The following is a 227928-nucleotide window of genomic DNA, read 5'->3' as shown; positions in this document are numbered from 1 at the left end:
TGTTGGCCCTGAAAGCCAAATAATAAATAGTGGCTTCACAATGGGAGAAGCTCTTTAGTTTCAGGATAAGTAGTTGGAAATTATAATACTAATTTTGTATTATTTTATTTTATAAAAAAATATATACACTTTCAATATTTTTCTTTCAAGAACGAGAACAACAACTCCACTGATAACCAAACATTAACAGGAAACATGAGACACATTGACCCGGAGACAGTTTCGAACCCCTAGCCATTCCATTGCCTTGTGTGTTCTGTAGTCGTGTACTTAAACTAATGAGCCAAGTAGTCTGACTGAAATTGGTGGTTTTAATTCTCAACATTACCTTCTAACAAAGTAAAATAAAAAATGTCACCAACCAAATAAATATATTTTATAATTCACAATTTCTTCGAGTGACTCTTCGAGAGCCACCGAAAACTACCCCCTGAAAGTATGCAGGACACAAAATGTGTTAAGATTTATTAGCCGGCCGAGTGTCGGTTCTTTTATCCATCTCGTGTAGAGGCAAATATTGCCACTCCGGCCACAAAATGTAAAATTTCTTAGACCCAACCAGGCGACGGGAAAGGTGAATGCCAGGTGTCAATGTGCCGGGTCGGATAATGCAATGAAAATAGGCCAGAATTTTCTGCTACTTTTCAACTTACAGGGCCATTTTTTTGGGAGGATGGAGGTTGAGAGTTATGCGAGCCAGCCACAAGGTAATTAAATTCCTTAACCTTAAGCAGCATTATGGGTAGCCATGTCCTTGGAGCCGAAAGGAAGGCACCCACTCACACACACACACTCTCTCGCGTACATAAAATGAATGTGTTTGTGGTGACATCAGTGTGTCTGTGAGCGTGGTTTCACTTGAGTATTTAATTGAATTTTTTTTTTGAGAGCAGATAAGGATGCGAAGGCTGCCCCACCACCATCTTGACTATGTCCACCCGCACCGCACCACTCACATCCGCTCCTCTGGACTCTTACATAGTTTTACCCGCGGCGCGAAATGTCATAAATTATCTAATAAAGTTTTTATTTAACGAGATGGAGGACGGAGGACGAAGGACGAAGGATACTGAGGCGAAGGCGAAGGCAGTGCAAACAAGAAGTTTCACTCTGCTCGGTTTTAATTACATTTTTGAATGAAGAATGCGAATGAGGGAAAAATGTTGTCGGACAAGAAAAACAGAAAGAAAACAGCCACTTCACTGTATTGTGATACTGTTCAATTATTATTTTAGGACTTGCCTCTACACCTGAAGTATCATTGGGGTTCACTGAAGAGTAAATTCTGCTGAAACGACAACCTTAAGGACATTTTCATATTTAAAATGCAACTCTATAAATAATGCACTGCCTTTTAATCAGAATAAGGAAAACTGATAATGTTAATTAAGAATAATAATGTACCCTTTGCAGAACCCCTAAAATTCAGATTTATAAAATATCCTTTCTGCCAACAAATACCATTCAACAAGCCACCTCCCAAAGTCCTCCCAACAGTTGTCATGCAGAGTTACTATAGAACCAATTTTGCAGTCTAACGAGAAGAAAATCCAGTGGAAAAACATTTTCCTTTTCTACCCAAAATGAAATAATGAAATTCTACAAAAGACCAGGCACAAAAAGAGAGCGAGCGGCGAGAAAGTCTACTTACAAGGAAAACATAAAGAAAAATGGAAAGCAGTGCCATGTAATCCAATTGCATGAAATGTACACAAGGACACAGGGCGGCATTTAATTTAGGGGCGTGCCACACACACTTGCACTCGTACTGGGTCGGTGAGAAATATGTTAAATAAATATGATGGGAAAAGAAATGCAAAAAAAGAAAGGAACGAAAAGAAAACACACCGAAATGGGAAAAGGAGAAAAGTTAAAGAAATTTACATGGATGGCTTTTGCCTTTACTTTTAAGTGGTTTCCCTTGTTGCTGTTACTGTGTATGAGTTCATGTGAGTGTGCCCGGGTGCGTGTATGAGTGTGCGGAGTGAGTTTGTGTGTGACTTGGCCACACTTTTTGGCTCAACTCGTTGGCTCTTTTGTTGCTGTTGGCGCTTTGAAGTAAGTGCATTTAACGCTGTTTCCCCTCCTCTCCATATTCAGCCCCTTTTCATAACTCTCCCCGAGTCACTCTGTGAATTGTGCTAAGTGCGCTTGAGATTTAACCTCCTCGTCCCGACCCCTGTCCCGACGCCCCTCTGCATTTTCGAGCCTTGTTTATGCTGTTGACTTTTGTTTGTAAGTGTTTTCTTTAATGTTCCCTGGCCGCATTGTTGAATTGTACCTCCATAATTCACTTACACACATCCACGCGCAAATCTATTATGCAAAACGGTATGCCACAGAAACATTAACCCACTAATGCCCACCCTGACACTGCTTATCAAATGCGATTTTCGGTTTTTAATTGAACAGTTGAACTTGGCCGAACCGAACCGAGCCCAGCGAGCAGAGCAGCCTGTCCAATCCATTTACATTTATTTTGGAAATACAATTTTCATGTTTACCAAACTCATGGAAGGAAAATCACAGGCCGGAAATGTGGCGCTCTGCACCCGGCCGAGTCCTTCTTCTGCTTAACAATACCGGACACGTTATGGGCCAAAGGTCCCTGACATGCCCTGCACCGAAGGTCGCTTGAATTTCAAATTTTATCATTGTTCCAGATGTTGATTTTTGCTGACGCTCTGCCACTGCCACTGCCACTGTTGCTCTTGCATTAAATTCAATGCATGTAAAATAAAATTATGCAAATTTGTGAAACATTTTCACAATGCTCTCCGACAGCATCCAGATTCATTTGGTGTCCAGAGACGAAATCCAATTTGGCAGACTGGAAAATGGTTGAGTTTTCTATTTTCAGATTGGATTTTGGTTAATTAGTATTGGCTACGATAAGTCCTATATTTAGATGTTTCATTTTAATGTTCAAGGACGAGTTTTCAAGTCAACATACGTTTCTGCTAATTTCTGAATATAATTTAAATTTTATTTGTAAGTTTAAGTTTATAATTACATTGTAGAATAATTATTTCATTATATGTACCTGCAGTTATGCCAACAATTTCTGCCCTCGTACTGAGTCCCCTTTCATGGCGTATGAGTTATAGCTCATGGGCCGCCCATTCAAATCCTTGGCTAATTACAACAATTGTTGCCAGCCAGCTCATATGGCATCCATAATTGTTGCATATTTGCTGCTCATTCCATAACCAATTTTCAACGGTGTTCCGGCCGGATCCACAGTCCACCGTCCATCGTCCTTCATGCACCTCCTGCTCTTGTTTCAGCCTGGCTGGCAACTGCTAATTCATCAGCTGCATTAAAATTTGAGCCAAACTGCAAAGTTGATGCATTTGCTGCTGGATATCGCAGTATCGTTGTTGTGTTTTGGTGTTGCGGCAGCTAGTGCTGATGTTTCTGCCATTTCTGTTAAATGTTGGCAAATTAGTGACGGCGGTTTAGGCCAACAGCAGGGTGGTAATGGATAGGGAGGCTTATGGCCATTGCCATGTGGTTGTCACTTGTCGTCACTCGGTTTCCATGGTCGCTGGGCTTTAGTGTTTGTCTGTCTCTCTGTCTGTCCGGGTGTCCTTTTGTCCTGTCCGTTTTTGATTAGTAGGATGCGAGCAGGCACATAAGCAGCAATTGCTAATTGAAGCTGAAAATGTGCTTCAGTCTTTCATATAATTTTTTTCTTTGTTGTGAGGAGTTTTTTTCAACACAAAAAAAAGGGATTTATTTTTTATGATTTTTTTCAAATCATTTCTCAAAGGCTTTTTTAAGTTATAAATTTTTAAGTTTAACAAATGTGTAACTATTTGTTACTTTGAAGAAAGAAATTCTCTTTTAAATAATTTTTTTCTGTGTATGTCTTTTCTCATTTCGAAAAGTGTTCCCCATGAGCCCGAAGGAAGCAAAGTTTTCTTTTCTCTGATTTCGCTTTTGTGCGTAAGTCAGCTCATCTTCAGCTCTCCTTTTTTGTGTCCTGAACGCTGCAATTGTAATCCTTTAAGCATCTTGTCGAGCGAACTGGATAAATGCAATGCGCTTCATTTAAAATTTTCTTTTCAGTTTTCAGTTCTCAGTCTTCAGTCTTCAGTTGTGTTCTTTCTTCCATTTTCTCCAGTGCTTTTTTAAGAGCCTGTTGGTTACTTTTTTATGGTCCACTTGCCGGGTAGCTGAAGCTGATTGTTGTTATCACAATTGACTGAGATTACGTTCGCAGTTACGAAGGACATAAAGAGGTCACTTAAGAGGCATGCCATTCCATTTTTCGAGTTTTAGTTAAAACTTGTCTTGAGATGTCTTGCGTTTTTCTTATAATGTTGCCAATAAAGGCCTTCTTTAGTTTTTATGGGTCCTCGAAAGGCTTTGGTTGAATGCACTTTAAGTAGGGTTTAAGCTCAGACAAACATTTTTTGGATGGCACTTTAAACCGTTTACTGTTGATTAAATATTCTCAAATATGTGCATAAAAAATGAATTTTTTTTACTCCTCTCGGAGCTCAACAGGTTTGGCAGTCCTGGTGGAAACTTTTTGCTTTTTGCATATTTAAACAATTTCCACGAGAGTGTGTCCAGGTCGTTTGGCTTAATTCACTTGATGGAAATGTAAATCCCATGCAATTATCAATTATGAAAACGAGGAAACTATGTATGGAAAATAAATGCAGAAATCAGAGCAGAAAATTGATTTAAATATAGAAAATGGGGACCACTATGGAGAAATAAAAGAACTCGCACCTGCAAGCCCTGTCATTTGACATCTTTTGATGTCGAGTCTCTGCAGATTACACAATGGACTTTAGTGGCTTTCTTCGCCTTTCATCCTCGAACTCCTCGATAAATCAGCAATTTAAGAACTCTGCACAGCCACATATCCTTGCAGTCCTTGCTCTCCTTTTAAGCCAAATAAGCAGCCACACACTATGATGATGCTTTGACACATAACCATTTGATTTATGGCGTCAATGCAATTTTTTTCAATTTCATTTTCACAAGTAGTCCGAAAACCGAAAGGGGTGGTAGGTGGTAGCAGCCACTTCATAGATTTGCGATATTTTATCGTTTCAGGCCAACACTGACCAGACCATGTGGCCCCCCTTCTAAAAGGACCCTCTCTGTGGGTTAGGGTGGTTTGGTTTGGATTGGTTTGGTCTTGTTTGTGGGTGGTTTTGGCCGTTGCCCGGTGCCGGTTACCCGTTGGCGTGACCACGGCCAATTGGCCATTGCCAAGCAGCTGCCTTCCACACTGCCAGACTGTGATCCTGAAAGCCAGCCAGCCAGCCAGCTAGCCAGCCTTCCTGCAGCTTACCTTGAATGTCTTTTGGCTTACAGCAATTGCAGGCTGCAATATTTGAGAGGGTGCACGTGGCTGGTCTGTTCCCGGAAACGAATGGTAATTCAATTTTATGATTATTTTACGAATTTGAAATCATATAAGTGAGACATTAGATTATATTATTTTAAAGTGTGTATTTTCTGTGCAAATTAGGGAGAAAACTTTACCTATTTATTTATTTTTATAAAGAGTGTTAAATGTCTGCTAGCAATACAGAAACTTATTTATTTAATATTTGAATTTTAGAGGATTTCGTTTTTTGGAATGTTATTTGGACTTCTATGTAAGCCACTTGGCATTTTCGATTATGGTTTTGGCTCTCTTATTGCAACTGGTTTGCTTCATTATGCCACATTTGCTTCACCAACTAAAAACTGAACCCAGGACTCCGAGAAAAAATGTAGGAATTGTACGAAACTAAACCAAAACTGGCTGCTTGGATGATTTTGGCCGGTTAGCCTCGGTTTCGGTTACCGCTCAGAGCTCCGGTCTCTGTTCGATCTCTGGCCAAAGGCCAAAAGTCATAATGCCGCGATGTCGACTTTGTCATCAACGGTTTCTAGTGTTCTGTTTTGGAGGAATAGCATACCCCCCTGGCCTTATGCCCGGTTCGGTTTGGCTTGGCTCGGACTACTCCGGTTGATTTGGTTTTGTTTGCGGGTCCGATAGGCGGGCTTAATTGCCATTGAGTGAATTTTTATACCCACCACTGGGTGTGTGTGAGAGTGTGTTTTTGGCATATTTCAAACGAGCCATCGGGGAGACGGATCGGGGCTTCAATCGATGACGAAAACTGCAATTGAATGAATGCACATAAATTTTCCGCTTTTATTTTGTAGTTGTTGTGGCTCCTTCTGCAGTGGCTGATGTCCTTTTTCCATTCTCTCGCTCTATTTGGCAGCAACATCGTTGACGAAGGATAAGGGCGGGGGTGACAGGGTCCTTCATAGCTAATTAACTGCATTTTTCGCATGTCATAGAAAGGGTCCGGACTGACTGACTGAATGACCCACCAACTGACCCACTGATGTCCTTTTTCACTGAATGTCGCATGCATTTGGGGTGTAATTAAGGTCAACAGAAGTCAACTAGTCAAGTTGCTACTGCTGTCGCGGTTCTTGGCCCTCTTCTGTGTGGCTTTTGGCAATCGGGCCAACGCAGAAATCCTCCTACATCTCTGGCCATGTTATCTTACTGGCAAGGCAAACTTTGGTCAAGAGATAAGGATGCGACAGGGGCTTCTCCTGATTATTTTTGACTTAACTGCAAAAGATGTTTGAGGATAATTTATCAAAGACTATTTTTGAGCAATTAGAAGAGCTCTGAGACCTCAAGAAAATATGCTTTAAGCCGCAACCTTCATACATCCAATTTTCTTCAGTGTTCCATTAAAATGTTATCACCATTGCCATGAAATTCTGAACTCTTATTTTTTCTGGAATATATACCCCTTTTTTTGGGAGCGAAGATGGGGGCCAACGAAAATGATTAGTTTTAATCATAAAGCTGAATTTACTTTCGTTTTATGTCTTGGTCGGGGTTTTTATGGGGAAATTTTCACAACTTGATTGCCGAAACCTTTCAGAGAGTCCCTGGTCCGGTTAAAGCCAAAGTCCTGAGTTGAAAATCCGTGACGCTGCCGGCCGTTTGGTCTGTACAGCTATAAATTCGCTTAATAAAGTTTTCATATTTGCAATTAATTTCATTTCATTTTTCATGAATAAGTTGTATGGCTGCCGACGACTTCGGCCTGTTCGCAATTTGCGCTCCATTCAATATAATCAGAGTGAGAGTCAGTGGCAGAGCCAGCCGGAGCCGAAGGACGAAGGACTGAGAGATTGAGGCTGGATAAATGGCATGGGTAGGCAGAACGGCGCAAGGATATGAAAAGCTGGTGAGACAGAGGCGTAATGAAGGGACGAGAGTCTGAAGCCCAGTTCATTACAACTTTCATTACAAGTTGACTTTCTTTAAAAGCCTGTTGTACTGTTATCCTTTGCCTATGAACGGAAATTTACAATTTTTCTACCCCATTATCGGCCAATTTAAATGGTTTAATTAAACACACAAGCTTAAGCCGGCACATCCCACATTATCGGCTTATATAATTCATGCGACCTGTCTTCCATTTCTATTTGCCTTGCCATCTAACCAGAAAGGCATCTCCAATTATGCCGTGTTTCAAGTCCTGTGTGGTTGTTGTAAATATGGGGCCATAAATTGGTTGGGCGGATGCCTGGTCTGCTCTCTGGGAAAATTGCTATTTAAACATTTTGAGTGCTTTTGGTGTTAATAACACATCACCGCATGTTTCATTTGCCTGAGTCAACAGTTTAATTAGAGTTTGTGCATAAATCATTTGCATCCATCCATCCATCCATCCATCCAGCTATCCAGCCATCTGAATCTGCAGCCCCCACCGTAGTCTCGTTTTCCAACTGCAATCTGTCCCGGTTTTGGTGCTCATGATGGCTTCTATTTCCATTTCTATTTCAATATCCGGTCGCTGCAGCTGCTCCTTCGGCTGGCATACTTCTATTTCATGTCGTTTGGCTCTGGAGTTGGATCTCTGGTGCTAGCGGAACAATTTTGATTTAATTTTGTTTGCTTAAACGTGTCAAACGAAGGAAAATGACTCTATTTATGCTTAGCTTGGACATTAAATTGGGAATAAATTAAGAAGGATATTCCTAATTGAAGGGGCATTGCAAAATTTGTACTTTAATGAAAATTATATTTCATTCAAGAAGTCTAAAAAATGCTTATTGTAGCTGCTATATAATCTCTCTCTGTAGAATGCATTTTTAATTGCAAACTTATGAAATCGGCTTATAAACTCTCCCACTCGGATGGGGACTATAATCTCACACCCGTCCACTCCCTTGACCTTCTTAAGCTGGCCGGGCTTCCCTGTTCCGGGCATTTGTAATAGTTCATCTCGAATTGCTTTTGAGGTCCATTAATACAAGAGCAGCCGTGGCAAGTGACAGTGCTGAAATTAATAGAGCACCAAGTCTTTTCTAGCGCAGGCCAACTCCAATCGTGGCCAATCGAAGCCGGTCCACGCGGCGTATGCGTGATTTATGCCAGGGCGAGCGCATTTAATTGAAATTCTACTAATGGCGTGCCGCCTTCATTTATGGAACATATATGGAATATATATTCATGATTCGAGCGTCCAAATCTCGACTTTCGGTCAGTGCCAGATTTCGGTCAATGAATAGACAAATATTGTGGCTGGCTTATTAATGGGCTGCTTAAATTACGATAATTGCTGCCCAGCAAGCGGTCGGTTGGCCACTCTTGGCGGTGATAGCGTTGATGCAAGGATAATGATTATGATGATGATGATAAAGTCGATGATGTCTTGACTAATTAAAGGCAGGACACTTGACGTCACAAAATGAAGAGAGGCAGGGAAGCGAAAGAGAGCCTGCAGAACATAGAGCTGGGAAGAGCATCTCTGGCTGGCGGCAACAGCTGTTCGAAATGCAGCGCCACCCACACACGGTAATAGCTCATGTCCCCACCCTACCCCTCTGCCAAAAACGGCATAAAAAATATCCTTCTATCCTGCCCGATGTGTGTGTATACCAAACTCAGTTGTTGAGCCTTCGGCGTAGTAGCTCCCCCGGCTTTTCCAAAAGCGCAAACTCCACCGAAAACTTCCCCATCTCTCAGGGAGTCCTTTCGGCTCTCTCTCTTTGAGACTTGGTGCATGCGTCCTGCTGTCAGGATCCACTTGGCAAGCTGCTAAATCTGCAAAGGCTGCAGGGAGAGAAGTTCTTTTGCCGGCTTTTGGCCTCTCAAAACAGCATTAATATTTAATAACACACACTGAGTAAAGATTTATTCTTTCTTTCTTTCTTTTTATGTTGGGCTCCTCTTGGCCCCAAAAAGTTTCTGGCCATCCTGGACCGTGTCCTGTTGCTCAGTGTCGCCAGCTGCCATCTGCCGCCCGCTGCGATCCCCAGTTTCTGGAAAACCGGGCGACCCTACCATCAAAAGTTAATTAAAACGCATACTTAATGCGTTCCCATCGCCAGACTGGCCCTTCGCCCCGACACTTACCCTCGGAGTCAACCTCGGAGAGCATAGGTTTAGTTTTCGTCCTGCCGGGCCTGTATCCCCATATGATATGCATGTTTGCATGCGAATTGCAGGCACTGTGCGATGTTATGGGTTTTGATTAATTGGAAGTGTTGTTTGACTTTGCACGATTTGTGGGAGAACACCCACACCCACACACTGAAATTTTGGTGCCATGGGGACATTGGGGGCTTCCATGTCAAAGAGGTCCTTTTTGGTGTTCGATTTTCATGTTTGATTTTAGGAGAATGATTTTTGGAAAAGCTGAGCCATGTTTCAGTCTACTTTAAAGATGAAAATTGTGTTTAAAAATAAAAGAATGTAAATCATTCACACAATACACAATTCTTTTGAATATTATTCCTTTCCACAACCTGAATTTTAGCATAAAAGCTACAACATAACAATGTAAGCATTATTTAAGCTAAAAACCTCTCAACATTCTCTACAAAAATTAGCATAAAATATCAATAGCACGGCGGGCATAAATAGAAACTTGAAGCCCTTGGAGACTTTTCGCTTACCTTTCGTTAAATTCCCGGCTAATCATAGATTACACTCCATAGAACCACTCTCGCTCGCCAAGGGCCGCAATCCCCCAAAGAAACTGCCCATAACGAAATGGCGCGAGGTGAGATGAAATGAAGCGAAAATGTAAAACGATTTTGCATACAAACGAAGCATAAAACCAGAGACCAGGGGTCAGGGGTCACCTAGCAGCCGCCCCAACCTAGCCCCCAACCTAACCCCTCCCAAAAGCCATCCCAAAAGCCACCCATCCCCTGAGGTCCTCAGTTCGCAGTTGCCAGTTATCGCTACGTTTCTTTGCTCATAACGCGGCGCATACATTTTTAAGGCCGCTCAAGGGACTATTAAAACTATTATCTCGGCAAGAGTCCTGGCCCCCACTCGGCTCACCCCCTGGCCAAGCCATACGTTTGGCTCTCCCTTCTCTAGATGCAGCCCCCCCTTTTCGGTTTTTGTTCCCCTTTTCGGGGCCAGAAGAAATTAGCCAAGTGCGCAAAATTTAAATTAATTTCATGCTTCTGCAAGCCGAGTCAAAACTAAACCGGCCAACACAAACATCGCAGACACCGCGACACATTCACACACACACACACAGGCACAGTCGCAGGCACACTCATACTCACTCACTCATACACCCCCGCCAAGCTGACACATACAGGGGAGCAACATTTTTACCGCAAACATTAGCATTTCTAATTTTTCGTGCAATGGCTAGGACCTTTCGTCCCTTCGTCCTAGCCCCCTTTTGTTTCTTCCGTCCTGTTCTTTTTATCCCAACGGTTTTTGGCTGGGTCAGTCATAAAAAGGTTAAAGGAAGCTTACCAACCCAACGCACACATGTGCAATATTCATTGTTTAAAATGCAACCACAATACACACACTCACACTCGTTACTATCCTGTGTGCCCACATCCGGTTTCAAGGGAAACATTTAGCTGTCTGTTGCTCCAAAACTCTTTTATTAGGATCTTGGGCGGGGGTGGTGGGTGGTTTGCCTTCCATAACTTTGTCATTTCAAATTGAAACGGGGAGTCTGGACAGGCTAATATACCCGGGATATATTATGGGAGGGAGTGAGATTCTAGGGGAAACGGTAATTGTCTAAATGTTCAAATGGCCAATGAAGGATGTAAAATAGTAACCATTTCGTTATCTGCTAACAGGAAGAGTTTTAGGGCTTCACATTAAATATATATTTGATTTTTTTTCACTTAACTTGTTTGCCATTGAAAATAATGAATATTAATCATACGCCATGTTAGCCATTGCTTACAATCCATAATTTGTAAGTCCTCTTACCAATTTAAGATAATAGTTATTTTAAATATGTAATAATATATATTTTACCCACACAAAACAAACTGGCCATTACGAAACATTACTCATACGCCTCGTGTGCCCACTCAAAGTAATTTGGCCTGCTTTTGCTTCGCCAGCCATCTTTGTTAGAAACTTTTTGGCCATCAATGTGGGTTTGGCTTCGGACTTGGCCTTAGTTCTGGAATCGCACTGCGTCAGCTGTGAGAGGCGACGCGACGCGACGCGACGACTGCTTAATTGCCATTGACTTTTGTTAAGGCGGCAGGGCCAACGAAAGATGGCACCAGAAAGTGCGCAGTCAAAGGCAAACAATGCCAACGACATCCTTTTGAGATCTTTCACTGCCCTTCGGACATGACGAAGCCATGATGGAGGATGCCAGGATGTTGGCAGGACGCTGCCAGGAGGGAGGGAGGAGGCTGGCAAATGGTCTCGCCATTTTTAGTGAGACAAATAGTTGAGACTGGGTTGCATTTCCATTTGAGGGCGCAATTTATTTGACTGCGCCACCACCAAGAAGTTTCAAGCAGTAGTGGCAGTAGCAGCAGAAGCAGCAGCAGCAGCAGCCCTGGCCCGAACCGGAAACTCTGCAGCGGAAGTGCAGCCAGTTTTTTCCTTCTTTTTTTTTTGGGGCTTCCCCCTTCAACCCACTGAATATCCCTTTCTATTTGATTTCTTTTGGCTTGACTTTACTCTGGCCCCATTTTCGGTGGCTGGCTTTATTTGTTGTCTCATTGCCGGGGCTGTTCCTTCGTTTTTTATATTTTTTGGGTGCTCTTTGCGCAAGAAATGTGACTTTTACTGCGACAATTTGTGTATCCGCAAATTGTGATTAATTACAGGGTACAGAGATAACTCCAACTGGTCAAAACGATGCTTGGTGCTTACTAGTTTTTTTTTGCGGCTAATGTGCTGTCATTGTTAGCCTTGGCGCTTTACCCTTTTAACATAAATTATGTCTGGAATTTGCCGGGCAAAACATTTTCATAACTTTCATTTACGATTTATTAATATTAATACTTTTTGCCACATAATTGCGTAAATGTTGAAATTTTTGTCATTTACAGTAAAGTGAATTATTGAAGTGCATTCCAAAGTTTTGCCAGAGAAAAAAAAAATATTTCATTAGCACATTACAAAGTTTATTCAATCTACAAAAGTCTCTGGCAAAGATTTTGTGGGCATAACTCAGTAGAACATAATGCAATTGTTCCCCAAAAAATACATATATTTTAGTTGATTTTCTTGGCGAGAGGAGGACATGTCTCAGGTGCGACAGCCGCAGCAAAGAATGCAAGGCATTAAAAGCTTAAAGACTTAAAACATTAACACACAAACGCACACATGTCAGACGAAAACTATTTCTGCAAAGGCGGTCCCACACACACACACACTCTCACACATACACACACACTCTAACAAACTCAAAGATGGCGCCCGAGTAATGGCCTGGATGCTGGATGGGAGCTGGAAACGGGGCAGGATGGCGGCCAGACAGAGAGTCAGTCAACGGCAGTTGAGCTCATGATAAAATTTAAATCCGTCAGGTGTTTTTGTGCATATAACTGAGTTGGTTTTCCCTTCCCCCTCATCCCCTTCACCACTCCCTTCTGGCCAAAACCGCACACATGCACAGGAACATGAACATGGTTATAATTTATTATGCGCCAAATCATGGCAAATGCATTAAAATTTTCGTCTGCCCCGTCGTACTGTGGCCAAAAATGTCTGAGCTAGAACGATATGGTCGTGTGGCTAGAAAACGGGGAGGAGAGTAGAGGGTAGAGGGGAGTCTTCCTCTAAAGGGGCGCGGCAGGACATCGGTTTTGCGGTGTTTCTGTTTGTCAAATTTCTTTGCGTGAACGTGCAGAATTGTGCAGAAAGGACTTGGTAGTTGTTAGAATTGTTGGAGAAGGTCCTTAGATAGTGTCTGGGGAGATAGACAAGAAAAAAAATATTCATATTTTAGGAGATTTTAAGATAAACTATTTAAGCTAAGAGTTTTAAAAATGAACAAGCTTGATAGGTCCATCTATAAAGTGATAATATGTACATATGAATAATGAATGTTTTATTTTTCATAGCCATTTTAAGAAATACTTTAAAATTAATAACCGGTCCTTGAATATTATTTTATAAATTAATAAACCATTAATAATTACTATTTTATGATAATGTTAAGTAAGCTTTATAAAGGCGTTTATATTTTTGTTAGACCATAAATAAAACAATGACTTTTAAATGACCAGCACCCCTAAATGATCTAAATTTACTCCTTTATCCTTTTCGTCCCTAATAGAGCCAGTAATAGTGTGTGTGTGTGTGTGTGAGTGAAACTTGCCTTTAGTTGCATATTGTGGGTGTCAGAGAGCGACAGGACGAAGCCAGGCGGCCAGGCCAAAATAACCAAATGGCAGCAGGGGGCTGACAGCTCGGTGGCTCTCTCTGTGTGGGCACAAATGTCAACAACAAGATTATGACCAGAACGCAGTTGTTGTTGTGGTTTCAGCATTTTGGTTGTTGTTTTTGTCACTGGTTAGCCAAGCAGTTGAAAACAAGGCAAGCACACAAAAAAAATCAGCACCCAATGGCCAAAACATAAAGGAATTGTCTGACATGCCAAACAACAAAATTAGATTGCTGGGCTTTGTATGCTTACGGTTGTGTGCATAATCCATCAATTAATACAGCTGACAAGCGTCTAATTAAATATGTCATGACAGTTTTTCTCCTCCCCCTCCCGAACCATGCAACCTTGCCACCACCCCTCTGCCACTTGCCACTTGCCACTCTGTGGTGAAAGCAACTTAATGAAGCTTCCACGAAAGTCCAAAACGACAAAAACTTTTGCCTGTGGGAGTGTCTAGTTGTTATTCCTCCACGAGGCGCCTTTTCATTAAAGTTTTAGGCAAAATCCATAAATAATCGACTCTCAGGGCCAATAGACTGGGAAATAATTTCTGTGGAAAGCATTTTATGTGAAGGTCAATTGATTTTGCCTCAAGGATGAAAACATAAATTCATATGTAATCATATTTCATAATTGTTTATTTTCCATTCAGAATGAAACAATGGGCATGGAAATATACACATATATTCTGTGTCTTTTATAATGAATGTATACTTGTATCCTTGAAAACACGATAATAAAAGTGTATGTCCTGAAAGATTTAATATTTGTATTTTGATTTGTATCATCGATATTTTTTCCAGTCCATTTACCATATTTCATCGACTCATCTTCCCTCCCAGACTAATGCCATTTGATAGATCATCTTTCTTGCAGCGAAGCCGTCCGTGTATATGATTTTTGACTGTGGATCCTGCTGGCAGTGCTGGTTGGTCCTGGAGCTCCTTTTGCAGCTTTTACCTTCTGTCGAGCGACGCATTTCGTTGCTCTTAATCCTTTTTGCACACTACCCTCCCTGGTCGCCGATGCAGTCAAACAAAAAACCTTGATAATGGCAGCTTGACACACAGACACAGACACACACACACATATACATACACAGTCGGAGGAACCGTCAGGGATGGGCAGGATATATCCGTTTGCGCATATATGCCAGGGATTAGTGAACATGAATGTTGATAGGCGGCGTTTCAGTGTTTGACAGATGAGTTTTATGGGTTTTTGCGCTTGTCATGTGGAGATGTCTCTCTCACAGTGTGTCAGTGTGTGTCAGGTTGTATATGTATGCGTGTAAGTGTATTTGTATCTGTGTACCAGTTTCGGTATCCGTGTGAGTCGTTGTCTCCGTTGGGCGCCATAATAGCGCCAAAATTGAAAGCATAAAACTCAATTAAAGCAACTTTATGTGCAGTCATTTCTCCGGTTTATGTTTGCAGTAAGCCTCGCGACATGTCTGTGCACCTGCCACACCCCACCACCCCACTATCGTGCCCCACCCATCTCAATCCCCGTCCGCTCCTTCCATCTACTTGGTGACATTTCCTAATTGCGCGTCAACATCCAGCGACAACGGATATTGAAAGAGCTCCTCGTGTTGCTCCTCGTCCTCTCGAGCCGGCAAAATTGAAACTGCAAACAACTTCATTTCGGGCCACACAGTTTGCCAACTATTCAAAAGCCCGCTAAATATTTGGCCATCCCCTCCGCCTCGACCCATCCCCTTCTTCTCCACAATCCTGACTAAATCTCAGGCACACCCCACTCGAACTGCAATTATAGGTGGAAGGATGGCAGAGTATCTGTCTCCTGCCATTCTGCCATCTTAGGGTGAAATCTTTAAGTGCATACCTTGGTGGCCCAGGTCTTTTACCCCTCTGCCCATATCTCCTCTCAGCTCGGGTCTTGCGTAATTTGTTGTAACTGCATCATTTAACATTTGAAAGACTACTGAGAGAAGCTAAGCACGAGGGGAAGGGGCACTAAAGAGGGGAAGCAATTTCTACCCCAGCTTGCCCTTTCGTGTGACTACTTGAGTGCTTTGACTTGCTGCACTGAGAAATATTTGGTTGCTATTCAATGTCATCTCTGACCATCTCTGGAAGAGCTCTGACCAAATATCTTGTTAGATGAGAAATAACAAAGCTTTCCTATCTTTTAAGCTTTGTTTGGGAGATCTTTTCGCCGCCTTCTGGTTACAAATATTTGTTTTAAAATATTGCAAAAAATATCTCCGAAAAAATCCGATTTTAAGAAATATTTAATTAGTATGTATTTGAAGAAAACTTAGCCAAAGAAATTACATGGAGTTTATAAATATTACAAGAAGATAGTCAAAATTGTGCAAGATATCTAATAGATTTAAATTAAATTTTCTACTTCAAGTTACTTGAGTTTCATAAATCTTAAATACATTCATATTTTATCTATATTCTTATATATTTTTCTGTGTATTCTCTGGCCTCCCTTTCCCCAATTTATACCGCCTTGAAAACGGCTGCCACTTTAGTTGCCATTTGCTCAGGGAACAAGGACCGAGAGCGAAAAAGTGTGTGAGTCTATCGGTTGCTAGTTAGGGATAATGGCAACAGACAGCAGTTAATGTTCCGAAAAAATGCACTACAAAGTGTTAAAAAAAAGAGAAAGGAAAGAAATAGTTGCGAATAGCGAACTATTCTCAGCCAGACGGGGACTGGAGATGTGCTGTTGTTTTACAAGCTTTCAGAGATTGGCTGCTGAGATTCATTCTTTCTTTTTTCTTTTTCCTCACGCCCTTAAGTGCTGCCTTTTGTCCTTTGGACGGGTTTTTAAGGAGGGGCCGAAAGACAACACTGAGTGAGAGTTGGAAATTAATTAGCTCTGGTCATAGAGAAGAGTAACGCAACGTGAATTAACGCTATTCATGCTTAATGCTTTCTGTTGGAACTCATTGATGAGACGGTACTTTTTGGTTTCAATTTGAAACATACTTCGTTTGAGGGATAAAGGGTTTAAGGATTAGAGATTCCATTTACTGAGACCCTTGAGTTTCGGTTGGCAACTTGCAACTTGCCTCCATTTGATCAAGTCAATTAAAACTAGATTTATAGTTGGCAAAGACAAACAGATATGCAAACTAAATACACTTATACGCCTCTTTCTACGACAAAACTTATTAGTCACCCGGAGAGCAAGCAATCAGGCAGGCAACCAAAAAGTTGGTCATACAAATCATTTGACTCCACAGAGACCACAGGAAAGTCGACAACAAATAAGTTTAAGTACATTTAGCTTGGGAGGCGCACTACGTAGTGAATGGGGAGTGAGTTCTGACAACTTGCCTCAAGTATTCATTAAAAATCAAACAAAAGTTTGGGCCCAACCGCATTCACAGAGCCGGGGCGAGTTTGATCAAAAACTTTGACTTTGGCAATTGCATTAAAGATCTATTTCGCCTCATTATGACATTCCGGCAACTTTTCGCATGCATATTAATTAAGCAGCAAGTTGTCAAGTCGGTAAATTAGCATATATATATCAGTCACTCATTCAGTCACTCATTCAACCACTCACTCACTCAGTCAGTCATTCAGTTAGACACTTTGTGAGACCTGAAATTAGTGGGGCCCAGGTATAACATCAACTTGCTCTTTACACAACTACAGAGCCCCGTTGAAAAACAGGAAAAATATAAATGAAACTTATTAATTTTGTTTGTCAAACTTTGAACACGACAGCCAACGAAATAAACAGGCGACAGTCACCGCAATGCATCACTCCATCAACTGTGTGCTGTGGAGGGATGGGAAAATTAAGGGCGGTGGTTGGGGGTGTGGCTCCGTTAATTAGGGTGTGAAAATAATTTGCCACGTTCTTATTGTCTGCCCAAGCAGAAAATGGCGGTGGGGGACTGGGAGGCGTACGTGAGCTGGTGAGATAATTAAGGGAATCGGAGGGTATGACTTAATATCAGATGGGGAATATGGGAAATGACTTATAGGACGGAGAAGAGTGTCTAGAACTAACTATTAAAGAATTCTTATCCCTAGGCAGTTATTCAACAATTTAAACTTTCTTTTCTTAATTACCATATTGTGTGATTTTTTTCTCTTGAAAATTCCAATCACAGAAGTTTCACTTGATCAAGTACAGCTTCCTATCGATTTACGCCCCTTATAATGCTTCCCACCTCGATAAACTTATAATGAAGCAAGGCAGCAAGGCATCATGATTTCGAATCTCTCTCATCTTACCTTACTTCCTGCAACAGCCACTGCTGCAATCAAGGCAAATATTTCCATAGTTCTTCTTTGCTTATTTTCCTTTCGTTTTTGGAAAACAATCTTCGCCATACTTTACTGCCACTACAAACACGGCAACGGCAACGGCAACTACCGCTCATTAAGCCAGTAAAGGGTAAGGGTGCAAAAAATAAAAGGGGTAGATCGGGGCGAACGACTCTTTGCCGAAAAGGAACCATAAAAATATCAATTTTATGTTTGAACAATGCACCACAAAGTGAAAGCAGGCGCCCAGTGAGATGGTTGATATAAAGATAAGATATGCCATATACGATATTGATGATTTTTCTCCCAAAAATGCCAGCCAACCCAGAACGGGCCCCGTAGCCCTCGAGGACGTTCTATCATGACGCTGTTGATGGTTTTCAATAATCGTAATAAAGTTGATGGCGACGCCGCATGGATAGCCTCGGAGATATATAGTGTAATGGCCTAGGAACGTCATTATCGTTCTCTTCATCATCAGAAATTGCTCAATCAGTGCCCGGGCAGGGCAGTACAAGGGGAATGTATGCAAAAGAGCCCGCAACAAGCCGTTTGGCCCTACCGCCCCCGTATTGTAACTATCGGTATAAGATATGAAAATGACGGCCCACCTACAACATCAGCGGCAACATCAACGGCAAACAAAACAACAATAAGATGGCCGGTATGGGCCAGCCATAAACTACATGGCAACGCCTTGCAGCAAAAGTTTCAAGTAGCTGCATAGTCTTTAAATTTACGATGCAGGGCGGCCCATCTACCATCTACCATCCGCCATCTAGCCCATCTTACCATCTTACCATGTACAATCTTCCGAAAATGAGCGAAACAGAAGCCGCACGAGAAGCAAAGGCCAGCCCAAGCGTAACCGAGAGCCCTGGCAGGATATATGGGAATGGGGTCTAAGGAGATGGACACGTGACTAGACCGGATCAAATCACGTGCCGAAAGGGTTAAAAAGAAATCTTTTTAAATGTATAACTAGATGGTATAATAATAATATTTTACCATTTTTTGTTGATGGATTTAAATGGCAGAGGCTTAGAACTATCTTGCAAATTTAAGTATTTTTAGTTTAAAATATATCTCTTGTTAGATAGTAATTCTTAGATTTTAATTTACTCTCAGTTACTAAGCTAAAATATGCCCCTGAGAAATTCATTTCCCGTTGCCATCTCTAATTGCGAAAGTTGGCTGAGACTCGGAACGTTTGCTAACTGCCAGCGGCGGCCGGAAACATAGCTCTGCATGCGGCACAAGAAGAAGAACAAGAAGAAGAAGAAGAAGAATAAATACTAGTGGCAGAAGCAAAAGAAGAAGACATAGTATCCGAAAGAAAGAGAGAGGGTCAGAATTCTATGATAAAGAAACCAAACCAGAAGCAGCTCTGCTACTGCTGCCGGTGCAGTTGCCTTTAATTTAGCGCCCATTGCTGTGCTTGCGCTTGACACGCCCCCTTTTGCCACCCCAGCCCACACACACACACACACACACACATATATACAACACACTCACACTGACACCCACATCCAGAGGAACATAGCCCTTGCCCACTTGCCCGTCGGCGTAATTTTAATAGACTGCAACAGTCTCAAGTTGCAAAGTTGATTTGCAAGTGGTCGTCCTCCCCACAGGGCCCCACCCCATTTTCCCGGTACAAAACTTTATGATCCCCACGCCCTTCTTGGTTCTTGGGGCCTGGTATTCGTTTTCTATTTATACCTAGCATTTATTAGCCTTGAAAGTGTATAAGTTTGGCTAACAAGCCGCCTGCCCAAAAATGTATGCTATGATTTTTTACAAAAAACTATTCGCTAAAAGATATTAATTTTAACTTCAAAATTGAAAGAAACAAGTCAATTAAATTAGTAATAATATCAAAAGAATTAAATCTCATCAATTTCCAGGGTATTTAATATTCCATCACTAACCCTCACTCATTTAAATTATTTTATAGTTTGCCGCTTTTGGCTTGAGGGCGAAAATGGCTTTTTCTTACTGCCACTGAGCGACTGAGACTGGGCAGTTTTCCCGGCCTGGAATTCCCAATGCCTCTCGCCATCGCCTAAGTACTCCCCAGTCCACCATGGCCCCCCCCCGAATTATTCCCGCGGGGCTCCAGTAACACTAAACTGCATGCTAGGCTGGTCCGGAGGACTCAGAGTCCCCAGCAAATGGCAAACAGAAAACTAGAAGGCAACTCGCAAGGAGGCGGAAAGTGGGTGTGAGTGTGTGGGGCAACTTTGCACTTTGGTTTTGTTTCGTTCATTGGAATTTATGTTCAAATTTCATGAAAAGAACTTGTTTTCCTGCAGCCCAGCTCTCAGACTCCTCCGGCCAAAGAATACTTGTATGTGTGCTCTGGCTTATTAAACATCAACAGTAAACGCCTCTAGGGATTTGAATACTTGCGGTTTCGCCCATTCATTTTTTTCTATTCTGTTCTTTTTTTGGGGGTGGGGTTTTAGGATTTTTAGAAAATTATAAAATTACCATAATTAGTGTGTTGATATACGATGAAAGTTTTCTAAGCTGATTTATACGATACGCTGTTAAAAAATTCCTTTTCCATTTTTGGTAAGAGGATTTCTTCGGTTTAAATGCTGCCACCCCTGAACATTTTGGGAGCGTTTCGAGTGTTGGCCATTTGATAGCCGGGGTCCCTCAGATAATTGCACTTTGAGGGGCATGCTAATGAACTCTCCGTCAGCTGGCAGTCAGCTGGCCAATTAAAAGGTGTAAAATGCAAAATGATAAGTTGCCAGAAAAGTTTTCGTTTTTGCCGACAACTTTTCAAGGGACGCGTCGAGTTCTGGCTCTCCATAAAGTTTTTCTCTGATTTAAGTCAAAAATTTAAACCGGAAACCGGACCATTCCTTTTAGCGTTTTTCATTCCGTTTTTACTCTTCATTTCACACTTCATTCTAATCTGTTAACTTTTGGTATTTTGGCAAGGGATAGCTTCTACTTTTTTGCTTTATGTTTGGCTGGTTCAGGCCGAGAAGAGCTTGCCAAAAAAAAAAAAGAAAAACGTCTGCAAATTTGGATTACCTATTGACTTTTGGCCAGGTTGTGCTTACACATACACACTGACCATTTACTTACACACTCACGCATGAGCGAATCCTCTCACACCCACGCAAATTCTGAATCTCATGCATGGGAGTACTCCCACTCATACACACACGCGGTCTCTTATAGCCTTCTCAATGACCTTTTATTGACCTTCTGGGGCGGAGGACAGTAAAATGCTGTAGCTCTGATGCTGAAGTCCCATAAATGCAGGAGGAAAGAAAAAATAACAGGTGATTCGTGTATATTTCAATAAAACTTTTATTTAATAGGAACAGTTCGAATAAATCTTTCCATTTTAATGACTTCCTAAAATAAAGAATAAATATAAAAACTACTTACTTAACACATTTTTTTTTTCTCTCTGCATTAAGCAACTGAAAAACACACACAAAGAAAAAAATAGAAACATGAATGGTGCTCGAACATAAACGCCAGCCCATAACAGTAAACATATTTCATACACTTTTTATTCGATTGGCCGATGGCATAGCCCAGGATACCAGGATAGTCCCAGCACAATTCAGGACTCTCGACGCTTGCACTCGTTATGGCACTGGGCTTGGACTATACAGAAAACCGATTTCGATGTCCATATTCCGTTTCAGACTTCGGTGGTGCCCTCGAATGGTTCGCATTTCACGAATTTCAGTTACATTTTTGCATATGCATTTCTGATCTCCGTTTTGCGGTTACAATGCTCTTTCGTGATGCCTGCGGTTGTTGTTGCCACTGCACTTGTAAATGACAGTGGCAGTACCAGCACACAGCACCAGCAGCACAACCAGCAGCAACAGCAACAGCTACGGCAACTGAAATTGCAGCAAAAGCAGCTGGAATTGTGTTAAAGGGCAGCGGTGTCGACTGAGGCAGCCAATTGGCAGTCCTGGCAATATCCTTTTGAATAAACGCAAACGCGAGAGGCAGTTGGCCCTTTTGGCCTCAAGTTGCCCCAATGAGCCGTTTGTAATTGTAATAATACACTTTCTGGACAAAGTTGAAAAGAGGTTACAAGACGAAAATTTAAATAGAAATTAAAATAAAATATTAATAAATTAAATGAAATATATTTAGGATTGAAAACAAGTCCAGCTTATGTAGAAAATAATATAATTGAAGTACTATGCGTATGAGTAATTTTTCCCAATGGCTTAAGATTCTTTTGTTAGATAGTTTTAATTTAAAATAAAAGAGCATTACGATTTCAAGTTAAATGAAAATCTATAATTTCCCCTTTTTCCTGTTGCAGTTGCAACAAGGACTAGATCGCTACTCCTTTTACAGTTACAAAAACTCCAGTGTAATGTTATGTGTGTCCCACAGACACAGACACAGACGCAAACACAAACAGAAACACACACAGAGACACCCTCCCTCACACGCACATATCGCAGACCGCCCATATCCTGTTTGTTTTTGTACGCCCCTCCTCCTCCACCTACCCCGGTCTGCAGTTTCCCGCTTTCCCCATTTCCCTCGCTTCCTTGATTTTCTCCATTTCCCCTCGGGTTTTCCGCCTTCCTCGATTGCAGCGCTGCTTGTTAGCTTCGGCGTCTAACACGTCGAGCATTTGTAGTTGTTATCAAGTGCAGTATTTAACTGCAGCAATTTTTACAGTTGAATTTGTAGTCCCAAGCAGGACATGTGTGTGTGTGTGTGGGTAAGAGTGTGTGTGGAAAAAAGGGTGGCAAAGTGGGCGCAAAAGGGTTCTCCGGGGTGGCAGGGAATGCAATGCAATTTAGATTTCAATCGAAGCGTATGCGCTGCGACTCGATGCGATGGAAATGTTTGTTAACATTGAAATTTATGTTAATTTTAATTTTATTGACACTTTGCCAACTCGCAGCTGCAAACTTCCCCCAAAAACCACCTGACAAACATGACTATTTCTTAACCAACCAGAAGAGCTATTACTTGGCCCCTTTTTCTGTCTTCTCTAGTCTAGTTATCTATCTTTAAGGGAAAGAAATCGAAAAAAAGCAATGGCTATCGAGATTGCCTTTTTTTGTTGATTTTTGGCCAATGTCTGGGCGTCGCAAGCTCGTCAATCATGTTAATTATAACAAATCTGTCACGTACTCAACATTTTGAAACAATAAGGAAAAAAAACAGGATAGAACCTAGGAGTTTTGCACAAAAAGACAGATGTAAACGAAACGCAGGAAAAGGCACGAAGTGAACGTCAGGATCCGTGCACCTCAGCAAGATGATGACGATCCTGGAGATGATGATGATGATGATGGCGCCTGATTTTATGGCAGTGGCGTGCCCGTAAGCGATTTTTAAATTGCTGCTCTGCATAGGACCCAGGACACAGGACAACACTAGGAAGAGGTGCCTTCTTCCTGCCAGATAAAACATTGTTAGCGAAGGGCTCAAAAATTCCACAACACTGAAGGGATGAATGGGTTTAAAATGCTTAAATATAAAAATATTTTTATTTTAAATAAAATTTAATGTTCTTAAAACAATTAGATAGCTGAAAAATATTTTATATTATATTATTTTGAGCTCCATATATTTTTCTGTAATTTTTTTGCTAGTGCATCTTTTAGGTGGAACGTGTTGCATTGGTCAGAAGCTCGAAAGACAAAAGCCGATAAACCTTTATCCCTGAACCATTATCCTTGACGCCGGCCAGAAAATGGCTCGCAAATTGAGTTTGTTAATGGGAAAAGAAAGAAATCAAATAGAAAATGCAGCATTATAACTAATGCGAGTAGAGAACGAACGAGTACAAGTACGAGTAGAAGGGCCAGCGCCGAATTTGTTGCCAAAAGCGAAACATGTTTCGCCATTGAAATTTATGTAATGGTATGGATGTGTATATGTGTTGGCCATGTGCGTGTCTGTACAAAAAGCAATAGCCAAGTTGGTCTATAGAAATAAAACAGAAATGCATTCAGACGGAAATGCAAATAAATCTTAGTCACTGCAAAAGGCAATTGGCTTTGGGTCAGCCTCAGACGCCGCTCGTATTCTCCATTTTTCGAAATGGATGTGGGCGTAGCACTTCGTGCGTATTTATATAATGTCAGATACCATATAGACAGACATATATACACATATTTAGAAGTGGGTGTATGTGGCTGGGGGTGGCACATGGACAACTGGTCATATCAAATATATAAAGTTCATTCAATTCACTGCTTGATTATGTGACCCTTTGGGACAGATTCCGATGGGGATTTATATTTGCATTGCATTTCGTTTTGTTTGGCCTGGGCTTTGTTGAGGTGAAATGCAAAGGGAATAACAATGATTGTATTGGCCACTTATACCCATAAGATGTATGGATTTCCCGATAATTGCAGGGCCAACAGCTCGATTCAAGCAAATTAGAGCCATAACCTTTCATCAATTTCGACCATATTTCGGTTGACCGACAAACGAGTACTAGAATCGATTGAAAACTATCCGAAATCACATTGGACATTTATTGAATCGAACTGCAATTCTATTTGGACTTTGCTTGTAATTCAAGAGTTTCCTAAGCCATTTACACAAATCCCCCGACCAACTTTATACCGCCTCTTGGCCACATTTAATTCAATTTCAACAGAATATGAAAATTCCAATTGGACTCAATCACACTTCCCCAGCATATGCATAAAAATCAGTAAAAGACTTTGCCCATCAAATGAATTTCAATGTTGTTGAGGCAGTAAAACAATTTGGAAGATTTGTTACGGATTTGCACCCAACTCAATGCAAATGCAGACTTCCGACCATGCCAGCCAGAGAAATACATATATAAACGACGAGCTACGAATAAAATCAAATAAACGGAATGGAATAAAATCAACTGGAATACCAAAAATAACAAAAAACAAAAAAATAAATAAAAAACAACAAAGTGTACCCTAATGCTAATAATGTGCAAATTTTTGTTGTTAGCCCGGCCAGAACAGGAACCTCGGGGCGCTAGTTAGTATTTATGTCTGTTCTGGGCTTAGAGAGACAATCGCTGGGCATTAGCAGGACATTCATCCCCCAGGACATGGCTACCTCCCTTTAACCTCTCCCTCTCTGGCTCACTCGGCTAGCTGTTTGTCTTAACCTTTTGCTTGTCGTTTCGAAAACCTTTTGCCTGATCTGCATATTTAAAATTCCTCTTTCTACGCATGGCAACCATATGCTACCTACCTACCTGTCATCCCACCTCAAAATCTCCAAAAATATAAAACAAGAAACACCCATTTTTGCAGGCAACTGCATATGCCTGAGTTCTCTGTATCTGTATCTGTGTTTGTGTTTCTGTAGTTTGTGCTTCAATCCTCGGGGCTTTGTTTTAACAAATACCAAATGGATAGACAAAATTGCCCTTTTATGTCCATTTTGTGCTTGTTTTGCCTTTTTTTGTTGCTGTTGGAACATCTTGTGCATAGTTTGGCCTATAAATATTTTAACATTTTTCAACAATAAATATTTTTAAATATTTAAATGATCAACCGCAAGAGCACACAGCACACAAGTTTGCCAGGCGTCTATCCTTTTTCCTGCCAGAGTCTATACACATGCCTTTGTTTTTATTATCTCTATCGCCATTTTGCTGTGATTTTCAACAATGCAGTTTAATTTTATCAACAACTAATTCACACACAACCATGTCGGCATACTGGGCTTGACCAGGATATTGTTTAAAGTTCCTCTTTTTTTGTCGGTTAGTTATCCTGAAAATACACTATCATAGGGGATAGGAGCAACTTTGTTATGGGCTTTAAGTGAAAAATATAATGGTAAAAATTTAAATCCCTATCCAAAAAGAAGAATTAAAAATTCGAGTGTAGATTTCTCGACCCCTACTGTGACAGAACATTGACGTTTAGGTTATGGCCAAAAGTTTTTATTCTAATCCTTACTTTTTAAGCCACCCCCCTTCTGGCCATCATTTTAGAACCACTTTTGTTGCAGTTTCAGTTTGGCTTTCGGCTTGTCACTTTGGCATTTGCCGTAATTGCCTTTACAATGTTTGTGCACAGCTTGCAATATGCATTCTTCTGGCCTTGGTTGTTTTTGTTAGTTAGTTAGTTGGCCAGCTAGCTAGCTAGCTGGCTGGCTGGTTGGCATTGCAACTGGTTTCGACCATCATTTGAGCTGCTTTCAATTAGGCAAATTTCGACTCCTGCGGCGCCGGCATTGTTGCATCAACTATTATGCCAACTAATTTGTGAATTTTCACTCAATTGTATTACAATTTGCCGGCAACAGTGAATACTTTCACATATCCTGCGACAATTTGCGGTCCATTCATATGCTTCTTTTCGCTCCTGTGGCTCAAAATTGTTCGTTTTCCATATTTTTCCTAAAGTTGTTGTTGGTATCCACCCACTTCTCTTGCCAATTTTTGTGTGTGCGTTTTTTTTTCTTGCTTGTATTTTGCGTAATTTTTACATTTACGAGCCATTAAAAATATTTTATTGCATTTATATTTCGCTGGCTGCTTTATGGTTTGCCCTGCTGGAGATTTTCTCGCTTCCTTGTCTGTGTTTTTGTGTGTTTGTTTGTGGGTGTGTGTCTGTGTGTATCCTGCATTTTTTGCGAGTGTGTGTGTACGTCGTCCGTTACTTTGTTGTTGGGTCGCCGCGTGTGGGACCTCCTGATGATGATGATTATGACGATGATGAGGGCGACGTTGATTTATTTGACTCCTGTTTATGGTATGCACTCACCTCTATCTCCGCGGCATTCCGTCCCCCAAAAGCCCACAGGTCCTTTCACGGCCCTTTAACAAAGTTGCCAACCGCATTTACAGCAAAATTTTCAAAGCTTATTCCTGACTTAATGTTTTTGACTCTTTTTGATACCCATTCGAGGTAGCTTTCGGCTTTGTTAACTATTTTAAACATGCTAGTTTGCATGGCATTGAAAGTTAGTTATAGTTTTGCAAAATTATTCAGTTTATTTAAAGTTTAGTTATTATACATTTCATTATCAAACATTCTCCTAGAAAACACTAGTTTTTAAATAAAATAAAAATCAAAAATATCACTCTTATTTAACCTTATTTAACCTATTTTAAGACACCCCTACATATGATACACCTACCTTTACCTACGTAAAGGATTCGTTGGACGTGTGCGTGTGTGGCTTACTTCTTTATGGGTATTTGGGTTAGAAGCCCAAGTGTTTTGTTATTGAGTAAACATGTAATAAATACCAGTTTACAAAATACGTGTTCGTGTTCCATGTGGAGCTCGGCGGTCGCCCAAGTCTGACTCGTCAATGTTTGCATAGAAGGAAAAGCGTAGAAAATCGTAGAAAAGCGGTCTAACGGATGTGTATGCTTATCCTGTACGTGTGAGTGTGTGTTTGTGGAAGAAATCCTTTTACTAAATACAAACTACGAACATGCGTCTCATATTTCAGCATCATAAAAAGTGGTTAGAATGTAATGTCTGGGTTGGTCAGGTAGTGAGAAGCTTTTTAGATGTGTTTGAAAAAGGGAAAGGACTCTAAATATCACTTGATAAAGCTTCTCATATTTCCCAGAAACTAAAAATAAAAGTAAGCTTTAATTTAAATTAAAGTTGAGCATTAAAATGGCCAATTAACCTTTTTTTTGTTAACTATTATTTAAAACGTGCTAAATGCAAAGTCAGTCTTTTTAAATAATCCTTTTTTTCATGCTAGGCATTCTACAAATAGTTTTATTCTCCCCCAGGTGCACAATTTTGAATAATTCAGTTTAATTACTGTTGGTAAATTACTGGATATATATTAGGTAAATAAACACAAAACAATAAACACACACCGATACAACACAGGCACGCCAACCTAATATGACGGCGATGTCCTTTTGTTTGCCCAGAAGCGTCACATAAATTAATTATGCACAATATTTATTAATTGTCAGGAACAATTGAATGCACTTGGAGGTAATACAATACACCATCAGGGTACGGGGTCTATGTAGGTCTGCTATACTATGTCCTGCAAATCAAATAAAATCAATTATGGGCAAAGTCAGCTCGGACTGAATTGACAAATTGAATTTAATTGCTGGGCGACGTGTTTGACATGTTTTTTTTGTGTCCACTTTTGGACAAGTTTTTTTTTTTACCAGTTTGGTTCGCTCTATTTCTATTTTTTTCTTTGCCTTAAATTGGTGTTTGCCCGACACTTGACACACTTGACAATGACTCCGCATTCGCTTGGCTTCTCTTGGCACAAACTTTTCCTCCAGCCGACCCGCCACTGAAAATGTTTGCCGTTTAGGCCAGGCTTTTACGGAGATGCTGGTCGGCGGGTCAGGCTAGGGCGTGGATAGGGGATATGGGATAGGGGCTAGGAGGCTAGGAGGCTTCTGGCCGCCTGCATATCTTGCTGTCATCTGTGGACTCGTTCGGAACGTCCATTCCATACCATGCTGGTCTCTGGCAAACTCATCAGCATTCAACGTTATTGTCACTGAAAAATACACACAATTATCGTTACAAATTTCTGTTAACTCTCACTCACACAGTGCCACATATGCGTACAGTTGGGGTAAGAAAAAGAAGTCTCTTCCTATGGTTAAGAAAAAAGTGCATAAGATTACTATTATTTTGGCCTTAAGTGTGCCTTCAGTCTGCGGGTAAAGGAAGAAAATGTTAACATTCTGCGCTCCGCTTTGGTCTGCCGTTCCCTCACCTCTGGCCCACATCCACACGTATCCTTTCTTTCTTTTTTTTTTGGTGTCAATGGAAAGTGCTATTGAAAGCGTATATGTGGGCGACCCATTCACACATACGCGGGCACGGTCACCAACACACAGCCACGACGGCAAGAAATAAGTGTGTCGGAAGTTGCCCTCAAGGCATGCGGATTGCACATTGTTGATGACGATGGTGATGCTGATGCTGCTTCTGCTGCTACTGCATGCTGGCTTTGACAATTGAAAAATGCTGAACCGAGATAGCCACAGATATGGACATCCATCAGGCTCTGTTGCAGCTCCAGCTCCAGATCCAGGGTTCAAAATTTCAAACGAAGACAAACTCGAAACGAAACTCAATTATTCAAAGTGATTCAGCACACACACCTCTAATGAGTTCATTTCGAGTTTATGGCGCTGGCGCGGCGTTAAGTACATTCTTGCGCTCTCGGCTCCAACTACTAATTTGCATTTCATTTGCCATTGCTCAGGTTGAGCCGTAAAAGGCCAAAACAAGAAAAAAACAGGTACATAGTGGAAAAATTGAGGGATTTCTTATAGAGTCTTAAGAAGGGTTTGACCAGTTAGGCCACTTAGTTTAGGACAATCATTAAGTAAAAAAGTACTGCCAACAGATCTTAAAATCATTCAAAATTGCAATCATTATTATCCATAAAATCTAATTATTTTTCTCAGTGCAAAGAAAAAACGCATTTTGAAACGAGCACTGAAATCATTAACGAAGAAAAGAAACTCTAATGGCACACTGATGAAGCCTCTGTTCTGCTTTTCTGGTATAGTATGTATGCCACGATGGAGAATATTCAAAGAAGGAACATTCAAATCAACGCAACAGTTCATAAACTGAAAGCAACTACAAAGTGAAATTTAAATTGTTATGGCGCAGAATTTATAGCATACTTCTACGGGCAATCCAATAGAGCTAACAAGCTTATGATTTCCCTTTCTATTTCATTTCGTCCTTTTTCAATTGATATCGATTGATTTAAACTAGCAGGAGTTATAATTGTATGGTGCTATAACTTTTAAATCTTTGCATATAGGAGTTTTATTAAATATTTTTGTTTATTTTTTGTGGCGAAATTCATTTGCTTTTGTGTCGCATTGCAGTCGGTCTGTGTGCCTCTGCACCTGTGGCATAATACGATTTTTCCTTCCGAATATTTTTATTTTTATTTTTTGTATCTGCCACATCCGTTACGTTTCTGATTTTTCTATCATTTTCGCACGGGTTTCCCTGGTTGTCGTCCATATCGTATGCAAACATCACACGAAATCTGCAATCGTGTCAGGGCCGTCAGTGGGGCGTAAAAAATTAAAACTAAATAAATACAAAAATATTAAACATAAATATGAAAAAATATGTAAAGCAAATAATATTATTTACTAAGAGTTAAAGGCTACCAGGACACAAAACGGATAAAAAACCTGGCTGGCTGGTTCCTGGCTGGACTGCTGCGGGCCATCAACCTGACAGCCACATATCACAGGCACACAAAAATTTAATAAGCCTGGCAACCCTTATTATAAATTTATTTATGTTTATGTTTGCCCAGGTAGCGGGTCCTCAGTTCTCAGTTTTTCAGCTTTCAGTCCTTCGTCCTGGGTCTCACCAACTGTTTGCTGTGACAGCCGCCAGCTGCGACAAAGACACATGAACATTTGAGTACTTTTGGGCTGTCCTGGTTCCGTGTCCTCTCACCCACACATTGGCACACTCATACACATGGCAAATTTATGCCAGGTCTGTAAATTTGGCTTTAAATACTATGCATTTTAGAGAAATTATATTGCTATATATATAATTTTTATAAAACTAAGCCTTAAGATTTATTTTAAAATTGTTAAAAATGTTGGACAGAAGCCAAGCTCTAAACAAGTTACACTTTTGTTATTTTTACCCCAAAATTCTGTAGCCTTTTCCTGTTTAAAAAAAAAAAAAAAAGTATACCCAACTCTGATGTTAACTCCGGCTCGTGTTGGGCTTTGTCAAAATATATGATGCTCATATGTTAGCCGGCACTCAACGTGTGCCGCATTATTCACTCATCAGCAGCCCTCAGTATGCCCATCATCATTATCATTGTTCCTGCCTGTTGTTCCTTTTGCACTGGCTGTGCCTTGTTTTTTGTAGTTTGTGTGGTGTCCTTACCGCCCCACCATCCCCACATCGACCCCTTTCCTTTTTGGTCTTGATAGTGGCACTGGGGGCTCCTCCCCTCCAAAAAAAAAATGCCATCCTGCTGCTTTTGTCTCTTTGTGAGTTTCATGCACTGAAAAGTGTTTTAAAGTAGACTTTACTTTGTTGCGGTTGGCTTCCTTTATATTTATTTCGTTTACATTTTTTTTTGGCTCCTCTTTCGAGAGGCTTGACAAAGAGGCTGTGGCACAGGACAGGAGAAAAAGGACATAGCCAGAAATTCAAACAAACCGAATTAAAGGCGCGAGATAAAATTTTCCAGCTTTAAATTGTTAACTTTTTTAGCCTTATTCTAACCTGTTTTTGTTTTTTATACATCATGTTGTGTTATATTTGCAGGCTGCAACAATTTAATTAGTTTTTTTGTTTAATTTCCCCAAGCTTTTAATTCGAAAACAACTTTTTGCTCTAGATTAGAATCGAGAAGACCTGTGCCATTTCTCCTTCTGCTAATGTCAGCTAATTATAGCCCAGCCTTGAGTGTCATCTTTTAATTATAGAGCTTAGGCTTCCATCCACCCACACCCCAACCCACAACCAACCGCAAGTATTTTTTATATGCCGCTATTTGATTTCATAATTCGCCTGCAGTTTTTCCCCGGATCTCGTTTTGTATTTATTTGATATTTTCTTTTTTATTCGTGGAGAAAGCAAAACTAATTTCTGTTGCTGACAACCATTTAAATTCAATTTCTTTGGAGCGCCACCGAGGCGGGGATAAGAAACGACTACCCCCTGATTATCTTGGCCTGGCTTTTTAGAGCCTTAGAGAGGAGCGGTGGGCCGAAGAAGTGGGCCAAGAGCGTACATACATATATGATTATCCTGGCTTTATTTATGCTGGCTGGCTCTAGTTTCTTTCTTTTTTTTTAGTCCTTTAACCGCTTCTGCTATTTTCCATCATCATCCTTTCGATGGCAACATATGTTTTGGGTTTTCCATTTTTTTTCTCTCATGGTCTCTCTTCCTTTTGTGAAATATAATTTGTTGATCCTGCCCACATCTATGGCTTGAGTGTGTGTGTCCTTTGGGCTCGCCGCTTGGCTTATCCCTTTTGTCCTTAGCCTTTTCCGCGTGTGTGGCGCATTATTAAAAACTACTTAAAAAACGCCTTGCTGCGAGAAAAAGATTTGGCAGCTAAAAAAAAAAGGAGAAAAAAAATATAAATACAGAGGAAAATGTTAAAGGGACTAGAAAATGAAAAACAAACACATTTGCCTCGTCTGACGCTTTTTGAAAGGCCAGCAGCTGGCGTCAATGTTTGAATGACTGCATGACTGCATGAATGATTGAACGAGCGATGTTACCAGCGGTTGCTTGCCAAATTGCAGAGTGTCCAGGCCAGGGGACTGGGCCAGAGACGAGGATGGCAAAGTATGGAATGGCTATGAGATCTCCTATCCAGTCCTGTCCGTTAGCTGTCCGTTATTTATGCTGGCCGGTTCTTAAAATGAGCCAAAAGCTGCGGGTCAGCGACGCCATATTTACTTTGATTCTCTTGAAATCGAAACTTTAATATCCTTACAACGAAAAATCTTGAAACTTTAAGGAAACTTTAATATAAAAATACTGTAGGAATTATTTTGCCATAATTAAAATCAATTTTTATATATTTTAAAAATTATTTCTTAGCCCTTTGAAAGAGTATAAAAAACATAGAAACTAATTCCAACAAAGTCCTACTCATTTTGAAAATGTCCACTTTCTAAAAGCCGCAATGTGTAAATCGACAAACCAAAATACACACTCATATATTCTTGTTAAATTGCAGTTGCCATGCGGAATTTTTCGCCGCTTTGTCGAGTCGAAACCTCCTACTTTCACCACTAAGGTATACATGAAAAATATTTACAAAATGTCCACTTTTTTCTTTTTAGCGGCTTCCTAACTCTTTTGACTTTTTTGTTGTTTTGTTTGGCAAACAATTCGGCGCCAATGAAACGAGGAGGGGCTGGAAGTCGAGGAGATGTGCTGTGTCGCATTTTAAGGAATAACACGTTTTGGTAATTTTATCAAGGACATGTAGACAATACACTTGGCCCCTAAAGCAAACACTTTTCGGGGGGGCCAAATAATATTAAAGTTAAAGAGCTTGTTAGTTTGGGTTTCAGACGTTTAGAGAAAATCCCATCTTAAAGGTAGGGTCTGTACAAGTTTTCACTCAATAAGTGTAGAGTTATTGCAATAAAAACCACTTTTCTGATCTAAAACAACTTCCGTTTTATGGTACTTTTATTTTCTTGCCACAAAACTGGCAACAAGGAGTTTATCTACTGCCGGCCAACTCCTTTAAGCCCTTACCATTTGCGGCAAATCGCATTAGGCTCGGACTGACAACTCCGCATTCATAGTATAGTCTGACTACCATTCCCCCACTAAACCCATCGAGATGGTTGACGAGGGCGCTAAGCATCCTCAGAGGCTCAGTGCTCAGTGCTCAGATGCGAAATACAATTTCCTCGACCAATAACGGAAACGTTCATCAATGACCATTTTGGCACTTTCGGTTTCAGGCCATCTCTTTCGTCCACTAGCCATGGGCTGACGGCTAAGAGCCATCGGCCACCGGCCATCGGGCCATGGACCATGTACCGACCATTCGAGTTCATTGGGGCCAAATCAAGTGAGGAATTGCCGGTCGGCCATCAGACAAAAGTCAACCGAATCAACTGAGTCGATTCGCAACCGCAAGCAATCACAAAAAAAGGACAAGTTGGACTCAAAAAAAAAAAGCAGAGAAGTCTGAAACCCAACTACTCTGTAAGAGCAGGAAGTAAAACTGGAAAATTTAATTATCACATAGACACACGCACCGGTCGAAAAAGGGGGAAAACGAAACAGAGAGGGGTATGGGACTCGGGGTAGAGACAGACTGATGCCATGTTCTTGTGAATTGTCAATGTCAGAGTTGCTTGTTCTCGGCCTGTTGTTGTCGTTGCTGTGGCTGTTGTTGGTTTTGTTAGCGTTGCTAGCCAAGCAGAAACCGAAACTGAGGGCTTGAATGTGTCGCCTCTACAAGGCCACTGAGAAAAATAAGGAAATCGTACCTTCATTTGAATAAAATAGGAATAATTACGCTTATTCTTTCAATAAAAATACTTTCTTAAATGAAATACCTTTAGTAGAAAGTAATACATTTTTCTTACAGTGCAACCTCATACTCAACGACCTCTGGATTTCGGTTAGCCTTCAGTCGCGTGCGGTTTGTGTATCAGCCATCTCTGGATCCCCATTTCTGGCCGCTACACTCCCCAGACCATCACCACCCCCATCCAAGAGCCTAGTACCACACGAACACCCACACAGACATTCAGCATCCACCCCATCTCTATCACGGCCGTTTCTTGTCTTTGCGGTTCTCGTTGTTCACAGAGTATGATGTCAACTTGTGACAGCTGCTGCCCCAAGCACCCCCTTGGACAGATTCCGGATATGCCCCAAGGCATATTATAAAAAGGAACGATGAGCAATTAAAGGCATGCGTGTCCAGTTCCTCTCCGAAACTGGCCAAGGATGTTGAAATACAGTTTTTAATTAAAATATAAATTTTGATAGCCCGGCTAAGGAGTACGGAGTTTCTGTTTTTTTTTGGCTGACTAACTATTGTGACCACATGGCGTATGAATAATATTTTTAAGCTGTTCGAAATGGTGAAGCAATTTAAACTTTAGTCATTCGAAAGGCATTGACCCAGTTCAGTTTAAATTATATGAGAAGTTAGAGAATTCTTAAAGTTGTATTTATTTTAAAATTACTATTTAAAATTTCTAACTTATAGGCAAGAAAGAAGCATTACGAAATCCTCTGTCAAATTCTACTTCTATTATTTTAATTTCAGACTGCCATTCATAATTATTTTTAGCTGTGCTGGCTTCTGCCTAACACATTTAACAGGCCAACGCAAAACTTTGGCCATAATTAAAACTAAAAGGCGAAAATTTTCTTTTTATTCAAATGCCAAGGGGCAGGAGCCGAGGAGGATTAGGAGGAGAATGGAGGCTACCAGAGTCTGGGGGCATGGATTCTGAGGCAACAGTCGGTCTCTAAGTGCAGCTGACAACAATTGCATTGGCGGGGCATGGCAAGGAGGCATAAAACACACAAAAGGCGACCAAAAATTATTCAACAAGCGGCGGTGACGACGCCTGCTGTCGACTGAAAGAGACAGCGATAAGCGGTATGAAAGAGAGAGAGGGAGGCTGGGGCTATGCAGCGACGACATGGCCAGGACATGCCGCCATTTCTAACTGGTATCCTTTTGTTGTGCGCTTTTGTGTTTTAATAAGTTTTGAATTTCAGTACAAGCGCGTAACTTCAAAATCTCAGTGCCTTCCCAAACCATTTTTCCCTTTTATTTTCTTTGCCTTTTTGCCAGCCTTTTCTTTTGGCTTTTAACAGGATATTTAGTTCCCTTTTTTTTGGTTATATATGGGGTTTCTTTAAGGGACTATTCCATACAATACATTATAAGATTTTATACTAGCAGCTATATTGTTTTTCTTTCGGTGTATGTCCTTTTTAATTGTCTGTTTTTGCCACAAAACGAAACGAAGCTGAAACCAATAATTAATACCCGAACTCGTTTTTCCGTTATTATCCTTCGTTGTTGGCATTTTCTTTAGCCGTTTCCCATTCCAATGGAATTTTGGCCATTCGAAGCGCTAAAGCTTCGTTAGTTGAATACCCACTCACACACTCACAGACTCACACACTCACATTTGCACACTCAAACCCACACACACTCACTCGCAAGCATTTGAATTGCAGTCGTTTTAGCCTTGTGCCATGTATCTTCAGTTTTATTTTCGGCATTTTTTGTTTCGCATTTTTCAGTTGGCTGTTTTACTTGTTGTTTCTTGGTTCTGGTTTTTGGTTATTTTTCTCGATTTTGGCCCCGATTTTTTGTTTTATTTTTTTGGTAGTAGTTTTTGCCGTTGCTGCTGTTGATAACTTTGTTTTATAGACATTTGTTCTCGCCGCTGTTACCTAGCGACCCAAATACCCCGTTCAATAGCTTTGTCCTGGCCATCACTGCTCTTTTTTTATGGCTTCTTGCTCGCTTTTGGTTTCTTGCATTTTCCTTTTTTTAGCTTTCGGTTTACGTTTCTATTTTTCACGTTTGGTTTTCAGCCCCGGCGAAAATCTTCTGTTGGTTTTCAGCCAAAACTGGAGCGCCTGGATTGGGCAAACAAAAGGCCAAAGATTGTATAACATGAGATGGGCTTGTCAGACGGATATTTCAATTTTAATTTCCGAAACATTCTCTTAGGGGATATATTCATTTTCAAATCCTAACAATAGTAATTTATTAAATCGCTGCCAAATGAAACTAATTGAACAAAGTCCTGGAGCTCACAACCCCCCCCCGTAAGTAACCACAAAAAAAACCACCCAATCAACCTGACTGTTGCCTTTGGCAACTTAAGATCCCCAAAAAGAATTTCTCCACAATGATGAAATTATAAGAGTGAGGGAAGGAAAGGCAGATTGAGACTAAATTGCATAAGAATCCTGCCAGTGGAAGGGCGGGGGGATAGAGTGAAAGGCTAAGCCCATGATGGAGTTTACTCTTCCAGTGATTTACAATTGTGCAATGGACTTTTTCCCCCATTTTCTATATTTTTTTGTTATTTTTTTTGCTGGCTATTTTTCCACCAAGCTCTTTCATATGTCAGGGAGCTGGACAACAAAGCTGCTTCTGGTCGGACTCCTTGTCGTTGCCATTGCTCCGACTGTTGGCCTTTAATTCTTATCAAATTGCCGTAGAGCTAAAGGCGCTTATCAGCTTCAGCAAGTTCAAGCGGATGCAGGGGGAAAAATTGGGGTTCCCAATTAAATTTAATATATGTAGCTAGCACAGCATAAGAGATTACTCACTTTCTTTATATAGAAGAATAGCTAGAAATGTTAACTCAAAGATATCCTTTTTATAAATATGATATTTTTCTTTAACTGCACACATACTTGAAGTGGTCAAGGGTTGTACGGTTGAGTTTTAGGAGGTATGGGGTCGGCCAATGGCATTGGTGGGCACTTCAATGCCAATGATTTGCCAGGACAGTGGAACGCAAGCACTTGTGGCATCAATCGTGGCCCAATAAATCAGGCAACTCTCATCGCTTCGGGCCTTGTTCACCGTTCACTATTCACCATTCACCTACCTATACCAGCATTTCTGTTTGTTTGCATTACACTTCCGTTTCCGGCTCAAGTCAAATGCCATGGCACGCAAATTGAGACGGAGACGAGCGAGTGAATGGGATTGGAATTCGTATTGGTTTGCCAAGGATAAGTCTGACGCTTGACGTTTCTGTTTTCCCCATCCACCGTTGATTGTGCAAAATACAATTTTACTTAACCCCCTCGGAACCCCCATGCAACCGCCCCAAAAAAAACACCCCGGAATGAATCATCCTGAAGGCATAGTTTCGCCTTATTGCGGTGCCAACAGCAACTACAACAGAAACTTTGCTTTGATAGCAATTGTGATTGAAACTGAGACACGATATTGCACTTAAGATATGAAAAACGGCCCACAGGGGATGTAAGGAATATCCCCATTCTTCTGAGTATTTCGATTATTTTTTTAGGCTTTGGCCCACTTTCGAATCGTACAATAAGAGGGTGAACTTAAAGCTTTTTAAACCAAACCAAAGCATTTTAATAATGTCTTTCGCAATTAAGAAATCAATATTGAAGCCTATTTGCTTAAAGTTTCTGTGTTTACCAAATACTTAGACCTGAAACTCGAAACTTCAGAAGTTTTCCCTAACCGACTCATAATTATATTATACATTTCATTTCAGAGAGTAACCAAGACACCTTTCAAGGTATTTTCCTTCTGTTTGCAAAGCACTCTATAGACAACTCCTTTACAAAAATAAAAAGAACAAAAAAATTAATAAAAGAGTTGGGGAATGGGAATGGGAATACAAAACTTAAACTTGGCAGACCAAAATGCTCAAATATTTGGCCCGGCAAGTCTGTTTCTAATTTGGAAATTCTCGGCACCTTCCCCGCAGGCGTTGCCAACTGCTTCTGCTATTTGTGCTGCCTAAATATTTAACTTTTGAATTTCAAAGCAACGTCGAATGTTTGGCCAACATCCATTCCACGTCCTCGTCCTCGTCCTCTTATTCCATCCACCACCCAGCCAAATCAGAGCTGAAGGCTCTACTCTACTACTCCCATATCGGGTTACATACGTATTAATTTAATATTTCACGGAGCACGTACAATTTTTTTCCCTTTTTTTTTAGCCAACAGAATTTGTCATCGTTTCCGTAAAATAAAAAAAAAAAAAAATGGTGAACGGAGGGACGCTGTGACTCTCATGTGTTGGTAACCGCAATTTGTTTACTTTGTCGGTTTTTGTGCACGCAGCCGAGTGTTCAAAATTGAATTTTAACTTGGTTAACAGGGCTCTGGCCAGAGCCCATTCATTGGGGATCATCCAGAGTAGAGCCGCCACCGCGCTGCGCTATTCCCGGTTCGTTTTTCCGCTTTTTGTTCATCTCCGTGGCCTGTGCCTTTTACACAGAGAAAAATGACTAAATTATAAATCACGGATTTTAAGAAATTGAACACGTTTTCAAAAGGATACAGGCTTCAAAGTAGTGTATCTCTTGAATTTAGTTAATGAAAATAACATTTTTAGGTACATATAATTTTAACAGATATATATTAAAATTAAATAATTATTCTATTTTTTATAAGGCATATTTTTGGTGATACTTTCTCAAAGCGTAGCAATTTTGTCTCTTTCCTCTTAATATCGCGACCGCCCTCTAAGCTCTCGCTTCGAGTTGGCGGCGTTGATAACGTTATCCATTAGGGCGTATGACAACAAGCCTGGGCCGTGTGGGCGTGGTCGGGGCCACTTTAGGCTGGAAGCCGGAAAAAAAAAGAAAAGTTAGTTAGTTTTGGGCGGGCGCGGGGCCGGCAAAGTTCTTTGCTTTTGGTTGCATCTCGTCTCGTGTTTGGTTTTGGTTTCGTTTTTAGTTTTTTAAATGCAATCTTTTAAGTGCTTTTTGGTTGAGGAAGCAGTAGCAGCACCAGAACCAGCATCCAGCAGCAGCATCCGAATCAGGAAGCAACAGCAGAAGCAGGAGCAGCACCAGCGACTTTTAATGGCACTCGGCTGTGGCCTCAATTAAAAATGGCGAGTTGCAGACCCCAGACCCTCACCATTACTTTTGATATTTTTTCTTTTGATTTTGCTCCCCAAATTAAACGCCAATTTTGCTTCACAAGTTTCAATTACCAATTACAATTGATTGTAAAGTCTGCTTCTGGTTCTGGTTCTATAACTATGCCATTGTTTTATTTACTGCATTCAATTGAAAAAAAGATTGTTCAGTAAGGACATGCCAATACAGCATCATCTTAAACCAGAAACCAGTAGCCGGTTTTTTTTTTTTTGTGCTTTTGAATTTTTCATGTGGCAAAGTTCAAGAAATGTAATAAATACAATTTTATTGCCGAATTTTTTTGTCGGCTTTGCCATATTGTTGTTTGTGGCTCAGCTGCATTTAAAAGAACAACGGGCCGGGAGACAGGGAGGTAGAGAGGCATTGAGGCAGGAAGAAGGATATTTGCTGCATTGGCGCAGCATCGAATGAATTTCCGAGGCATAATAAATTTTCCCGGCTACTCGCAGCTTTCAGCAATTTTCCCTTCGAAGCGAAATTTATTTACGCCGTTTGGCCAGTAAAGATGTTTGTTAAATATAATAAATTTCCGGCTTGCTCTGGCTCTTTTTATTATTTTTTATTTGTTGTAATTTTTGGTAATTTCATGAAATTTATTAAGGAAACTTTTAGTTGATTGTCGCGGCCAACAGTGCGTATGGGTAATAATGGAGGAAACACTAAGGGAGAATCTCCAGAAATTACTTAAATATAACATAGTTTAGGAATTAATTAGAAGCTCTTTAAATCTATGACTTGCCATTTAATTTTATCTTTGTTCTTTCTTAAACCCAATTATTATTATGAGTATACTTTACGACTGCTCTTAGTAGAACTCTAACTCGCTTTTATGACTCTTGGCCACCCGGCGAAATCTTCTTTTCTGGCTAATTAGACAACGCTCCCGGGGCTCTCGAATCAATAGTTGGGGAAACTTTATTACCGCCAAATTAGACTTGTAAGTAAAGTACTTCAACTTGGCTACGTCCAACCCCTTCGACAGAGCCGTCGACAATTTTATGAGGCCCTTGAAGACTTCAGACTTGATTTCATCACAAATTGAGCCCATTAATAGAATTTGCCGGCCTTTGTTTATGGGCGAAGTTTTCGTCATTTTTTGTATCCTTTCGTTAAACCTCCTTTATTATAATTAGGTGTTTAATTACAAAGTTGAAAGCCAGAACTTTCGGTCTGAGTCTTACTTCGAGAGCGAACCTTTATCAATTTTAATATATATGTACATATTTTTCATAAATTTGCTCTAGTTTCTCTCGAAACTTTGCCTGCCAATAATAATGAGCAAAGATTTCTGACGCCAAAGGGAAGAAATATCGAGAATTATTTCGATTTGGTTTGAGGATGAAGGACTTCTCGAGATATGTCAGAGATGGAATATTGTTTTTGGGTGGGAATTCTCTGGGTATTCTGTGGGTGTGTGTGTGTGCGTGGGCTTCCTTATTTTCTGTTTGTATATCGGGGTTCATTGTTACAATTTCATTTCAAACATATTGGGTTTCAGTCAACGCCGATGACGACAGTCTGCTAAAGGAATTTAGTCCAAAGGTCACGTACGAAAAAAGCAAAAGCAAAAAAAAGGTCGCCGAAGGGATGCTGAATATGAGGGAAAGTTAAAGCAACAAAAAAGAAATGTGTATAAGCCACACCAGAATGGGTAAATTGTAACTCTCTTTTATGTTTGATTTCATCATCTCGTAAGATTTGCATCCCCAAGATATCGTTTAAAGCCTGCACTTCGGTCGGTTGTTCGGTAAGTCGCTTAGAAAAATGCGGTCAGCTTTGTTTTATGGTCCTGCCAAGGATTCCATTCCAATCCATTCATCTAACCATCCATCCGGCTTCGTCCTTCGACAATCGCCATCATCATCGGTTGTAGTCTCGTTGCCAATATGCCACGTTTAGTCGCCACTAATCCATCGCGTAAACAATATAAATGTTCCGACCAGAGCCGCAGCCGCCAGGATATGCTGATTTCAGTATGTAGTCCTTGGCGGACTCCCCATTTCAAGCTACACTACTCCAACAACCCATTTATACACTGTGGAAAGTAATTTTAATTGCGAAATATAAATTGAAAGATTTTTCTGTCTAGGACTCTTGAAATCAGGACACTTAATCTTAGCATAGGTTCAACTGACTTTTAAAAAATTTAATTTTCCTTATACAATAATATTTTCTTCAGTGCATATATGGGCATTGTGTGGCGCGGTCTTCTTTTGTTTAACTAAAGGATTTAAAGTTTTTGTTTTGCTTTTCATTCATTTCAGAGACGTTCGTCATTCATTGTGGCTGCGACATTGTGTGTGTGTATGTGTGTGTGTTTGAGTGTGTGTGTGTGTGTGGGAAATCAATGTTGGAGGCGGTTTCCGTTCCGTTGTGTCCCCCTAGACCCTCTCCTCTCCTCTCCCGCCAATCCGCTTTCCCTAGGCTTTAGCATTGTTCGCATATTTTTATTAATAGTCGCGCGTTGTCTGCAATTTTCCCTTGGCCCCGGCGGACCTCCTCCTATATCCCTCCAGCCACCCCTTCCCCTTCCCCTATTCATTGCAGTCCTGGCAAAACTTCGTCATGGATTGGGAATCTCTTTTTGCTCTTCACATCCCCTAACCGCTTTTCCAGTCCCCCCAGTTTTATGAATTGCAAATGGTTTTTCTGCTTTTTGCCTTTTGCGCTTAGCAATCATTTAATATGCCGACGTGCCGAGAAAATGAGTTGTTTATAAAGCGTGAGGATTGCACTGGCTCTGACTCTGAAAAGCCGATGAGGTGAATAGGTGGGGTTAGGAGGCCAGACGATGGCTTTCAGGGGACAGGTCACTAGTTTCTAGTGCATTTCAACTTAAAGCATTCAATGCTAAAAATGTGGCTCTGGACGTTGAGAACTTTATGATATTCATTTTCTTTCAGTTTTTGTCAATTTTTCTAAAACCTAAGTGGCTAGATTCTTCTGAAATGTGAACCAAAATCACGATGAATATTATTGCTTCGATTTTTTTTTAAATTTTGTGGGGGATCCCCTTCGAAAACGATGAAAATGCCAGGAAGGATATTTTGAGCCACTGCGAAAGCTATATCTTGGCCAATAATCATCCGATTCTTAAGCAGGATACCTCTATCGATTTGTAGATCGATTCTCCATAAATCTGCATTAAAACCTGGAGGAAAATTTTTTTTCAAATTTCGTTCTTAAATTTTCCAGGGAATCCCCTTCGAAAAATATGAAAATGCAGAAAGGGCCATTTTGAGCCACAGCGAAGGCTATATCTTCGCAAATCCGTATCCGATTCTTAAACGGGATACCTTAAATCATTTGTCGATCGATTCTGCGTAAATCTGCATCAAAACCTGGATGAAAAAAATTTTTTAGATTTTTTGTTAAATTTTGTGGGGGATCCCCTTCGAAAACGATGAAAGTGCCTGGAAGGCCATTTTGAGCCACTGTGAAGGCTATATCTTCGCCAATCCTTATCCGATTCTTAAATGGGATACCTTAAACGATTTGTCGATCGATTCTGAGTAAATCTGCATCAAAATCTGGATGCGAATTATTTTTTAGATTTTTTGTTAAATTTTGTGAGGGATCCCCTTCGAAAACGATGAAATTGCCTGGAAGGGCAATTTGAGCCACTGTGAAGGCTATATCTTCGCCAATCCTTATCCGATTCTTAAACGGGATACCTTAAATGATTTGTCGATCGATTCTGAGTAAATCTGCATCAAAATCTGGATGCGAATTATTTTTTAGATTTTTTGTTAAATTTTGTGGGGGATCCCCTTCGAAAACGATGAAAATGCCTGGAAGGCCATTTTGAGCCACTGCGAAGGCTATATCTTCGCCAATACTCATCCGATTCATAAAAGGGATACCTTAAATGATTTGTAGACCAAAAACTGCATCAAAATTAGAAATCTTAGTTTAGTAATTTATTTTAAATAAACTTTTTGATTAAAATCCATTATTTATTGTCATGCCATTAATTTATTTCATTCAATGAAATTTTTATTAAGACCCCTGAAGCGCAAACATTTTTGAACTAATTACGCCTACACTCCAGCAGTCTAGACTCTGGACTCTGGACAATTCGGATGAGTATTTCCGCTTAAGATTCCCGTTGCGAAATGCTCTGTCCCTAATTAACTTTGCCCCGAAACTTTCACCCGACTTGGCTTTAATTAAAGCCATCTCAATAAGTACTCCACGAGCACATAAACATCTCGCCGGAAACTTTCTGGTCAAACTTATGCAGAAGCTTCAATGGCTCAGCCGCCTAGAGCTGAGTTCTTCGCCAACGCTTTTCTCTCAACTCCCGCCGCCCTTTACCATTGGGGCCATCTTCAAATTTCACACGTTACTTTGCAATTGCCCCCGGAAGGCAAAAATGTTAATAGCGAAAAACCCAACGCACTTGCCATATTGGTGGGTTGAATTGCATTTAAAAAAAAATTATAGTTGAATAAAAAAAAAATTCCAGAAAAAATATTTAAATTGGGCCTTATAATGTATATTTCTGGCTTTAATTTTAGAATAAAATCATTAAGTTTTATATTGATATTTCTTTTTATCTTTCAGTGTAGAATTTCGTACGTTGGCAGTCTCAACACTCGCTGTTTCTTGCTCCCCCTTATCTTTACGCCATCTCTCCGTCACAGTCTCTCGAGTGACGCACGAAAGTATGCAATGAAAATTTTACAATTTACGCGTGCAAAAGTTTATGAGCGTATCTCGAGGCGGCATTAGGCTGGATGGACTTTTGGGGAATGGACTGAATAAGAGGCGGGGTGCGATGGGGTCGTCGTGTCAAAGGGGCACAGAGGGCACTGAGATGTTGACAATGACAAGCAATTAATGTTGCGGAAAATTGTGGCGCGAAAATGGCCAAAACAACAATGGCGGCGAGCGACTAAAAACTGCGCCAGAATATCCACTGAACAGTTTTAAAGTTTTTTGCATAGCTCCCGGCGCATAAGCAGATTTTCGCATCCACCATGTCCTTGGATAGCTGTTTGTACAGGTGTTTTTGCTTTCTTATACTCCAAGCCCCCAGCCCCATTGCTTTTTTCTTTCGTTTTTGGTTATTTTGCAAGCCAAGCAAGCATGCTTTTCCCTGCTCAACCACATGTTTGCTCCACAATTTATTATGCCATGTCAAAATCTTTGGTAAAAGGCAGGAAGATCAGGACCAAAGGGAGAGAGTGTGAAAAACTTGCGAAAATGTTTTGTCGGGATTTGGCTATAACACACACACACATACACAAAAAAAAAACCGAGAAAATAAAATAAGAACGAAGAAGTGAGCAAAAATGCTTGCAGCTACTTTTAGCTGGAAAATCAGGCAAAAATGTCATCCTGGGGACGGGGTGACGGCAAAATGTCCTCCCCGTCTTATCGTCTGGGTCTGCTATAGCCTGTGATGAGAAATAGTTGCAGCTGCTGTGACATACGCGTTTGCTGCATTAAAGGATTACCCGCAAAATTCAGATATTTGTTGCTTTTCGTGACGAAACTTCTTTTGCAACTCAAGTTTTTAATCATTTTTCAGTCACTGTGTGTGGCTGTACATAATATATACGAGGAGGTCACATAGATAACCAAAGAAAGTGTTTATTTTTTTTTTGTATTTTACATTCTTCCAATATCCATCCATCTCTTACCAAACTCAGACTAGCCGTCTCTTTCGCTGTTTTCCCGGACTTGGGGACATTTTTTTGAAGATTAATCATGCGCAGCGCATCAAATAAGTTGAATACGCTTAGAAAATGGCTTAGAATCGTAGGAAAGTGGGCGTTGCAAGTGCCATGGCTATGGCTGTTGTCTGCTGCTGCCATGAATGTGTAAAGTTTTGGCTGCACAAAGCGGAAAAATGCTAAAGAAAGGCCAACAAAAAAAAGATAAATGATACAATTACTTAAGCAGATCCAATGAGGTTTTGGGGACACTACTGGGCGGGTCCTTTAACAACATGATACTAAATATTTCTCCATTAAACTATTACTTTTTACATCAAAGATTTAAAACCATAGCCCGGCTTAATAATTGCATTTAACATTAATTGTATCAAGTTGAAAGTCTGGCTGCTGAATATCAAGAATGTGTTCACCTAACGCAATTATGACAAATAAACCACATGAATCATAATTAAAACTGAACTAAAATCAAGCAAAATCAAGTTGTGTTTTGTAAAATGTTTTTGCAACACGGTTCGAGTGGGTGTATGGCTTGTGGGTGTCTGCGTTGGTGGTTGTGGCACTTATCAACACATTAACAACACAAAATGCCGCACATACCAGCAAAATACTCGGCAATTAGCAATGCAAGGGAAAACATTAATGATGAAATATTAAACAGAGGCATAGGGGGAACTACGAATAAATAATGAAACCCGCCCGGTTGGGGGAAAAAGCGAAATGGAGCGACTTACAAAATGCTCTTTCAATGTTCGTTGTAATTCAGCCAAAAACTGCAACACATTGTTGTTTTTGGCCGTTACTGTTGCTGCTTTAACTGCTACTGCTGTTGTTCGATAACAATTTGCAGCAGCAACATCAGCAACAACAATAGTTACTTGTAATGCCCTTATTTAGGAGGTAAAAATAGAGCAAGGGAATGGATGCTATGGCCGGGACTCACTAACACAAGAAACAAAATGTTGACGTCAATTTCATTTCATTTTCATTCCCGTTATTGCCACCGTTGCCGCTGCTGCCGATGATGTTGCTGTTGTGCATTTTCCACCATTTGGTTGCTGCCGATAACAATTGTACAGCGGCAACAGCAATACTAGCATCGCAGCAGCATCAACTGCCAAACAGTATTTAGGCGGTTAAATATATATGAACTACAATTGCAGCAGCTACATCACAATTTGCAACAACAACTGTAACTTTGCAACACACTTAAAGAAATATTTGAAACATTTTCTAAACCAAATTTTAATTTTCTTTTTCTTAACTATTTTGCATTAACTATTTCAAGTCTAACAAAAATGTAAAATATATCTCCAAGTTCCAGTATTATCCTTGCCTCAAATAAATAGCCATGTTGCACATTCGTTACGGGACCCAAGAAGTCACCTAAAACACAAAAAAGGCACAAATTATATATATATTAAATGAAATGCAATAATTTTGTGCAACATTGCTGGCTGCTGTTGCTACTGCTGCTGCTGGGTGCTGCTGTGAAGAAATAAGCAATACTTACGGGGGCGACAGTAGTAGGCAGTGGTAGTAAGTAAAGGGCGTGGGAGTATGAGCTAGCGTGGGCGTGGCTGTGGGCGAATCGTGCGACATTTGAAACAGAAACCGGAAATTGGAATTGCAATTTATGCTCGTCGCGTGTTGCACATTTTCTGTTCCGCTCAACTCAGTTCGGTTCAGTTGAGTTCGTTTCATTTTGTTCCGTTGCCATTTCCATTGCCAGTCAATACTCCCCCACTTTGGTTTAGGGGGGGACACAGATCTCGTATCATCTGGCATAATCTATTAGGGGGTCATAAGCATAAGGTCAACACATGCCATTTATTTCCGCCTATCCTCGCTCCTTCCGCCCCCGAAAAATGCTCGTAATTAGATGGTTAGGGTCGGTTCTGGGCTGGATCTTTAAATGGGTCAGCGGCAGTTTTTGGTTTTGGTATTTTTGGAATTTTATTTATTGTCCGAATGCGGAGAATTTATGTGGGCGGGTGAGCTGGGGGATATTAATTTTCGCAACATTTTGTCGGGCTATGAGAGGGGGAATTGAAATTCGCAATTTTTGTAAAACGATTGCGAGCGAAACTTTCGTAAAAGTTTTGTCGGCCAGGAATTCCTTGAATTGAACTAATTTTCCAATATTACACCCAAGCTAGAATAATGGGGCCTGCCACTGATTTAAATTAATTGGCTTGCAGGCCCAGCCTTAATTAACGTTGCATTCTTTGCCTTTGTAAGCCCCAACTCTCTCATCAGGGCTGAGGTTTCCTCCGACTTGTAGTCTTTAATTTTGTTAACTACAGGACAAACATGCCTTGTCATTGGAGTAGCAGATACTAACAAGCCTTGGCTAACAAAGCTGACAACTAAAATGGTCAGGAAGACATCTCCGCCAGGACCTCAACTCCCACTCAGGCCAGACCATTGCCTCTGGTTGCTTTAAATTACACGAATGTCCTGTCAAAAATACTTAGCACCAAACAACAGGGACTAGAGGAGCTTTGAGGTCAGAGTGGAATTGCCAGAGACAGCTGTAAATAAGGAGACACCTAAGCCCAGACCCTCGAAGCCGCTTTAAACTGCCATTATTTATTGAGTACATTGAGGCCTGGAACTTGGTTTTTTCCATCTCCCTTGTTGGATTCCTACCAGGATTTTTTATTTTGTTTTTGGCTTTCATTATTCGAAGCGTTTTCGGGGCACGGAACATTTGCTGCCCAGCCAAGTGAAACACTCGGAATGTTTTCGAGAAGGGGGCCCACTCGAGGAGTTAGTTCCTTGCCTCCTTTCAGGTGACTTTGGGCAATGTCCTGTGGCGCATGATAAACGCAGCCTGGCCCTTTTTAAATATCCCTACCTCTATAAGGGTATGAATTTCCCCTCGAAGTGCTCGACTTCAAGTGGCCAATGATATATACTCTGGTATAGGCATTTTTTGATAAATTTAATAAATCAAGCGATTGTTTTTGGGTGGAAATGCAATCGTTTGTGTATAATAAATGGCATTTTATTTATGTCCCTGCCCGAGAACTAATGAATGCTTATTAATAACCCGATTAGGCCGGAGCCCAGCGGAGGTAAGAGGATTGGATTTGGCTTTCGGAAAATATCCAACTTCTACTCTACCGAATTCCCAATCAAATTAGCTCTAATCGAATCAGTAGCAGGCACTGCTTAAATTGAGCATCGGGAAAAATAAAAAGACCAAGGCTGAGTTTGTCCTTTTTCTGGTAAAATCAAAAGGGTTTCTTAAGACAACAATAAAAGCCAGTTCAAGTGCTGGCTGGCTTCGAGTCCGAATCTGTTTTCTGTTCGCACAGATGTTTACGCGGTTTAAAGCTCGTTAGCGACCAACCCATTCCCCTGCTCCAGCTAGGGTTTGGGGTTTTCTAGAGGGTTACTGCGGTCCGTCGGTTGAAACATTTTGTGGGGTCTACAGCCTGGCAATTTGAAGTCATTGCGGCCTCGGACTTGAGAGATAATAGAACTACGACCACAAATATTGCCTACAAACGGGGGTGCGGGCGTAAGGGCCAAGGCGAAAGGATAAAGAGGGGGCGGTTCAGGATTTTTGGGCCCAGCATTGTGGCAAAAAGGATTAATACCAAAGAAGATTAGATTGTCAAAATGCGACAGCTTGGCGCTGCTGCTCTTCTGCTGTTACTGCTGCGTGGGAATTTTCTACGCATTTTTGTCCTTTTTTTGGTGGTTTGTTAGAAGGGATTTGGCCAAAACCAAAAACTGTAACAGAGTTATCAACATTTTGACAGCTCCGATTGTGGAACAACAGAATTATTCTAAAAACAATAAGCGGATTTCGCAGAGTTCTGGAATTAAGTACTTAAAAATATCTAGATCCAGCCAATAGAAGTCAAATTTTTAATTCGCTGAAGCTTACACCAATTGTGAGTTTAGTTTGAGTTTTTAAAACAGTTTTCTGTATAGTTTAATTTAATTAGTTTTAAAACTATTCTGACATAGATATCATGGCAACTGATGGGTGATTTTAGTAAATACCTAGTTAGGAATAATATAGTCTTCTCCTTTAACCATTTACATTTTTTTCTATAAAACTTATTTATAATAAATTAGCTGCCGTTTAATAAAGTTCCAAACAAACTCATGGTCCTCTGGAGCGCTTAAAGACTTTTTCAGATCAATCACTCACTCAAATGGCTTTGATTTTATCCAACTTTGGACAGGAATCTGGCAGCTTCCACTAGTAAAGTTGGTCTTCATGGCACCGAGTAAAAAAATGTATAGTTTAAAGCTGTTTCTTCAATCAATCAAGCCGGACAGAATAAAAAAGTGAAGCAACAGCTTCTCAGCTTCCCCTCAGACCTATAAAATTTATTTATAGTATATCCGCACATTCCTAATCATAATCAACATTTCCAGCTTTAATAACAAAATTATTATCATTTTCATCTGCCGTCTAATGGATTTCTTTGAGGGCAGCGAGGTAGAGGCAGCGAGGCAATTCCCCTGATATCCCGATAGCCCTGTATCCTGTATCCTGGCATCCCGGTATCCTGGTTTTCTGGCATCCTGATGTAGAGTTAAGGAAAGCCGCAGATGCCGCCGACGCATATGTGTGTGTGTGTTGCCACTTTGAGTTAATTCCCCTTGCTTGGTCGTAAACTTTACGCATTCACTGTAATCAAATTTTATGAAATGCTCAGCGACTGAGCCCCAGTTTTCTTCATCTTTTGTTCGAAGGGTTGTGTGTGAGAGAGTGTGTTGGGTGTGTAGAGTGTGTGTGCACTTTAATGTCTTTACTGTGGTTTTTGCCGGCTGGTTTTTGGGGGCTGTATTGCGGCCTGTGAATGAATGAAAATTTTGCGGCATAGATAATTAAATAATAAATTGTTGTAATGTCTACATTTGTGGCCGTCTCTCGATTCCCTCCTTCTGGATCCTGTTGCATTTGGCTGAAAGACCATAAATGATTTATATGCACATTGAATGCGTCGACAATAGATTTAATTTAACGATGTCTTGGCGACGATGACGATGACGATGGCGATGATGATGGCGTCGCCGCCATTTTGGCTTTCCCGATTTTCCGAGGTAATTACGCGTAAATGTGAAACAGAGACAGACTCAAAGAAAGAGAGAGAGAGAGAGGTGAAAGCAACATCAATATTCTTCCTTCATTCGCATATTAAATCTATGTCATTTTATATAAATTAATTTTGCCAATGACATTCAATGTCTGCTCGGGTGAAAATGGATTATGAACAGGATATATATACGTGGATGGACGGATATGGGGGAGTGTGTGTGTCCTGTGTCCTGTGTCCTTTGATGTGTGCCAGAGTCAGGGCGGGCGTGCTATTTGTGAAAATATTAATGCGATATCGAGAATCAAACCAAAGACATTAATGGAAAATTGGCATCGGCAAGGGAGTTTCTGTTTTAAGACCCTTATATTGTTATCAGGCTATAATTAAATAATATTTAAATATTTATTGGTCTTCCCTCTTAAAGTATTTGACTTCCTTTTCCATTCAGCCTTGAAAGAAGTGCCTTTATTTATTCATGGAACTGCAATTACCGACTGCAATTTGATTGAATTTAAATTCCTGTGCTTGCCTTGAATGGTCCTTATCTCAGAGTCAGTCTACTGTCAACTGCGCTCCACCGTTGTGGAGGCCCCGAGGACCTCCTTTTAACTCCTCATTTTCCATGGCCTCCGCCTGTTTTCGCTCCCGAGGCGAGTCATAAATTATCCTTAGATCACGCGCCAACAAAAGCGTTCCATGCACATTTTTTTTTTCTTCTCAATAGGTTCTATAGTTTTCCTTCCTAGCTTTTTGTTTTTGTTGAACCTTAGGCAGTGACCTATACAGTGCATTCCGCCGGGGAACTAGTCGTTGAGATTCCTCCTACAGTGCATCATCCCATTTTATATCCTTTTTTTTTTAACTAGCTCGAATTCCTGGCAGTCACATGCCAACGAAAAAGAGGCGCAGCGCCAGGATGATGGAAACAGCTGACATTTCACTTTCTTGATGCGATTACGAAGTGAGGAACATCCCACTGCCCTGTCCTTGTCATCCTTGCCCCCCCTACACCACAATCCACCACCCACCACCAACCGCCCACTCGCACTTTTCGCGCCCAACCGCCCACTTGGCAAATTGCTTACGGTCACGTAGCAGCGGTCTTGCCTCTCGCTTCCACCCCCAGCCACAGCCTCCCTTTAGCTGCTGTGCTGCGCGACAAGAATTTTTTGCGCTTCCAAAGGCTGCCAAGAAAGTGCAGACTGAGAGAAATCATATTTAATTATATACATGGCTTAAAAACACACAAAAATCATAAAATCAGAAAATAAATAGATATAACAGAGCTGCAATAGTGTTACCATATTTTCCAATTAATCAATATGGCGTTTGGTATTTTTCTATATCAAGTATACGACTAGTGTTCATTGCTTAGATAAGATCTTAAAATAAATATTATATTAAGTACTTGCTGTTCTCAGTGTAAGCCAGTAAAATATGAAAAAGAAGAACAGCCAGAGGGAAAGATCCTGTGGGCTGGGTTAGTGGGTAACAAAAGGAAAATGGTGCCAAACTTAATGAAAATACCAACGCGTCGTCATTTTGGCCGCAGAGAGGCTGTATCCGTTTCCCCAGCCACCTCTCCCTTCCCCATCCTGTTTTTCGCTGCCAGGACCAACCCCCACTTACCCCCGATGCCATCCATCTTTCGTTCCATCTCCCATTCCGCCAATATGTTATTTTTCATGCGTTTAGGCGAAAGTGTTTTAGGCCACTGTGCGTGAGAGCCCATGTCTTTTGGCCCATGTCTTCCCTTTTAACCATGTATTGGCATTTTTTTCTGGCCATCCTGCTTCAATTTTCTTCGGACAGTAGGGATTCACTACAAATTTGTTCTTTATTTTCATTATACATATGTCCCTTTTTAGATCTTTGAAAATTAGTTAGCATAGTTTTTGGGGACTTAACAAACCCTCTTTATAAGAAAGTCTTTGAAACCCTGGCTCGTAAATCCTGTTTTTCAACTTCCCCTTTATCCTTGTTTCCACTGTATTGACATTTTTTGATTTCTTGCCCCAAATTTGGTCGTATTTTTTGTTTCTTTGCCGCCACTGCTCAGCACATTTGCATATCTCGATAGTGTCATTAAATTTGCATATTTAAGATAAATTTAAATTCCTTGCATGTTTTGTTGAATTTCCTTTCGTTTTTTTGTTTTTTTTTTTTTGTATATGTTTGCTGTTTGCCTTCTATCTGCGTTCCAATTTCATTTCGTGTATTGTCCTTTCTGTCTGCCGTCTCATTCTTCAAATTTTGCTCTTGGTATTGCAAATTTATTGTTTTGTAGGCTTTAAGGGGGCGGGGTATTGGCGGCAGGACATTGTTTACAGACTGTCTTCATACATGTGCACGAGTAGTGGGGCCATGGCAGATGGGCGTGGCAGCGCTTTACAATGCGTGGGAGTTACTCTCATCTCCCGTACACATATATATATTTTTTTTTTTCCTCATTCGTTGTCGTCATCATGCATCATTTGTTTAGTCCTTTAGTCCTTTGTTATGTGCCAAAAGCCGGGGGAGCGAGAACGGCTAAATGGATGGAAGTACGTGGATGTGTGTGAGTGGGTGGTGGGGTGGCTTTCGGGGTGGGTGTCACACTTTTATGCGACGCACTTGTTGAGAATATTAATTTTATTTAAATATTTCAAAATAACACAAAGTTGCTGACTCGAGTCCCTTTTATTTTGCGACATTTGCGTAATGAACTAAGCTAATGGGATTAGGCCTTGAAGCCCACAGAGATGTATCATGTGTAAGGACTTCTGTAGAATTTCAAAAAGGACATATCAAAAAAGGATGTATTGAAACTGAACTCAAGCAAGTTTTATTTAAATTTGAATAATACTTTAATAAAATAGCCATAAAATGAATTTACATAAAAATGTCAGATTACAATAAATATTTTTAAATTAAAAAAAAATATAAACTAATTAAAAAAATAAATTTAAAAAAATTTATTTTCAGAAATTCTCTTAAATTCTCTTAACTTATTCCCCCTTAAAATTCTCACAAAATAACTATACACATAGCTAGTTTTATCAATTAGGGAGATGCTGGTGCTGATTTGCTTTTTCCATTTAGTTAATTATTTAAATTTCTATTTAAAACGATTTGCAACAACAACCATAAGAGACTCTCAAAGAGAGGGTTTTCAAAAGAGAAAAATTGAGCTGAACAGAGTTAACAGAGCGCTCTTAACGTAACAGTGGCGTGAAATGGCTGCCACTGAGCAAGATAACAGAGCGCACTTAACAGAGGCTCTCATTGAGAGAACAATCGCCGTGTTTTGCGCTTTCTTCGTTTTTCGGCTGCGCAAACTTATTTTTTGTCGTTGTAATATTTACCATAAATAATAATTAAGGCGCGTGACGGTGGCATAAACAATAAAAATACGATATCCCAACGATACGGCATCAAAATCAGACAAAATCCATATAACTTTTGAACTCAAAGTGCTAGTCTTCCTGTTTTGTGTGTTGCGTGAGTGTTTTCGTGAGTGAGTGAGTGGGTGTTTGTATGCGTGTGCCTGTGTGTGTGTGTGAGTGTGCTTGTTGAAAAACAGAACGTGCAACAAGAAGCAAGAAGAAGAAGCGTATCAGCAGCTGACAAGCCAACAAAAAAATTTTCAATAAGTAAGAATAAAGGCAAAAAAAAAAAAACAAATACAACCTTTGGAAGCCCCGCAAAAATGTCGTAACCATTGCAAAATCCCCAACAACAACTACAACTAACTAAAATAGGAACAACAATTTGCAGCTCTCAGCTAATTGAAAACGAATTTTTTTTACCATGTCATTGCACTCGATAAAAAAAATAAAATAAAATAAAACCAAGTGGCTTGTAGGTGCTAAAAATGAAATTGCATAAAAATACATGAATAAGAACAAGAGCAGGCAGTGAGAAGAGCGAGCAGCAGCGGCGGCGGCACAAATAAAAACAATAAAAATGATAGCAGGAGATATGTAGCTCTCTGGCATGGCATTCAAATGAAGTGAGAGCGCTGATGGTCTCACCTGTGGCGAGCTGTTACGCTACCTTTTTTTTTTTACCTTCCCTAGTTATCCGCTGTAGTGATTAGTGTAATTATTTAAATCTTATCATAGTTCCAATATTTATTCCAATTTGCTTTTTTGTTTGGTTTTCTTTGCTCACTTGTTGTCTTCCCTTTTAGTTTGCCGGGCGGTTCTCTGTTAGTGACCCTCTCTCTCTCTCTCACTCTCTCTCTCTGTTAACGCTCTTGCATCTGGTAACACTCTGCAATTGATAAATAAAAAACAAAAACAAAAATATAGAACATTTTGTTATTGAATATTTTTCGCCCGGCATATCAATAAATTATTGTATGCATTTTCTCTGTTTGTTTTTGCACTGTCTGGCCCCGTAAAAATACCAAACAAAAAAAAAGAAAGAAATTTGCTGTGCTATTTTTAAGCCAATGCAAAATGTTGCAACTGCCCGCGGGACTCTTCTGTGGGTCAGAAAGAGATGGGTAGAGGTGCTAAAATAACTTTGTGAACGCTCTGTTGCAGATGAAAAAAACATTAAATTATTTTATAGAGCCACAAAAAATACACAAATCCACAAAGTTGCAAGTGAACATGTAATAATTATTAATTAGAAACCACATAGCATAGAAAGTGCGAGAAAGAGATAGACAGTAGGCTTCAAAGTTAAAAGGCAGTGTGACCTGCTTCTTATAATTTTCAAAACTTAAAGCGGCAGTTCACGTAGGTGACGAAAAGTACACCGCAGTAAGGAATAATATATATTATTAGAATAAAATACAACAAATTATATTACCTAAAAAAATTTTGACAACAATAACACTTGCACTGTCTCACTTTTCAAATATTTGTCCCCTAATCCCCATTTTCTTATCATTTTAACAGCAAGGGAACTTATAGTGATATTTACTCAAAACTAGCCAGAGTAAGATAAAAATGCATCCACGCTACAGCCCAGCACCGCCCCCTCAACAGCACCAGGGGCCACAGATGGGCGGCCCCCATCCCCACCAGGGAGGTGTTTCCGGCGGAGGAGGTGGTGGCATCGGAAACATGCGAGGATCGGGAAATATGCAGCAACTGCCACCGCAGATTCCACGATCGCAGAACTATTCAAACGTGAGTCTAAAATTAATCAGATCTATATTTAAAATACTTTATTTTATTTACTATATTTATGTACTTTAAGATAAATAATATAAAAATCCTCCAGTCCAATGCACTTCCTGACAAAAAGCCCTTCACCAAATATCTAAGCAATCAACCATCAACAAAGGCATCAATCAATCAATCAATCGCTCCCTGCATCCATCAAGCAATAGAACAACTCACTCACTCTCACGCACTCTCCACCAGCACTCACTCAATCGTTCATTCAAATGGGGCCCAGGCTGATGATTTCTGATTCCGATTCCGATTCTGATGATTTCTGATGCTCCCCATGTATCCCTACAGAGGCGTACTTAGGAGGCGCCACTTTTGGCCTGCGGTGATAGGGGGCGCCACTACTGCAATCGACATGTGTCATACGCAGTCTTTCGGATCGTTATCGAGGTGGTTTAGTTAGTAGGGGGAGTGATGGGTGGAAAAATGGGTGGAAAAGCGAACAAGAGGGTGGGCAGAGAAGGCATTTGAGTGGAAAATTGCTCCCGCTGATGCGGCTGGCAGTGCCTGGCAATGATATGGATTTCTTCTAACCATTTTCGCCATCAATTTGCTGACAGTTGCAGTGGGCGCCTCTAATCCCAATGAGAGTCCCAAAGTCGTTTCCCTGCCCTCCATTCTATATAGTATAGGTATATCTGATAAATCATTTTCACTCCGAAGCCCCAACAGAAGAAAGGAACATTTTACCAGGATTTCCTTTTTTTTTTTGCTAATTTCAATGGCAATCCAAATTTTTGGAGGCTGTGTGGTATGGAATTTTGATGCATTGTGAATTTTCCATCATAATTTATGCATTTGCTTTCTAAACACCATACAAAATGGCAGAAAAAAAGTGAAAAATTCCAAATGGAAATCACACAAAGGCAACATTTGTAAGTAGTCTCCCCCCCTGATGGAATCTGGTTTACCTGCGTGTATGCGGGTGCACAGGAAATAATATTTAATAATAGTAATATTCCTTATACTATTTACTCCTACAGACTGCTTAGATTTAAGACTTAGACTTAAGACTAGTTCATAGAATTATGCTTAATTATTTGTATATAATTGTATTATTTTTTTAACTGTGTATCTATATATATATATTCCATATAATAAACTATTCAAAGCTGTTTGCGGCACAATACTGAGTGGGGGTGCAAACGAGTCTGGGGCCTGATGTTGCTCGTTTGCTGCGTTTTTAGGAGGCCCCTGACCACCTCCCACCTTCCCACCTTTTGCAGAGTCCCTCCAGGTGTGCCGGCTTTGTAGGCAGGATCTATTTGGCATCCTCTAATGGCCAACAGGCGTTGCTTTGGCGTTCTTTCATTTAAACAGCTTTCAACTTGCTCCATCCACCAGCACCAGCACCACCACCACCACCACCAACAACAACAACAATATTCGGCCAGACCACATCAAAATAAAAATTCCTTAAAAATAAAAAAAGTAGAAATGGGGGGAAAAAATGTAAGGAAAAAACGGCAAAAATTGTAAACAGTCGCGCTTAGTCAGCACCACCGCAGTCGACGTCAGTTATTGTGCCTGGAATGAAAATTATATTTCGTATTTTGTGCCCTACTCTGAAAAAAAAGGACCAGAGACGAAGAAAGGAAAGTAAATAAATAAAAGCGGAAGCTGGCAAGTTGCTGAAGTTTATGGAGTTACGAGAAGATATATTTAAAATTACTTTGGACCACACTTTTTGATGGTTTTATTTTGCAGACAAATGGCCGGAATTTTGGTTTAAAAAAATGTAATGTTTAAGAGGAGTTTTAAATTAATTTTTCAACAAAACTTTTTCATGTAAAGTCACTTTTTTTAGTGACGAAAAAGGCATAAAAATCTTTAGTCATAAGTATAGCACTATAAATTTGGTTAGTTTTTGAGTTATCAGCGTAAGAAATATTTATCAGCGTCTTCTCAAAATATGTTTATATATCTCTAAAAAAGAGTCCCTCGAAAATAGAAAATATTTGAGACCTTTTAGCTGGTCACGTCGTAATTTTGTGATTAAATGCAATGTTGACAATTGCTAGAGGACAGAAAGTTGTTAAGGTAATTGCGGTCACATAGGCTGAGATGCATTTCAATTCAATCTGAAGCTGAAGCTGATGGTGATGCTGGGAAGCAGACGGTCGGGGCTTGGCAAAAAAAGGATGTGTAGGATGCAGTGCTGAATGCCGCCCCGATACGCCTTGGAGTCCTGCGCGTGCGTCGGCTTGTGGATCCTGTTGCTGGACAAAATTGTGTTTTGCCGGCTCCCGCTGCAATCGCATCGGTCTCGGGAATGGCCACGAAGTGCCAAAACGATTCCCTACCGAACCGAATCCGAATCCGAACGCCTGGCTGCCTGGCTGGCTGGCCAAACGTGAAAACCTTACTCAATGAGAAATTCAGAATCCATTCGACGATTGTCAAGTTCAGTTACAAACGCCTTTTCCTCATTTTGCGCACCACAAAAGCGGAAAGCGACCACAGAGCCAGCCCCACAGCAGCACCACAAGCCAGCGAGAGAGAGAGCCGAGCCGGAGACAAGCCAAGTCTGAAGCCAAATCCAAATAAATCCAAATCTTAACCGATAATCTAAACGAAAGCAAGCACCACGGTCCTTAAAGTCCTAAAAAACAGCCAAGCGAGGAGGCCCCGACAAGCGAGGAGTCCTGCCACATCCTTAACCACAGTGCTAGCTGGCCAGTTTGTGTTTTGAAAAGAAAGTTTTTTAAAAATTATCAACACCGACAACATCCCGATTAAAACCAAAAAAAATATATATATTTCCATTTTTCCGTGCGTATACGTAATCTGAGTCGAAGTCAGTTCATTCTGTCCATGATTTACAACAAATAATATATATTATACATATATATATATAGCCACTGGGAGAGAATTGCGGAGTGCATGTGCAGGTGAAGTTCATTCAGTATTATTTACAACGTGTGAAGGTCAAGAAAAATTTACAAAAGAAATCTCTGCTCAAGAACCCACTACTCAAAGTAGCCTCTCAGCGCAACAATTGTCAGCGAAGAATTCCTACGGATCTAAGAGACACTACAGAAGAGTTGAAAACTCGAAAAGCAAAAAGTTTACATTTAAATCAAATTAATGGAAATACTCTAAAAACGTGACTAAACACCAAAGCAAAAACATCTACAGTATTATTTTAATAAAAAGTATATGAGAAGAGCGATACTCTAAGCGATAAATAGGGACAATAAAGTTAAAATAAATTGAAAACCAAATTAAATTTGTGACTTTAGCTTAAAAACTAGCTTAATTGTGAGTGACACCTTAACAAAAAATTTAGCAAATTGTCGTAAGAAAATAAAGTTAGTTGAAGAAGCTTAGCTTGAAAAACAAAACCCAAAAACCCATAAACCCTTCAAAAAAATATTGTGTCTATTGATGTGTGTGCTTAAATAACTGCAATAAAATAAAATATATTAAAGTAATTATTTAAATTTCAACTCTAATAAGTGTTCAGTGTGTTAGCAAAAAGTAAAACAGCATAACTAACTAGTCAATGTTCTAAACAAAAAAAGCAAAAATCAATAAGAAAATTAGCAACCCAGACAAGGCTCAGACAGGCAACAAAAGCAAACAAAAAGGCCAAGGAAACGCCCACGCAAGGAGGAAAAACCGTCAACCCCTGGAAATCAATTTACAATCAACCTGCTCATCAATAGCCATTAAAATTGCGTCAATCAAGAGAAAAACCTCGCCATTGCCCGCAGCAACATCGACGCTAGCTAATTTCAGTCAGGCCGAGGACACTCAGCGATATTGCGACAACGAGCAGGAGCAGCAGTCAGGCGCATTTGAGGCAACAGCTGTAAGCCAATTGGTGGCAACAGACTCGCAAACATCGGCAACAGCAGCACCAGCGGCGGCAACAGCTACAACATACCCAGGAGCAACACCAGTCGCTACCAACTCTCAGGCTAAACTCCCGGCCTCGGTCAGCAGCTCCTTGAGTCAGGCAACCCCACAGCTCCAACTACCACCACCACCACCGCCGCCGCCGTTGACGCCACCACTACCACCACCACAGGAAACCACAGCAAGTGTTGCCGAGACAGCCAGCAAGGGCAAGGCCAGCCAAACCGCAAACAGCAACATAAACACCAGCAACATCAGTTGTAACAACAGCAGCGGCAGCAGAAGTAGCAGCAGCACCACCATCAGCAATACTAATATCAACACCACCACCAACAGCAACAGCACCAGCACCACCACGACGCTGTACACGTGCTCCAGCGCCTCCTCGTCGCTGATTGCCCAGCCGCCGCCAACGAAGATATTTAAGACGGATCACCATCTGTGCGCCGCCTACGGACTGCCGACCGCCACCGCCGCCGCTGCTGTTGGTGGGCATCCCTGCGTCTACTGCGTGATACCTGTGCCCGTGGTAAGTACTTGGTCCTTGGGCGCAGCTCCTTGGGGAGTACTTAGTGCTGCCACTCGAAAAATTACTTTGTATCCCAGGGATACAAGATTTGGTTGAAAATCTAAAAATACCTATTTATCTTTCAAGTCTTAGGAGTTAATCTAAAATTAAAATAGACTTACGGGTCTTAAAAATAATTTAAAATTTTTTTCTCAAAATTTTTAGAATATAAGCTTTATTATTTTAAACAAATAATAGAAATAGGAATGCTATACTTATTTATATCCCAACTTATAATATTAATATCCTAATAATCTCTTCACAAAATATATTTTCAAACCAAAATAGCTGTTCAAAATTTTCCAATTTTCCTTTAAAAAACTTCATTCTTCTAGGAATTCGTTGAGTGTTTCATTTGCATGGACTTCTTTTGATTTTTTACTGTCATTAAATATTGAAATAATTGCACAGGATGGTGGTGGAGGGAAGGACCAGATACCAGCTCGGCCTACAGCTGGTATCCTCCTCTGGTCGCCTTGCCGTCAATTTGCTTATCCTGGCTGGATGATTATCCTGTTCCTGGCTGCGTGTCGCGGCCCAAACGGCCCGGGCGGCTTCTCATTATCATTTATTATCCGCTGTTGACGCTTTGGATTCCTTTTTACTTGGAAATATTTATATTTCTTATATTTTGTAAGCCTCCCGAAGCTGGAGGAAAATTTTTCACGTGGCTTTGTTTGGGTAATCTGAGCCACCAAAAAAAAAAAGGACGAACAAAAAATGAAATGAATTGTTCAGGTTGAAGAAGTTTGAAAGGCGAATTTGTCTCCGGTTTTAAATTGTGAAGTCGAGTGAAATGAGTATCCATGGGATTTTGGGTGTAGTCTTTTTGAGAATTTTCAACTTTCACGTTGAATATTAATATGAGCCCTTTTGATTTTTCATTTGAAAGTAAGATAAAATCAAGACTGAGTATGAGTTTGAATCTTGAGCTGAATAACAGAAATATTGGAAAAAGCAAGACCACTTATATCCCCCAACAACTTGCTCAGACCCTCCTATCCCCCACAAATGTCGTTACCATTAGCTGCGTCAGCTGTTTGTCCACTTAAAGAATGCCCAGATAATCGAGGCAACAAATGTGCCTAATGTCAATGACAATAAAGACAAATTATACAAATATTTGACTAACTGACTGACTGACGAACTGGAATGATAATGACACTCATTGTTCGTGTGTTCGTTCAAGGAAACAAGGGAAATTTCATTAAAAAGCCCCACAAGCAAATGGGAAAATCACTTTCTGAAGTGGGTGGAAAAGTGGAAAACTGCCTCGTCGAGCACTTTTTCAATAATTACAACGAATATCAACCCGAATGACCGCAAATAAATCACAAATAATAGTGATTATTAGCCCTTATGGGGCTATGGGTTTATGGGGATGGGTTGTGGGGCACAGTCCTGTGCTAAGCGAGGGTTGCCTTGCAAATTTCCGAGCCACAAAAAATATTTTCAATTACAAGGACTTGAAGGGAGAAATCCCAAGGAAAGCAAAGATAACTTCGGCAAACGGGAAAAAATGCAACTGAAAAATCTTTTCATATTATTCATTCATTTTCATTGTTATTTAGTGGGTGGAGGGGATGGAGGGCCACTGGGTTTTCCTCCTCATTGTCCATTGCCAACAGAGAAAAATGTTTTTCCCTTATTATTTGTATTTTTTGTATTTATTTTTGTACTTTCCTCCTTCGCTTGCTCCTTGTGTTGTCCTTTTTTGTTCCTGTTGTACTGTACTTTTAGGGCTCTGGCGAACGAGATTTATGTAAGGCACTGTCTGAGCTTGCCGCTTTTTCGTTTTCTGCTCATTTTGTTGATTTCTAATTAATTTTACTCGAAGTGAAAATGAATTGGCAAAATGCCCTGCAGACACAACACAAAAAAAGGAAAAAAGGAAGAAAAAAGCAACCAATTCGAGGAGGATCCTTCGGTTAAAATATGTGATTTCTTCACATATTTTGTAGCTGCAATTTTCGGTTTCCGTTTCCGTGCTACTTTCAAAGTAATTGCCTGAGCGGTCTCTGGGAAATTACAACATTGCAACATTAATGGTTCCTGGAAATGAAAAGAGGAGATTGAAAACTTTAATTTAAACGACTTTATTCAAAGGTTAAAAAATATCTTAATTCAGTTTTGTTTTATGCAAATACCACCATTCTTATCGCCGTCTAAAGTCTGCTTTTAGGGATAATTTTAGGATCTGATTTTGGCACAGGACCTGCTAATGTTTGCGTTTTTCTGTTGTCGTGCTAAGTAGGCGTCTGGCCACGCCCACTCCCTGCAAAGGCACTTATGGTCCTGCGTGCAGCAGTTGTTGCATTTCTGGTACTGCTGCTGGACTGGTTTCAAGGACTTTTGAGTGCCGTTCCACATGGCGTATGCGTGACATGGGCGCATTGAAGGCAGCGGGCACCTATGTATGAATATGCATTATTATTTTTTATATACATATATGCGGTCGGGTCCAGTGAAGTGCTGCTAATTAGCAACTGACATACATTCGCAATGTAACCCAAATTGTTGCCACCGACGAGGTTAAGTGTGGACGGCCCTTTCTGCTCTTGAAACATGGAACTTTAAAATTCGTCCTTTCCCCTCCGGCACAAATTGTGTGGAAAATCTTTTCCTCCAAATAAAAAAAAATACTCTTGCATACGAAATGAGATGAGATTTTTTTTTGTTTTTGGTCCTGCTCCTTTTGGTAATTGTTATTGATGTGGAAATATGTGCGATTAGCCAGGTCCCCCCCTCCGAAATCACAAGCAAAAAGTTTTCGGGCTCCGGCTCGGTCCTCGGTCCTCCCAATCCTCACAAACTAAAAAGTGAAAATTTTATGGCAGAGCGGCAGTGAAAAAAGGGCAGAAAGCTACGGACGCCATATTGGATAACATAAAATGGCGTTTATGATGGGCAAAGTTTCATCATTTGCAATTTGCTTTTGACCCTCCACATCCTATGGATCCTGCTCCCAGCCCCCTCCATGAGTTTTCCAGCAAATTTAACATAAACCATTTTTGGTTTGAATTCTTTTTTTTTTTTTCGCCCTTGTTACAAACTGTTTTCATAAATGATTTTTTATCCCTTGTTCTTTTATTTATCATTCCATTATATATACTTTTGTTGGGCCTGAAATGTTGAACTGATTCAATGCCAGTTTGTTCACAGTTTGCCTGGTTTAATGCCACTGACTGAACATTTAATTAATGTTTTTACAAAACTGCAAAAAAAAAAACAACAAATAGAGGGAAAATTGTCCCGTGTCCTCGGCCACACACGAGCTCACAAAATAAATATATAGAACGAGTGAACTGGACAAGTAAAAAAGGAAAACTTTACTGTACTGGGAAGGAAAAAAGTTTCCGGGTAATTCCATGAAATGGCATTTCATTCAATTCAATTTCATGCTCTGTAATTATTTTGTACAAAATGTTGGGGACTACGCTCTCCTACAACGACAACTGTCGCAACAACTAATCAAGTTGAGTCAATGAAGCAAAGCTCTGTTGCACAAAAAGTGGGAGTTGCTGGGCAGGAGGATGAATCCTGGTTAGCAGGTTCCTGGGCAGGTTAAATGTCAAAGTTGAATATATTCGAGAGACTATAGAGCAGCCACTCTACCTCTACCTCCCACTCATGTGCGTTCTGTGAATTAATGGAAAATAAATTTTAGATTTTGACAAGCAGAGAGAAAATTCCTCTTTTGATGCCAAAATATCCAATTTAGTTCAATTATTCACATCCCTTAGCCTTCGAGTGTACCCATCTCCCTTCCCAATCGCTCAGTGGCTTTTATTAATCATATATATTTCAATTTACTTTGCATTTGTAATTCCAGGTAAGCCACATTTAATTTTCTAATCACTCAGTCGAGCATCAATGGCAAGGTCTATAATCGCATTCAATCAATTTGCTAACTTGCAATTCAATTGCCTTAATTGTAATCTAATTGAGGAAAATTTTATGATTGAGGCTTAAGTTTTTGGCAAATTCAATTGGCACTTTTACTTTGTTAACATCAAGTCATTAGAATGCCAAGGAAAATGTGAAGAAACCAGACTTAAACCACATTCAAAAGTTGTTTTACATTTTATTAAAACATAAGAAAGTAATTTAAAGTCTAGGAGGGAAGCATTGCAGGTGTACTTTCTTCGCTCAGAAATGAGGAAAACTAAAGTCTTAAATAGATTTCCCAGGGTGTGTGCACTAACAATTCTTTGACTCTTGCCACGTTTTCATTTCTTGCTTTATTTTTGGCATCAAGCGGCAGAAACAGCAGTGGCAGAAGCAGCATCAGTGGCAGTAGCACAGTGGCACCAGCCTTTTGAGATTCGTTACGCTACAACGCCTCACAGATGGTGCTCCTTCGTCCTTTTTCCCATACATACATATGTATATGTATATGTGTTTTTGTGTTTGTGCGCGTCCTGACACATGCTCAGCCTGACTTGGCCTGGCTTTCGCTGTGCCGTTGCCAGAGCCACTTGGCCAAAGTATTTTAACCTAAAATTTGTAAAAATAGCACATCAAGAGGCATTCTCGGGGCGCCTTCTTCGCTTCTTCATCTTCTACGAAGCTGGGGCTTTAAGTGGATGCTCTAGAGAGAAATACATACACCAGCAGATGAGGAAGGGGGGAGTGTGTGGCAGCTAGCAAGAAGCAAGCTGAAAGCGGCAGTGGTGGCGTGTTAAATTTATCTACTGTACAACAGTGCGTATGCTTGATGCTTTATTTATTTATTTAATTTGCTGGGAATGAAATGCGAACGGGCAGTAACTGCATTGTCCAGAGTGTCCATTATGGTTACCCCAAAGGGAAGTGAGTAAGCTTGCCGAGATGTGGCAGAAGCAGAAGCAGAGGCAGAGACTGGGGCATGTGGCATGAAATATGTTAAGCAATTTGTCAACAGACACCACCATCACCTCTCGCTCGTCTCTCTCGCCCGTTGTGTCCTGTAATGAAATGTCATTAACATTAAAACAACTTTCAACACCCGGCCTTGCTTGCCACACTCCCCTGCCCACTCCCCCGTCCCCTCCCTGATTCCTGTGTGTGTGTGTGTGCTGGGAAATCATCAAACGTCTGCCAACAAAAACACACAGAACTGAGGAAAAAAAAAAACAAAAAGGCGAAAAAGATTTCTATGTATGGTGCCATCATCATCAACTTTTGTCGCCTGACTTTTTCTCGATTTCGTTTTGTTAATGAAAAAAGTTTGACTCGCCTTGCCGTCTCTTTCCGGTGGCCTCTGCCCTTCTCTTTCGCCTTTGAATTGTTTGATGAGCGAGAAAATATTTTCCGTCCTTTTTTCCGCCCTTCCCGGCAACGGCTTTGACGTCCTGGCTTCATCAACTTTTCATTAATTTATTACACGCTTTGGCCAAAGCCACGCCCTCGATAGCCTCATCCCCATCCGCCCCCCTTTCATAATCATAGCGAGTATTTCTTTTTTTTTTTCGAGTTCTCGTCAAAAAGATTCCTCATTTTATTTTCAAACCGGTATGATGTTCTTTTTTTCCAGAATTTTACCTTGTTTCAATCAATGTTTTTATTAAAAGTTTCCGTTTTTTTGTACCTTAGGCTTTGTGGGCCATGGACTTTGACATTTTCCGACTAATGTCTGTGCTTGGGTATTCTGTAACAAGTTATCCCCCATCTGCCTCATCCCAGGCGATTTGTAGGTGAATTGTAATGCCCAATATGGATAGGGGATCTATTGGTAATCCCATTATAATGACTTGAGAAAATCTAAGGAGTGTGGTTAAGTGATGGCTGGGTACTCTTTAAATATTATTAGTTGAGGTTTTCATTTAAAACTCTGTTTTAAAAAAAAGGAAACAGGTTATCCTCCTTTGAAGAAATCCTCTTAAAAATCACACAATCCTACATCAAGAGTATCTGGAATTCTTAAACTAAAATCTGGCTTTCTCAGGTTGGCCTTTCCCAAAAACATATCCCGAAACTCACCATCTCTCCGTGCTTCTATACAAATTGCAAGCTCGCATCATTAGCTTTGTCCGAAAATTGTCACGTTCGGCACACGTGTGTGCGCAAAGCTGCATAATCCGGCTCCTCGCATCGCTTCCCTTGGCGAAAATCGCCGAAGTCGTAGTCGACGACATCGACATCGACATCGTCCAACCGTAACCACTGTTAGTGGTTGCCATGCCATGCCGTGCCGTGCCACCACGCCTTGCGACCCACCTCCCTACTACCTCCTCCTTCTGGATAGTCCTGGCTATCTCTTGGTCCTGTTAACCAATCCAACCGCCAACGTAAACCGCTAAGTGCTTCCCTTTGTTGCGTTCCATTCGGTCTCTCGTTCTCGTTCTCGTTCTCGTTCTCGTTCCTGTTTTTGTGTGTTTCGGTTCGGCCGCCCTTAGGGATAAACGGAAGTTTGCTATTATTGCTTTTGGCGCTTAACAACACTGCCAACTAGCTGCCATTTTGGTTTTCCAAATAATGCCGAAACTTTAAGCCGTATCTTTAGTTTTTCAATGGCAGAGCTTTAATTTAATACAAAATTGAAGAAAAATTTCTACAAACTCGTATTGCAATCATTGAGCCATTTGAGGACATTCTTGCAACAGTATTTCCAAACCAATATTCCATTTAAAAAGTGCAAGAACTTCCCAGTTTTAGCCTCACTTTCCCCCCATTATTTTCTCGAGTGTAACGTGCTGACGACTTTCACATGAAACGTGCTCGGCATAAATCGTTTTTCAACTTGAAGGCAGGGGCTCCGATTAGGGGATGTGTGTGGGAAAGCTCCCCCTTTATATATGATATGATATATACTTATATGTTTTGACCCTCGCTCGGAGAATTGCAGAATTCTCATTATTTGCTCTGTCTTTCTCTGGCCACAGGATGGCAGTTACTTAGCTTATTGCCGAGTTGCATTACAAAGATTTCTTTATCCTAGATATGATATAGTGATATAGTGCGGTTGCCCTCATACCATATCATATCGTATTATACTTGATTTGCTAAGAAAGGGGTGGAAATTGGAAAGTTTATTGAAATTGGAAGATAACAGAGTATAAGTTAACTAAAATAAGAATAAGACTACCCCCTAACTCTTTCTGATTTAAAGCCAATGTCTAACTTCAGAACCAAATATGTATCGTGTCTGTGTCATAATCAGGATGCAGTCAGTCACATCGCATTCCTTCCTCCCTCCCTCCCAGGTCTCCTGCTTATTTGACATGCACTTAGTGATTGGCTAGTGGAGTGGAGTGGAGCCAGTGGCAGTGGATTTTAGATACGGTGGGGATCTCCTTGCGAGGAATGCCAAATGTATTATTAACTCTCGGCAACGTTTTTGACACATCCATTGATATGCACATTTGTGACTTGTCGCACTGCATTGACAGTCAATGTGAATGCAACGCACACAAGGATACAAGCGGACACATATACAGATATATATATAGAAAATGGAGCTGGAAGCTGGAGCAGGATGTTGCAGTTGCTGAGTGGCACATTTGATAGTGTTGTAAAATGCATAAAAAAGTGCTTAGCATATTAAAAACATAGCCGAAATGTGCAGCTGCGACGCGTTGTCTTTGGGGAGTACGTGCTTCGTAAAAAGGAACGGACATGTGGTGGGGACAAGTGGGTTGGGTTGGGGGTGGTGTTGCCAATAGAATAAAAAACCAATCTCACAAATACAAGCACTCCTTACGGGGCAATAGAAGAAATTGTAAACTGAAATGCATTTGAAATAGAATACTGGAAAAATGAAACCATTAGAACCAATGAAATATTAAAAAATACATTTCTGAAACTAGTATAAAATTACAAGACTTAAGTAAAGGGTATAAAAAGCCGGCACCTTGCAACATTTTGATTTATTGGCCTGGGGCATCCACTGACAAGAACCCACACACATGCAGCCAGTGCAGCCTAATGCATATGCAGCATTTTGCATACGTTTCTAATAATTCATCTTCGTGTTTTGCTGCTGCCTCTTCTTTTCCGCAGCTGCCCCAACCTCTTGCCACACGATCCGCCCCCTTGTACTATCTTGCCCCCGTTTATCTTCCTTTTCTCCAGCGGCTGCCGCGGCAGCTCCTCCTGCTTCTCCTTCTGTTCGGCGTGTGGAAAGTTCTTTTTTGGCGCAACTTTTGCTGCCTCAGCTCGCTGCCATTACCAATTTTTGCATATCTCTGTTTGTGCAGCTTTGAACCTTCACCTTAGTCCCTCCACCCCTCATACTTGAGTCTTTTTTTTTTTTTTCGTCTACATTTTGGAAAATTGGAAAATAGTTTTTCCGTTTGCGTCTTTTTAGCTATTTTTGTGTTTTCGTTTCTTTGCTCTTGCTTTTTATCGACTTATTGTGTTTGACGGAAATGTGCTTTGTCTGTCTGTAGATGTATCTGTCCCGCCCACTCCCCCACACACACACACTTACACACACGCGCAACGCCCACATTTATCGAAGATGGAAGGGTGAAAAAAAAGAGCCAAGAAAGGGGGGAGTTACAATGACAATGGCATACGAGTCCTTTGGCATTCGCAGATATCTTGTAAGTAACGAAATGTATATTGGAAGGATTTTTCAACGAAGGGATGAAGTTTTCTTCAGAAAGACTAAGGGAGTTGGAAGTTTGTCGCATTCTAGTTTGAAAATAAGTTCAAATAATTTAATCGGGACATTGGGAAAATATTTATTTAAGGTCGATTGTCTCTCAGACTCTCTAAAAGTTTCAATTAATTTTAAAAGATAAGTGTAGATCGTATACCTTTAACTATTTCCAAACTCTTGTCTCGTAACTCACATATTTCAAAGGTACCTTTTTTTTCCACTTGAGGCACTCACCCACAATTGCATTATTTCATTCTGTACATGTCATATTTCTCGAGTCACAGGCTGCTGTCTGCCATTCCACTGGCAGCTGCTGCCTTTCGAAATAGTTTGAATGGCTAACTCCTTCCTGTGGCGGCATCATCTGGCCACATTTCATATTCGACATTCCCCGAGTGTGTCCTTTGAAAATCCTAGAGCTCATAGCTCCTGGCTCCTGGCTCCTAGCTACCAGCTCCTATCTCCTAGCTCCTGGCTGCTGCCAGAGGCTCGTTTCCTGTCTCGTCTTAAGTAGTTTTTTCCTCGGTCGCATTTCCTCCTCCATTGGCATTTCCCACTCGAACTTTCCGTCTGAGGATAGTTGGATCCTTCAGCTACTTTGGCAGCTGGCTTACACTTACACACCTCCTACACTTCTGCCCGCCGATTTTTCCCCACTTGAAATGTATTTACGTTAAATTGAACTTTTGTGTTTGAATTTTCGTGCGACCATCTTCACATTGCGGCTTGTCCTGTCTGAGCTGACTGCACATTATCCAACCCATCCGAAGTGTCGACATTTTGCTCGACGTTAAGCTATTTTTATTAGAATTCCCCAGAAATGGCGAACCAGAAATAAAGCCAAAAAAAAAAATATATAGAGGACCAAGAGAGTGTTGTCTGTCGTGGCAATTTTCGGTTGCTTTTTGCTTGGCCAGAAATTTCATTGGAATAATTAAAAATTATAAATGTGCATGCAAGTGAGTAGCCGAGATCTCGGGGTCTGACCGCATTCCAAGCCAAATTAAAAGCCAAAAATTGCAGCACGAAACCATCAAGGATGCTGGGAATAGTTTTCGTGCCGCTGTGCCTTCCTTTAGTTGTGGCTTTCATGATGGTGTCTCTCTTCCTTTGGCAGTTGCTTTTAATTTTGGCAAAAATGCTTAGAAAATGGCACAGAAATTAAATCAACATAAGTGTTGGTGTGTCTGGTTTTTTGGTTGATATTTTTTAAATATTTGGAAGGCACCTAAGGGCATTGATTTGGAAACTATACACTTTAAGGTTCTTTAAAACTTTTAAGTACATTACGAACTAAACATTAAAAATCGTATGAAAATTCTTAGACTCGTCCATATCAGACAGGGCGTATACTTGAAGCGAAGCAACAAGGAGGGGGTAAGCAACTGCAAGCAGATAAAATATAAAGCATAAGTAGATAGATGAGTGGCTGCTGCTCTGCTCGGCTGCTTTTCTTGTGCTTTGCTGAGGCTTTTCGCCTGCTTTTCTGCTGCTGCTGCTGCTGCCGCTGCAGATGCAGCTTCTGAGGCTGGGAACTCTGGAGAGTGAAAAATCCAAAGCCGGAAATGAAAAGTGGCATGTGTGAGTGCTTCACTGCAGTGGTGTTTCGGGGCATAAAAAGGGGGTGGGGTCAGTCGTCCAATGGCTAGGGAGGCATGGCTAGGGCGGATTAGGACGAATGGGCGGTGGCTGTGCTGTGGGTGTGGCCATTTGCAAAAGCGCAGCTGTAGCAACACTTTATCTCAGTGGCTGGGTGTATGGGTGCGTGTTTGTCTATGTAATGAGGGCAATTTAAGGGCACTTGAAGCAATTCAATTCTCACACACACTCGGGCCAACGACTGCGACTGTGTGCAGCATGTCCTTCTCTCTCTCTACGTGTGATGTCTGTGTGTGGAAGGGGGCGCCGAGGCGACAGACGTGGCAAGTTTTTAGTGTTATTAATATGCATGCAATGCATATGCTCAGCGTTCGCCATTCTCTGAATGTGCTTGTCTCTATATGTATGTGTATGGATGCAGCCTGCCGCCATTGCAGCAGCCTTACATACCTCGTCGCCAGTCCTTCGTCCTTTTTCGGGGCAACAGCTGCATCGAGTGCTCTGCTAGTAATATTAAGTGCCCTGGCCCGCCTTCAACTGCATAACGAACAACGGGGCAGGGGTTATTAACCCATAACTGGAATACATGTGCTTAATTTTTTTCCACGTTCCACAATACTACTCGGCTCGCAAAGGAAAAAAGAACTTAAAAAATCAACAAAAAACATGACAGTGAAGCCAGCTGCGCACGGAAATTTTTCAGGATTAGACGCATTAATGGATTATTCGAGAGATCTGTTTCTGTTTCTATTTTTTCTTCAATTTTTTTTTTCGTGAGTTTTTACTATATTGTTATATGTTTGAGTTGCTTTTTATTATTTTTTTAAAAACCTAAATTATTCCGTAGGGTTTAAAGAAAACGATTTTAATATTTAAATGATAATAATAAATTAAAATAGCTTCTGTTCATTCCTAGAATTGTCCCGCATTAAAGTAAACAAAAAGTATTTGTATTTTTGCTAAAAAGAAAACCCTACATAAGGATCTGGGTAAGGGAATCCTGCGGAAAATGGAGCACGAGGGTGAGACTTTGAGGTGTAGCATAAATTCATATCGTTTATAACACGTCAGGCAAATACAATTAAAAATTATGCTACCAGACGACGACGACTCCCAGACATTTATGCATGTATTGTGCCCATATGTGTAGCGCTTTCTTTGTGATATGGAGGGATGGAGAGATGGAGGGCTCCTAGGTGGGGGCGACTGCCTAAACTGAAATTGCGAGGGGCTTCTACTCAAAGTAATTTACACTAAATTACATGCGAACAAGCAAAATGAGAAAAGCCTACAAAGCTCTCGCTTATGGCTGTGTATTTTTCTTTTAGATGGCCGTCCATGTATGTGTGTGTAAATATGTGTATGTGTGCGTGTCACAGAAGAGCAACGGAAACGAAAATAATGAAGCGCGTTTTTGTGCGCACATAAGCAAAGCCAAGCAAAAAACCCAAGGAAACGGGCAGAATTGAGTGCCGTTTTTTGGAGGTGGAGGGGTTAAGGGATGGAGGCTGCCAAAAAAAAAAAGAATCTTCCGCGAAATTGTGCGTTGTGTCATGATGAAAAAAAATACATATATATATATATTTTGTTATTCGTGGTTCTTTGTTCTAACCCTTTTTACTCCCCCCCCTACATTTTTGCCATTTTGCGCACGTTTTGTAAATTTACTTTTCATTCAAATAAGCGTGAGGAGCAAATCCACTTCTCAGCAAAATCCACACCTTCTTTTTAAGAAAATTTTCGCTGTAGTTGTTAATGAAATGTATACAGAGTAAATTAATGCAAAAGCACAAAAAAGATTGAAAAAGTTTCACCTTAATTTTAAAGGAAAGGAAAAAATAGGTTCAATGCTGATTTAATTGATTGACCTTTTTGTTTTTATTTAGAGTTGATAATTGCTCTTCTTTTTATTTTGTGGAAAATCATTAAGCATTAACCGCTGACCTTTGGCAGCCAAAAAGCTAATAGCATTACAATCCCGTCCCGGCCTCTCGTCCTTTTTCCACCTGCCTCTGAAAGCTGCTTAACTTGAAGAGCCGCGGTTTGGTTTGCTGTTCACTTTTGTTTGTGGTCCGATTTGGTTTTTTATTTATTTTTTACTCTTTGGTTTTGACTTTTATTTTCCATCTCGTTGACAATTGTTTTCGGTGTCTTTGGTGCCTCGATGCCCGGCATCGTCAAGCCGATTTGTGTCGAGGACTTTATGCCTTTTTAACTAAACATTAATTTGTAATGTCTGACGTCCGATTTAATATTGAACATCCGGTCATGTTTATCAAGCGATATATATGTATATTTTATATATTATATAGAAAGCCATTTTTATTTGCATTTTATATTTTACGATTTCATTCTTTCATTCGGCTCCGGCCTCATCAATTGCAGCTGCTGTCTGTTTGTGATGAACAAATTTCTGAATTATTAAATTGGCATCAAATTTCGTTGACTTTATTGCTTTGTTGTTCACCCGATTTCCGACCGGTTTGCTTTTGGTTATGGTTTTGGTTGGGTTGTCCCTCCAATACCCCAACTCATCCCGTCGAGCTGTAAATAATTTCTGCCATTTTCGTTGGAATTTTTCACTCGAAACTCCTTCTCTGTATTTTGGCTGCAATCTGTCGATGATGGATCCTTATGCATTATACATGCGGCTCAGACTGATAGAAAATTCGCCGAAGATTTATGTTTTTGTCATGAGTTCCTCCCGGCATCATAGATGAGGAATTGGAGTTGACAGCTGAAATGGAGAAATCTTAAAGAAAGTGTTAATTGAAGCACCAGAGCTGGAGGTCTTTAAGAGTCTAGACTCTAGTGTTTTCTCAATCAATATTATTCTCTGTATAATAATAGTTATAGAGTACACCAATCCACCCATCAATAACTGACAAAAGTTGGCCTTTACTTTTGTTTGTCCGACAATTTGTGGGCGAAATCCAAGAATTTTGTGTACCTTTACTTTATGCAAACAGACAGCTGGACGAAAAAAGGACGAAAAGGAGCAGCTTGCGGCCATGTCAATAATAATTGCATTGCAGCTATGTCATGCCCCCCGTGGCCCACCGACGCCATTAGCCAGATTTCAGTCAGGTTCAGTCCTAACCTGGCCAACTCATGCATTATCCTTGGGTTCTGCTATTCAAATATTGTTAGCTTAACCGAGTTGTCAATTCCGAGCCAATGCATTTGCCTTTGCCTTTGCCTTGGTAGTGGTAGTGGTAGTGGTATTTCTTTTTCCCACCATCACTACCCCCTCCTAACACGAAAGACAAACACCAGCTAGCCAGCCCCCCTTGATAGTGTGTGTAATTTTAGATTTTTTTCCCTTTTGTACTTTGACAATGTTTGTTCAGGAGCGAAGCAGGAGGGAGTCCTATTCAGTTCAGTTCCTTTATTCCCCCTCTGTTCCTGTCTGTTTGTTGTAACCTGGTCACACAAAGTAAAACCAGAAAAAAGAACCAGAACAAACAGTCATTCGATTGAATAATTTCAACACTAGCTGGAAATGAGGACGAGACATCATCCTCTACATCCTCAACATCCCCATCATCTCCACCATCATCATCATCATCAAAGTGCAAGAAGTGCATAAAGTTTTGTCCAAAGTTTTTATGTCATTTGCGATAAGGTGTAGACAGGAGCTGTAAAAAAAACGAAGGAATAGAGAATGGCATATTATCCTGCACGAGCGAGACTATTCTTTGGCAATAATATTAAAACTTGATGAGTTTGGCGCCCAACCTGATTATAAATGGGTGCGATAATCATACAGACCACAGGACCTGGACCGCTATGCACTGTCACCTGGTCATTTTGGGTAGCATCCTGTTCATTGTGCGGAGGAAACATTTGCTGCCACATCCTGCTGCCTTTGTGACTCCTTTTATCAGGACTTCCGTCATTTGTTGGTGGCAGCAGCAGCAGCATTAGCTTCAGTTCCAGATCCAGCCACAGTTCCTCTCCTCTAAAATTCTGAATGGAGATGCTTTGTTGATTTTTCACCATGCGGCATGTGTGTGTGTGTATGGGTGTGTGGCAAAGGAGTTCACAGCTTCACTTGACTGGATTTCGATGTGTCAATAGCAGCAGGGGGCTAATGGAATTGGATTCCGAATGGAAATTGTCAAAAGGATTTTACAAATATTTATTTGAAATAGCTGTTGCTGGCTGGGGGGTCCTTGTGCTGGTCACTTTGAGTAATAAGGATAAACAGATTTAAAAAAAAAAAAACCCAGAACACTGTCTTAATTCTGGAATCCCTACGAATTCAAATTGCAAATCAAAAACTTTATATTGCCACTCAAAGGAGAGAATATTGATTGCAACTGCCCTTTTCTACAAAAAGGACATTGCTTTGACATTTAAATAATTCCTCGAAGATAGTTACAAAGTTACAGAATGCTTTGTAGTTGCTGCTCACGTCGAAACCCTTGCATACTTTCGGGCTTGGTTACATCAATTAAAACGGACTTTCCACCTCTAATTCGGGGAAAGTTTGCACTCGGGCGATTCCTTTAAAGAAAGTTACTAACAAGCTGCCAGTTCCAGTTCGAGGACCAGAAACAGGACCACACCCACTCCTACTCCCTCAACTCGTAAAAAGCTCAATGCCAAAGACACTGGGCGCCAGTCAAGTCATAAAACTGCCGACTTGTATCTGTAACTGAATCTGCTCACTGTATCTGAATCTGTATCTGTGGCTGTACTCGTATCTGTATCTGGTATCTGCGGCCATCTCAGTATCTGTATCTGCTTATGCTGTGTATCTTTTTGCGGCTGTGAAACATTTGGTTGTTGAGTTATATGCCAATTGGCAGTTGCTTTCCATTTGGTCGCATAAACTCGTCCTGCTTACCATACGCTCCATGAAGGACCTTGCCACCATTGCCACCTCCCTGAAATCCTTTTTCCTGCCTTCCAGCACGTTGTGTTACTGCTGCTGAGGAAAGAAAAAAAATAAGCAACCAGATGAGTTCCCTGGTTCTTTTCGGTGCTGGCCATGAAAGTTTAATGAGTCCCAAAGACTTTATGGTGTCTCTTTTTACTGAAAGCCTGTCAGTGGCATAAACTCCGACAGGATATTTGTTATTTTTTCCCTTCATCTTCCGGGGACTCTCCCTGGGCACTCTTTTAATGTCGTCGCTTATGTTGCAGAAATTGTTGCTGATTCGTTTGATTTTTATTCGCTTTTCATGCGTAAATATCTTTCAAGTTGCGGTTGCCACTTGAAGATACAATTTGATGTGGTCTTTTGAATATTTTTTATTTAAAAAAAAACATAGCTTTAAGAACTCGAAAGTTTTATAACCTAATTCTAATTTATATTTTCTCTGTTCTTATCTTTCTAGGTAAGTGAAATATAAGCACCTCAAGGAACCACAATAAAGTAACCATTTAACACGAAACCAGAAATAAATTAAACTCTTTAAGAGTGCTCCAATTATTTGTAATACTTCCGATACACCATCATAAATTTTCCACTTTTGCTCATAACCCGCAAGAATAACAATAATTTTCCAACCTGTCGGATGCACATTTAAGGCTTAAAATGTACTTTTACACTCTGGCTTCGGGCTTCTGGCTTTGGTCTTTCTGGCTGCGGCTGCTGTCTCGACCAGAAAATACGCATTTGTTTGGCATCCCATTGCATCGCCTCGCATCGCTGCCATTCCATGTCCAGGTACATTATCCATTAAACCAAACTGCCGGCCGCACATTTGTCAAGGCTAATTGCCAGGACGAAACTGAACCTGATGCTGAAGCCAACCAATGCCGAAGTCCCTTTGGAGCTGACACGCACCTTCTACGTAAACCAACCGATGGCCAGTACGAGAGGATGCCCCAAAGTGATGCCACACAGGACACGCATTCTGTCTGAATGGCATGTTTGGATTTTTAATGGCCAACACCAGGACAGAAACAGGAACCCAGCTTGGCGCTTGAATTTCTCGACAGAGATTTTTCGGACCCAGAACCACACACAGACTGGGGTCCGGAAAAATTTCTCCATAATTTTCCATCGCAGAAAATCGATGGAAACTTGTTGAGGTGGCTCTTATTCTTGTGGCTCTTACTCTGTTGGTCCTTCGTCCTTCTTCGATTGCCTGCATGTAATTTCATGTATTTTTAATGCAAGCCATGAAAATACATCAGGCCAGGTTACCGTCCATACACTCGGCCACATTAATCATGTTAGGGTTTTCCTTTGCATTGCCTCTGGGTCGTCCAACACGTACTACCTACTACGAACACATCCTTTGGGCCAGGACACCGCTCGCACCGAAATCCATTTATTAGGGGCAACTAGTTAGTGCTCGAGGCTTGGCCCGAAAGCCCCATCCCTCACCAGTATTGCCCCACATCCCGAGCCAAAAACACACAAGCTTTGAGCTCTTATCCACCAGACAGGACTAATAGTTTTTCCTTTCTGCAGGTTTTCCGGGGCTTTTATAATTTTCCAAGTGGGGTTGCAGAGTGCTGGGAAACCTGGTTGTTTGTTTTTAGTCCGAAATAAAAGTAAATCTCTTTGTGACGGAAAGTTGTAACCCAGAACTGGAGGTTCTGGTTATTAATTGGCCAGTTTTCGCTAAGAGAAGTTTTAATATTTTCTGATTTTTGTTCAAGGATTCAGAAGAGAATTCTCTATAAGATTGGAAGTTAGTTAAAAGTCAATTCTTTTAAGGGTATCTGTATTTCGACTCACAGTTTTGGGTTCTCTGCTCTAAGGATTTTGTCATTTTTGTGCTAAATCTATGGCTGCCAGTGAGAATTTTGCCTAAGTTTGTGGATATATTTCAATGGCCACTCTTGATGCCAAAAGAGGGGGGCCACAGGAAGCTCGTCCTCGTTGGTCCTTCTCCGCAAAATGATGCTGGTTGGATGTAGTGGCGCCCGGGCTCATGATTTAGCTGCGGTGCCTCGGCCTTAAACAACAATGTCACCATTTTGGGCTATTTGGTGTGCGGTCCTTTATCCTTCCACCGTCACCCCTGCCACTAGCCGTATCCTTTTCCCCCTCTCCCAGCCACCAAACATGAAAATTAGAGAAAGGTGAAATTGCACGAAATGAGTTTATACCTTGGCTGTGCGTAGCCAAACATATTTACATGTCCTCAGGTGTCCTGGGTGTGTGCTTGTGTGTGTGTCCTCTCCATCCGGATGTGTGTAAGTGTACGTGCTTAGAGGTGAGGGTATGCAAGGATTCTTTACATGCGTAATGATCGAAAACGGTGCTGGAGGTTCCAGAGTCGTGGTCTCACAAAGGGGTTCCCTAGATCTCAGGTACTTTTTAGTCGTTAATAAGTTTCGTCCTTAAACTCTAGTCCTTAAAAACATACCTTAATCCCTGCAGAGCTATCCATATAAAATATTTTTCATTTTTTTCCCCTTATTGTAAACTTTGTAAGCCAGCTATCTCAACAATTTTCAAGTTTGCCTTCCCCGAAAGTTTGTTCAACTTTTTTTTTTTGCGATACAATTTCTCACCTTTGAGATGGCCCCCCACTGACTAAGCCACTGGCTAACAGCTCTGCAGGATGGGGGGGCTGGAGGCGAAAAAAAGGCGAAACCTCCTCCGGACGCAATAACAAAGCCCCTTGTGCGTGTGTACTAGTGTGTTGGTGTTACAACCCACATATGTGCGTGTGTATCGGTGTTAGAGTGTCTATGTGGGCGTATAACCTTGATGATGGCACTATGCAATGGGGGCTGGGGGTATTGCCAGTATAGGTTGGCTTATAAAACGCGTCGTTTCGTTGGCTGTAGGCTACTACTTGTCAAGCCCTGGTAGGTAGGGTCCAAAAGGGGGACAGCAATTTCAGCAAATGCTTGGGGGTCGCTCTTTGCATCTCCTCCTCCGCCTCGATCCTCCTCCTTGATGTATCAGCCTTGTTGTGTATCTGAAATGAGGGCTCTTTGGTTGAATTCCACCTCAAACCCAGTAACTTGAAGCTTTACTGATTTACACGATATTGTATATATGATGGGGAATGGGATGTACATATATGAGGTTTTATATTCTCTGGTTTAAAGGCTTTAAAAAAGCTAAATGAAAAACTATTAAACAGATAGATCCGGATTCTCCAGAACTCAGGGGAACTCAGAGAAGGAGGCTCTGTAATGTTGGCTAGAACTGGGAGAGCTTTAAGGCTAAGTCTTCCGATGTTCCTCTAGCATCCCGCCCAGGCCCACCACTCCTCCTCCACCCAAGTGACTGCCGACTTGTCAAGCAACATTCCGTTTTAGTTTTGTTTCAGTTGTTCTCTTGTCTTTTTTTTTTTTTTTTTCCTTTTTGTCATGTTTTGCAGTCAGGTTTTAGCCATAAGATATAGACAAAAAAAAATAACAAAAACAAAAATAGTGAAAAAAAAAGAAGTATCTGAAAAAGCTAACCTATCTTTGGTCACTGGAGGATGCTTATAACTAGTTGCCTCTTGCTCACGCCTTGCTGTTACTATCTCTTTTGCACTTTTGGGGCTTTGACTGCTGGCTTTACGGTACTTTTGTCAGTCAGTCGAACGGCCTTCGCTGGCATTTGGAAAAGATACAACGGCTGTCGTTGTATCTAGCAGATACAACTGAAAAAGTTGCTTGCCTTTGGCCTCACTCCCACGCTACAGCTGCTGCCCTATCTCTCTTTAATGGTTAGTGCCTTCTCTTTCTAAGCCTGCTTGGGAGGCCTATGGGTGGAAAGATCTATTTAGTCTATTTTCCAATTAACTATCATGTAATCCCAATTATTTATAATTTTTTTAATAAATCTCCTCAAAAGGCTACATATTTTATTTTAATATGCTTGGCCATAATCATAATCCTGCCAAATTTGAACAAAATCGTGTAACAAGTTTGCTGGACAAGTATCTATTTTATCTTTTCCAAAAACTAGTCATTAAAAAGCTGTTCACTTAACTCAATTCGCAACTCGAATACCCTCAGAATTTCTACTTTTTTTACTTAGAAATAAATACATATATTTTTTTGTTTGGTTTTTATTTTATTTGATTCGTTAGTAACATTTTCGTTGGAGGCTTTTGTCCTTCGGCATTAGTCCTATTGTTGGTAAATTTTTTCAGCTTTTTCCTATACAGACCCTGTTTCTTCTTCTGTGTCCTCGTTTACACGCGCATTAATTTTTGCCTTTTTTTTTGTGTTCGAAAGACTTTGGAGAAGTTTCGGGCGCTTTAAGTTGAGAGTTCCAACCATCTGGGAGATATCCTTTTGCCGCCTGCTGCTGTTGACATGTGGAAATATTTAAGAAAGAGACGGGAAAATGGGAGTCTCCCCCTTTTTCGGTGCCATTTTCATGGTTAATTAATAATGCACCAAGCTTGCCACTCAACGGAACTTGGAACTGCAACTGCCAACAGAATTTTCACCAACCACCAGTCTCGCCGCCAGGACGAAACTTTTCCGAGTCTGCAATTAAACCGCAACTCTTCAAATGCCGACAAATTCCCTTTTCAGGCCACAAAAAAAAATAAGAAGGAAACTCGAAACTTTTCCCCCAACAACCGATATGGTCTCAGGATTTTATTGCCTCCCCTCCGAAAACAAACTGCTCGATTTCGTTAACATTTTTTGGCCTTTTGTATTTTTGTTTTTTTTTTTTTGGTAGCTGTATCTTAACAAGGGTGGTTGTTGGTTCTTAGCAAGTTGCTAATAATTGGCGATCTGGCCCAAAGTTTTCCTAAGTATCTGCTTTTTTTTTTCATTCCAGCCCCCAATCACCTACAATAAAATTTGATTATGCTCAGTTGTAAATGGAATTTGAGTTTCTTGGGGATTATAAATAGACATTTTATGGGATTTTGTCATAAAATTGTCACCTTTGTGCGAATTGGTTTTATGGTTTCTATTTTTTATGGGGTTATAATTCCATTTTTTATTTAAAAATGTCTAATATCTGAAAGATACACTTCTTGCCTTACCATATAGAGCGTATACCAGTCTAAAAGCTAACCACAAAATTATGCTTTTTGCATAAATTTATAAATCAACTGGAATATTAAATTTGAAAAATTGCCTAAGCATAAGATTTATTTTTTTTTTTTTTTTGTTTAGGCCACAAAAATGCATATATCTCTTTCGATTCCGAGTTTCTTGGCCACAAAAGATACAATAAAAGCAACAACAAAGTACTGAGCAAAACAGAAAATGACTAAGAGCAACTAAAACAACAACAAAAGGAAAGTATCTACGCTCCACAGAGTAACAGACGCATTCTCAGCTGCAGTTGGGGGCTGCTCTGCCGACGCCTGACGCTGACGCTGACGGTGACGCCAACATATGCAGAGGAGCGGCCGGCAAAATATTTGCAACGAACCGGCAATAGAAAGAGATAGCACTCCAAGAGACAGACCGAAAGAGATGGCAGACAGACAGATAGACAGACCCAGAGCACAGTGCAACTCAACCCGCCTGGCAACTCTACAACATCTGCTTTTGTCTAGCCAAGTTAAACCTGCTGGCTGGGCTGGCTGATCCCCTTCTGTGCCCCAAAGCCCCCCCACCAGCACCACCCATGTTCAGTAAGTCGTAGAGTTGCATGCGAGAGAGCGGCAAACGATAACAGTAAAAAAAGCAACGACAGGCTAGCAACCAACAGGTGATAGCGACTGGGGTATACCTGGTAAAAAGGATTTTCTAATAAATGTATTCATTTTGAGTAGAAAAAAGTGCAGTTTTCGTCACTGTAATATATATGAGAAGTTTAAGGTTTCTTCGTCACTGAAACTTTACATTTTTAGGAGAGTTTTTTAGGCGAAATTTTACATAATTTTTAATATTTCAAAAATAATTTATATCTGGATTAATACTACAGGTGATAGCGACTGGGCTATACCTGGTAACTCGAATTTTTTAATAAATCATTCATTTATGGTTGAAACATTTATAGTTTTCGTTACTAAAAATGGATTTAAAATATTTAGGGCACTTAAGGTTCCATCGTCACTGAAACTATACCCTTTTAAACGATTTTTGGTGATGATATTAGTGATATTCTTAATATTATTTAATATTTAAAACTTGAAATGATGGATAAACTAATAAATCTATTTAAAACATGTCTATGTCTCAACATCTTAAGGATAATAGAAGTGCATTCGTCACTGAAATTTAAACCCTTATATTGAGAGTTTTAAAACTATTTTTTATATTTGACAAAAATTATTATAGTTGGACTTCTTTTTTAATGTTTATTCCAAAAAATCCAACCCAAACATGTTTGTAAAAAAGTTATCTGCACTATTTATACTTGACAGATCTTTCAGATACATTTGCAACTTTGAGATACTTTATCTATAACTTCCATCTGAAGTATTTAATTCCCTACTAGACCCTAGGCAATTTAACAAACTTGATCGAATTGGCATTATACCCTCGTGGGAGAACTAGTACCGGGTAATAAAAGCTATCCCCAAGTCTCGACTCACATGCAACGCCCGCAGCAGCAGCGCTGCTGAGAGAGCGGCAACAACGCCGGCAGCGGCGCTGGCTGAGACTTGAACAAGTGCTCCAGAGCCCGGCATGTTCGGCAATTAGTTGAACTTCGTCGGCCCGACGAGACAAACCGAGAGATTCCCCAAAACGAGACTTGAATCGCAAAAAAAAAAAACAAAAAAACAACCAGCAAACACTCAAGCTACAAAGCAACAAAATACAAAACACAAATAACTCACCGGGCGCGCAAACAAAAATAAAAAAATCTCATAAAAAAAAGGAACAAGTTAGTCGGTGCGAGAGCGAGAGAGACTGATAAATCATAACAAATTGTTAACAATATATCTGCAAGTGAGTGGGGGAGGGGAAAGTGAATTGAACTTTGGCAACTTTGAACTTTGATTTTAATGCAACATTGAGGCAACCGGCACTCCGCTACTCCTGTCTGGCTTACTTACCTCCCCGACTTCCCATATCCCCTCCCATCACATCCCTTACCTTACTATCCAAAACAACCCCCTCTCACCTGCCTTCACTCCAACGACGACGCCCCTGTCGCTGTCGACGTCGACGTTGCCGTCGCTGTCGTTTCAGCGCCTCCGACAAATTTATCGATTTTTTCAGTCGCTAGCCGCCACATTTGTTTGTATTTATACTGCCACTGCCGCCTGCCACTGTGGCACGCTGCTCTGATATTTTTTCCTTTTTCCGGTTTCCCCTCTTTAACGCATAAATATTTCAAATATAGTTTAATTACAACAAACTCCCAAAGAAATCGAAATTGCCAAAACCGATTACAAAAAAAAAAGGGCATTTGAAAAGCTTCCGCTATTGTGTGCGTGTTCGTCCTGTGAGTGAGAATATTCATTTCTTGTGCTTCTGTGTGTGTGTGTGTGTGAGTGCCGCTGTCTGCCAGGCTTGCCACCCCATACGAAAAGGAGAACATTCTTTGGCGGCCACTCCCCAACAACAAATAAGCTCAAAATAAACACCAACATTTAAAGTCAACGCTCCTCTCCTCGAGCTAAAAAGCAAAAGTCTAAAAAGGTAAATATTTTGGTCAAGAAAGTAAAAGTTTATAAGTGGATAAGCCGGCATGTAAATTCCATTTTCCAACTAATTTACATAAATATTTTTAGAGTACTTATTATTTGTTTCAGTGTAAGTTTTAAGGGCCACCTATACTTTTCTAATCCAGTGCCTTGATTTTATAGCCGAGTTTTCCGGTGAACTACAACTCTGTGGATGTGCTTCGATTGCCTTCGAACCCCCCTTGGTGTTCCCCGCCCCTGGATATTTCCCCATCATCATTATCATGGCTGTCAGCGGCATCGCCATCGCCATCGCCTACTTTGTGCTTTGGCATGTCAGCGTCTTTCCGCGTGGGCGTCTATGAGTGGGCGTGGGTGTGCCCCGGCAAGACGGGGGACTCTGTTTTTGGGGCTTGCCAGGAAGTTGCGCTAATTTTGAGCGGAAGTTTATTGCCAGCTTCATAATTTGTCTGTCGCTGCTGCTGCGTCTTCCACATCCCCCATGCCATGTTTTTATCACTTTTTGTGCCACTGCTGCTGTGGGTGCTTCTATTTTGATGGCAATTACTGTACGTGGAGAAAGCGTTCTGGCCAAAATTAAATTCTGCTTGCCAGCCTGCCTTCTACCTAATCCCATTAAATATCTCGTGAATTGCGCTAATCAAGTTGTTAATTTAATGTTTGCTAAATTTTTAATTGAATTATGAATAAATGAAATTTCATTTCTAGTCCTCTCCAGCTCCAGCTCCAAAATTTCAGCTGTTTGTCTTTGTCAAGTTGGTTAATTAAAATAAATTACATGTTGAAAATTTTACTAAAGCCTCTTCGCTGGTTAAAATTGGCGCAAAAGGAGTTGTATCTAGTTGGTTTATTATTATTTTCTTTTTTTTTTTTTTTTTGCTTTGTTTTTTGCGGGAAGTGAAGGCAAATTGTTAACTAACTGAAGTTGGGAAAATTTTCGACTAACGAATGCTGGAAGTTAGTTTTTGGTTTCGAGGGGAAAATGAAGGCATAAATAAGACTTGCTGATGAATCGACAAAGTCAACAACCGCAGAAATATTTTGTAAATTCCCGAAACGGAAGTTGTTTGTCTTTAAACGTTCATTGGATAATATTCTTGAATATTATTCCTTTTTGCTTTTATTTTCAACACCATTAAAATGGCATTAACTTGGAAAACGAATCAAATGTAATTGCTTAGCCACTCCCAGACGTGATAGCCATTCACTCCTACTACCACCACTACTGTCCCTATCTACTCGCCCTGTACTACTGTCCCTATCTACTCAACACTCATACGCCCTGTGGTGCGACAACTTTAGACGGTTTCTGCAGTTTCGATGGCTTTGGCAGAAACTTTTTGTCGCCTATACGCTTGTATGGACTGTTTGTCTATACGAAGCAACAAAAAAAAATTATTAAAAAAAAAACCACAATAGCTACAACATCTGCAACAGTCTGCAGATTGCTAATGGCCATTGTTAGGGAATCTTGTTTTGAGAACATGCTCAAGCAAAAGTGAAGCAATACCGAGAGAGAGAGAGGAATAATGCCGCTGAGAAAGAGTAGGAACTATAGTGCATTCCGATATCTCAGTTCAAGTCTCAGCTTCAATGTTGTTGAACCGTTAGGAACGTCTTTGCTTCGCGTCATTGGAAGCTGTTGTTGTCCCTCGTTCTGCCCCTCGTTTTTTTTATTTTCTCGCCCAACTAGTTTTTCTTTCCCTGCTGAATTTTCACTTTTCTGCAAAAAGAGCTTTTTCTTTAGCTGTTTCTGTTGCTTCTGTTGTCGTTGTTCCGTTTGTTAGTGTCCAACATGGTCTAATGCATCCGCTTAGCCTCGCCTCGCATCGCACTCTCTGAATGGAATTGCTAAGCAAAATCCAAAGCCAGTTAACTGGGGATTGGCGGGGAAATGAGCTTACAGCTGAGACAGTCAATGCACCTGCTCGCGGACTTTTCTTTGTCTCTGAATCTCTCCGCTTTTCCCCATTCTCCACGTAGAGAGAGATTGTCATTGTCTGGCTTGTATCTTCCAAGGAGTATCTGGATGTGTATTCCACATTCCATATGGGTGACTAAAAGTGCTACTTTAGGATAGTTTTACTTAAAACTCTATAATATTTTAAATGCATAAACCCACATCTCTTCCGATAATTTCTTTAATGAACTGCCAACCCCCACACTCTATTTTCGCCAATTTGACGCATTTTCACAAAACCGCCCACACAGACACACACTCTACTCTACTACTACCCCTCGCCCCTGACCCCAGACCAGCCCACCCCGCCCCAATTATGACCATAATAACCCCCATCAATTTCCGTTATAATCGCCAGCCAGCCAACCAACCAGCCAACCGAACATCAAGCCACTTATTCCATTGTCACCTTATCCTATCCATGGAAAATGTTTATTATGCCGTGGCATTTATTTTTGTGTTGTTGTGGGGGAAGTGACCTATAGAGAGTGAGGGGCAAAGGGACTGGAGAAAGTTAACGAACCATAAATCACGGGCACGATCAATGTCCGTATCTATATATCCATATGCCATGTCTTCGATGCATTCCATGCTGATACAATGACATCAATTACATGCCATAACATTTTGCATGCGCAATTTTGCAGCCACTTTACCTCCAACAGACCTCCGTCACTGGTGGCAGTGGCAGGGGCAGGAACCTCCTCCCACTTAGCGCCCTCCCACTTGGGGGGCGTGGCATGGAACTGAAACGGAACTGAATAGAACGGAAAATACAGTTATTTAAGGCCTAAAACAATTGCATGCCTCGCTGGCTTTTCGGTCGATTCTGGTTTTTTGGACTTCCAGGCGGCGGCGGCTATCCATTCCAAAACCCATCTGTCTCCCTTGCACCTCATTTACTGTCTCTGTCTATGTGGAGAGATGCACCCAGTCCATGGCCCAGTCCCTGCCACCCGGCGACAATCCCCTGTTTAAATAGACGACCGTCTGTGTCTGGGTCTGAGTTTTCAGTCTGGGCAGCCGTGCTTTAATGCGTCGCTTTTCCTCCCAGCCAGCACCCTCTCTTTGGGAGTCCCAGAAATGCACTTGAAATGCTTTTTCCAAGCGCATTTTCATTTATTTTATTGCAGGTTGCTGTTTTTGTTGCTTTTTTTGTTGCTGTTGCTGTTGCTGTGGTCGGTCTGTTACTGAGAGGGGCCTCTGCAGCGATATGCAATTTGTTTTATACGCTCATTGCCTGCACCGCACTGCCAGAGTCGTCTCCCCATCCGTCTGCCAACTGCCTATTGAGCGTATACGGCTATCTATCTTTCTTTGTATGCCAAGCACGAGGCAATGGATCACGGATCAAGGGGGTATATTGGTTAGAAGAGACTCTTGGGAAGGTAGTATCATATAACTAAGGGGTTTTTTCTAGGAGGTAATATTGAAGTATTAGTATCTTGAAAGTTCCAGCACTCAATATCAATATATTTTATAGAAACTATGGATAGTATTTTCAGATATCTTAACATTCTAGAGTATCTTTCAAGTCTACGACTATCTCTCTTCCTTTTATGCCAAGCTTCATGAGGGTATATTGGTTAAAAGAAGCTCTTTGAGGGGTTATATCCTGGAACTTAAAGTAATAAGGTTTCAAAACTAAATATCAATATATTTTGCAGAAACTGTAAATTGTATTATCAGATATCTTAACATCCTAGAGTATCTTTCAAGTCCAAATCCTCACATCTTTGATGTCTGCGTGCTGCATGTGCCACTTGCGCCTCTCGGCGTTCTAAATTAAAGCCTGAAGAGGCCCAGAGGCCGACGGACTGCATTGCAACTGCAACTTTGAACGTCAGCAGCTCTCAACTCGACTCGACTCGACTTCGAGTCGACTGACTCGCCAAAGCAAAACTCGTCTGCGGAATGAGACTTAACAAGTGGAAAAGTCTAAAACCGCAATCAAGTGGCAAACAAACCAATATACTCATACTGATACCCACACTGATACATCTACCTACCAGGCAACACGAAATACTTTTTGTATTATAGAGAATTTTGTTTTATTTTTAGAAATTGCCAATCAAACATATAGCAATCGAACAAAGTGGGCGATTGAGGGAGAGGATGATGTACTGACTTCTTACCTTGATGGATTCGAATCGGTGGCACGTTGTTACAGCCGATTGGCCACGCCCACCACTTGGCCACTACTTGCCAACTACTTGCAACTATCAGCCATGGTCCAAGTTGGTCAAGTTTTTGGCTTGTCGCTTGACTTGTTGGCCCATTTGGCATTGTTTTGGCTTCACTATTCTGGGCCCAGCAATGACATTCTTAAAGTGTCTGCCACTCCCAACCCCCTCTCGATTAAAATTTGCATTCCAGCAAAGAATTTCACACTCACACTTTTTTTTGTTTGCGCCATCGGGAAATTGATTAAAAATATACACACAAATATGTATGCTTTTTGTTCGCTTTTCCCCGAAAGTGCTTTGCGGCTATAATTTTTGTGTAAATATTTTATCAATATGCAAAAAAAGGAAAAAATGGGAATCGTTTTGTTTATGAAATATTTATAATGTATGCTTTTACATTGTGGCATTTCATTTATTTTATTGGCCTTGTTTTCGGTGACTTTTTAAGTTCCCCCCCCCCAAAATGCATTAAATATTTGTGCGAACATCATTAAAATTTGCGAGGCATGTACATTTTTTATGCATATTGTACATTTATGCACATAAATTGCCATTTGCCATTTTGCGGTGAAAAATACGAAAAATGTATTTTGGTTTTCAGCCCTATCTGCCTTTTGTGCTTTTCCAAATTTGCATATTTTTCATTTGTTTTGATTTTATTTTTGCCTTTTTGTTTTTTTTTTTCAGGTTTGTTTAATGCCCGCCAGGAAATGGGCATAAAGAAATTATGTATTTGATTTTTTATGCATTCCATAAATCATTGAGATCTGTAAGATGTGACATTGATATGGATATATATATTTTTTTAATGCAATTCCTGTATGCCCGTTGGGGGGATTTGGGAGCAAAACCATTTATTTTTAATCACTTAACAAGTTTTGGGTTTTAGTTTTGCCTTTTTTCTAAGCGCCAAACTGGTATTTAATTAAATTTGGGAGAAAAAAACAAAAACCAAATGGCATTCCTGGACATTACTCATACGCCACATAGTACGCTTTGAATGCGAGTTTGAATGCAAATGGACGAAATGCAAATGAAAGGCGAGAGAAAAATGTTAATTAACTGTACTCGGCTCGGTATCGTTGTGTGCTTTTTATTAAATAATCTTAAATAGAATTACGTGACTTTGCTTCACTTTGCCAGACACTTAATTACACACACACATGCTGTACACACACATGTCTAAATACACACCTTCAGCTCCATGTCCAAGTGGTTTTCGAGGTTAGTCTTTCGGGAACTGCTAGCTGGAGGGGTGAAGGAAAAGCGCTTAGCTGTTTTCCTTTTTATTATGTGCTTTTCCTTCATTTCATTTGGGTTTACTCGGCTCCGGGTATCTCTGGTCTCTGGGCTCTAGGGCTGTCATATGTACATGCTATTCAGGCTTCATCCGCACCCCTAATCGCGCCTAGTTGGCACTTGTGTTGATTTTTATTTCATTCGCAGCCTTTCTTTCACTCTCTGGAGGTTAAGTATCTGTTTACATTTCCCCCTACACCTTGTTCATTAGGTGGCTGGCAGTACATTTATTTATTTTTATTTAATTGTTATATTTATTTGCTTATTTGGCATAAAAATCTAGACACTTTTGGCAAACTTCTCTGAACACTTGGCTTAAATCAAATGCTATCTTACGGTATAGTTCTTATTCCTTGAACAACAATTTGGTTTAATAGAAAATTTTGCTTTATATATTGGTAGTGTTTTCGGAATTGAATTCGATTTGGCTCATTCCGATCTGCCCCCTCCCTGCTGAGCTGGCACTAAATTGGTGTGGCCAAGAAAATTGTTTGGCTTTGGATTAGCTTTCGGTTGCTGATTTTGGCTCTTTTGCGTTTGCTGTTCCAGCTCCTTTTTAGCCCGACCTGCCCCTGGCCTGCCCCTAGCCTGGCCTCATAAAAAGTTCATTCGCCAAAATGGCCAAATGTTGACTATACTTCTAGCAATACCTTCCCCTCCATTTCCAGTTACGCCCCCACATTTTATTTGACTCGCATGTGGAGTACTTTTTGCGGTTTCTCCCGACCCGTGTTTTGGCCAATTGTTGTTTATATTTTTGGCTCATTTTTATTGGCCATTTTCCTGGCATTGTTTCGATACAGTTTTCCACTGCTTTTCTCGAGAGCTAGAGCTGAGAGCTGATTGCCTGACTGGCTCCTTGCCGGAAAATTGATTTGCATTTGTTGTGGTGGGAAGGAGGGTGGCATGAAAATTGCAGAGATCTCTCGATAATTGAAAATTGTATTTCGCACGATTGAGGTTCAAAGGTCAAAGGTGCTAGTGCACAGAGAAAAACTAAAAAGTTTTCAATCGTTCTGTGGCCATTACAAGCTTAATGACAAAACTACTGGCCAAGTACTTGATGAGGTCACCGTCGAGTATCCAGATTGACAGAAATAAAAAAATAAAGGGAGTCCTGCATCCTATGCTGGCCTGGCCAACTGCTACTACCACTTTTTATTCAGTTCTGTGCAAATAGGAGAAAGCAGCTGCAGTTTGCAGTTGCCGAGTGGAAAATTTAATTACATGCAAATACCGTTAACTGGGCTGAGACACTGGATTGTGGCAAGTGAATGGTATGGTATGGAATGGTATGGAAATGGACGACTTTGGAGGGCACGGACGGGATGGCTCACAGTAGCTAACATGCCAAAGGACTCTAGGGGGAGAGAGATGCCATGGCCAAAGGACAATCGTCAGACGGTTCCTTGTTATTGTTGCGAGTGAAGTGGTGTTTCCAGCTCAACAACAAACACAAAAAAAAAAAAGAGTGCTTTCTTTTGCAATTGCAGTTGTTGTGGTGGCCATATCCTTCCACACACACATACATATATGCAAATCCTTCTCATAAAGCTCGTTATTATTCCTGCTTTGTTTTTTTGTTGCGTTTGTTGTATTTTTGTTTTATCTGTGGAACTCTTTGGGATGTTTGTTTTATGCCCGCCTGCAGGTTAAAGCAAATATTTGCATATTAGCTGGATTTTCCACTGGCTCGCTCCCCCCAAAACTTGGCCAGGACTTTAATCCTGAAACTAACTGAAATTTATTACCCAAGAATGCAATCTATTTAAAATGTAATGTCTCTACAAAGTCATTAGTCTTTTTTATGCTTACTTAATATGCTCCAATTTATTATGACTTTTTGATTAACTTATCTTAGAAATTTATTATTATTATTATTTGTTTTTTTTTTAAAGTCAGGGCCACTCTCAGTGCCATTTCATGCTATATGGACTGAATGTTGAAGTTTTTGGCCTAAAACTTTTTGCTTTCCACTTTGATTCGGCTGGCAAATCGCAAAGTTTGTTGTTCTGTCCTGTTTCCATGTCTGTTGCTGTTGGTTCCTGTCAAAGTTGTTGCAGTTGCAGTTGCAGTTGCTGTGGGAATTATTTGCATATAGCCATTGTTTACACATAGTTACTGTCGTTGTCAGTTAATGTAAATTTGTTGTTTTGTTTTTTTTTTTTTTTCATTATTTGTGGTCCCATGGTTTTTGGCTGAACTAAATTGTGAAATTTGTCCTGTTTTTCAAAAAGGGAATGGCGGAAAATGCACAATAGAAACAATTAAATGTTGTTTTTTAGATTTATTGATTTCGTTTTTTACTGCACAGCTGGCAGTTTAACATTTTCTGGCTTTAGGATTTGATAAATTTGGTTTTTAAATGCATTAGGGGAATATATTTCATTTTATTTATATTACGTATACGCTGTGTTGTCTTGGCTTAAAGTAATAAACTAAATACAGTAAAAATATAAAAAATTATCTCCTTTTTACATTTTGTAGCTATTTTATACCTTTCTAATTCATGCCTCTGGCCTCCCTCCTCTTAAAACACAACTTACAGAAGCTAATAAAAATCAAGTATACGCAATGTTATCTTTTTGGCTGAAAATATCATCATTTTATGTTTTTGAAGCTTTTTTGTATATTTTTTGTACCTATTATACCTTTCCAATTCATGACCCTAGCCCTAATCCTTTTAAAAAACAACTTAAAGTAGCTTACCAATATAATATCAAGTATACGCAGTGTGGTATGCCTAAAAAATCATCTAGAAAGTGCACATTTTTGACTTTTTTATAATTAACTTGTCTATTTTCCTAGTCCTAGTTCGAGTCACGTCAAAAATTGCACAAATTACCTGTGACTGCTCCAATTACAGCTGCCCCCCAAAAAAAGCCTCCTGCCACCCACACCCGCCCCCTGATTGGCCGCCCCCCTCTGCCAGCCGGCTGACAATTAATCACTTTGTCATAGACGCGTGCTCCACACGTTTTCCCTTCGATTGCCTGGACACCGAAGCGAGAGCCCTCAATCATTAATTTATCATGTGCACTTAGCAGGAAAATTGCGACAAGCCCACCTCCAGTCCTTCCTCCTCTCGTCTGTGTGTATATGTGTGTGTGTGTTTGTGGCAGGTGCAGTGTCCTATGTCCAGGACATTGTTATTGTTTTGTTTTGTTTATTTTCTTTCTCCTTGCTACGTTTCACGTTTTTGTTTTGCATAGTTCGGTGGCGCCTAGGCTGTCGGTGACATATGACGGTTGCCTAGCGTGCTGGGGGGGGCGTTCCGGCCACAGTTTAATTACCACAGTCCGGGGGTGGGTAGGCGTTGCCACGCCCACTCCCCGGCTGTATAAAACTACAAATTAATTGCGCCAACAATTTGCTGCATATATTTAGATATATATAGATATTTACACGCAAAATTAAAAATTAATGCAATCAGCAAACAGCGAAAAAAGCTCAAACAGCCCATAAAGGATGTGTGCATTTTTTTTTTGTTGTCCAGCACTTTGATTGTTCAGTTGATGAAATTTTAATTGTATTTGAGTGAATGCAATTTATTATAATAAATATATGAAATGTGTCAGATATCCCGCAACAAAAAAACTACCTTTGATTTAATATTTTTTCCTCTCTTTTCTTTCGTTTCAGGTAAGCTGAAAACCGAATAAATTAATTACAAATTACGGACTAATTTAAAATGAAAGGGATAGAATTGTGAGAATTACTACTCAGTAGAATACTTGAAGGGTAAAAAACCATTTTATTTAACCTGTCGTCTCTATTATCTCTCAGCGACAAGCCAGACCACAATGTCAAGCTTCCAGAGTCCTTCTTCCAAAAGGAACCTTCCAGAGCCACTGCTGATGTTGAAAAATGCAATTTTTAAATTTCCATTAATTTCGCGCTGTCGACTTTTGTGAAATGTCGCTGGCTTGAGTTCAAAAAACGTTCAGAACTCGAACCAGAAAATACAAAAGAAATGTCTCCGGGTGCAGCAACAATGTTGTCAGCCATGCAAATACGAAGCCAGGCAGGTGAGAGCGCCAGTGCGATGGCTGGAACACAGGTAACCTGCCGCTGTCTAAGTGACTGATGTGTCAGTGTGTTTTTCCTTTAAAAATAAAAAAAAAAAGGATAAAAAATACACACACACTTGCAGGCCTCGGGCGAAGCACAAGCGTTTGCTTTCCGTTTCATTCTTTTTTTTTTTGGTTTTTTTTCCTTTTTTTTTTAATGACACACGTGGACCACGCCCACTTGCAACGCCACCCATTGCCTGTCGAGAGGTGGCCTTATCGTCAAGGAGCGTGCTGCTGTGACTATTTTAGCCACCTGAAGGTGGTCCAGGGATGCCTTCGTCCTTCGTCCTTTTCGCATTGTTGTCGCAGCGCGCTGAACAAGCGACTTTACACCGACAACGTGACATTTAATTCAAAATGTTTTACGCGCCACCTCACACACCTTCTGTTCACACTCGCATGCAGAAAATATATATATATATATTTTCCACCTCTTGTGGAGCTTGTTAGCAAAATGGAGGAAAGGATAACAGGTTACGACTAAAGTGGATATGGGAAAAGCTCTAAATGACAAAGTGATGCTACTGGGAGGACACTGAAAAGGAGTTCCCTTGCCAGAACTACACTTATTTTTAAGAAAAAAACATCCCTAAGTTACTCTTACTATTAAACTTTTAATTTTTAAGTGAAATATCCAGAACCGATCAAGAGATGAAATACTAAACTGTTCAATTCTACACGCCAAAGGACCTTTTTTTTGTGTACAAGTATGTCGTAAAAAAAACCAAAGTTCAGCTCTACTTTTAATCGTCGTCCTCGCCCTCGCCGCCTTCGACTTCGCCGCCACCGCCGCCCTCTTCCTCCTCGACCATCTCCTCCGAGGAACTGATCTCGATAATCGGCTCCACCTCCGAGGCCAAATCCTCCTCGTAGTCGCTGATCTCGCCCAGCTCCTCCAGACACTTGTCGTAGTTCTCGTCGAAGCGAATGTTCTCGTTGAGGGAACGCACTTCCACATCCTCGTCGGGAGGCAGAAGAGCCGGAGCTGTCCCTGGAGGACACTCCGTGATATTCCTGATCTTCAAGGTGTGAATGTGAAATATGGCTGATCGATTCGATTCAAGCAGGATCTGATGAAAGACACTCAGCAGACGGTCCATGTTCCCAAACATTCGAATCGAAGCGCTTTTCGGGTCCTCGCCCTCCTCCAGGATGCGGCCCACGATATTGTGGCGATACGGGTCCATCAAATAGATAAAGTCGTGTTTTTTCCACAACGAGTACATCTGATTGTTGATCTGGAAGATGACGTAGTCGTTCTGGTTGAGGGCCTTCTCCAGCATCAGATGGAAATCGTTGAACTTGTACATGGGCACGCACTTCCACCAGCCCTCGTAGACGTTCGGGGAGAGCAGGATCTCGGCCACAAACTGTCCCATACGGATCTGGCGGGGAAACTCATCCAGATCCATGGGCTTACTGAGATCCACACACGGCTCCCAGCAGTTCTTGCACATATTGACGCCATAGCACATGACCTTGTCGTACATTTTCATGTCCCAGGTGGCGGGATGATCGATTTTGGAGGCCAAGGCTGTGGCCACAGCCACGGGCAGGGCGCTGCGATTCCTCAGGGCGTCGTTGGGATTCAGGGTGAGATGAAGATTGGACTTGAGATAGGCATAGTCCGAGGCAATCACATCATACTCGCTCATCCGCATGCCATGCTCCCGCTCCCAGCTTTGGCCCGTGGCTCCGGGAGTGGCCAACCTCACCACTAAGATCTCTCTGATGGTGAACTCTTGGGTCTTCTCCAAGTCGCTCTCCTTCTTGATCAGCCAGATGACATTGTCCAGGGACTTGAGGGCCAACAGCACTGGATAGCCGCTTTCCGAATTCGGCTTCAAAGTGTCCACTTCCCGGCCATTCAAGTCGAGGACCATCCAGACGCCCTTCTCCTTCCAGATCAGCATGTACCAGTTGGGGGTGAAGAAGAGTCCACACTTGTACTTCTTGAAGAAGGCGCGCAGGATCCTCCTTACATTCCTTATGATATTCGGATAGCCGAACAGCTCGAAAGCCGCGTCCAACTCCAAGGCGAACTCGATTTCGTTGATCTTGAAGTGGCGCGTTACCTTCACCTCGTTCTCGTCGTAGACATCCGGGGCATCGGTCATATTGGGAAGCTCCATGTTCTCGGAGTCATTGTAGAGCACCTGCCCCTCGTTCACCACGAAGTCTACCATCTCTGGCTTCCATTCGTCCCGCCTGGTGTAGTAGGAATGAGCGAAGCCCTTCAGATTGGCGGCGTACTGCACAGCTTCCTTGTTGGGGATTCCCCCCTTGACTGGCACTGTTCCCGCCACTATTCCAATGGGGTAGCCCAGGGATCGATCAATGTCACTGCGACGCATACGCGAACACACCTTGGGATCGAAGGCCTGGACGTAGGGCTCGTCATGGGATCCGAAAATGAGGCAGTTCTTAAAAGAGCAGGGATCATAGGGCTCGGGCCAGAGTTTATCAAGACGAACCATTCTTTTGGGAGGATTACCTTCTTTCAGGGGATATTTTAAGACAACTAACAGTGGACTACTTACGGTGGCTGGCAGGGAATGCAGGGCGGAACCCCGGGACGAGGACATGGTGGGCCGCAGCAAGGACCGCAGGGTGGGCAGTTCGCTCCTCCTTTTTGACGACTGAGAGCCATTTCACACAGATTTCGAAAAATTGAAATTTAACTAAATTCTCGCACAAAAATTTGACGAACCTCCGACCTGAAGTCCGAAGCTAGTAATGAATAGATTTTGGGGATAAATTATATGAAATAATGTGAGTAGGTTGCTCAGTTTCAAAAAATAGAGTTCCTTAAACCCAAAAAGACAAACTTGCTGAAAGATTAAGCTTTTTATTACCTTTACATTTCATCAATTGACACACCTGCTGACGAATTTGATCTGACTTAAGGATTAAGGACTAAGGACTTGCTCCACCTTTAGATAGAGACTGAAGAACCCCTCTACTTTCATTACACAAATTGCGCCTGGCACATGGGATGGCGAACTTATGATAATTTTTATTGTGCACACGCCAAGTCAGCACTGGAAATCAGTTGAGGGCCGTTTTGTTTTTGGTTTTTACGATGCCGCCAGTTAATTTCTTATCCTGCTAAAGGCCAAAAGCTAAAAGAGAGAGAGAGGGGGAGGGGAGAGGACGAACTAACAGTTAACAGGCAACAGCTAAATGTAATTGGAAAGCTCATCAAGTGCCTCCGTGGCTGTCGTTTCGGGTTGTCGTTGTGGCTTGCCACTTGAGTGGGCCCGGAAAAGTATGCAAAGAATTTTGTGCTGCCATCAAGTTTGGTTTATTTGCCCGTTTTCGCCAGTATTTTTTTTTTTCTTCCATGCGGTTTATTGAAAACGATGTTCGGGGGGGAAAGGGAAGTAATGGGCCAGACAGCCAACGCAGCGTATACGTAACGTCACCATCATCAGGGAATCAGTCTGCTTAGCTAAGCTTCTTTTCTATCTCTCTCTCTCTCTCGTTGTATAGCTGCCATCTCTTTCGCTGATGGCGTTTACGAGCCAGCCCTTTATTGTCCTTTTGTTTTTGGGGCTCTTGTCGTTGAACTTTTGTTGTGGTATCCGTGTAATTGGCTTAGCAATGGGGCGGAGATACACACTCGTGCACTTGTTTGAGGGGGCACGGCTATTAACAATTTCGTTGTGTGCAACGTTTTTATTTCGTGTCATCCAATCAGCAAGGATTCCATTTCCCGGCCACATGTGAGATTGATTCCCCGAGCAGCCATCAAAGCGGATTCCAGTAGTCCTTCTTCGCTCCCATGCCTGTTGAGATTTCTTATTTTTTTCCCTCTTGCCGGACGGACTTCCTCTTTGAAGATATCGAGGGAGTGCAATAAATTTAGCTCGAATCGTAAATTTTAAACACTTCATTAAACAAACGAAAAGGAAACGAAATCGCTTAACGATTATCGCCCAGCTCTCACCCACTCCGGTCCATTACTGCCTATGTCGGCACTGAGAGAAATAGATTTATTTATTATAGATCTATTATTTTATAGATCTCATACTTGATTTTCATTTCTCTCACTGTAATCCCAAATAAAACATTTTCTTTTTCATTTTCCATTTTTGGTCCTGCACCGAAGACCCCGGGGGAACAAGGTCCTGCTGCAGTGCAGCCAAAGTGAAGAGGATAAACTTCAACTTCCCGGGTAGATCCACTCTCTAGTAACTGTGATGACCACTGTGGATTGGTCCATGGATCGTCCCCCTTGAAGTCCCAACCTCCTCCTAAATGCTACGGCTGTCGTCTGGTTCACTGCTCAATAATGATTTCCATTGCGAGTTATTTGCATTTCCCCAAACTCATTATGTTTGCATTGTGCAGAATTTCGACTTGCCACGGCCATGCCACCTGAATCCTGAGTCCCGAATCTCCTATGTATTCTCCGTCCCATCCGCAAAAATATTTCCTTTTGTTGGCCACCTTGGCGGATGGTGGATGTTTCTGGCTACCATTTGTTAGATTTCTGGGAATTCTCCGAATGGCTCTCGCTAATGGAATTTCACTCAAACCGATTGAGTTGTACACCACAATTACCTTCCAACTCTTAATAACTTTATAAGAAAGGTAATTTTAATAAAAGATGTCAGAGGGAGAAGAGAGATTTCTACGTTTTTTGTGGTCACAAATTTAATTAAAACCCTTAAAAAAGTAAAATCACACCGGAGGTGCGAAAAATTGTTTGAAAAATCATATTTCCGTTGGAAGAACGCCAGCATCCTTTAGGTTCTTTTTCCAAAAAGTCCTCCCATGCCAGGCCAAGGACCAAGGACCATTTCATTTCATTTCGTTTCGTTTATTACATGTCAAGCGTCAATGAATGTCATTTTGACAGTTCATAAGACAAATACGACAATGGCAGGAGTGGCAGGATACGTTGGTATAGTTTTGTGGGCTTTTTGCGAGGGGTAGACACGGGACAGGACAGGTGCGTCTGTGCGGTGTTCCGCTTCCCGGCTGCGGACATTAATGTGTCAGCGTGCAGCGTCTTGTGGCATATGAGGGACGTGCTCGTGGCATGCCCCCAGCCACCCACTAAGCGGGCCACGCCTGCATCTCACTGAATAATATGTGTAAATGTGGCTCTCTCTCTCTCTTTGGCAATTCACGGCGAACGTGTAAGTGGCCCCGGGCAGAAAGGATATTGCCGGAGGATGTGCGAGATGTTGCAGCTGTCGTCGCGACATGACAACTTATTGGCATTTGGCTGCCAGGTTCCTTGACAGTTGGCGCTTTCTCTTAAGGCCTTAAACAATTTCTAGCTGCAAATTGAAAATCAGAAATGGTTGGGAGTTTAATAGATGGATTGTCTCTACACTGAAAGAAATAATGAATAATGATATCCGGTACTTGGCACTCAGTACTCTCTATAGATATGGCTTCTTAGTAGAAAATAGTCCTTGAAGAACACCCTTTTTCTGGCAGTGCTTCTGACTTTTCTTGGCCAAAAAGAACGCTTCTCTCGCCTCTTGACTTCCTGCCCGGCTCCCTTATCGACATTTCCCCTCCACCCACTACCGCCACCATCACTCGTTGTCAGCCTAGAACTTTTCAATGCATTGTCATAAATCATTTTGCGGCAAAAACAAGTTCAACGCCACGCCCACACACATCTGACTGCCACATGCCGTGGACATTTCATTGTGCTCCCTCGAGAGAAATGAAGAATCCTGGGAAGGAGGCGGTTAAGACCACCGAGCAAGGCAGAAATGTCAAAGTTGAGCCAGCTCTGTGTGAAGTAGTGGGCATGGATGGCATTCTCTACCTCTTAGGACACCGCCTCCATCTCCACTTATTTTTCTTGGCATATGCCGAATACCTGCCCCCGAGTGTGCCTCACAGAATTCTGGAGAGCTCAGTATTATTTTTTTTTTTGTCCTGGCCTGGCCTGGGCCCTAGCTGGACTTCAGGCCCTTGCCGAGTGCCACTGAATATTGCGTATACGCCGCATTGTTCGCCCTCTCGCACTTAACATATCTGGTTTATATTTAGTGTGCTTTTTAAAGCAGAACATAAGTGTTTTTTTTATTATTTCCCTCATTTTTATTATGCTAGTTGCTCTTCAGGGTGTAAAATTTCCAACAGCTGTCGTCGTGGAGGAATAAAAATGAGTTTTGTTCGGCACTTTAGCTAAAATTGTGTGTTTTGGCAACACGAGATGTTGATGTTTAGTCGCCTGACACATCCAGCTGTTGTAATATATTGGTAATCCGATCACGAAGTATAGAAATCTAAAACCCTAATCAATTTTCTAATCCAGATTCTCGTAAATCCTTCTTCAAATATTACATTTTTGTCATTGTCGCTGTTGAGCTGATTATTTCAACCTGTTATCCGTGAGTTTTGGGTCTCATTAAGAAGCCATTTCTCAAATTCCCTCTTTCGCCCTCTCGTTGGGGCGACTGGACAACACAAAATGGCTGGCTGGCTGGCACTTCCTTTTAGCTGCTGCTCGATGTCCTGATTACTGGCAACTGCTTCCGTTTTTAATATTTATAATCCAGTGTAATTAAGACGAGAGCGCCAAAGAGTCGCGTACCAAAACGAAACGAGAAGAAAAATGTAACATTAATTACCAGGAAAGCTTTTTATGGCAAGGACTTGGGACTAAGGACTCAGGACCCACAACCAAAAAAAAAAAAAAAGGGGGCAGTGAAGAAAGGAAAACTGCATGAATATAAATGCGTATCACTTGAAAAATGTATAATTAGTGGCAGTTAATAACTTTTTCGCGAGTTCTCACGCACCAGAAGAGGTTGAACCGCACGCACTAATTAAATATAAAGTGGTTTTTGGGCGGATAAGGGTTTTTTTTTTTGTTTTTGTTTCGGAGGAGAAGGAGTGGGCTTATGGGGGGTGGTTCGCTTGTGGACAGCCAGCAAGCCATCCTTCCCATAAATTATAAAAGCCAAAAAGTATTTTTAGTTGACCTCAAACCGCAAAGGCAACTTGACAAAGAGCAGATACCGCGCCGCTGATGAAAAATGCGTCTCAGATTGAGATAAGTTCCGTTTTTCCCTCCATCGTTCCCCATACCTGGGACCTGGGGAATAAAGTTCCTTTGCCGTTATTTCTGGACTAATTTCTGCTTTTCCTTTTGGCCTTTTTTGGTCCAAATTAGCTTCATTATTGTAATTAACTTTGTTTGCTCGCCAGCCAGCCAGCCAACCAGCCAGCCAGCTATCTCTCCCCAGCTCCTCTACGCTTTTGTTAAATTTAGCAAATTAGTTATAGACTTTCCGGAGATGGGGCCCTAACAGAAATGCCTTTGTTTGTCTGGATAATTGAATGCCTAAACAAATAGCAATCGATTGCGATTTGCAATTGACTTTGATTTGATTTCGATTCGACTTGACAGCCCCGAACCCCTTCGACTTCAAGTCCAAATCATTAAAATTTATTTGGAAAATGGTCCTCCCTCCGGCATAATGCCTCCAATTAAATACATTTTTCACTCCAGAGTCTCTGTTTCGTTTTTCGGAACATATGTACCATTTATTCCTGGCCCACAATACCCAAAAAAAAAGGGACAAACCCAAATCAAAATTCAATTCGTCCTGAACAAGTGTGTGTCGCTCTGTGTGTGTGTGTGTGTGTCCTTCTCTGCTTCCGTTTCCGTTTTGTGGCTGCCACGTGGCTGACATGTTAAAAGCCTAAATAATTGCCAACATTTTATTTATTTATTTATTCTTATTTTTTATTATTCCCAGCTAACGGAAAAAGTAAGGTTTATTGGCTTGCAATTATTCTTTTTTATATTTTTTTGGGGAATATAAATTTTAAGACCTTGACAAAATATGTTTTTTAGAGACTTTTTAAAGACTTTAATAACTTCTGGAGTAAAGAATCACGCCATAATTCATGCGTTTCTCCGTTTTTGTTTAGAGTTCTGGGAAGCTCTGTTTTCCCCGACATGGAATTACCTAGAACTATTAGTTTTTTCCTCGATTTTATCCGATTTCCTTGGCCTTCGGCTGGAGTTTTCGGTTTCATAGGCTGTAAAAAAAAGGGAGACAGAGCAGTTTTTTTAGTGTTGCCGAGACCAAGCCTTTCAGTATTTGTTTTGAGTTCGAAGACTTAACTACGCGCGATATCTGAAGTTATCGGAAGACAAACATACATATATCTGATTTGATAAGCAGAGACATAGAGACAGGAGCAATGGCATTTTCATCTGGCTCTCGGTCTGATTTTAGCGACATTCATGAGCGGTTGCATCGTTTGTCATTGCTGCGATGCTGCGATTGCTGCGATTTCAATTTGCATGGAATGACGAATGATTTAAGGGGCGAGGCCAGTGGCGATTGGAGTGGCGGGAGTGGGAGTGGGAGTGGCACTGCCAGAAGCATCAGTACCAACGCTACTGAAATGCCAGGCAACAATCAGCATCAGATTCAGCACCAGGAACAGCACCACCAGCAACGGCATCGCAATCACAATCAATTTGGACAGGGCCAGCAATCCCAGCGGCAATATCCCAGCACCACCTACCACTCGAACCACCCACAGGCACTGGCAAAGTCACACTCGCAGTCACATCACCAACCATCCCCCCATTTACCCCCATGGCGTTACCATGGCCAGGACCTGTTCTCTCCGATTCGCGGACATTATGTGAGTTATTTGCTAATTGCCAGTGCCGAACGGAAAGCTGAAAACTGAAATCTGAAATGTGGGGGAGGTGGGCTGAGCTGGACTGGGCTGGGTTCTGGGAAAAATCGGAAAAACATTTGCGCTTGACTGAGGCGCGGCAGCAACATGTCAACCACCAGTGCAAATTGACAGCCAGCTCCGAAAATAATAAAAAAGCAAAAAGTTGGTAGGCAGTTAGACCTTGGTTTACATTTCCAAATGAGTGCTAAGCATGTTGCTGAACTGAAAGTGACAGCCAAGTATTTGACAAGCGATTTATTGGGATTATAAAGGGGGGCCTATTGGGGATTACCAAATAAGCTCCATAATTTAGTTTGAAGAAAGGAAAAATATAAAATAAAAACTCTATCATACCATAAAACTTTTCTAGGGACTAAGAGCCAACTCTTCTTCAAATATCTGTATTTTATTTACCTTTTAGACCTCATCTATAAGTATTATATTTCAGCATCCTCTTACCATCTTCAGGACTTCCAATTCCTTTGCTTCTGTAATTTTTTTGGGTAAAAAAAAAAAAGAATGTTCATTGTTATTGACAAACAAGCGACATTGTGCGGCTTTGATTGTCATCCTGGCTGGCAGGATACACACATGCAGGACCACACCTCGACTGTGTTCACTCCCCTCTAATCCCGATCCCCCTCGGATGTCTGTGGCTTTTTCCGTCTTCGTGCGCTTTGGACGTGTCGGGACACCACTTAATTTCCGGCAATGCGAGTCACGTACGCTCCATCCTGCCTTTATGTGCAATGACATTTTCATTTTGTTCCCAACACACTCTCACAGCCAGAGAGACATCGGTGCAGACATGTTACAAAATGGCAGAAACACTTTCTGGCCTTGTGCTAACTTTTTGTCAACTCATTTTGTTGCAATTTGCAACGAAACTCTAAACAAAAAGGCAGAGACGACGTTGTCGTAGCCTGCGAAACTCGATTATTTTTAATTAAAACAACATCGGGGCCAGAGCCAAAGTAAGACTCTACTCTAGACCCTAGAGCTGTGCTACAGAATCACTAAAAATTTCGAGTAGAAGAGTTGCGATTCAATTGCAAACTTCTGCGGTCAAGTAGCGAGCTTTGGGCTTTTCTTTGGATTTTCTTTAATTACACGCTAACGATGTGCCGCCACCCTGAAGAGTGGAAAGTCCCGACTTCAGGGATGAATGTGGAAGAGGAGATTTGTTCCCAGGAAGTAACCAGACCATGAGCATCTGGAAAAAGTGGACAGGACAACCCGGCACTCCAGCAGACCCCTTTGAAATGCGATGCTTGTTTGACATTTGGCGCGTATCATAATCGAAGAAGTCCGCAAATCGCTTGTCATATCCGATTTAATGACAGGGTTGGGGGGTCTAACATCCAGGAACTGTTTGCCGTCATCGATTTGTTTACATTAAGCGGAAACCATTTGTTTATTTTGGAGCTGTGCTGGCTGGCTTTTTTCTTTTATTCCATTTTTTTTTTGGCAAAATGAAATTACATCCGCCATACGTGTTTGGAATTCCTAAAAAAAGAAACCCCCAGGTATTGGGGATTTATAAAAATAGAAGACTTTAGTAACCAAAGAGTCATACATTCGGGGAATAGAATAGAAATTTGATAGAATTTTTCTTTTCGTTATTTTAGACACAATTTCTAAACCACTTATATTGGCTCCTCTTTGCTCTCCCGCCCTTTTACATTTGAAATTTATGAAATTTTGTGAAAAGGAATCCCACTGACAGACACTTGCAGCAATTACACATCCCAAATGAGATAATTTTCACAGAATTTTCCACTTTTCACACACTTGAGACAATAATTGTGCAGTTTTGTTTTTGGTCTGGAAAACCACTTGAATTGCAAAACCAGAAATTATAATTAAATTTTGCGTTTTGTATTAGCCACTCCGCTTCCCTCTTCTCTGTCGGCGGTTTCGGCGTTGAGCGTTTAGCGCTGAGCTCTGGTGTGACAGAGACAGAAGACCGCTAGACAAAAGACCAAACAGACAAAAATCCAAAATAAATGTGTGTGGAGAGTGGAAAGTGGAAAGAAAAGTTGCAGCTGGGCTGCCTCCACATGGATAACGAAGAGTTATTGGCCGGGCCCGAAAAGGAGGATTACCCGACAGCGACAGGATCCTTGTTACCATAAAGCCGCTTAAAGATTTTCATTTTCCGGCCAAGACAACAACAAACAAGCGAAAGGAAGTGAATGTAAGGGAAACAAAGACCCTCTCGAAGAGACAAATGAAATGAGAAATAATTAATTGTATATGGTCTGGGTGTTATTGTTGGTTTGGTTTTTAATTCCAAATTGTAAAAACTTTAATTGGTTTTGGTTTGCCGATAAATTTACTTAATAATTGTTTTTATTTCGTTCGGCTGGGCTGGTGAATAAAATTTAATTGCCTACTTTTTGGCTGCCGTTAGCCTTGTAATGTGCCGCCGGGCCACGGTGCGCATTAAAAATTCAATAAAAATACTCACTAAATATAAATGCAGCAGCAACTGAAACCCACCAGCCGTACAGAGCGTTAAAAATTTTCATTAAAACTAAAATTGCAATTTCGCGAACAGAGCCGAATAAAGTTTCGACGGCAAGAGGGAAGGGGATGAGGGAGGCTGATGGAATTTATGATGCTTACGTGACCGCTGAAAAGGGGGTCTTAAATGATGGCTTAAATGAGTCGTGCCTGGACCAGCATAAGTTGGCCTGAACCATTCCGCTCTCGCTTCCTGCCTCCCTCACTTTTTCGGCACAACTGCCAGTTGCATTTGAATTTATTAACAAAAGTTGGCCCAGGTCCAGTCACAGCCAGGCTGCATCCAACTACTACAAGTGAATTGTAATTTTACTGCTGGGCCTAAAATAAATAACAGTTGCAGGACGCTCGATGGCGGAGTGAGAGGTTGGTGAGGGGGATTCCTGGACGTGAATATTTGGGAAATTATTTTGTATTGTTTAAATTCCCATTTGGGCACTCGACGGTTAAATTACAAAATTCAATTTAAAAAGCAAAGAATTTGATTATTTTTTGATCAAGTTTAGTTGAGGAAATTTAATTTTTAGAAAGCTTATAGTTGTTGCTTTAAAGTTAAAGATTTAATAAAATATATATGTATTATAAATAATATTTGTATCACAATATCGGTGTATAGCCTGACCCTGAGCCTTATAGGATCTCTACTACGATAAAAAAAAAATAAAATATAAGCATAAATAACCCGGAAAACATCTGTTTCCCAACTTTTCTTTCCCCGCCAAAAAACAAAAAAACAATAATAAAAGCAAGGAATCACTTAGTGAAAAAGTTTCTTAATATTTTCCCTCGATTTTTCTTTGGTTTTGTTGCTTTTGACGGCTGGTGGCGGGCCTTGAAGGCGTTAAAGGCTTAGACGGATTTTTGCCACCAAACACCCCCTGCTTTTTGGCCCATTTCTCCCACTCTCTCTTCTTACCCCTTTTTTTCTGGCTGCTCAAAATGTAATTTTGTCGTAAATGTCATTTTTTATGTTGTTTTCGGTTCTTTTGTTGCAATTGTTTTTGTTTCTTGTATAGGTCCAACTCACCCCGCACCCCACAAAAAAAAAAAAAAAATAACAACAAAAATAAGCTGAAGAAAAATGTCTTCAAATCAGTGGCAGCTAAGCCTTTCCACACAATTCCGCACGTCCCCCACCCATACGACCCCCCATGCCCCATACGACCCACCCAACGACATTTCAACTCGTTCATTTTATTGGATTTCCCCGTTGCTTAGACGCTTTTCTTTATTTTTATTTTTTTCGTATTTTTGCTGCCCTGTTGGTAGTTACATTTAATAAAAATTTGCTGGCAAACGTGAAAGGCGTGGAAAATTTTAAATTGATTATTGCCGTGATCCAGGAGCTAGGGGCGAACGGAAATATCCTGTCGGTTTGCTGCCTCTCACTTTTCCTCACCGCATGAGATTTCGTCCTTTTCGTCCTATATAGTACAGGTTTTTTTTTTGTTTCTTTCCAAGGGATCGCTGCTTAATGTTGTCGAGCAATGTAATATATTATCGTTTATGATGTTAACATAAAACTTGCACGCTCCGCTGCCGGGCTCGAAGAATGGGTGCTTAGCTGGTGGTGGTGGGGCTGACATATCGTACCTGGTGGTCCCTCTTCCACTTTTATGCCTCACTTGCCACGTGCTCATAAAAAATAAACGCCCCAAGATGGATTGCAGGCCGTCCCATGGACGAAATGGTAATCTGGATCCTAAAGGATCGCCTTTTTTTATTTTAGGGCCACCCATTTTATCATTTTGCATAATGGCAATTGTAGACATTTTGATTCTCTTGTTTTATAGACGTCTCGGTGAAGGTGGAACTCGAAATGACCCATACCACCTCTCGTATAGAAGCCTACTTTATGGTCCAATTTGGGAAATGAATTGTTTCATTGATTTCCGGGGGTTACTTTTTATATGAAGCTATTTAAAGTCTAGAATTTAATAAGATTAAGAGGATTATTCTCAAATTCGAATAAGCGTAAAAATCACTTTTTTAAGTTCTTAGTTGTTTTCAAAAAATGTTTGCATAATAATGAATGAGAGTCTCGTGCAACAAGCAACATTTTTTCTATTTTTTTTATTTTAATTTGCGGGCCATGCATATTCATTCATTTTCATACCATCACCCCCACCATTCCCTCAAGGCAGCAAAAAACAAAAAACAAAAAATATATAAATAAAATAATTTGGGAAAAAAAATCTCTGCAGCTTTCCCTTTTTGCCTCTGGTTGTTGGCACTCGAGGGACAACTGAGGGGTGCTATGTGGATGAATCCATAGAAAAATATGCAAAATAGGCAGGAAAAGTTGCATATCATATGCACGGAACACCCACACTCATCCACATGAAAGCATTTCTGCCGAGCGCCTCATTTTCATTTTTAGCTGCAGCTTTTCCTTCTGCGCCTGACTATTTTTAGACGAGAAGAGAAGAGTATCCTTGTCTATATATGCCGCCGCTCCCCTGTCACGCCCCCTTGAGCGCTTTCACTCGTAAACAGGCGGGGGGGGCGGTAGGGGTTGGTTGAGTGGGTGGTGGGGTGGCTAAAGGACAATACGAAAATTTAATTTACCGCATAGAATTAAAATAGGCAAAAGTCCGGAAAAAATAAGCGAAAATTTTTCGCCCGTAAGGCAGCAACAACTGAAGGAAAATTCTTTTGTTTTCCACTCTTACGCTGGCCACCCACCACGCCCACGCTTACGCCCACTTATTCCTTCCTATACTAGTATTCCTTCCACCCCTTTTTTCCACAAAATCCCCCTCCCCTGAGAGACATTGTTGGTGTTGCCTCCACCGACTGCCACCGTCGGTTTTAATTATGGAAAAAGTTTTTGCTTTATTTAGTTTAAACAATAAGTGGTTGGAAAATATGAATTATACAAAGAGACAGCACTGGGGCTATATATATGTATCTATGTGTGTGTGTGGGCGGGAGTGTGTGTGTGGAAACAGTTCTTAAGAAAAATGCAAATATTTTCCACCTTCGTTGTTTTTTGGGTCTTTTGCGAGGGAAGTAGTTACGAGTCTCTTACTTATAGTTTCTGGTTATTTAAGATTTTCCTTCTATCTTTCAACTAGTTAGTATCTTAAGTAATTTTTTTTTATATATTTACTAGCTGACCCGGCAGACTTCGTTCTGCCAGCTGTTGTTTTTTTTTTGTTGCGTTCAGAATCTTCTTTTGTGACAAAATTTAAAATTTTTCAAACTTAAAAAAATTATCTGATACAGTAAGAACTGAAGATAGATAAAATTTAATTTCGCGGAGCTATCAATTCAATCATTATCAATCCCAAAAATTAAAGAGTACCCTCTTATTTTATTCAACTTCATTTATTGAATAAAACATGAAGTTTTATTATTATTTTCGATACATCATGTTGCTTACTTACAGAGTTTTTCTGAAATACTGGCTATTTATACGATTTAAATTTGGTATTCACAGACACACACTGTTAAAATACAGTCTGTTAATTAATTCAAAGCTTTCTCATAAACTATATTTTTTGTTTTGTTTTGTGGTGCGTAAATAAACAAAGAAGACGGTTTTCCGACGCGCGAACACGCGAGGTCTAATTGTCCATGCGCGAAACATGGAAACTCCAAGTTGATTCCACAAAATTCTAACGATTGTCCTTGCGATTTATTTATGGTCATCGCAAAAGGCAGACGTACTGGAAATTGTAAGCGTTTAAAATCGAATGGTATATCCGTCGGAATCATCGGTATCCGCGGGATCAAGACATCCTCTCCTTTGTATTTTCCTTTTATGATTGTCGCCTCAATGACGTTATTCAGCCAGTCTTCCAGTATTATGGCTATCAGATGGCATCCGATCCAATGCTATTTTGATCATGTTTACTAAATTGTTATTCTGATGAAGAAACATTTGTAATTGTTGGACAATGGTTCTCTTCACTGTTGGATTGTGAGCACAACGATTATTAATTTCCTCATCTGAATTGCCCATAAAATAAATTTGTAAAAATTGATGATCTGCATCAGGTAGTGCTAACAGAGTTCCCAGTAAGTAATAAAATTGTCCTTGTATCTGTGATTTTTCAAAATTTGGCCATTAATTATTTCCTATATATATATTTTAATACAAACTTGAATATGTTTAATATAATACCTTAAAAGTGGGCATGAAATTGTCTTGTATAATATGTGTAGCACCAAATGATGTCATCTGGAAACAGTTGTTATATTTCTGAATGTTGGTCAAGAAGTGCTTAGAATCATTTCCAATCCCAGAAACTAAAGAGCGTAAAGGATCTGGGGGTGGGACCAATTGTGGCAATTTTACTTTGCCTTCAGCGCAACATAATCCAGTAGATTCAACAGTGTTCTTTAACGCCTTACAATATTTACAAATTGTTTTCATTTCCCCAATTTTTACAGATTTGTCGGCAAAATAATCAATTGCCGGATCATAGTGGAATGCAGCTCGTTCAAGAATCACAGGAGCACTACGTCTGCGGATTCGCTCAATTTCATTATGTCTAGCTTGCTGTTGATGTGTTTGATGTGCCCGAACTCATTGCATTCTAAGCCTATCTCCTACATTGTCACTCACTAAAGAACGCAATTCTGACATAGCAATACGACTATTTTCTTGATCTGCCTGTCTCTGGTCATCAGTGCGTTTAGCACGTGAGGTAGCTCTTAGCACATTTAGTTGACTACGACGACCTAAGTCATGCCGTCTTCTCCTCGGCATCGTAAATTGTAATTAATCAAAGTGAGAAAATTTCCCGCTCATAAAGTGTCACTATCACAATACACTTGTTGCTGGCTTAAGACAAATGAATTTGAAAAATAATTTCCACAATACACGTGATTGATTTGATGGTTTTAAATTAAAATTTTTCCAATATTTTTCACAATTTTTCAGTGAACAAAATATCGGTTTGTCACATAAAATTAACTGAGCAGAGAACAATGAGAAGCTGTCAAACAATGAATCACGTACCGGCGCCTACTATTATTGTAGCCTCCATTTTATTTAGAAAACTTTTGTATGGGAAATAGAAAAATGCGGTTTGAGGATTTTCCCGGCAATTATTCGGGATGAAAAATAGATGTTGGCCGATTCTCATAGATACCGGATAAGCACAAAAAATTTCATCAAAATCGGTCAAGCCGTTTCGGAGGAGTATGGTAACGAAAACTGTGACACGAGAATTTTATATATTAGATAGACTAAGAATCTAAAGATAAAGCTTAAAACTTACAAGTAAATCAAGTCAGAGTTGCTTAATAACTAGCAGAACTCCTTTTAATTAGTTTCTATTTATGCAAATTTATTTAAACACTTCATCCAAATCATAATCCCTAAAATTTTCTGACTTTAAGTCCTGAGGTATTTAAGAAGTTCACTTCCCCCACCCTTCCAAAATAAACCACCCACATTATATGCCCGCTCACGTATTTCCGTTCGGTCCCCCCCGGAGCAAAATCGAATTTGCGCATAAATTTTCAAAAAATGACAATAAAAATGACAAAGGCTCCCCACGAGCGGCCCTGGCAGCAGCAACCGCTAATCACAAAGCGTTTATCGAAGGATACCTCCGCTACTCGGCTACCTCCACCCAAAAACCCATCACCTAGCGTGCCACCTACCTGTCAGTCGGTAATAAATTATTATCATTAATATTTTGCGCTTGATTTTGCCCGAAAGCCAGACGGCTGGATAGGCAGGATAGGCAGGAAGAAGGACGATAGCACAGGATAAGGCCCGCAAAGGACCAAAACCGAAAACGTTTTTTGCATAAAAATTAAGCGAACGAACGAAGCGATAGAATTTTTCGGGGTAATAGAATAGAACAAAAGCGTCAACAGAAATGTTTGAAACACGACGAAATTACCACCAGCCGGTATGGCTATGGCAGGATATGGTTGGCTATACAGAACTGGCTACAGGACCTTTTCGTCCTCATCCCCATGCTGACTTTTTGTTGGTGTGCGTGAGCCGCAAAAACTTTACAAACACCCTCGAAGTGCACGCGATAATGGCTCCCAATTTGGTAATTAATCACGTCCTCGTTCTCGCTTTTTTTTTCCTTTATTTTTCTTGTTGTATTTGCAGCCACAGCTGCCCATTAAAACTGGAGGATGTAGGGCAGAGACCAGGCTAGGACCAGGCTTCATATTTTCCATTAGCTTTCCCTCTACCTGGTTCCTGCTCTACAGAAATTTTTCCACTCGCCCAGACGCTGCAGTCAACGTTAAAATTAAGCGAATTTGAACGGAACGATAAAATAATTACCTTTATGATTATTTTCGATGGAGCAGAAAAGAGATGGGGGCGGCCTCTACTCCATATAATATATGTGTTTGTGTGAGTTTTGGCTCAATGTGCCAAACGTGTCTAATTTAGCGGCTTAAATTTATAGCATTTGTGCGCTTAAAATGTTTGGCTATTTCGTTTTATGACCCACCGAAGGCAATTGATGGGCGGTTCTTGGGGTGTTTTCGAAATAAATGGATGGGGTGGAGTAGGAATATGGGGATTCGAAATGGATTTTGGAGTCAGTTTTTAAGGAGAATCTATGTTATGTGCGAATGCGTTTGCCAATTTGTTCAGCAATTTTTCCAAAGCCTACATTTCAGAGCCGACAATCACCTTGCAAATAATTTAAATCTGATACCTTTAAGAGACTTTAAGTTTTTTTTATTTTAAAATGCTGTCACGCCTTTCAAACCGAAACTTTTCTCCGAAAAATGCGGGCCTTGCACGTTTATTCCAGCCATCCTTCCACTTTGCAAACACACGTCCTCCACTCGAAATTCGAATGGCAAACCATTATTACTCGCTCTCTGCCATTTAACTGCCAAATTACAGACCTCCCGCCACACAGCCCGCAAAAAGCAAACCGCATTCGAATTGCGTGCCCACGAAAATTAACGTGAAAACGTGAAGCCTCTCTGACAAAAAATAAAAAAAATAAAATAAGGGGGAAAAAAATGAACAAAATTGGGAGGGAAACAAACTGAAAATCAAATATTTGCCATATTTTGCAATTGGAAAATCAACGACAGCACGCAAGGCTTCAGCTTTGGCTCCGGCTACCAAGCTCGAGTTGAATCCTTTTAGGAAACCAGGACATACACACACGAGTTCCTTCCTACCTCAATCAGGCCGAAAATAAAATGGCGGCAGCGGCGGCACACTGTTATTTCCGCTTTTACTGAATTTTTTTGAACTATTTTTTTATTTTTATTTTTCTTTGGGTTTCGGTTTTGTTTATGCCATGAAAGAATCGTCGAATCGCAAAGGAGTGTATGCCCAAAAACATCAACTTTTTCACTTTGTATATTTCAGGCGAATAAATTTGCGAATCCGAGTGTCACACACACACGCCTCTCTCTGTGTGTACATATATGGAGCTTTATTTGTGTTTATGCCAAGTGACCCCAAAGAATTCGAATGGGGAAGTTGTGCGCACAAAAAAATGGCCCCCCAAGCCCAAATGCATTTGCATTGCAAAACTGGAACACACACACACTGGCACCCACAGGAAGCGACCAGGCAGCAGGACACCCAGCGACTGTTGCATCTGTCCTCCGACTGTGGGCAGGACATGGAGTGGGCGAATTATTTATGACAGCCATGATTCCATATACATACCCTTTGATTTCTTAATAGGATCTCTGTCCCTATCTCTGTGTCTTTCTTGTGGGCCTCTCTCTACGCTTCTCATAGTTTCCAGCTAGGCTCCCCCATCGAGGGTATCAGAGTGTCGTTTAATATTTATATTTTTTGTCGCTGGATTTTTGTTATCGTTTTTGTAATGAATGCACCAACCGGCACTCAATAAAACAAAATCTCCCCGTGCCATGATTCATGGGCACCTACCTAGTATATAGGGCCATGTGTGCATTAGAACGGATGTCATGGTGGTTTTTCTGAAGCGGTAAACAAAAGCTTTACAGCCGGGCCGCAGCTGCCGCTTTGCGGTTTTTATTTACGCCAGAAACCAGATTATTTATGCCACAGCTACAAACCGACTACGAGATTAAACTAGATACCTAAAACATTAAATTTTTGAGCAATTTAAATTTTAAAAAATTAAATCTAATAATTTCTATTAATTTTCTTATAGGGGAGTTCGTCTAGCGCCGCCGCCGCACCACCAACTCCGCGCAGCGCCTTCCCCGGCGCCCCGCTAACCGCCTCAGCCGTCGCACTCAAGGGCGCCTTACCCCAGCGGCCACCGGCCATGACCAGTCCCGCTGCCGCTGCCGCCGGCGCCGCCTTGGCCGCTGGTGCACCGTATCGTGGCGCCGCCAGCTGGACCCCGCAGGGTTATGCCCCGGCCGCTGCTGCCGCCGCCGCTGCTGTTGCCCAGCAGGCTGCTTACCGTTATACGGCGCCGTTACCGCAACCGGCGTATGCCGCCTACACGCCGCACACGGCCACCACTCCGGCCACAACCACGGTAAGTACCGGCCTCCGGGGGGTTATCCTGGCCAGGACAATATAGAGGAGCCTATTAAATATGCATTTTTCTGTCAGTGTTCCGGACTGGGGATTAAATGGCAGGACAGGGCAGGGATTAGAGAAAAAAGGAGGGAAAATGAAACTAATCCCCAAAAAAAACTGCATGTGATATTATTTTAAAATTGAATGAAAATCTAAGCAAAGGGAGAATGCAAAAAGAGCTCTTTCTAAACAATCAATAGTATATTATCCTTTCCCATAAATATTCAGTTTAAATTACAACCATTGCCTGGCAATAACCCACTAGCCCTGTCCCCTGTAATAATAATAATTCAGTAAACCCATTATCAAATCAAAACACTGATGCTGATGTTGCTGGGACAGCAAAATGTTGTTGGGTCCTTTTTGGAAATAAAAAAATATCCACTTTGATGAATTCCTCAATTCGTGTGTAATGGTGCGCATAATCGAAAATTTATGCGCGTCCATCAGAAGGCAAATGGAATTCAAGTGTCTTTACACTTCCAGGAACTACCTCGGCTGCTCCCTTTGAGCGTTATTTCCTTTCAAGCTATTGGTTGTCGAGAGGAGTTCCTCAGTTTGACAAGAGATAGTCGGGACGCTGAAAAGGATAAGGGGCTAAAGGATAAAGGATGAGTGGAGGAGTAGACAAGCGCCTTCTGTCATTTATTGAAAATTGCTGAAGCAGCAATTTATTTATGGCACTTACTGATGTCTTTGGGAGGGTATCTGCTATTCATATAATCTATAACTGAAGGACCTACTGGTCCTCCTTGCTGACATTAATTTGCCAGGGACAGTCAGGGACTGTGATGAGAGATAGGCAGCCAAATCCCAGTCAAGTCCATGGGCAATCAATTAGTCTGTTTGTGGTTTTTTCACACTCGGACATTCATCAAAGTCAGAGCAGTTGGCTCCTCCTCGCTCATTTTCAATTTGAAAGTCAGACAACAGCCGCCGCAGCAGTATCAGCAGAATCATTAATAACGAACAATTAAGAATTTCGTGGATAAGAGTTGACAAGTCGAAACTCCCGACTTAATCAGCATTATCTGGCTGCGACTTGGACTCATTTTCCGGCTTTTACCACCCCGACCCTCTGGGGCTCAAAAGTTCACTGCTGTTCAAATATAATCTCCCTCTCCCAGTCAGCCATTCCAGTCAGCCGACAAAACGATTGAATCTGGAATCCCCCAGAAACCAAAACCCACTCAGAGTGGCATCATCATGACGAATGATGTTCGCTGGTTTTGACAAATTTCACCAACCAACCATCCACCCTCCGGAAGATCTTGTTTTGTTCAGAGCTATCTCTTTTGGCAGAGTTTTCAATTTGATTTACAAATGATTTTCAATTCGAGAGCCAAGGAAGGAATTCCTTTTGGTTCTATTTTCTTTTATTTTTACGTGGCACACCCCTTTGAAGGCCTCCGGCTCCCTCGGGCGGAACAACTTCTAATAAATGCGCCGAAAAAGTGCTGAAAATAAACGAGCAAATAAATAACCAGCCCATCAACCAGCCACCCCCTCAGGTAGTTTTTCTTTCCAAAGAAGAAGCGGGGGGGAAGCTCCAAGTATTCTTGCATTTTTCTCGGTTTTCGTGGCCTGCGGGCCAGGCTCTTGAGCTTTTATTTCTATTTGTTCGGCTTCAGCTTGGTCTTAGTTCTTTTTTTTGGCTCCTCCATCCTGTCAGCCCGCCATTCATTCACTCTCTCACTCATTCATTCATTCATTCATTCAACGTCGTCAATGGCAGTTAAATAATCCAAAAAGGAAATGTATTTTTTTGTGGGCGTCATCATCGTCATCATGGCTGTCGTCCCTTCTGTTGTCCAGTTCCAGTTCGAGTTCCAGTTCGATGGCCATTAAAGCTGCATGCGAATGTTGCTCATAAATATAAAGTGCGGCTACTTATTTCGTATTTTTTTTTTTGTTTTTTTTTTCCACCTCACCCTCGGCCACATCACTCGCCACTCGGGTATACATTTTTATGAAAGGTTTTCCTGCCGGGGGGTCATAGATTATCGCATTTGATTTAAGTGTCGTTAGCCCGGCGGCCCGAAATTGTTCAAGGGGAGGACCAAACTGGAATTTGCTTTAATTATAATTAGTTTTCCTTGAGCCTGGCTGGTTTCAGATTGCCTTAAAAAAATGTTTTTGAAAGAAAAGTCCCCAGAAACCCATTCCAATTGTCTTTGGGCCAAGTACTGGCTCTTGAGTATACAAACGATTATAATAATCATGAACAGAGGCAGCTGGCCAGCACTGTGCACTCTGTCATAACGAGAGGACGACGTCGAGATTGGAAGGATTACGAAGGACATCTTCGTCACAATCGCTACAAGAAGTGCAACTTTTCCACATTGCCATTGAATGCTTAGTTACATTTCCGGACCGGCATCCCGGACACTCTCCTACCCAGCTGCTGTATAGTTTTGCCATAACTATAAACATTAGTTTAATTTTAAACTAGTTTCTGTATATTCAGTTGACTCTTTTGAGATCTGCACACTTGAGAGCATTTTGCCGCTTGCCTTCCGTTTCCGTTCGAGTCCAACTTGTTGAATTTCGAATTGTTGAGTTTCGTTCCGAGAACGGCGTCTGGGGAAGTGCTGCTGCTGCTGCTGTTGCGCTTAGAAGACGATGATGGAAACGCATAAATGTAAATGTTATTCTTGTGAATTTTATTCCATTTTAAATTTTAATTATTTTTAGCTGCCAGGAGCAGCATGGCCATAGCAACCATCCAACTGGAGATGGAGAGTCTCTCGGTGCTCTCGAGGGAAAATTGAATTTGTGGGGGTGGATGGTGGTTGGGTGCCAGGCTAGGATGGTGGTTATATCCTTGAAGAGTAAGACAGTTTGACGCTTCCCTGGGCACTTTAGCTTCAAAAGCAATTATTGTTGAAATATTATTTACATATTCCACAACCTTAGCAGACCTTAGCAGCAGCAGCATCACCTGTCCACGGGTCGTATGAGTGTTATGAAAATGCCACGCAACTGAATTGCCACATTATGTGGAAATTTGTATTGAAATGCAAAGCTGACAAACGGAGAGTTATGAAATTTTCAATAGAAAATCAGTTACAAAGGACTTCCCATACGAATGGCAATTTAAAACCTTAAAGTCCTGATATCCCACTAACATAATTGGCCATAAAAACGATTTATTTCTCTGGAAACTACCTACGAACCATAAATCCTTTTTAAATATTTTAATTCAACCATGTAAGCCTCTCAGTGTCTTTGCTCATTTAACTTGCAACACTTTTCAATTACTTTCTGCAATTGAACATTCAAATGCTTTAATCTGCCATGAAAAATCTGTTGCATACTTATGGGCCATATTATTTATGAAAATACCTACCTCACTGACCAATTTTTTTGCTCAACGCTCGCCCATATTTAATCAGAAATTAACATTTCTTTTTGGAGAATATTAAATGAATTGTTCTACAGTATACAGTATTTTTTTTTTTTATGTTTATTTTTTTTATTTTGTGCTGAATTTTCACAATGACCGCACATAAATTCCACAACTGGCGGCACATAAATCAACAAACACGCTCAATCAAAATTCCTGGGCCAGCTGGCCAAAAGCAGCGGGACGTAGGAGGTGGTGGTGGTGGTGGTTCCACCGGATGATATGTGTATATTTATATAGAGCGACCACTGAGTGGGCGGGACAGCAAACAGACCTGATGGCCTGATGGAATCAATAAAAACACATTAAACTTTATTTGGCAAAGAGGGATAGCGATTAAATACGAGAAGGATATCCCGTGAAACAAAAAGCAGCTGGAAAAGCAATGCAATGCAGGTAGAGGGCGGGGGTGGAGAGACAACTATCCCAGGATTAATTAAAAGTGCTGAGCTGACAAAAGTGCAGAAAGGCAAATACCAGCCAGGAAGGTGGAAAGACAAGGGGCAGGATGGCGGGATAACGGACATAAAGCGATTAACTCAATAAAGCGTAAGCGTTAAAACAAAAGTGACAAAGTGCACAAGTGCCACAAGCCAACAGCAACTACCACTACCATTACCACCACCACTACTACCGCGACAACTACAGGGAACAGTGCAAATAAACAGGCGAACATCGCACAAAGGACCCCGCACAGATCACGCATACGCCCCGCTGGCCAGCAGAAAATGTTCAGCAAGGACACGAAATAAAGGGGGAAACGAAAGAGGGGCAGCAGAGCAGCGTGAGAAGGCCACAACAACTGTTTTTCTTCGCCTGGACAGGCTTAAAAAAAGTGGCCAAAAACAAGGCGGCTCTGAATGGTGTGAAAAGCAAACTTTAAGGATAAGTTAAGGACAAAAAATATACTAGCATATTTCAGGCTTTAAAAGAGAGTTTTCAGCTACTATTTCTTACTTAAATTAAAACATTAAGTTAAAAAATTTTCTCTCTAGAGTCCTTAAAGGTTCTGCATCCAAAATGGCAGCATCTGCCACAACAGCTGCCTGCGGCTAATGCAACGGGGGCATTGGGGCCTCAAGTTGTTTTTCTCTTCGTCCTGGCAAATTATGGAACTTAACTGCAACTGACAAGCCACTGCTGTTGCTACTGCTGCTTCTGCTTCTGTTTCTGCTTTTTGCTGCAAAAGCTATAGCCGTTGTTGGTGCAACTGCTGCAGCCGCACGTGCCACGCATCCTGACATTTGGCGGCGGCCCGCAAAAACTGCCCCAGCCTTGCTGACACTTGACATTTTGCCGGCAGTCTCTTTCAGTTTTCCCCAATCTGTCTGCGTGGGTTGGGAAGTTCAAAGTGCAGCCGACTCGTCGGGTAATATTTCAATAAACCAGAAAAAAAAGGGTTGGCGAAAAAAGAACAGGAAAAGATTTAAATGGAAGCCGGAGATGCCGAGGCCACGCCTACTCGTGACCCCAAAAAAATACTTAGTCGTCCGCCCACAACACAACCTCCCCCTTTTTGGTGTTTAATATTATCCACTTTGGTCTTCCTGTTGCTGATGCTGCTGCTGCACCGCATCCGTCCGTGCCCCCATTTTCCCGCTCCGATTGTAGCCGCTGGAAAAAAAAAGTATCCAAACATACATATATCTTTCACACAGCCATGTTTTCTGTAGCTGTGAGGCAATAAATTTGATTGCGATGCATTCGAGTGGCAAGCGAATCTTTTGCGGTCGCGGAAAATGGGGAAAGTGGTGGGCGAAACAGCGACCAGCGAGATCCGCACATCGGATCGATAGCTTCTGCCCACACAACTGTGCGTATTTATTTATCGAAATTAATTATTTGAATTTCAAATTGTACGCGATGTATCAATTAAGAAGCAATTTAATTAATGTTCTTGACATGTAAGCATGACGGTTCTGGAATTAAATCAATTAAAGTGCTGGCAAAATATTTTCAATAGATCAATTAAATTTTGGTTTCAGGGCCTTTCCAAAATCGCTCATTAATTGTATTGTTAGGGATGGGTCATCTCCTTAAAGCTTTTATCGATATATCGAGCTTAATTTAATATGGCTACCCTGCTCATCGCTAGAAGTGGTTACGTTGTGACTTGGAGGAATACCCTTTTCTGTTAGTTTTCCTTCCAACATGTTGCTTTTACAGATCCAATATAAGGATCCGTCCTTTTTCTGCAACCACCACCCTTATCAAATCCCAGTCTTGCCAAAATTGCTCATTAATTGACTTGTTGTTGGTGATGGGTAGATCTCGATGGCAGTGTCCTTAACCTTTCATCGATATATCGAGCTTAATCTAATATGGCTACCCTGCACATCGCTAAAATTATTTAGGTTGTAACTTGAGGGAATCGTTTTCTTTTAGTTTTCCTTGCCACAAGCTATTGGCTTTGCCAAATCCAATATAAGGATCCATTTATGTTTCGTCCTTTTTTCTGCAGCCACCACTTTAATCGAAACCCAAACAGAGGTGAGGGAAGTCCCCCGCCTCGTTTATTTCTGGCTGGGTCGGACTGCAGATGCAGCTGCAGCTGCCCGTTATAAATTGTCTGAAAGTCGCTTTACAAGGTTTTCGTATCATATTTTATTATTACGCGGTTTTCGCGCCCTTCCTTTTTCCTTGCCGTCTGCATTTTCCGCTCGGACATCGATGCATTGCGTTAATTTTGTTTTTATACCCGGAGCCGGAGTCGGGGTGGGATCCTGTGTGCCTCGAGTAACAACAATATTTTATGGCTGCTCGCAGATTTTCAGACCAACGAGCAACAATTCCTTACCTCCACTCCCGTCCCCCCAAAAGAGTTATTGCAAAAGTTTTCCCTCACTCCTGCCGCCCTTTTTTTGGGGGGAAATTTTTTAAACTACATGCAGCAGTTAAGAATGAATTTCTCTGACCCTTTTAAATACTTGATGCCACTTGGCAAAAATCTGAAATGGGGCGCTTGGGGGGATAATCAAGGTCAGGTCTTGGCTAAGATGAGATTTTCGTGTATTTGAATTCCTCTTTATTTGCTAATTGCTTTTCCCATTCTCTTTTGTGTGTGGCGGAAAATCTGTCAGACAGGACTTCAAGACATGCCACAAAGGACCCCAAAGCCGAAGGGGTCAGGAGATCTGGTTTTGTGTGTAAGTGTGTGTGGTTGAGACCAAAGAAACCCCAAAACATGGCCAGCAGAGAAAGGACTCCCCCTGCCCCTTTTGGCTGCTAATTAAGTTAGATGCATCTTTGTTGCATTACGCAACCGAATCAAGTGCCACCGCAAAGTGCCAAGAACATGTCTAAGCCGGCAGCCAGCAGCCAGGAGCCAGCACACTGTGTGGAGCATTAATTATTCACCAATAGCCTTAGAATTCCAGTTTCCAAGGATCCCAAGGACTTTAATTTACCAGACAGGCCTATAGGGCTCTGGTAGCGAGCCCTCTAACAAACAATTGAGGGACACGGTCCGAGCATAAATTACACGGGCCTCAACACCTGATTGGGTCAGAAGCTTAATTGTGGGGATAGTGGGGGTGGTTTGGTAGGTTGCCAGGACATTTGAAAGGACTCACAAGCCACACACGGTTAGTGAGTGCGTCTGCAGTTCTGGACAAGAATTTCTGAACAAGAACATGATTGAATAATGCCTAAAAAACGATATTGCAAAGGATATAGATAAGGATAATTAAATTCCGTACTTAGTAACATTTTTCATCAAGGAAACCCCTATAACTTTCATAACTCCCTTGAAGTTACCGCCTTTTAATAGCAGTTTTCCCGGGAAATCCATAAAATATTCAGCTCGGCTCGTTGAAAAATCATAACCACAAGGGGGAAAACTGAAATGAAGGGTCCTTTTGACATAAAAGGATATAAAAGCAACAATTATTGAAAAGTGGCATTGTACCGTGGACAATATTTCGTGGAAATGATTGAAAACAATTACAAATTATCACATGCAATTTTAAGTGCATGAACGAAGGACTCCATCCGCTCCTCAATCATTCATTCATCCAGTCAGTCAGTCAGTCATTCACTCAGTGAGTCATTCGGGCATATGATGATGCATTCAGTGCAGAAATTTTTTTTTTTTCCCCCAGAAAAGGAGCTAGAACTCATTGAATGCTCGGATGTTTCTCTTCCTCCTTTTGCGATCTCCTTTCACTTTGACTTTGTCCCATCATTCGCCCCCGCCATTCCCTTCTCCATTTCCGTTTTCCATCCCCATTCATCCGCAGGTTGTTGTGCATTCACGGGGAAATGAACATCGACGGCAAAGGGAGAGCGAGAATTATACAAAAACAAAGGGAAAACTACGCTCACCAGCGAGAGAAGCATTGTTATAGAAACAACAACAACTACAACAACAAATGCAAAAGGAAAGCAAAAACGCAAAACGAGCACATGAGTAAATGAAAATTGCAAAAGAAAAAAAAAAGAAAATGGCGGAAGAGGATGAAGCACTGAAATTAATTTCCGTTAATATGGTAGAGTGTCTGTGAGCGCACCACAGTGCGTATGAGTGATTGAGTGTGCGGTAGTGTTGGAAAACTTTCTGTTGCGGAAGTCGAGAATTTTTTAATTGCCATTTTTAATTGAAGCCATCGAGGAGTATTGTGGAAATGCCAGCAAAGAATAAAAGATTGTAATTAAAACCACATTAAATGATAGTTTTATTATGCATTTCATTCCGAATAATTTTATTTTTTTTCACAGAAAATATATTTAAATAAAAACTACTAGCAACTCACATCTTAGTTTAAACATCTACATTAAACGAAATAATTTATAGCCACTAAGCTCCATATTAAATCATCTGAACTCAATCGAAATGGATCTCACGTTTCCACTTTTTATCCCCCCCGGGACAGCCCGAAAATTTATATTTAATTTGCAATTGTTTGCATCGAACCAAAACCAAAACCAAAGACCGAACAGAATCCAAAAAAAAAAACACTGAGCTCGCATGTAAATTCAATTTGATTATCGGGCGAGTAGAGTAGCGATTTCTTTTTTTTTCGCCAAAGGCCCAGGGGGAATATCACACAATCCATTAGATGTGGCAGAACTTTATGCGTCGCTGATCAATCGCCCATTGCCCCGCCCACTGGCCAAATTTAATATTCCCTGGCAACGGACAGTACGCGGAGATATTCGACATTCACAATATTTCGCCAAAAAAAAAAAAAAAATGAAAATAAACAAATGATGAGAACGAAACCAATTTGTGCTCATTGGGGAGCAAAATTCATGGCGCTTAGCATTTGAATTAGGGCGGGCAGCCAGTAGGGGGTGTGGCAAGGGACCTGAGGGAGATCCGGACTTCCAGGGCACAACACAGAAAAAGCTAACAAACCAGAAAATCCGTGATTATTTATTAATTTGGCAAATTATTCATGCGACGCGCCATCAAAAATCTGCTTAGTTGAGTGTTAGTTCGATGGTTGGAAAGGGGAGGGGAACTTAGAGCACAGGTGTCCTGATGAGGGGGAGGGTGGTGGTGGTGTGGTGGCACAGTCAGTTTGCATTTGCCACACGCTCACTCATCTATTGTCTAAGTGTCTGTGTGAGGGAGTGGGGAGTTTGAAAAGTTGTAACTAGTTTGTTGCATGCCAAATTTTGGTAGCAAGGAACAGTGGGGAAAAAAAAGAGAAAAGGTAAAGATATTAATGCAAAAATTAATAAAATAAAAATATTATATAGTTTTCTAACCTGACACTTTTAATTTAATTTCAAAAAAACCTAAAACTCATTTTAAAAATTAAATTTAAAACACTTTAATAACATTTTCGTACCACCGTGCAATTTAACAGTTTTCCAAACTTGCCATTGGAAAGTACTTTTTATTATTTCGGTTTTTAGGGTTGCATGCCTCGTGGGCGTGGCCTCGAGAGTCCTTTTTTTTTTTTGGCTGCACAATTTTGCAGTTGCAGTTTTGGTGGAAGCAGCAACTTTCCGATGCAGTGATTTATCATAAAGTTTTGGGGCCAAAACTAAATTTATTTACAGCCACAACCGAAAGGAAAATGGCTAACAGAAAAATGCGAAAACCGTTCAAATTAATTTCGCAATAAATCGGAATACATGTCAGATAGTTTATCAATGGGGTATGATTTGCCAGAGAACTCTGCAAATGATGGATCTGGATCGGAGAGAGCAATTCAATTGATTGAATTTCATTTTGAATTGCGCTTCGAGCGGTCCTGAGTTTATTTGCTAATTTGTTTTAATTGCCGGACTAATTAATCGAAATGGTGAATGGGTAAGGGGGCCGGAGCAGGTGCCCAGGCAGGTGTAAATATTTGTGCAAAAACCAGCCATAATTAAGCAGAAATCGAGTGGCCTTGCAGCCAGGATACCCATTTGGCTGTTGCTCTAAACCAATAGATTACACTCCAAAATCTGGCATAAATGCACAAATAAATGTATAAATACTAGGCTAGTGGGTAAATATTGGCCTAATAATTGTACAGAATTTTACAATCTAACCAAATAAAAAGATAAATTGTACAGAGTCAGAAGAGCTGCTACTAATGGCATTAATCTACATTTTTCGCATAAATCAATAAACAGTCATTTCGGCAATTAAATTGTTGCATGGCAACCCTGCCAGTTGCCCCCTCTCTCCTCCAGCTCCCATCCTGCCACGCCCACCCTTTGTTTGAAGGCCCAGCAAAATGGCATAAATCAAACTTAACAGCTGCAAGCGATGGCAAGGATAAAGGATGTGGCATGGGAATTTTGTGGGCTAAGCAAATAACCAAAACTAAAGTTTCACTCCACCCACACACACACACATTGTTTAAATTGTTTGTTTGTTCGTGCGTGTGTGGGTGGGTGTTCCTGGGTGTGTTTAGTTAGCATTTACATCAAATTATTTTGTTTGTCAAGCTGCGGTGGCAACGCCTCTTCTTTGTCCTGCCATCCAGCTATCCAGCCATCAGGCCATCCTTCTCCACTCTGCTCCTGTTTGGCCCAAGGATATTGCGGATATTTGTGTGGGCATTTTGCTTTTCTGCAATGGGAATAATTGTTTCATTGCAGCTGTTTATGTTTCATTTTCAGGAGGCCAAGCCTTCTGTTTTTAATCCTTTTTGAAACTTTTCTCTTGGAATTTCAAAGATAAATTTTATGCAATCTGTCTAGTTTTATACCCGGTACTTGTAGAGAGTCTGTTATAGAGTCTACAAAAAAAAATGCATCTAAATAGGACTATTTTTAGAGGATTTATAGACGGTTTACCTAGTGGCTTCTTCCAAAGCACCCAAAAGTATGCAACAAATTTTTATTTTTCGAAAAGAAAGGATATGGAGTGAGTTTTTATTTCCGGTACTTGTAGAGAGTCTTCTATAAAGTCTACAAAAAAAATTCATCTAAATCGGTCTTGGATAAAATAGACTTTTTATTTTTCTTATCTACTGGCTTTTTTTTAAAGCACACAAGCAACAAAATTTTATTTTTCGAAAATTATTCCCGGTACTTGTAGATAGTCTTCTATAGAGTCTATAAAAACAAATTCATCCAAATCGATATATTTTTAGAGGAGCTATAGACTTTTTATTGTGCTTATCTACTGGCTTGTTTTAAAGCACCCAAGAGTATGCATCAAATTTTTATTTTACGAATTTTTCGATAAGAAAGGATGTGGAGTGAAAGAGATATCTCATCAATACTTCCCAAGCATATTTATCTTCAAGAAACTTTCAAATTCCCCCATCCATCATCTCGGAAACTTTGAATCCCGCTTCCTGCTTCTGTCAACTGCCAACTTGAACATTACATTTGGACAATCGCATTACTTATACACAAATGTGGCAAATATTAAACTGAAACTATATATGCACCATGTCTTATCCTGTTTATTGCCAGTTTCAAATCCCCCATGTTGGCTGCCCATAAAGTACTCGGCCAACATGGGGTGGGGCTAGTACTACCACTAACCCTATCACATATATTGCCGGCAAAACTTTTCAATTACGTTGGGGTAATTCTAAACTTTGCTACTGGAGAGTAGCAAGAAAAAAAAAAGAATAAAAAATACCAATAAGGAATACAAATCCCTACGGCGCTTAAATCTATTTATGTCCCTGTCTTTATTTCAAGCAATATTCGCTACTTTTTCTTTGCTTTTCCGCCAGCTCCCGGGGTCAGTTCTAGATGGGGTCAGTGTCGGTACAGTGGAAACTTGTGGCGTGTGCCCTGAAACAAGGGAAGTTTGTGGCGGTTGCAAGTGCGGTTACACTGAAAAAAAAAAGTTGAAAGGAAAATAAAATATAATATTGTTTTTTATTATTCATTTTGAGTTATTATTTTAAGAATTTTTAGATAATAAAATCTAATAAATAAAATATAATTATAATAAATAATTTGTTTTCTCTCAGTGCATAAAACAACATTCGATTTATTTTTTTTTTCTTCCTGCAACTTGGCTCTCCAAGGTCCATGGGGTTTTCCCTTTTCCGCTTTTAATCTTGTTGTGCGTTCATATTTTTTAATTGGCTGACCAGCGTCGAAGAAGAATGCCTCCCACGCTTTTAATCTTGCTCTCCCTCTTCCACTCCCTCTCTCTCTTTTACTTCCACTTCCTGTTTTAAGGCTCCCACTTCTTATGATACCCCCCTCGCCTATTACTCCCAGGCAAAGTCCGTTAAGCGGATTTAAAATGCAATCTGCCAATCGCTGGCTATCGCTTTCCCCCCCTTTCTCTTGTAATTGCGTGCAGAGTCTTGCATCTCTCTTTTTTTTCGGGAGCCTCTCTGTTTTTTATGGCTGCGTAAATTGAATTTCAACTGCAATGGATGCACAAATTAATTGCCGGCGTGTTAACCTCGAAATTTCTTGTTGGCTAGCTCCAAAAACAACAAAAAACACAGCTCCAGATCCCCCAATATGATGAGCGTGGGTGTGTGTGTGAGTGAGTAGGAAAGAAAACATGGCGCTGCTGCAGTTGATGCCGAATGCGCTGCCGACGTCGACGTCGTTGGGGCGGACATTTTCGCCTGAGGCGCAGGCGTCGCAAAAAAAAACTAAAGAGCGAAGGGTTTCTCTTACCCTGCACTCGAAGAGAAATCATAATATTAAAAAGATATTTATTGGTAATTTAATTAGGAATTCAATTTGTAATTAAATTAAGGGAAATTAGCCTTTCTAAGTGAAACCATTTATTGGGAGAGATTTAAAGGAATTTTGGTTTTTGGAGAGAGGTTAATTAAGAAATTGATTCTTAATATAATTTTTATAATTTTACTTTAAAAATAAACTCCCTATTTAAACTAAAACCTCTAGTTACTAATTAAAGTTTACTCTTTTGCTCTGCCAAGTATCTTCTTGCGGCTCTCTAGTGCCACATCTTAATTAAGAATAAGCAAACGCCAGAAGAGGCGGGGGCGCGGTGGCAGGTCGATGAGGTGGCACGAAGGAGGGGGAGGGGAGGTATGTGGCAGCCTCTTCAGCTGCCTTGGTGACGCGCTTGGAATAACAAAAACGGAAATGAAAGTAATTTAAAGTGTTATTAAGTCGTGGGTAGTCGCTGTCAAAAGGCGGGGGAGGGAGGAAGCTGTCTAAGGGTAGCTTTCTAAAGAAAGTTTCCCAGAAGGTAAGTACATAGAATGTGTGTGGGGTGTGGGTTGTGGGTTGTGGGTGTGTGTGTGCCTTGATGTGTGTAAGTCATATGCAATCATAACAAACAACAACAGAAAAGAAAAATAAAGAAGCAGAGTTTTATTTGCATTGGTTCTGGTACTTGTACTCCTACTATTATATTCTTTGAGCTTTTCTTTGAGCTCTTCTTCAAACTGTCATCTGCCGTCTGGCTCTTCCTGTGATAAGGGATCTTCTTTCTTATCGGAATGAAAAGAAATTCCAAAATAGGCCCAATTGAACAGAACAGAGAAAGTTTCCAGGCCAATACTGAACTTTAAGTGCCGCGGCACGAACACAGTTTTGGCTCAAAAGATAGGAAAACTAAAGGGGGTCGCTTATGTCCCATTTCCCTCAAAGAAAAAAAAAAAAAAAGAAAATGTATCTCTATCTCATAAAGTGCCAGCACGCACCGCATAAATAACCGAACTTTGAGTTTTACGCATATGAGGCCAAGTTTATGACTGTGTCGTATAACTTAAACTACGCAGAATTCAATTAACTCGCAACGCCAGCTTGGTCCTGATTGCGTTTCGGGTCCTGCTGGTCCTTGGACCAACTGTGCTTCTTCTGCCTGACATCTTAAGCCGCTTGTAGGGGGGGTGTGTGGCTTAATGAGAGACGCATTTGCCTGTCAGATTTCTTCTTCAGCCTGTCTTTCTTTCTTTCTTTCCTCTCTCTATATATAGTATATATTGTGTATTATTTTTGTTGACGCTTAAGTTTTTCTCAAAGGCTAGCCAAAGTTTACATGAGTGAGTGGAAAATGCTGCCACACACACACACACACACACACACACTTATACACCCACACATGTTGCAGAAACTTTTCCATTTTCCAAAAGCAACAAGCTTTGGGATGAGAGTGTTACTGTGTGTGTTGGAGCAACAAACTTCAGTGTTGTCATCCCTTGTTGTTCGCCAGACAGACAAGCAGCCGAAAAGTATGCAGCACGCATTTTAAACGTTTTTAATTTGAGCCAAAAGCGCCAGACATTCGTACATCCACCTCAGCAAGTCCTGGAATCCTTGGCGAGCTTAGCGGTACAACTTCTTGTCTGGAACTCCTTGTCAGACTTTAGTTGTCATGGAATTCGTTACCCTCCGCAGCCTTTGTGTCATTTTTCGTCGGTTTTTTTTGGGTATTTGCATTTTTTGGTGTTCACCTTCCTTCTTTCTCCTTTTTTTCTTTCTTGGTTTGGTATTTTTGTTATTTCATTTTTTTTTTTGTATTTTTTGGTCGACTGTCGTAATGCCGTGTATTTTGTTGTTGGCTTGATTGATGGCATTTGGCGCCATGCAGGGAAATTTCTGCGTTTGTCATTTATAAATAGAACAACAACAATGCCACTATGGAAGGAATATAATAAAACATTCCGCAATAGATCTCTGCAAGGGTGAAGGTTATGGGGGGAAATGTGCGTGAGTGTGCGTATTATTGGTGACCCGCATGAATTTTGGGGGTTACAAGAGGTCAAAGTGGGGGTTTCTGGGATTTTTAGCTTATTTATTTATAATCTTCTTTAATAAACTTACAAAAATAAACTTTATAGCATTTTAAAACCTCCTGAGAAAACGGAAATGAAACCTTCCCCAAAAATAATCATTTTCATAGCATACTTTTCAGTGCAACATTGTATTCTTCGTGTGGGAAGTGATCTTTTGGCTTTTCCACAAACTTGTACCTCTCCCTCCATTTCTCCGGTATGGTAGTCTCCCTTCTAACACTTTCCCCCCAAGAATTGTCAACAAAGTAGCCATTTTGTATGCTCGGCCATGCCGCAATGTGTGCGCCACAATATAATTAATTACAACATTCTCTCGATGGCGTTTGTCCTTGCCTCCTCCTATTCTTCTTCTTGTTCGTTTATCCTACGGCTGTAATTGTTGTATCCTTGACATTTAGGAGGAAAAACGCCAACGCTCCTCTAGCTCGAACCGGAAGTGAAAAATTCTCTAGCAGTTGTTGCGACCGAAATGTAAGTGGGCGGAAATGGAAGAATGAAGAAGAAGGTCGAAGAATTGCTGAGATGGAAAAGGACACAGAGAGAAGAATATATAGTTATTCTATAAATTAATTATGACATTAAATTTATATATTTTTTTTATTTATTTTAAAGCTAAAGGAATAGATTTTCTGACTCTTGAAATAGCTCTTCTTGGGGATATAATGTTATCCTGATTATACTTATTTGTCTAAACTAATTTTTGCCTTTGTCTTTGAAGCTTAATTCTCTACGCTTTCACTCTAATATCATTCTCTTTCTGTAGATCCCATGGTTAATGCCTTGCAGCTGTTGCTGATTGGTTTTTATTTTATTATTTGACATATGTTTTGGGAATAGTTTTTGTTTCTCTTCCCGCTTTGTTGGCTAATACTAACGACTGTTTAGGGAATGGGACTCGAAGAGGGGGATTTTGGCAACTTTTTCGTTTGATTTGCATGCTTTTTTCGGGCGAAGAACCGGGCCGGGAACGGGAGGCCCTTAATTAGATTAAAATGTGTGACAAATGGGCGACTCGTTTATGAGGCCAGCTGTTTCTGACTAAGCCAGAAATGATAAATGGCTTTTAAATGGATGAAGCTAATCTAAGTTTAGTTCTTAAGGCTTTAGTTAAACAGGTAAAAAAACAAGTCATCAAAAATCTGTTTATATATCTTTTACAAGAAAGGCTTCCCTAGTCCATCAAACTTTTTAACTGGAAAATCTTTATTAGCAATTCATTATTATCTGTCGAAGGAAATTTAAATAAAATATTACTCAAAGCACCTGTTAACCCTCCTAGAAAGGCCTCCCTTTTTTTTTTGCAAATTTTTCAAACAAAACGGGAGAAAATGCGATAACTTTTACAGAATGTTGATTACGGGAAAGCTCTGACGCAAATGCCGCCTACGCAGTTGAACACAAAAGAAAATGGAGGAAAGCTGGAAAACAGGAAGAAAGTAGATGAGAAGAGGGTAGATGAAGTGGAGAAAGTGAAAGCTAACGCCCTCTGGCGGCCAAGTGTCGAACGTTTATTAATTGACTGCCACAGCAGAATATCCTGTTCCAAAAAAAAAAAAAAAAGGATATCCCGATGACAGTTGGCATTGTCTCTGCCACCAGCAGCTGCCAGCCAGCCAGGCTCTTTCTTTTCCGGCTGTCTTTTCTTTTGCTTTCTTTGGGAGATGGACGGTGGGCGATGGGCGTTGGGGTGTGGCACATGCCTCCCCCCCTCCCCCATCCAAAACCCTATCTTTTTTGTGTGAACCGATTTTCATGGTCGAATACAGAGGCAGAGTCCTTTTCAATGACATTGTCATTGCCATCGGCAGGGATTCATTCCGTTCGATTCCGATGAGAGACGAGAGTCGTCCTTGTTGCTCAACAGGTTGTGTCCAGCCACCACCCTACGAGCCACCCCCTCAATAGGGGGGGAGGGGCTATATGCCACACAACCGGCTTTCAATCATGGCGGTCTCGGTCTCGGTGTCGGTCTCGGACACTTTTTGCCGACTTGCCTCTCAGTCAGCATCCGACATCGTTTCGAGCTGAATGTGTTGTGCGCTAGTCAGGATTCAGGATTTCAGGATACAGGATACAATATTCACCACACTCTCTTTCTGTATATTAGTGCAAAATCAGTGTGTCTCTGTGTGTGTGTGTGTGTGTAGTGTAGTGTGTGTCGGAGCAACAGCTGTTCACAAATCGGCCATAACAAATAAACTTCTCATTACGCCGATTTTCCGCCGAACTTGTAACTGAGTGCGAACTTGAAATTTGTTGGAGGACTTCCAGTTGACACTTGATTAAAAAAGTTTCCCATAAATTCAAACACAACACAGAGCAAAATTTTAATATATATTTTTCCGGGTAAGTTGCAACAACACGGGCAACATATGGCCCAAAAAGAGCCACGCCTACACCAGCCCACCGCCCCTGAAAATGTTTGTTTTTTTTTTTTTTAAGCCAGCCCAGACGTCGATGACTGCTTTTTGCAATCAGTATTTTTTTTTTCCAGGTCGCTTTGTCAATATTGATTTTTGTGTGATTGTTATTTATTTTTAATCTTGCACAGGACGACACTTTCGAAGGACTTTTTCTTCACGCTTTTGTGTCCTTTATTTCCATCTTTTTTTTTTTTTTTTTTAGCTGGCTCGTCGGGTAAATCTTTGATGTAATTTAAAGCTTCTCGAGAGGGCGGATGATGGCTTTCTTTTCGAACTTTCGTCTGCCATATGTTGGCCATATGTGAGTGGGATGTGCGGGGTGCGTGGGTGTGTGTGTGAGTGGGTGTCTGGATTCCCAGGACTCGTGCCAGCTGTTTTCGCAGGTGAAGTGTACAAATTGTTTGCACACACCGAAAGATTGGGTTAAAAAGCAGTATAAAAACGAAAAGCCGGTCAGAGACTCAATTGGGAGATTAAATTGATTCACCCTGTTTGGATAATATTTATTCTTACTATGGTGATTGAAAGTGATTTATGTTTATTTTATTTACAAGCCCTGAACGTCTCTATTGACTTTATATAGTATTTATGTAAGATTCAGTAGTCAAGATTGAAGAAAATAATAAAAAAATATGAATTTTTCTTCTCGTTTTAGGTAAGTTTTGATGAAAATTTTTATTGATGATAACTACGGGTAAGCAACTGCTATTCAAAATAAATAATAATTAAAGAAAGGTTGCCCTGGGCTATCGACTCAGTATTTACCTTTTCTTCATTAAAAATTCGCTTTGGAAAAAGTTTAAGGTCATCGAAGAAAAATCACTCCTTTTCTCCAAGGACATGCAAATGGGGAAGGAAATATTCCCAATCAAAGAGAAAAAGAAAAGGGAATCAGGAATGAAAACCGCAGCAAACAAAGTTCAAATTGTGGCAACAGTTGTGGCCAATACAATAACCATAAAAAATTGACGAGCAAAAAAATATAAAATAACAAAAATTCCCGAGAAAATCAAGAGCTAACCCTAGTCAGCGGAAAACTCCCACCCTCTGGAGGTGGAAAACTTTTTTGTTTTGCGGAGGGGGGGAGGGATTGGGGGGTTGGGGGGATAAGAAATCGAATGGCAGAACTCTTTGGGAATTACTTTGAAAATAGTTGGCACAACCGAAACCGAAAAACAACAACACCAAATAATGAGCATTCAGCGATAAAAGGCGATGCATGAAGAACTCGGGGGTGGCAGTGTCGTGGGCGTGGGCGTGGCAGCCGTTTCCTTGTGGCCAAAAAGGAAATGCAAAAATAGCCAACGGCAACCTCAAGTTCGAGGATGAAACGGAGATTGAAGTGGTGGCCAGAAAAAGGACTATTAAAGGGTGAAAAATATTCAAAGTGGCTGGGAATCCAAGGATGATCTTAAGGAAAGTTTTCTGATGTTAGGTCCTTGAAGGGAGGAGGCTAGAAATGACTACAGGACAATGGCTGCATCAGAAAAATTAAACAAATAGAATATAAAAGTTAAAGATTAAGAAACTACAAGGATAATACATTAATTTTAATTCGCCAAAGTAGAACTTTCAGAGAGATCAGCGGCAGAACATAAAATTAATTACCATCATAAAATTATGCACGGCATAATGTAGATGCCACCATATCCTTGCAGCATGCCACACCCGCCACACCCCCCCCCCCTGACAGCAAAGTGAACAAAAACAGTTAAGAGAAAATAATTCGAGAAAAGTTTCTCATGGAGTGTGTAATAAATGTTTACGCAAATTGGGCAACAGGGGGTGGATGCAGAGTGTGTGTGTGCGGGTGTGTTTGAGTCCCCAGGACTTCTAGAGGAGGCGTGGCTGCCCCAAAAGTGTGGCAACATCACTTAAGCTCCTCTTTTTCAAACATTTAACTAGACAAAATAATAGTTGATAATAATAGTTGCGAGGAGTTTGTCGGAAAAGTGCAGCGGGAGTTCAAGTGAGAAAAATATGTAGGGGGATGGCTGGGGGAGAGGTGCTAGATGCTAGATGCTGGGTCCTGGGTCCTATGTCCTGGGGAAAAACTTTACAAATTCACCAGGAGAATCCTTGAAATGTCAAGAGAAAAGTGCGATGAAAACACTTCAACAGCGGGTGGCACGAAATGGAGGAGAACTCAATTGCGTAAAGCCATCGGGAAAATGATAATAATTTATGTGGAAATGAGAAAAAATGAACTTCCCGAGTCCTAAGAAAGTTTTACTTTCTTTTCGATAAACATAAGTTAACAACAAATAACTATAGGTTTCTTATAATTTTTCTTTTCTTTAACTTCTAGCTATTATTACTTAATTTTTTTCTATCTAATCATCTTGTCAAAAACGAATCTCTCTTTTTCCCATTTAAGTAGCTTCTTTTTTCATAATTTTTTCCTTCGTCCTGCCATCATCATACTTTATGGCTTCATTAACTTTGGCTCTAATAATTTACACGTATGCCTCGTAGGATCCTTTCCCCGCTGGCTCATCAAAACGCAGCTAAATGAGAAATTTTTGTTGAGTTTTTTTTAATAGTTCGTTTTTTCGCATTTTTTTTTCCTTTCTTGGTAAAAATAGCTTGTTTTAATGTAACATATATCTTAATTGCAAAATGCTTCTCAAATTTCCGGCACGGTCTTTCACTTTGAAACTCCATGTCTCTCTCTCTCTCTCTCTCTGTCTCTCCATTTACGGAGTTCGTCCTTTTTGGATGGGTCCTGTTTCGACTCCTTGCCATAATTAAACTGCCATTTGGCACGTACACGGACTTAATGATATTTACAGCAAAAAACCCGGGAACACCAGCTACATCATCAGCTGAAAAAGCAACCAAAAGACGCCAGGGACACGGGCAAGGACATGGCAAAAAAACAAAAAAACAGGACTGCTGACACGTCGCGCAGTCCTGTCCCTGCCAGTCTGTCACTTCTGGACGCCTGTGTAGCAGCTCCGCCTGTTCCTGGGCTTCATGTCCTTTCGACCGCCTCCTCCTGCCACTGTCGGATATTAGCTTAGTTGCCAAAACATATACCCTTTCTTTTTTGTACAAGGATTTGGGGTTTAGTCCTTATGATGTATTATGTATAATATTTTATTAAATACTATGAATTATTTTATGAAATTTATTACTAAAAGAGTAGATATTCTAGTCACCCTGTCTTCTAGTCAAATTCTTAACCTTTTTCACGTTTTTCCTAGTTTTCTCTCTAGAAGTTTCTCAGTTTTTTGATATTTTCTCCTTGGTTTTTGCATTTTTTCTTGAGGTTATAAGTTCGTCTAGTCTGCAGCTCTTCCGTCAGACTTGACTTCCTGGAAAAATTAAGAAATTCCTGTAGGATAATTGCATGGCATACGTGCTCTCAGTCTTCTTCCTTCGTCTCATCCATTTCTCTGTGGAGTCCTTTCCACTCCTTTTTGCACTTTTTAATTCGTCGCAAATATTTTTGCACATAATATTCAAGTTGCGTGCTTTTGGGCCAAAGTTTCTCTCTTGGCTTTTCTTCTTTCCATATATATTATATATATATTTTTTGGAGGACTATTCTTTACCAGTTTCCTAGTGCTCTTTTTTTGAGACTTCCTTTTTCTATTAATTTTTTTTTTTTACAACTCCCCAAAAATAAAAAAAAAAAGCCTTAAGTTCGAGCTAAAGTTTCGGAAGTTCTTAGAGTTGTGTTCCAGGTGTAAAAACAGCCTAAGGCAGTGGAGAAGAAAGGCGGAGAAAGTGGGGAAAGCACAGCAAGAACAGGACAAAATATGAAGTTTAGGGCGTGCATGGTTGCGTTTTCACACACACACACGCACACACACTGAACAAAGCTTATGTGTTAGTACCCGTGGGCAACCCTGGGCAGAGTTTGCAACTTTTTCGATGGTTCCCCCATGTATTCTGTGGCGGAATGGGGTGGTGGGCGGATAAATACACATGTATGTATGTACTTCCATATATCTTCTGAGGTTGCTGTAAAAAGCGCTTACTGCGGTTGGCCCTCTCAACTGAACATGATTTTTGAATTAATGCATAAAATGCAAGTTCTTCCTGCGGTACTTCCTCTTCAATTTCAACCATTTCTTCCGCTTCCTTTCTTCATACTCTTACTCTTACTCTTACATAAAGGAAGTAACTCCTTTTTGCTGCTTTTGTTGCAATTTCAATGTTTTGTGCCAAATTGAAATTGAATGTCTAAAACGTTATTGTCTTGTGTTTGGGTAGAGGCGGTAAGTGGTTGACTGTTAAGGCGGTAAAGTAGACACTTCCAGATGCTTCTTAGATGGAAGACAAATATAAAAAAATATAATATTTAAAAAAGAAAATTATTTAAAGCTATTTTTCTAAACAATTTGTTTGTCTTGTGTTGGGTGGAGGCTAGTTCCAGTGCTAGAGTAGAAACTACTCCTATAATATTGGCCACAAACTTCCAGATGCTTCGTAAATGGAAGACAAATATAAAAAAATTTAATATTTTAAAGAGAAAATTGTTTGTGGAGGTATGGTTAAGTCGATATGGTAGAAACTATTCCTATAATTTTAGCCACAAACTTCTAGATCCTTCTAAGATGAAAGACAAATATAAAAAAACTAAATATTTTAAAGAGAAAATTATTTAAAGCTATTTATGAAAACAATTTCATCCCATATCCGACTGTTGATCAACTTCAATTGCAATTTCTTGGCACTCTTCAGAATATTCTCAATGTTTTTCCACCCAAGACGACATCTTTTTCATTTGGGTGTGAAAATTTGTCATATTTCTCAAGTCGTTCCGTCTGTAGTTGATGTTCTTTATCCTGCCCTGCCCTGGCCCCACCTCATTGCCCCTTTAGAATTTCCTTATTTCTCTGCCATATTTTTCATTCCACTTCAATTATCATTATAGTTCACAATCAGCTGCCAAACGCGTTTATACTTGAGCCCCCAACCCCCCATTCACCACCCCCAATCATGCGTCTCGTTTTCAATTTTCTCAATTCTCAATTCCCCAATCGATGGCAGCTTTTTCTCTCCACTTGCAGCTCTAGAAATTCAAAACAAGCTCAACCGAACGCTGGGAAGGAGCGCTAGTTGAAGGAAACTCAAGAAACGTGAAATGAAGACATATTCAATTATGCCAGTTCCGGGTGGGGAGTGGGGCTGGGGAGCTGGGACCGGGTGGGTCTGGGTGGGTGCCAGGAGAATTGGAACCGGAGAAGCACAGAGCGCACTTCATCAAACGAAGTGTCAACAAAGTTAAACGAGAAACTGCAGCGACATCAGCAGCAACAATGGTAATACCCACGGCGCACGCAATCCTTCCAGGGATTCTCCCACGCCCCATATCCTGCCACGCCCTCCCATCTCCCAGCAGATCCACGCCTTTTCAACGCTACGGGTGTGCAACAAAATATAATTCCCAAACAAATATGTCAAACGTGACTGAAATGCAAATGAAAACGCTACAAAAAAACCCACTAGACAAAAATTGCAAAAAAAAAACGATTCCGAAAAAACAAAGAATTCTGAAACCAAGTTTAGAATAAAAATTTGAAAAGAAAATATGTTTATTCAATTTTAATATAGATTTTATCAACAATTTATCTTTATTCCGTGTCGTGGATATTCAAACGAAAGATGTCGTGGGACAGATAGTAGGCATTAGGAGAAGTGTCAGGCTTCAGTACAAAAATCTGTGAGAAGGAAAGCGAAGGATCATCATCGCACTGCAGTCTTCCCAGGACACTCATCAAAATACCGCCATCACCGGTGGGCTGGCAATCCACATTGGTTAGGGTTCGGTTGACCTTCTGGAATGGCAGACTCTTCACTTTCTCGAAAATCTTGTAGTAGCCCAGTACCTGTTCGCCTTCAAAGGTCATGAAGGAGTCATTGTGGCTGAAGAAGGTGGCTGTAAGGGCCCTAGTGGCAGGATTATCAAAAATAACATAATATTGCTTCACAAATTCCTGGCCCATTGGCTCGTAGTGGGGATTGAGAGGCATGATGGCTTGAGTCTTTCTTGAATAATTTGTTTGATATATTGTTTCTTGATATATTATTTCTATACAATGATTTGAAGGAAATTCCAGTTAGTCTGTGATCAAAGTAGAAGTATTTCCCAGCTTACTAAATAAGAGATAAAAAGAGGTTTTAAAATGGTATTTTGTAATATTCCAAATCCCTAATTGCATGCAGAGATGCGTTTTGATCCCTCAGCGAAGTGGAGATTTCTTTTAGAATAATTTCTTAAATCCCCCTTGGATTTCTCTATAGGATTTTGTCACTTCCACTGACTTCATTTATGCAATCGCACAAAATTCTCACTCCTCCAGACACTGTGTTGCATCTTTCAATAGGTCTCAACACGTTGACCAAAAAAAACTTTGCGACTTCTAGGCCTTCATTAATATTCCATGAACTCTTGCGTGGGATTCGTTTTATTTTCCTATTTTTTTCTAGCTCTAGGCTTTGGCAAAGTTTTCTATCTGGCTTGGATTTTTGGGGGTTTCTTGTTTGTTTTTTTGGTTTTCTTTTTGGCAGCTTGTGTGCGCCATGAATTGTTAATATTTATGTGTGACACTATCAATCATCAATCTCTGTCCATGAATTTTTGGCCTGCTGCTGTTGGTGCTGCCAGTGGCACGGCCAGCCTATCCATCAATATTTGCATTTCTATCTCTGGACTGGCGAACTTCAACGAATTTTACACGTTTCTTCATTTTTTTTTTTCGGTCTTTGGTCTTCACTGCCCGAATTGGAGCAAAAACCCCTGCTCCCCAAAATGATTTTGTTTGTGGCTTTTGTTTTTGAGATTTTGTGGTTTGAGCTTTTGTGGGGGATTTCTCTACATATCTACACATTCTCTATATTTTTTTTTGTTCCTCTGACAAATTGTTTTTGGGGATTTTCTGGGGAGGGAGTGTGTTATAAATGAAGCGAAGACCTATTCTTGAGAGATGCCAATTATGTTGGACCAAAGTCAGAAAGATTGTTGTCGATAGATGGATGGATCGAAAGCGATAGGATTGGATTGGATTCGAGGGGCCAGTCAGATAGAGATGGATTACTGAGCCACTTTTATCTTTTATTAAATATTAAAAATAATATTATTTGTTTTTTTGACAAGTTCAGGTTAATGGAAAAGTTTAAAAGAAATGGCTAGAGATTTAATAAATAATTGATTGACTAACATGGGATGTGCTACCTGTCTCGAAGACTATTTTGATTCAAAAGTTTACCAAAAACTTGCCACTTTAGAGCTAACAAAGTAGTTTAGATTTGGGATGTCAAAGGCTCTTCAATAAAATCCTTTTATTCCGACCAATCTTTACTCATCTTCTCACCTTTATCCTATTTTTTCTTTCTTTTTTTTCCAGGTAAGTTTCAAAAGAATTTTTTCGGTGGTAAACAGAAAAGGGAAACCCGGAAAAGAGGTAAGTGGACGGGGCTGGGAAATGAAATTGTCGCAGAGGTGAAGAGGAACGCCCCCCGGGAAAAAAGGCCTGCGCCACCTGCTCCCTTTTGTCCTGCTGCAATTTGCCGTTTAATTATTCAACAAGGATTTGTATCCTTTAACTATGTACCTTCACCACCCCACATTTTCCGCCAAAAGTTAAAAGGGGCTGCCAAATGGGCGTGGTCTGGCGGGGGAGGACGAAACAAAGCTCAAATCACTTTGTTTGCCCTGCACTTAGGCCACGTTGCCGCACGGCTATAATCGGCTCAAAGTTAACTAACACAGACAAAATAAAAAAAAAAAAAAAGAAAAGTTTGAAAAAAAAAAAAGTGTAGAGAGGAGGAAAATGCTTCCTATGCTCTGGGTTTCCGCCCACATTTCCCACCCACTTGTCGCACATTTTAATTGGCAATTTGGTGGAGACTGTCAGCAGGAGATGAAGTGGGCGAAGGATCTGGGGAAAACAGGGAGGACGAAAGATTGAGGAGCAGCAGGAGCAGGAGCAGTACCAGGAGCAGCTCCTGTGTAACACAATAAGCCGCGACATGGCCCAGAACCTCCATAACTCCTCACAGCCACACCACCCACAACATGTGAGCATAAACAAACATTTTATGCCGCCAAGCCACCACCCACCATCCACCACCCAGCTGCCACAAGGCCAGCCACTCCCCCTTGCCACGCACGCTGGTAAAGCGAAAATTGACACTTTTAACAATTCGAAGGAAAAAAACTGTCGCCTGTCGAGAGTTTAACCCGAAAAAGGCAGCTGCAAAAAAAAGAACAAAAAAAGAAAAGTTTGGGGGCGGAAAACTCAAAAAATTGAGGGAAATCGAGTCGAAGAGGAACGGCAAGATGAAAGCCAAGTGACAGGAGGCCAGGATGCCAGGAGGGGATTGGGGGCTAAAGAGTGGGTGGCGGCAAGACCTGATACTGTGTGATTCGTTAAGTGGCATTCCCGTTAGTCAAAAGGCCAAAGCCCCTGGCATCCTACATCCTCCCACATGCTGCTGCTCCTTCCTGCTCGTCCTGCCAACATTTTAGCCCACTTGGACATGGCCAATTTACGCGTTGATAAACTTTTTTTTTTTTTATTTTTTGTTCCTCGTTGACGTTGTTAGTGAGTCTTGTTTAGAAATTAAAAAATTTTTGGAAAAGAACAGGACAACGAATAATGTCTATAATTTTAGGAGACAACCCCCGCACTCACCTTGAAAAAGGATGGAAGTAAAAGGATATTTCTTTAGATTTTAATATCAGAGTATAGCCTTTAATATTGACTTTCAAAGAACTAATAGTTATAAACTCCTAGTTATTTTCCAATTAGTTGCAATTACTAAACTTTTGATAAGGTTGTAAGATAACAGCTCCCTCTAAGAATAGCCTCATGTTAAATTTGTTGTAATTGAAGTGTAATTTAAGCCGAGCAATTTAGGTTTTTCCTGAAAAACGACCCAACCCAGAGTGATTTCGTGGAAATGTGTGGGCGAGTCGCGCAAAGAAAGGCACGTAGGGTGGACTGGACATGAGATATGCATTGGCTAGGCTGGGAGGGGGAGGGATGGTGGGGGTGGTGGTGGTGGTGCTTAGGCGGGACTTTTGGTCACCCACCGGATGTTCATAAATCACTTTTTGCACTGCTGCCGCTGGTGGTGCTGCTGGTGGTGGTGCTCTTCTGTTGCGCTTTTAATGCTTGCTCTGGTGATCAAATTCAGATTTGCTGTCAACCGAAACTGGTCTCCACCACACCACCACCCTCTATACCACCCACACACACACTACCCACTCATACATACTCAAGTTACACACTTACACGGACACACCCTGCATCGGTGTGACCCCCCCCGGAAAATCTCATGTGAACATACATATATGGGGCTAGGGGGTATATCGGTTTACATTGAATTACGCTTGACTGATGACTGCCTCTTCCTCCCTGTCCAGTGGAAGTCATATTGGGGCAACCACCCCCTCTTCCCCTCTCCCCTTCTGACACCCACCACTTGCTCTGGGGCACACTTAATGTTCATTAAATTTATGAAAATTTCAGCAATGATTTATGATTCTTTTGGGGGTGCCCGGGGTGCCTGCCGTCCCCGGACCTGCCCTGCCCTGCCCCTTCCTGGCGGAGAATCGTTTTAATGAGCTTCGAAGTCGATACGAGCTCAATTTAATGGCTTTTCTAGGGATTTCTCCTTTCCGAAGCTATGAGCCTTGGTTAGATGAAAGCATTCCTTGATTGAATTAGTTTTAGCCAATTTTTGTATCACGTATGGAAAAGGATATCGAGGTTATATGTATACAATTCCTTAAGAATCTGTATTTAACTCTTCAACCACATACTCTCGTGAATTTCCGGAGGAAGTGCATATTGGGGCGATGCGATGATTATATCTTGGCCAATTTATATCCCAATCTTAAGCGGAATACCTTAAAACATTTATAGATTGATTCTCCGCCATTCTGCATCCAAATCTATAAACAAAAATTTTTCTAAATTTTTTGTCAAATTTTCTGGGGGATCCCCTTCAAGAATGATGAAAATCGCATGGAAACCCCATATGAGCCACTGCGAAGGCTATATCTTCGCCAAAACTCATCCGATTCATAAGCGGGATACCTTAACCGATTTGTGGATTGAATCTCCATCGATCTGCATCAAAATCTGGATGCAAATTTTTTTTTAGATTTTTTGGTAAATTTTCTGGGGGATCCCCTTCAAAATTTATGAAAATCGCATGGAAGCCTCTTACAAGCCACTGCGAAGGCTATATCTTCGCCAAAACTCATCCGATTCTTAAGCGGGATACCTTAATCGATTTTTAGATCGATTCTCCATCGATCTGCATCAAAATCCGAATGAAAATTTTTTTTAGATTTTTTGGTAAATTTTCTGGGGCATCCCCCTTCAAGAATGATGAAAATCGCATGGAAGCCCCATATGAGCCACTGCGACGGCTATATCTTCGCCAAAACTCATCCGATTCCTAAGCGGGATAACTTAATCGATTTGTGGATCGATTCTCCATCGATCTGCATCAAAACCTGGATGCAAATTTTTTTTTAGATTTTTTGGTAAATTTTCTGGGGGATCCCCTTCAAGAATGATGAAAATCGCATGGAAGCCCCATATGAGCCACTGCGACGGCTATATCTTCGCCAAAACTCATCCGATTCCTAAGCGGGATACCTTAACCGATTTGTGGATTGATTCTCCATCGATCTGCATCAAAATCTGGATGCAAATTTTTTTTTAGATTTTTTGATAAATTTTCTGGGGGATCCCCTTCAAAATTTATGAAAATCGCATGGAAGCCTCTTACAAGCCACTGCGAAGGCTATATCTTCGCCAAAACTCATCCGATTCTTAAGCGGGATACCTTAATCGATTTTTAGATCGATTCTCCATCGATCTGCATCAAAATCCGAATGCAAATTTTTTTTTAGATTTTTTGGTAAATTTTCTGGGGCATCCCCCTTCAAGAATGATGAAAATCGCATGGAAGCCCCATATGAGCCACTGCGACGGCTATATCTTCGCCAAAACTCATCCGATTCCTAAGCGGGATACCTTAACCGATTTGTGGATTGATTCTCCATCGATCTGCATCAAAATCTGGATGCAAATTTTTTTTTAGATTTTTTGATAAATTTTCTGGGGGATCCCCTTCAAAATTTATGAAAATCGCATGGAAGCCTCTTACAAGCCACTGCGAAGGCTATATCTTCGCCAAAACTCATCCGATTCTTAAGCGGGATACCTTAATCGATTTTTAGATCGATTCTCCATCGATCTGCATCAAAATCCGAATGCAAATTTTTTTTTAGATTTTTTGGTAAATTTTCTGGGGCATCCCCCTTCAAGAATGATGAAAATCGCATGGAAGCCCCATATGAGCCACTGCGACGGCTATATCTTCGCCAAAACTCATCCGATTCCTAAGCGGGATACCTTAACCGATTTGTGGATTGATTCTCCATCGATCTGCATCAAAATCTGGATGCAAATTTTTTTTTAGATTTTTTGATAAATTTTCTGGGGGATCCCCTTCAAAAATGATGAAAATCGCATAGACGGCCTACATGGCCGCCAGTAATGGCTACGTCTTGGTCGATTATCATCAGATTCTGGAGCTTCATACCCTAAACAATTTGTAGGTAAAACTGTAACAGAAGTAAAACCAATTTGAAATCATTAAGGCACCATGCAAGGATGCCCAGGACCCTCCTGAGAAACGAGCACCATTGTCGGTGCGAACATCTTTTGTGAATTAGCTGAACATAACCCCTGGTATCGCAGACAGACAACCTGGCATTGCATCGACTTCCGTCCATCAGAGCATTCCGTCCCACTCCACTTGGTTAATCTGCATGAGGTGCCGGGGCGGACTGCCCATTCCCATGCCCGATAACTCCCTTAACGGTGAGTTGGGCACGCACGGAATTAACCTGAACATTGAATCGGATCGCCCTTTCCAGGCCGAGACCATTAAGATATCAATTTTATGCATGCCCACAGTTCCAGACTCGGACAAATCCTCGGCTCAGTTGCCCAATTTTGGGCTCATACATAGAAATTATATATTACCGATTACATACAATTTATGTGTCCTTTGTGTGTGTATTGGGTGTGTGTGGAAGTTGGGGGTTTTTGGGGGCAAGTGTCTAATTTAGTCCGAGACATGACTTCAAATGTCAACCAATTGTTAGACCCCTCGAGCCGCCATCTCGATTTCTCCATCTCCTATACCAGTTAATGTCCATTATGGATGGATGTCCATTAATGTTCATGTTTTCATGGTTATGTTTGTCATTAAAATGGACAACACGCGCACACTGACACAACAGGATATCGCCCACACACACACATACATGACATACACATAACTGTGTTTGTTATCGTTATCGTAGGCAGTCAGTCCAAAATATGCTCCAAGGCATCTGTTTAGTTGGTACAGTAGTTCAAATGCACAGAGAAAAATGAAGGCAAAATCTCTATTCCCAATATTTTAAAATTCTATTTATTTTACTCTTTCCTGCATTAATTTTTCACCTTAATCCCATACCTGTCACTGTATAACTAAACTAATTTCCCATCTCTCCAATAACCTTGAAAGCTCTGGCCACACTTACAAGGTGAAATGGCTTCAGCCCCCCTCGTTCCATTCCCCCTTTTTGGACAGATTGCCCCTCGCAACGGATGCACTTAATGCAATTCCGCTTATTTCTTGGCAATTCTTGTATTTTATTCACATTTTACACCTGAACATCGCCGGCTCTGCCACTGCCACTGAGGGGTCCTTTGGAGGTGAAACGGGGTTAGGGTAGGAGCTACCCTATCGCCTACACCACTGCTCTCGTTTCCAACTATGCGGAATTTTCTGCTTTGCATATTTTTCCCTCTGACTTGCCAAGACTTGCTACCTCCTCGTCCTTTTTTTTCTGTATGTATGTGTGTGAGGGAAAATTCTCGCCTAGAGTCGGGATAATGAGATTATGATGGATACATTCCTGCTCGCCTCCGTCTTAAGGTGGCTTTAGAATTCCCTCAAGTTTGTGCTCTGCGGGGGAGGAAGTGGCGGCAAAAGGGCGAGGGCTTTGGGAAAAGCCGGCTGGAAAATCCCTTCGGATTGCTTGCTTAATGGCCAAGTATTACCGCAGGATTGTCCTGGCAAATTCTAAGTTCAAAAAGTCAAAAGTGGCCCGGGAAGTGGAAAGTATTTAATTTAAATCGGTTCTCTCATTTTTTTTATCTCTCTCTCGGTGGAAACGCCTACAATTTGCAGTGTAATTCCTATAGAACCTAATCTTAACTTCCAGCTTATCGCAATGTTGTTCCAAAAATAAACCCAACTCTGAAATCGATAAAAACGCCCACTCATTCAATATTAATATTAGTAATAATTTGTAATAATTATTTAATAAACCTATAAATATGTCATAATTGTCTTGAAAATTTAATAAAATTCTGGATAAAAGCGGATAAAAATTGTGGATAAAAATCCCCAATTAAATCACAGAAGGAAGAAGAGGGAATGATAAACTTGGTCATTAACGGTTAAAGCTTTTATCTTGAACTTCCAGCAGCCTACACACGCTCCATACATAATTCCCCTTTCTGCTTACCCATCCCTAATACCACCCCCTCCCCCCCTCGTTTTTCGCACATGTTTACTTATTTATTTGGATACACATTTATATTTATTTCCTTTCGGCTGCGATAATTTTTTGCTCTGCCGCTCTGCTGCTGCTCTGCCGGTCTGCTGCTGCTGCGGCGGCGTTGACAACAATTGCCAGCGATTGACAGGCGACATGCAATAAAAATGTTTGTCCGGCACAGATGTGGCCAAGTTATTAGTATTAATTCCATTTTATGTTGCTATAAAAATATTATGGCTACTAGTATAGTTCCCTTATATTTATTTGATTCCAATTCATAAATCAATTAATATTAAAGAACTATAAAACTATGATATATTTTGACCATTATTGGTATTACGAATTGGAGTTACGGGATTAGTTGTGGTTTAGACCACTTCCTTTGGACTTCGGTCAGTCAGCGGCAGATTTAACCGCAAATTGATGAGCCTCTGAGATGCTGGTTGGCTTTCTCTGCCGACGTCGCTGTCGCTGCCGCTGTCGACGTCACGAGCAGTAACTACCATCAGTGAACAATGAAGGTAGAAAGGGGAGTGGCAGGGAGAGAAGGCGCAAAGTAGTTACGACTGATAAGAAAAACGAACGTATGATGAATAAGCAGGGAGTGAAAAAAGGCCAAATAATGGGCATTTAATTTCTAGACGACCTGCAATCGAATGGAAATGGAAATGAAAATGAAAATGGAATGAAATGGGGCAGAAGAAGTACAAAGAATAATAGTTATTAAATATTAAAAAAAATTAAATCATAAATTTTTAAAGAGAAGTTTTTTTTCTACCATATAACAAAATAAAATAATATTAATTTTATATAAAATTGATTTTTTTAAGTGTAAAAATAAACAAGATGCTATGCGATAAAATAAGAGAATAGCCAAGTCAATGGGAATGTGAATTAGAATGGGAATCGGAATAGGAGGATGGATAAAAGGATGGAAGGGGGGGGGGGGGGGGGGGAGTATCGGTTGGGTCACAGGGAAAACTAGAAACTCTCGAGCAACAGTCCAACAGCGGTAGAAAAACAAGAACAAAAAGAATCCAACTGGCAGAACAGTTGAGCAAACAGTAAATTCCATTAGAAAAAGAGGAAGAACTACCAGTAACAGCAACAGCAACAACAGCGCAGCGGCGGCAGCGGCAGCATCTTCTTCCGGCCATAAGAGGAGAGAGAGGGAGAGAAAGTAAGGGAAAAGAGGATGCCGCTGCCGGCGTCGCTGCTATTACTGTAATCGCGACGCCGCTGATAATGTATTTTATATACACGTATCACATGTGTGTTTTTATTTTATTTTATTTTATTCTTTTTTTTTTTTTTTGCCGCATTCACACCCCGCTGCGTTGGCGCTGACGTCGACTGCGAGACGGCAACGGCAACGGCAACGGCGACGGCGACCAGCATGAAAGTGCAGGAGAAAAGGGAGAGAGCGAGAGGTGTTTAGGAGGCGGGGGCGAAGATGCCGCAAGCCGATAAAAAGGCAGGCAAAGTCGCAATTTTCCCCCGCATATGTGTGTGAGTGTCGGTCTTTTCCATATGGGCGCATTTATACGCGTTCGTTTTCAATTGAAAATTTTCCCCCGGCTATAGCCCTCTCCCTCTTCTATATTCTCTCTCTCTCTCTCCTCGGCCGATTCGTTTGTTTTGCTATTATCATGGTTGTTTCTGTTCCCTCATCCAATCCACCCCCTCATTCCAATCCCCTAGCCCACATGCAAGATTTCCTTTTTTGCCAACGCATTTTGTCTTTTTTTCTTTTATCAGCTGATTGTAGCCCCCTCCCTGTCGCACCTTTTAACGCGAATAAAATGTAAGCCATAAAATTGCTTTTTTTTAACCCTATTCCCCCCTTTTTTTTTTGAATTGCTTTATCAGCGGCTTTTGGGCTGATTTGATGTTTTGTTGGCCCTATTGTCGAAATAAATATTAAAATGTGTCTTGATTTAAAATTTTATTTCGATTAGAATGGAAAGATCCGGGCTTGGTAGCGTCATTACGTCTATGGGAATCCCCCCGGCTTCTGGTTCCCTTACCAATTGATCAATTAACTAATTGTCGATCAATCAGTGGGGAAGTATTCTTAAAAAGTCAAAGATTCATTTAGGTCTCTGGCAATTCCACTGTGCGGCGGTTAAACTTCACTAGAGACTAAAAAAAAATAATAAAAACTATTGAAAAAGTGGGTTAACCAAAAGAGAATTCAAAACAATATTTATTTTTTTTAATTTTTCTATAAACTTTTCAGTCTCGGCTGGAAAATGATTCAAGGCAGACAGGTGGCATGGTGGGGATGATGGCTTGTGGTGCCGATTTAATAGTTTTTTTTTTTTTTTTCTCACTCATTGCTCGTGTTTCCCCCCTTTTATGATTTATTTTTTTATGGGCGCCACAAACACAACTGAAATTGGCCCAAAAGCCGCCAAAAACTGAAGATGAGAAGCGACTGAAATTGACGACCTGCCCATCAGCTGGTTGACTTTTTAAAAAGGGGGGTGGTGGAAGGGGGAAGATGGCCAATACAAGTTTTCAAATTTTTTCTCACGATGCCAAACCACTTGTTTTTAAATAGGTGCCATAGTACAGTGGACACTCTCGATAATTAGATACTTAATTTTTAAATATTGCTAGTAATTTTTTTAGAATAAATTAGCCGAAGGGAAAATAGGGAAAATATGAAGAATGAAGTAATCTTTGTTTTTGTTTTTTGCCAGCAGATAACTTTCTTCTCCACTGTGCGAATTTTTTTGTGATTAGTTCTTCTTCTTCTTCTCGCCGTTTTTTGGGTGGTGGCGCTTTGCTCAGCATTTGGCAGAGGCAGAGAAGTGACTGCGACGCCCGCAGAAGCAGCAACGCTTGTGGCATCGACGCCGGCAGCAGCAGCGTTGACTCAGACGTTGACGTCAACAGCGTTGGCGCTCTCTCAGCCATTTCCATTACTCTCTCCAGTGCTCTTTACTTGGCTTTTTTGGGGAAAATTCACCCCCGCCGCAAAAGAAAATTGAGTTTTCCGGAAAGGGAAGGAGATACCAAGAGAGAGAGAGAGAGAGAGAGGGAGAGCGCCAAAGTGGAGTTCCGCTTGCCGGCGCTTTTCTACAACTATTTGCCATTTTTCTCTCTCACTCTCACTATTCCCGCATTCCTTGCCTTATCCATTCATTCATACGCGTCATGTTCTTTCTGCGCATGCTTCGGGGCTCTGCCGCTGCACAGTGGGTGTTGTCTGCAGAGGAGTTTATAAATATTATATATTAATATTTAAGAAAACAGTTTCTGAAGTAATAGTTTTGCTTGAAACTCCTCTCTTTGTCTGTGAGATTTGAAGCGAAATTACTGGTGGTCCTCTCTCAATGCGAACGCAACCACTGTGACGTGCGGCCGCTGCCGCCGCCACCACCTCTGCCGCCGCCACCGCCGCAGCCGGCATCGACGTCGCGTTGTTTGACTTTGCCGCAGCTAGCTTCGTTTCATTTCATTTTGATTTTAATTTTCGTCGTGGTTAGTTCGCTGAGCGCGAAGTTGTTCAGAGATTGTCCGCAACTATTCCTCCTCCGTTGAGATCAGCTGCTACAAGCAACAACAACAGTACCAACAATCTTATAACTGTAGTTCCCGTCTCTATTGTCGTTTGTTGTCCGTGCGTGTGTGTGGGTGAGCTTAAAGCTGACGAACGAATCAAAACGAAACAGCAAAAAAATAAATTATAGAAAAAATTTGTAAATTAAATGAGAGCGAGAGAGTCGGCCAGTGAAATATTATCGTATCGTACGTGTCTACCTCTCTTTGTGTGCTTGTGTGTATAAAAAAAAAAAATATATATATAAAAATAGCAATAGAAAGTTATTAAAGCGTTTGCAAAAAAAAAACCAAACAAAAACAACAAAATCAGCGAACAGCGCGAGGAAGCGGAGAATCGGAGAAGAAAATAGTTAAAGCTTGCGTCTCAGTCGCAGTTGCCGCTCTGCCAACGTCGCTGCCAGCGTCGCACTTGAAAACGTCGCAAAAGTTTGTAAACAGCCGAAAGCTTCCACACACGTGTGCGTGTGTGTGAGTGCGTGCTTAGAAAAAAAGAAAAGAAGCCGCAGCAAGAAGCCGGAGCGGAAGGAGGAGCCGCCAAGAAACCGACAAGCAAAAAAAAAAAGTAAATAAAAGCAAAAATTGCCCCCGGGCATAATAATATTAAATTAGATCCATATACTTGAACTCTGCAAATTCGTATTTTCGAAATTAATAACAAAAGGAGGAGAGTGTGAGTGTGTGTGCGTGTGTGAGAGTTGCCGTCTCCGCTTTGCCCTCCTCTTTCGCACTGCTGCGCCCACACACCCAAATTCGCCGCTATAGCAGCCATCATAAAGTTCAATGTCTGTTTGTTTGTTTGTTCGAACATTTTAAATAAATTTATTTCACTCTGTTACGGTTTTGTCTTTTCTTTTCTTCTCTTTCTCTTTCTCTTTCTCTTCCTCTTTTTTTTTAGCCCTCTCTTTGCTTTGCGAATAATTAAATAAGCGAAATAAATAAATGAGTATGAATGAGTGTTTGCGATTAAAGGTTAGCAACTTTTTGCAGCTAAAATACAAAAATACAAAAAAAAAACAAACAAAAATGTCATAAAAATCCAAAAAATGTGACAAATGCCAAACGTCAAGATAAAGTTCAGCCACAAAGAGGAGGAGGAAGAGAGCAAGATCCGCAAGAGAGAGAGAGAGGTAGCCGGAAAGTCTAGGAAACAAAACAGCTGATTTGCTTTCAAATGGGATTTACCGTTTTGATAGAAAATAAAACTGTATTCCCAGAAAAAGCTCAGTTGTGTTTACTTTTCATTAGTTTTTCCAGACAGTTTCCTGGAAAAACTATGAGCTGTAAAGAGATATTATTTTCATAGTTTTGAGTTTAAAACTTCATCTTCAACTGCGTTGGGGCGTTGCTTTAAAAATATATATATATTTTTTTCTTATCGAAATAAGGCAATAAATCATTCAGATTGCCGGCAGCGGGAGAGCGGGGGCTTGTGTGGGTGGCTGTCAGCTGGCAGTGCCATGCACGACCGCCATGCAGTCGCACCCAAGTCGCCGCTAACCCTCTTTTTTAACCGATTTCGTACGATTTTCCCAAGCGGTCAGCCAGACAATAGTGTCCGATATGAAAGCGACAACGACTGATTAGGTTCCCCAGTCCCCATCACCCACCACTCGAAACTCGAAGGTTCAACTGCCGGCTATGCTCGTCAAGTCCAAGGTTAAGCCTTTATAGGAAATTTTATTTTTTTTCGGCGAAAAAGGGCAACTTTATTTTAGAAGACTTCTTGGACCCCTATTTTTGCACCCCTTATGGTCGGTCTTTGTCTTGCCAAAAAATAGAAAAAAAAAGGAGCAGAAAATGGAGAGCAGAAAGTGAGACATGAAAACAACCCTCGAAAATGGGCAACAATGAAATTTCTTAACGCAAGCGGCTGGCGGCAGGCGGCTAGCGGCGACAGCTTCAAGGAACTTTCTCTGCAAGGAACAAGTTGCAGTCAATGCACCCTCTCTCCCACCCACCTACCACCCCAGTCACCCACCCAGCCGCTCTACATATATCTCTCTCGCTCTCTTTCTCTCTCTCTCTCTCTCTGGCCCACGCCCCAAAAAAAAAAAAAAATTCAAGACGAGCAGACAACATCGTTAACCTGCCCCAGGGCCTTAGGGGATTATTTTGCCTCCCTTCTAGTACTTCTTCTTCTTCTTTAACTGCCGATAACCTCACTTTGTTCTTTGTTTTATTTCAGTAACAAAGTAAAAGTTGTAAAAAAAAAAAAATATATAAAGAAAAAAAAAATAAGCAGCTGAACGTGAGCAGAGAACTGTGAACTCTCACCTCAGCACATGTCCTTAGACAGCTGAAGCATCCAGGCCACCACCCCCACACTCAGCACTTAGAGAAAAAAGGGTGTTTTTATAGAAAAATAATAAAAAAATAGAAAAAATTTATGTATTTTCTTTTACAATATTTTATAGAATTATTAGAATTCGAATTTTTTTAAATTTAATAAAATAAATTATCAAAGAAGCTAGTTTTTTTTCAAGTGCCTTTTTCTCATCTTTATCTTTTAAGCATTTTTTTGGGGTTTTCTACTTTTTGTTATTCTTCTTTGTGGCTCATCTGTTTTATGTCTTTTTGGCCGCGTGGCCACAGCCGCAGTATTTTTTATGGTTTGTTGGCAATTTCTGGATTTGCATATTTGTGCCACCCCCACCCTGCCCTGTGCCACCCCCTCGCAACGCTTTGCTTTGCACTTATCGCCCGGTGTTGACTTCCTGGCTCAAAGGACCTAAATCGGACAGAACAATTTGTTAGCCAAGTTGCTACTCTGGCTCGCCGCTTCCGCCTCAAGAGGGGGTAGATCTCCCTAAAAAAAATGCAAATTCAAATCGAAATAAAACGCAGTCACAAAATAACACAAAAGAAAATGTAATAAAAAATATACAAAAAGAAAAATAATAATAACAAATAATAGATAGAAAAAGGCCTTAAAAAGCTGGCCCTTTTTTACGATGACTGATGTCTCTGAAACACAATATTTTATTTAAATAATAAAATCCATAAAAAGCATTTAGAAAAATATCAAATTATAGAATGCGTCACTGGGAGTCGAACCTCTGCACCTCTGAAAAGTTTCAAATGTCCAGACCAGTTTAGAGTTTCCTTTTTTTTTTTCGCCAGAAAACGGACCGAAAGTATCCCCTTTTTTAGTTTCTCTCTCTCTTAAAAAATGTTTGCTAATCTAATAACTTGAAATGAAATTGGTGAATTCCCAGAATATAAAACTAGTATGATATGACAAGTGTGTTTTTGGTTTCTAAAAGGGGGGGGAAGGGCGACGACACTGTACCTCTCCAGCGATAACAATATCGAGTTTAGTCAGATCCCCCCCCCTAGCGATAACACAAAAAATTGCCCATAAACAGAAATAGTGTAAACAAGAAAGGAAAGCTAACTTCGGGCGGAGCCGAAGTTTATATACCCTTGCAGTTCAGTCGCAGTCCGATAGGTGGCGCCACGCATCTATATTATTAGATATACAGCGGATCGTATATAGTCGGCCGATCCTTATGAAATTTGGCATATCGAATTATTTTGACCAAATAAGAATCCATAGAAAGTCCCAACCTTCTAACTTGAAAAACAACGAAGTTATGCCATTTCCGATCAATCAGTTATATGGCAGCTATAGGATATAGTCGACCGATCCCGGCCGTTCCGACTTATGTACTACCTGCAAAGGAAAGAAGGGTGTGTGCAAAGTTTCAACTCGATAGCTTTAAAACTGAGAGACTAGTTTGCGTAGAAACAGACAGACAGACGGACAGACAGACAGACGGACAGACAGACAGACAGACAGACGGACAGACGGACAGACGGACAGACGGACATGCTTATATCGACTCAGGAGGTGATCCTGATCAAGAATATATATACTTTATAGGGTCGGAGATGTCTCCTTCACTGCGTTGCACACTTTTGACCAAAATTATAATACCCTCTGCAAGGGTATAAAAATATATATATATATTTCCTCTTATCAGAGAGTACAGAGAAATTATGTCAACTGTTTGACACAACCAGAGCGATAGATAATATTATACGTGTGGTGTAGAACAGCCCTCCACTCTATCGAGTGACGCGACTGCTGATGAAACTTTTATAAAAAAGTGAGTCAACGGAGCTTGGGGCTAAGGGGAATCGTTTAGAGGGACTTATCAGAAAGAGGGACTTTTCCCCAGAGGCCTCAATGTCCCAACCAGATTATGTTCATATCTTGAAGAGTTTGCAACATAAATGTTACTAGAATATGAAATATTTATCTTAAACTTGCCACTTACAGGCCTTGAGATACTTGGAAATATTATATAATATTCTGGTAATATCTGTAAGATATCTGTAAGATTTTAATGTTTCCTAAAAAACCGCTTATTTCTTGCCATAAAATATGAAAACTCTTGCCTTGTTGCAGCATCTCATAGCCAGTTGATTGAATTTTAGTGGCTAGCCGGCCTGCCACCGTTCTGTCTTGGCCACGAAAGTGTAGTCAGGTGCTTTTTATGGCTTTTGTTTTCCGGCTCCCTCTCTTTTTGTTTTATTTTTTATTATTTTTTTTTTTTTTGCACTCTCCTCCAGTGGTTCTCTTTTAAAGGTCACTTCGTTTGGGTTTATTTTGCCGCTTGCCTTTGAAGTGAGTCATTTCCAATTCACACGAACTTGGGAGGGAGGGGGCCGAGCAGAGTTTGCTTTTTGCATTTAAAGCCCCCCATTCGTTGTTTTGCTGACCAGTGTAATTAACGTAGGCGTTCTGTTTGCTCGGGGGACACATTTGTCTCGTTGCAGCACCAGCAGCAGCGTCATCTCTCCACCACCAGATAGTCGACAGTCGACAGTCGGCAGCTGGCCCATGTGGCGTATGAGTGATAAAACATTTTCTGTATTTCCCTCCATTAATCGTTTGGCCAGAAACAACAAAAAGCAGACTTTAACAATTGCAACCTGTGCTCTGGTTGCTTTTTTGACTAACGTGTTGATTTTGTAGAGTGGCCAGCTGTGTGTTTGATTTTGGACGGGCGGAAAAAGGGGCTAGTGCGAGAATGGAAATGAAGTAGTTTCTTTTTTTTGGCTAATTGTTAATGGATTGGGTTTCCATGCTACTAGAGGCAGGTGATTCTATATATTAGCCGGGATATCTGCTATCTACTCTCTAATTTCCTTTTAAATGAAGCTACAAAGCCTGTCTCTCCGCATCCCGAAAAATGTTAGTTGTCTGACCAGAAACCACTTAGCTAGCCCGGAGAATTTAAGGTTTTGTGCTTGACTTGACTGGGTTTTCCTTTTTGTAGCCATATATGGGTAGAGGATGGAGTGGGGGGGGGGGGGGACACACTTTTGCACTTCCTGTCTGTCAGAGAAAGGGACAGAGACACTCACACACTCTCTCTCTCTCTGTTTAGGGGAGATGTCAAGAAACAGCTTTGCTTTCTTTTCTGTCAGCTTGCAAATTAAATTTAAATACCCGCATGCCTGGCACACAGTATAGAGGAGGAGAATTCTTGGAGAATGGGTGTGCGAGGGAGAGAGAGTGTAGATTTTAAGAGGGCCACTGTGTAGCGTGTTGTCTTTGTCACTTTTTGGGCCGCCATTGTCCGCATTTTAGCCAAAGAGAGTGTCAGTGTGTGTGTGTGTGTGTGATTGACACTTCCATGTGCTCATGTGTGTAAGTGGAGTGTGTTCCTCCTCCGGAATCACACCATCATCCCGCTTTTAGACCCCAGCCCGGCCCGACTCGTGCTCGTGTCTGAGTTAAGTGTTACTTCCGCTACACAAGCGCTCGTCGCTCGAGACGAGTTTCATTCATTATTTATGGAAGGAGAAAGAGGAGAAAGATGGGAAAGAGGAGAAAGAGACTGGAGACTCGATAGAGAGTGGAGAGTGGAGAGAGTACTACCGGTAGCTACTCTTCGCCATACAAACTACAAAGTGTCACTCCAAATTGGTCGCTAATGGGGCTACTTTCCTGCCATCTTGATTTACAATCTGTAAGGGGATATAGGAGTATCTTTTGAGTATTTTTTAATCCTAATCCTCTGAATAATTAGTTACTATTGTATTATAATTTATTTTATAGAATTATAATATTTAAATGTCAATAAACTTAAAGAATAGAAAATTAGGAGCAAAAAGTACATGATATCTGCACTTCCTTCTCTTTAATCTTTAATGTTTATGGCATTTTTTCAAAATATCCCTCTGAAAACATAGATACTTTTGTATTATACTTGATTTAAAGAAAATATAATATTCAAATGTTAGAAACTCTAACGAATAAATAGTTAGGAGCTAAAAGTACATGATATCTGCACTTCTCTTTAAAGTATTTTTCAAGATATTTATCTGAAAACCTAGATAATTTTGTATTATACCTACTTTAACTGAAATACAATATTTTAAACTCAATAAAACTACAGAATAAAAAGTTAGAAGCTACAAGTACATGATATCCGCACTTCCTTCTCTTTAATCTCTAAACTTTAAAGTATTTTTCAAGATATCTCTCTGAATAATTAGTTACTAATGTATTATACTATTTTTAATGGAAATACAATATTTAAAACTCAATAAACCTAACAAATAAAAAATAAAGAGCCATAAGTACATGCCATCCGGACTTCGATCTCTCTCCCTGGGTGGTGTTTCGGTGCCCACTTGACCATTCTTTAACTGCGGCTTCCGATCACGTTCTGCAGCTTTATTTGATTTATTATTTGCAATTTTACTTTACTGTACTGTGCCCCCAACCCGACCTTTCTGCACGTTGTCACATAAATTTATTTTTTCTCTCATTTTGTGGGCAAGTGCTGAAATCATACACCTCCCCCGGGCACTCTGGCACTGGGGCCTTCCGTCTGTGATTAGTGGTGGCCGGTAATGTGGCAGCATTGCTAAATATCACGCGCCATATATCGCGCCATGTAATAATAATAGCCCAGCATACCTCCTATATCTGTACTATATCTTATAGAAGTCTACACTTTCAGATAAAAGCTAACATAAACTTTCCATTGCACTTTCAATTGAATTGCTGTGTTAGTGAGTTGGTAAACTAATTTGTTAGCATTATACCTTCCCAGGACGAGGCTTCAATCTTCATTGAGGCTGCCGCCTGCCAGCTTGCATTGGCCGAGCTGCCAATCAGGACTTAACCTTTCTGCAGAACTGACAGGAGCAATTATGAGCGATGCCCTCGCCCCCCAGGAGCAGCATCAATTACGCTTTCCCAGCTCTATGATATTACAACCTAATAATCCCCCCCTTTAGTGTTTTTTTTTTCAAATGTCAACTCCCACCAGGTGACTGATGAACTCTGGCTCTTGATTAGCAATTTTGCAAGGACTTCTCTTGAGAGAGGCTTTAGGAAGTAGGAATAGTAGCAGAACTCATCGTCAGTTTCCATTAATATTCCATTTCCGGCTAAAAGCATCAATTAAAATCTTATTTACTTGCAGTGGGTTGAAGGTGGATTACATCCAGACCACCCAACCACCCATCTACCCAACACCTACTAGCCTAGTAGTTAGTCTCCTCCTCCCGCCCAATCATACACTCAATTAATGCTAAAATTTATTATGCCAAACAGACAATCGCTTGGAGACCTCAGAGACCTCTACCACCTGGCCCTAAAAAGGCAGACAAGGCGGGGCACTCCCACTCTTGCCCAGCCCCTCCTCCAATCCGTCTCTGGGCCTGTCTGGAAAAGTCCAGTTTATAGCATTTTGTGGCCCCTTGTCGGACTAATCGCGCTAAAATGCTTTTAGTGTTTCATTTTGGCGATAAATTCTGTTCTCTCCCCCTTTCCCTTCGTTTATCGATAAATTTTTATCAAAAATTCTGACCTTATCTCAGGTGGGTTCCAAGCCATCATCATCATCCATGGAATCAGTGCCAAGTCGGCATGTAGTTGGGAAGCAACTGGCTTTATTTTTATGATGACGCATTAGTCTCAATCGATATTGGCTCGCTGTTATCGTTTTTTATTCATTTGGTCAATGGGTTATGATTTAATGGCTCTAATCACGCACTAAAGGGGGGATACTAGTTCAGAATGATAGTAAAAAAAATAAAACTAAACAAGAGAGTGATTCGTTTGGAATTCCTTTCTCTCGAGTTCTCTGACATTTGAGTCATGGCCTTTAAAGGCTATTCTTTGGCCTGTCCTCTCAATTGAGTTATCTCCTTTAATTCAATAAAATTATTGCATTTTATTGTGCGACTGTCTGGTGGGGGCCACCCACTTGAGAGAGCCACCAGTCGGCTAGTATCTGTATCTGTGTGTTTGTGTGTGTGTCTGCTGCTCATGTATCTCAAGCATTCGAAAGTATCTGGCGTTGACATGAAATTTAAACTGCGACCCAGCCAGCGAACCATTGTCGAGTTACACTTCCCCACCATGCTTTTCTCCATGGCACATTTCAATATCAAAGCTCAGACATGACTTTTGCTATCTGGCAGATACTTTTTCTGTTCATGTATCTGCCAGATTGTGTGTGTGGGAATGTTTGCGGTTAAGTTGGATGGCAGCTAGCAGCAGTTTCCAGTGTACACAAGCGTACTAGTCAACATTTGTGGCTTTTGTTATGATTGTGATTATGGCTTTTCGCATATTTGCAGATATAATTATGATTGAAAAATATTTGAATTGTATGGATAGAGTCTGAAGAGGCATAGATTGCCAATAATCGAAGAGCAAACTCTAGAAACCTTCTCCCAGAACCCTTTTCCAAACACAAGAGCTCTTTTTTAGCCTCTTTTGATTTGGGGAAACCCCCTTAAAATACTTAATTTTGACCAATTTATTTAATATTTATTTTCCAAATCAAATAACAAACAATGCCACTTGTCCAAAATACAAAATTCTGGCCAAAAAACCAATAACCAAAAAATGCAATTTGCACTTGAAATGTTATTGCTTCTCTTCTGGCGAGGAGATACTTTTTATTTATAAATAAAATACAAATATCTCTCAAAATACATATCCGAATACAAGTACATTTATTTATAAACGAGTTGGAATTGAAATTTATGAGGTCGCTAGAAATTGCATTCAGTTTCGTGGAAGAAATTCATAAATTCGCAAAGTGATTAGATACGTTCCTATCGCGGCGATTGTAAAAATTCTCAAACAACAACACCTCACACTTTCTCATCTCAGATAAATTATACAACCCAATTTACGGCCGAAGGTCAGGTTTTGGTTTAATAACCTTTTCCCCTCCTCGCTTTCAAAAAAAAAACAAAAACACAAAAGAACAATGAATCAAGTTGATAATTAAAGCGCAACAGAGGAGTCGTCGACCTGGGCCATAATAATTTTAAATTGGCAAGAAAAAAATAAAGGAATTATAGATGAGGCAGCATTTTCGTTGGGGGAGGGCAGGAGGGAGTCTAGAAAATTTCATAAATTTTTTCGAGTAAAGAATTCCACCTGCAAATAATTCAAAATTCTATCTGAAAGAGGAAGGCGGGCATTGGCATTTCGAATATTTTTCCAACGACCTGGTTCTGGCCCTCGTCCTGGCCATGACTTGCTTCAATTATTGGTGGAGGGCAGATTTCTCCCCCGATTGGGGATGACTGTTATCCCTTCTAGAAATAGAAGAATCCATCTATCAGTTCCCTGCCAGCTTCCACAACGCATTTAATTTCTATAATTCACGTGAGAGGCATTTTTTATGTGGCTTTCGGATGGAATGGACTGGGGATGGGATGGGATTGGGGATGGGCTAGGTGGGATGAGGGAGAAACCCTCCCCCAATCGGATTTCGGCCTCCCTGATTTGATGAGTTTAGCAACCCTCCCGAAGGGGTTTTAAAAACAAAATCCATCCCAGCAATATAACCATTTCGGATTGTCATTCGAGTCTCAGTTCATTTTGGCCAATTTTGGGCCTTTGTATTTTTGGCTTTTTGGCCCGAAACCTACATATGCTAACCAATTTGGACAGCCCGGGACAAGCACTTGGACAAATAATAACTGTCACTAATCATGATGGAGTGGATTTATGCGGAGACTGATTTAGTGACTGGGACGAGTGCACTTCCCATTGAGACTTTGAGACTTCAGAGCTCTCTCGCATTCCGTATGCGTCTCTGGTCTCTGGTCTTTGAATTTTGATTTATTAGCCAAGACCCCCCCCTGGAAGAGCCTCCTAAGTGAATTATATTTTATGTGTGGTGGCGCTCTCGTGTCTCGGCGACATCATAAATCACACAAAAGTCCATTTGTATTTCACACTTTGGCACGTGACTGTGACTGCGACTACGACTCTTTGGCAAGCGGATCTTGCGGATCTTTAGGTTTCAGTTTCGGTTTCAGTTTCTCAGATTCAGAGGGTTTTTTGTTTATTTTCTGGAGACATGGCTGATGGCTTCTTAATGGAGATGTCGGCAATCAAGAGTTAGAGGCAAATAAATCATAAATATGTTTTTTTTTTATAAAAGAATGTCCTAACATCTCAGGAATGTTGTTTAAAAATTTCAGGAGAATCGGAGCAAAATTGGCAAAGTAATGATAAGTCATAAGAGGTGTTCTTTTCCATAAGTTTGGTTTTCAAAGCGGGTGTCCATCATAACTCAGGAACTACTTGACAGATTCTTCTGAAACTTTAATCAGAAATGTATAATAGTATTATTTTATCTAATAATAGTTTAAACCTAAGAAAAACTACTAAAACGAGTAGAGCAAGAGGGTTATCCACCTCTAATTATAGATCCATTCAGGTAATTTCACTTATTTTCACATTTATCCATTTTTAACCTTTTTTTTCTGCCAAGAAGCAAAGACTGTCAGCTGTCAGTCTTCATAATCGATATCTAAAAGGGCAATTTCAGACCCACATCAAAATAGTTAAGGCCCCGTCCTCTGACCCCTTCGATTGGCGTGGTCTGGTCCGTGGAGGCTCCGGCTCTGGCCCCACTCTCCTTGGACAAACCTTTGTCTAATCTAGTGAAAAACCAATGGAAGAACAAACGAATAGTCATAAGTTCGGGCCATTAACAATTGCGTGTTCTGCCATCGTCATCGTCATTGAATCGAAACGACGACATCGTTTTTGGTTCATTCGCATTCGCCATCGGAGGGCAATCAAAAAAGTTTAGCTCTGTCTTTGGCTTTGGCTTTGGGTTTGGCCATTAAATTGTATTTTTAGTTTCTGTTTCTTTGGGTTCTACATCGTCTCGCTTCTTCGTGCAAATGCAATAAATAAGTAAACAAATTAAATGCGCATAAATAACAGAAGAAAACAGCCAGCAGAACAGCAAGAAGGTTAACACATCTAAACTATCGTGCTAATGTCCATAAACTTTCGGCTTTCGGCTCAAACCCACAGTTGGCATAAGTGGCTAAGAAATCATAAAATAGAAGAAACTTGAAGAAACCCAAAGAAAGATGGCCAAAAAAAAAGAACTTGGAAATGAAGAAAAAATTCGCAAAGATTTCGCAGCGTGAAATTTTTTGCAAATGACGCAATTTTTTTGCCAACAAAAAAGAAAGAAAATAAAATAAATAAAAACTAGACAAAAAAAGAGAAAGACAATGCTATAAAATAGTAAGAAAAAAAAATTAAATAAAACAAAAAAAAAAGGCAGGCAACTTGTCGTTTCGTCGTGACACACATCCACAAACTTACAAAAAAAATACAAAAAATAAAACTTGCCTATTTGCGAATGTCTGTAGAGAGAATCAGACTTCCCTACGTGTGTCGTTGCTGTGCGCATAAAATTATTAGAACGATATAATTTCATTATCAGACGACTGGCCGAGCCAAGCAAAGGCAGAGTGCCAGCAGAAGCCGAGGCAGAAAGAGAAAAGTTCATTGGCACACAGGGCGTATGAGTTTTTGGCGTCAAGGCGTATATGTATGTGCCAGAGAAAAAAAAAATAATATACAGATAAACACAAGACAGATAAACAATTGCTGACTACAAAATTCTACAAGTTGGATGAATTTATTATTTAATTATGCTTTGGATAGACTTGAGAAAGTGGATCTTCCAGATACACGTCTTGGCCTAACGAGTTTAAGGGACTCGAGTTGCCTTGCCGGAAAGTCAACGTTTATTCTGACTTTTGGCCATTAGAGAGATAGAAAGCACAAAGTTTATGATTTGCTCGCTGAAGCCTGACTTTCAAGTCTGTTTATAAATATAAAAAATAGAATAAATATAAAAATAAAACCAAGAATAGAATAAAACAAGAAAGGAAAGCTAACTTCGGGCGGAGCCGAAGTTGATATACCCTTGCAGTTCAGTCGCAGTCCGCTAGATGGCGCCACGCATCTTATATTATTAGATATATAGTGGATCGTATATAGTCGGCCGATCCTTATGAAATTTGGCAGATCAGATTGTTTTTCCCAAAATAGAATCTGTACCAAATCCCATCTTTCTAACATAAAAAACACCAAACTTATGCCAATTTCGATCGTTCTATGACAGCTATAGAATATAGTCGGCCGATCCTTATGAAATTTTGTACATACGATATTTTGGTCAAACATAACATGTGTGGAAAGTCCCAACCCTCTAACTTAAAAAACAACGAAGTTATGGCATTTCCGATCAATCAGTTATATGACAGCTATAGGATATAGTCGACCGATCCCGGCCGTTCCGACTTATATACTACCTGCAAAGGAAAGAAGGATGTGTGCAAAGTTTCAACTCGATAGCTCCAAAACTGAGAGACTAGTTTGCGTAGAAACCGACAGACAGACAGACAGACAGACGGACAGACGGACATGCTCATATCGACTCAGGAGGTGATCCTGATCAAGAATATATATACTTTATAGGGTCGGAGATGTCTCCTTCACTGCGTTGCACACTTTTGACCAAAATTATAATACCCTCTGCAAGGGTATAAAAAGAAACCCATGTGTGGAGGGAATTCTGAAGCCACTGTTGCGGAAAAGGAAATCAAGTATACGACAAGTGGCTCTCGTTCTTTCCCGCCGCTCTGACAGTTTCTTTCTCGCCATTCCTGACATTTTCTGACACCTTGAAAGGCTCTAAATGTCAGTGGAAGGAAAAAGAAAGGTCCTTGCAACTTGAGAGTTTTTTAACTATTTTCAAAGGCACTTAAAGGATAAAAAAAGATATATTTTAATTAAAAGAATGCTTGCTTCGCTTCTACTTGGATCAATTAGGAAACAGTTTTTTTTTTTAACTAGAGACCCCCCTTGAAATGGATTTTGCGGCGGGATAAAAAGTTCCTGCCAAAAAAAACTACCAAAATCGTAAAACAAAAGAGAAGCTTGATTTTCGGTTGTGGATTTTCAGGGGAATTTGCGGCAGGAACTTTTTCTTGGTTGTTGTTTGAATATTTCAGCATTTCCCGCTGAGCCCGCTGCTCAGCCCGCTCCCCGGGCGAATAAAATAATGTTTTTTGGCAAATTTTCAAAAATGTATCAATGGCAAAGTTCGTGCTCTGAGTGCTATATAGAGTGGAGGTGAGTGGGTGGGTGGATGTGTCGGATGAAGCTTTTGTTTGTTGCATACAAATTTTATAGATTTTCAACGCCTTCGAATGCAGCTGCCAAATATCCTGCAGCCTTATATGCAAAGCCTGCCTGGCATTCTCTAGTTCCTGCTCCAGTCCTGGCACATGTGTGGCATTTTAAGTGAAAAACGCCATCGTCGAGAGGCTGTCGTCAACGAGCCACTGCCTCTGTGGCACTATCCGAAGCTCCTTCTGCCATGGCCCACCTCTATCCTTTATGTCCTTCATCCTCCATCTATTGTGAGAGCCAAGCAGCATTCAATAACTTCGAATGGCAGCTATTCCAGTAGGAATTTCAATAAAAATACTTTGCCCATCCTCCTCCATGTCCTTCTCAAGCCAATCGCTTAAGATTATCGACATACTTTCGTTCTAAATATTTTCATATTGCGGCCAGGCCTTAGAGTCCTTTTGGTTTAGACTTAAAGACCCCTAAAAGATTTATTCTTCAGAGTAAATAATAATTTCGGAACCCTCTTTCTTTGCAGTACGGTCAGCGAGTGCCGACGGCAGCCTCTCCGAGCAACACCAACTCGAGCAGCTCCTCGAACACGGGATCGCAAAGCGGCACCCTGAGCACCAGTCTGAGCAACACGACGAACACCAACACAAACATGGGTCCCAACGGCACGGCACAGAATCAAAACCAGCAGGGCGGCGAGCAGTTGTCCAAGACAAACCTCTACATTCGCGGCCTCCAGCAAGGCACAACCGACAAGGATCTAGTTAATATGTGTGCACAGTGAGTACCAAAAAGGACCTCCTTCAATCAGTTACAAATGCAATCAAGTCTCTCCATAATTTGTTTTATTTCTACGCGAGTATGAGTGCCCTGCGGTCTACCTATCTCACATTAAATTGCATTATATCGGACATGATGACAGGACCTTGGCTTGAAGGTGGTCTTGCCATCCCCACCGAGCCATTATGCAAATTCATTTTAATTGTTTTTGTTCCCCAGGGCTGACATAGATGCTTGCCTTTGACGGCAGGACCTTAATTTCTACTACCTAGTTGTAGTTAAAGTTTAAGAGAAATACTCTTAAAGGACTGCCCCCATCGGGCATAGGATATTCCATCCATACGAAATGAACTACAAACTAATTCGGAATGTGTGCGACCTGCTATTGATTTGCTCCCCACAGCGAGTCCTCCCATCCCTTCTGCTAATGAGCGGCTTAGCCTCAGTCCATTCCGCTTGGCTGCGTTTCCATAAAATAACCACCACCCAGCACCCACCACATCCTTGGGCTCTGAGCTCTGGACTCTGGGAGGTCGAAAGTAACCCCCGAAAAAAAGGCTATACCTTCTTGATGGACGGAGCTGCCCCAAGTTTCTGCAAACTAAACAAAATCCACTAATTAGTGCGCACGCTTCATCCTTCATCAGTGGTTGGGAACAGAGCCGAAAAAATGATTTTTCGGACCATTATATGTGTATTACGCATACGCACTGTTGGCCACTTCATTATGGCCAATATCATGGCATGCCATTTCTTTTCTGGCATAAAAAATGACTTATTTGTGGCCGTGGCAACGTACATAAACAACTAATGAAAATCGCTTTGTAGGGGAGACCCACCAGCTACATAGTTAGAAGTCACGTAATTAAATTGAAGACTAATTTGTTTTTATATTTTAGTTTAGTTCTCCTGCTGCCGGCAATCAAAATAAGCGGCTTATTAGTGGACAGAGAGCTGGGGCCCAGGGCTTTAATGTTATTATGACTATGAGGGGGCATGAAGAGGCAAACAAGGATCAGAATGTGGAAGGGAGGGAGGGACTAGTAGTGTAACTAAGAAGATATCGATTTAATTTTGCCTGAAGGGGCAGGCAGGCAGGACATGGCAAGCAGGACATGGCAAGTGGAACGCCGCAGGACACGCGGACCAAGTCAATTATTGTCGAGCATAAATGGGGAGATAGCAAAGGGTTGTGGCAACTTCCACTGACTACTTTGCAGCATAAAAATTGCATTTTAATGACACTTTAATTGCTTATGCTAAGGCCCCCAGGACCGAGCCCCTCCCCCTTATCCTTATCCCTGATGCCAATCAGAAGAGCCAGGTGTTGCCCGAAGCACTCTGGCACCGCTGGCTTTGAAATATTTTGCGGCACGTGGCACCCAACGACACGCACACGCCACAACCGTGTGAGGAGGGACATGAATGTGTTTATAATCTGATTATCCTTGCTGCTATCCCCTATCCTTCATGCAACCTCCATGCAATGTATGTCCTTTTGAACCCACCTGTTATTTCTCTTTCAGATACGGAACAATTATATCAACCAAGGCTATTTTAGATAAAACAACAAACAAATGTAAAGGTATTTTTTTCTTCACCATTCTCATCATTATTTTATTTATGTGTGTTTTTGTATAAGTATTATTAGTATGTGTTTCTGTACGAACCAAAAAATACAAAAAAAATAATATCAAAAAGAAAAAAAATGCAAGAAAAGAAAATATAAACAAACCAAAAACTGAAATTTCATTGATTTCTGTTGAAAACTTTTATATTTTTTTTCGATTACTTAAAAATGCTGAAAGCTAAACAATGGAAATAAATATTAAATATATTATAAATATTTTAGAATACCATTATTTATAAATTTAATCTTTTTTTATTAAAAAATCTCCTTAAAAAAAGGAAAGAGCCTTCAGCATTTTCGTTCTAACTTATAAGTTGTATGATGTTACTTTTGAATAAAAACTTATTGCTCGTTATTGTATATTGTTATATATTTTATACTTTCCATAAAAGTATATTGTTTACCCCTTGATTTGAAATTGGCATAATTATATATTGGCCTTAACCCTTTATACTTCAGTTTGAGTCGATTAACCCTCAGTTTTTCGGTTAATTTTCTTCTCATTTCACAATCGTGTCATTCATGCATTCCATTCTATTGCAAATATTACAAATATCTACTGCTACCGATGCACCCAAAATAATGCTAAAAAAAAGAAGATATTTACGAGATAATTTATTATAATTAAAAATTGTAAATAAGCCTATAATCTAAATACAAAAAAAATGTAAAAAATAATGTATCTAAGAAAGGCTTCTATCTCTATTCAATGTGTGTGCGTGTATCGATATAAATATACTCCTTAGACTTCTTAAGTTTTTAAGTTTTTATTTTTAAATAATTATTAATTTGATTTTCACCCGTTTTTATTCTTCTCTCCCCCCCCCGTTCTCTCTTTGTTCAAATACATATTTTGTTTTTGTTCGATTTTTTGATTTTTGTTGCACGAAAAATTATGAATTTTTCTCTTCGGTTTCTGATTGAATTCAATTGCAATTTCAATTAAATATTGGACTATGAATATTTAACATTGCTCTCTCTGTCTCTGTATTATATATTTTTAAATATATATATATATATATTTATACATGCAATTAAAAAAAATAAAAATTAAATTCCTACCCCCTATCCACCCGCAACACACACAAAAAAAAAAAATATAAAAAAAAAAAACTTGACAAAAAAAAATAAAAAATAAAAAAAAACAAAAACAACAACGAACAACAAAAACAAAATATGTTTTTTTGCAGGTTACGGCTTCGTCGACTTCGAGCAGCCAGCCTTCGCCGAGTGCGCCGTCAAAGGATTGCAGGGGAAGGGCGTGCAAGCTCAGATGGCCAAAGTGGGTATCTGGGTGCTTCATAGGCCGGCCATTGTACGTTTGTTTGCATGCAAGTAATACTCACCCCCCACACACCGCAAAAAGTGTCCCACCTTCCCCCCAAAAACCCCAAACCCAAAAAACCAGAAAACCAGAATTCCTATATTCCATATCATTTTTTACATTTTTGTATTTTTTTTTTATTATTATACTGACCCAAAAACTGCCTTACTTTTTTCCCACAACCAGTTTTTAGTTAAGAACAGACTAGGTTTTTATCTGAGGTTATTTTTTAAACATTAATTCCATTATATGCTTTTGTGTGTTTTAATTGTTTCAACTTTAAACCCCCAAACCCCTTTGGTTTTGTGATAACCCTCCCTGGAAAAGCTCCCAAACCCCTAGTTCGTAGTGTTGTTCCAAAGACTCTCTTTGTATAACCGTTTGTCGTTAACAAGACCACACATATATCTCTTTATAACCGAATATAGACAACAGAAGTTGTATAGTAAACCTCAAAAACATAACTATTTTGTTTTAGATTCAATTTTTGTTTTGTAGTTTTATTTATAGCGTAATGTCTAGAAAGTAAATTCATTTATTGATGGCATTCATTAGTTCATAATTTGTGAAACTGAAAGTCATAAAATAAATAATCTTTCTTTTTCGATCTTCCTATAGCAGTTGAAAAAAATATATGATCCTTCCCATGATATGAACAAAAAAGTCATTAAGTGAGATAAATTAAAGTTTTTCTTTAGCGGATTTGTTTGGTAAATTAATTGCATTAAGCATATCAAGTACAGGTACATTTAGAGTTTAGTTATCACGAGGACTTATAATATTTTTAGGAATGCTTAGACCAATCCCATAAAATCATTTCATTTAGGCCTTAATCATCAAGTTAGACTTAAAAATATACAAAATTTATTTAGAGTTTTCTTTATTTATTTATCCTTAAAACGAATATGGAAAGTCAGTTCTTTTGTATAAAGTATAGTTCATAGTATAGTTCATTTAATTTTCTTATACAGATCAATTCAAATTCGAATTTGAAAGCGAGACTAACGGAAATTCGTTTGTAGACTAGTTCCTAACAATCTGGGAATTTGGGACATAATTGTAGTTATCTATTTTATATATAAGTAATTTTTGTTTAGACTTTAAGTAGAACAAGGTACATTAAAGTTGTCCTCCCCAATAGCTACTCTCTCCATTCCCCTACTTAGATGAAAATACATTCCAATATTTGAATATTTGAAATTCGTAAATCGTAAATCGTAATCAATAATTAGCAGCCATTTACAGAGGCTTATTGTGGATGCTGCCACCCGTCAATATCAATTTTTGGCCATTCATTCGTATTTATTAATAATTTGTAAACAAATCAAAAAGTTTTTCATCCGAAGAGCTTAGCAACTTTGTTCCACTCCCCCTATTGCTCTCTCTCGTTAGCTTTTAATAATCCGATGGCATTAAATGCTCATTAAAAAAATGGCAAAAAAAAAAAGAATAGAAAGTTTGTTGTAAAAAAAAAATAAAACACAAAACACACGTATCAGTATTTGCGTAGGAATTAACGATTGTAATCCATAGATTTGTAAAAACCAAGAAACACACACCATCAATATTATAAATTAATAACATATAGAACCAGTACATATAGCGTAAATATCTCTTCTTCATATATATGTATATGATATAACCATATATTGAATCTATATACTCAACTGTATAAACTGTATAATCGTATTTTGAAGCTATAGCCAGCCAAGTATATATCCAACCTCTCTACTACATCAACCTACTACTACAAAGTTTGTTGTTTGAGTACGCAAATTGCTACAAACCTGTGCCGGCCAAAAATCAAAACCAAAACCAAAAACAATCTAAACTCTAAGTATAACAAACAGATCTCATTAAACATTAAGACATACTATATATATATATATCTGATTCAGGTATTTAACTTAGTTAAGAAATGATAAGGGAAAGTACACTCCAGTTCAGGGGGGAAATGATATATAGGTCTACAGTTCTCTTTTTTTTTTGTTAGGTATTTTGATGATAAGTCTGATGAGGCATTACGAAACATCCTTGTTAGGCACACTTAACACACACTCACACTCACACCAACACACAGCACACTAACACACTGACAACAGACAAACAGTCCAAAAAGAGTTGACAACAGAAACATTTTTGGCTTGAAACTTGAATAATTACTAATGACAAAATCTCTACGTTCTTAATTTCTCTACTCCCCTCTCTCTTAAAAAAATAAAAAATAAAAATAAAAATATGCAACAACTTCACACACTACATCTTTATACACACACACACATATAATTAACATGCATATACGCACAACAAAAAACACACACATGCTTTACGCCAAATGCTTTTGTGTAACGTTAATTTGTGTGAAACCGAAAACAAACAATCCAACAAAACAACATCCAACAAACCCCAAAACGAACAAACCAAACTAAACCAATTCAATTTCAACAATCCGTCGACAATCAACAAACCAACCAACGACACCAACTTGAACAACACCCCCTGATCTGACCCAATTGCTTCCAACAACCACACAGCAACAGGAACAGGATCCCACAAATTTGTATATCGCAAATTTGCCGCCTCACTACAAAGAAACTGATCTGGAGGCAATGCTATCGAAATATGGACAAGTTGTTTCGACCAGAATATTGCGTGATCAGCAGATGAACTCAAAGGGTTAGTAATTATTCCCCATATATTATTCTGGAAAAAAATAATTATATTTTTTGTATTATTTTTTAGGCGTTGGCTTTGCCCGTATGGAGAGTCGTGAGAAGTGCGAGCAAATCATCCAGATGTTTAATGGCAACACAATACCGGGTGGCAAAGATCCCCTCCTTGTGAAATTCGCCGACGGTGGACCCAAAAAGAAGAATCTCTTCAAGACACCCGATCCGAATGCGCGTGCGTGGCGTGATGTCTCCGCGGAGGGTATCCCCGTGGCCTATGATCCGACTTTGCAACAGAACGGAGTCAGCGTTAATGTTGGCACACCCATTGGAGTGCCCTACTCTCGATTCAGCGCCCCCCAGGTGGGTGGCTATCCAGTGGCCGGCTCCCAATGGATACCCGGCTATATGATGACCCAGCCGATCACTCAGGTAGATGATCAGGTAAGTGCTGAGTAATAGCCAAAAACATAATGGTACTGGACTTTAGATAGAAAGATTGATTTAGATTGATTTTTCTCATGAAATGTCAAGGCATATGTATGTATGTCCATGAACTCTCACAGTTCACCTTTTTTTAGCTCTTATCAACTTTAAACTTTCGTGTGAAAATAGATTATTATTTTATTTAATGGCTTTCGCTAATGGGTTTCAGGTGAAAACTTAATTACCGCTTTTATGGAATAGCCGTTTCAGGGCCACGTTTTTTTTGTTGTTTTAGAACCAGTGCCGTATGGATTATTTTAGCCGTGAATTAATTAATTCATATCTTTATTTGCTCCACAGTACATGCAGATGGCAGCTGCCCCCCAGTTGGGTGTGACCTCATACAAGCCGGAGGCGGTCAACCAAGTGCAGCCGCGTGGCATTTCGATGATGGTCAGTGGCGACACGGCCGTGCCATATGGAACGATGATGCCCCAGTTGGCCACCCTGCAGATTGGCAACTCTGTAAGCTATTGATTCCATTTTTCAAAACTCGTTTTCTCTCGAAAATATGTATGGGAAGAGAAAAGAGTTTCTTTTTTGCCACTCATTCACTATGAAGATCCTAGATTCTCTTAGTGTCTGGTGTAAGAATTATAATCATTAATAAAAATACTCAATTTGTACTCTTTGTGTTCTTTTGTGTAAATACAAATATTTGTTCTATCTTTTGATTGATTTGATTGTTACCTTTTCGTTTTGAAATTATTTCTATATTATTTTTTTTGTTTTTTCGGTTTCGTTTATAGAACTTTTCTCCATCGTTACAGTATATTAGTCCAACTTATCCATATTATGCACCACCACCAACTATTATACCAACAATGCCAATGACAGATTCCGAACAGGCTAGCACAGCTGCATCACCCGACGAGGCATACACACAGTATCCACATCAAGCCGCTCCCAAATAGGTCTTCGCGAGGTGAGTGAAGTCTTCTCTGACGCTGTCTTCTGTTATTCTCCATCATTGTTTCACGGTCTCTCCGATGCCCACCCCCATCTCTTTCCATTCACTGAATTTCATTCCTATTTCTAAATCACTGAGTTGGAATAACGATTCCCACTTGTTCGAAGTCTCTGAACAGCTCATGATCTTATTGTTTCATAGTTTCTTTTACAACACTGTTGGGTTTAGTGTTCTTTTGCGTTTACCCTCACTGTTTTTGCATGAAACCTCGTTGCGTTTTGGACATCTTAATTCATCAAATCCCAAAAACCACAAGAAACAAATGATAACGTCACTCGCCTCATTTTATTTGCATTCACCGTCTGCCTTCATCCTCAAAAGTAGGACCCAAGGATCACATAACACTTTCCAACACTGCTCACACACAAATCACCGGCTTCATGTGTTTTCTGTGCTCTGCTTGTTGTTGCTTGCCTGTTTGCTTCCGATCTGTTTATTAACAATAAGTTTCAACATCTGCTTACAATACTAAACAAATGAACTTTATTTATTTTTCATTACCGTCTGCTGCTTCTTTTCAAAACAACAACGAAAAACATGGTTCTATTTCTTATATAGTATAGTTACTAAGCAGTCTAATCACTGGTAATCCGTACTAGGTAAATATCATCACTTTTAAGACATCCATTTAAATCATCTGCATGAAATCGGGCTTGAAATATTAATGGGGTTTTCGAGAAGTCCTTTTAAATTAGACACTCCGTTTTCTTCTATTCCTATGTATATAAGATTAAAATATAGGAATATAAGAAAACGGTTATTTGTGAATAAAATAAACTAATTAAATTAATTTATTTCAGTTATAATATATTAGTACCCCAACTGAGTACGATATAATTTGGACGAGAGTGAGAGGAAGCGGAGGAGCCTAGAATAGGATGGATGAAATCAAGACAAGGAACAACTGAGCAGCGGATCGGAAGGATATAGGAGTCAACAGCAACAACAACCTCATGAACAAAAAGAACACCAGAAGAAACAACCATACAGCGGCAGAAGAATCGGGATACTCAGCATGCAGTTGGCGAAATTAGAATTTTTTGGAAAAGGTTTAGAATTCCCAGAATGCCGTGGCGACAAAAGAAAAAAAAAAAAAAGTATAATTAGGGAGGTTGGATGATCGATGTGAGGCAGAAGTTTAGGGGATACATGAGTTTAATGTAAGCGATGCGATTAAATGGAAAAGCCAGTCTCGAAAGAGGCTCGTGCCGAAGACGCGAGTAAAACGTGAAGAAAAGCAAAGACTAAACTTAAATAATAGAGAATAGTTATACACTAAATAAACAACAGCAGCAACAACAAGATGCAAGAACAGCAGAAAGCAGCAGGAGAGCCCTAAAATGCTATCCCAGAATTGTGAAAGAACGGAAGGAGAAGAGCAGTTGAAAATATTTACAAAAAAGATAACTGCACGCTGCGAAGAATTCAAAGTCAAGAGAAACTCACACGGGAGACAGGCAGTTGAAGAATGAACTTGAGGAGATCTGCCTAGAAGAAGAACCATCGCAGATTAGTGTTAAGCTAATATTGTTAAGCGAAAATGAGAAGAAAAAGAGACAGAGACCGTGTGGCAGAAGAGGGATGTAAAAATAGTGGGAGAAGAATTGAAACAGAAAGATACTATTTTGCTAATTTTGAGATAGCAGAACATAAGAAGACAGAAGAAATTTGTGAAGTAAACGATGAACCGAAACAGAAAACAAAATATTAAAAATTTGTGTGCAATGTATGTTAAAGAACCGTAAAGGAAAAAAAAACCCAGAGAAAATAAAAAAAAACGAAACAAAAACCATTTCGATGATGATATAAAACAAAGCATAACCTTTAAGTCAAACAGCATCCGGGCAGCAGCATCAGCGGCAAGGAGAGACTCGCTTCCCTCCCAGAAGAAAGCGAATTATCGCAGAAGAAATAGAACTCTCTTTGCTGTTGCTGTAGCCTGCAGAGGCACATGAAGATTTTAAAGCTGTAACTACCTTTGTTTTGTTCTGTTTGTCTAATTTGTAATATTTATTTGTATTTTTGTTGAAACGTGTTGAACAGCACAAAGAACGGATGAATGAAGATCGTAGATAGCCACAAAAAAAAGGAAAAAACGAAAGGAATCTTTGGTTTGGAATTCTCCTTTTGTTTTTTTTTTAATTGAATCGAAAATGCAAATTGTATAAAATAATACGAAATGTCTATTTCCCCTTTTTGACATTCATTTTGTGCTATCCAAGCAGTCGAGCAGGCGAGAATAAAAAAATTATAAATTTAAACAAAATGAAAATGAAAATGAAGAAAGCCCTTGAATGGGGCAAGACCTAGGTTAAGTCTTAGCAAAAACAAAAATTAAAAAAAAAAAATAAGAAAATTGCAGTAAGCCAACAGATTTAGTAGTTCTAGGACATCTTCTAAAGCGAAGCAGACGAAAGATACTCTTCGCAGATGCTTGCGAAGATTGAAGAAACGCTGAGAAGAATCGATGGAGAAATCTTATACTAGTTTTTAGCATATTTTTTGTGCTCATCAGTCGATTTCGATTTAATGAATGAATTTTTTGTAGCTGTCTACAGTTTTTTACGTTAACTGTTTTTTAGACATATTAATGAGGAAAGTAAAAAAACCAACAAAACTTAGGTATAGTCTATTTTTTCTGCATAGGAATGGAAGTTGTTGAAGAAGAGAGAGAAAGCTAGGAAAGGATAGAGTTGATTAGCAGCAAGGAATCCAAGAGGCAAACACTTTTTAAAAGGGAATATAGCTAAAAAACAAAACCGACAACCCACAAAAGTAGCAAACACACAGAAAATGAAAATAAAATTTTGAAACTGTAGAATTGTAGTTTAGCTTTGTGGATCGGATCGGTGGAAGAATGAATTTTCAAAGGATCAGAAAGGATCAACAGCAGCAACAACAAAGCAAAACAAAACAACAGAAAAACAAAGAAAATTTAATGTTAAAATTAAAAAAAAAGAATATGATGAAGAGCAGAATTGCAGAGAAAGCAGAGAACTACGTTTAGTGAACTTAGTTAATAAGCGAAGATTTCTTTAGTCCTATAAGCGTCTCTTAAGTAGAGTTCGAGAACGGAGAACGGAGTTTAGAATTGAAATTGAACCCTTTTTGAGAAAAAAAAAAAAGCCTAGCATATTTATTTTCCTGAGACACAAACACTGACACAGAAAACCAACACGGACACACCTTAATCAAGCCTAAGCATTGTATTTGTGATTCTTTCGAATGTTAATTGATTAATGATGAAAATGATGTGGTAGAGAATGAGAATGAAATATCCAGTGGCTTGAAGTGGGCTATGAAGTTTTTGAGAATCTCGAAAGGACACTCACTCACTCACTGAGAGCAAGGACACGGCAAACAACATTCCTGAAGCAAAGTCTTTGATTTGATTTTGATTTTTGATATGTATATGTATGTGCTGAAATTTAATTTTCGAGTTTCAAGTTGTCGAGTTGCCTAACTGAACTATCTACATATATACATTATATATATATACATACATAAAAACGTAAGAAACACAACGCCAAAAGTCTTCCTAAGCCTAAAACCAAAATAACAACAAAATGCAAATATATATCCTTTTTTTTTCATTTAATTACGATTATTTGCTTTAGACTGACTACGAACTGGAACTGAAACTGAAACAATAACAACAAATGCAGGATATTTTAGAAAAATACACACAAACACACACATGTAGCTAATGCAGGCATCGGGAAATATTTTGCCAAAACATTCCAAAACGAAGAAAACTAAATATTAAAATGAAGCAAAATTATCTGAAAGCAAAATGCAACTGCATTTGTTGTCTTTTTGTAAAAGAAAAATCACAAATACAAGACCAACACAGTGGAAGGATATGTTTTGATTGAAAATCCTTTCTTTTGATCCTTTTTTCCACTCACACACACACACACACACACACACACACACTACACACGCTCACACCCTCAAACTCACACACAAAGTGCAATTTTCTTTCTGTAGTTTTCATTAATTTTACTTTGTTAGCAGCAACAACTTAAGCAAATTGAGAAAGCATTAAACTCTAAGTTATTTATAAAAAAGAAAGTAAAAATTGCGAAGAAAGTGGTGGGGTGAGAGAAGACGATGATGATGCCTCCCTAGGAAAGTGAAAATTAAATTTATGTTTTAGAGAAGCGAATGAAAAAGAGAAAAGAGAAGAAGAACCTAGTTTATAAGATCAAAGCCTAGTGCGTAAGTTTAGCGAACCTAAGTACAGTGTTGACAAGCAAAGAAGAACGCAAATGAGGAGAAGCAGAGTAGAAGTAGAGCGAAGAAGAAGAAAAGGATATGTAGGAACAGACGAGTAGGACATATGATTTCTAGTTGGTAGTAAAACAGAGAATGAATAGTTGGTTAGTTGGAGTGCAACACACTTAGCAAGTTGTAGTTTTTGTGTAGTTAGAGTGGCGAGCGATAGTGTTGAAAAACGCCAAGTCGCCCAGTTTGAGGTTAGGTTTAATTTTTGAAAAAATAAAGCAAGGCAGAAGTAATGAATGATCGAAAGCAAGGACGATGAAGAGGTAAACAATAAAATCAATCGACGAGGAGTGTTCTAATCTAAAACCTATTCTCATACTGACTTTTTTTGTGTGTAATTTAAATCTACTTTGACAAGAAACCAAACACTTGGCAAACTCGTTTGTTTTGCGTCTGTATTTTGTTTTAATTTAATGCGTTTTACTTTAGTTTTTTAACTAATTTTAAGTAGTTAATTTATTATTTGTCTTAAAATCGCAGAGACCCCATTCAAGATTCAAGATTGCTTGGGTTTCTCGCTCCTGATTGAAGAACTCTCGCCAGGTATAGAGCGAATCGATTAAAATTGATGCAAAAGTGTTGAAGTAATTTTTAAAATGCAAACAAAAAAAATGTCTAGTGCGTAAAATTCAAAACTAAAAACAAGAAAATTTTTCAATAAAAATGAACAAAAAAAAAAAACTAAATAAAAAAATCTTTGGTTTATGTGCGTTTTTCTTCGTTTTGTTTAACGTTTTACGTTTTGTCTTCGATGTGATTTTCTTAGTAGTTAAATGTTTACTATATGAATTACCAGTAAGCTTATTCAAATCCCCCACACCAAATAGTTTCCAATAACAAATTCTTAAATTAATTAAATCGTGTTGAATTAACTTGCGTTTTAAACAGGAGGCAAACTTAGTCGTCTTAGTCGTTGTTTAGGGGCGGGCAGAGCAAATGCGAGATGCGAGCGCGGGTGGAATAAATAAACATTTTTTAATTAAGCCAATTTAAGGAAATGATGAATATATATTTTTTTGAAACTTTTTTGACGAAACCAAGAATATAAACAAAAGAAACAAAAAACGAAAAAGTGAAAGCGCGAAGCCAGAAACCAGAAGAAAGGGAACGCTAGGCAAATCGATGGAACAGGAGACAGGATGAAGGAAGAAACCAAGCTCATTAAATTTAAAAAAAAAAAGAAAAAACTTAAATAAGAAAATCAGTTTCGGATCGAAAAAGGGGAAAGGTAAAGGAACAAAACACGACGACAAAGGCGTAAACTAACTTTAAGTAAGCGTAAAATGCAAGCAGCTAATTAAACTTAGAAACAGAAATACTTAAATGAGAGTAATGTACATTTCGCTTGTTGCTATTTTTAAGTTTTAAATCAAAGTCTTTTAAAGAACTTTATTCATTTTCTTATTAACAATGATACAAAAACCCACAAAAAAAATAAAATGAAGCAAAGCAAATGCGCAAACTGGAAAAACTTAAAAAAAAACAAAAAATTTAAAAGAAAAATCTCTATATTGTAATTCTTCAGGAAAGAAAAAAAACTGAGGGAAGATGGTACGAAAGCATGAGGAATCCTTTTCAACTCTTTGTGTATTTTTTAACGTATTATTTTTTGCATCAATGTGACGCTTTTAAGCATTTTTATAAGGCAAAATGAATTGTATTTAAAACTCTAGTAAAAGCTAAAAAAAAAAACGAACCCGAAAAAAACCTATACCCTTAAACGAAGACGAAGAAAAAATCGCGAGAAGCGAACTCTTTTCTACAACTTTCAAATTTATACACGTACTTTTTGTGCCCTCAACTTTAATGCAAAAAATCATACATTAAAAACTGAATTGGAGATCAAGAGATACAGTTAAAAAAAAACCCAAAATAAAAAATAAAAGAAAGGGAGAAGATTTAAAAAAAGAAAAATTAGTTTAAGCAAAACATTTTGCAGCTTTTGTGCTTATTTCGCTTAAGACTAGTTGAACAAGAAAAAAAAGAAAGTAAATGATGAAAAAAAATTAAATGTAATTGTAAGTAAAAAAAAGAAAGAAAAGAGAATAGATCAGTGTAGAAGAGAAAGGAAAGAGGGAGAATCAAGCAGGAAGCTAAGCTAGGACAGGACGAAAATGTCCTTGTCGCAAACGGAAGAATTAAAGCGAAAATAGCAAAAGATTTAAATGTGGAAAAAGAAAAACACACAAAAGTAAAAAAAAAAGAAAACACGTCTCTTTGGTAGGAAAAAGGAAAAACCTAAAGAGAAAATGCTGTCATCCAAAACCCCAAAAAAAAAAAAATGAAACTGAACTTTTTCTGAATCAATAAAAGACAAATTGATTTTCTGTAAGAAAACAAAAATCACATGCATTTTTTATTCCAGGGATTGTGGGCTTAAGCGCAAGGATTTAATTTGATGAAATCTCCTTTTTTCTTTCGGCGAAAATGTCACACTGGGGATGTGTGTGTGTGTGTCCTACCCCCTTTTCTGAAAAGGGGTTTCCTATCCGAATGATGACATCCCGTCACCCTCACTTCAGTCGTAAAGTGCTTAGGGCTATGGGGCGTATAATGAGCTCTTCCCTTGGGCCATCATCCAACGAACCACACCACCCCACCCGTCTCATAAATAAAGTCCATTTCAGGAAGGAGGAAATATGAAAGGCCTACGCATAGTCTCCTAGCCAGTATACCTATATATGTGGGTGGCTATGTGTGTGTGTTTTTGAGCAAGGATGAACCGAAAAATGTTGACAGCAGTTCGTCCTGCTGATTTTGCTGAGTTCCTGTTCGTTTGACTTGTTTGATGGTTTTATGAGTGTCAAAACTTGACAGCTTAATAGACACTTTTATGGCAGGCAATCGCCATTTCATTGTTATTGCCAATAGCATCGAGCTGGAGGAAAATGGAGATTCGGAAAATGGGGAGCGAAAGCGAGTGGGAGTGCGAGTGAGTTCCACCCTCACGGAGACAAAATGCCCATTTCCGGCAGGCACTCCACTCCACCATCCTACGAAAGCAGGGGATGCTGGGAGCTCCCGCCAAAGACGAAAAAGTTGGGCCATCTATACACTCCCCTACACTCAACACTCATTTTTTGAGTGTGTGTTGGTGGATACACTGTAATAAATTAATTTGACTATTAAATTATATGATTAATATAATAAATTAATGATAATTTTGTTTTAAAGAATAACAATAAAAATATAAATTTTAAATGAGTATGAAAAAAATATTATTTTTGTTTAGAATATTAGATTTTTCTATGTGTACGCATGAGCACACCCTCCCCCAACGTAACAACAAAAGCAACATTAACGGTGGGGCACGTTTGTTTGTCTGCCTACTTGTTTGTTTACTTGCTTACCGTTATTTCGCTACACCACTTCACTCTCCCCCAACGCGGTATCTTGTTATACTTTCTGTGCACCTGTTCGCGTGTTGTTTCTTGTTGTAGTTGTATGTGTCACTACATTCGCAAAAATGGGTTGCAGCGACATATGTATGTGGGGTTTAGAAAGTTTTGAATTCATATTCGCCAAGAGCAGTTTTTTACATTGTAAGTTTTTGATTAGACAGCTGGAGTTTATGAGAAATTAGAAGAATATTAAAAGATCTTCGTTTGCAAAGTAATTTTTCCCTCTTAGTTAAGAAAACTACAGTCTCATGCCATTTAATTCTGTTTTTTTTTTTATTGTTTATTATCTATTTCAAATGCTCCATGGGTATTTTGAGGGGCATGTGACTTCCATTTATTCGTAGTACAGAAAACTGTTCAAACTATAAAAACTGACACTATGGGGCCGCCAAGCCGTACAAAAACCAAATTGTTAACTGTTTGCACGTATATATATGTATAGGCTATAGCCTTTATATTCGCTTCCTTGCCATTTGTCAATTTTTGTGGTCTGGGACAAATGGAAACAATGGCTAACAAATTACGAACTATGCGAAAACAAAATCATACAAAATCATTAAATTTACACGCCTCGTTCACTTGCCACCGAAGCCGCCCATCAGGTTCCCCAGTCCACCCAAGCCGCCCGCCGCTCCTTGTTGCAGCTGTCGCATCATATTTTGCAGGCCACCCACACCGCCCATCTGCTGCAGCATCCGTGGATCAATCATTTTCGCCATCTGCTGGTTGAGCTTGGCCATTTGGTTGGGGTTAACGTTCTTGGTCATGTCGCCTTGCTTGAAGAGGCCCTTCACGCCGCCCATCTTCTTCACCACCGCTGCGAATTTCGTGTAGTGAGCAATCAGCTCTTTCACCTCCCTTTCCAGGACGCCGGCACCCTGGGCTACGCGCACCGAACGTGTTGGCTGTTTGCTGAAGAGCTTGGCTCCGTCTCGGTTGTCCAGTTCGTTGTCCGACATGCTGTCCATCATGGTCATCATTCGCTTGATCCGTGCCATCGATTCCTGCTCTCCACCCTTGGTCATGAAGTCCTGCGAGAAGCCGGGAATCATGTTCATGATTTGCGAAAAGGGGCCCATCTTCATGATGTTCTGGAACTGTTCGTACATATCGCGGATTGTGAAGTGGCCGTGCTTTATTTTCTCCAACAGCTCTTCGTTTCCATCCAGCTTGAGTTCGTTGACCTAAAAAAAAAGATATAATGGTGTCAATACTGCTATTTTCATATCTTAATCCTCTGGTATTTCTCACCTTATCTATCAGCCCCTCAATGTCGCCCATGCCCAGCAACTTGCTCACAAAAGGTTTCGTTTTGAAAGGTTCCAGGTCGTCGATGTGCTCTCCTGTGCCGATGAAAATAATGGGCGACTGTGTGGCCGCAACGGCTGACAGAGCACCGCCTCCCTTGGCATGGCCATCCAACTTGGTGATAATCACTGAACCGATGTCTACTTTGTCCTTAAAAGCCTTTGCCTGAGCCTCGCAAGCTTGTCCGATGGTGGCGTCCATCACGAAGATAATGTTGTCCGGATTAACGGCATTTGCGACCGCCAACATCTCCTCGAAGAGTGACTCCTCCTGCTTGTGCCTTCCGGATGTATCAACGATGATCATTTCGAAGCCCTCGCGCTTGAACATATCCACACCCTCCTGTGCAATAACCACGGGATCGATCTCCGTATAGCTGCCATAGAAAGGAATGCGTGCCTTGGTGGCGTTTTGTTTGATTTGATCGTAGGCTCCGGCACGGAACGTATCGGCGCACACAAGGCACGATTTCCAATTGCGCTTTTGGTAGTGATAGGCCAGCTTGGTGCACGTGGTTGTCTTTCCGGATCCCTGGAGACCCACAAACATGATGACGTTGGCTTTACCCTTGATGGGCTGGTAGGGTTTCACGCCGGGATCGACGAGCTTGATGAGCTCCTTGAAAACAGCGGACTGGATCATGCGGCGCTTGTTCAGGCCACCGGCCATCTCGTCGAAATCGATGACGGCGCGCACATTCTCGCGCAGCTGCTTCACCAGCCGGATATTGACGTCCGCCTCCAGGAGAGCCGCGCAGATCTCCTTAAGCATGGCATTTAGCGCCTCCTCATTGATTACGGTCGCCTTGCTCAGTGAGTGCAACGCCGTGGTTATCTTGCGTCCCAAATCCGCGAGAACCATCTTGCTGGTGGGTGTGGTGGTGCTGGGTCCTGTGTTGGTGGAGTACGGGCTACTGGCAGCTTATCAATTTTGTGTGGCTATGTGCGGGGCAAATACATATGCGAAATGGCAGGAAACTTTTACTTTTGTATTTTTGTGGTCTTTGCCTTCTGACACGTCGATGTGGAAGAGGAAGACCATTAACCACTGGATATTCGCAGTTATGGGCAGGTGAATCTGTCAAAACAAAGGAGTTATCGGTTATCGACTAGCCGGTTCGATGTGACTGCTGATTTCGAAAGAAGAAGACTTGGTTTCAAATATTTGCGATTTTTCGCGGCTTTTGATTATTTATTTTATTTTGAATGGGTGTTAAGGAGCTATGGACTGTTTTAACCCCTCACTGCGAGCGGAAGCCCATTAGTGAGCTGCGAGGCAAGAAGGTGGCCATCGATCTGGCCGGATGGGTCTGCGAATCACTAAATGTTGTTGATTATTTTGTCCATCCAAGGCATCACCTCAAGTGAGTTGGATTTTATTTTCTTTAAAATATCATACTAATTTTAATTAAATTGTAATCCCTGCAGGAATCTTTTCTTTCGAACATGCTACTTAATCTGGGAACAGGTTACTCCTGTCTTTGTCTTGGAGGGCGTCGCTCCCAAACTTAAGAGCCAAGTGATCGCCAAAAGAAACGAATTGCAATTTCGGGGCGTTAAGCCCAAGGAGGCAACTGCTGGCTCTCAAACCCAAAGCCAAGCTCCCAAGGCGGAAAAGGGACGCACTCGTTTCAACCATGTCCTTAAACAATGCGAGAACCTCTTACTTTCCATGGGCATCCAGTGCGTCCAAGGTCCTGGGGAGGCGGAGGCATACTGCGCCTTTCTCAACAAGCACGGTGTAAGTAGGATTTACTTTAAGAATTAATATGAAATAATCGATCCCCCACCCAGCTAGTAGACGGCGTCATTAGCCAGGACTCTGATTGCTTCGCCTACGGAGCTGTGCGAGTCTATCGCAACTTCTCGGTGTCCACCCAAGGAGCTCAGGCGGCTGCTGGTGGAGCTGTGGACATCTACGACATGCGGGAGATCACCACTCGCATGGACTTTGGCCAGCACAAGATCATTGTAATGGCTCTGCTCTGTGGTTGCGATTATTGTCCCGATGGAATCGGAGGCATTGGGAGGGATGGAGTCCTCAAATTGTTCAACAAGTACAAGGAAACGGAGATTCTGGACAAGTATTATTAACTTACTTTATCTTTAAACACTTTTACAGTCTTATATATTCTTAGATTGCGAAACTGGCGCCAAGAGACGAATAAATACAATGCCCTGGAGATCAGAGTGGACGACAAGTCCATATGCAGCAATTGCGGGCATATAGGGAAGACCCAGAGCCATACCAAGAGTGGATGCAGTGTATGTCGTACCCATAAAGGCTGCGACGAAAGCCTTTGGAAGTGAGTCCACCCTTTTTATTGTAAAACAATTAATTATTTGATATTTTTCTTAGGGAGCAGCGGCTATCTATTAAAGCAGAGTTGGCTCTTAGGCGGAAGGCCTTGGTAGATTCCACTTTTCCCAACGAGGAGATAATAGCTGAGTTTCTTAGTGAGCCATCCACCATTCCAAATCTGAATCTGAATTGGCGGCAGCCGAATCTTGTCAAGTTCATTAAGCAGATAGGCCACCTCTTGCAGTGGCCCGAAATCTACTGTTTCCAGAAGTTTTTTCCCATCCTGACACGGTGGCAGGTGCAGCAATCTAAACAGGAAAAGATCCTTATTGAGCCCCTGGAGATCATCAAGAAGCGAACGGTGAAAGGAGTGCCCAGTCTAGAGTTGCGATGGCACGATCCGAGCGGCAGTTTCAAAGGCCTCATTCCCGACGACCAGATATCTGAGTTTGAACTGGAGCATCCCAAGGGTATTGAAGAACTTTACTTTACCATAGAACCGTTGGAAATGTTGGAGCAGGCCTATCCAGAGTTGGTATCCGCATTCCTAAAGTCCAAAGAGAAACCGGCCAAGAAGACCACCAGGAAAAAGGCAACTGCTCAAAATGAAGAGGAGAAAGAGAACGAAGCGAAGACCAAACCCAAGAGAACGGTCAAAAAGAAGAAGGCTCCAGCGGACCAGAATCAACCTCTTCTACAGCAGTTCCTAAGTCGAGAAAAATGTGATACTCCTGTCAAGAGTTCTGCGCCGCAACGCCAGCAGTGTTCGACTCCCATAACCAAGTTTCTGCCCTCCGACCTCGAAAGCGACTGCGATGCGGGCGAGTTCGACATGTCCGATATAGTAAATGGCATAATTTCCAATCCCAATGCAAGGCCAGTGCTCACAAGGCACGAGGGACATCAGTTGCACTACGAACCCATGGCCGACGACTTGAGCTTGCGGCTGGCGCAGTTGAGTTTGAAGCACGAGGAGGAGCTCTCAGACAAGGAAAAGAAGAGGGACTTGTCGCAAATGGAGGAACTTCCGAAAAGCAAGCGGTTCTCGATGGAGGATAGCTTCGACCTCTTGGTCAAGGGAGAGTTTCAAAAGATTCCGTATCCACCCCAGGCGGTTAGGACACCAGTGGAACGTTTCAAGCAGCAGCACCGGCTCAGCGGAAGGGTTCCCTCGCCAGTCAAGCCTTTGCCGAACATGAGCTACTTTTTCAATCAAAGCTCTGAAAACGCTGATGCATTCGAGCAGTTGATGAACGACAGTTTGTTGCCACAAGACCGGGAGGAAGAAGGGGAAAATAAAGATGAAGATGACGTGGTGGTCATCAGTGATTGAACAATGAACTTAAAATTAATATTTCGCGATTTATTCGCTCTTCACAATAGAAAACATTTGTATGGCAAGCTCTCAGCCTACACATTTTGGAGGGTGATCACAACTATCTTAACCTAAAGATGAAGCTGGGCGAAGGAGTGCGCCCTGGCCATTGCCTGTTCCAACTGCTCTTCGAACTGGTTGTTGACCCGGCGCCCCTTCATGTTGCACACGACCTGAGGATCCTGGCCCTTGGGAGCAGCCACTTGCCCTCCGAAAGTGTCTGCGAAGGACTGCAGCCAGGCGGAAGCATTGAACTTATCCGTAGCACAGTTGGGCGGGACGCAACAGCGCGCCTTGACCACGCTGTCGCACATGCTGATCACCAGGATGGGTCGATCTTGGCACAGTTTGGTGGCCCGTTGCAGGGGGATCTCCTCTACAAGAGCCGAACTGGTGATGTAGTGCAGAATGAATGGGTGTGTCTCATGTGGCTTCTCTTGCAGCAGATTCCGCATTTCCACTTCGACAAATTCTCTGAAAGATCTCTGTATTAAAAGGGAAAAACAGGAGAGTATCTAACACTCACTTCAAGGTTGTGCGTGATGATTCCTTGATCCTCTTGAGCATCTCGCTAATGCGTTCCAGAGTGTCCATTTTGAAGGCATATGGCAATTTGATGTCGGTGTGCAGCATGTTGTGGCGAATGGTTTGCAGCTCCGCCTCCGTGGCATTTGTTATCTTGTCCGTCTGGAACTGCTTCTCAAGGAGATCCACACGATGGCGCAGCAGGGCAGCCGTTTTCAGTACCTACATATCGGAGGGATCAGTAGTAGTTTAAGGTAATGGTTTCAGGCAATCCTAACTTACGTTCTCCGCCGCCTGGCCAGCCACTGCGGTGAAGGAGAAACGCGCCCGGTTCGTCTGCTTGAGGTTCACAATACAGAAGCATGAGAGCTCACTGGTATTGGTGGCATGAGTGCCACAGCACAGCTCCTTGGAGTTCAGATGCAGTTCAGGAGATTGCACATGAACCAGACGCAGTCCCTGCTCCGGGTAGACTTCTCCTGGCACCATTGTAATGTCGTTCTGTTGCAGAACTTCAGCGGCACAGAGTCTTTCAACCTTGACAGGAGTAGCCGCACAGATGACGCGGCTGTGGGAGATTAGAGACTCAGAGAGACGTTAACAGAAGCTAGGTGATGCTGACTTACTTAATCAAATCCTCGATGAGCTGCACATCGCTCTTCTTGATGCGCTTCCCCAGCAATCCCACCTCCAACTTGCACTGATCGCTGGTCACGGAACTTGACACCTGGTAGGTGACCTTGTCGAAGAGCGTACGGATGGCGGCGTTCAGAAGGTGCGTGGCTACAAACATACTACTATTTATTATTATTGCAACAAATAGTTGTGTAAACCAACCTGTGTGATGGCACGTATTGAGTTGCCTCTGCGTGGGATCCACCACCAGTTCCACATCGTCTCCAATGGCCAACTCGAAGGCATCTACGGGGCTGGACAGTCGGCACACATGCACAACACAATCGTTAAGATTTTTCACGCTGATCACGTCCAGCAGATGTGGCTGATCGGGCTGGTGTGTGTTTTGGACTAGGATCTTGCCACCATCCGATTGCTGGCCACCGGATTCATAGTAAAAATTGCTTGCGGCGGTGACCAGGGAAATGGTATCGGTGGTGGGATCCTGCAGGCGGCTGCCCTGGGTCCTAGACACTTCTGCATCATTAAGCAGCAGTCCCATCACCCGGGTTCTGAGGGGAGGAATTTCGTACGAGCTGCTCTCCTTGTCGAAGGTGTACGAATATTTGTGACTGTTGTCGGTGGCTGTCAGGCGCTTCGTCATCTTGGCCTGCGCCTCGGCAATGCGCTGCTCGGTAACTAGATCATAGAGGGATGCTCCTTCCTCTCGTTGGATGCTTTTCGCTTTAATCTTGGCCAGTGACACCTCCGCCCTGTACCGCTCCAAATCACAGTTCATGTTCTCCAGCTCCGCCAGCTTCAGGAAGCTCTCTTCCGTCAGGCCATAGGTGTCCGTCAGCTTGTATAGAAAGTCCCCTGGTATTGTGTTGTTGTTGAACTTGGAGCGCTGCACCTGGAACTCCCTGTAGGCGGGCACGAATCCTGGACACTCCATTAAATCAATGTCATCCAAGTTTGGGAACTCGGTAAGCACCTCCGCGAAGGCCTTGGAAGAGCTCTCCCGCAGATTCTTGTACACCTCCTGCTCATGCTGAATGAGATCAACGACTGCTTGTTGCTTGGCGGACATCTCGGGGTAAGCTTCCCCCAGGGTTTCCACTACAATGGGAATTAGTTGGGTTAACAGATTCTCCTTGGCGAAAACATGTTCTGAGATGTTCAGAGCCTTTCGAAGAACGCGACGAAGTTTCTGACTAAAATTTTAAAGACTTAGTTGGGAAATTACTATGATTGGAGTCCGAAGCTTACTTCTGGTCTGGAAGCATGCCATCGGCCAAGCAGGCAGTGACCATGCGCGCATGATCAGCCAGTATTCTATAGTTGGTGTCCAGCAGGGCTTCATTTGCGCCATCCGGAAAGCTGCCGCCGTAAACTGGAGCCTTAGCGACCTGCTGAATTCCGTCGAAAATCGGGGTAAACAGATCCGTATCGTAGTTGGAGTGCTTGTTCTGCAGCACAGCCGTCAAACGCTCAAAGCCCATTCCAGTGTCCACATGATGAGCCGGTAGTTGGGAGATGCTGCCATCAGCGTGGCTATATGAAAAGTATATCTTATTATAAAGATTTTCCTTCAAGAATTCCATACCCACCGATTATATTGAATGAAAACGAGATTCCACAACTCTGTGAGATCTGAGCGACCTGCATTGACCAGCTTGGCGCGCTGCTCCACGCTTCCAAGGTCTGGTCGATGGTCTATGTGAATTTCGGTGCAAGGACCACAAGGTCCAGTGGCTCCCATTTCCCAGAAATTATCCTTGCAGCCAAAGGGTAGGATTCGCGAAGCAGGAAAGCTACAAATGTGATTTATGTAATATAGGTAACGCCCTGGGCTTATGTAATAAAACGCACCCAAGACTCCTCCAGATCTCAAAGCACTCTGAATCCGCGGGGATGCCAAGAACTTTGTCGCCTGCAAAGTAGGTAACATACAGTCGTCCTGGATCGATGTTGTACGGCCCACGGAGCAGTTCCAGAGCCATGGCGCAGGCTTCTCGCTAGACAAAGAAACAAATAAGATAATGAGATGTATTCTGAAGTGTTGCCACTACCAACCTTGAAGTAATCCCCAAAAGACCAGTTTCCCAGCATCTCGAAGAAGGTGTGATGGTAGCCATCCGATCCAACCACGGAAAGATCGTTGTGTTTTCCCCCAACGCGAACGCATTTCTGGGAGTTGACTACCCTTTTGTGAGGGGCTGCCGCAGTGCCCAGGAACACCGATTTAAACTGCAATCGAAACAATTCAATAAACAAAATGACAAAGCCTCAATCTACTTGGATAGCTCACCTGATTCATGCCCGCGTTGACGAAAGCCACAGTGGGATCACAGAAAGGAACCACCGGACTGGAGCGCACGAATTTGTGGCCATGACTGACGGTGAAGTGGTCCAGAAACGTCTTCCGGATCTCGCGCGCGGTAAGTACGCGCTGCAGTTGCTTGGCCGAGTTGTACATGCCGCCGCCAAGTAATTAATCCCCCGATCCAAAGCCGACCGGCAATTAAAACGCTCGAGATGAATCTGTGCGAGAACAGCTGATGCGAGGCATTCACCTTGCGATTCCTAATTGGAATGTGCCATTCACCTGGAAGCGCGTTCACATCGTGCAGCTGTTCTATTTTTTACAGGCGCAACACGTAAATTCTGGTAAATAAAAAGACCTGAAGAACGGATAAAAACAAAGACTGTCAAGGGAATAAAATCATCAATAAGCATCCCCCAGGGTTTGGCCCACATTTCCGGACAGTTGCAACTTCGGTAAGGCACGGTTCATGGGCTTTGAACTTTGACACGTAAAATATATTCCGCTTTCACTTTCGGCCAACAGCATAACCAAAAACGGCAAAAACAACGCAGTTGACGTTAATCTCCCTTGGCCAGATCTAGATTTGCGATGGCCACGAAACGTCGACCTTTGCGACCGAATCTGGGCGGGAATAACAGCTCCGGACCCAGTTCGGGCTCAAATATGAACTTCAGACCTGGAGGACCTGACATCACCAGGGCGGAGGCTCGTGGAACGAGACCTACGGCAGCCCCCACTAGCATCCGGGAGATCCTGGTTATGGGCGTGATACATCTGTGCAAGAAAACGATATTCTTCAATACAGACCTGAAGGTGGCCCTCTACTTGGGCAGTCTATTTGTGATCTCGGTCATTGGGGACTTTGTCCCCTTTCCGAAGACCTACTTTGCCAGATCGGACAACCTCTTCAACATGTACTTTGTTAAGGTCGGCTGGGGTTGGACACTTCTCTTTGCCGTGCCGTTCCTGGTGCTTTCCGCCTACACGATTACATGCGGGGACCACAAGAAAATGCTGAGGCACCACTTCCCGCGTATCGTGATCGCAACCTTCTTCTGGTTCTTCTGGACGAAGCTCTTCAATATTGTGGAAACTTCGTACGGACGCTGTACTGTAAAAGGTGAGTGATTTGTGGGAAATCCATTACCCTTTCTATAAAGAAAAGTTCCATAACAAATTTATCTTTTTTAGGCTTCCAGAGCAAGTCCAGTTGCTTGAAAGCGGGTCACCTGTGGCATGGATTCGATATTTCCGGGCATGCCTTCATATTGATCCACTCCAGCTTGGTGCTCATCGAGGAGGCGCGCCCTATCATCCGCTGGGAGACGATCAAGGAACACATCCGTAACGAAGTGCACAACCGCAGCTCCGCCGAGAACTCTGGCTCCAATCCCTTGCGAGGCCTAAACGAAGAGCAAATGCGGAGCCTGCAGTTCCTCTACAAGCGGCTAACGCCCATCATCCGCACCCTGTTCATTGGCATGGCGGCGCTTCAGTTGCTGTGGGACATCATGCTGGTTGGCACGATGCTGTATTACCACCGCATGATTGAGAAGGTGATCAGCGGCATCATTGCGATCCTTACCTGGTACTTTACCTATCGCTTCTGGTATCCCACGCCGGGCCTGTTGCCAGAGGCTCCTGGAAACGGAAGTTTTAGCTACCAGCGGGAGATGCCTAGCTTTCCGTTCAAGCGACCCTCGCATTTATCGACTGGAGCTGCCGCCAGCGGAGGACCCAGCACGTCCCGGGCCAATCTTAATGGCAAGGCGGCCACGGCGGGAGTACCTAGAGATCAGCAGATTCCCACCTTTATGGGAATGCCATTGTTCACCAGTGCAAAGGTTGCCAGTGCGGCCGCCAATCTGCTAGAGCAACAGAAAAGAGAACGCGACCAGCAGCAACAGCCACTGGACAGTTGATCCTTCTGAGAGGCAGGAGATCAAATGACAAAAAGCATAGCAGGAATTGACAATTAGGTGACGGATTGGAATGGAATTTATACCAAATTTTTGTATATTCAGCGACGATGTAATGAGGAAACTATAATGATATTCTAAGCAGCTCGAGGCTGGCACTGGTTCGCGTCCTGCTCCTTACGCTCCTTTTCTTTTTTACCATCCTTTCACCCCAGCATCCCAGCATCCTTCATCAGCAGCGCGTAGCTTTAAGCGTTCATATGTTCGTGTGTTTATATGTGCCCAACTTTAATAGTAAAAGGATTTGTTAACAAAAAAAATGGTGCCTCATCCTCCGCTACTTGTGTGCGAAGGCGGCGAACATGGCCATACCCAGGAAGCCGGCTCCCGCTCCTAATTTGTAGTTGCCTGGCGTTCGTACCCACATCTCGCGCAGAATGGCATAGTTGCTTGGCTGCAAACGGTGGTAGGATTCGCGTTGACGGAATCGCAGGAAGTACGCCTCGACTCCAGGCAGTTTACCGAAGGTCCAGTAGTAGTTCTCGAATCCCAACTGGTACAGCCGATGCAGCAGTAGTCCCAAAGTGATGTCCGCCAGGGTTATATCATCGCCCAGCAGCCACTCGGTTTTTGGGGCCTGGGCGGAGAGTTCCTGCTCCACGTAGAGCAAAAATTTTCTTACAGCATCTAAGACGCGCTGGAACTCGGTCCGATCTGTGACCAGATCCCGTCGACGGATTTGAATGTCCAGCTTTTGGCGTAGAGCAGTTTTGTTGGCTGCTTCTTCCAATGACTGGCGGAGTAGTTCGATCACCTTCTCGTTGTTCTCTGTGAGATTAAGGATGGCTTAGTGGGGATTAGTTATCAAGATTTGCGGAAAACTCACTCAGGCAGGACTGTCTTATGGGTCCTATGAAAGGAGCCTTGGGCGTCAGTTTCAGGTCGTCATGAATGAAGGAACCCAGGCTAAGGGCACCTACTGGCAGGCGACTCACAGCGTGTTCGTACAGCATCACGTCGTCGTATTCCCTAGAGTTGTGCGGAGGTTTCAACGATGGATACTTCTCTGCAAGGATACACCTTATGTATAGTTGAAACATTAGGAAAGATGTGCCTGTCGGTTACCTCCTCGGAATTTGCTCTCCAAATAGTTGACGATGTGCGCCGAATTGGGGATAACAAAGGCTCCATCCTGGATTACGGGCACATCTCCCTTGGGGTTCAGATTCAAGAACCAGCTGGAATACTGCTCGCCATTGTAAAGGTCCAGCACGTAGGGGAAAAAGTCGATTTTCTTTTCGTAAAGAATGAGGAGAATCTGGTTGTGGATTTGGTGAAGGGTTTTTAAAATTATTTGGGATATTTCAAAAGGTTTTCTAACGTTTAAAAAGATGTAAAATGATAATACACAATCTTCTAAGACTTTTATTTCAATTTTTGTTGCTTATTCTTTGTTAATTTGTTTTTTATTTCAGTCATAAATATTAATCATCTGTAATTATTCATCCCTTTAAAAATTAAAAGATTAAAATATGCAAATATTTCCTTGTTGAAACTATTATGAGCTGAAAACCCCAAGAAATATTATTATTTTTAAATGATTAGCTGTAAGTTTCTAGTCTTAGTAGTTTCTATATTTTATTTCCAAATAAATTCTATAATTTTCCGGAAAACTATATCGATTCGCTACTGCTTCTGTTTATTTTCGTATTTATGTAGTTTTGTGTTCTTCAGTCAATCCATTTAATTAGCACCTGCGGTAGCAAGGTAAACAATATATAAATCAATCCTATGCTGTCATAAGCCCAGACTTAACGTCCACAGGGCTCCCCTGCGACATGCCACCACTCCGCTCCGCCATGCTCCATTGCACCCGATTCGGACGGGGGAGCTACGGACGGAGTAGGGCATCCCATCATTACAACGATAATGAAATGATGACGATTCTGACTGACGATGATTTGTTTTGTAATTTCGCGGCACTAGCTGATGGATCTGGTCGGGGCAAATAATTTTTTCGAAGATCACATGATTAGCGTCGACATTGGGCTACTAACTTTTTGCGAATAAAAGTTGTACGGATGGAAGAAGAGCACTATTTTGTTGTCCGGCAGGACAGGAGCCTTAAAGTCCTCCAAGGTTGGGGGCAGTGGTGCGATCTTCTTCGTCTGATCACTCATTGTTAAATAATTAATTTATTTATTAATTAGATTTAATTATTAATTAATTTCTTAGTTAGTTGAGCGTTTTTTCCACTAGCATAAGGGCTTTGGGACTATCACATGCCCCGCCAACGGTTGCGAAAACGAATGAAAGGCCGTTAGCGCGTGCCGGAGTCGGTGAGACGGAATCGGGTAACTACCGGATACGAACGGCTACTGAAAATTGGAGGACTGTCTCCGCCGACGGCTACTGATCGAGTGGAGCAAAAAAAGATCTGCCGGGCAGTTTCTGAAGCGGCTCCGACCGCTTATTTTTATTTTTCAGCAAATTGGGTTGCCTTATTTGCACATTAGGGTGGTGCTTTACAATATAGACTCTATATGTTTCATAAACAATAAAATAAAATATAATATAAAAAGATAAAAGACATTTTTTGAACATTGTTTTTGAAGGAAAGATAAAATTACTCATACGACCTGTTAACTGGGACCTTCTGTTTTAAATTGTAATAAGATACATTCTTATCTTTATAAAATAATAAGTTGAATCAACGCCTGAGTAATAAACTTAACTGTGGGAAAGTCTTTAAAGAAATTATTATTTTTTTCTTAATATTTTATAAAATTGAAATCTTTATATTTTTTACTGAAAAGAATCGCCCTTGTGCTCTCTCAAACATGCGTAAATAAATGTTTTAAACTCGACCTAGTCCCCTTGCCGCTTTCGTTTATTTGTCATAATTTTTATCTTTGTTTATATTATTATGAAACAGAGCGTTTATCTTGCTATTGAGAGATTTTCGTTTCAAAAGACCTTATCAGCCAAATGAGATTTCTGACTAGGTTGAAACAAAATAGATATTCATTCTTATTAAATAAATCCTATTTTTATTGATTTATGTATTAAATCCATTAAAAGTTATATTTATTTCGTTAAAATCAAGTCTGAATGAACGTTCATTATCTAAAGTTTACTGAGCAACCGCAAATTATAATATATTTTTGAAAATGACCGCCAAGGTCTTGGAAAAGCTTTCGAGATTCGATGGGAATGGCAAACCGCCAAAAAGAAGAAGCATCCGTAAACAAGTTTGGGATTTGATCTCTTTAAAGTTTAACCATTCATTCTTATTAACTTCTTTATTAAATCCCCTATAAGTTATATTAATTTAGCAAACATTTTATTAAGGTTTATTTAGCAACCACAAACCATATAATATATTTGAAAAACCCGCCAAGGTCTTGGAAAAGCTTATAAGATCCGGTGGGAATGACAAACCGCCAAAAAGAAGAAGCATCCGTAAACAAGTTGGGGATTTGATCTCTTTAAAGTTTAATTTGAAAAATCAATTGTTAGGCAACGATTTGATATCCTTCTTAAAAATATCCTTTTGCAAAATGTTTCACTTCGGCAAACAACTGGTGGTCAGAGCGCCAAGAGTCCGCCTCAGTCCTTCCGTTGTGACTGGAAATGGCCAAAGTTCAAACCGGAATCTCGATCAAAACAACAACAATTACCAGAAAACACTTGTTGGCCACAATCTATGCCACAAACGACTGTCCAGTAGCAATAGTCAAAGTTCAAACATCGCCCCGATGAAACGCCTAGCAGGGAAAGTTGCCGTGGTCACCGCCTCCACCGATGGGTAATAAAAACTCAGACCCCCTTTCAAGATACTTCATCCTACAATGAATCCCTTCCAGCATTGGCTTCGCCATTGCCAAGCGATTGGCTGAGGATGGAGCTGCAGTGGTCATCAGCAGCCGGAAACAGAAGAACGTGGATAACGCTTTGGCGGAGCTCCGAAAACTAAACCTCAACGTGCATGGACTGAAGTGTCATGTTGGAGAAGCCCAGGACCGCAAACAGCTCTTCGAGGAGACCATCAGCAAGTTCGGCAAGCTGAACATTCTGGTCAGTAACGCGGCCACCAACCCCGCAGTGGGTGGTGTCCTGGAGTGCGACGAAAAAGTGTGGGACAAAATCTTCGACGTGAACGTGAAGAGCTCCTACTTGTTGGCCAAGGAGGCCCTCCCGCTTCTGCGACAGCAAAAGGGATCCAGCATAGTTTTCGTGTCCTCCATTGCGGGCTACGACGCCTTTGAGGTTAGTGTACTTTGGTTATCAGTGGGTGCTTATTGCTTATCTAAATCCGTAATCTTCAGCTACTGGGTGCCTATTCGGTCAGCAAGACGGCTCTAATTGGGCTGACCAAGGCAGCAGCCAAGGACCTGGCCCCCGAGGGCATCCGCGTGAACTGCCTCGCTCCCGGTGTTATCAAAACCAAGTTCTCCAGAGCCCTGCATGAAGAGGAAGTGGCAAACGAAGCTGCCCTTAGCAAGATACCCATGGGACGTCTGGGCACCAGCGAAGAAATGGCCGGCGTGGTCTCTTTCCTAGTCTCTGAGGACGCTAGCTACGTTACCGGAGAGTCGATAGTGGCAGGAGGTGGAATGTCGGCACGCCTTTAAGCAGTGTATATAAATATATTTCCTTAAATTCTATGGATAACAGCAGTGTTCACAGTGATGATAGAAAAATACATGTTACGATAATCTGAGAACTACGAGGAGCGTAGCTTTGCCAGCTGGTCGGCGATGTCCTTCTCCGTCCGCTTGCCGGCTGTTTCGAGATCCCCTGATCCCGTTGCCGGGATACTGGACATTTTTCCAGAGATCTCGATGCCGATCTCGTCGAGCACCTGGTTGACCACGGCATTGGACTCGTCCTCATCTCCAGACTCGTTCAGCATGTCGTCCAGGGTGTCGTTTATCATTTCGTCGGTCATCTCCATTTTCATATTCGCAGCCTGGAACTGTCTCACAGTCGCCCCGATGGCCTCAGGGCGCATCACCTTATTCATACTAGCCATCGTCTTTGCGGTGGTGCCCATGGCCTCGCTGAGCGCTATGTTGGCACCCATGTTCTTGTTCTGATACCCGATGGACGTAATCTTTCCAGCGGCAGCGTAGGTGCGCGATTTCTGCTTTCTGATCTCAACCAATTGCTTGGCTAGAATCCGACAGGCGTCGTTGTTTCCCGCGGCGGCAGTCTTCCGAATCTCGGCCTCCAGTTTCTTCTCCTCCTCCTCGAGCTTCCTTCGTTCGCGTTCAATGTCCCTGGTGGCCTTCCTTAAAGATCGATCATTCTCGCGTTGCTGCTCCTTGACGGTGGGTGCCTTGCCGAAAATATTGTTAAACATTTTGGAATTTATGAAAGGTTCTTTCTAAAGGCTTTTAGTTTTTAAACGTCCGATGCTGCTGAGGTATGATGGTTTTTCCTGGTGATGAATCACTTGGCGCTGTCGGTGTAAACATCCAAAACAGAGGACAACAGCTGACGGCTTGTATGCGTTTCGCTGTGAATGTCCAAAGGGGTGTACCAGTTCAGTTTTTAATAATAAATCCCACTAAAAGACAGAGGGATCTGTGAATTTTGGATTTGAAGTAAACATTAGCCGAGTTTTTTAATAACCTGAAGATGTCATTGGAGATCCTGAAGCAAGGAGCCGAGGGGCGACTCTATCTCGGAAACTACAAGGGCGAATCCTGCCTGATTAAGGAGCGGTTCGTGAAGAAGTACCGGCACCCGGATCTGGACACGCAGATCACGCGGCAGCGCATGAAGGCCGAAGCTAAGGCTGCCGGCCGGTGCCTGGCTGCCGGCATCCTGGCTCCCCGGATCCTCCACTCGGATCTGAATACCCATAAGCTCTACATGGAATACTTCGACAAGGCCCAGACGGCCAAGCAGTTCATTCAGGAGACGGTGGCTGGAAAGACGGAGGATCTGGCGAAGCAAGCTCTGGAGGAGCTGTGCACTAGGATTGGTGGAATCATTGGCAAGATGCACTCGAACCACATTATTCACGGAGACTTGACCACATCGAATATACTCATTAACCCGAAGGAAGGCGACTACGAAGTTGTCTTCATTGATTTCGGGCTGAGCCACTACAACCAAGCCACGGAGGACAAGGGTGTGGATCTGTATGTCCTGGAACGGGCTCTGCTCAGCACGCACAGCGAGCAGCCCTACCTGTTTGAGAGCATTCTCTCCTCCTACCGCAAGGAGTGCGGCAAGGACGAGGAGGCTGTTCTGGCCAAGTTTGAGGAGGTGAGGGCGAGAGGACGCAAACGCACCATGATTGGTTAACGAAAATAAACTTTAATGGCTGTTTAACTTTAAAACTTATTCTATTTTCCTCGGAGGCTCCTCGGGAGGGCCATCTTGGAGCTGGTCTATTTTGATTTTCTTGATGTACTTCCGGACTTTGGTTTTTCGCTTGACTTGATCCGTTTTGAGTGGCTCCAGGCCTTCTTCCGTGTGCTCCTTGAACTTTGCATATGGATTTTCCTTCACTTTGGCGATGGCGTCTTCGAGTTTGAGGCCAGCTAGTCCAAGCTCCTCGTAGAAGAGGCGGTACTTATCACAGAATTTCGAGTGCCCCTTCTTGAAGGCTGCGGTCTTGGTGGACGGATGCTGGAATATATATTTTTCTATTAAAGCCCATTCAGAAGGAAGATCAGATTCGTAACTTACCCTAGCATCGATGGCCCTGGCGCAGCCTCTGTGGAAGTTGTAAAGGTGTCTCAGAAAAGGTTCGTTGGGCTTGACACCCTCCTCCAGGCTCAACTGCATAATCTCATTGATGTAACCGAAAGACTTCTGGGCACATCCCTGTCGCAGCATGGCTCCCAAAATGGGCATGTTTATTTTTACGCCCGCCACTTGCATTTGTTGCAAGAGTTCCCTGGCTTCTTCCTGGGTGCGACAGCCCAAAGCCAGCACGCCATAGGTCACAATATCCGGACGCAATCCAGCGGTGCGGATCATGGAGAGGACTTCCTTGGCACTCTCGTAATCAAACCGCATCGAGCGCTTCTTTATCAATATATTGAAGAAGTCAATGTCCACTTTAAGGCCAATCTTGCGCACAAAAGCGAGCAACTGCTTCTCGGCAGCATGTGTAGGTGGGATTACCTCCAGCATCGTGGTGAATGTCTCGATGTCTGGAGTGATTTCGTGCTGTTTCATAAGCTCCAGGAAGCCTGTAAGGCCACCAAGTAGAAGGAATCGTTCGTGAGGTCGCGTCACCTCCTCCAAGGCCACCAAGCTACCAAGATGAGGGCTGGGCAGTAGGAGATTCGGCAGTTCCAGATCGCTGGCTGTTGTGGATACTTCGATTTGTGCAGGAACAGAAGAGTGCCCAGCAGAAACACTTGGCAAGTCACTCTTCTCTCCATCATCCAGCTGTAGCACTCGCCTTTGTTTGGCTGCTGAGGGTGCGATCTGTTCGAGAACTTCTCTCATCGCATCCAGATCCCCGAAACCACAATCCCTCACACATCTGAGCATCGCGTTAAAGCTGTAATAGTCGGGAGTGATTCTTCGTTGCAGCATTTTGTGCCACGTGAGAAGAGCATGACGGAATCCATGTTCAGTGTTTCCAGCACACGCTTGCAACAAAAAGTTAAACGTTTCTGCGTTCATGTCCAGCTGCCGCTCGACCATTTCATCTGCCAGCATGTAGGCCGTGTTCACATCTCCACATCTACCATAGGCCTTGATCATGGCATTGTAGTTCTTCACATTCGGTTCGTAGCCTTTCTCCAGCATGTTCTCCCTGAGGATCTGGGCCTTGGCCAGACCGTCGCTCGGCGACGGAGCATTGGCACAGGCATTGAAAAGAGAAGTGTACGTTCCCCCGGTGACGGGTAGCCCTCGTTGTCGCATCTTGGTGTATAGTGTAAAGGCTTTTCTTGTGTAGCCGGCCTTTGCACAGCCGCTGATCAACAGGTTGTATATGTACTTGTCCGGCTTGACCCGATCCTCGCGCAGCATTCTCTGTTCCAGCACAGCAATGGCCTCGTTCAGCCGATTCGCTTTCAGATAGTCCTTGATCAGGCGGGCATACTCTACAGCCTGAAGTTTCTTCGACCGTCGAGTGGGTGAGTTGGTGAATGCCTCTTCTTCAGCATCTCCGGGATCCTCTGGAAGACTGTTGAATACCTTAGCATCACCAAAAGTGTCCGGATCACCAAAGTCCCGTATCTTTTCCGGTACTTTTTTCTTCGGTTTTTCTTTACGTCTCCTGCGATGCTCGACTAGTTCAGTGAGGTCCTCTTGCTTGAACTCTTCCTTGAATGGATTTTGATGCCTGTTGGCTTCTCTCTTAACTTTTAGGCCAGCTTCCTCATCCGTCATCCGCACGTGGAAATGCCGGTTGTGTCCCAAGACCCAGGGGACGAGAGGAGCGAATTCCCAATTCATGTTATAACCATTAAGGCCCCTTCTTGTAGCGTTCCATTGCATGCTACGCATGTGCGGAACCAGTGAGCGGCTGAGCAACCGCAGGGCCATAGTTTCTGATGAAATTTTCAGTGAAATTTATGTAATTAATAAAATAATTCAAACGCGCTAGCCTCCGCGGTGGTAAATAAAAAACAGCTGTTTTCCAGAGTTGCCACTGAATGTAAATTGACATTCACTGGGAAACGTAGTAACCATTCACATTCCTCGCAGTGGGCCGTGCAATCTGACCTGATTTTCGTTATTTTAATGATTAGTGAAAATTTAATAAATTAAACATGAGTATCACCGTAGACCCCCGTAGAAAAGAAAAGATCAACCGCTACAAGGCACCTAAACTACAGGGCCAAGGTGGCGGTGCTAACGAGGACATGATGCCGGATTACATGAACATTCTGGGAATGATTTTCTCGATGTGCGGGCTGATGATGAAGGTATTATCAAATAGACACCTATTTGGGTTATCTTTAACTGAAATTTATTTCCACAGCTCAAGTGGTGTGCCTGGTTTGCGTTGTACTGCTCTTGCATCAGTTTTGCCAGCTCCCGGGCCAGTGACGATGCGAAACAAGTACTGTCCTCCTTCATGCTCAGTGTAAGCGCCGTATTGATGTCGTACCTCCAGAATCCGGCAGCAATGACTCCGCCGTGGGCGTCTTAGCAGTGAGATTGTGGCTTGGTAACCTGCCACCTACCATTCTTTAGATAATAATGAACAAACCCATTCTAGCTTGGATGATAATGTGAATTTTATTATGAACAGAGAAGGGATAAAACGTATTTATGAATTACAGGCTGTTTAAATAACATAGGCGTGGGATTGGGTGTGGAGGTAGAGTGATTCAGCTTGTACGTTGGGCGTGGAAACTCATTAAACTTTCGCTCTAGGTGGATAGCAGGTAGTAGGCGAATAGTACAAAAGCCACGATGTAGATGGTGCCGACTATCAGGACGTATTAAATCTCCCCAAACTGGTCATGACCCGTCTCCTCAGCGTGATGCTTGGCCTGGAGTTGACCCACCAGCATCACATCGCACTGCATACATCTCAGTGTGAACTTGTCCACGTTGGTAAACTGCCGTGATGACTTGGCCTCGTTGGCTAATTGCTCCGCCTGATGGTAGACCCCCATTTCCTCCACCGGGAAGATGGTGGCAGGGGCAGTGCTTTGGGCGGTCTCCATGTAGAGCGGATCGTAGTGGATGCCGTCAAAGAGCAGGAAGACGCGCAGTCCGAAGTTCTTATCCTCGCCGAAACGATTGATTATTGCATTTTGGATGTCCACCACGTCGATCTCGATGCCGTAGTAGTTGGACAGGATAGACACCTCAATGGCGCCACCCCAGGAGTCCGCCTTCTGGATCCATGAACAGTACTCGGCATTAGACTTGCCCAGTACGGCGTCATTGTACTGTTGAGTATCCGCGGCCACTTCCTGGGCAATTATATGGCGCATCATCTCGCTGCCTTCGTTGTCCACTTTCCCGTTCAGAACGAACCGGATACTGGTGAACAGGCACGAATTATCCGCGGGCACCACCTTTTTCAAAAGAATGCCGTTGAAGTCACCGTTCGGTCCGCTTTCCGTTGGTGCCACCGGCAGATCCTGCTGAGGGCCAGCAGCTCCAGAGGCAGCCTCTTGACGCAGCTGCTCTGCATCCTCCTCCGCCTGTAAACGACGTGCCAAAGCCTCGTCGTCCTCCAGGGTGGATCCGAATGTTGTAGTGGCAGTGGGAGCTGGAGCGGAAGAAGGAGCGGGAGCGGGGGCCACCTTCTCCTCCACAATCAATGTCTCACCGCTGTTAATTCCCACGGTTTTGAGGTCCTGCTGCTCCTTCTGCTGGGAGAGGTCCAATGGCTTGGGAGGATAGCCCACGAGGACGTGCAGTTGCGGTGGCTGGATGGCGGTGGCCTCGGCTATTCTCGTTTTGAGTTCTCCAAGCGTAGTATTTTCGTTCAGGTCGCTGACAATAAATTGACCTTTTTTGGATTTTAGTTTTACACTGAAAGAACCCGTCATTGTTCAAGGCTGCTGGGGCGCTCCTGTTCTTTTGTTAAGATGTATGTGTGAGTGCAGGTGGGTGTGGGTGTGTTTCGAATTTGGACTGACTGCGATTTGGTAACTTATATATTGTCTAAAAATTTTTTCTATATGTATTACTTTTTCTTGTTGTTTAATTCAGTTGTTGTTTTATTTTAGTGTGACCAGTTGCGTTCCAAGATATATTCCAATTGGAACCAACGGGACAACCCTATAAATTCCAATTGGCGGCGACCGTTACGATTTTGAATTATTTAATATTTGTTTATTGGTATTTTGATAAAAAAAACTTAATTATTCAAAAATTAAATAACATTCTTAAAAAGAATACCAAATTTAGTTGTTTTCTCTATTCTTACTTTTTAAATCAACATGTGTTTTTTTTAAAAACGTATAACATTTGAATAATTCACACTCTTATCTAGTTAAGACCAACATCCTGTACCATAAAGATTAAAACGAAACTATTTTAGGTCTATTATGCTGGTGTGAAAAGAACTCAATGGCTAATACCTGACTCGGCGTTAAGGCCAATGTCAAGCTGCTAATTAGTATTTGGCAGAGAATTTGTTCACAGCTAATGGCCAGAACAAATAGCAGCCAGAACCAAGGAAACGCCGATTAGCAAAAAGAGATAACTTCGGAGAAACCGCAAGCCAGTCGATACAAATTGCCGAAAATGTGTACTTAGAGACCCCCGCACAATGCAACCACAAAAAGGTAGCCCGAAAAGGTGAGAAATGATCCACAAATGAGACAGTTTGGACCGGCTTTTGTTATCGCGATTGCTCCATATGCGTGGTACGCTAAAATCACATTTAATAGTCCAAGCAAATTGATTGCCCGCCTTGCTTGCCCGACTCACCGAATCTTCGAGCCTCCGTCGTTGTTTTAATTTCTATGAAAGACGAGCAGTCTGCCGGCCAAGCCACTTACAGCTCTCAGCTCACATCTCACGCCTGCCGGCTGATGGCATATAAATAGACGGGTCGGCGATGTCTGTGTTCAGTGCAAGCAGGTCTGTCAACGATCATCGATCAAATCAAGCCCAACCGAAGCCCCCCTCCAGCCACAATCAACATGAAGTTCTTGCTCCTGGTGCGTCTGCCGTGCTGAATGGATTACCAAGTTACCTAACTCACTATGGATTATCTGTTTCGTGTCCTTTTCAGAGTGTCTTCCTTTGCATCGCCATGTGCCTGGTCCTTACCAACGCTGCGCCCCGCGAAGAGGCTGTGCCCGAGGGTCTGGAAGGTCCTGGCAGCGAATCCGTCAACCCATCGGACGACCAGTCCTTCCTGCTCAAGCTGAAGCTGCTCAAGAAACTGCTTTTCCTGGGTTAGACTTTGCACCCTGGAATTAGCCATGCTTCTCAAGCACGGATGTTTAGATTAACTATGTGTTTAGACTTTTAAGAAACAAACAAAAGACAGAAAAAACATGAGATGAATTAAATATACTTATTTGGTCAAAAATCAGTGTTACTTTTGGTGGAATTGGATGGAGACTCAAGTTTGTTTCTTGAGTCATTTGTTAGCAGTGAGGTTTTTCGAACAAAATTTGTTTGCCTGCTCTTTTAAAGTAGCAAAAATGTTTAAAGTAAAATATATCCATATTAAATTCTTTGTCTGTTCAAAATCGAGATCGGATGAAATAATTTCGAAAATTGGCTCAATTTTTGTATTGCCAGGTTTTGCTATAGAATGAAGCTACTCAAAGTTCCAAGATCGGGAAGGTATAACATTTCTGGATCTGTCAATTATTGGCCGAGTAATATCAATTTTTCCATTACAAACAATTTAAAAACTGAAACTACGTTTAGATTTTTTTTATGTGGCCAAAATCGAAGCTTTTCAAACACCTTTTAGTGAATATTTTCACTATTTCGCCACCAATTCAAAAAAGGAATGCCATTTATGAATCATAGTTCTAGTCGCCATCGATCTGCATTTAAAGATTGGAAAAAAGATCCGAAAAAATGTGGTCTCATTTTTTGGCCAAAATCATGAGTTACCCCTTTGAAAAATATCGAAAAATGGGTCCAACATTTTGTTGCCAGGTTTTGATTGAGAATGATTCTACTCGAAGTTCTAAGATCGGGAAGGTATGACATTTGTGGATCTGTCAGATATTAGCCGAGTTATACACATTTTTCCATTACGGAAATACAAAAATTGGTCTCAAGTTTCAGATACTTTTTAACTTGGCCAAAATCGGAACTTTTCAATCACTTCTTAGTGTATATCGTAACTATTTCTTAACCGATCAGTAAACAGAATACCATTCCTCAATCAGAACTCTAACGCGCTTCGAACTGCATCAAAAGATTGGAAAATTCAAACAAATAAAATTTGACCCAATTTTTGGCCAAAATCATGATGTTACCCCTTTGAAAAATATCGAAAAATGGGTCCAAAATTTTGTTCCCAGGTTTTGATTGAGAATGATTCTACTCGAAGTTCCAAGATCGGGAAGGTATGACATTTGTGGATCTGTCAAATTTTGGCCGAATTATACACATTTTTCCATTACGAAAATACAAAAATTGGTCTCAAGTTTCAGATACTTTTTAACTTGGCCAAAATCGGAACTTTTCAATCAATTCTTAGTGTATATCTTAACTATTTCTCAACCGATCGGTAAACGGTAGACCATTTCACAATCAGAACTCTAATGCGCTTCGAACTGCATCAAAATATTGGAAAATTCAAACAAATAAAATTTGACCCAATTTTTGGCCAAAATCATGATGTTACCCCTTTGAAAAATATCGAAAAATGGGTCCAAAATTTTGTTCCCAGGTTTTGATTGAGAATGATTCTACTCGAAGTTCCAAGATCGGGAAGGTATGACATTTGTGGATCTGTCAAATTTTGGCCGAATTATACACATTTTTCCATTACGAAAATACAAAAATTGGTCTCAAGTTTCAGATACTTTTTAACTTGGCCAAAATCGGAACTTTTCAATCGCTTTTTATTGTATATCTTAACTATTTCTTAACCGATCAGTAAACAGAATACCATTTCACAATCAGAACTCTAATGCGCTTCGAACTGCATCAAAATATTGGAAAATTCAAACAAATAAAATTTGACCCAATTTTTGGCCAAAATCATGATGTTACCCCTTTGAAAAATATCGAAAAATGGGTCCAAAATTTTGTTCCCAGGTTTTGATTGAGAATGATTCTACTCGAAGTTCCAAGATCGGGAAGGTATGACATTTGTGGATCTGTCAAATTTTGGCCGAATTATACACATTTTTCCATTACGAAAATACAAAAATTGGTCTCAAGTTTCAGATACTTTTTAACTTGGCCAAAATCGGAACTTTTCAATCACTTCTTAGTGTATATCGTAACTATTTCTTAACCGATCAGTAAACAGAATACCATTCCTCAATCAGAACTCTAACGCGCTTCGAACTGCATCAAAAGATTGGAAAATTCAAACAAATAAAATTTGACCCAATTTTTGGCCAAAATCATGATGTTACCCCTTTGAAAAATATTGAAAAATGGGTCCAAAATTTTGCTGCCAGGTTTTGATTGAGAATGATTCTACTCGAAGTTTCAAGATCGGGAAGGTATGACATTTGTGGATCTGTCAGATATTAGCCGAGTTATACACATTTTTCCATTACGGAAATACAAAAATTGGTCTCACGTTTCAGATACTTTTTAACTTGGCCAAAATCGCAACTTTTCAATCGCTTTTTATTGTATATCTTAACTATTTCTTAACCGATCAGTGAACGGAATCTTGGCCGAACAAAATAAAGTCAAAGACATTGTTTATTATCTTTATCTTTAAAATGTAAACTTTGGCAAATTAGTGATTAAATGAAAGGGTATAAGAGCTTCGGGTTGGCCCATTAGCTTTTCTTGTTGATTTTCATTTATGTAGGACAGCGATTGGCCAATGCCTGCAATATGTAAGTGCGTTTGAAGCCCGCAAAGGAAGATGCCGTTCGCTTTTCACACTCTCACTGCTCGTGCCAGCAGGGAACTCGTTATTCCCATTGAGATCTAAATAAACAAAAACTCGACCTGCTGCCAGCAGTGGTCATTAGCTCCTTTTCGGTCGGACCTGAAGCTGGAGCTGGTGATCCCCCCAATGGATGACATAAGAAAGCCGACTGGCACTTGCCATTTGTTGTATGAAAATTAAATTTATTACGTATACCGTACTCTTATGTGTGTGTGTATGGGTTTATGGTATTATCTAGGCAAAGGAGCTTAAATTTTGAATATATTCCCCATCATCTTGACTTGGATGGGTTAAGTGGACTTGGACTAGAATCTGAACTGAGCTTAATATGTTGAAAGCGAATTTTTGAGCTTCCTTTCTAGCCCAGGAGTTTCTTCAGCTTAAGCAGCTTCTTCAGCTTAAAGAGAGCCTGGGGATCCTGGGGCCGCTGGACATCATCAAAAGCCGGTTGGTAAATGTTATCCCCAATCAAGGACTCGTCCACGGGAACTGAAGAAACAATGGCAATGGCCAGCAGGCAAACGAAAAGGGTCTAAAAGGGGTTAATATATTAATAAACTGTAAAGATTTGTTCAAAACTTGACTTACCAGGGCCAGGTACTTCATGATGGCTTTTGCTGGGTAGATGTTACGCTGATTAATCCAAAAATCGACTGCACCTAGCTCCATCTGCGATCAGGGGTTTTTATAGCCGGACAACCGCCGACCACCGATGATAATGTCATATGTAAACTGCAATCTGCAATGTGGAGAACTGGACAAATGAACGATACATAAACAAAAGGCAGAGGAATAAATGAGGCGCTTAACCAAAAGAAATATCAGTAAACAAAAAAATCGAAAACCTGGCCAAAAGCCAAGCAAAGTGGAGCTAAGGGGCGTGGCCCTCAGCGGGCAGGTGCAAATCAGACGTCTTTAAACAACTAAAAACCGAAAACTAAAACACCGAAACCAAGTCGCCCTATTTGCTTTTGCTCGTCTTTTGTTTAGTTTTGTTTGAGCCTCTGAAGAAGTTGATCGCTGATTAAATAATAATCGTACTGAGTAAATGAAAACAAGGCTCAAATGAAGGTCAATTTCGAATGCGATATTTGGTCAAGTTTAGGTGGAATATTCGAGGAAGTTTACCAAGCTTACTAATTCCTACATCACCCACTTAATGTCTCGGTTTAAACAGTTTAACACTTCAAGTTCAAGAGCAATGCGATGACGCCCCTCGCCAAATCAGACAGATCGGACAGTGGCCAAGCCAATTTAGTGAATTATCACTTGAGAACGAGGGTGAATATCAAAGATCCGTAAATATTTGCCACTTCTACATAGTTTCCATCAGGCCTGAAGACTGGAAACACTAGATCAATAAAGGTGCTGCTAAATGATGGAACTTTTTTGGGTTGGGCTTCGTCATAAAACAAAATCAAAACCATAACCAAACTGATACCATTACGGAGGCCACTCATTTCTGCCAAGTCATTGGAGGCGACGATGATCTTGCAGTTGATCTGTTTCATCCAAAAAAAAAACCGGAAACACATGCCCCACTCTAATTATGTAAATTTACGCACTTTCGAGAATGCCCAAAGGCCAATGTCAGCTCCGAATACATTCCATAGTTGTTACTCGTAAATAAATGTCTTTGGCGCGGTTGTCAAAGCAAAGTTCAGCGGTGCAACAATGTAACAGATAAGATTGAATGAATGTCTTTGAGTCGCTTATTTGTCGTCGCCGTGTCTCGAGCGGTTTCATTTCAAGTTTTGGTGTTATTTTATAAGTTTCCCATGCCCCTGGGGCTTTCAATTAAGTGATATAGGCGTGGCCGAAGTCATGGGTGAGATGTCTCCATTCGTAGGTGGCAATAAATTTAATTTAGCACGTGTTATGAAGACAGAGGTAATAAAATACGGATGAAATTATGCAAAACATATCTATCTATCTTTAACTCTATCTTTAATAGTAATCATTGGGAGCTTCGTATTCATCTTCACTGGGCTCCGTCACCTCCTCATAAGGATCTTCACTGGGTTCGGTGACCTCTGGCTGAGCTTTTGTGGTGGTGGTCGGAGGCTTTGTGACTTTTTCTAGAGTTTCTCCTTCTTCACTGCTGGCGAAGGAGGAGGGCTCCTTATAACCCGGTGGTCGCTTCATCACAAACTTTATTCTGCAGGAAACCAGCTTGATAACATCCTCGTACACCTGAATCAGTTCCAGCAACGCCATGTATCTGCCATCTGGAATCCGAAAGGGCACCAGTTTGACATTAAATACGCCATTTTCCACGTAATAAAATCCAGGAACCAAAGGACATGATACGAAAAAAGTGGATGGCAGCACACTTTCGCCCTGGATGTTTTCCAATGTGATATTTCGCAGTGAGTCGAATATCTTGCACAGATCCAAGTTCCTGAAGCGCAGCAAGTCCTTGGTGTCTGATCCACCCATCTGGTCTGAGAGCTGCCTCACAAAAATGTGCATCAGGAGCTTGCCGGGAAAGGGGACTCTCACAGTTAGGTTCACATTGATCACCTCGAAGTTCTCTATATCGTAGGCTATGTGAATTTCATCAGGAACAAAGGACTTGACATAAAACTCCTCAAATTGCAAGTTAAGCTAAAAGGCAGAACCGATATTTGGGAGGGAAATACATAATTTATTCAAACCACTCACACTATGGACCTCTAAAACGATCACAAAAATCATACTCTGAAGTAACCACATTGCTGACTGATTAAAAAACAAACTGGCCGAAATTTGATGGCATTTGGCAACGAGGAAATTAGCCTCATTACCGATCTGTTTAGTCAGGGCACGTTAACTGGTCTAATGACTTTATTGCAGACCGATTCTTATCAGTCAATGGCCATCAGCCGTGCGACCCACAGGGCGTATACGTAACGTGGGTGTGCCTAGAATATGCGGCTAACATGGCGTATACTTGATACTATCTGGCGTTTGAGTAAATCATACTCGACCGACTGTCCGCAATGAGTATTTACCCAACTCGACTGCGGAGCAAAAACCAACAAAAACTACATACGTGTCTAACGTGGAATATAACGACGCATTTATAAAGACGATAAAGACGGGACCTGGACCCAGTTGCCAGTTGCGAATTCAACGCTCGTCACTGGCCAACTGATGAACTTGAACCAAAAAAAAAAGATGAAGAAAAAAACAGGCAGCAAGAGAGAAAAATAATAGTGAAACTGAATACTGTAAAGTTTGCCATGTAAACGGACATAAATTGTGCCGCCGGAAAGCAAAGGCGAACAAAAGTCTCGGATAAATCATCCCAAAACAAAATGTATGTATGCCAGTGGACCATAAATTTGAGCATTTTTATTGCAATTTGCTTGTTTGTACCAAAAACAAGTGCAAACAACGGCCAGCAGAGTAACACCAGCAACAACAATGGCAAACAAATGCTGCCTTAAGCCGCAAACTACAGTGAAAGTGACGTAATGCTACAAAAAACGAGCAAAAAATATGTATAAAAAACCATTAAACAACGACAACAAAGTAAAGAGAAGCGGCGGGGAGCACTGCTATACTAGTAGGGCAGCGGAAAAAAATGTCAATGTCTTTTACAAGCAAGCCGAGGAGGATGAACACGAAGAAGCGCCAGCTGACCAAAAGGATCAGCGTGGGGGCGGGGCGGAAGTTCCAGGGTTGTGGGGCGGGGTATGCATAAGGGATAAAGGACGAAGAGCAGCAGTAGGAGCAGGCGATGCGAATAAAGTAAACAATGTTGGCCCAGAGACCTTTGGCGATGGCTGCGGCACGTGTTGAAACTATCGAACTAGTCCTTTTAGTCCTTTTTAGTTTTAAAACTTTACTTTCTTTTACAAAAGAGACATTTTCTAATTGTGGTAATTTAAGACAATTATTCTCCCAAGATTGACATTAAAAAGTAACTATAATAGCTATTAGTTGTTTTTTTTTTAAAGAAGCAAATCAAGTTTAGTTAAAAACATCATACGCCCATCTGGCAGGTATGTAATTATGGAGTACTTTATTTATGGCCTAAAAAGTGTGTAAACTAGTAATTATTCAAGACAACAAGTCTTTTGGAAAAAACAGTCTAGCCTGATTTTTTTGACGATTTATTACCAATCAAATATTGCTTCCTGATGTTCCTGGTTCTTAGCTAAACAGAAATTAGAACCAATTATAATGTCTCAACTATTTCTTAGCTTTTCTATTTAATATATATCTTTTTTTTAAACCAACCCTCTTCACGTTATCATCTCTATAGGACATGATATTCTGTGGTTTTGGGCGAAGCATGAACTGAAAACTGAAAACTGAAAAATTCACATGCATCCGATGTCGGCTTGCATTTTATTTACTTCTCTGACCTACGTTTTCTTTGGCTTTTTCGTATATTTTATGCGTTCAGCGTTTTTTATCGCCAGCATTTACAATTCAATGTCACGCCAGGCATTGTTTTTGCCGTATTTTTTGTTGGAAATTGCCAAATTGTAGCCAGGCGAGAAGACCAACCAGGCGAGAAAATAAGAGAAGAAGCTGCAGCAGCAAAGATCAACCAGATCGCTTCTGTGGCATAAACCGGTTAGTACCCAGGGTATGCCCTGCCCCGCCCTGCCTCAGACAATGCAGCTCCAATATTCAAGTGTGTAACGTGGCCTTGAGACTGAGGAACCCCAACTCCAACTCCGATTCGAAGACCATCGTAAAATCCAACTGCAATTGCTGGCCATCCACTCCGCGGTCATCTCTCCATTCATGTATTATTTATGTATGCATGTGAGGTCCAGACCGGGCCCATCGAGCTTTATGAACTGGCCGGGCTGATAATAATTGTTATTACGCCCATACATTATGTATGGGGCGTGAAGGAGGGGAGGTAGTACACCTCGATCCGGAAGGGGTACTATCATTAACAGTCTAGGCCAGATCCATCAAGATATATCTCTAAAGGTGGGCGTTATTTGGTGTCGGGGGTTTCCGTCTCAGTTTCTTTCTGGTTTCTGGACAATATTGAGTAACGTGAGGTAGGTAATGAACTTAGTACTAGTATTTTTATTGAATGAAACCTATTTATAGATAACTTACAGAGAGAGAGAGTTTCAAGATCTATCTTATATAAGATTCTAGATCAATTGTGATTCTATAGAAGAGATATTTCAAGAATATCTTCAAATTACAGTACCTAGAGACTACCAAAAAGTAGGACGTTTCTCACACCTTTTAATTTTTAATATTTATTACTTAAATGTGTAAAATTTGCATTTAAGCAAGAAATAATTAACGAAAGCTGTATCTAACTCAAAGATCATAAAAACTATGTTCTACCTTGCGTTTATTCTAACTTTTGCAATTACAGAAGCCAAGATGAGCAAACTGAGTACGGAAAACAATAATTATAATTATTTAGAGGCTATGTTTGTTGTTTAATAACAATATAGCGAGGTTGGCTTTTAAAATGATTATCTTCTTCGTTAATAAGAGTTAGCATTATGAGTTAAGAGTAGATACAACCCTCGAAAGGTGAGAATCTAGGTTTACTGTCGTATTTATTTTTACAATCTATGGAATTTTTTCTTGTCTAGGCTGAGTGATTCCGAAGATCAATGCTAAATGCTGTAATTAAAGACTTTAATACATCAGCATAGGAATTTGAACAGAACAGCATGTAGTGTAGTTGTATTTTTAAGCCTGTCTTGTTGATTTATCACTTGAGATTTTTGTTTTTCCAGCGGACCGTCCGCCCGCCCACTCAACCCCAACCGATATTGGTAGCCGGGGAGAGGTGTACAAATGGGTATATGCCAAATATATAGTGGCAAAGTGTATCTATAGATAAAATGCAAATTCCCGTTAATTGAATGCCAAACAAAAGCGCAATGGCAGCCGCAACACGGACACTAACAACAACAAAAGTAAGTGGGTGGTGGGTGATGGTAGGTGGGGGTGTATGGTGTTTGAAAAATCAATTAGCAACATAAAATGCTTTTTGGGTTTTAAAGCCTGGCTACCTGGGTTAGTTTTCGTAATGGTCTTTCTATCCATTTCTCTATTCTCTCTCTGGCTATCACTTGGCTTTTAGTCGAAAGTGGGATAGATAGTAGAACAAATCCCACTACCACCCACTCACTCACCACCCACCGCCCATCGCCCATCGCCCACAAAGTGAAAGGGACACAGAGACTATCAGTAAGAGGCAAGGGTATGAGGGAAAACCCAGGGAAAAGCGGTGGAAAAACCGCAGCTGCTGCTTTAAATTTATGCCAACGCGGCATTAGAAGCATGGCTTGCGGTTAAATGGGCAGGGGGGCGGCTGGGCACCCAAAGAGGCGACTGGGCGACTGGGTGGCTGGAGGGGTATTTCAGCCATATTGGCTAGGTATTGGTAACTGGCAAGCGTGTGTGAGTGGCGGTGTGTGTGGGAGTACGGCAACATATAGCAAAATGCAAGAAATCAAGGCTTTAGTTGCGGCGGTCGCAACGAAAAATGGCGAGGCACTTTATGAATATTTATAACACAATGGAGCATGAAAAAGTTGGTTTTTTTTTTTTTTTTGAGCGGTATGCAAAGGAGCTACCGAACAGGGAGGGAGCCTAGAAATCCCTGTGGGGTTCAAGCGACGGTTGTCGATAACATTGCTCGATTGACAGAGACGGGGTTAATGAAAAGATAAAAAAATATATAAAAAACTGAGTAAATTTATGGGTTACGCATACACACTTGTTATTAAATCTTAAAATAATTTCAGTTTCTATATAGCCAGGAACTATTTTTCGTCTATTTTTCCATCAAAGGAGCTCGACTTACAATGCAAATGAAAATGCCGAAAGCGGGCCAACCACCCATCCACCCTGCGCCCTTTTAAAAATTCCATTTTCCATGCATTCTATGCATCCTCGCATTTAGATTGGCAATAAATTAATACTTGAACAGGGAAAGTTCTCGAGCTGCTCGTAGCAGACAGGGGAGTGACACACATTGCGAAAATATTTAATTTGGCGAAAATGCCAATCGAACCGACCCTTCGGCAGGCCCCATATCGTATGCATATTGCGCATACGCCCCGTGGCCCGTGGCGACGCCGGCATTAATCAAACTGCAATGGAAATTCAAAGCTCATTGGTGAGCAAATTTACAGCAAAAGTTTAAATTAAAAATTTCGTGCGAAAAATTAAAAAAAATATACGTTGTGGCAAATCCAATTCCGATATTGATTGGCGGAAAAGGAGGGTTAGGTGGGGGGATTCCCCCAGCAGGGCGCACGTGCTGGCGCCATCTAGCGGTAGCTGCATGCAAATTGCCAAATCAGTGCGTGACTTGTAAAATTTCAACAAAGCTGGCGAAAAAAAAAAACATCTGCGAACAAAAAATGAAATGCAAACTGTTAGTTATGACAAAGCAAACTTAACTAGCGGTTATTTAGTTTCTTTTTTCCGTGGACCCTGGTCCCAAGGGACAAAGGGGCAGAGAGGCAAGGGGGGGACGGTGAATAAAATTTCGGAAAATTTTAAACTGGCACGCACGTGTAACGCGCCACAAAGGGGCCAGCAGGCCAGTAGCCATGGCTCCAAAGGTGGCCCAATCTTTAAGCGCCAGTCAATTACCGAGTTTACAGAATGGCCCGGCTAATGGTTTACTCATTTGCCACGCCCCCGCCGCCCATTGAAGCCATCCATTCATGACTCTTTTAATGGCCCTCGGGCAGTAACTCTTTTCTTTTCTTCGCCTCTCAGCTTGTTTGCTTTTTGCTTTTTTGCCGCCAATTTGGTCAGCTACTGTCAAAGTCAAAGGCTAACAAGAGACTTCCACACACACAGAGTATGTTACAGAGTATAAATATATACGAAATGGACATATCCTTTTTACATTTTCCCAGTCTTTCCCACCCTCGTCCCCGTCGTGCCACGCTTGACCTGCCACTGGGAAGCGTGTGTCCACTTTGTATCTCAATTTCGATGCTTTTTAAACGATAGTTTCCATTGAGATTCCATAAACATCTTCGCTACGCCACCCGACGGATGCATCGATTGAAATTTCTCTGTATTTTGAATTTAGATTTCAAGTGCAGAAAGTGGAGCAAACTCACATATCCTGCGATTCCCTGGGAGTTCAAGTGTCAAAAGTTTTTTTGCTCAACTGACAGAGTTTATTGGTTTGTTTGGCCAAGTAAGTCCTGGGCAGGACCCTAATCGATTCGGACACCTTACAACATGTCTATCCGGCAAAAATAAATAATTTTATTAAGTGCGAGGAAAGCGAATAAAAGTGGGATTGAATTTGTTGGAGCCACAGAACTGGTCGAGGTAAACTAAATATATTTAGACAAGGTTTTCATAAATTACACTTCAGCTTTTTATTTTCACCCTTTAATTTTGTTGATGATTAGTGATATGGTCTAGTATCTCCACAAACCTTTTGCTAATGAAACTTACAATAAATGGTTATAAATTCAAACAAGCGGGAAGTAATTTAGAGAAAGATTTCGCTTTCATTTAAAAAAGTTAATTGCACAAGTTCAAGGAGTTGAAGACTTCAACTTTACAGTTTATATTTTGAATAGAAGTTCCAGTTAAACTTCATTACAACTTTCATATATTTTTTTACAACATTTCATTTCCCCTCTGAACTGCACATCTAAAATTTATGTCAAATTAGCGAGCGCCTCAATGACAAATGCTCGAGCAATAGAAAAGGCCGCAAAGAATGCAATTTTTACAAGCCAGAGTCGAGTTGAGGAAACTGTGGCTTCCTTCCGGGAAAACCCACTCTAGGGCCACACCCACCGCCCCACCCCACTCACTTAAACATCAGCCACATCGTACTTCTTGCCGGAGGGCAACGGAAATTAGTTCAACAGCACTCGTACTGACAACGGCGGCAGTTAAATGTCGTCTAAGAACAGCGATCCTCTAGGGATGTCAAAAATATTATTAGGTGTTGAATATTATACTTTAAAAATATTATACCTATAATTCGGTTTAAGACAATTCTTTAATTGTGGTTTAAAGTGGCAGGCTTATTGAGTTTTTATTATTATTTAAAGTTTGTCAGATCTTATTGCAGATTTTGGGAAGTTCTTAATTGATGACCTTTAATTTTCCAAATAGTGACTGCATTTTCTTTTTAATTTTTACGCTGAACATCTCTAGGACCAATCCTTGAGGCCACCCCTTCCCCTCGCTCTAAACTGCAAGCACTTGTTTTTTATAGCCGCAAGTGGGCGGTGGGGCAAGTGGGGCAGAGGCGGTAGAAGGCGCGCGGACATTTGAAGATGATGTAGTGCGGACATAAACATAAATAATGGCAATGCGCAGTTATTACTTTTCTTGGTCTTGGTCTTGGTCGTGGTCCTAGTCCTGGTTCTTCTCCCAGTCCTGGTCTACATCCTTGGGCTGTGATGCTTACATAAAAATTAAATGTAAGTAGGAGACTGAAATTGCGAGCTCCTCCACGGGCGCTTCTTGCAACCACGGCATCCACGGGATGGGCGGATGGGAGAGTGTCTTTTTTAATTGCATTCTGCCTGCCGCATCAAATGGCAACCGCTTTCCTAATGGGTTAATTGGGCTTAAGGCAAGAGGATCCTTCTGGACCGGCCGGGCCGGGCAGGGTGATTTATCTGTGCTGGCAAATTGACAAACGATTCGGGCTTAATGGAAAAGTTACTCATACGCCATGGATTACGGCGCCGTACATTATTAATATTCATTTCGGGGCACATAATTTTCACATACTCGTACATCAAGGATATGGGCGCAATAAAAGAAAGCAATTGCCATGATTTGGCAGAAGTTACAGGCTTGCAGGACCTTGCAGATTGCACGTCCTGGCAACAGGATGCATTCGCCCCCGTCATGCATTAAAAACGGCCCCATCCTCGCCCCCTTTCATAACCTTCTTTCAACAAACCGGGCAAAAAGACTCCGCCAAAAACATAAACAATAAACAGAGCTGAAATGGCGGGGGGGCACTGGCGTGGGATGCAAGGATTAAAAAGGAACAGGACCAAGGGGTAACGCACTCCGCTAATGCACCAAAAACTGCATCCACCCGCCTCACTTGCTTAAAAGTATTTCTCATTGTTGTTGAGACGTTGCAGGTGTTTGCTGAAGCATATCAAAAATATATATAGTACGGCTATAGCTGCGACTAAGCCTTTAGCCGAGACTTTGGCCAAGACGGTGGGTGGGCGTGGGTGTGGGCATGGGCGGTTGACTCTGGTTCTTTGAGCCAAGGCAACTGGCTGTGTGGAAGAGTTGAGATGCCGGAGCCCAACACTAGTTCGTGGATATTTAAATATTACAGACAAAATTTTCATAAATTACTTTTCAACTTTTCATTTTCGCCCTTTCGTTTTTTAAGTTATTTGACGAATGGAAAGATAGAGTATCTCAAGAAATATTTTCCTAATGAAACTTACTATCTAAAAATATAATTAACTGAAATTCCTTACTTCTATTAAGGTAAAATATCTGGCAATTCCTTATCTCTCTTTCCATACCATGGTTGGGTATAAAAGGCAAAGCCAAAATCCATATTCTCCAGTAAAAGTTCACAATGAAGGGTCTGTTAATAGTTGGTGCACTTTCTTTTGCCTTTCTTTTCAGAATCGCAGCTTCTAACGAATTTCACCGAATTATCAATGGTGAATATGCTGAAAAGCCAATTCCATATCAGGTGTATTACGAAGGTCTTGAACTGTCCAACTTGGAAGCTCCTTCTCTTTGGAGAATATTTTGCGGAGGAACTTTAATATCGAAAAGAATAATCTTAACGGCGGCACACTGTTTGGACGAACCTAATTTGTACGTATGGTCCTTAATAATATGCCTCATATTTAATAGTTATAACATATTTCATTAGACATGCAATCCGAATATTTTTTGGAGCCCTATATTCAAACGATACTTTTGAACCTGGTAAAAAAAGATTGATTGTTAAAAGGAAAGATATTGTGATTCATGAGGACTGGTATAAGCCGTTAGCTTACAACGACATCGCTTTAATAAAACTTCCGATCGATGTCAACTTTAACGAGTATATTCAACCAGCCAAGTTACCTTCACCAACTGCTACCTACAATGGAAGTCTAGCCACTGCCTCTGGATGGGGAAAGAACGAATTCAGTAAATTAACTTATATTTAAAAATATTATTTTCTACAGCAATTTTCTTTATTATCAACAGAAGTACTATCAACTCACCTGAAATACTTTGACGTGTCTATTATTTCGAATGATGAATGCAGCGTACTTATAGCTAAGCCCTATAAAATAAATCCATCATCTTACATATGCATTGGCCCTAGTAACAATTCACCGTGCCAAGGTGACTCTGGAGGACCCCTAATTGTCAAAAACGATAAGGACTCCGTTTTGGTGGGAATCACTTCATATGGGAATGCCGATTGTTCATTAGGCTATCCAACTGTATACACTAGGGTTTCTTCATACCTGGATTGGATTCGAAAAAATGCTGGCAAACACAATTTAAATTAAAATTTTATAAAATTCGTGAAATATAATATTTAAAGAAGTTAAGTCTTTCGATCTCTGGTTTCGATTCTCACTTTTGTGAACTGGTTCATTTGACCAGCTCCGGGTTGAACTAGCTGCAGCCTAAAAGTAGGCAACTCCTGTGGCACTTGCCACATGCACACAGAAGAAAGGCCGTCTGCTGCACTCCGCCTTTCTCATTTCTCCGCCGACTGGCAGCCCCCTCTTATCCAGTTGCCCGCTTGGCTGACTTGCCTTAATTATGAGTTACTTTTGTGCAGGCATTTTCTTAGTTGTTTTCTGCGAGGAGCCACCCACTTTGTTGTCCTCCCGAGCCCGCCGTGTGCGTTGTTTACTTTTTTTGTGCAGTTTAAATCAACTGAGGTGCAAGGGGGCACCGGCAGGTGGAACAGTACCAGGCAATTGCTTGGGTTTGTGTTTGCCTTTGGGCCACAATGCAGGGGGGCTGCCGGGATTGAAGGGGTGCGGCGAGGGGGCGGATTCTTCTACAACAAAGCAGACAAAGTAGCTTGCGGCATTTGCCGCATTTGGAAGGAAAACCATGAGGAGCAAAAGGCAGCAGCCGGCGCAGGTGCAATAGTGGTATGGGGTGATTGGGAGGGGGGGCTGGAGCCAAGTCTGCGGTCGGGTCATTTTGGGGGGAGGTGGGGTCGGGTGTCAGCTGCTTATGCTGTGTAATTCCGCGTAAAATGCACAAAGGGACACAACCCGTTAGCTCCTACGACGAGGTAGCTGCCTTGAACCGCAGCGTTTCCACCTGCATGACACCTGCCATTGTTCACAAAAAGTAGACAATGGGGACAGCCACAAGGAGTCGCAGGAGATGAGTCACTGGAGAAAAGCGGCACAAAGACGGCTTCTTGCCAAAATTCATAAAACATTTAAACGGCGTCCTTTCAAAAAAAAAAGAAATAGCCTTGCCACAAAATTATAGGCATGCCTTGGACTCAGCCAAATGTGGCAAGATGTATAAGCACAGGTGACCTACTAACGAAACAATAATTATGTCCTCTATGTCCTCTATTAACTTGGAAAAAAAGGTTCCCTAAAAGTTCTGAAAAAGTGCATATCCTTTCATTAAATGCTGGATAGTTGTCCTAGTTAGTTAACTATTCAATGAGTTAATATAATCTACACGAATTGTCTAGTTTAAAATGAATTCTTCCCCAATTTAATATTATGTGCAACGCACATATTTTCCTCTTCAAACTGGCAACAATTTCCCTTGCAAATAACTCACTTTTAGTTAATTTCCAATTTCCCTTGGAAGTGTTCTAAATTCGATTTAGTTTTATGTGCTACAAGGGGTGGCAGGAGTGGGCGGAATGGGGAGTAGTGCAATAGAGGTACTACAACGATGGCTGACCGGAAATGCAACAGGAAATCAGTGTGCAATGCCAGTAAATGTTGCACCACACCGCCCACCGCTCACCCCTCGTGTGGCACGTTTTGCACATTTTGCGTTGAATAAACTTTGCCGGCAGTTGCGGCAGTCGGAGAAAGGGAAAAAAGGGTGGCGGCGACGAGCAAAGTCAAAATAAGTCAAGCTGGAGATATTTTCCAAACCCTCGCTGACTGAGCTCCACGGCAGAACTCCGAAAAACGTTTCTCCTCGATGAGGAGCGAAGAACAGGAAGAACTCCGGGGGCCATTTTGTTATTACAGTTGCTGCAATTTCAGCGTCGACGTTTTGCTGCTTTAGCAACAATTACAAGAGCGCCAGTACCAGTAGCAGTACCAGTGGTAGGACTACTTCCAATCCCAACCAGTAGGAGTACCAGAAAACTAGTAACCAGAATCAGATTCATCTGAACTGAAGCAGAAGCAGGAGTAGGAGCAGCAGGAGCAGCAGACGAGGCAAGCAACAAACGTGGAACGTGTCGGAGGATGAAACGACAACGGAAAAATACATACCAGGAAAGAAAAATATAAGCACCCTGTTGCACGTCTGCGGGAGGATATGCAGGAGGAGCTTGAGGTGCAGGAGGCCAGGCCTTGAGGGGTGTGGCTGGTGGCGAGAATGGGGGAAAAGGCGAGGTTGGACAGCTGGGTCGGCGACTTGCCGCCACTCAAGTGAAGCAACAGTCCGCAATCACAACATGCCAGTACTCCCACGCAAGGTCCTCCACGCACACAGACTAACAGAATACACACAGATACGAGCAAGTCACGTAGATACAGAGAGAAAAATGAATCAAGAAAAAGTATAATTAATTAAATAAGATGTGTATTTTAATTACAAAAGACAAAGTAGACTCTTTCTTTCAGAATTTATTAGAAATGTATGGCCCAAACTTTATTTTACAAATAATACCTAATATTTATATACAAAGTATTTCTCAGAGTGCACTGCAAACACATTCGGACATTTACGGACACACACTTTACCCACATTTGTCTTCCGGCCCTGACAGCGTCAGTAAATTGAAAATGGCGACCAAATGCACAGCGAAGGCAAGCAGCAAAGTTTACGGACAGCGGTAACGTGAGGCACTGCCACGCCCTCTCTCCATTGCCTCCTTCATACCGTGTCCCTGTTCCTGCCACTGGGGGACTGGGACTGGGTGGTATATCAACAAGGCAACCTTCAGACGGTTAACAGTTTTCCAATTCCCGCAACACGACGACGCATCTCATTGCCGGTCATGAGCGATGCGCTCCAGATGCAGATACATGGCCAAATGGCCAAACAAAGTGGCCAAAAGGGAAGCGGAAGGATGCCATGTGTGCCCAGTTTCCATCTGGCAGGTTATTAAATAGGTTTTCTTTAAATCAACATGCCTGTAATAATTTTTCAAGCCTGCAGTTGAGAAGATAAACTGGTTTGATTATTTTAATATAAAAAATGGTAAAAAATAGAAAAAAGTATTAATTTTTCCTTAAAACTAGAACTTTAAAAGCATCTCTAATCATTTGCCAAGTTGTTGCAATGTTTGTTTTGCATGTCCCTTGACTGTTGCACTGGGTTGCTCCTTTCACTTCTGTTTCTGTTCCTGCGGCTGCTGCTGCTCCTGTTTCTGCTCCTGTTTCTGTTTCTGGAGCAGCCGTAGATCCTGGTTAATTGTATGCGACTGAGCAGTGAAGTACTCGCTCCATCTCACAGCTGCCAGCTGCCAACATGCGGCAATTGACATTGATCAGCGCTGACCTTAGCAGGAGGAGGAGGAGGACCTGGAGCAGGAGCAGGAGCAGTGCATCACTGGGGGTGGGTCACTTAATGCGCTTAAAGCGAGACACAATGACAGTGACAGGATTCACAAAGGCGGTGGTCGGAGGATTCCCCTCATCATTATGCAGATGGAAACACGGAATCGGCCCTCAAGGCATGCAAATGGAATGTGAAAAATGCGCCTACGACAAAAGTCTAAAGTGGGTGGGGATATGCATCGTAATGAGTAGTTTCCCCCAGCCGCCTGGGGCACTCACACCCACACACACACACAGAACAGACTTCGGTGCGGCCTGGAGTAATTGCGGAAAATGAATTAAAGGCAATTTGCGGCGACAAAGCGAGTAGAATGAGGAAGATGTCAGGGAAACGGCGGAGGATGAACTTGCAACAACAAAATGCCAAGTGAAAGCAAACAACGTAAGCTGTTGCTGTTGCATGGCAGGAGGTGGCAAGGAGTGGCAAGGGGCTTGTTGCACCAGCGATGAGGCAATGTTTCAGGAAGCCGGTGAGCAACCTGCAACAGCAACATTGTCCGGAAACAGGATGAGATCCAAGGAGCAGAAGGAGTGCCAGGAGCACCAGCAAACGTAACATGTAAATGCGAAAGGCAAGCCGAGGTGGCCACGCCCTCATCCCCACTCCCCTTTAGCTGTATCCTGTATAGGGATGTGTGTGTTGAAATTGCATTTAAAAAGCTAAAAGAAAAGCGGATGCAACAATTTGCCATTGTGCAACTGTCAGGCGAAGAAGCCTCTCAGGGAGGACCTCCCCGCATCCTTTTCTCACCTGTCTGTCTTTGGCATGCTCTCCAGGACCTCCTCAGGCAATTTAAGCAAATTTCGAAGTCACACAAGGAGCAGGATGCACTAATGGGCGTAGGGGGTGATAGTTGTGCTGAAATATAATGACGGTTACATGCCGCGGAGCAGATTGTGGCAGGAAGAGATTGCCGCCGAAGTGGTGAGGCAGGAAGCCAATATTGTGACAAGAAATGGAAACTTTGATAAGGAAATGGAAATTAAGAAATTTATCCTAAATATAGCAAGTTTAATGCTTTTTATATATTATAATTTACATTGTATTTTTTAAGCATTTAAATTTATGTCTTTTTACTCTTAAATGCCACCACTTAAAGTATTATAAATACAAATAACTTTAAAAACTTGAATGTGGTTGAAATACCATACCATCCTTACATTATTGTTGAATTTTTTGACCCCAACCACGAAACTCTTACAATTGGTGCGAAAAAAATGTCTGTTGAACACTAATTTGGTTTTAATTTGTTTACTTTGTCGTATTGTGATGGGCGCTTTGTTTGCCGTTTCGTGTTTAATTAAAAATGCATTTGTTCAGCGAGCAGTCAGACAAGGTGCGGAGGAGAACCGCACTTCATTATAGCTTTTGCCGCTACTACGTAGTACGTACTATAAATTACAGTAGAAATAACTCAATTATAAAAATTTTCGATGCCCCAGGACCCTGTTTAAGCGGCCACCTTTCCCACCGCCATTGGAACAGGCACTTTTGAAACTTGGCAACCGTAATGGAAAACATGCGCTTTCCGTTTCCGCTTTCACAGTTGATTTTCGCCAAACAACAAACAAACAATGCGCTATTTTTTCACTCACTTTTTATTTCCGCATCGATTGTGCATTAAATGTATATAAATTTTGTCTAAAATAAAGCCAGGCCGGGGGCCAGGCAACAAAACCTATTAATGTCTAACACGGACTGGCAGATAAAGCCCGCACTCGCTCAAACAAATGCAGTTACAACGAGGAAAGTCGACGAATGCAAATAAACACTAAATTTGCATAATCAATTTGTTTATTGATTCGTATAGTCGAACTTTTTTAATTACGTTTACGTTCGAAGGAAGGAGTGGGGAGAAGGAGGGAGTGAACTCAAAAACATACCAAAAATTTCAAAAGCAAAATAGAAAAAAAAGCCAATGAAACCATCATTTCATCAAGCCATTCATTTCACTTATTGATACTTGTTATTATTTTTTCGATTTAGCGAAATATGTGCGAAAATTTGCATTTTGCAAATATTTATGAATGTTTTTGGGCTTTAGATTAATCAAAAAATCACAGAAAAAAGGTTTGCGGGTAAAAGGATTCAAAATATTAATACCCTGAACTTATCATAGAATTATTTTGTAAATAAACAAGCAAAATATGAGAGACTGTCATTAAAAATATTATTTTTTAATCTTTAATTGTCAAAATTTAAACTTAAAATGTAATTCAAGTATTGTTTCTCTTGCCAGGGTATAAATAACAACAACAATTAGCCACTTCCGGTGGCGCTGATATCTGTTTCCGTTAAAAAAATCATAGCATACTTTCTGGCACTCACATAAATTTCCCTTTAATGGACACCACAGAGTAAAATGGGAATGCCACCGAGGCTTGGGTTGAGCAAAGTAGAAAGGTGGTGTTTTTTATGGTCGGGTAAACGCTTAAAATGCTAAAAGCCAATTATTTAACGAATTTTTTGCCAGTTTGTGAGGTCAGAAAGCAGTAACCGAAACGCATGCCAATGAAGCGAAAGCAATTCTGATTGTTGAATTGTAATTACAAATTACTTTATGATTTAAGCCATTCTTTTCTGGTAACTATTTTTAAGTTAAAAGTGCATTGGCCAATTTTGGGATGGTCTGTGAAAGTGTGCTGTTCCGGCTGTCATCCTAGTTGAGAGCAAACTCCATCAGCATCAACGTCAAGTCACTGGACTCAATGACAGACCAGACACTTGTCTGTGGATGTGCCGGCCATGATACTCGCCCTCCGCCCGGAAAGCCATAAACCCGGCCCAGAACTAATGTCCGCCAGCCTAAGCACTCACCTCGTGTCAGGGACACGCTCTCTGCTCGCAGGACTCTTTGGAATAGAATGGCCAGTGCCGGCTGGCAGTCAATCAAGTGAGGCGTTAAAATTTTTTTTTCCTTTCTGTAATTTTTGTTTTTTTTTTCCGTTTGGTATGTGGCTCCCCGTTGGACAAACGACGCTGCACAAAATTCGTTAAGTGGCTACAAGTGGGCATAGGACATGGGTCAGAGCTCCAGCTCCAGCTCCAGCCTCGAATTCGGTTTCGGAAACGGAAACGGCAACAGATCCGCGGGACACGCTGTCAGCCACAGAGCAAAGTGCAGTGGCAAGTGTTTCCAAACATGAAAAGTTTTCCGCTGCGGTGGCTGTTGCTGTCGCTGATTAAATGAAATGAAAATGAAAAGTTTTCGCGTCCCGCGGGTAATTGGAATTAGCCCGAAGTGGCCGCTGAAAAGGATCCATTGGCCCGGCTCGGCCACTTTTCTCCTGGCCGGCCAAAAGCAAGTTTAACCATAGTTGTTTAACCGTAGTTTAAAGCGCTAAAAAGCAGCTAGAGCCACTCAAAAAGCAATCAAAAATTTGATGTGCTGGCCAAAACAAAAAGCTCTGCGAAAACGAAAAGAAATGATAATTAAATCACAGGGAATGATGCCAGATAAATCTCACTCTAGATAGATTTCTGGCCAAAAGGGAGTGGTGGTGGTGGCGGTGGCGGTGGAGAGTATGGTGTGGCAGGACCATAGAGTGTGCCACTTGAAAAACTTTGATTAAAATCCTTTTGAAGTGCAAACAAATAGCGCGGGACAAAAGGACACGCCCGACGGGGCTAAAGTCGGAATGCAAAAGGATTCGGAGTGCAAGAAGATTTAGCACGAGACGAGAGTCAATGTGTGTCCGCACTTTTTGAAGGCTAAGCCAAGAGCATACAAACTTCTACATTTGCATATCGTTTGCTTTTTGTTTCGATACTTAGTATTATAAAGGGGATATAGGCTAAGACGTCTCTATCCTGTATAATCTGATAGATATCACTCTATCTAAAAAGGATAAAGTTATTCATAAAGCTTCTGATTAGAAGATTAGGGACGCATAAGACTGAAAATTATTATTCCATCAAATTCCTTAATATTCATCAAGTCTGTAGAGCACTTTCGCCGGGTACTAAATTAGTCGAGCTGCCTCTGAAGCATCCTTCCTGCATCCGTCCTTCCGTTTTTTTGTGAGTCCTGGTGTTGCCTCAGACGTTGTTGTTGCTGCTGTTGCCCGAATCATTTTTTGCTGCTTGCTTTGCGCTAAGCTTCACTAAATCCGTCTGTCGCGACAAAACCCAAAAACAACATCAACAACAAGAACCGCTGGCCGCAGCAGCAACAAAAGCGGAGAGGCATGCAACTACAGAGGTTAGAAGACCAAAAAGGGCGTCAAAAGGGGCTGGGGACTGGTGGGGGCATGCTACAAGGAAGGCCAAGAAGAAGAGCAACCATGACGACGCCGGCGACAATGCAATAACTCATGTGCAATAGTTGTTGGTGCTGTTGCTGGTGCTGGTGCTGCTACTGCTGGATGTTGGTCATGATGACACTTTGGTTGTTGCTACCAACTCCCAGACCCTCTGCCCACTGCCACTTCCCTTCCTTGCTCCCCCCCCTCCCCCCTTGTTGTTGGCGCTTTGTGCTTTGGCAAAAGTTTTGTTTGATAGTCCCACAATTGCAAAAGTTGGCCACGTTCTTTGAGCTGCGAGCTGTGTGAGCTGTGAGCTCTGAGCCAGGGATCTGGCTTAAATGCATTTTAAGTTGCATCAACTTTAATAAAATGCCACATGTGGAAGCTTGTTTACTGCTATTCAGCTGTTGTTGCTAGGAGCTCTGGTGTTTTTGTAGTTAAGTGCACTTGAGAGCGCTTTAAAGTTGGAGGCCAAGCGATAAGGACACGCAACTTGCACTCCAACTCAAGTCATCCCTTGCCGCTCCTCTGTCCTTTACTTCCCCCTGCTTCTCAGGGTGCTCCTTATCCCAGTTACCACATCCCAGATCCGAGATTTTCCTCCTATGCGCTCCATGGCGCATATATGCTTTGTGTACACCGTGACGTATGAGCAATGTTGGGGTTTCGCCGGCTTTATCACGCATACGCACCGTTGCCGAGCCGGCAAGAATATGTTTGTGTGTGGAGAGTTTTCAAGTCATCATCGTAGTCGCATCGTCTCCTTCAACGAACTGCCTGGCAACTTGAAGGTCGTCTAAGTAAGTTCCTCGAGTCTGTCAAAAAGCATTCTAAAGATTTTTGGCTCTCGGGGTTAGGGAATTTCTGTCTTTTACATTTCGGTGGAAAAAGGCGATAAGACTCTTTGGAGAAGTAGCCATATATGTGTTGGCAAAGAAGAAATAACTCAACTTGAGTAAAAAGATAAGGAGAAGTAAGGGACAAGGATCATACTATATATAGGAGAGTTTAAACATATCTTTAGATTTACATAATCTGTTAAAGATGTGATCTCAAATAGGCCTTAGAGTTAGATATATATTTTGAAATAGCCGGGCCATCCATCATAGTCCTACTCGTGGCAAAAATATCTTCTTCGAAGGACCCTCTCCGAACCATCCATCAAGTGTCATTGGAGGACAAATGTGTTTGTGTGAGGTCGACTCTGAGGCTGACTGACTTTGTTCACAAGTTGAAGAGGTTAAGAATGAAGTATCCTCACCGCAGTGCCTGCTCTCTGCCCCTTGCCTCTTGTTACATTGCCATTCAGCTCTTCAAGTCATTTCAATGCGTACCGCGCACTTGAGGCAAATCCAGAGAAGGAGATGCCGCTGCCCCAGTCGAGTGTCTAAATGTCACGTTTAAATTTATGTTGCAACAACAATAACAATGGCACACATTCACCGAAGAGTCCTGCGTCCTCTACTCTAGTGCAGAAAAAAACAAAAAATGTATATACATGCAACGTAAACAAAAACAGTTATGACAACAATAGGAACAACAAACAGCAAAGAACTATGACAACTCGACAACAGCAACAAATGGCAACAACAATTACTGACACAGCACAGAAGGCGAAATGTTGCCGTGTGTCACTCGAGAGGGAGAGGAGCCTTGCAACAAGATGTGGCAGGGAGGGAGGCTCGAACCGAATGAGATGCGGGTGCAACTGTCACCAAAACAATGTTAACCAAAATGGCAAAAAAAAAAGGGGAGGGTGGTGGGAGAAATTCAACGGGATTGCTGGGCGAAAAAATATTTCAGGCAGCAAAGGATGAAAACGAACAACAACAATGGGGAAGCAAAATGATTGGAATACATTAGAAATTGTCTCTATTGTTTTGTCAAGGGGGGTAGGGGTAGGGGGTGTTTCGGATGAGTTTTGGTAACAAAATGTGAGATGAATGCAAATGGAAAAGGGATCCCTCTTGACTATGTTCCAGGATTCAATTATTTCTTCTTCAAGTACAAATTATTATTTCGATGGAAGTCAAAATAATCAAAAAAGTAAGAAACTTAATATTTTAAATTCACATTTTTCTATAAAAACTAACAATCTGGCAAAAGTACTTGGCCATTTCTGAAAGCCAACTTGCCAAACAGACCACGAGAGTTTATATAAAATTTTCTAGAATTTTCAACAATATATTCCCCAATTTTGAAACAATTTTCTGGCCAATTGCACTTTGGCTGTTGCCATGAGTACTAAAACCAAATTTCGGGCATTTTTGGATGCGGGCAGGAACAGGAACTTCCCCTCATCAGCCATTAGCCTTATGTTTATATCATTAACCAAGTTATTCGACATTCAACTACTCTAATTATTTTTGCTCATTTCTTTTCCATTTTCAGCTTCCATGCTGGCCGGAGGTGGAAGCATTTCTTTGTGGCAAGTTCTGGCAAGCGAGTTTAAATGCGAAAGGCACTAGCAACAGCAGCCACCAGAGAAGAATCTTTTTGTATATTTATACTTTTTTTAGGAATGATTCTGATTCTGGTTCTTTCATTATTATTTTTGCTGTTTCAATGTGGTGATTTTGTTGTTTTTTTTGCAATACTGCGTTTCTCTTGTGGCTGAGCTTGCGATTCAGCTGCGAATTGTTGCTGGCATATTATTTTGCACGCTCGTTGAAGTTGCTTCTTTTCTGTTGCTGGTGTTGCTGTTGCAGCTAGACTGGCATAGACCGCAATGAGAAAAAAATGTTTTCATATTTATTTGCCGCTTTCCCAGCTCCTGACTGCCGCGTGCCCCACAGGACTCGCATAACTCTACTCAAGTATGCAACTTTATCATTTTGATTTAAATGTTTTGCTGCTACTCCGGCTCCGGCTCCGGCACTGGCTCCGGCTCTTGTCTGCCGCATAGTGACATGCATGCACTCCCCCACATCTCTCCCCCCCCACGTCCTTTTTCAAGTGAGCGAGACAGCATGAGAGGTCCTGTGAGTAGGCGACAAACAGTAAAAATTGCATTGTTGTTTAGGTCTGCCAGCTTATTCAAAGCGGCGTTTGCGTGATTTTATGAAAAGATTGTTATTTTCATTGTTGTTGTGGCTGCTCTCTAGTATTTTGCCTTGTTTTATTTTCAGAAATAATACAAATAAATACAAAAAAGAATTATAAAGAATGGTGTAGAGAGCTGGCAGAGACTGAATGGGGACTGGGATCCGACTTGACGAACTATGACATGGCCGAAAATGATTGAAATTATTTGGCTATTTTAGTCAAGCTATCTAACTCCTAATTGGAGCTACAGAATACGACAGAATAATATTCATTCCTGTAGAAATTAAGAACAAGAGCTGCTTCATTATACGCCATGATTTATACTGTAATTGAATTTTAATAGTATTCATATCTACATGCACTCTTTTTTGTTTCTGCTCCGAAAAGCATTTATTATTTTTGCATTTACTCTGTCAGTGGATATCATTTATAAATGGCCCATGCCACTTCCAAATCGACTGCGACACTTCCCCACACAATAATTGGCTCGGATCGCTGGGCTTTTTTGACATTCCATTGCATAAATTAAGGGAATTTTCCGGGCCGTGGCCTGCTTGGAAAAATTAATTCGATTAAGTAATTCCACATGTCATGCCACATAGAATTACGGCTTGCTTATATTTTTCGAGTTAATTTCCAGCAATTTTTTTCCCTGCTGCTGTCAGACGTGCCAGTTTTTCAAATTGTTAGAATAAATGTGAAAAATCTTGCATTTTTTTTTACTTTTTCCCCTTCACGGTATGGAGTTCATGTTTATAGAATTAATTTCTGAAAAACAAAGTCGAGGCAGGGAGAAATGTGTTTTGCCAACGAAATGTAAATATTTTTGCAACATATAATGCCGAGAATGTTTTCAATGAGATTGAACTAATAAAGTAAACTAATTAAAGGCTGTGGTTAATTTATGAGCTTGCAAGGGTGCTGAAAGAAAAAAAATTATATTAAAAAAAGGAAATTGTTTTATTTTATATGAGGAAGCACTATGAATAATAAATGTGTTGGGTATTCTTTATGAAATTTAAATGATGAATACCAAAGTAAACTTTTTTTAATGAGATCCAAACAATGCGCACTATTCAAGTGATTAGCTTGGCAATAACAAGTTTACTGGCTACTGTTTGTCAGCACTTTTTGGCCATTTTAACCCACCAGAGGGTAGAGCCACCCCGCTTAACCCTCGAAAGACATAAATTTCTACTCATTTATCCGGAAATGGGCGCACTGCCAAAGTGAGCGGCAAACAAACAAAATGAGTGGCCATTTAGTTTAGTCTGGAGTTAGTAACTCCTGCCAGGATTACCCCCCACCTCTCTGCCCTGCTCTGGTCCTGGCAATTCGAAATGTCAGCATTGTTTACAGCCAGACAACTTTGTCAGCCAAACTGTCTGCTCTATCAGTCAGTCAGGAGTACTTTATGCAATTAACTAATTCGATGTGCCATGTTTTTGCAGTCATCACACTATCCCCTCCCCTCAAGCTCTCTCTCCTTTGTTGGCCAAACTAAGCCAAAAACTAAAGACAAAGATAGAGTCGGAAAAAATAGGGGAGCTGCGATTCACTCTCCTAGAAAGTACACAATGAAATTTATGTTGTCAAGGGTCATGGCTTTCAATCGCCACTTTCAACCACTGCAGCTAAGAGCGGGTTGAATGCGAATTGAAGACCCGAAGAGAGCGCATTCAGTGCACCGGGAGAGTAAAAGAGCTGAAGGAATGCAGTGGCAATGAAACACTTTCTACTCTTACTGGAAGGAAAGAGCTTCCGGGTGGCTTTTTTTTGGGTCTAGGACTCTCTGGTGCCGCAGGATGCCTTCCGAAGTTGATTCAATTAAAAAAGCAACAAATGGAATGACAAACTACAGGACACCCATCACGTCTATAGCCCCAACCCCAACCCCAACCCCAACCCCCTTAGCTGGCGTTTAATTGAAAATGCATTTGCCTGAGTTTCGACTGAAGCTTCGGCTTGAGCCATTTGCGAAATTCGTGTTGCATACTTTCAGCCGGGCGCTTAATTCAAAAAGCAACAAGTACAGTCGACCGTCGAGAGTGTGCGATTTTCGCCGAGTGCGGCTCAAGTGCCAAATAATTGGGCGCTCCGTTGGTGTTAGTGAATTGGCATCGTAGCCAAATGCAGTTTACAGTTTGCAGTTTTCAGTTAACAGCTAACAGCTCAGTGCTTGTTCAAGCCAAACTTATTCCCGCACCGAAAATCCCGGCCCAAAGGGAAAGTGCTTAGAAAGTAATTTGCAAGGAGGAGTGCCTTTTGATTAAAGACAAACAATCAATCTCTTAAAGTTTAACCGAAATAATTTGGCCTCATTTTCAAGTTCTGGGTATTGTTTGTGGGTTTTTCGAGTCCTTAAGGAACAAGGTTTTACTTTTTCAATTAGAAAAGAGTTTTTAAAGGTGTTTAACTGAAAATTTTAAGGATAACCTAATCTAAGTACTTCCTATTTATATCTTATATCCCAGCTTATACTTCAAGCCCCTAAGACATACTCACCGTAACCACTTCAAATGGGCTGTCAAAATGGAGACTTCCCTGTATCGATGAAAGGCCATGATTATTTAAACAAACCCCGAAATTAGTCTGGACTGGGTGCGAATATCTGCAACGGAAATGAGGTTTCATTCTGATTTACGTAGACATCAAATGCTGCAACTGCTGCACCACCCCCTGCCCCCTGCCTGTTGCCAGCTATGTTGTGTCCAGCACATTAACAATTCCAGCCGGGGCAGGTCAGGGCAGCGAACACACAGAGATATCCTCCTCATCCTTTGGCTGGCCCCTTTTGAAACTTGACACGCATATTTAGTGGCAACAACAAACCTAATTACGCATGTCCAAAAGCAACGACCACTGCAGAAATCTGGTGTCAAATAGGGGACGGGAGGGAGGTTTGTTCCTGCCACAATAACCGTGCATTTATGACTGGGCTCACCCTCCAAGGACTCCTCCTTGTTCAGGCCTGCTTGTAAATTCTATGCTTGACATTTCGATAAGGAATAGGTTAAAAACCATAGCCAAATGAAGTGACGTATTTTGTTTAGGCCGTGTTTTGTTTTCTAGAGGACTTAGTCATCACTTTTCAAGTAAATTTTCAATGAAATAACTTACCTAGCCTTACTGACCTCATCAATAAGTCACCTTTATAGCTGATCCACAATCCTGTGATTAGATTTCTATAATCAACTCTCAAAAAACAGCCTTGAATCTGACCACCCCAGACCACCTTTGAGCCTTTCAAGCATTTGTCATGGCCAGAGGGTTTCTTAGCTGCCCCATCCCTACTTCGACCTGGCCCAAATCCTGGGGGGATAATGGCTGAGTTAGTTGGTTGTGCCCTGAACAGATTTTATGATTGCATCTGTACCGCTGCCAGTTGCCAGTTTCCAGTTAGCAGTTACCAGTTTTGGGCAGTCCAAGAGGCTGGCACTCTCCTCCTACTGCCACCTCTTTGGGCCATTCCTGGGCCACCAATATAAGCTATTCCCTGTGTGAATTTGGCCCGGAATCTACATCATCTACTGCAACTGCATCTGCCACTGCCACTGCCACTGCATCTGTATCTGTATCTGCATCAGTGTGTATGTGTAGTATCTGTGCTTGAGTGTTGGTTTGTGGCAGCCAAATTAGCTGCGATTAGGCCTAATAGAGCCTGCAGTGAATGGATTGCGGGCAGGATTTTCCGACCAGCATAGCTGCTCAAATTGTTAGATTATTCCTGGTGGTTGGGAACTACCAGGAATAGCACTCCGAAATCTTATTTACCAATTAGAATGGGATATACGATGACTGATACTCTGGTAATCGAGTCAAGGGCTCTGACTTTAAAAGGGGGAAGTATATGGAAGTATATTGATTATGATTGGATTAAGTCCTTGGAGAACCCTTTAAAGAAAACTTTATCCATAAGCCTTGATATCAGACTCACATTTAGTATCCTAAAACGAGTCATCTGCAAGATTTCGTTATCTATGTAATTCTATTAAATAATCAAATAACATTAGTTGAATTTGAATAATTCACAGGCTTCAGTTCCCGAAACACTCCAGCAATCGCTGTCATATTTACATATGTAAACGAATTCAAACGGGGAAATGGCACGAGAATGCTCCACAATCATTGTCCATCACATGAAGTGGAAGCCATTCCCTAGCCCAGGACAAGGACAAGGACCACATCCTTCAGGGCTTACAACACCACCACCCATACACTTGTCAATTCGGACTATTCATAGTTCTCGCCTGCTGGTGTTCAACACGGGACATGCATAAAATTGACCATGACTTCGTCTGACAAGACATCTACTGGGCCGAAAGGAGGTGCATGGCCTAAAGGAGCCTGTGCCTGGGTTGCCGACACATGTCATCAAATTTGTGGGTAGAAAGCGCCTATGCGTATGCAACAAATCTCAGCACAATGGGAAACATTTCTGGTTTCGGTCAAAAGGGAGTCAGGCTGGGAAAGATTATAAATTAATTACTTAATTAAATTTAGGTACTTGCTTAACTTAATTTGGGTGACAAGTGGTTGGGCATTTCATTCGATTTACCGCAAAGCAATCAGAATTAAGAAGAGTTTCTCTTCTAAGCCAAATCAATTTCCGCCCACAAACGCACTCCCGGAAACACACACACACGAAATCCGGTGGGGGAAAAATCCTATTAACAATTGTTTAGGCCAATTGCCAGAAATGTGCAAAATGAAGAGCCACAAAATTCGTGTGTGCCTGTCAATAAATTTTGCATTTGGCAGATGACAAAAAGCAAAGTGTTGGTTTAGTTGTTGACCAGAGACAAAATAATGAAATGTTTGTTTGATTGCCGATCTCCATCGGTCTCTGCCCTCCTTTGCCTCCCAAATCGAATTGATTTTTCACCTGCTGACTAATAACTTTTGTCAGAATAGGAAAAAAAAACATGGGCAACATACTATATGTTGTATATAGGAACGGTAAAGGACAAACAGGCAAACACACAGGAGCGGACAAATATTTGGGGAGCGGACACACAGGAAATTGTTGCATCGAGTTGGCCATATTATGTAAATCACTGCCATTGACAGCAGCCAAGCTGGGCAACAGCAACAACCAATTGCCACTATCTGCTTGTGTTGGGGAAAACCCGAAAACCACTTTGGGCCCAACTTATTTGTGGCTAACAAATTTGCATGCATTGACGCATCATCATCATCGCAGTTGCCAATTCATCCAACTATATATCCAAGGATGTGCCAGTGTTCTCCTCTGTGTGTGTGTGTGTGTGTGTTTTGGCCACTTGCCGGCTGAGTTTCCCTTTTTTTGTGCCGAGTCCTTGCCACAAGGACAACACGAGAGATGCAAAGTCTTCCGCAAATCAATTCAAACGGGGCCGAAAGGGAGAAGGAGGTGCGACCAGGACTTTGTCCTGAATGTGTCGGCTTAAATGTCAATTTGCTTGCCCGGCCAGGAGGAAAGCGATGCTATCGAAACTAAAAGTAATAAAATTCAAAAGGCTGGGTTTTCAGAGTCATCATTTGGCAGGTAGCATTGATTATTAAAAAAATATGAGAAATTAAATACGATAAATGGCAAAAAAGGGGAATATTTCAAAGGTTATTTTTGATTTTCATTAAATGAAATATCTTTCAACCACACTTTAAACATTTTTGTGTAGATTCTTGTGTCTAAAAATGAAACATTTTGCCAGCCCATATAAGTAGGTTTTTGGAATTCAGCTGAGCTTTGTCAGCAAAATAATACCATTGTCCTTTGTGCAGAGTCCTCATTAACCAAATTCCCGCCACGAATTCGATCCTTCTTCAAAGGACCAAAACCAAATTGAAACCACTGAGTGCATTTAGTGGTTCTGATTATATTTCTGCCACCAGCCAGCCAGGATTTTGAGCCGATCATTTTACAGATTTTTGCGTGTCAACACTGTGGCTACAATTTTTTTTTTTAAAGCAGGTTCAAGGGTGCACTCGTGTAAGGACTAGGCTTTGATGGCCACTCCTGGCATTGATGCCAATGTGTCGCCTCATTAGGCCACTCACGCAGTCAGGAAAAACCATTGCAAACATACTGACACAGACACTGGCCCACACAGAGTCCTTCTCATCCTGGGCCGTCAATAGGTATTTGGGGTCTAATTACAAAACACAAATGCACTATAATTTCAAAACCCAGAAGCTTCCTGCCCTTTTCCCTTATTCAGCCCCATTCATGATTTTGTAATTTAAACGGCAATCACCTCTCTGCGGCCCCGCCTCCGGATTTTCCCCGATTTTCCCTGATTTTCCCACTTTTGCTCCCCACCATATGTCAACAGGCAGCAAACAAACTCCTGTCAGCAAAATCATGCAAAATGTGACACCGAGCGGGGAGGGGGGACTATTTCGAGTGGATTTCACAGAGCTGGAACAATGTGTATCCTCGCCTGGCCGATCCTTTTCCGAACCCAACCCACTCCGCACCAAACCCTCTAAAGTTCTACTGTCAGACTACGTGTCATTCAAAGTTTATTGATTCGGATTGAAAGCCTGACATTTGCACATATTTCACAAATTTTGCGCTTTTTTAAGCGGATGATTGCATGCTGG

General features: G+C 41.2%; 18 protein-coding genes and 3 long non-coding RNA genes across 39 annotated transcripts; 9 read left to right on the top strand and 12 right to left on the bottom strand.

Moving 5' to 3' along the window:
- Positions 1–49144: 49144 nt before the first annotated feature.
- Positions 49145–54309, bottom strand: LOC116655778. The gene is made up of 3 exons (XR_004310832.2): positions 53853–54309; positions 49656–49875; positions 49145–49593 (listed from the first exon to the last, which is right to left on the bottom strand). It is a non-coding gene; the product is annotated as an uncharacterized LOC116655778 (long non-coding RNA).
- On the top strand, positions 53085–173406 carry LOC6493340 (protein alan shepard). 17 transcript variants are annotated; one of them, XM_032454064.2, is made up of 11 exons: positions 53085–53471; positions 54729–54962; positions 110936–111271; positions 159444–159697; positions 161224–161282; positions 162518–162609; positions 165186–165327; positions 165394–165764; positions 166107–166271; positions 166577–166731; positions 167577–173406. In XM_032454064.2, exons 2-10 carry the CDS (start codon positions 54780–54782, stop codon positions 166718–166720), a joined length of 1746 nt encoding a protein of 581 aa, XP_032309955.1. In that variant the 5' UTR covers positions 53085–53471; positions 54729–54779; the 3' UTR covers positions 166721–166731; positions 167577–173406. The 17 variants fall into 17 exon arrangements, with proteins under 17 accessions (XP_032309955.1, XP_032309953.1, XP_032309952.1 ...); XM_032454062.2 differs by having other exon boundaries at positions 53086–53471; positions 166556–166731; XM_032454061.2 differs by having other exon boundaries at positions 53086–53471; positions 162518–162642; positions 166556–166731.
- LOC6506610 lies at positions 92220–94351 on the bottom strand. The gene is made up of 2 exons (XM_001957515.4): positions 94166–94351; positions 92220–94103 (listed from the first exon to the last, which is right to left on the bottom strand). Exons 1-2 carry the CDS (start codon positions 94273–94275, stop codon positions 92369–92371), a joined length of 1845 nt encoding a protein of 614 aa, XP_001957551.1. The 5' UTR covers positions 94276–94351; the 3' UTR covers positions 92220–92368.
- On the bottom strand, positions 133854–134355 carry LOC6506609 (probable nuclear transport factor 2). The gene has a single exon (XM_001957517.4). The coding sequence runs from the start codon at positions 134273–134275 to the stop codon at positions 133877–133879; it is 399 nt and encodes a 132-aa protein (XP_001957553.1). The 5' UTR covers positions 134276–134355; the 3' UTR covers positions 133854–133876.
- Positions 173407–174713: 1307 nt separating the features above from the next.
- On the bottom strand, positions 174714–176823 carry LOC6506608 (signal recognition particle 54 kDa protein). The gene is made up of 2 exons (XM_001957518.4): positions 175716–176823; positions 174714–175648 (listed from the first exon to the last, which is right to left on the bottom strand). The coding sequence occupies exons 1-2, from the start codon at positions 176631–176633 to the stop codon at positions 175040–175042; spliced, it is 1527 nt and encodes a 508-aa protein (XP_001957554.1). The 5' UTR covers positions 176634–176823; the 3' UTR covers positions 174714–175039.
- Positions 176824–176876: 53 nt separating this feature from the next.
- Positions 176877–179414, top strand: LOC6493341 (flap endonuclease GEN). Its single transcript, XM_001957519.3, has 5 exons — positions 176877–177135; positions 177200–177512; positions 177566–177855; positions 177910–178077; positions 178131–179414. The coding sequence occupies exons 1-5, from the start codon at positions 176978–176980 to the stop codon at positions 179404–179406; spliced, it is 2205 nt and encodes a 734-aa protein (XP_001957555.1). The 5' UTR covers positions 176877–176977; the 3' UTR covers positions 179407–179414.
- Position 179415: 1 nt separating this feature from the next.
- On the bottom strand, positions 179416–183174 carry LOC6506607 (alanine--tRNA ligase, mitochondrial). Its single transcript, XM_001957520.4, has 10 exons — positions 182900–183174; positions 182665–182838; positions 182461–182606; positions 182199–182402; positions 181858–182142; positions 180811–181802; positions 180600–180756; positions 180256–180541; positions 179975–180195; positions 179416–179922 (listed from the first exon to the last, which is right to left on the bottom strand). Exons 1-10 carry the CDS (start codon positions 183065–183067, stop codon positions 179520–179522), a joined length of 3036 nt encoding a protein of 1011 aa, XP_001957556.1. The 5' UTR covers positions 183068–183174; the 3' UTR covers positions 179416–179519.
- Positions 183175–185156, top strand: LOC6493342 (acyl-coenzyme A diphosphatase FITM2). Its single transcript, XM_001957521.4, has 3 exons — positions 183175–183369; positions 183440–184037; positions 184109–185156. Exons 2-3 carry the CDS (start codon positions 183506–183508, stop codon positions 184837–184839), a joined length of 1263 nt encoding a protein of 420 aa, XP_001957557.1. The 5' UTR covers positions 183175–183369; positions 183440–183505; the 3' UTR covers positions 184840–185156.
- LOC6506606 (ganglioside-induced differentiation-associated protein 1) lies at positions 184911–187270 on the bottom strand. Of its 2 annotated transcripts, XM_014909355.3 has the most exons (5): positions 186894–187270; positions 185962–186154; positions 185723–185902; positions 185209–185664; positions 184911–185122 (listed from the first exon to the last, which is right to left on the bottom strand). In XM_014909355.3, the coding sequence occupies exons 1-5, from the start codon at positions 187014–187016 to the stop codon at positions 185109–185111; spliced, it is 966 nt and encodes a 321-aa protein (XP_014764841.1). In that variant the 5' UTR covers positions 187017–187270; the 3' UTR covers positions 184911–185108. The 2 variants fall into 2 exon arrangements, with proteins under 2 accessions (XP_014764841.1, XP_001957558.1); XM_001957522.4 differs by having other exon boundaries at positions 184911–185664.
- Positions 187271–188260: 990 nt separating this feature from the next.
- LOC6493343 (dehydrogenase/reductase SDR family member 4) lies at positions 188261–189562 on the top strand. The gene is made up of 3 exons (XM_001957523.4): positions 188261–188644; positions 188703–189105; positions 189165–189562. The coding sequence occupies exons 1-3, from the start codon at positions 188397–188399 to the stop codon at positions 189468–189470; spliced, it is 957 nt and encodes a 318-aa protein (XP_001957559.1). The 5' UTR covers positions 188261–188396; the 3' UTR covers positions 189471–189562.
- Positions 189466–190201, bottom strand: LOC6506605 (charged multivesicular body protein 2b-B). Its single transcript, XM_001957524.4, has one exon. The coding sequence runs from the start codon at positions 190199–190201 to the stop codon at positions 189563–189565; it is 639 nt and encodes a 212-aa protein (XP_001957560.1). The 3' UTR covers positions 189466–189562.
- Positions 190202–190364: 163 nt separating this feature from the next.
- Positions 190365–191189, top strand: LOC6493344 (EKC/KEOPS complex subunit TP53RK). Its single transcript, XM_001957525.4, has one exon. The coding sequence runs from the start codon at positions 190480–190482 to the stop codon at positions 191152–191154; it is 675 nt and encodes a 224-aa protein (XP_001957561.1). The 5' UTR covers positions 190365–190479; the 3' UTR covers positions 191155–191189.
- On the bottom strand, positions 191146–193462 carry LOC6506603 (pentatricopeptide repeat-containing protein 1, mitochondrial). The gene is made up of 2 exons (XM_001957526.4): positions 191542–193462; positions 191146–191481 (listed from the first exon to the last, which is right to left on the bottom strand). Exons 1-2 carry the CDS (start codon positions 193360–193362, stop codon positions 191191–191193), a joined length of 2112 nt encoding a protein of 703 aa, XP_001957562.1. The 5' UTR covers positions 193363–193462; the 3' UTR covers positions 191146–191190.
- A 36-nt stretch (positions 193463–193498) lies between these two features.
- Positions 193499–194099, top strand: LOC6493345 (protein Asterix). The gene is made up of 2 exons (XM_001957527.3): positions 193499–193745; positions 193802–194099. Exons 1-2 carry the CDS (start codon positions 193590–193592, stop codon positions 193970–193972), a joined length of 327 nt encoding a protein of 108 aa, XP_001957563.1. The 5' UTR covers positions 193499–193589; the 3' UTR covers positions 193973–194099.
- LOC6506602 (ubiquitin thioesterase OTU1) lies at positions 194043–195547 on the bottom strand. The gene has a single exon (XM_001957528.3). The coding sequence runs from the start codon at positions 195330–195332 to the stop codon at positions 194268–194270; it is 1065 nt and encodes a 354-aa protein (XP_001957564.3). The 5' UTR covers positions 195333–195547; the 3' UTR covers positions 194043–194267.
- A 754-nt stretch (positions 195548–196301) lies between these two features.
- Positions 196302–196828, top strand: LOC6493346. Its single transcript, XM_032454807.2, has 2 exons — positions 196302–196451; positions 196526–196828. Exons 1-2 carry the CDS (start codon positions 196434–196436, stop codon positions 196694–196696), a joined length of 189 nt encoding a protein of 62 aa, XP_032310698.2. The 5' UTR covers positions 196302–196433; the 3' UTR covers positions 196697–196828.
- A 2678-nt stretch (positions 196829–199506) lies between these two features.
- LOC6506601 lies at positions 199507–200093 on the bottom strand. The gene is made up of 2 exons (XM_001957530.4): positions 199934–200093; positions 199507–199877 (listed from the first exon to the last, which is right to left on the bottom strand). The coding sequence occupies exons 1-2, from the start codon at positions 200012–200014 to the stop codon at positions 199704–199706; spliced, it is 255 nt and encodes an 84-aa protein (XP_001957566.2). The 5' UTR covers positions 200015–200093; the 3' UTR covers positions 199507–199703.
- A 900-nt stretch (positions 200094–200993) lies between these two features.
- Positions 200994–202267, bottom strand: LOC6506600. Its single transcript, XM_001957531.4, has 2 exons — positions 202010–202267; positions 200994–201952 (listed from the first exon to the last, which is right to left on the bottom strand). Exons 1-2 carry the CDS (start codon positions 202058–202060, stop codon positions 201293–201295), a joined length of 711 nt encoding a protein of 236 aa, XP_001957567.1. The 5' UTR covers positions 202061–202267; the 3' UTR covers positions 200994–201292.
- Positions 202268–202370: 103 nt separating this feature from the next.
- Positions 202371–203264, top strand: LOC123257087. Its single transcript, XR_006507022.1, has 2 exons — positions 202371–202646; positions 202716–203264. It is a non-coding gene; the product is annotated as an uncharacterized LOC123257087 (long non-coding RNA).
- A 6609-nt stretch (positions 203265–209873) lies between these two features.
- LOC116655850 (chymotrypsin-2-like) lies at positions 209874–210865 on the top strand. The gene is made up of 3 exons (XM_032454399.2): positions 209874–210136; positions 210195–210457; positions 210518–210865. Exons 1-3 carry the CDS (start codon positions 209889–209891, stop codon positions 210826–210828), a joined length of 822 nt encoding a protein of 273 aa, XP_032310290.2. The 5' UTR covers positions 209874–209888; the 3' UTR covers positions 210829–210865.
- A 10696-nt stretch (positions 210866–221561) lies between these two features.
- LOC26514445 lies at positions 221562–224438 on the bottom strand. 2 transcript variants are annotated; one of them, XR_001408893.3, is made up of 3 exons: positions 223849–224438; positions 221952–222264; positions 221562–221893 (listed from the first exon to the last, which is right to left on the bottom strand). It is a non-coding gene; the product is annotated as an uncharacterized LOC26514445 (long non-coding RNA). The 2 variants fall into 2 exon arrangements; XR_001408892.3 differs by having other exon boundaries at positions 221567–222264; positions 223849–223954; positions 224176–224438.
- Positions 224439–227928: the final 3490 nt, after the last annotated feature.

Source organism: Drosophila ananassae, chromosome 2R (genome assembly GCF_017639315.1).
Source record: "Drosophila ananassae strain 14024-0371.13 chromosome 2R, ASM1763931v2, whole genome shotgun sequence".
NCBI classification, from domain to species: Eukaryota; Metazoa; Arthropoda; class Insecta; order Diptera; family Drosophilidae; genus Drosophila; species Drosophila ananassae.
This window is presented reverse-complemented; position numbering and strand designations above follow the sequence as displayed.

What these genes read in the sequence shown, in the direction of transcription:
- LOC6493340 (XM_032454061.2), top strand. Translation starts at nt 54,780, where the DNA reads ATGCATCCACGCTACAGCCCAGCACCGCCCCCTCAACAGCACCAGGGG. An exon ending in GATCGCAGAACTATTCAAAC is followed by an intron (nt 54,963 to 110,935) that starts GTGAGTCTAAAA and finishes ATTTTCTTATAG; the next exon opens with GGGAGTTCGTCTAGCGCCGC. An exon ending in CCACTCCGGCCACAACCACG is followed by an intron (nt 111,272 to 159,443) that starts GTAAGTACCGGC and finishes CTTTCTTTGCAG; the next exon opens with TACGGTCAGCGAGTGCCGAC.
- LOC6506610 (XM_001957515.4), bottom strand. Translation starts at nt 94,275, where the DNA reads ATGGCTCTCAGTCGTCAAAAAGGAGGAGCGAACTGCCCACCCTGCGGT. An exon ending in TGCATTCCCTGCCAGCCACC is followed by an intron (nt 94,104 to 94,165) that starts GTAAGTAGTCCA and finishes TCCTCCCAAAAG; the next exon opens with AATGGTTCGTCTTGATAAAC.
- LOC6506609 (XM_001957517.4), bottom strand. Translation starts at nt 134,275, where the DNA reads ATGCCTCTCAATCCCCACTACGAGCCAATGGGCCAGGAATTTGTGAAG.
- LOC6506608 (XM_001957518.4), bottom strand. Translation starts at nt 176,633, where the DNA reads ATGGTTCTCGCGGATTTGGGACGCAAGATAACCACGGCGTTGCACTCA. An exon ending in TTGAGGGGCTGATAGATAAG is followed by an intron (nt 175,649 to 175,715) that starts GTGAGAAATACC and finishes CTTTTTTTTTAG; the next exon opens with GTCAACGAACTCAAGCTGGA.
- LOC6493341 (XM_001957519.3), top strand. Translation starts at nt 176,978, where the DNA reads ATGGGTGTTAAGGAGCTATGGACTGTTTTAACCCCTCACTGCGAGCGG. An exon ending in CATCCAAGGCATCACCTCAA is followed by an intron (nt 177,136 to 177,199) that starts GTGAGTTGGATT and finishes TAATCCCTGCAG; the next exon opens with GAATCTTTTCTTTCGAACAT. An exon ending in TGCGACGAAAGCCTTTGGAA is followed by an intron (nt 178,078 to 178,130) that starts GTGAGTCCACCC and finishes TATTTTTCTTAG; the next exon opens with GGAGCAGCGGCTATCTATTA.
- LOC6506607 (XM_001957520.4), bottom strand. Translation starts at nt 183,067, where the DNA reads ATGTACAACTCGGCCAAGCAACTGCAGCGCGTACTTACCGCGCGCGAG. An exon ending in GGCATGCTTCCAGACCAGAA is followed by an intron (nt 181,803 to 181,857) that starts GTAAGCTTCGGA and finishes TTAAAATTTTAG; the next exon opens with TCAGAAACTTCGTCGCGTTC. An exon ending in CAATACGTGCCATCACACAG is followed by an intron (nt 180,757 to 180,810) that starts GTTGGTTTACAC and finishes GTATGTTTGTAG; the next exon opens with CCACGCACCTTCTGAACGCC.
- LOC6493342 (XM_001957521.4), top strand. Translation starts at nt 183,506, where the DNA reads ATGGCCACGAAACGTCGACCTTTGCGACCGAATCTGGGCGGGAATAAC. An exon ending in CGGACGCTGTACTGTAAAAG is followed by an intron (nt 184,038 to 184,108) that starts GTGAGTGATTTG and finishes TATCTTTTTTAG; the next exon opens with GCTTCCAGAGCAAGTCCAGT.
- LOC6506606 (XM_001957522.4), bottom strand. Translation starts at nt 187,016, where the DNA reads ATGAGTGATCAGACGAAGAAGATCGCACCACTGCCCCCAACCTTGGAG. An exon ending in GGAGAGCAAATTCCGAGGAG is followed by an intron (nt 185,903 to 185,961) that starts GTAACCGACAGG and finishes GTATCCTTGCAG; the next exon opens with AGAAGTATCCATCGTTGAAA. An exon ending in CATAAGACAGTCCTGCCTGA is followed by an intron (nt 185,665 to 185,722) that starts GTGAGTTTTCCG and finishes TTAATCTCACAG; the next exon opens with AGAACAACGAGAAGGTGATC.
- LOC6493343 (XM_001957523.4), top strand. Translation starts at nt 188,397, where the DNA reads ATGTTTCACTTCGGCAAACAACTGGTGGTCAGAGCGCCAAGAGTCCGC. An exon ending in GTCACCGCCTCCACCGATGG is followed by an intron (nt 188,645 to 188,702) that starts GTAATAAAAACT and finishes AATCCCTTCCAG; the next exon opens with CATTGGCTTCGCCATTGCCA. An exon ending in CGGGCTACGACGCCTTTGAG is followed by an intron (nt 189,106 to 189,164) that starts GTTAGTGTACTT and finishes CGTAATCTTCAG; the next exon opens with CTACTGGGTGCCTATTCGGT.
- LOC6506605 (XM_001957524.4), bottom strand. Translation starts at nt 190,201, where the DNA reads ATGTTTAACAATATTTTCGGCAAGGCACCCACCGTCAAGGAGCAGCAA.
- LOC6493344 (XM_001957525.4), top strand. Translation starts at nt 190,480, where the DNA reads ATGTCATTGGAGATCCTGAAGCAAGGAGCCGAGGGGCGACTCTATCTC.
- LOC6506603 (XM_001957526.4), bottom strand. Translation starts at nt 193,362, where the DNA reads ATGGCCCTGCGGTTGCTCAGCCGCTCACTGGTTCCGCACATGCGTAGC. An exon ending in CCAGGGCCATCGATGCTAGG is followed by an intron (nt 191,482 to 191,541) that starts GTAAGTTACGAA and finishes TATATATTCCAG; the next exon opens with CATCCGTCCACCAAGACCGC.
- LOC6493345 (XM_001957527.3), top strand. Translation starts at nt 193,590, where the DNA reads ATGAGTATCACCGTAGACCCCCGTAGAAAAGAAAAGATCAACCGCTAC. An exon ending in TGTGCGGGCTGATGATGAAG is followed by an intron (nt 193,746 to 193,801) that starts GTATTATCAAAT and finishes TTATTTCCACAG; the next exon opens with CTCAAGTGGTGTGCCTGGTT.
- LOC6506602 (XM_001957528.3), bottom strand. Translation starts at nt 195,332, where the DNA reads ATGACGGGTTCTTTCAGTGTAAAACTAAAATCCAAAAAAGGTCAATTT.
- LOC6506601 (XM_001957530.4), bottom strand. Translation starts at nt 200,014, where the DNA reads ATGGAGCTAGGTGCAGTCGATTTTTGGATTAATCAGCGTAACATCTAC. An exon ending in TCATGAAGTACCTGGCCCTG is followed by an intron (nt 199,878 to 199,933) that starts GTAAGTCAAGTT and finishes AACCCCTTTTAG; the next exon opens with ACCCTTTTCGTTTGCCTGCT.
- LOC6506600 (XM_001957531.4), bottom strand. Translation starts at nt 202,060, where the DNA reads ATGTGGTTACTTCAGAGTATGATTTTTGTGATCGTTTTAGAGGTCCAT. An exon ending in TCGTTTTAGAGGTCCATAGT is followed by an intron (nt 201,953 to 202,009) that starts GTGAGTGGTTTG and finishes TCTGCCTTTTAG; the next exon opens with CTTAACTTGCAATTTGAGGA.
- LOC116655850 (XM_032454399.2), top strand. Translation starts at nt 209,889, where the DNA reads ATGAAGGGTCTGTTAATAGTTGGTGCACTTTCTTTTGCCTTTCTTTTC. An exon ending in TGTTTGGACGAACCTAATTT is followed by an intron (nt 210,137 to 210,194) that starts GTACGTATGGTC and finishes ATATTTCATTAG; the next exon opens with ACATGCAATCCGAATATTTT. An exon ending in ATGGGGAAAGAACGAATTCA is followed by an intron (nt 210,458 to 210,517) that starts GTAAATTAACTT and finishes TATTATCAACAG; the next exon opens with AAGTACTATCAACTCACCTG.